The sequence below is a fragment of the Aotus nancymaae genome, unplaced genomic scaffold (assembly GCF_030222135.1).
Source record: "Aotus nancymaae isolate 86718 unplaced genomic scaffold, 86718_ANA_hifiasm-v0.15.2.pri h1tg000007l, whole genome shotgun sequence".
NCBI classification, from domain to species: Eukaryota; Metazoa; Chordata; class Mammalia; order Primates; family Aotidae; genus Aotus; species Aotus nancymaae.
Window position 1 is genome coordinate 16,252,349 of NW_026988418.1, and position 241,463 is coordinate 16,493,811.

General features: G+C 42.5%; 4 protein-coding genes, 2 non-coding genes and 1 pseudogene across 10 annotated transcripts; 3 read left to right on the plus strand and 4 right to left on the minus strand.

Moving 5' to 3' along the window:
• The first annotated feature begins 24,730 nt into the window (after positions 1 to 24,730).
• Positions 24,731 to 77,659, plus strand: ZYG11A (zyg-11 family member A, cell cycle regulator). Its single transcript, XM_064370488.1, is given in 14 exon segments — positions 24,731 to 24,841; positions 38,548 to 38,713; positions 47,329 to 48,080; positions 51,363 to 51,503; positions 54,436 to 54,612; positions 57,281 to 57,345; positions 58,629 to 58,728; positions 58,815 to 58,865; positions 66,424 to 66,585; positions 66,682 to 66,726; positions 67,163 to 67,357; positions 72,267 to 72,328; positions 73,050 to 73,147; positions 77,377 to 77,659. Coding segments are annotated over 14 exon segments (2,400 nt in total). The 3' UTR covers positions 77,652 to 77,659.
• LOC135273444 (U6 spliceosomal RNA) lies at positions 28,672 to 28,778 on the minus strand. The gene has a single exon (XR_010341248.1). It is a non-coding gene; the product is annotated as a U6 spliceosomal RNA (small nuclear RNA).
• Positions 77,660 to 78,440: 781 nt separating the features above from the next.
• ECHDC2 (enoyl-CoA hydratase domain containing 2) lies at positions 78,441 to 106,721 on the minus strand. 4 transcript variants are annotated; one of them, XM_012434801.3, is made up of 10 exons: positions 106,534 to 106,721; positions 95,819 to 95,886; positions 95,662 to 95,749; positions 91,781 to 91,867; positions 90,450 to 90,542; positions 88,993 to 89,049; positions 88,604 to 88,791; positions 81,016 to 81,066; positions 79,644 to 79,691; positions 78,441 to 78,805 (listed from the first exon to the last, which is right to left on the minus strand). In XM_012434801.3, exons 1-10 carry the CDS (start codon positions 106,652 to 106,654, stop codon positions 78,728 to 78,730), a joined length of 879 nt encoding a protein of 292 aa, XP_012290224.2. In that variant the 5' UTR covers positions 106,655 to 106,721; the 3' UTR covers positions 78,441 to 78,727. The 4 variants fall into 4 exon arrangements, with proteins under 4 accessions (XP_012290224.2, XP_021528966.2, XP_012290225.2 ...); XM_021673291.2 differs by having other exon boundaries at positions 90,450 to 90,539; positions 106,534 to 106,654; XM_012434802.3 differs by having other exon boundaries at positions 78,441 to 78,709; positions 106,534 to 106,654.
• LOC135273463 (U6 spliceosomal RNA) lies at positions 86,734 to 86,842 on the minus strand. Its single transcript, XR_010341264.1, has one exon. It is a non-coding gene; the product is annotated as a U6 spliceosomal RNA (small nuclear RNA).
• An 11,443-nt stretch (positions 106,722 to 118,164) lies between the features above and the next one.
• On the plus strand, positions 118,165 to 240,346 carry SCP2 (sterol carrier protein 2). Of its 2 annotated transcripts, XM_012434620.2 has the most exons (16): positions 118,172 to 118,288; positions 132,831 to 132,888; positions 133,981 to 134,052; positions 144,703 to 144,834; positions 149,555 to 149,619; positions 157,579 to 157,705; positions 173,333 to 173,396; positions 176,095 to 176,181; positions 176,719 to 176,869; positions 178,175 to 178,322; positions 184,316 to 184,423; positions 202,414 to 202,567; positions 216,452 to 216,554; positions 226,863 to 226,992; positions 236,465 to 236,544; positions 239,347 to 240,346. In XM_012434620.2, exons 1-16 carry the CDS (start codon positions 118,220 to 118,222, stop codon positions 239,440 to 239,442), a joined length of 1,644 nt encoding a protein of 547 aa, XP_012290043.2. In that variant the 5' UTR covers positions 118,172 to 118,219; the 3' UTR covers positions 239,443 to 240,346. The 2 variants fall into 2 exon arrangements, with proteins under 2 accessions (XP_012290045.2, XP_012290043.2); XM_012434622.2 differs by lacking the exon at positions 226,863 to 226,992 and having other exon boundaries at positions 118,165 to 118,288.
• Positions 184,488 to 188,009, plus strand: LOC105705043 (tubulin beta chain-like; annotated as a pseudogene).
• On the minus strand, positions 229,443 to 230,659 carry LOC135273399 (tRNA (cytidine(32)/guanosine(34)-2'-O)-methyltransferase-like). The gene has a single exon (XM_064372364.1). It carries the CDS (start codon positions 230,515 to 230,517, stop codon positions 229,504 to 229,506), a length of 1,014 nt encoding a protein of 337 aa, XP_064228434.1. The 5' UTR covers positions 230,518 to 230,659; the 3' UTR covers positions 229,443 to 229,503.
• Positions 240,347 to 241,463: the final 1,117 nt, after the last annotated feature.

Sequence of the window (241,463 nt, forward strand, 5' to 3'; positions counted from 1 at the left end):
GAGTTCTCCCTTTTCTGCAGTAAGTCGAGACCAGGACAGTTTTGGAGGACAGCTGCAGCTAAAGAGTTCAAAACCAGCCTGGCCATCATGGTGAAACCCCATCTTTAAAAAAAAAAAAATAATAGGGCCAGGTGCGGTGGCTCATGCCTATAATCCCAGCACTTTGGGAGGCCGAGGCGGGTGGATCACGGGGTCAAGAGATCGAGACCATACTGGTCAACATGGTGAAACCCCGTCTCTACTAAAAATACAAAAATTAGCTGGGCATGGTGGCGCAGCCTGTAGTCCCAGCTACTTGGGAGGCTGAGGCAGGAGAATTGCTTGAACCCAGGAGGTGGAGGTTGCGGTGAGCCGAGAATGCGCCACTGCACTCCAGCCTGGGTAACAAGAGTGAAACTCCATCTCAAAAAAAAAAAAAGAAAAAGAAAACCATAGTGTAGAGTAACTGTAAGAGCTCTCAGCTGGCTGGGCGTGGTGACTCACACCTGTAATCCTAGCACTTTGGGAGGCCGAGGTGGGTGGATCACGAGGTCAAGAGATCGAGACCATCCTGGTCAACATGGTGAAACCCCATCTCTACTAAAAATAAAAAAAATTAGCTGGGCATGGTGGCGCGTGCCTGTAATCCCAGCTACTCAGAAGGCTGAGGCACAAGACTTGCTTGAACCCAGGAGGCGGAGGTGGTGGTGAGCCGAGATTGCGCCATTGCACTCCAGCCTGGGTAACAAGAGTGAAACTACGTCTTAAAAAAAAAAAAAGCCTACAGTGGAGGCTGTAAGCTCTATTCCGACAAGTAATGGAAATAGCTGGATGATTCCTTTTCGTTGAGTAGGTGTCATTAGGGGGACAGGCAGTTTTCTTTACCATTGGCAAATTGGATTCTAGGAATAAGGAAGATGAAGGCACAGGTGCCTGTCCAGTTAGTAGGTAGACACATATAAGTGGAAGACCCACATAAGAAAAAGAGGCCTGGGCAAGGCAGAATTAAAAATGTAGGGTGAAAAGGTGAGATCCTTGAAAGGGGAGTCAGATACCCAAACTCTTAAGGATCCAGAAAGAACAGCAGCCATTAGTGGTTGAAAGGGAGATTGATGGGGTAACTGTGTAGTGGGGGTGGTTTGATTTTATAACGTATGAGGAAGCTCGTAGTATCAACAAATAGTCTGCTACTAGCATTGGTAGGGCCGGCTATGAGTAAACATGAAGAGGGGCTAGGAGGAGAATCCGAGGAACAGGGAGAGAGTAGCCAAGGATGGAGTGAGAGACGGGGAAGGTACCAACCTAGACAATAATGACTGTTAACATTTTTGATGTTATTAGTAGTGATAGAGGGTTTGTCAGTAAAGCGAAGTGAGAATGTTCCTAAAGGCATATTAACATGTGTGTCAGGGCTTTGGAGATGGAAGAGTGAAGGAGCACTTAGAAGGTGGAAGATTGCCGGGCGCGGTGGCTCAAGCCTGTAATCCCAGCACTTTGGGAGGCCGAGGCGGGTGGATCACGAGGTCAAGAGATCGAGACCATCCTGGTCAACATGGTGAAACCCCGTCTCTACTAATACAAAAAATTAGCTGGGCATGGTGGTGCGTGCCTGTAATCCCAGCTACTCAGGAGGCTGAGGCAGGAGAATTGCCTGAACCCAGGAGGCGGAGGTTGCGGTGAGCCGAGATCGCGCCATTGCACTCCAGCCTGGGTAACAAGAGCGAAACTCCGTCTCAAAAAAAAAAAAAAAAAAAAAAGAAGGTGGAAGATTACCCAAGGGAATTCCAGTGGTTTGTTGATGGGAAATGCATAGAGGAACAGGAGTGGGGATAGTTGTCTGTGTAGTAAGGGGTCCTAATATGCGTGGAGTGGAGTTGATATGAGGTGAGAGTTGCTGTAAATAGTTGCGGATAAGTATAGCAGCCTGTTGGTATGAAATGTCTGAGGAGGTTTTGCTAAACTTGTCTAAGAAATAGAGAAGTGCTGGGTGCAATTGCTCAAGCCTGTAATCCCAGCACTTTGAGAGGCTGAGGCGGGCGGATCACCTGAGGTCAGGAGTTCGAGACCAGCCTGACCAACATGGTGAAACCCTGTCTCTACTAAAAATACAAAAATTAGCTGGGCTTGGTGGCACATGCCTGTAAACCTAGCTGCTCAGGAGGCTGAGGCAGGAGAATCTCTTGAACCCAGGAGTTGGAAGTTGCGATAAGCCAAGAGCGTGCCATTGCACTCCAGCCTGGGCGACAAGAGCGAAACTCTATCTCAAAAAAAAAAAAAGAAAAGAAAGAAAGAAATAGAGAAGCTCCATGGGAGGGGAAAAATGGGGACTGTTAAAAGAGGTACGGAGGTGTAGGGAGATGGAAGAGGTGGCCTAATCAGCTAGCAGGGCAGAAATAGTGGTATAACAAGAGGAAGAAAGGGAGAAGCAGAACAAGCATTCTTTTGCCAGCAGTGGGTTGGAATTAGTGAGGAGGGAATGGGTTAGATTGATGGTACATTAAAGGTAATTAGGAAGGGATAGGGAGTTGACGAAATGTGACTGAGAATAAGAGTGAGTAGAAAAGGATCGGGCACGGTGGCTCACACCTGTAATCCCAGCACTTTTGGAGGCCGAGGTGGGCAGATCACCTGAGGTCAGGAGTTCAAGACCAGCCTGACTAACATGGCAAAATCCCGTCTCTTAAAAAAAAAATACAGTGAGTAGAAAAGTACAGAAGAGCCGGGCGCGGTGGCTCACGCCTATAATCCCAGCACTTTGGGAGGCCGAGGTGGGTGCATCATGAGGTCAAGAGATCGAGACCATCCTAGTCAACATGGTGAAACCCCATCTCTACTAAAAAAATACAAAAAAAAGAAATTAGTGGGCATGGTGGCGTGCGCCTGTAGTCCCAGCTACTCGGGAGGCTGAGGCAGGAGAATTGCTTGAACCTAGGAGGCGGAGGTTGCAGTGAGCCGAGATCGCGCCATTGCACTGCAGCCTGGGTAACAAGAGCAACACTCCAACTCAAAAAAAAAAAAAAAATAGTAAAGAAGAGGACTTCATCAGGGTGAAAGAATTGGAGTGACCCTTGCCCAATCCACTCAAGGAAGTAGTCAAGGGTGGAAGTTCGTGGGTAGAACCACAAGATGTCAACTAAAATTGTCTGGAGGAAAGCAGTGAACTGGCAAGACAGGTAAGCATAGGGCATTTAAATGTACAGGAGGAGAAGGGCAATTAGAAGTATGATTAGACAGAAAGCAACAGGAATAGAGAGCTTGTGAGGTGTAGACCAAGTTTTAGGGGTGCATAGAGTCCTGTTGCAAACTGCAAAGTTGAGAGAAGGATTCCTGTCAATGTTAGATTATAGACTAAACTCGTGTGTGGTTTGTGTCCATTATTCAGGAATTTGAGTTAGCTTAAGAGAAGTAGGAGAGAGTACTTGGGACTTCCAAGAGGAGGTGGATGGGCTAGGTTGGTCATCTGATGGGCACAGTTTAATTCTGGACCAGTGAACCCAGTGGGGAGGGTCTTGTAGATGGAGTAGTTGAGGTACTGTAGACAACCAGGTAGGAGCCCTTCCCCCGAGGCTGTAGAGCTGGAGAGGTTAGATCCTTGACCAGCACTGATTGTCCAGCTAAGGTGTCCTCATAAGGCCGGATATCTGGAGTGGGTAAGAGGAGTTTAGCAGCTTGACGAATTTCCTGCCTAGTTTGTTGAAGAACTGGAAGATAGTCTCCAAGAGGGCTAGTGTCTGGGAGAAGGTTAGGTCCAGGAAAAAAGGTATGGCCATATAAGAGTTCAAAGGGGCTGTATCCTGTAGGTTCCCGGGGAGTGGCACGAATTCGGAGAGGAGCAATAGGTAGAAGGGATACCCAGTGCTTTTTTAATTGAAGGGTGAGTTTGGTAAGATGTATTTTTAGGAGGCCATTAGCTTTTTCTACTTTCCCTGTTGACTGAGGACGGTAAGGGGCATGGAGATTGCATTGAATAGCTAAGAGCCTGCAAGACTGCTTGAGTGGTTTGGCTAATGAAAGCAGGGCCATTGTCAGACTGGATGGAAGTAGGCAGGCCAAATCGGGGAATGATACCACTTAACAGACAAGAAATAACAGCAGTGGCCTTTTGTGTTCCAGTAAGGAAGGCTTCAAGCCACCCTGTAAAGGTATCCACCCATAGAGGAAGATATTTAAATTTCTTGACATGGAGCATATGAGTAAAGTCAATTTGCCATCTTGCATGGGGGTAAATCCCCAAGCTTGGCAACTGGAAAAGGGAGGACGTTTTAAAAATCCCTGGGGGTTGATAGAGTGGCAGATGGAGCACTGAGATGTAATTGTTTTAAGGATGGACTTCCATGAAGGGAAGAAGATGAGAGGTTCTAAGATACGGTCCAAAGTCTTATATCCCACATGGAAATGGTGGGATATAAGAAGAGAGAATAGGCTGGGCATGGTGGCTAGTGCCTGTAATCCCACCACTTTGGGAGGTTGAGGCGAGTGGATTGCCTCAGGTCAGGAGTTTGAGACTAGCCTGAAAGTGAAATCCCATCTCTAAAAAAAAAAAAGCGGGGGGGCCGGGTGCGGTGGCTCACACCTGTAATCCCAGCACTTTGGGAGGCCGAGGTGGGTGGATCACGAGGTCAAGAGATCGAGACCATCCTGGTCAACATGGTGAAACCCCGTCTCTACTAAAAAAATACAAAAAAATTAGCTGGGCATGGTGGCGCATGCCTGTAATCCCAGCTACTCAGGAGGCTGAGGCAAGAGAATTGCCTGAAACCAGGAGGCGGAGCTTGTAGTGAGCCGAGATCGCACCATTGCACTCCAGCTTGGGTAACAAGAGTGAAACTCCATCTCAAAAATAAAAGGGGGCTTGTGGAGAAGGCATTTTCCCTGATCCAAAAACCAACTGCTTTGAGTGGGAAGCAGCTGGTAGGTTAAGGATTCAGAAAAAGAGTAACTGGGAGTAATTGAAGAAAAAGAAAAATATTTTCCGCTAGGAGGGGATATTGGTGCGTTTGCTGCCTTCTTAGCTATTTCATCGGCAAAAGCATTTCCCTGGGCAATGGGATTTTAAGTTTTTTGGTGTCCTTTACAGTGGACGACTCCAGCCTTGGTGGGGAGGACGGTGGCCTTAAGGAGGGCCTTTATTAAGGGGGCATTGATAAGAGAGGACCCTTGTGTGGTGAGAAAACCTTTCTCTGCCCATATGGCAGCATGGTGGTGTAGGATGTGGAAGGTGTATTTAGAGTTAGTATAGATGTTTACATGTAGTCCCTTAGCAAGAGTAAGAGCACAGGTTAAAGCAATTAGTTCAGCTTGCTGAGAAGTGGTAGAGAGAGAGAGTGTAGCAGCCTTAATGATAGATGAGTGGGTACAACTGCATAACCAGCTTTAGCCAGTGTCAACTGACTGGATTTTGAAGAACTGCCATCAATAAACCATGTGTGATCTGGGTCTGGAATGGGAAAGAGAAATATTTGGAAAGGGGGAGGATACTCTATGGATTAGGGAGATACAGTCATGGGGTTCGGGGCTTGTATTTATGTTTGGCATTAGATGAGAGGCTGGATTAAAATCAGGGCTATGTGCAATAGTCACAGTGGGAGTTTAATGAAGAGTGAATAGAGTTGGATAAGACGTGGGGCAGATCAGATGTGGGAGATGTGAAGAGGATACTAAAGCCTGATGATTGTGAGAGCTGTGTAGAGTGAGTGAGGCGTAGCCTGTGATTGAAGGCCTCAAGAAGGAGCAGAGCAGAGGCTGCTGCCGCATGTAGGTACGAGGGCCAACCAAGGACAGTGAGTTCAAGTTGTTTAGAGAGGAAGGCAACAGGACGCGGACCTGGCTCTTGTGTAAGAACTCCAACTGTGCAACCCTGAATTCCAGCAGTGTATAAGGAAAAGGGTTGGGTTGGATTGGTATCACAAAGAATGGGTTAAGGGTTTTATACAGGTAAGTAATAGGTGCAATTATGCGAGGCAGCCCAGGGAGCAGGAGGAATAAGCCGAGAAGTTACATGGGGTACCTTGGAAAAGAAGATTATTTATTTACTTTAGAAGAGAGTTAAGGGTGGCAGCCGGGGGTGGAACCAGGAAATGTCTTGGCACACAGAATGGAGGAAGAGGGTGAAGCGGCAAGATAGACAGGAGCAGGCCATTTAAGTTTCCTTAGGAATTCGGGTGAGTTTTAGAGAAGTTGGGGAGCATATCGGGGTTTGGTACTACAGGATGGATGGGGAGGTGGTGTCCCACACCCTAGGGTTAAGGTAGGCAGACATAAGGGGAGCCATTGAGGGAGGTACAGTTTCGGGGAGGAGGGTGGCAGTGAGGTATGGCTGCAGCCCAGGAATAGTTAAGGAGGTAGACAATTTTGTTATGATATCTTGGCCTAGCAGGGAAACTGGATAAGTGGGGATGATTAGGAAAGAATGTGGAAAGGAGTGCTGGCCTAACTGACACCAGATCTGGGGGGTTTTGAGAGGCTTGAAGGCATTGCCATCAATTCCCATAACAGCTATGGAGGCCAAGGAGACAGGTTAGTATGGAGTGGGTGGCCCCCCTATTGATTAAGAAGGGGTTGGACTTACCCTGCACCGCAAGCATTGTGTGAAGCTCAGCATCCATGATGGTCCAGCGGGTCTCCGAGATGTTCTGGCAGCATCAGTCTTTAGCTGCCAAGCTGAGGAGCAGTGATGTGAGTCAGACAGTCCAACTTCCAGTGGGGCCCGCACAGACGGGGCGGGGCTTAGGAGGAATCCTGAGCTGTGGGAATTCCTTGGCCCAGTAGCCAGGTTTCTGACACTTGAAGCAAGGTCCGGAAGGGGTGGCTGGACGCTGCACTCTGGGCGCTTTGAAGTCTTTGTGAGCCGATAGTGTGGCTGAGGTTTGTCTTACGGCAGAGGCAAACAATTGCAGTTCTCAAATGTGTTGCCACTTGGCTGCTTTCTCCCTGTTGTTTAACACCTTGAAGGCAAAGTAAGTTGATTCCTGTTGTGGGGTTTGAGGGCCAGATTTTTATTTCTGTAGCTTTTTTAATGTTAGGGGCTGATTGGGTGATAAACATTTTTTAGGGGTGAGAGCAGAAGTAACGTTGACATTTAAGTCACTCCAGGTGAGATTACAGGACTGGGGTAAGTATTGGAGGATTTGATGAAAAGGAGCCTGACCATTGGCTGATTTGGGGAAGGTTGGATAAAAAGGAAGGAACATGTGCCCTAACTATGCCTCAGGCTCCAGCCACCTCTTGAAGGGGGAATTGTTGGGCAGGGGTGGAGGAGTCAGCCACGGGACTCAACTGCAAGTCTGACCGGGTATGAGACAGGAGGTGACAGGAGGGGCATAAGGAGGTGGGTTATGGGCAAAGGAGGAGGAGGGGGACTCTGGGTGGGGGAGTTAGGGCCTGGATTAGGGTCTGGTTTGGACATGCGGGGAGGAGAAAGGTCAGAAGGGTTGAAGGACAAGGATAATTCTGAATCAGTGGCAGAGGTAGGAGGAGCAGATGGAAGAGAAGGAAAATTTGGGATGGGTTGCATTGAGAGCAGAGATTAGGGACGGACTGGAATGTAAAAAAAAATGCCAGGACATAGGGAATTTCAGACCACTTTCCTATTTGTTGACAAAAATTGTCTAGGTCTTGCAGAATAGAAAAATTGACAATGCCATTTTCTGGCTATTTAGAGTCATTGTCCAATTTATATTGTGGCCAAGCTGTATTGCAGAAGAAAATAAGAGGCTTAGGTTTCAGGTCAGGTGATAGCTGAGGGGTTTGAGATTTTTCAGAATGCAGGCTAAGGGAGAGGAGGGAGGAACAGAGGATGGGAGACTGCCTATAGTTTAAGAAGAGTGGCAGAGAGAAGGAAAGTGAATGCGTGACCAAGCAGTTTAGCAGGCGTCTCAGACTCAACCTTGGTCTGTACCTGGGGTGAATTGGTCAAAGTGGGCATCCCCCATGTTCATCCATCACCTATGAGTGTGAGTGAGTGACCAGAGCAGACGTCTCCTCAATGATCAGTCACCAAAGAAAACAAGTACGAGTGAGTGATCAAAGCAGACATCTCCGCAATGATCAGTCACTGAGGGAAGACTGTCCTCCCAGTTCCATGACCTATGTAGGATTTTTTTCCAGTCATGAACCTAATAGAAAGTCCTGTCTTTCTTGTCTCTGCTGAAAGGGAGAGGAAAACTAAAACCAAAAGGAGAAGGAGGCTGACAGGTAGTGAGAAGGGCTGAGGAAGAGAGTGGAGGCAAACTGCTTACTTGATCTAAGGATGGTGAGTATCCGTGGGCTGGTCTGATGAGCCTAGGTCGTAGGTAGGTCTCTTCATGGAGGGAGCCCAAGGAATAAGGGACAGGGGGTTTGGTCTCCTGTAGGAGTTCCCCTGTCCCGGATTTTGGCACCAAATGTCACACATGTTGTTCACTTAAAAAGACTGCCAGGCAGGCTTTGTGTGGGCAACAAGGCTGTTTATTTCATGCTTGGGTGCAAGCAAGCCAAGTCTGAGAAAGGAGTTAGGCAAAGGGGGTAGGAGAGAGGACTGGTTATATAGGTTGGGGCAAATGATCAGCTAAAGGTGGTAATTTACCTTGGGGACGGGGAGGGAGTCATGGGATGCATGATCACAAGGGTAGGGGTCATTTACTACAAACAGGCATGATCATAAGGGTGGGGAGTACTGGTTGCAATCAGAGGGGAGGGTGCAACAAATTACATCATTACAGGTGTGGGGGTTTTGAGAAACCCAATGTCTGGGGGGAAATTTTTGCCAGGCTGAACAGGAACAGTGGGTGCAGGTTGCAGCAATTAGTTGAGCCAGTAACAAGTTGTCTTACTTCTTTCTGTGGCCACCTGGTTATTTGTGGTTACTTCAGACTTTCTGGCTCCTGGAGACCAACCAGAGGTGTATGTGCAAGTCACCAAGGCTAAAATGGCCAGGCTTGGACTTGGAGGCCTAACACCAGGTTGAAGCAATTCTCCTGCCTCAGCCTCCCAAGTAGCTGAGATTACAGGCATGCACCACTAAGCACAGCTGATTTTGTATATTTGTAGAGATGGAGTTTCACCATGTTGACCAGGCTGGCTGAGGCAGGGAGAATTGCTGGAACCTGGGAGATGGAGGTCACAGTGAGCCAAGATGGTGCCATTGCACTCTAGCCTGGGAGACAGAGTGAGACTCCATCTCAAAAAAAAATTTAGCCGGGCGCGGTGGCTCACGCCTGTAATCCCAGCACTTTGGGAGGCCGAGGCAGGTGGATCACGAGGTCAAGAGATGGAGATCATCCTGGTCAACATGGTGAGACCCCGTCTCTACTAAAAATACAAAAAATTAGCTGGGCATGGTGGCACGTGCCTGTAATCCCAGCTACTCAGGAGGCTGAGGGAGGAGAATTGCCTGAGCCCAGGAGGTGGAGGTTGCAGTGAGCCGAGATTGCGCCATTGCACTCCAGCCTGGGTAACAAGAGTGAAACTCCATCTCAAAAAAAAAAAAAAATTTATACAATGTACTGTTCTTCACACTTTGCATGTAAATCTATTTCCAGTAGCCTCAATTCCATGTTATAATTGTAACTCCTAGCAATTATTTTTTTTTTTATTTTTTTTTATTTTTTTTAATTTATTTATTTTTTTTTTCCGAGACAGAGTTTCGCTCTTGTTACCCAGGCTGGAGTGCAATGGCGCGATCTCGGCTCACCGCAACCTCCGCCTCCTGGGTTCAGGCAATTCTCCTGCCTCAGCCTCCTGAGTAGCTGGGATTACAGGCACGTGCCACCATGCCCAGCTAATTTTTTGTATTTTCAGTAGAGACGGGGTTTCACCATGTTGACCAAGATGGTCTCGATCTCTTGACCTCGTGATCCACCCGCCTCGGCCTCCCAAAGTGCTGGGATTACAGGCTTGAGCCACCGCGCCCGGCCTATTTTTTTTTTTTTTTGAGACGGAGTCTCACTCTTGTTACCCAGGCTGGAGTGCAATGGCACGATCTCGGCTCACCGCAACCTCCGCCTCCTGGGTTCAGGCAATTCTCCTGCCTCAGCCTCCTGAGTAGCTGGGATTACAGGCACGCGCCACCGTGCCCAGCTAATTTTTTTTGTATTAATAGAGACGGGGTTTCACAATGTTGACCAGGATGGTCTCGATCTCTCGACCTCGTGATCCACCCGCCTCGGCCTCCCAAAGTGCTGGGATTACAGCAATTATTTTTATTTTTATTTTTTTTGAGATGGAGTTTCGCTCTTGTTACCCAGGCTGGAGTGCAATGGCACTATCTCAGCTCACTGCAACCTCCGCCTCCTGGGTTCAGGCAATTCTCCTGCCTCAGCCTCCTGAGCAGCTGGGATTACAGGCACGCACCACCATGCCCAGCTAATTTTTTGCATTTTTTTAGTAGAGATGGGGTTTCACCATGTTGACCAGGATGGTCTCGATCTCTTGACCTTGTGATCCACCCGCCTTGGCCTCCCAAAGTGCTGGGATTACAGGCGTGAGTCACCGTGCCCGGCGCAATTTTTAACTTTAATGTAAAACCAGGTAAGTTGTTTTAATTATGTACAGGGTTCAGCCAAGGTTTGACTCCTTACAGCATAATTAAGGTTGTGGTTAATTCCGTATGTCCCCAGTGTAAGGTCTTTTAGGCTAACTGGCTGCATTATAAGTTGACCCATGGTGACCCCAGTGACCCACACCGTTCACCTCTGGATGGCCTCTTGGAACTAGTCTTTTAGACTGAAGTAACTGGGAAACCACAAAAGGAGACAGAATGATCAACCACTGTGGTGCCTAATTAACTTGAGACATTCTCTATTGTTCCTTATTCCCACCTCAATTGATAAGGCAACTGGACTTTGTAACTGACCTTGGTCAACCTTGTAACTTCAGACCCTATGACCCCCTCCCAGCTTGCAAAAACTGCCCAAAACTATAACTTCTGTAACTTTCCACTGCCTACACCAAACCTATAAAACCAACTCCTATCCCACCGCCCTCTGCTGACTCTCTTTTTGGACTCAGCCCACCTGCACCCTGGTGAATAAACAGCCATGTTGCTCACACAAAGCCTGTTTGGGGGATCTCTTAATTTAGAGTGCAAGTTTAATACCCAGGCCTTAGCAATTGTGAAACAGGCAAGTCGAACAGTTCTCAAAAAACAAAAAGCCAGTTTATAACCTTAAAATATTTAGTAAACCCAGTATCTGACCTGCATAATTTAGTCCACCTACTAAAAATACAAAAATTAGCTGGGCCTATTGTCTCAAGCCTATAATCCCAGCTACTTGGGAGGAGGAGTTGGGAGAATCACTTGAACCTGGGAGGTAGAAGTTGCAGTGAGCCAAGATTGCACCACCACACTCCAGCTTGGGCAACAGAGTAACTTGATCTAAAAAAAAAAAAAAAAAAAAAAAGAATTCAGTTGACTGAGAGGAAAAGCCTTTTCTAGCAAAACAAGATCCAAGAAAAGAAAAACATCATAAAGGTGCTAGATATAGTGAACTCCAAGTTTCTCTTCAAAGAATTAGTATGTCAGTATGTTCAGCTCTCTTATTCTTCAATTCTCTATTTTAAAGTTTAACTTTCTTGTAGTTTCAGTAAACAATCTTTTCCACCAGTTCTCATCAGGAGTTCACATCTGTTCCCCTGGTCCCCTGCTCCAACCTGACTCATCTCGGTCAACTGCTCCAGTCACCTGCCCCAGTCACCTGCCCCAGTCACCTGCTCTGGTCACCAACTTTGACCTAGGTCACCCCTGGCTACCTGCTCTGACCTAACTTGTAATCCATCCTTCCCTCCAAACTACCCACCTCACCACTCCGACTCATACCCCTGCTCCCTATTCATGTCCCATGATGAGTTTCCTTATGCTTCGGCCATGCATGGACCAGCCAGCTTCCAGGATGTGGCTGGAACAAGGTTTGTTGTCCTTCTCTCTTTTTCTTTTTTTAAAGATGGGGTTTCACCATGTTGGTCAGGCTGGTCTTGAGCTCCCGACCTCAGGTGATCCACTCACCTTGGCCTCCAAAGTGCTTGGATTACAGGCATGAGCCACCACACCTGGCCTGATGTCCTTCTCAAGGTGATTCTGCAGTTGTTGTCTGGGTCTGATCTAGTTTCTCAAGTTTTGGCTGCTGCAGGCTTTACACGGCTGTGGTGGATCCAGGCTGGCATTCTCTCTACCTTATGGCTGTGGGAGTGGTCAGGATCACAGTCCGGGGTCCTTTCTACCATGGCTTCAGAGGGATTACATTCCAGTCCTTTATCTACATGTGATCACCTGTAGAGTTAGAAAGGCATACCGGGAATCAGTATAAATGTTCACAGCCTTATCTTCACTCAGTTCTGGGGCTCAGGTCAGACCAATAAGTTCAGCCTTCTGAGCCAAAGTACCCTGAGGCAGTGACTTGGCCTGGATTACAGTGTCCAGAGTTACTACTGCATAACCTGCACACCTTTCTCCTTGTGGATTAACAAAACTGCTTCCATCCACATACAACTCCCAGTCTACTACCGTCCATGGTTGATCCGGAAGATTGGGCCTCCTGGAATAAACTGAGTTCCATGTTTCAACACAGTTGTGTTCAGCCGGGCCTTCTGACACCAGAAGCAAAGTGGCGGGATTTAAGGTATTGCAGACCTCAATGGTGATGTGGGGATTTTCACATAGGAGGCTCTGGTATTTGGTTAACCTAGCATTTGTCAACCAATGATGTCCTTTGTTATTCATTAGAGTTACTACTGCATGGGGTGCTTTGATATTTAAGTTTTGCTCCAGAGTTAGCTTATCAACTTCTTGTGCTAGCAGAGCAATTGCTGCCAGGGCCCTTAAACATGAGGGCCATCCCTTGGAAACTCTGTCCAGATGCTTGGAGATAAGCTACTGGCCTGGGCCAAGGTCCCACTGTTTGTGTTAGAACTCCAACTGCCATTTATTTCTCTTTCTTTTATTTTTATTTATTTATTTATTTTTTTGAGACGGAGTTTCGCTCTTGTTACCCAGGCTGGAGTGCAATGGCGCAATCTCGGCTCACCACAACCTCCGCCTCCTGGGTTCAGGCAATTCTCCTGCCTCAGCCTCCTGAGTAGCTGGAATTACAGGCATGCGCCACCATGCCCAGCTAATTTTTTGTATTTTTAGTAGAGACGGGGTTTCACCATGTTGACCAGGATGGTCTCAATCTCTTGACCTCGTGATCCACCCACCTTGGCCTCCCAAAGTGCTGGGATTACAGGCGTGAGCCACCGCACCCGGCCCTGTTCTCTTTCTGACTCATACAACATGAAGGACTTTGTTAAATTAGGTGACCCCAAAGCCAGGGCTGACATAAGTTTCGCTTTTAGTTCTTGAAAGGCCTGCTGCTTCTGAGATCCCCATTCAAAGGGTTCCTTGTCTACCACCTTAGTAACTTCATACAGGGGTTTAGCTAGTACTGCAAAGTTTGGAATCCACAATCTACAGAACCAGCACCTCCCAGGAACTCCCTCGCCTGCCTTCCACCTCACAAGTCTGAAGTAAACAGAAAGACTGTTTCTCTGACACCCCAGTAGCTCCAACAATATTGGTTGTTTCCTTTGATAGGAGGGCTACAGGGGTGGTTACCACCAAATATTCAAAACCTGTGTTGACGAGGAAGTCAATGTCTTTTCCCCCACTGTCATCCCGACCATGGGTTCTTTGAGGGCAATTGAGCCCAGTCCCCTTCAATCCGGTGGCCCTTCCATTAGACTGAACAGAGCTCCTTCACTTTCGTCTGAAGGCTTGGGCTTAAGATCTCCCTGTTTTCCTGTCAACTGTGGCCACCTGTCCTTCCAGTGTCTCACTTCCTTACAGTAAGCACACTGGTTACACTGCAGGTGCAGGTGATTAGACTGGGTAGCTTTCCAGGAGCCCCCTCTTTCCCTGCTATTTTGGAGGTGCTCCCCTAATAGCAGCAGCTATCAAGTTGCCACTTCATCAGGCTTGATGCTCATTTTCTCTACAACTTTCTTTACTGCTTCCCACGTCTCTGTTCTCAAACACCTGGTTAGCTATTTCCAATAAGTGTGAAGTATTCATGCCTGCAAATTCTGCTGCTTCTGTAGCTTTCTCCTAATGTCTTCTGCACACTGACTGACTAATGTCATATTTACCATGCATTGGTTTTCAGGGCTCTCAGGATCGAAAAGAGTATACATGCAATAGGCTTCACATAGCCTTTCATAGAACTGTGCTGGGTTTTCCTCTTTCTCTTGAATAACCTCAGAGACTTTATTGATGTCTGTAGCTTTCTGGGCTCCCTTTTTCAATCCTTCTGGTAAGGCCTTTCTGTACCAGATTAGCCTTTGCATGCCCTCTGGGGTGTTTGGGGTCCACTGAGGGTCAGTCCCTGACAGCTGGGCCCTGACATACTCTTGGGGGTTCTGGTAATCTGCTGGAACATGCTCTTCCAACCCTTTTGGAAGCAGCTTGGAGTACTCTCCACCTTTCATCAGTGTTAAAAAGATACATAAGCAGCTGGTGGCAGTCAGCCCAAGTGGGGTTATGAGTCTGGACAACAGTTTGCAGTAGGTCAATGAGAGCTTGTGGCTTCTCGGTATAAGACAGGGTGTTATTTTTCCAGTTGATAAGATCAGCTGAGGTGAATGGCAGGTACGTGAAAACAAGTCTTTCCACCATGTGGTCATCCTCATCTACTCCCATATACCTCTGCTCTCTCTCTTTTTTTTTTTGAGACGGAGTTTCACTCTGGTTACCCAGGCTGGAGTGCAATGGTGCGATCTCCACTCACTGCAACCTCCGCCTCCTGGGTTCAGGCAATTCTCCTGCCTCAGCCTCCCGAGTAGCTGGGACTACAGGTGCACGCCACCATGCCCAGCTAATTTTTGTATTTTTAGTAGAGATGTGGTTTCACCATGTTGACCAGGATGGTCTCGATCTCTTGACCTGGTGATCCACCTGCCTTGGCCTCCCAAAGTGCTGGGATTATAGGCATGAGCCACCGTGCCCGGCTACCTCTGCTCTGTTAAAGACATCTGCACCCTGCCTTGGGTCACAGACAGGCTGCTAGAGGGGGAGTTCCTCCCAGGAGGCAGGTGGCTATGCAAGGAGTCCCTCCACATTCTTTCTTGTCTACCCTGGGTGGTTTAGGGGTGTGCAATTCTAGCAGGGGCACTGAGATTTCAGGCCCAGGGGCAAGGACTCCTTCCTCCTGATAGAGGGGAGGTATCATCAGCAAAGGCTCTTCTGCCATTGGATCTATCAGGACCTTAGGAGTCTGCATCTCTTGGCGGGTGGAGTGGGGTTTTTCCCTAGCTGCCTGCCCCTTTGCCATCAGTACAGTTGCTGCCTGTCCTCTTAGCCACTGTGGTGGGTTTAGAACTAGCTGCAGCCATGAGTCTATATATGGAAATTGATCAGGGTGTCCTGCTTGCATGTAACCTTATGCCATACTTTGGAGATAAGCGATCTGTCTAGGCTTTCCTCTGAGGGCCAATCCATCCCAAATGCTGGCCAGTTTACCTCACATAAGGTCCTCAGCTTTCCTGGTGTCATAGTCACTCCATACTCCCCACTAAATCCCTTCTTGAAATTTTTCACCATGTCCCCAGAGGAGTAGGCTTGCTATGAGTGTGACCCATGTTTTTTGCACAGAAAACAGTACTCACAGGCAGTAAAGAGAGTCTTACTCCACCCTCAGTTTCTCCTGCCCTGCATGGCACAACACACTCTCTTTCACTTACGCTTCAGGCCGGTAGGATGGTCTCCCTCTTGGGAGTGTTTCACTGCTTGGCATTAGAGAGTTTGTTTTTTGTTTTTTTTGAGATGGAGTTTCGCTCTTGTTACCCAGGCTGGAGTGCAATGGCGCAATCTCGGCTCACCACAACCTCCACCTCCTGGGTTCAGGCAGTTCTCCTGCCTCAGCCTCCTGAGTAGCTGGGATTACAGGCATGCGCCACCGTGCCCAGCTAATTTTTTGTATTTTTAGTAGAGACAGAGTTTCACCATGTTGACCAGGATGGTCTCGATCTCTTGACCTCGTGATCCACCCACCTCGGCCTCCCAAAGTGCTGGGATTACAGGCGTGAGCCACTGCGCCCGGCTTTTTTTTTTTTTTTTAAGATGAGTTTTCACTATGATGGCCAGGCTGGTCTTGAACTCCTGACCTCAGGTGATCCACCCACCTCGGCCTCCCAAACTGCTAGGATTACAGGTGTGAGCCACTGCTCCCAGCCCATGGCTATTCTTATAAAGCTCATAGTATGCACTGGAGGGAAAAACCTGCATGTGGCGGCCACCTAAGGTCAGAGATATCTGATACTCTAATATACAAGAGGGATGCTCTGTGGGTCCTGCAGACCTCAAACTGCCTAAAGGGGACACTCTTGGCAGAGGTTCTGAGGTCTAGTACTAAATGGTCTGGAATTTTCTCTCAGAGTTGCAGTGCTGTTTGGCCCCAATCTGGTTTGGAATCTGAAGTCTACTGTTGAATGAGAAAGTGGAATGGTATTGCATGTATCCAGGCTTTTGGCTGTGGTTCTAAGCAGGGAGCCTGGTTAACATGTGACTCCCTCCTTTGGTATGGTTTGGCCCCACTGATCTTTGGAGTCTGGGGAGGTTTGTCCTTTAAAAATGAAACTGCCATGGAAGCTGCTTTACCCGAAATTTTGGTTCACAGCCTTTATTGGATTATCTATTGGAGCAAAGTAAAACTGGCAAGCTTGTGTTGCTGTCTCATTGCTAAGGTTCCAAGCTATTGGATCTTCATTTATGTGCATGTATACATGTCTATATGTGTTTATTTGTATGTACACTTATTATTATATGTTGTGTCTACCAAAATTGGCATGTAAGTAAAAGGGCACTCATAAATTAATTAAATAAATCTAAGCAATTTTCACATTCATATAAGCAAAGCATTAACTTTACTAAACAAACTAGCTTTAAAATTATTGGTGGAATAGAAATAGAAATGCCTCCAGAAATGTCAGCATATATTCTGTCTGAATTTTATGTTTGTCTTTGCTAGATATTTTTAAATGTCAGTGTCAATTCAAGCTGGGAGCTGCTTAGGGCAAAACTGCCTCCCATTCTATTCAGAATCTCACTGAGATCAATGCATATCTGATTGTTTCCTTTGGAAAGGCTAATCTGAAACTCAAAAGAATGCAACCATTCCTCTGACAGCTACCTGTGACCTGGAAGCCCCAAGCCCCCTCCCTGCTTCCAGTTTTTCCTTCTTTCAAGACCAAACCAATGTTCATTTTAATGTTAACTGATGTCTCCTGTCTCCCTTGTTAAAGTAGAAAATTAAGGCTGGGTGCTGTGGCTCATGCCTGTAATCCTAGCACTTTGGAAGGCCGAGGTGGGCAGATCATGAGGTCAGAAGTTCAAGACCAGCCTGACCAACATGGTGAAACCCTGTCTCTCTAAAAAATACAAAAAAATTTAGCTGGGCATGGTGGCATGTGCCTGTATTCCCAGCTATTCAGGAGGCTGAGGCAGGAGAATCACTTGAACTCGGGAGGCAGCGGTTGCAGTGAACTGAGATCACACCATTGCACTCCAGCCTGGACAACAGAGTGAAACTCCATGTCAAAAACAAACAAACAAACAAAAAGTAGAAAAGTACAGTGAATGGGATAAATGTTTTAGATAAACTTTTTGTGTAATTTAAAATCTTAAAGTTATTTTTAATGCTCATTCAATATCTGGGTTATTTCCTATTAAGAAAGGGTTGTAATATGGGGAAGTATGTTTCTAAAATTGTGGAGTTGTTCTTATCTATAAATGCCCATATCTAATAGTTCAGGATTTCTTGCATTTTAGGATGTCACTAAAGTTTTAGGTTACTAACGATAAAATTCTAGTTAACACATAATTCTGTATACAAAATATGCCAGAAAGGGTTATGTGATATGTGGAAAAATTTTAAATAATAAAATATTCTTAAAAACCTGCTAGCCGGGTGCGGTGGCTCACACCTATAATCCCAGCACTTTGGGAGGCTGAGGCGGGTGGATCATGAGGTCAAGAGATCGAGACCATCCTGGTCAACAAAGTGAAACCCCGTCTCTACTAAAAAATACAAAAATTAGCTGGGCATGGTGGCGCAGGCCTGTAGTCCCAGCTACTCGGGAGGCTGAGGCAGGAGAATTGCTTGAACCCAGGAGGCGGAGGTTGCGGTGAGCCGAGATCGTGCCATTGCACTCCAGCCTGGGTAACAAGAGTGAAACTCTGTCTCAAAAAAAAGCCTGCTAAAGAGGCCGGGCGCAGTGGCTCACGCCTTTAATCTCAACACTTTGGGAGGCCAAGGTGGATGGATCACCTGAGGTTAAGAGTTTGAGACCAGCTTGGCCAACATGGTGAAACCCCATCTCTACTAAAAATTAAAAAAATAAAAAAATTATTAGCGGGACATGGTGGTAGGTGCCTGTAATCCCAGCTACTCGGGAGGCTGAGGCAGGAGAATCACTTGAATCCAGGAGGCAGAGGTTGCAGTAAGCTGAGATCGCGCCAGGGCACTCCAGCCTGGGGGACGAGAGCAAGACTTTGTCTCAAAACACACACACACACACACACACACACACACACACACACACAAACACACAAAAAACCAGGCCGGGCACGGTGGCTCACGCCTGTAATCCAAGCACTTTGGAGGCCAAAGTGGGCGGATCACCTGAGGTCGGGAGTTTAAGACCAGCTTGACCAACATGGTGAAACCCCGTCTTAAAAACAAACAAACAAACAGGCCGGGCGCGGTGGCTCACGCCTATAATCCCAGCACTTTGGGAGCCCAAGGCCGGTGGATCACGAGGTCAAGAGATCGAGACCATCCTGGTCAACATGGTGAAACTCTGTCTCTACTAAAAATACAAAAAATTAGCTGGGCACAGTGGTGCGTGCCTCTAGTCCCAGCTACTCGGGAGGCTGAGGCAGGAGAATTGCCTGAACCCAGGAGGCGGAGGTTGCGGTGAGCCGAGATCGGGCCATTGCACTCCAGCCTGGGTAACAAGAGTGAAACTCCATCTCAAAAAAAAAAAAAAAAAAAAAGAATTTCCTTTTTCTTCTTTCTTTTTTAATTTTTTTTTTGAGATGGAGACTCACTCTGTTGCTCAGGCAGGAGTGCAGTGGCATGATCTCAGCTTACTGCAACCTCTGCCTCCCAGGTTCAAGTGATTCTCCTGCCTCAGCCTCCCGAGTAGCTGGGACTGCAGGTGGGCACCACTGAATCCAGCTAATTTTTGTAAATTTAGTAGAGATGAGGTTTCACCGTGTTGGCCAGGATGTTCTCGATCTTTTGACCTGTGATCCGCCCACCTTGGCCTCCCAAAGTGCTGGGATTACAGGTGTGAGCCACCGTGTCTGGTCATTTTTATTTATTATTTTTATTTTTTGAAACAGAGTCTCGCTTTGTCACTGAGGCTGATATGCAATGGCCCACTGCAACCTCCTTCTCCTGGGTTCCAACAATTCTCCTGGCTCAGCCTCCCAAGTAGCTGGGATTATAGGCAACCACCACAACACCCGGCTAATTTTTCGTATTTTTAGTAGAGATTGGGTTTCGCCATGTTGGCCAGGCTGGTCTCGAACTCCTGACCTCAGGTGATCCACCTACCTCAGCCTCCCAAAGTGCTGGGATTACAGATGTTAGCCACCATGCCCAAACTCATGTGTTAAGTTTTAAATTAATTGGTTTAAAAATAATAAGAGCTTAAATAAAATATTTTGTCAGAAAAGTGAAAAACATAATGCCTTTTATTTAGTTCATGTGACTTGGGTAATCTTTGGGAAATAAAGATGGCTTTAAAGTTTATTGATAGCCGGGCACGGTGGCTCATGCCTGTAATCCCAGCACTTTGGGAGGCCGAGGCGGGTGGATCACGAGGTCAAGAGATTGAGACCATCCTGGTCAACAAGGTGAAACCCTGTCTCTACTAAAAATACAAAAATTAGCTGGGCATAGTGGCATGAGCCTGTAGTCCCAGCTACTCAGGAGGCTGAGGCAGGAGAATTGCTTGAACCCAGGAGGTGGAGGTTGCGGTGAGCCGAGATCACGCCATTTCACTCCAGCCTGGGCAACAAGAGCAAAACTCCCGCTCAAAAAAAAAAAAAAAAAAAAAAAAATTATTGATAAAATACAAATGTTTTCAAAATGTAAACATGTGGTCAAAATTATGTTCAAATATTAGGTTTGCTAAATGCTTTAAGGTCATAAACTGCTTCTTTGCCTTTTCAAAATTGTTTACCTTGCCTGCTTTCCAGCTCAGTAAGACCTGAGCCAAGTAGAATTGGCCACACCTCTAGCTATGCTGGAAATAGTCAAACAGGATCAGAACATAACTTACCAGGTTTTACATTAAAGTTAAAATTGCTGAAATTCACACTCCAGCTGTGACAGGAAATATCCTCTCTATAGGGCATTACCCAACAAATGACTTTGTAACTTTACTTCATCCTCTTCATTTACATAGGGCGTACCCAAGTAGAGGGTATTTAGACTCCCAAAAATTCTGTAATGGGGCCTTTGAGCCCCTATGCTCGGGCTCCCACACTGTGGAGTAAACTTTCACTTTCAATAAATCCCTTCATTCCTTCCTTGCTTTGTTTGTGCGTTTTGTCCAATTCTTCCTTCAAGAAGCCAGGAACTGAACACCCTCCACGGGTTAACAAAAGCTTTTTTTTTTTTTGAGATGGAGTTTCACTCTTGTTGCCCAGACTGGAGTACAATGGTACGATCTCAGCTCACCGCAACCTCTGCCTCCTGGGTTTAAGCGATTCTCCCGCTTCAGCCTCCCGAGTAGCTGGGGTTACAGGCATGTGCCACCATGCCCAGCTAATTTTGTATTTTTAGTTGAGACGGGGTTTCTTCATGTTGGTCAGACTGGTCTCGAACTCCCGACCTCAGGTGATCCGCACTCCTTGGCCTCACAAAGTGCTGGGATTACAGGGGTGAGCCCCCAGGTCAGGCCAACAAAAGCATATTGATTGGACTTGCAGTGAGAAAACTCAATTTTGACTCCCAGGTTGGCCACTCATCAGCTGTTTAAAAACTGTGTTGTCTATTCAACTTTTCAGTTCTTCAGTCTCCCAGTGAGTAAAATGGGAATGATACCTACAGCACAGGATTTTTTTCTTCTTGTAGTAAGTGGATTAAATAAAAGAATACATACGAAAGAAAAGCATTTGGCAAAGTACTTAAAAATAATTTTAACAAGAGAGATCCAAGATGGCTGATCACTAGCAGCTCGGGCTCATAGCTCCCAGTGAAAGTGCAGAGAACGAGAGGACGCCACACTTTCAGACGAATATTTGTTGCTCACAGACCAAGAGATTCCCAGTGGAGGAGCCCCACGGGTCGCAAGAGCGACTCTTGTGGCCGGTGCAGGAGTTTTGCTGGTTCCTCAGCGCGGCAGTTCTTGGTGCAGAGTCCGGAGATTCCTGGGCAGAAAAGCACCATCAATCTTAACACCGCTGTTTTGGCCGGCGCACTGGATCGCTCAGATTTCGGCGCTGGGAATCAACAAGTTGGACGTCTGCTCAGAGACCTAGTTAGAAAATCAGTAACTACAAAGACGACAGAGGGATAAATATATAATGAAGGGAAGAAGCCAGCCTAAAAAGGCAGAGAATACTCAAAATCAGAATGCCTCTCCCTCTACAGGGGATTGAAATTCCTCATCAGTAACAGAACAAGGCTTAATGGAGAACGAATGTGTTCCAATAACAGAAGCAGGTTTCAAAAGGTGGGTGATAAGAAACTTCTGTGAATTAAAAGAACTTGTTCTAACCCAATGCAAAGAAACTAAGAACCTTGAAAAAAGGTTTGACAAAATGTTAACCAGAATGGACAATTTAGAGAGGAATATAAGTGAATTGATGGAGCTGAAAAACACAACACAAGAACTTCGCGAAGTATGCACAAGTTTAAACAGTCGAATTGATCAAGCAGAAGAAAGGATATCAGAAGTTAAGGACCAGCTCAGCGAAATGAAATGAGAAGACAAGATTGGAGAAAAAGGGATAAAAAGGAATGAGCAAAGTCTCCAGGAAATATGGGACTATGTGAAAAGACCGAATTTACGTTTGATAGGTGTACCTGAATGTGACGAAGAGAATGAATCCAAGTTGGAAAATACTCTTCAGGATATCATTCAGGAAAACTTTCCCAACCTAGCAAGGCAGGGTAATATTCAACTCCAGGTAATACAGAGAACACCACAAAGATATTCTTCAAGAAGACCAACCCCAAGGCATATAATCGCCAGATTTATTAGAGTTGAAATGAAGGAGAAAATACTAAGGGCAGCCAAAGAGAAAGGTCAGGTTACCCATAAAGGGAAACCTATCAGACTTACAGCAGATCTCTCAGCAGAAACCCTACAAGCCAGAAAAGAGTGGGGACCAATATTTAACATCCTCAAAGAAAAGAACTTTCAACCCAGAATTTCATATCCAGCCAAACTAAGCTTTATAAGCAAAGGAAAAATTAAATCTTTTGCGAACAAACAAGTACTTAGAGACTTCACCACCACCAGGCCTGCTTTACAAGAGCTTCTGAAAGAAGCACTATACATAAAAAGGAACAACCAATATCAGCCTTTCCAAAAATATATCAAAAAGCCAAGAGCATTAACACAATGAAAAATTTACACTAACTAATGGGCAAAACAGCCAGCTAGCATCAAATACCAGTATTAAACTTACATATATTCTAATTGGATAAAAAGCCAAAACCCATCGGTGTGCTGCATCCAGACCCATCTCACATGCAAGGATACACAAAGACTCAAAACAAAGAGAAGGAGGAAGATTTACCAAACAGAGAGTAAAAATAAACAAATAAACAAAAAGCAGGAGATGCAATTCTCACCTCTGATAAAGTAGACTTTAAAGCAACAAAGATCAAAAGAGGCAAAGAAGGACATTACATAATGGCAAAAGGATCAATGTAACAAGAAGAGCTAACAATTCTATAGATCAACAAGACAGAAAATTAACAAGGTAGACCCGGAACAAGTAAACTTAATAAACATTTATAGAACTCTCCACTTCAAATACACAAAACATACATTACCACCTCACACCTATTCCAAAAGTGACTACCTAATTGGAAGTAAATCACTCCTCAGTAATCGCATAGCATTTCATAGGTTTAAATGAAATATTGGTTGGCTGCTTGTTTGTTATTTTCTTCCCTTATTCCTTCCTGTCTACATCATTAAGTATAATTATTGGTATAAAAGAGGTTTTCAATACCCATTACTAAACTGCATTCTAGCCTGTGCAAGAAAGCAATACTCCCATTCTCTCTCTCTCTCTCTCTTCCTTTTTCTTCCTCTTCTTCATTCTTTTTTCTTTCTCCCCAAAAAAAAAAAAATAATAATTTTAACATCTGAGTCCAATCCACTTATCAAAGACTTGCCTGGTGCCAAGCATTGTGATGTGTTTTACATACATCATCCTGTTTAATCCTGACATTAACTGTGTGAGATAAAGCATTCTCATTCCATTTTACTGATGAGGAAGTCGAGCTTCAGGGACATCAAGAATCTTGCTCAAGGTTCTCCAGTAGATGGCTGAGCGGGCATTCTAATTCAGGATTCAAACTCCAAGGCTCAGGTTCTTCAGAACTTTCCTTTTCTAAGGTATTATTTTCTCTTAAATTAGCTCAAGTGTGCTAACTTGTGGAGTTTCTTTCTTGGAGAAAGAAGGGTCTGTCAGGGTTTCTTTCTTGGAGCAGGTTATAGGGTCTTCTCAGGTACTTTTTAGGTAACAAGAAAGCTAAGTAGCTTTTTTGGTAGATACCTGCCAATATTTTGGATTGGTTCTATATTTGATTTATCCAGCGACTCTAGGTGTTGAAACAGAGAGGACTGTTAGGTGCTATTGCCAGATTTTTAGCAGCAAAGTTTTTGAAATATATATTTTAACGTATGAAAGCTTTAAAACATATATACGTATGTAGAAATAAATAATGAATTCATATAGAGTATTCCCCAACTCCACAGAGCTGGTCCTGAGGGAATGTGCTGTCAAGCCCTAAGGTACGCGGCTGGGCGGTGGCAGGTTGGTCTGGGGGGCTGGGAAAGCGGGAGGAGGACGGTTGGCCCCTGGGCTCTGTGGCGGGGGGCGGGTGGGGCTGCGAGGCCTCCCGGGGGGTGGGGTCTGCGGCGGTCCGGCCCCTGCGTGCGCGTCGCTTCGCCCGGCGTTTCAAAAGCCCCGCGAGAGTGGTCGGAGCGTCTTGGCCGCCTCCCCTCCTGGCGGGATCCGGGCCCTGCTGGACGTCGGCTCTCTTCTCGACACCTCGCCGGCGGGGGTCGCCATGGTTCATTTCTTGCACCCAGGGCACGCGCCCCGGAACATCGTCCTTCCCGACGCTCAGAAGGATGCCCTGGGCTGCTGCGTGGTACAGGTGAGCCCTGGTGTGCGGGCGGCGACGCTAACCTCGGCGCCACGTCCGACTCCGGCGAGCGCGACGAGTCTCGGGGGTCGCAGCCGAGTCTCTTGCTGGGGAGTGTGGCCCGCGCGGGGCTGCGGTCTAGAGGCCGAGCCCCTTCCAGGCGCAGGCGTCGCGGCAGGTGCGCGGGGGTAGGCGGCCTGGGCGCCGGGTGCGGGGGGCGTTTCTGCCCGAGCAGAGCGCGTGGACCTTGCTTCCTGAGGCAGCGCGGCGAGAGCCGGGTCCTAGTGGCCCCGGCCAGCCTCAGGATTCCTCGCCCCAGTGCGGGGGGCTGTGAGCTTAGACGTAGGTGCTGGTGGGCATGGCACTCGGCTTGGCCGGTAGTGGACGATGTTTTTGCAGTCATGATCCCCCAAGCCCCAAACCTTGCCCGGTTCTCCTCTAGTTTTGTGGATGCGGCGTCCCGCGGAGGCGGTGACCCTTTGGCCGCTACCAGCCGAGGCCTTTGGGCCCGGGTCGGGCGAGTAGCTCAGCCGGGCTAGGGGAACTGGAACCCGAAGACTGAGATTCTTTGGATTTCGCGCGTCCGCCCCCTCCGCCTCCACCTCCCCAGCCTTTGCCGACTCCCTGTTACACTTACTTAGCTCTGGGCAAAATGCAAACCAAAAGAATGTGAGTGGCCGGGCGCGGTGTCTTACGTCTGTAATCCCAGCATTTTGGGAGGCCAAGGCGAGCGGATCACTTGAGGTCAAGATTTTTTTTCCCTCCCCCCGAGGTCAGGACTTCAAGATCAGCGTGGCCAACGGGTGAAACCTCGAAACCCCGTCTCTACTAAAATACAAAAAGTAGCCGGGCATGATGGCGGGTGCCTGCAATCCCAGCTGCTCGGGAGGCTGAGACCGGAGAATCGCTTCAGCCTGGGAGTCGGAGGTTTCAGTGAGCCAAGATAGCGCCGCTGCACTCCAACCTGCGCGGCAGAGCGAGACTCGGTCTCAAAAAAAAAAAAAAAAAAAAGTGTGTTTAGCGCCTACTGTGTGTTGTCTAGTGTTGCCTTTCTAAAGCAATCCGGTAACCTCTAGTGTTTTGTAGGCTTTGCTAGGCCCCATTTTACCGATGTAGGGAAGTTGGGAGCTTTGAAATTTAGTTGACTTGCTGGTGAACTTGAATTTGACCTCAGGGGTTTTAGACCCCCGACCCTACTTTGGAAAAAACCCGCCAAGGGCCATCCTCTGGGAACTCGAGGGATTGAGTGATCAAGGCTCAACCCAAAATTTATAGAGAGAAGGAAATGTTTTGATTAAGGTTGTGCTTTACATATTAACGTCTGGTTGGAAGACGTTTGTGCCCTGCTATGATCTAGCCTATACTCTTTTGAACTCATTTAGAAAAGTTGTTATATAATTTGTGGATTTGTAATTAATGGAAAACTTGGATTTTTTACTTATGTACTAGCAGCATCTCAAGCACAGTTCTTGCTGCTTGGAATCGAAACACAAAGTTTATTTACAAAAATAGACCCATTTTCTCTGTCTGCTTCTGTGGTTTATTGTTATTATTATTTTTTGAGATGCAGTCTAGCTCTGTCACCCAGGCTAGAGTGCAGTGGCACGATCTTGGCCCACTGCAACCTCTGCCTCCCGGGTTCAAATGATTCTCCTGCCTCTGCCTCCTGAGTAGTTGGGATTACAGGCGTGTGCCACCACGCCCAGCGAATTTTTGTGTTTTTTAGTAGAGAAGGGGTTTCACCATATTGGTCAGGCTGGTCTCGAACTCCTGACCTCATGATCTGCCCACCTCGACCTCTTAAAGTGCTGGGATTACAGGTGTGAGCCCCTGGATTTTTTTCTTTATTCTGTGTTAATTTTTAATAATTTTTTTCTTTATTCTGAATTTCTTTGATAGAGAATTTAATTTTATAGGAATAGGCCGGGCACGGTGGCTCACGCCTGTAATCCCAGCACTTTGGCAGGCCGAGGCAGGTGTGGATCACAAGGTCAGGAGTTCAAGACCAGTCTGGCCAACATAGTGAAACCCCATCTCTACTAAAAATACAAAAAATTAACTGGGTGTGATGGTGTATGCCTGTAATCCCAGCTACTCAGAATCGCGTGAATTTGAGAGGCAGAGGTTTTAGTGAGCCGAGATGGAGCCATTGCACTTCAGCCCTGGCGACAGACAATGCGAGAGTCCATCTCAAAAAAAAAAAGGAATAAACCCCATCTGGTCATGATGTACTGTTCTGGTGTATTGCAGAATTCTGCTCATATTTTGCTGAATTTTTGTTTGTTTTTGAGACGGAGTTTTGCTCTTGTTTCCCAGGCTGGAGTGCAATGGGACGATCTCCACTCACTACAACCTCTGCTTCGCGGGTTCAAGGGATTCTTCTGCTTCAGCCTCTCGAGTAGCTGGGATTACAGGCATGTGCCACCACACCTGGCTACTTTTGTATTTTTAATAGAGACAGGGTTTCTTCATATTGATCAGGCTGGTCTCGAACTCCTGACCTCAGGTGATCCACCTGCCTCAACCTCCCAAAGTGCTGGGGTTATAGGTGGGAGCCACCACACCTTCAGCCTTTGCTGAGTATTTTTTTTTTTTTTTTTTTTTTTGAGACGGAGTTTCGCTCTTGTTACCCAGGCTGGAGTGCAATGGCACCATCTCGGCTCACCGCAACCTCCGCCTCCTGGGTTCAGGCAATTCTCCTGCCTCAGCCTCCCGAGTAGCTGGGACTACAGGCGCGCACCACCATGCCCAGCTAATTTTTGTATTTTTAGTAGAGACGGGGTTTCACCTTGTTGACCAGGATGGTCTCGATCTCTTGACCTCGCGATCCACCCGCCTCAGCCTCCCAAAGTGCTGGGATTACAAGCGTGAGCCACCGCGCCCGGCCCTTGCTGAGTAGTTTTTTAATCCATGTTTATAAGAAACATTGCTCTCCAGAAATCTTTTATCTGAGTTTATTTCATTTTATTTTTATTTGAGACAGGGTATTGCTCTGTTGCCCGGCTGGAGTGCAGTGGTGTGATCTTGCCTCACTACAACCTCCACCTCCTGGGTTCAAGAGATTCTCCTGCCTCAGCCTCCCGAGTAGCTGGGATTACAGACATGTGCTACCACGCCTGGCTAATTTATTTTTGTATTTTTAGTAGAGACAGGGTTTCACCATGTTGGCCAGGCTGTTCCCTGATATTAGTATCAGGATAATGCTGGCCTCAAAAAATGAATTACTTAATTCTTTTATTATTTGAGTTTGTGTAGGATTGGTATTACCTCTTACTTACATATTTAATGGAACTCACCAGTGCAGCCATCTAAGACTGATTTCTTTGGGAGAAGGTTTTCAAAAAAGTTAGTATTTTTTAGATCCTGGTTTCAAGGGATCTTCCCTCCTCAGCCTCCAGAGAAGCTGGGACACCGGCTAAGGGGAGGGGTGTTTAATTATATTATTATCTATTCTATCTATTTCTCAGGGGGAAGAATTTAAGTACATAGTGCTGTTCATTCATTTCACTTTTGTGTTAATAAAAAGGTCCATCACAAAGACATTTCTTTTTTTTTTTTTTTTTTTTGAGACGGAGTTTCGCTCTTGTTACCCAGGCTGGAGTGCAATGGCGCGATCTCGGCTCACCGCAACCTCCGCCTCCTGGGTTCAGGCAATTCTCCTGCCTCAGCCTCCTGAGTAGCTGGGATTACAGGCACGCGCCACCATGCCCAGCTAATTTTTTTGTATTAGTAGAGACGGGGTTTCACAATGTTGACCAGGATGGTCTCGATCTCTTGACCTCGTGATCCACCCGCCTCGGCCTCCCAAAGTGCTGGGATTACAGGCTTGAGCCACCGCGCCCGGCCGTCACAAAGACATTTCTAAATGTATTTGCACTTACTAAACTTTTTCAGTTTTGGTAGCATGTCTTTTAAGGATTTTGTCTGTTTCATCTGAGTTACCAAATTAATTGGCATAAAACTGTTCACAGGATTCTTTTTTTTTATTTTTTATTTTTTAATTTTAATTTAATTTTTTTTTAAAGGCTAGTCAAGTGAAGCAGTGGGAGTGGAGAAGGAGGATTCTTTTATTATCCTGTTAGTGCTTATGGTGTCTGTAATGATCTCTCTTTTGTTTCTGGTATTGATAATTTATGTTTTTTCTCTCCTGTTTTTTTTTCCCCTCTTGGTTATTGTACATAGGGTTTAATAATAAATCTTCAAAGAACCGATTTTTTGCTTTGATTATGTCCACGGTTGGTCTGTTTTCTCTTACTGATTTCTGCTTCTATCCTTAACATTTCCTTCTGTTTACCTTGTGTTTTTTATATTTTAATTTTATTTATTTATTTATTTATTTATTTTAAATATGGAACGCTTCACGAATTTGCGTGTCATCCTTGCGCAGGGGCCATGCTAATCTTCTCTGTATCGTTCCAATTTTAGTATATGTGCTGCCGAAGCGAGCATATTTTATTTATTTTTTTGAGACAGAGTTTCACTTTGTCACCAGGCCGGAATGCAGTGGCAGTCTTGGCTCACTGCAACCCTTGCCTCCCCAGTTCAAGTGGTTCTCCAACCTCAGCCTCCCGAGTAGCTGGGACTACAGGTGTGAGCCACCAATGCCCAGGCTGATCTTGAACTTTTGAGCTCACATCGATCTGCCTGCTTCAGCCTCCCAAAGTGCTGTGATTACAGGCATAAACCACTGTGCTGGCTTTGTTTTTTAAAATCTGTTTCTTTTTTTCTTTCTCTTTCTTTCTTTTTTTTTTTTTTGAGACGGAGTTTCACTCTTGTTACCCAGGCTGGAGTGCAATGGTGTGATCCCGGCTCACTGCAACCTCTGCCTCCTGGGTTCAAGTGATTCTCCTGCCTCAGCCTCCCAAGTAGCTGGGACTACAGGTGCGCGACACCACGCCCTGGTAATTTTTTTTGTATTTTCAGCAGAGACGGGGTTTCACCATGTTAGCCAGAATGGTCTTGATCTCCTGACCTTGTGATCTGCCTGCACTGGCCTCCCAAAGTGCTGGGATTACAGGTGTGAGCTACTGTGCCTGGCCTTTTTAAAAATCTCGGGCCGGGCGTGGTGGCTCACGCCTATAATCCCAGCACTTTGGGAGGCCGAGGCGGGTGGATCACAAGGTCAAGAGATCGAGATGATCCTGGTCAACAAGGTGAAACCCCGTCTCTACTAAAAATACAAAAATTAGCTGGGCATGGTGGCACACGCCTGTAGTCCCAGCTACTCGGGAGGCTGAGGCAGGAGAATTGCTTGAACCCAGGAGGCGGAGGTTGCGGTGAGCCGAGATCGCGCCATTGCACTCCAGCCTGGGTAACAACAGCGAAACTCCGTCTCAAAAAAAAAAAAAAAAAAAAAAAATCTCTTCAAGGTAGAAACTGGTATTAATTTCATACCTTTCTAGTTTCTGATATAAATATTTAGAGTTTGACATTTCCCCTAACACTGATATGGTTAACTCCTATGAATTTTGATTTATTTTACAAAATATTTTCTAATTTCCATTGTAATTTCTTATTTGACCCATGGGATATTTAGAAGTATATTACTTAGTTCCCAAATATTTGGGAATATTCAGCATATCTTCTGTTATTGACTTCTGATGCATTGTTAAAAGTAGCACTCTAGGCTGGGTGTGGTGTTTCACATCTGTAATTCTACCACTTTGGGAGGCTGAGGCAGGTAGATCACTAGAGGTCAGGAGTTCAAGACCAGCCTGGCCAACATGGAGAAACCTGTCTCTACTAAAAAAAATTAGCCAGGCATGGTGGCATGCATCTGTAATCCCAGGTGCTTGAGAGGCTGAGGCAGGAGAATTGCTTGAACCCAGGAGGTGGGTTGCAGTGATGTGAGATTCTGCCTGTGCATTCCAGCCTGGGTGACAGCGAGACACCATTTTAAAAAAAATTGGACACTATGTTTACAGTCCACTTATATTTATTGAGATTTGTCTTATGGCTCAGATATGATCTGTTTTGGTGAATGTTCATTTGCATTTAAAATAAATATATATTCAGGCTGGGCGTGGTGTCTTAAGACTATAATCCCAGCACTTTGGGAGGCCGAGATAGGTGGATCACCAGGTCAGCAGTTCAAGACCAGCCTGGCAAACATGGTGAAACCCTGTCTCTAAAAAAAAATAAAATGAAGACCGGGCATGGTGGCTCATGCCTATAATCCCAGCACTTTGGGAGGCCAAGACGGGTGGATCACGAGGTCAAGAGATCGAGACCATCCTGGTCAACATGGTGAAACCCCGTCTCTACTAAAAATACAAAAATGAGCTGGGCATGGTGGCACACGCCTGTAGTCCCAGCTACTCGGGAGGCTGAGGCAGGAGAATTGCTTGAACCCAGGAGACGGAGGTTGCGGTGAGCCGAGATCGCACCATTGCACTTCAGCCTGGGTAACAAGGGCGAAACTCTGTCTCAAAAAATAAAAATAAAAATAAAAAATAAAATGAATATATATTCTATATTTGGGTATAGTATTCTATAAAAGTAAGTTAGGTCAAGTTAGTTAATGTAAATGTTCTATGTTCTTTCCATTTACTTGTTTTTACTAGCTACTGAAAGGAGAGTGTTAATTTCCAACTGTAATTGTACATTTTTCTTTTTATCATTTTATTTATTTATTTTAGAGACAGAGTCAATGTCACCAAGGTTGGAGTGCAGTGACACGATCTCGGCTTACTGCAACCTCTGCCTCATGGCTTCAAGTGATTCTCGTGCCTCAGCCTCCTGATAGCTGGGATTACAGGCATGCAACACCATGCCTGGCTAATTTTTGTATTTTTAGTGGAGATGGAGTTTCACCATGTTGGCCAAGCTGGTCTTGAACTCTTGATCTCAGGTGATCCACCTGCCTTGATCTCCCAAAGTGCTGGAATTACAGGCCTGAGCCACCATGCCTGGCCTCTTTTTATCTTTTTTTTTTTTTTTTTTTTTTTTGAGACGGAGTCTCGCTCTTGTTACCCAGGCTGGAGTGCAATGGCGCGATCTCGGCTCATCGCAACCTCCGCCTCCTGGGTTCAGGCAATTCTCCTGCCTCAGCCTCCTGAGTAGCTGGGATTACAGGCACGCGCCACCGTGCCCAGCTAATTTTTTTGTATTAATAGAGACGGGGTTTCACAATGTTGACCAGGATGGTCTCGATCTCTCGACCTCGTGATCCACCCGCCTCGGCCTCCCAAAGTGCTGGGATTACAGGCTTGAGCCACCGCGCCCGGCCCTTTTTATCCTTTTAACTTTTTACTTTTAGTTAAGGTGAGGGTTTCTCTATGTTGTCCAGGCTGGTCTTGAACTCTTGGGCTCAAGCAATCCTCTTGCCTTGGCCTCCCATATCCTTTCATTGTTTTGCTTCATGAATTTTGAAGCTACTAGTAAGTTCATATGCATTTAGGAATATTAATTCTTCTTGATGAATTGACTTTTTTGTCATTAAGAAACGTCCATCTTCATCTCTAGCAATATTGTTGTCCAGAAGCCTTATTTTTCTGACATTGTAGTCATTCCAGTTTCCTTCTGTCTAGTGTTTATCAACTGTCTTTATGTTTTAAAGTGTGTCTCTTGTAAACAGCAGTCTTGTGTTTGTATCTAGCCTAACAGCCTGTACTTCCTTTCTTTTTTTTTTTTTTCTTTTTTTGAGGTAGAGCCTCTCTCTGTCACTCAGGCTGCTGGAGTACAGTGGTACCGAGGTGGGTGGATCACCTGAGGTCAGGAGTTCTAGACCAGCCTGGCCAACATGGTGAAATCCTGCCTCTAAAAAAATAAAATAAAATAAAATAAAATTACATCTTTGGGGCCGGGCGCGGTGGCTCACGTCTGTAATCCCAGCACTTTGGGAGGCCGAGGCGGGTGGATCACGAGGTCAAGAGATCGAGACCATCCTGGTCAACATGGTGAAACCCCGTCTCTACTAAAAATACAAAAAATTAGCTGGGCATGGTGGCGCGTGCCTGTAATCCCAGCTACTCAGGAGGCTGAGGCAGGAGAATTGCCTGAACCCAGGAGGCGGAGGTTGCGGTGTGCCGAGATCGCGCCATTGCACTCCAGCCTGGGTAACAAGAGCGAAACTCCGTCTCAAAAAAAAAAAAAAAAAAAAAAAAAATTACATCTTTGGTCACAGTTTACTTTAAAATATACTACTTAATTTTCTTTTTTTTTTTTTTTTTTTTTTTTTGAGACAAGCCCTTGCTCTGTTGCCCAGGCTGGAGTGTAGTCTCATGATCATGGTTCACTGCAGCCTCACAGTCCTGGACTCAAGTGATCCTCCTGCCTTGGCCTCCCAAAGCACTAGGATTACAGGCATATGCCACCACTATACTGCTTCATCCTTTTTTGTTTTTTTCTGAGATGGAGTCTCGCTCTGTCTTCCAGGCTGGAGTGCAGTGGTGTGACCTTTGCTCACTGCAACCTCCAACTCCCTGGTTCAAGCGATTCTCCTGCCTCAGTCTCCCGAGTAGCTGGGACTACAGGCACTTGCCACCATACTTGGCTAATTTTTGTATATTTAGTAGAGACGGGGTTTCACCATGTTGGCCAGGCTGGTCTTAAACTACTGATCTCAAGTGATCACTGGCTTTGGCCTCCCCAAGTGCTGGGATTATAAGTGTGAGCCATTGCGCCTGGCTCCACTGCTTCATCTTAATACTCTTTGATTTTTCTTGCTCTTATCCTATTCTTTGTCCTATAGAAATAATGCATTTTACTTCTCAGAATTGCACAGTATTTTGCTTTTGTTTTGACCAATCAGTTATCTTAAATTCAGAATTAAGGAGAAAAGTTTTATATTTATCCACATTTCTGTTTGCAGTATCTTTTTCTCTAGATCCCAAATATCCCTTGTCTTTTTTTTTTTTTGAGACAGAGTTTTGCTCTTGTTGCCCAGGCTGGAGTGCTGTGGTGCCATCTCAGCTCACCACAACCTCCACCTCCTGGGTTCAAGCGATTCTTCTGCCTCAGTGTCCCAAGTAGCTGGGTTTACAGGCATGCACCATCACTGATGGCTAATTTTGTATTTTTAGTAGAGATGGATTTCTCCATGTTGATCAGGCTGATCTCAAACTCCTCCTGATCCATCCACCTCAGACTCCCAAAGTGCTGGGATTACACGTGTGAGCCGCCACACCTGGCCGGTCTTTTTTTTTTTTTTTTTTGAGACAGAGTTTCACTCTTGTTGCCCAGGCTGGAGTGCAGTGATGTGATCTCGGCTCACTGCGATTTCCACCTCCTGGGTTCAAGCAATTCTCCTTTCTCAGCCTCCTGAGTGGCTGGGATTATATGCATGCACCACCACACCTGGCTAATTTTTGTTTTTTTAGTAGAGGCGGTGTTTCACTATGTTGGTCAGACTGGTCTTGAACTCCCGACCTCAGGCGATCCGCCCACCTTGGCCTCCCAAAGTGCTGGGATTACAGGCATGAACCACGGGGCCTGGCTGGCATGCTTTATTTTGGTAACAATTCAGTGATCATACCTTTTTTTTCCCCCTCTGTGTCCATTCCCCCATCTAAGATTTTTCTTGTTGTTGGTTTTTAGAAATTTGCCATGTTGTTTTTGTTGTTGTTGTTTATTCTGCTTTGGGTCTATTTGCTTCCAAAATCAGTGGGTTTACCTCTTGCATCTAATTTGAACTTAAAAAATAAAATGAAATAAAAACAGACTGGATCTTGCTTTGTCTTTCAGGCCAGTTATGAGCTCCTGGTCTCAAGCAGTCCTGCCACCTCAGCCCAAAGTGTGGGAGGCTGAGGTGGATGGATCACCTGAGGCCAGGAATTTAAGACCAGCCTGGACAACCCCGTCTCTACTAAAAATACAAATTAGGCACGTGCCCGTAGTGCCACCTACTCAGGAGGCTGAGGCACGTGGAGGTTGCAGTGAGCTGAGATCGCACCACTGCATTCCAGCCTGGACAACAGAGCTAGACTCTGTCTTAAAAACAAAAATAAAAATAAAAAATTAAACATAGAGATATCAAATTTGTTTTACTATTCTTTGCACTTAGTGAATTAATTAACTACAATTGAACAGATATTAAACCACAAAACAATGTTTTAGATTCCAAGTATAGGACATTGTCCTTATTAAGTATTATTTATTAAAATATTCTTTCCCATGGTGGCTCATGCCTGTAATTCCAGCACTTTGGGAGGCAGGTGGATCACAAGGGCAGGAGTTCGAGACCAGCCTGACCAACATGGTGAAACTCTGTCTCTACTAAAAATTTTTAAAAAATTAGCCAGGTGTGATGGGGCCCCCTGTAATCCTAGCTACTCAGCAGGCTGAGGGAGAATTGCTTGAACCCAGGAGGCAGAGGTTGCAGTGAGCTGAGATTGTGCCACTGCACTCCAGCCTGGGTGACAGAGTGAGACTCTTCAAAAAAAAAAATTATTTCCCAATTCTTTCTTTTCTTTTCTTTTGTTTTCTTTTCTTTCTGACAGAATCTCGCTCTGTTGCCAGGCTAGAGTGCAGTGGTGCCATCTCGGCTCACTGCAACCTCTGCCTCCTGGGTTCAAGTGATTCTCCTGCCTCAGCTTCCTGAGTAGCTGAGACTACAGGTGCACATCACCATGCCCAGCTAATTTTTGTATTTTAAGTAGAGATGAGGTTTCACCATGTTGGCCAGTATGGTCACGATCTTTTGACCTCATGATCTACCCACCTTGGCCTCCCAAAGTGCTGGGATTACAGGCGTGACCCACCATGCCTGGCCTGGGGTCCTGTTTCTATTGACTTTTTTTTCCCGCTTCTCATGTCTGATATTTTATTTTATTGTAAGCTGAACTTTATGGATGCTATTTTGAGTGTCTATATATATTTTGCAATTCAGAGACTTTGTTTTTTTTGAGACAGGGTCTCACTTTGTTACCCAGGCTGGAGTGCAGTGGCACAATCATGTCTCATTGCCTCACTGCAGCCTTGACCTCCTGGGCTCAAGCAGTTCCCCTGTTGGAGCCTCCAAATAGCTGGGACTCAGGCACACCCTACCACATCTGGCTTTTTTTTTTCCGTATTTTTTGTGGAGATGGGGTTTTGCCATGTTGCCACATCTGATCTTCAGCTCCTGAGCTCACACGACCTACCTGCCTTGGCCTCTCATGCTGGGATTATAGGTGTGAGCCATTGTGCCTGACCAGGAGACTTTTCATATATGTGAGCATGTATGTGCAACCTCACCACAGTTAATTTGTTACTACTGTTTTCGAGACAGGGTCTCATTTGGTCACTCAGGCTGGAGTGCAGTGGCGCAATCTGGGCTCACTGTAACCTCTGCCTCCCGGGTACAGGAAATTCTTCTGCCTCAGCTTCCCAAGTAGTAGCTGGGATTATAGGCGTAAGCCACCACACCTGGTTGATTTTTATATTTTTAGTAGAGATGGGTTTTACCATGTTGGCCAGACTGGTCTCAAACTCCTGACCTCAAGTTATCTGCCCGCCACATCCTCCCAAAGTGCTGGGATTATAGGTGTGATCCACCATGCCTGGCTCACAGTTTATTTTAATTTAATTTAATTTTATTTATGTTATTTTTATTTGTTCTTTTTTTTTTTTATGTTATTTTTTATTTTTCGAGATGGAGTCTCACTCTGTCACCCAGGTTGGAGTGCAGTGGTGCGATCTTACCTCACTGTAACCTCTGCCTCCCAGGTTCAAGTGATTCTGCTGCATCAGCCTCCTGAGTAGCTAGGATTACAGGTATGTGCCACCACGCCCTGCTAATTTTTATATTTTTTTTGAAATGGAGTCTCGTACTATCACCCAGGCTGGTGTGCAGTGGTGTGATCTCAGCTCACTGCAATCTCCGCCTCCCCAGTTCAAGCGATTCTTCTTCCTCAGCCTCCTGAGTAATGGGATTACAGGCTCCTGCCATCATTTCTGGCTAATTTTTTGTATGTTTAGTATAGATGGGGTTTCACTATGTTGGCTAGGCTGGTCTCCAACTCCTGACCTTGTGATTCACCTGCCTTGGTCTCTTAAAGTGCTGGGATTACAGGTGTGAGCCACTGACTGGGCCTGACCAATTTTTGTATTTTTAGTAGAGATGGGGTTTCACCATGTTGGCCAGGCTAGTCTTGAACTCCTTAGCTTAGGTAATCCAACTACCTTGGCTTCCCAATGTGGTGGGATTACAGGTGTGAGCCACCAGGCCTGGCCCCACAGTTAATTTCAGAGCAACTTTATTTTTTGAGATTGAGTCTTGCTTTGTCACCTATCTGGAGTGCACCCTCTGCCTTCTGGTTTCAAGGGATTCTCCTACCTCAAGGCTCCTGAGTAGCTGGGACTATAAGCACATGCCACCACGCCTAGCTAATTTTTGTATTTTTAGTAGAAATGAGATTTTGCTATGTTGGCCAGGCTGGTCTCATGACGGCAAGTGATCCACCCGCCTTGGCCTCCCAAAGTGCTGGAATTAGAGCTACAACACTTGGCCGGCCTTTCTATTTTGTAGAGGAGAAAGGCATTCCTTGGCTCACGACAGGGTTATGTCCCAATAATAGCATTGTAAATTGAAAATTTTCTAAGTCAAAAATGCATTTAATACACCTAACCTACCAAACATCGTAGGTTAGCCTGGTCTATCTTAAATGTGCTCAGAACTCTTACATTAGCCTACAGTTGAGCAAAATCATCTAACATAAAGCCCATTTCATAATAGTGTTGAATATCTCTTGGAATATATTGATACTGACAGTGAAAATTAGTGATCATCTAGGTACTCACGGTTAACATACACAGCTGAAGGCATGCTTGGCCTGGAGGATGTTTGAAGTATTGAACTAGAAATTAATTTCTGGATAATGGAGAAGCTGCAGCAACAGGATCATTAGTTGCTCTTCTAAGCATTGGAGCCTATTGACACTTGTTGATGGTTTAGCAGGCATAGTGTTCAAGAAGATACTAAGTATTGGTTGTTCATCCTCATGATCGTGTGGCTGACTGGGAGCTGCAGCTCACCGCTGCTGACCAGCATTGAAAGAGTATCATATTACATGTCACTAGGCAGTGAAGAGATCAAAATCAAAAATTTGAAGTGTGCTTTCTACTTCATACCATTGTAAATCCAAAAATCATGAGTCAGGGACTATCTGTATATATGCTTTTATAGTCTCACCTTCCTGTCAGTTTCTTACACTTTATAGGACTTTGAATGTCTCATCCTTTGAGGTTGTGAATAGTTTTGAGAGTAGATGCATGATAATCAATGTGAATTGTTAAATGAATGGCCATGTGATCTCAGCTTGGAGTGTTCCAAATGTTGCATTGAAATTGTTAGAGTTCTTGTTTGTATTCTTCACTAAATGTTAGCCCCAAAGGGACTAGAACTGTATCTTACCCATCTCTGTGTTTTCAATGCTAGCACAGAACAGGTGATAAGTAAAGGATTAAGACAATATAATATTGGGGCTGGGTGTGGTGGCTCATGCCTGTAATCCAGCACTTGGGAAGGCTGAGGCGGAGGGAGGATCTTTTGAACCGAGGAGTTTCAAGACTAGCTTGGACAACAAAGTGGGACTCCCTAAAACATATAAAAAAATCAGCTGGGCATGGTGGCATGGGGTTATAGTCCCAGTTACTCAGGAGGCTGAGGTGGAAGGATCACCTGACTGGGGAAGTCAAAGCTGCATTGGCTGTGATTGTGCCACTGCACTACAGCCTGGGCGACAGTGAGACCCTGTTTCAAAAAAAAAGAAAAAAAGAATTTAATGTCTTTCAAGATACAGCGTGTCCTCTGTGACTGTGGGTTCAGTATATGTGAATTCAGCCAACTTTGGATGGAAAATATTTGGGGGAAAAAAACCCTGCATCTGTCCTGAACATGTACAGACTTTTTTCTTGTCATTCTGTAAACACTGCTTTCACTGTATTAGTTTTTATAAGTAATTTAGAAATGATTTAAAGTATGTGAGAATATCTGCATAGATTATATGCCAACATTATACCATTTTATATAAGGGACTTGAGCATCCATGGATGCTGGTCAGTGAGTTCTGGAAGATTTTGAGAGACAGCTGTACAACAGAAGGGACAGCAGATTAAATCTTACATTAGGTTAACAGTTGGAATAAGGTGGTTTCATTACATATAAATCATTATTAGAGTATAGAGGATAATATCTTAAGATATCCTTATCAAGTGGAAAATGTATGGCATGACAAGTTTTATGTTGAATTTTTGCAGATGTATTCTAATAAAGTTTGTTTGGGGTTTTGTTTGCTAGGAAGAGGCATCTCCTTATACTTTGGTCAACATCTGCCTGAATTTCCTGATTACTAACCTGGAGGAATTGTGTTCTGAAAGACCTGATGGAACACTGTGCCTTCCGGAGCACTGGAGTTTCCCTCAGGAAGTAGCTGATCGATTTCTCAGCATGATGACTTGGCAAGGTAATGATAAGGCTTCTTTCTCTACAGTCTGCTCTTGCAGTACTTTGCTATTTGAAAAGCATGTTTCATAAACAATTCCTATTGCGATTCTCACAAAGTATTCCCATTTCATTTGTCTGGAGGTTGAGTCTCACTCTCTGGGATCCCATGATGGAAATTGTCTTCTAGCTAGCCCTGCTATTGACTTGGTTTTCCACTCTTCACTTGCTAAGTTATCACTCATCTGTCTGCTCTCTAGCTTGGTTTTTTTTGTTTTGTTTTGTTTTGAGACAAAGTCTCGCTCTGTTGCCCAGGCTGGAGTGCAGTGGCGTAATCTCGCCTCACTGCAATCTCTGCCTCACAGGTTCAAGCAATTCTCTTGCCTCAGCCTCCTGAGTAGCTGGGAGTACAGGTGCACACTGCCATGTCCAGCTAATATTTTGTATTTTTATAGTAGAGACAATTTTGCCATGTTGCTAAGGCTGGTCGTGAATTCCTGAGCTCAAGTGATCTGCCTGCCTTGCCTCCCAAAGTGCTGGGATTACAGGTGTGAGTCACTGCACCTGTCCCCCCGACTTTTTTTTTTTTGAGATGAAGTTTCTCGCTCTTGTCACCCAGGCTGGAGTGCAGCGGTGCAATCTTGGCTCTCTGCAACATCCATCCCCTGAGTTCAAGTGATTCTCCTGGCTCAGCCTCCTGAGTAGCTGGGATTACAGGTGTCCGCCACCATGCCTGGCTGATTTTTGTATTTTTAGTAGAGATGGGTTTTCAGCGCTTTGGCCAGGCTGGTCTCGAACTCCTGACTTCAGGTGATTCGCCTGCCTTGGCCTCTCAAAGTGCTGGGATTACAGGCGTGAGCCACTGCGCCCAGCCTGCTCTTTAGCTTTCAAAATGCTCTTGCTGTAGTCTTATCATTCTTTTCATTGTGGTTATGAGTCTTACCTCCCATTGTAGCTGGGCTTAAGAACTCCACTTAAAAAAAGAAAGGAAAAAAGGGTTATTTTATTATTTATTTATTTATTTAATTATTTATTTTTTTGAGACAGTCTCACTCTATCGCCCACGCTGGAGTGCAGTGGTGCGATCTAGGCTCATTGCAACCTCTGCCTCCCGGGTTCAAGCGATTCTCCTGCCTCAGCCTCCTGAGTAGCTGGGACTACAGGTGCAGGCCACCATACCCGGCTAATTTTTTTGTATTTTTGGTAGAGACAGGGTTTCACTATGTTGGCCAGGATGGTCTCGAACTTCTAACCTCAGGTGATCTGCCCTTCTTGGCCTCCCAAAGTGCTGGGGTTACAGGCGGGGGCTACCACGCCCAGCCGGGTATTTAATTTTTTTCTTTTTAAAAAAAGTTTAATTTGCCTCATTACCGTTTTTTCTTAATGAAAAAAAATTTTTTTTGTAACAGCTTTATTGAGACTAATCAAGGTTGTAATTCATTAATCATTCAGTACTTTTAAGTATTCTGATATATGATTAAATACAGGCTGATGGATGTTTGCGCTTTTTAATTTGTTGTTATACATAGTGCTACTGTGAACATTGTTGTAAAAAAAATAGCTTTATTGGGATGTAATTCATATACCATACAATTCACTTATTTATGGTGTATCTTCAGTGATTTTTTTAGTATGTTCACAGATTTATGTAGCCAAGACCATAATCAAAAATTTTTTTTTTTTAATTTGAGATGGAGTCTTGCTCTGCCAGCCAGGCTGGAATGTAGTGGCGTGGACTTGGCTCACTGCAACCTCCACCTCCCAGGTTTAAGTGATTCTTCCACCTTAGCCTCCTCCCTAGTGGCTGGGGCTACAGGCGTGTGCCATCACGCTCTGCTAATTTTTTTTTTTTTTTGAGACGGAGTTTTGCTTTTGTTGTCCAGGCTGGAGTGCAATGGCACGATCTTGGCTCACTGCAGCCTCCACTCCCTGGGTTCAGGCGATTCTCCTGCATCAGCCTCCCGAATAGTTGGGATTACAGGTGCTGGCTACCACACCCAGCTAATTTTTGCAGTTTTAGTAGAGATGGGGTTTTACCATGTTGGCCTGGCTGGTCTCAAATTCCTGACCTCAATCGATCTGCCTGCCTTGGCCTCGCATTTCCCTAATGACTAAATGGTGTTGAGCAACTTTTCATGTGCTTATTGGGCATTTGTGTCTCTCTTTCTTTTGTTTGAGATGGCATTTCATTCTTGTTGCCCAGGCTGGAGTGCAATGGCCTCCCAAAGTGCTAGGATTACATGAGTGAGCCACCATGCCTGGCCTATATATTGTATATTACATTAATTGCTTTTTGGATGTTAAACCGACCTTGTATTCGTTGAACAAATCCCACTTGGTCATTTTTGTGTGCTACTGCTTTTTTGTTTTGTTTTGTTTACTCTGCTTGATGGTGTTTTTGTTTGGAGATGGGGTCTTGCTCTGTTGCCCAGGCTGGAGTGAAGTGGCGCTATCATAGCTCACTTCTGCCTCAACCTCCTCAGCTCAAGCAGTCCTCTCACCTCAGCCTCCTGAGTAGCTGGACCAGGAACATACCACTGCACCTGGCTAATTTTTTTAGTCTTTTTGGTAGCGATGGGATTTCTCCTTATCACTTGCCTAGGCTGATCTCAGACTCCTGGGCTCAAGTAATCCTCTTTCCTTGGCCTTCCAAAGTATTGAGATTATAAGCCTTAGCTACTGCACCCAGCCTGAATATTTTTGTGTAATTGATTTCTTTTTGTATGATGCTGGATTCTGTTTGCTAGTATTTTTTTTTTTTTTTTTTGTGACGGAGTTTCGCTCTTGTTACCCAGGCTGGAGTGCAATGGCGTGATCTCAGCTCACTGCAACCTCCGCCTCCTGGGTTCAAGCAATTCTCCTGCCCCAGCCTCCCGAGTAGCTGGGATCACAGGCACGCACCACCATGCCCAGCTAATTTTTTGTATTTTTAGTAGAGACGGGGTTTCACCATGTTGACAAGGATGGTCTCAATCTCTTGACCTCGTGATCCACCCGCCTCGGCCTCCCAAAGTGCTGGGATTACAGGTGTGAGCCACCGCGCCTGACCCTTGCTAGTACTTTAATGAGGATTTTTACATACATATTTTTACATTCCTATTACATGCATTAACTTTGTCTGGGTTTGGTATTAGAGCAGTACTGGCATCAATGAGTTGGGAGTTCTGTTTTTTGGAGGAGTTTGTGAATAATTGTTGTCAATTCTTTAAATATTTGGTAGAATTCATCAGTGAAGCCCTTTTAGCCTCTTTGTGAGTGATGTTTTAATTACTAAATCAGTCTCTTTTCTTGTTATGAGCCTTTTCAGATTATCTGTTTCTTCTTGAATAGTTTTGTGTTCTAGAAACTTGTCCCTTTCGTGTAAGTTGTCTAATTTATTGGCATACACTTGTTTATAGTATTCCTTTATAATCCATTTCATTTCTATAAGTTTGGTAGTTGTGTTCCCTCTTTCATTTCCTTTGCCATATATATATATATATTTGAGACGGAATCTCTTTCTGTCACTCAGGCTGGAGTGCAGTGGTGCATGATCTTGGCTCACTACAATGTCTGCCTCCTGGGTTCACACAATTCTCCTGCCTCAGCCTCCTGAGTAGCTGGGATTACAGGCATGCGCCACCATGCCTGGCCAATTTTTCTATTTTTAGTAGAGACAGGGTTTCACCATGTTGGTCAAGCTAGTCTCGAATTCCTGACCTTGTGCTCTGCCCACCTTGGCCTCCCAAAGTGCTGAGATTACAGGCAAGAGCCAACACGCCTGGCGCATTTTTATTTTTTATACGTAATTGTACATATTTGGGGGTACAGTGTGATGTTTCTATATGCGTATATATATTGTGTGATCACCAAATCAAGGTATTTAGTATATCCATGACCTTATACATTTATCATTTCTTTGTGGTAGAAACATTCAAAATTCTCTCCTAGATATTTTGAAATATGTAATACATTATTGTTAATCATAGAAACCCTACTGTGTAATAGGCCACCAGAATTTATTTCTCCTAACTGTAACTTTGTACTTGTTGAGTAATCTCTCCTTATTTCCCCTTCCTTCCTCCTTTTCCAGCCTCTGGTAACTACTATTCTATTTTATTGTTTTTTTTTTTTGAGATGGAGTTTCCCTCTTGTTGCCCAGGCTAGAGTGCCATGGCGCGATCTTGGCTCACTGCAACTTCCACCTCCCGGGTTCAAGCGATTCTCCTGCCTTAGCCTCCTGAGTAGCTGGGATTACAGGCATGTGCCACCACATCCAGCTAATTTTGTATTTTTAGTAGAGATGGGGGTTTCTGCATGTTGGTCAGACTGGTCTCGAACTCCTGACCTCAGTTGATCCTCCTGCTCAGCCTCCCAAAGTACTGGAATTACAGGTGTGAGCCACTGCACCTGACCTCTATTCTTTTCATCTATGAGATCAACTTCTTTATATTTCATGAGTGAAATCGTGTGGTATTTATCTTTCTGTGCCTGGCTTATTTCACTTAACATAATGTCCTTCTGGTTCATCTATGTTGCTGCACATGACAGGATTTTATTCTTTTTTATGGCTGAATAGTATTCTATCGTGTGCATATTCACCATTTTCTTTATATGTTTATCCATTGATAGATACTTAGGTTGATATATCTTGGCTATTATGAAGAGTGCTGCAGTATATATTTTATACATTCATGACAGACCCTTTTCATTTTGATATGTGGATGCTACAGAGTTGGCGAGTTTTTTCAAATTGTTGCATATCTCCAAAAAAATTGCAGCATATTTATTGAAAAAAATTTGTGTATAAGTGGATCTGTGTAGTTCAAACTGGTGTTTTTCAAGGGTCAACTCTGTATTATTTGTATCTATATGTATGTTTATGTATGTGTTTTAAAGAAACTGATTATTTTTTGTGTAAAGTTTCTCATAATAGGGATTTTGTCATATAAGTGCTATAATTTTGGTGTGTTTTTCTGATCCCTGTATATGCTGTCACTTGAACATTGAAGGTAGATGCTTGATCAAATTCAGGTTTGGGTTGGTTTTTTTTTTTTTTTTTCCTCTCTTTCTTGGTGTGATGCTATGTGCTTTCTTCAGGGAGTTTATAAGGTCTGGTTGTTTTGTTTTTGTGATTATGGTGGCCATAGATGGATGATCATTGTCTAGATCCATTAAATTATCAGGAGTGGCTTGGCATGGTGGCTCATGCCCATAATCCCAGCACTTTGGAAGGCCTAGATGGGAGGACTGTTTGGAACGAGGAACTTGAGGCTATAGTGAGCTATGATCACGTCATTGCACTGCATCCTGGGCAACAGAGTGAGACTGTGTCACTTAAAAAATAATTATCAGGATTTCCTGTTGGTTTGGCTTTTAGTGGTCATTACTCTCCTTTACCTTCCTGGTTTAGAATAGTTTCCTGTTTTTTTTTTTTTTTCTTGTATCCTGGATTACTCTTCCACAATTTCCTTCTGTTTTTCTATCTGCATCTTAAGTATTTTGTGCTTCTTAAGGTCCTGTCCTGGATACTCTTCTCACTTTGAACACTCCTTGTGTGATTTCCTTGGTTTATTTAACCTCTTCTGTCATTCCCCAGAGTTCCCAGCCCTTTATTCTAAACTCCTGAATCATGTTACCAATTGCTCTGGGCAGCTGAGTCATCATATTCTCCAGATTTTCTTCCCACCTCAGTGAATGCTGCTGCTTTTATTTTTTATTTATTTATTTTTTTGAGACGGAGTTTCACTTGTTGCCCAGGCTGAAGTGCAGTGGCACAATCTTAGCTCACTGCAACCTCTACCTCTCAAGTTCGAGCATTTCTCTTGCCTCAGCCTCCTGCTGGGATCACAGGGATCTGCCACCATGCTTGGCCAACCTTTTTTATTTATTATTTTTTTATTTTATTATTATTTTTAGGCTAGTCAAGTGAAGCAGTGGAAGTGGAGAAGGAACAAAGAAATCTGTAACTGGTTGTGATCAATTAGTTATAAACACCACTGCACTCGGACCAGCCTACTTTTTGTATTTTTAGTAGAGACGGGGTTTCACCATGTTGGCTAGGCTGGTCTTGAACTGACCTCAAAATCCTGACCTCAGGTGATCTGCCTGCTTCAGCCTCTCAAAGTGCTTCAGTTACTGGCATGAGCCACTACATCCAGCTTATTTTATGTTTTTTGAGACATGGTCTTACTCTGTCACCCAGGCTGGAATGCAGTGGTGTGATCACGGTTTGCTGTAACCTCAAACTCCTGGGCCCAAGTGATCCTCCTGCCTCAGCCTCCTGAGTAACTGGGAGTACAGGTGTACACCACCATGCCTGGCTAATTAAAAAAATTTTTTTTAGAGATGGAGTCTCCCCATGTTGCCCAGGCTGCTCTCAAATTCCTGGGCTCAAGCAGTCCACCTGCCTGGGACTCCCAAAGTGTTGGGATTACAGGCATGAGCCAGTTTTCACAGCCTACATTTTTCTTTTCTTTCTTTTTTTCCCTTTTTTTTTGGTTAGAGATAGTCTTGCTGTGTCCGCCAGGCTGGAGTGTAGTGGCGCGATCTCAACTCACTGCTCCGCCTCCCTCCCAGGTTCAGGCAATTCTTGTGCCTCAGCGACTGAGTAGCTGGGACTATAGGTACACACCACCACGCCCGGCTAATTCCTGTATTTTTAGTAGAGATGGGGTTTTACCGTGTTGGCCAGGCTGGTCTTAACTCCTGACCTCAAGTGATCCTCCTGCCTTGGCCTCCAAAGTGCTAGGATTACAGGTGTGAGCCACTGCCCTGGTCCTAAATTCTTTTGCAGAATTGGTGTTTCTAAAAATGTAATTATAACCATTTCTTTCTTTTTTCTTTCTTTTTTTTATTTTTTTTGAGACGAGTCTCCCTCTGTCTGCAGGCTGGAGTACAGTGGTGCAATCTTGGCTCACTGCAACCTCCACCTCCCAGGTTCAGGCAGGTCCCCTGCCTCAGCCTCCAGAGTAGCTGGGACTACAGGTGTGCTCCACCATACCTGGCAAATTTTTCGTATTTTAGTAGAGACGGGGGTTTCACCATGTTGGTTAAGGTGGTCTCGATCTCCTGACCTTGTGATCCTCCTGCCTCGGCCTCCCAAAGCACTGGGGATTACAAGTGTGAGCCACTGCACCCAGCCCATTTCTTTCTTTTTTTTAAGAAGCTACATCAAAATGCAGTGACTGGCCAGGTGCGGTGGCCCACGCCTGTAATTCCAGCACTTTGAGAGGCCAAAGTGGGTGGATCACCTGAAGTCAGAAGTTTGAGACCAGCCTGGCCAACATGGTGAAACCCCATCTCTACTAACAATACAAAAATTAGCTGGGCATGGTGGCAGGTGCCTGTAATCCTAGTTACTCAGGAGGCTGAGGCAAGAGAATCACTTGAACCTGGGAGGTAGAGGTTGCAGTGAGTCGAGACCACGTCACTGCTCCAGCCTGGGTAACAAGAGTGAAACTCCGTCTCAAAAAAAGAAAAAAATGTGAAGACCATCATTTTCTGCTTAAAAAGTCTTAAATTGTTTCTCATTGTCCATAGGATAAAGTCTGAATTTCCTAGCTTTGTGGGTAGGCCTTTTACCATCCTCTTCATCGTTGTTTCCAGCTGTGTCTCCCCTCAGGGACTGTGTTCCAGTAGTGCTGTTCTACTTAGGGTCATTTTGAATGATTTGCTACTCTGTGTCTTCCATGTCTTTAACATGCTTACCTTCCCCCTGGCAAACTGACAGTGTCTTTAAAACCTTTCTCAAAGTTAAATTAGTCTCATCTGTGCAAATTCAATACCAGGTACATGCCACTACTATACATAGCACACTACTGTATTTATTTATTTACTTGGTGTGCCTCCCTATACTGAATTCCTTGTGGTCACAGGTGTCTGATTACCTTATGTGCCTGTTACGAAACATGGGATCTCACTATTGAAGGTGTGAGTAGGCTGGTCCTGGTAGCTCATGCCTGTAATCCCAGCTACTCAGAGGCTGAGGCAGGGGAGTCACTTGAACCCGGGAGGCAAAGGTTGCAGTGAGCTGAGATCGCGCCACTGTACTCCACCCTGATGACAGAGTGAGACTCCATCTCAAAGAAACAACAAAACAAAAATAGATGTGTAAAAAATGAAAAATAGTACAGCCCATTCATTTTACAGATGAGGAAAATGAGGCCCAGAGATGTAAGTGATTTGTCAAGTATTATATACTAATTTGGTTAAAAATAATTATTAGTGGTAGTATTTGTATATTGTAGTAGTAATAGTACTTGTATATTGTAATTTCCTATACTTATCTGCCTGTTTCATTTTGCTCTTCCTTTCTGTGAGCAAGGTTATTATAGATAGAATTTTGGGCTCTATAGACAAACTGGGGTTGACTCCTGATTCTGATAGTGACCTTGAATAAGTTACTTAACCTCTTCAAGTTTGTTTCCTCAGCTACATAATAGTGATAATAATAATTCCATTGTAGTATTAATGCAGAGTAGATGAGATAATAATCTTAGTAAAGATTTAGAACAATGCCTAGCACAGAGTAAGCAGTAAATGTTGTCATTAATATTATTATTATTATTAGCATCTGTCTTTGTTCTTTGCCACATTTTATCCTGGAAAGGCATGAGATCAAGTTGTCATTATAAGCTGGTTCTGGTTCTTTTATAGGCAAGTTGACTGACAGAACAGCAAGCATTTTCCGAGGCAACCAAATGAAACTGAAGCTGGCCAATATCCAAAAAGCGAAAATCTCTACACCTGCATTCATAAAAGCCTTCTGCCATCATAAGCTTATTGAACTGAATGCTACTGCAGTACACGCTGACCTCCCAGTCCCAGACATCCTAAGTGGACTCTGTAGCAGTAGCTGGATGCAGCAAAACCTCCGGTGTCTCCTGCTAGACTCGACAAGCATCCCTCAAAATTCAAGAGTACTGTCCTTTGGTCAGCTCACTGGTCTTTGCATTTTAAGTGTTTTTAATGTTTGTTTTCATACTGAAGACCTGGCTAATGTTTCTCAGTTACCAAGACTGGAAAGCTTGGATATCTCTAATACTCTGGTCACTGATATTTCTGCACTGCTTACCTGTAAGGATCAATTGAAGTCTCTCACAATGCACTATCTGAAATGCCTGACCATGACCAAACCACAAATTCTTGCAGTCATTAGAGAACTTAAATGTCTGCTTCACCTTGACATTTCTGATCACAAGCAACTCAAATCAGACCTAGCTTTTCATTTGCTACAGCAAAAGGATATCCTGCCCAATGTTGTGTCACTGGATATTTCTGGGAGCAATTGCATCACTGATGCAGCTGTAGAACTGTTTATACGACAGCGGCCTGCCATGCAATTTGTGGGACTGTTGGCCACAGATGCTGGTTATTCTGACTTCTTTACTACAAAGCAAAGCTTGAGGGTTTGTTCTTATCTGAATAAGTTTTGTTTCATTTGTTTAGAACATTATTAAACTTGTGCTATAGGCCAGAATTTGTACTAGGTATTAGGGTAACAGAGGCAGATAAAAAATCTTTAAAGAGGTTGTTTAATAACTAACGATTATTGTGCACCTACTATGTGATAGTTTGTGAGAATGTAATATTAAGATAAAGGCCAGGCTCAGTGGCTCATGCCTGTAATCTCAGCACTTTGGGAGGCTGAGGTGGGCAGATCCGTTGAGGTTAGGAGTTTGAGACCAGCCTGGCCAACATGGTGAAACCCGGTCTCTGCTAAAAATACAAAAACTAGCTGGGCATGGTGTTGGACGCCTGTAATCCCAGCTACTCAGGAGGCTGAGGCGGGAGAATCACTTGAACCCAGGAGGTGGAGGTTGCAGTAAGCTGAGATGATGCCACTGCACTCTAGTCTGGGTGAGAGAGTAAGACTTTGTCTCAGGAAAAAAAAACAAAAAAAACCCAGAACAAATACATGTTATTTCTTGCTAAGAATATGGATTTAATGTGTCCCTTTGTGACTGGCTTCTTCCACTTAAGGTAATATTTTAAAGGTTCATCCATCTTGTAGCATATAACTGCTTCATTCATTTTTATAGCTGAATAATATTCCATTCTATGGATATACCACATTTTGTTTTTTTGTTTATCCATCATTAGCTGACAATACATTGTACTTTTTGGCTATTATGAATAATGCTGCCATGTACAAGCTCTTGTGTGAACATAGGTTTTCTGTTCTTTTGGGTATGTACTTAGGAGTAGAGTAGCTAGATCATATAGTAATTCAATGTTGAACTTCTTTTTTTTTTTTTTTTGAGACAGAATCTCATTCTGTTGCCTAGTCTCAAGTGCAGTGGCACAATCATAGCTCACTGCAGCCTCTACATCCTGGGCTCAAGCACACAGAGTCCTGCTCTGTCGCCCAGGCTGGAGTGCAGTGGTGAGATCTTGGCTCAACACCAAGGATTGTCTCTTTCTCCCTTAGATTAACTTGGCATCTTTGTTGAAAATTGGGTGTATATATATATATGTGTGAGTGTGTTACTGGACTCTTTATTTCTATCTGTTTGTGTATCTACACTAATGCTGTACTGTCTTTTTTTTTGAGACAGAGTGCTGTGTCACCCAGGCTGGAGTGCAGTGGTGTGATCTCAGCTCACTGAAACCTGCCTCCCAGGTTCAATTGATTCTCCTGGCTCAGCCACTTGGGAGAGTAGCTGGGACTACAGGTGTGCACCACCACACCTAGCTAAATTTTGTACTTTTAGTAGAGACAGGGTTTCATCATGTTGGCCAGGCTGGTCTTGAACTCCTGACCTCAGGTGATCCGCCTGCCTCAGCCTCCCAAAGTGTTGGGATTACAGGCATGAGCCATTGCACTCACTCAGCCTACTGTGTTGATTACTTTGACTTTATATGAAGTCTTGAAGTTGAGTAATGTGACTTCTTCAACTATGTTATTGTTTCATAATTGTTTTGGTTATTCTAGGTTCTTTATATTTTCATGTAAATCATAAAAGCAACTTGTCAATATCTACAAAAAGGACTACTGGTATTTTGGTTGAGATTGCATTGAATCTGTAGGTCAGTTTGAGGAAAATTGCCATTTAATAACGTTGAGTCTCCTTTTGTTTTAAAAAATAGAGGTGAGGTCTCACTGCATTGCCCAGGCTGGTCTAGTAGTCCTGGGCTCAAGCAACCCTCATGCCTCAGACTCCCAAAGTGTTTGGATTATAGGCATTAGCTACCACACCTGATGTGAGTCTCCTGATTCTTGAATCCAGTATATCTCTGCATTTATTTAGTTCTTTAAGCATATTTTGTCATTTTAGTGTACAAAAGTTTGTACTTACTTTAAAGATATCTCATATATTTGATGGTATTTTAAATGGAATTGCCTTTTATTTATTTATTTATATTTATTTTTCCAAGATGGGAGTCTTGCTCTATTACCCAGGCTGGAGTGCAGTGGCGCAGTCTCAGCTCACTGCAACCTCTGCCTCCCGGATTTAAGCAATTCTTCTGCCTCAGCCTCCCGAGTAGCTGGGATTACAGGCACCCACCAGCACACCTGACTAATTTTTGTATTTTTAGTAGAGATTGGGTTTTACCATGTTGGCCAGCCTGGTCTTGAACTCCTGACCTCGTGATCTGCCCGATTTGGCCTCCCAAAGTGCTGGGATTGCAGGCGTGAGCCACCGTGCCCGGCCTATTTATTTATTTAGACAGAGTCTTGCTCTGTTGCCCAGGCTGGAGTGCACTGACACAATCCTGGCTCACTGCAACTTTTGCTCCCAGGTTCAAGTGATTCTTTCACCTCAGCCTCCTGAGTAGCTGGGATTACAGACATGCACCCCCATGCCCGGCTAATTTTTATATTTTTAGTAGAGACGGGGTTTCACCATGTTGGCCAGGCTGGTCATGGAAGCATTTAAAAAGATTTTTTTTTCTTTTTTAGATTTACAGTAAAGGATTGAAGGAAGAATTTTAACAAAATACTACATACTAAAAATAGTCAACCCTTTTTCATTTTATGTGGGCTTTTTCCTGTCTCCTCTTGTCTCATTTATTCTATATGAATACTTAGAAAACAGTCTATGCATTCATGATAATTTGTTGCTTAAAAATTTACATGTTACTCATTTTTCAGTTGAGGTCTTAACTGTATGTAAATTTGTAGGGAGATGGCATTTGATTCTGACTCCAGCACTTAATTGCTTTGTTAAATTATGTAGCACATTTCACCTCTCTGGACTCATATGTAGAAATGAGGTTGGTGAGAATGTTTATTAAAATTATGATTAAATGAGAACAACTTTGGAAAGCACCTGGAACTTTTTTTTTTTTTTTTGACACAGAGTCTCTCTGTGTCACCCAGGCTGGAGTGCAGTGGCATCATCTTGGCTCACTGCAACCTTGGCCTCCTGGGTTCAAGTGATCTGCCTCAGCTTCCTAAGTAGCTGGAAATACAGGCGCCCACCACCACTCCCAGCTAATTTTGCAATTTTAGTAGAGATGAGGTTTCACCATATTGGTTAGGCTGGTCTCTAACTCCTGACATCAGGTGATCCACCCACCTCGGCCTCCCCAAGCGTCGAGATTACAGGCATGAGCCACTGCGTCTGGCCAACACCTGGAACATTTAATCGAACATTTGTTATTATTGTCTCAAACACTGGATGCCCCAAAAACCCTGTGCTCAAAAATGAATGGTGAAACCTATTTGGTAACATCTTTATTTTCAGGTTGCTGGAGGAGCCAATATGAGTCAGATTTCAGAAGCACTGAGCCGATACAGGAACAGATCATGTTTTATGAAGGAAGCCCTCTACAGGCTATTCACAGAGACATTTTCAGTGAAGGTAACCATGCCTGCTATTTTAAAGGTAATTGAAGAAAGACAGTTTTTATTATTACTTCTTAACTTGGTTCAATTGATAATTGTTCTCGAAACAAACTGAGTATAATAAATTATATGCTTTATTCTGTAATGAGTCAAGTGCCCTCACAGAGCAAAGAAAACAATGATAAGCTTAGCTGCCATAGTATCTCTTGCTTTGAGCATCTGGATTTATTTATGTGGAATAAATTTGAATCAAAACACTTTTAAAATGTGGTCTAAGTAAGGGAATAATAGGATCATGGTGGCTTTCTGAAAGAAAACAAGCACAGAGCAAAATAAAAATAATTGAAGGTGGCTAAATCTACCACTTATTTTGTCAATAACAAAGTTGCTGATATTGATACAGCCAAACCTAGTTTTGGTTTAGGGAGAGTTGGGTTATTGTAAAGGTAATTGCGAGTATTAAGTTGCTTGGGAAAGAAAACTGCAGTTATTTATTTTGCTTTTATGCCTGTGTTTATTTGAAAATTGTAGCTGTTTTTAGTGAAATATGACAATGAAAGGTCTTAAGAAAAATCTTGTTTTTATCACTGGTAATTCTTGGCAACTCCTTAAAAATATGGTTATTTTTACAGCACGGGAGATTAACTTTATTTACAGTTCAAAAGCAATAATACGTAAAGAAAAACTGGGTCAGTTGTGGTGGCTCACACCTGTAATCCCACCACTTGCCACTTTGGTTGGGAGGCCGAGGTGGGAGGATTTCCTAAGGCCAGGAGTTCAAGACCAGCCTGATCAACATTAGTAAGGCCCCATCTCTACAAAAATTTAGAAAAAAAAAAGCTGCTGGCTATGCTCCATGGCTCATGCCTGTAGTTCCAGCACTTTGGGAGGCTGAGATGGGTGGATCACCTGAGGTCAGGAGTTTGAGACCAGCCTAGCCAACATGGTGGAAACCCATTTCTACTAAAAATACGAAGTCTCAGTCCCAGCTACTCAGGCGGCTGAGGCAGGAGAATCACTTGAACCTGGGAGGCAGAGGTTGCAGTGAGCTGAGATGGTGCCACTGTACTCCAGCCTGGGTGACAGAGCTAGACTCCGTCTCAAAAACAAAACAAAAGGCTTGGCACGGTGGCTCACGCCTATAATCACAGAACTTTGGGAGGCCGAGGCGGGTGGATTACCTGAGGTCAAGAGGTCGAGGCCAGCCTGGCCAACATGGTAAAACCTTGTCTCTACTAAAAATACAAAAATGAGCTGAGCGTGGTGGTGGGCGCCTGTATTCCCAGCTACTCAGGAGGCTGAGGCAGGAGAATTGCTTGAACCCAGAAGGCAGAGGTTGCAGTGAGCTGGGATTGTGCCACTGCACTCCAGCATGGGCAACAGAGCGAGACTCTATCTCAAAAAAAAAAAAAAAAAAATTAGCTATGCATAGTGGTACATGCCTATAGTCCCCCCTAATTGAGTGACTAAGGTTGGAGGACTACATGAGCCCAGGATTTTGAGGCTGCTGCAGTAAGCTATGATGGCGCCACCACACTCCAGCCTGGGTAATAAAGTGAGAACCCATCTCAAAAAAATAAAAAAAAAGATTCTGATTAAAAAAAACAGATTAAAAAAAGATTCTGGACCTTTTTTCCTATCTGTAAGGAAGAGATTGAATTAGGTGTTCTTCTGTTTTTGTTTGTTTGTTTGTTTTGTTGTTTGAGATAGGGTCTTGCTCTGTTGTCCAGGCTGGAATGCAGTGGCATGGTATGATCTCAGCTAACTAACTGCAGCTTTGACCTCCTGGGCTCAAGTGATCCTTCTGCCTCAGCCTCCTGAGTAGCTGGGACTACAGGCATGCCCTACCATGCCTGGCTGCTTTTTTTGATTTTTTTCCATAAAGATGACGTCTTACTATACTGCCCAGGCTAAAATTTCTTTTCATACTAAGATTCTTTAATTTTCTTGAAAATCACATTTCTTTTGGTTTCTGGATTTCTAAATTGCAGATGACAGCAATCAAATGGAACTGAAAAATCAGTCTAGCAATATACAAAAAAAGTCATTTTCCATAGCAGAAGTATATGCCAGGTCTGTCTAGGTTTCACAAGTTCATGCAGCTATCAAAGTGAGGAGCTCTCATCTCTTAAAATCATGGTTTGTGCGTTATCAGTAGATTAATCTCTGAGATGTTTATTCCTATTTGATAGAGGAAATAGATCACACTGTCCCTGAATGGCAGAGCAGGTGGGTCTAAGCTTGGAACAATGCCCTCATTTTACATTTGTGTTCTAGGTCTTCCACAGGCTACCTAATGTTTTCACCATTTTTCAAATTCTTCTCCTCTTTTGGTGGATTTATCCCATCCTTTTCTCCACTTTGTGTTTTTCTGTATCACACTTCTTTCGCCTAGGAATACCCTGTCCATTCTGCCTCCACATTTACCTCCTACTGTAGAAGTCCTATCTGAGACTCTGCCTAAATGTGCTTTCTCAATGAGTTCTTTCGATTCTCTACCAGAAAATGACTGCTCTCTCTGTAACTGCCTCAGACATCACTTCAATAATGTGTCTTTTATGGCGCTTACCTTCAATTTTATTTTTATTTTTGGCATTTCTCAGTGTTATTTCTCTCAGAAGCCTTTATGCTCTTGAGCAGCTGTGACTCATGTTTGTGTCCCTGTAGAGCCGGTCACAGTAGCTTGTATGGAGTGAGGTTCAATAAATGACTCTGAAGTTAATTTCACAGATGAAGAAATAGAGGTCCAGAGAAAAGAAGTGACTTGGCTAAAGGCACACTGATAGTTAGTGACTCCATTTGGATTGGAAGGCTTTGCTGTAATGCTTTGATGTTCTAAAGAATAAATGCTTAGGATAGGGAAAATCTGTTCCTGTCCCAATAAATGAAGATTTCTGCTAACCAAAACATGCATAAGACAGCATAAAGAATGTTAGTGGCATCATATGTACTAAAAACAAGTTGATCTTCAGCTTGTGGCTGTAGGAATGAGGAATCACCCGTTGGATTTGCCAGTGCAATTCACAGCTAGTGCTTGCGCTCTCAACCTAACACACCAGGGCCTGGCCAATGGGATGCCTGTTCGCCTGTTGTCAGAGGTCACCTGTCTACTTTTCAAGGCTTTGAAAAATTTCCCTCATTACCAGCAGGTAATTTCAATTGAATCTTTGTTTGTGCTTTTTTTATTGTTGTTGATACAGAGTCTCAGATCTGTCGCCCAGGCCAGAGTGCAATGGCACAATTTGTGTGCGTGGTTTTTTTTAGATGGAGTCTTGCTCTGTCTCCCAGGCTGGAGTGCAGTAGTGTGATCTTGGCTCACTGCAACCTCTGCCTCCCGGGTTCAAGTGATTATCTTGCCTCAGCCTCCTGAGTAGCTGGGATTACAGGCGTGCACCACCACACCTGGCTAATTTTTGTATTTTTAGTAGAGATGGGGTTTCACCATGTTGGTCAGTGAACTCCTGACTTCGTGATCCACCTGCCTCGGCCTCCCAAAGTGCTGAGATTACAGGTATGAGCCACCACACCTGGCCAACAATTCGTGTTTTTTAACTTTAGGATAAATATGTGAAAAATATGTATTAGTTCTGTTTTTTCATCTTATTGGAGAAAGAGAATAGATAAAAAAGTTTGTATTTCTTGTAGAAAAAATAGAAAATATGGATAAGCAGTGAGGTTAAATTTTTCTTTTTTATTTTTTGAGGTGGATTTTCACTCTTGTTGCCCAGGCTGGAGTGCAGTGGTACGATCTTGGCTCACTGCAACCTCTACTTCCTGGGTTCAAGCGATTCTCCTCAGCCTCCCAAGTAGCTGGGACTACAGGCACCCACCACCACATCTGGCTAATTCTTTTGTATTTTTAATAGAGACAGGGTTTCACTATGTTGGTCAGTCTGGTCTCGAACTCCAGACCTCAGATGATCCACCTGCCTCGGCCTCCCAAGTACTGGGATTACAGATGTGAGCCACTGCTCCTGGCCTGAGGTTAACATTTAAAAAAATCTCTCATAAACCCATTGCCCAGAAACATCTATTAACACTTTCGTGTTTAGACCTTTACCTCACCCCACACATTAAAGTTAAGCTGAATTGAATCGTATGTCTAAATATAAAAGCAAGGCTGGGCTTAGTGGCTTATTCCTGTAATCCTAGCACTTTGGGAGACCAAGGGGGCAGGCTAACTGAGGATAGGAGTTCATGATTAGCCTGGGCAACATAGTGAGACCCAGTCTCTACTAAAAATATAAAAATTGGCTGAGCATGGTGGCAAACATCTCTGTAGTCCTTGCTACTCGGGAAGCCAAAGTAGGAGGGTTACTTAAGTCCAAGAGTTGGAGACTGCAGTGAGCTTTGATTTGAGCCACTACACTCCAGCCTGGGCAACAAAGCAAGACCCTGGCTAAAAGAAACAAATGAAAAACAAAAAAAGAAATGAACACAATAAAACTTTAACAAAACAGAAGAGAAAATATTTTTTACCTTCGGATAAGTAAAGATATCCTAGGATACAAAAAGCACACATTATAAAAGAAAAATATGAAAGTTCATCAAAATTAAAAGCTGTTCACACACACGCGCGCACACACACATTTTTTTTTTTTTTTGAGATGGAGTCTCACTCTGTTCCCCAGGCTGGATTGCAGTGGCACGATCTCGGCTCACTGCAACCTCTGCCTCTGAGTTCAAGCGATTCTCCTGTCTTAGCCTCCTGAGTAGCTGGGATTGCTGGCATGCGCCACCACGCCTGACTAATTTTTGTATTTTTCGTAGAGATGGGGTTTCACCAAGTAGGTCAGGCTGGTCTTGAACTCCTGACCTTACGATCCGCCCACCTTGGCCTCCCAAAGTGCTGGGATTACAGGTGTCAGCCATTGTGTCTGGCCTCCAACACATATTTTTAAAATGAAAAGGTAGATGATGGAGTGGGAAACATGTTCATTTTATATATATGAGAATGGACTTCATTCAGAGTATATAAAGAACTCGTTAATACAATGCAAATAAACCAATTATAAAAAATGGTCAAAAGATTTGAACAGTTTGGTAGTTTCTTTAGAAGTTAAATATACCCTTTATAAACTGCCTAGTTATTCCACTCTTAGGTATTTACTGAAGATAAATGAAAGCATGTATCCATATAAAGTTATTTTTGTTCACGATACCTTTATTTATTGCCAAAAACTTGAAACATCCCAAATGTCCAACAACAGGTGAACAGATACATTATGATAAATCTATGTAGGGAAACACTATTTGGCACACAAATAGATGATGAATTGCCAATACCGGCAATGTAGATGAAACTCAGAAATGTTACCTGCTGAGCAAAACAGGCCAACACAAAAGAGCAGAGCTACATTATTCCATTTGGATAACATCTTAAAAAAGACTAATCTATAATGACTGGAATTTTCCGAGGATGGGGTTTACAGGGTGGAGATTGACTAGAAGAGGGGACAGTGGAACTCTCTGGGGTGAGAGTAGTAGTACATCTTGACTGTAGCAGTGGTTACACAGGGATACACATTCGTAAAATCTAATCCAAATGGGTACTTTGAAAGGGGAGTTGATCTTTTAAAAATACAATTAGGAAGGTGGTTTTCCTCATTTATTTCTACCTTATTCTGAAAGTTGGAAAATCCTAAGTCTTCATTCCTGTGTGGCAGTCATCAGTTATAGCATTAAATGAAAATTGTGGATAGGGACAGGTACACAGTGGGCCCTCAATAAGAAAAGCTCACTGATAATAACTTCCAAATCTTTGTTTAGAATGGAGTGTTACATTTGTTTAAAATTATTTTCTTTATTCTCTAAAAGTTACAGAAGAATTGTCTTCTCTCCTTAACCAATTCCAGGATTCTTGCAGATGTTCCGTTTGACAGGCAAGTGTAAGACTTGGTCATTTGATTGGGGTGTTGGCCTTTGGTTATTAAATGCAGGGACCATTAAGGCTAGGATGATGTGTTTGGAGAGAAGGTTCTGTTGAACTTCTTCCACAGAGAAGTGATTAGAAGTACCCTACTTGAAAATGTTGTCTCCTAAAGTGATTCCAGTACAAGGTAGTGGGTAAGAACAGGCTACAAGGGTCAAACATATTTGGACTCAAGATCTAGCCCTTCCATTATCTTTGCTTGTAAGTTTCCTCATTTGTAAAATGGTGACTCTTAGCAGCTTTAGATATGATAATGTCTATGAAGTACTTAACACAATTCCTAGCCTAGTACAGGCTGTTCTAAAGAATATTAGTCATTCGTTCATTTTGTAATATAATTATCATTTTATTAGTAATTTACTTTTTAATTAATTATTTAGGAAATCATCATAATTCTAGGCATTCCAGAAGGATTTCCCTTGAGGCCTTTGTAGTCTCTCAGATTCACGAGTTTTAAGACATTTATTTCTTTAGAGATGGAGTCTTGCTCTGTTGCCCAGGCTGGAGTGCAGTGGCACAATGGGCTCATTGCCACTTCCCCCTCCCGGGTTCAAGCGATTCCCCTGCCTCAGCCTCCTGAGTAGTTGTGACTATAGGTGTGCGCCACCATGCCCAGCTAATTTTTTTTTTTTTTTGTATTTTAGTAGAGACGGGGTTTTACCATGTTGGCCAGGATGGTCTCGATCTCCTGACCTGGTGATCTGACTGCCTCGGCCTCCCAAAATGCTGGGATTACAGGTGTGAGCCACCACGCCTAGCCCTTTAAAATATTTATAATAGTTGATATAAAAGAGCAGAGAAATGAGGCACAGGCTAACAAGAGCAAAGCCTCTGATTTGTGAGTACAAAGTTTAGACTCAGTCACTTTATAACTGAATGATGTTAGCTGCAGCATTGTCTACTACTCACATTACAAACTGCTCTGTTGGAACTCCCTTTCTTTATCAGACCCATCATAGTAGAAACTGAATGATAAATACATTTTTCTTAGATTTGCTCATCTATTATGTGAATTCTATGTATTTTTTTCATGTCCTTATTTGCATACTCTCCTATCCCTTGCCTGGTCATCTCTCTGCCAAATGCTCTTGGTTTTCATAGCTGAGGCTTTAAAAGTCCAAGACTATTTTTGTTATGGGATTAGTTGGGGAATGCCGAATGATTTCTTCTCCCCCATCTGACGTTTTACAAACTTTATATATAATTGTGAGAAAAATAAATACTGCTTTTCAGGTTTGATGCTGCCAAGTTTGTTATGAGATGGCTCTGTAAGCATGAAAACCCCAAGATGCAGACAATGGCAGTGAGTGTCACCTCTATGCTAGCTCTGCAGGTATATAATTTCTTAAAGGCAAGATTTCTCTCTCTAGTTTTTATACAGCTTCAGTAGTTCACTTGAGCCTTTATGTTTGCTTATAGCTTTCACCTCAGCAAACGGCACAGCTTGAAGAGCTTTTCATGGCAGTTAAGGTAGGCATAACCTTTTTTTTTTTTTAAAGTCAAATTTATGATCATAGTTTAAAAAAATCAAATCTTTGAAAAGGCCCATTAAAGTGAGAAATCTGTAAGACTTGTTCCCCAGAAGAACTTTTCTGATTTTGTAGCTATTTCTTTTGGTACATAACTTCCACATTTCTAAATGAAATGCTTATACTGTAGTATCTTGATTGAGCAGCTTTAGGTGTTTTCTGTTGATTTTGCTGCTATAGTAAATAAGAACTTAGTTCTTCTACAAATCTTTTTACAAATTACTCCGTTCTCCAGTCCCCAACAATTTTATATCACAATTTAAAATAAATCATTAATTGGTATTTATGTTATGATTATGTTAATATTGTTCACTAAAAAAATTATATGATTGTTTTATTCTATACTTATTTTTATTTTATATATGAATTTTTTTTTTTTTTTTTGGTCTTGTTGTCCGGGCTGGAGTGCAATCGCGTGATCTCGGCTCACCGCAACCTCTGCCTCCTGGGTTCAAGCGGTTCTCCTGCCTCAGCCTCCCAAATGGCTGGGATTACAGGCATGTGCCACCATGCCTGGCTAATTTTGTATTTTTAGTAGAGATAGGGTTTTACTCTGTTAGTCAGGCTGGTCTGGAACTCCTGACTTCAGGTGATCCACCCACTCAGCCTCCCAAAGTGCTGGGATTACAGGTGTGAGCCACTCAGCCTATTACATGAATTTTTATCATTAATGTCTCAGCATTTTTCTACCTTTTTTTTTTTTTTTTTTCTTCCTGAGCTGGGATCTGTCTCCAGGCTGGAGTGCAGTGGCATGATCATGGCTCACTGCAGCCTCGACCTCCTGGATGCAAGTGATCTTCCAACCTCAGCCTCCCAAGTAGTTGGGGACACAGGTGCATGCGACCAATGACTGGCTAATATATATACATATATATGTATTTCTTTTAGTTATTTGTAGAGACAACATCTTGCTGTGGTGCCCAGGCTGGTCTTAAATTCCTGGGCTCAAGTGGTTCTCCTACCTTGGCCTCCCAAAGTGCTGGGATTACAGGTATGAGCCACCACAACTGGCCTTTTTTTTTTTTTTTTTCCAAGAGTCATTTATATTTTTTGTAAACTGTCTATTCATGGTTTTTATAAGTTTCTTTTGGGTTATTGGCTTTTTTCTATTTTATAGGATTTTAAAAAATATATTAAGGAAATGTACCTTTGAATATGATACTGGGTGCATACATTTTCCCCCATTTTCCTGTTTGTTTTTAGTTCATTTATGGCATGTTTTATGATGCAATAATTTTTTATTTTCATGCAGTTGAATTCATTCTCTTCTTTTATTATGTATCTGGGATTGATGGCACACTTGCAAAGTATTTCCCTCCATCATGAAGTATTTTTAAAAATTTCTCGTTTTGTTTAAGAGACTTGATCTCATCCTGTCCTGAAGCTGGTGTGTAATGGCAGGTGGCACAATTGTGGTTCATTGCACCTTCATCCTCCTGGGCTCCAGCAGTTCTCTTGAGGAGCTGTGTTTGTAGCCCCCACACCCAGCCTCCTCATGGTTTTAATCCTGTGATTTCTGTTCTTTCTCCTTTTATTTAAACGTGAATATTTGGACTTTTTTTGAGATGTTGAGTTAGTTCTTAAGTTTTCTTCTCTGTGTGTTTCTATTTGCCTTTGTGTTCTTTATTCAATTATTTGTCTTTTCTTCATCATTATATAGTGCTACCTTTATCCTATTAAATACCCCTGTATATATCTATTTTTGGACTTTATTCTGTTCCATTAATTTGCATGTCTGCCTATCCACTAACTTTATCAATACTTGAATATTTAAGATCTGTCCTCAGATTTCTCTTAGTTATCCTTTTCTGTTTTTTCTGCGCAGACACCAGAATTGGCTGGCCTGTTTCTGAGGAAAAATACCATTTTCTTTGGGATTATATTACAGATTGATGTAGAAAAATTGACATCCTGTGATTTCCCCTATCTTGGAACAGTGTTTATTCAAGTCTTTCATGTCCTCCAGAAATATGTTCAAGTGTTCATCATGTTGATATTATATGCTTCTTACATTTATTACAGGAGTTTTACCTTTTGCATTGCTATTACAGGTGGAATCTTATACTTATGAGTATTTAATATCCAGTATTAGGTTTATTTTGTCTTGTTAACTTGTATGTCTGCTTACAATAGGGATAAAATCAAGGATAAAAAACCAAGAGCGATTTTGGATGTGTTCATTATTGAGATGCTTGAGATGTGAAGAAGGCAGTTTGGCCTGACCCCTGGATCTCCCTCAGATCCCCTCTGCGCAGATACAGCCAGGAGGGGTTGGGGCTGAGCCCCACAGCTGCTCCCTTCCCTTCTCTTCCCTTCTCTTTTTTGTATAATCTAATAAATAAGTGGTCGCCCTTCTGTTCTTCTTTTTTTTTTTTTAAGGCAGTTTGAGTTTTATTTTATTATTTATTTATTTATTTAGAGTCTGGCTCTGTCACCCAGGCTAGAGTGCAGTGGTCCGATCTCGGCTCACTTCAGTCTCCACCTCCTGAGTTCAAGCGATTCTCCTGCCTCAGCCTCCCAAGTAACTGGGATTACAGGTGTGCGTCACCATGCCCAGCTAATTTTTTTGTATCTTTAGTAGAAATGGGGTTTCGCCACATTGGTCAGGCTGGTCTTGAAATTCTGACCGCAGGTACCTTGGCCTCCCAAAGTGCTGGGATTACAAGCGTGAGCCTCCATGCCCAGCCCAGTTTGAATTTTTAGTACAGACAGTGTTTCACCATATTAGCCAGGCTGATCTCAAACTCCTGACCTCAGGTGATCCATCTGACTCGGCCTCCTACAGGTGTGAGCCACCATGCCCGGCAAGATTTCTTTCAAAATATTACTGCTTATTGATAATGTACCAGCTGCTTAAGAGTTCTGATGGAGATGTACAAGCAAGGAAGTTAATACTTTCCTGCCTGTTTTATAATATCCATTCTGCAGCCCATGGTTCAAGGAGTAATTTAGACTTTGAAGTCCTGTATTTAAGAAACATTTTGTGGCCAGGCGTGGTGGCTCATGCCTATAATCCTAGCACTTTGGGAGACTGAGGTGGGCAGATTACTTGAGGCTAGGAATTTGAGACCAGTGTGGGCAACATGGCGAAATCCTGTCTCTACAAAATATTAGCCAGGCATTGTGGCATGCATTTGTACTCTCAGCTACTCAGGAGGCTGAGGCAGGATCACCTGAACCCAGGAAGATTGAGGCTACAGTGAGCAATGATTGTGCCACTGCACTCCAGCCTGGGTGACAAAGACTCTGTCTCAAAAACAAACAAAAAGAATATTCATGTTTCTTGGGAGGAGGTCAAAATATGAACATTACCAGGAGTTCAGAAGTTGATTCTAGCCCTTGTGGATAACTTTGAGGGGTTCAGTTCTTTAGTGGAAGGAGTAACTACAGATGCCAAGAGAACTAAAATTAGAAGTAGAGCCTGGACATGTGACTGAATTGCTGCAATTTAAAACTTTAACACATGAAGAATTGCTTGTTAGGTAAGAGCAAAGTATTATTTTGAGATGGAATCTAGTTCTGGTGAAGAGTCTGTGAACATTGTTGAAATGACAACAAAGGACTTTGACTTATTATATAAACCTAGTTGGATGAGGGAGCAGCAGAGTTTGAGAGGACTGACTCCAAAATTGAAAGAAGTTCTACTGTAAGTAGGAAAATGGTTTTAGGCAGCATCACATGCTACAGAGAAATCTTTCTTGAAACGAAGGGTCAGTTGATGGGATAAAATCATTCTTATCTTAAATTGCCACACCCACCTCAGCCTTCAGCAGCCACCACCCTGATCAGTTAGTAGCCATCAACATTGAGACAAGACCCTCCACCAGCAAAGAGATTACCACTTGCTGAAGGCTCAGGTGATTTGGCATTTTTTAGCAATAATTTTATTTTTTTCCAAGGTAGAGTTTAGTTCTGTCGCCCAGGCTGGAGTACAGTGGTAGGGACATGTTTCAACTACAGCCTCGGCCTCCTGGGCTCAAGCGATCTTCCTGCCTCAGCCTCCTGAGGAGCTGGGGCCACAGGTGCATATCACCACACCCAGATAATTTTTTACATTTTTTTTTTTTTTTTTTTTTTTTGTAGAGACAGGGTCTAGCCATGTCACCCAGGTTGATCTCAAGCTCCTGTGCTAAAGCGATTGTCCTGCCACTGCCTCCCAAAGTGCTATGATTATAGGTGTGAGCTGCTGCTGCCAGCTGTAAGATATTTTTAAAGTATCTACATTGGGTGGGCATCGTGGCTCACACCTGTAATCCCAGCACCTTGGGAGGCTGAGGTGGGTGGATCACCTGAGGGCAGGAGTTCAAAACCAGCCTGGCCAACATGGTGAAACCGCATCTGTACTAAAAATACAAAAATTAGCTGGGTGCCATGGCACAAGCCTGTAATCCCAGCCACTCGGGAGGCTGATGTAGGAGGATTGTTTGAACCTGGGAGGCAGAGGTTGCAGTGAGCTGAGATGGTGCCACTGCACTCCAGCCTCAGCAACAGTGATACTGTCTCAAAAAGAAAAAAAAAGAAAAGCTATCTTCATTGTGTTTTAGACTTAGTCCTTTTGCACATTAAGACTACATTATAGTGTAAACATAGCTTTTGTATGCAATGGGAAAACAAATTTGTGTTGTTTTATTGTGGTGGTCTGGAGTTGAACCTGCAGTCTCTCCTAGATGTGCCTGTATGTTGGAGAAAAAAATAGGATGAACCAGAAAAGGAGATTGAGAAGGAGCATCCAAAGTGCATTAGAAGGAAAAGTGAGGACTGGGCATGGTGCCTCATGCCTGTAATCCCAGCACTTTGGGAGGCTGAGGTGGGCAGATCACAAGGTCAGGAGTTTGAGACCAGCCTGACCAGCATGGTGAAACCCCGTCTCTACTAAAAATACAAAAAATTAACCAGGCATGGTGGCTCATGCTTGTAGTCCTAGCTACTTGGAAGGCCAAGACAAGAGAATTGCTTGAACCCAGCAAGCGGAGGTTGCAGTGAGCTGAGATTGCACCACTGCACTCCAGCCTGGGTGACAGAGCGAGACTCTGTCAAAAAAAAACCGAGAAAGAGGTGTTTTAGAATCCAAGAGGAATGTTTCAGGAAAAATTGGGCAGTCATGTCAAATATTACTGAGTGGTCGCGTGAGATAAGGACAGAATTGACCGTTGGATTTGGCAAGAGGAAGTCATTAGTCACCCTGCTTATGTTATTTCAGTGGAGTGGTAGGCCAAAATCTGATTGGAGTAGGATGATGAGCAAATGGGAGGTGAGAAATGGATGTAACTTTTTGATATAATTTAATGAGAAGGAAAGCAGAGGTGGGGTCAGTTTTGTTTTGTTTTTTTCTTTTTTTGAGATGGAGTTTTGCTCTTGTTGCCCAGGCTGGAGTGTAATTGCGAGTTCTTGGCTCACTGCAATCTCCATCTCCCGGATTCAAGTGATTCTCCTGCTGTAGACTCCCGAGTAGCTGGGATTACAGGCGTGCGCTACCATGCCTGGCTAATTTTGTATTTTTAGTAGAGACAGGGTTTCTCCATGTTGGTCAGGCTGGTCTTGAACTCCCGACCTCAGGTGATCCGCCTGCCTTGGCTTTCCAAAGTCCTGGGATTACAGGTGTGAGCCACCACACCCGGCCAGTCTTTTTTTTTTTTTTCTTTCAAAGATCAGTTACATTACGACATATTTTGTGCCAACAAGAATAGTTATAAAGAGGGAGAAGTGGATGCCACAAGCAAAATATAGGGAAATAATTTTGGTGCTGAATCTCTGTATGTGGGGAAATTGGATTTAGAGTGGAGGTAAAGATGTTGGCTTTAGATTGGAGCAGAGGGGAAAGCAGAGTATGCTGATGCAAGTGCAAGTAGGTTGGTAGATACTGTTAGGAAGAGTGGGTGTATTTCTCAGTGAAAAAATAGGATGAGAAAACCAAATAAGGGCAATGAGAAGATGGTGGTTAAAATTTGAGGAGAGAATTAGGAAATAGTCTTTGGAGCAAATTCATTTGGAAGTAAAGTAGTATTGATAAATACTGTTAAGTGCCCTTTTGAAATTCATGAGCACGTATTGAAATTGAGATAGGTGAGCTCAGTCTTTTTCAACATTAATATGTTGACTGTTGGCAGATATGAAGTAGACTGATAGTTACATTTAACTGAGGTAAGAGTTTTTTTGTCAAATAATGTAAAGGAGGAACATATCCCATGAATGTAAAGTTGCTGGGAAGGGTAATAGGACTAAATAAGATACAGATAAAGAGCAGGCCAGCGACTCTTCATATGACAATGGGTAAGTCTCCTCTGTGTCTTAGATTTTTCATCAAAAAATGGGCCTCAGTTGAAAAAAATGGTATCTGTCATAGTAGTAACAGTGCATAGTTATTTAGAGTATCATTAAGCTAAATCATGACCAAGGGCCTGGCCACTGTGATACGCTCAGGGGCAGGCTCACTTCCCTTGCTCCTGGCCTTGCTCTCATTCATCTAACTAGCTGCGTAGGTGAGTGCGCCTGTCTCATCTGTCACTCTTTTCTTTGCCTCTTGACTCTTGCAGATTTTTGTCATGAAGTCTCTTGATGCATTCTCTCCTAATTGGGCAAAATAGTTGAGGTGGTCTCATTCTTCTTGAAAATATACATTCTGATTTGTTTGGTGCTGTGTTATATTTTATGTATCTTTTCATCAGCTGGTTGAAGTGAAAATGGTTTGTCTTTTTTCTCTCACGTGACAGTCTGATATTGAAAGAGACCGTAAATACTAGCTTGACTTCTTTCTAGAAATGTTGTTCTCAAGTGGTACTTCGCAGTCTGTTAAAGTGAACCAGTGGCTTCTTCAAGATGTGAGGTCATGCGTTGGAATGCTGGCCTGGGGTTCTAGCTCCACTGACCTGCTCAGTGGCATAGAGCAGCAGACTTTTTCTTGCCCCAGACTTTGCCTGGCATGTGCCTCCTCCCTCTAACCCCCCAGCCCCACTCCTGCGTGTCCCCATTTCCCAGTGGGCTGGCTTATCCTCTTTTTCTTCTAGTCTCAGTTTACATATTACCTTTGTATGGAGGCTTCCTTCTCCCACCCTTCCTAAAGCCTAAATTTTAGGCTTTTATGTGTTTCCATTAAAGAATTAACCAAGATTTAAAATTATTTTATTTAATTGAGAAAAGCCAACTTTTTTTTGGTCTGCCTTCTACCCTTTTTTTTGTACTTAGCTTAAAGAAGTTGTTGACTAAGTGTTCTAAATAAAAATAATGGAATAGCTAATAATGTACCCGATTATGAACTTGATAACTGTATACCAAGAACTCGTCTAAGTGCTCACTAAATGTACAATTTTTTTCATTTAATCCTCACAAAAACTGTAAAAAGTAGTTGTAATTTATTTTATAGGAAGAAAATAGATCACAAAGCTACTAAGTGGCAGAACTTGGGTTTAGAATCAAGATTTGACGCGTCCTAACATTGCTTTCCTTATACTGCAATTGAGTAGTCATTAGACTATCTAACTCCCTGTCTCTTTGGTTTTTAGGAACTACTAGCAATAGTAAAACAAAAGACTACAGAGAATTTAGATGATGTCACCCTCCTGTTTACTTTGAAAGCACTTTGGAATCTTACAGATGAGTCTCCAGCTGCCTGCAAGCACTTTATTGAAAATCAAGGATTAGAAATCTTCATCCAAGTCTTGGAGGTGGGAAGACAGGATTGAGTTTATATGTAAAGTTTTTTTCTTCATGTTAAAGTAATCTATCTATATATGTGTGTGTGTATCTTTTTTTTTTGACAGACCTTTTCAGAGTCAGCAATACAAAGCAAAGTACTTGGTCTTTTGGTAAGGCGAATTGCTTTGAATTAATTTTAATTGCTTAAAAACAAAACCTAACACTTATATAGTACCTACTATGATTTGTATTCTAGTTCATCCAGTTATTAGCAGCGTGAACCTGACAAGTTTGTTTTGCTTAGTGTCACATTTCTTTGTAGTAGTATTTTAAAGATTAAACGAGATAAGGTAGATTAAAAAGACAATTTTTATCTAGTACTGTGCCTGGTACTTAGTAAGTGCTTCTTCAGTGTTTGTTGTTAAAGATCATCCTCATCAAGGGAGTTGGATTGTGGGTATTAGGCTAGCTTGAGCTGGAGGCAGGCATAGGAGTAAGTGTTCTGAATTTGTCTTACCCCGAGAAACAGGAAAGTGAAAAAAAGCCAATTCCTGATTCTCTCCCACCTTCTTGTCTCTGGTGTTCTCTGTTCCGTCTGACCTACAGAACAACATAGCAGAAGTCAAAGAACTTTCTTCCAAGCTGGTGACCGAAGATGTGCTGAAGCATATCAACAGTTTACTCTGTAGCAGGGAAATGGAAGTCAGCTATTTTGCTGCAGGTATCATAGCCCACCTGACATCTGACAGACGGCTTTGGATATCCCATGACTTCCAGAGGCGTATTCTTCTGCAAGATCTGGTATAGGAACCACTCTTCTTTGCAAAATCCAGAGTAATCTCTAATTACAGAAAATGTAGCTTTCTAAATTATAATATGATAGTTATAGAAAATTAGAAAAATTTATTACTAACCCATATCTTTCCACCCAAAAATATCTCTGTTAACATTTTGTTGCATATGACTTATTCCAGTCCTCTTTCCCATTAGCTCTTTTTAAAACTATTCACTTTCTTCTTTCTTTTTTTTTTTTTTGAGACAGGGTCTGTCTCCCAGGGTGGAACGCAGTGGCATGATTCATAGCTCACTGCAGCCTCAACCTCTGAGGCTTAGGGGTCCTCCCACTTCAGCCTCCCAAGTAGCTGGGACTATAGGTGTGTGCCACCATGCCCAGCTAATTTTTGTATTTTTTGTTGATGGGGTTTCACCATGTTGGCCAGGCTGTTCTCAAACTCCTGAGCTTAAGCGGTCTGCCTGCCTTGGCTTCTCAAAGTGCTGGGATTACAGGCTTGAGCCATTGTGCCTGGCCAACTTCCTTATTTCTAAATAACATACTATGCTGCTGTTCTTGACTTTGTAGCTTTAGGAATCTATCAATTCATTTTCCCACTTTGGGAAACTAAGATTCTTTTTCTCACTGTTTCTGTGCACAGCCTTTCCAAGTGTATACTCAAGGCATAAATCTTCATACCTTCACCTCAGGATTTTCTTTCCCAGAGCCTTCGCGTTCCTTCCATGTGGTCTGATTGCTTTGTATACAGTTTATGCTGTATTGCTGTCATCCTCGGATATTCCTTTACTATCATCCTGGGGGTTCCCTTTGCCTCTTGTGTGTTGGATTCCACATTTCCTGGCTTATGTGCCTTCCTATTTCTTGGTTTACTCCTACTTTTTGTTGGATCATAATCTCAGTAGCTTTCTAAGAAGAGTGGCATGAAAATGAGACCATACCAGTTTAAAAGGCCTTTATTTTACTCTCATGTTTAATTGATCAAATGGCTGGGTATAGAATTCTACCTTTTTCCTTCAAAATGTTTGCTCCATTGTCTTTTACTTCTCAGTGTCACTGTTGAGAACTCCTGTGCAAATTTTTTTTAAGCTTTAAGGTTTTTGTCCTTTGTCCTCGGTGCTCAGAAATCACAATGGTGTGCCTTGTGGGTTTATTTTCATTTTAAAATTTTTTTTTTGTTAATTTTTTTCCTTGTGGGTTTATTTTCTTATATTGTGTTGGGTACTTAGCAGTCATGAAGCTCCTTTCCTTCCTGGGAAATTTCTTTAATTTTTTTCTGGGATGTTGGCTTTCTCAGACTCATCCTTTCATATCTATCTCATTTATCTCTTTTATTCTGAATCATCTAAAAATTTAATATCATGTTTTTGTTTCACAGCTTATATATTTTTCTTTTATCTCTTTGAATATAATAATGATAATTTTAAATTTTATTTTTTTGAGACAGGGTCTTACTCTATCGCCCAGGCTGGAGTGCAGTGATGCTATCTCGGCTCACTGCAACCTCTGATTCCCGGGTTCAAGTGATTCTCCTGTCTCAGCCTCTCAAGTAGCTGGGATTACAGGTGTGCATTACCACACCTGACTAATTTTTGTGTTTTTAGTAGAGATGGGGTTTTACCATGTTGGCCAAGCTGATCTGGAACTCCTGATCTCAAGTAATCCACCTGCCTTGGCCTCCTGAAGTGCTAGGATTACAGACATGAGCCACTGGCCTGGCCAATTAAAAAAAATTTTTTTTTTGTTTTTTTGAGATGAAGTCTCACTCTGTTGCCTAAGGCTGGATGTGATCTTGGCTCATTGCAACCTTCACCTCCTGGGTTCAAGTGATCCTCCTGCCTCAGCTTCCCAAGTTGCTGGGACTACAGCTGCGTGCCACCACACCTGGCTAACTTTTGTATTTTTAGTAGAGATAGGGTTTCATCTTGTTGGCCAGGCTAGTGGCAAACTCCTGACCTCCAGGGATCCACCTGCCTCTGCCTCCAAAAATGCTGGGATTACTTGTATGAGCTTATGGCCAGCCTAATTTTTACTTTCTTAAGTTTTCCTGTTCCTCCAAGGCTTTTGTTTCCTGCAAATTACTTTTTTTCCTATTTCTTTTGTGTTTTTTTCTTAAAGTTATGGTGATCCTGAGCTGTCTGTGGGACAGCTAAGAGGGGACTGTTTGAAAACTGCAGACAGGTATAATGTGTCAGCTGTGGGCTTCACTGTAGAGTTGATCTCTTTTTTATCTTTTTTGTTGAGACAGAGTTTCGCTCTTGTTCCCCAGGCTGGAGTGCAGAGGTGCGATCTTGGCTCACTGCAACCTCTACCTTCTGGGTTTAGGTGATTCTTCTGCCTCAGCCTCCCGAGTAGCTGGGACTACAGGCATGGCTGGGCTACCATGCCCAGCTAATTTTGTATTTTTAGTAGCGACGTGGTTTCTTCATGTTGGCCAGGCTGATCTTAAACTCTCGACCTCAGGTCATCTGCCCGCCTGCCTCAGCCTCCCAAAATGCTGGGATTACAGGCATGAACCATCACACCCAGCCGATCTGTTTTTTCAGGGTCTTGTTCTGTCGCCAGGCTGGAATGCAGTGGCTTGATCTAAGCTCACTGCAACCTCTGCCTCCTGGGTTCAAGTGATTCTCCTGCCTCCACCTCTCAAGTAGCTGGGATTACAGGCATCTGCCACCACGCCCAGCTAATTTTTGTAGATATATATATATTTTTTAGTAGAGACAGGGTTTCGCCATGTTGGTCAGACTGGTCTTGAACTCCTGACCTCAGGTGATCCATCTGCCCTGGCCTCCCAAAGTGCTGGGTGTTAAAAACACACACCTTGAATGAAGAGACTCCCCAAACAGGCTTTGTATGAGCAACATGGCTGTTTATTCACCTGGGTGCAGATGGGCTAAGGCCGAAAAGGGCGTTAGCGAAGGGCGATGGGATAGGAGTTGGTTTTATAGGTTGGGGCAAATCTTTTGGGGAGAGGGCAGGGGTGAGATCAGTTACAGTGGTGGGGGTAGGGGCAAGGAGTATATATTACCATAAGTTCAGTTACAGTGGCAGGTGGGGTAAGGCGTAAGAGTAGTTAAGATCTCAGGGTGGGGTGAGTAGTATTCACATTATTATAAGAACAGTTAAGATGGCAGGGTGCGGTGAGGAGTATTCACATGATCATAATAACAGTTAAGATGGCAAGGTGGGGTGAGGGGAAGCTTATGGCCTATGGCTCTGCTGGGTGGTCAGGGATAATGATTAATTGATCAGGGGTGTGTTGCGGGGGGTGTGATCAGCCGAGGCAGTCAGGGCTTTTGACTTTCTGGGTCTTGCACATGGAGGCCTGACAGTGGGATTACAGGGATTACACGCCTAGCCAGGGTTAATAGGAGTTCTCTGGTTAGTGTTTTTAGATCTTTTGTACTACACTGGTTGGAACTTACCTGGAGAAGAACCTTGTGTTCTTTTATGTGAAAACTGTAAGCCTGGCTGCGTACAGTGGCTCATGCTTGTAATTCCAGTATGTTGGGAGGCCAAGGCTGGTGGATCATCTCAGGTCAGGTGTTTGAGAGCAGCCTGGCCATCATGGTGAAACCCTGTCTCTACTAAAAGTACAAAAAATAGCTGAGCATGGTGGTACATGCCTGTAATCCCAGATACTCGGGAGGCTGAGGCAGGAGAATCACTTGAACCTGGGAGATGGCAGCTTTAGTGAGCAGAGATCATGCCATTGCACTCCAGCCTGGGTGACAGAGCGAGACTCTGTCTCAAACAGTCAATATATACATACATACATACATACAAAAACAAAAATTAGCCAGGGATGGTGATGAGCACCTGTAATCCCAGCTACTTGGGAGGCTGAGGCAGGAGAACTGCTTGAACCCAGGAACTGTAGGTTGCAGTGAGCCGAGATCATGCCATCACACTCCAGCCTGGGCAACAAGAATAAAAATCCATCTTCAAAAAAAAAAAAAAAATTATAGGTTTCGTTTCCTATAGTCTGAAAGCCTAGTAATAGAAGAGAGTTGAGGGGCAGGGAACTTCATCATTTAGTATTTAGATTTTAACTCCAGACAGACCCCTGTTTTTAGTATAATGTTCCCACCCTGAATTGTTTATGGGGTTGCCCAGTCCAGACATTTTTATTAAGGATCACAGAAGAAATCTGGCAGTCCTAATCCTTTGAACCAGTCCTCTTTTCTTTTCTTTCCCCTGCCCCAAGATGGAGTCTTGCTCTGTCACTCAGGCTGGAGTGTAGTACAGTACAGTGGTACCATCTTGGCTCACTGCAACCTCCACTTCCCGGGTTCAACTGATTCTCCTGCCTCAGCCTCCCGAGTAGCTGGGATTACAAGCACATGCCACCACACCTGGCTAATTTTTGTATTTTTTAGTACAGATGGGGTTTCACCATGCTGGCCCGGCTGGTCTCGAACTCCTGACCTCAGGTGATCACCCACCTCAGTCTCTTAAAGTGCTAGGATTATAGGCATTAGCTACTGCGCCTGGCCCAGTTCTTTTATTTTCAACCCTACCTCTAATTTCACTTCAAGAAGTACCTCACGTACCAAATTTTTAAGTCTCTGAGGGGTTCTCTTCGAATTGGTTTGTGTTTTAACCTTTCCCGGTGCTAGATACTAAATTAGTTACCATTTTTCCACGTGCATTGTTCTTTGTGTTTACTTTCTGGTAATGGGATTCCTGAGGGAGTAGAAGTAAATGTGTACTCAGTCCAGTATCTTTAAACAGATGCCCCTTGTAATTTTTCCCACATTGTTAATATGTTCTGTGTATATAATGGTTATGTGATTGATATTTTGCCAAGTAGATGTATCCAAATTTGTTCAGTCATTCCCAGATTTTGAAAAATTTTGTTGTAAATGGTGGAATACAATATTTGAATCTTGGTTTCTCTGGTTTTTTTTTTTGGAGTAGCATTCAACTATCCAGAATTGGACAAGTTCAAGTTGTAAGATGACAGCACTAGTGACCTATAGGTAATTTCATGATGTTGTGCTTTTCTTAAAGGCTATACTCAATGATACAGTGATAATGTGTTAGAGTCAGTTAGACTTATGTTCAAATCCTATTTCTCTGGGATAGTGGGAAAGTATTTCTAGAAAGTCAGTTTTCCTTGTCTGTAAAATGAGGCTGACAGTGTGCAAGATTGAGTATGCAATGAGATATTGAATGTATAAAATGTCTAACACAGAATGCAATTTCTCAAATAATAGCTTCACTGTATGCTCAGTCATAGTGAGGAGTTGACCCTGAAGGGAAAATGTTGAAAGTTTTTTTTTTTTTTCCCCAACCCTTTGAGATAGAGTCTCGCTCTATTGCCCAGGCTGGAGCTGGGATGCAGTGGCATGATCACATCTCAATGCACCCTTGACTTCCTAGGCTCAAGTGATCCTCCCACCTCAGCCTCCTGTGTAGCTGAGACCACAGGCATGTGCCACCAGGCCCAGCTAATTTATTTATTTATTTTTTGTAGAGATGGGGGTTCACCTTGTTGCCTAGGCTGGTCCTAAATTCCTGAGTTCAAGCGATCCACTTGCCTTGGCCTCCTAAAGTGCTGGGATTACAGGGGTGAGCCACCACGCCCAGCCGTGAAAATTATATATATTATTATAAATTATATAGTATACATTAGTATATCCCTGAACACTGGCCTGAGTTCTGGATTAACATCTTTGTACTTACTTTTTTTTTTTAAAGATCTTTCAAGACATTTTTCCCGCTCCTTGGCAACTTCTCTCAACCAGAGGTTCAGCTCTGGGCAGTATGGGCTATGTATCACGTCTGCAGTAAAAATCGTATGTATTCAACATATATTCAAAACATAATAGTTTTCCAGCTGTTTTTCTGTGTAATGAATAAGTTCAAGATGGATGTGCAAAAATTGTCTACCTCTGTCCTCTGTATTTAGCTGTGTTTAAAAAGAAACTGAAAAAAGATATTACTAGTTTAAAACAATGCTGCAGAATTAGTAATCCATTTGAGGGTAGATAGCAAGCAAAATAGAACGTAAAAGTTTACTCCTACTTGTATTCCCCACAGACAAGCACCGTTAATAATTTGATAACTAATCTTCCAGATACTTTTCTATATCCATGCTGTATTTAGTATATACTGTATATGTGAAATATATTTTTAAACAAAATGGGCTCATTCTGTGCATGCTGTCCTATAGTTTGGTCTTTTCACTCAACAGTTTATTGCTGATACTCTTCCTTTAGTAAAACATGGACCTGCTTGTGTGTAATGGTCTATGGGAGACTGATAGGCCTGGAGTCAGGGGTTATTTCCCAGACAAATTAAATATTTTTACATGTTTTGCTGTTTAAAATCCCTTTTGAGGCCAGGTGAGGGGTCTCCCAAAGTGCTGAGTTTATAGCACTTTGGGAGGTTGAGGCAAGAGATCACTTGAGGCCAGGATTTTGAGACCAGCCTGGGAAACATAGCAAGACCCCACCTCTAAAAAGCGTTAAAAAAAAAAAAATTAGCCAGGTGTGCATGGCATGCACCTATAGTAGCAGCTACTTGAGAAGCTAAGGTGGAAGTATACCTTAAGCTCAGGAGTTCAAGGCTGCAGTGAGCTGTGATAGTGTCACTGTACTTTGTCTTAAAAAAAAAGAAAATAAAATCCCCTTTGAGAATTTTCAGTTTATATCCTCTGCTGAGAATTGTTATAAAATTTTTTGCCGGGCGCGGTGGCTCACGCCTGTAATCCCAGCACTTTGGGAGGCCGAGGCGGGTGGATCACAAGGTCAAGAGATCGAGACCATCCTGGTCAACATGGTGAAACCCCGTCTCTACTAATACAAAAAATTAGCTGGGCATGGTGGCGCGTGCCTGTAATCCCAGCTACTCGGGAGGCTGAGGCAGGAGAATTGCCTGAACCCAGGAGGCGGAGGTTGCGGTGAGCCGAGATCGCGCCATTGCACTCCAGCCTGGGTAACAAGAACGAAACTCCGTCTCGGAAAAAAAAAAAAAAAATTTTCATTGTATTACAGGAGATATATTTTATATAAAACCTAAGAGACAACTTTTAGAATTAAAAGTTGAGCATGTTAACTAGCTGTAAAGCAAGTACATAAAGATGAATAGTTTTATAATGTCAGCAAAAACCAGAAAATGTAATTAAGGGAAAAGCTACCACCACTGACATTATTAACAAAAACATAAAATATTTTAAAATGCCTCTGTGGAAAACCATGAGATAATTTAAAAGCCTGAAATAATTATGAGAGCATACCCTGTTCTAAGATGGAAAGACCTATTAGATATATAGATGTCACTTCTTTTCAGTTTGTTACTGTAATATAATTCAAATGAATAGGTAAGAGATGGAGGATCTGAAAATTATTCTAAAGTTCTTCTGACAGATTCAACAGGAAAGAACTAACAAAGAAAAATATTTGTTTGTCTTTTTGAGATGTGGTTTCACTCTTGTTGCCGAGGCTGAAGTAGCGCAATTTGTGTGTGATCTCGCCTCACTGCAACCTCTGCCTCCTGGGTTCAAGCAATTCTCCTGCCTCAGCCTCCCAAGTAGCTGGGACTACAGGTGCCTGCCACCATGCCTGGCTAATTTTTGTATTTTGGTTAGAGATGGGGTTTTACCATGTTGGCCGGGCTGGTCTCAAACTCATGACCTCAGGTGATCTGCCTGCCTCAGCATCCCAAAGTGTTGGAATTACAGGCATGAGCCACCACGTGCAGTCAGAAAAATGTTTTCTTTCTTTTCTTTTGAGACAGAGTCTTGCTCTGTTGCCTAGGCTGTAGTGCAGTGGCACAATCTCGGCTCACTGTAACCTCCATCTCCCGGGTTCAAGCAACTCTCCTGCCTCAGCCTCCTGAGTAGCTGGGATTACAGGTGTGTGCCACCACGCCCGGCTAATTTTTGTGTTTTTGTTAGAGATGGGGATTCACCCTGTTGGTCAGGCTGGTCTCGAACTTCTGACCTCATGATCCACCCACCTTAGCCTCCCAACGTGCTGGGATTACAGGCGTGAACCACCGTGCCTGGCTAGAAAAATGTTTTCTTACGGGTTCAAGCATGGTGGCTCACACTTGTAATCCCAGCAATTCAGGAGGCCAAGACAAGAGGATCACTTGATTCCAGGAGTTCATGGCTACAGCCATGATCATGCCACCGCCTACTTCCAGCCTGGGGAATAGAGCAAGACTCTTGTCTCTAAGATAAGAAAGAAGGCAAGACGTGGTTTTTAGGAGCTTGTCCGTAGACTTGACTTAACCTTATAATATGGTGCCATGAGTGGTTCTGACATGTGAATAGATAGCAGATGATTGGATCAGAATGGCCCTGAAACAGACTCCAATATACAGTTAAAACAGGAGAAACTAACTGCAACTAGAATTCGGTTGAGTACTTATGTGTCAGGCAATGTTGTAAGCACTTTATGAATAACTCGTTTAATCTTCACAACAACTAGAAGGGCACAGCATGTTATTTTTAAATCTTTTTTTTTTTTTTTTTTTTTGAGACGGAGTTTCGCTCTTGTTAGCCAGGCTGGAGTGCAATGGCGCGATCTCGGCTCACCGCAACCTCCGCCTCCTGGGTTCAGGCAATTCTCCTGCCTCAGCCTCCTGAGTAGCTGGGATTACAGGCACACACCACCGTGCCCAGCTCATTTTTTGTATTTTTAGTAGAGACGGGGTTTCACCATGTTGACCAGGATGGTCTCGATCTCTTGACCTCGTGATCCACCTGCCTCGGCCTCCCAAACTGCTGGGATTACAGGCGTGAGCCACTGCGCCCGGCCATTTTTCTTCTTTAAAAGTAATTTGTGTGATCTTATGTGTTATGTTGAGGGGGGCAGTATGGGGAAAGATTATGAAATCAACTTTAGCAAGGCTTTTTTTTCTGTGAGAATTCATTTTAGAATGGATTGATGTGTCCCTTCGCGGTTATTTGCTTCTGTGAAATGCTCCAGAGGTTTCCCTAGGCTTGTGCTAGTTTTTTTATGTTAATTTCTTTTTAAAATTTTTTATCATTTTTATTAGGACTGTGCTACTGAATATATTAATTTCTCAGCAACATTCAGGTGGTGTAAATTCAAACCCTATTACCCACTTGGGATTGTGGTCATGAGCTTTCAGGAAAGATTTCTCCTCTCCTACTCCCATATACCCCTAGAGCCCAGTCCATAGCAGAGGTGCTTCAGTATCTTATCCCTTCTCTCATCTAACCCTTCAAGGGTCTACTTTTTTGCATGGATTTTGCTTCGAACTCAGCAAGCTGAAATTTAAATGCCTTGATTACTAAAACTACCAGTTTCTTTCTGCTGCAGGCTTAGCTGCAGGTTAGCTTACATTAGCTGAAGTGCTCTCTGTTTCCAGCTCCCAGAAAATTCCTTTCGTTTGTACATTCATCTATGCATTTAAAAATTTATGAATTATGTATATATATTTTTTCCTACGTCACCTCCGTTTTTTTTTTTAAATGAATTATATTTTATTTAACATTTGGTGTTTTCAGCATCGTTTAACTAGGATTAAAGATGTTTGGGCTGGGCCTGGTGACTCATGTAATCCCAGCACTTTGGGAGGCTAAGGCAGGTGGATTACCTGAGGTCAGTTGACTAACATGGTGATAACCTGTCTCTACTAAAAATACAAAAAAATTAGTCAGATGTGGTGGTCACCTGTAATCCCAGCTACTTGGGAGGCTGAGGCAGGAGAATTGCTTGAACCTGGGAGGTGGAGGTTTCAGTGAGCAGAGATTGTGCCACTGCACTCCAGCCTGGGCAACAAAAGCAAAACTCTGCCTCAAAAGTAAAAAAAAGATGTTTGAAGCACAGAGTTGTCTGGAAGTAAACATACTAAAATGAGCATCTGTTATCTCATCATATGAGCATTAAGTTTTGACATACTTCTTTAGAATTGACTCATTTTATCCGTTAATTCCTGGGCCAAAGGGCTTAAACCTTTGTATTCTTTCTTCAGAAAGGTGAATGTGGTGACAATGGAATATTTAAAATGCTAGTTGTCCATGGAGTGTCTCTCTTTGATTTTCTTTCAGCCAGCAAATACTGCAAAATGTTAGTTGAAGAAGAAGGATTGCGGCTTTTGTGTGATATCCAGGAGCACAGTGAGGCAACCTCCCAAGCACAGCAGATTGCAGCCTCCATTCTGGATGACTTCAGAATGCATTTCATGAATTACCAGCGGCCCTCACTGTGTTGAATGCCCTTCTGCACCTCAGGGTCTTCAGAGATGTGCTCTCTTTCTCCATGTCAGGTGTTCTGCCCTGGCAGTAGTTGCATATTGAAACCAGTTATTGTTGGGAGTTTGTGAGTTGGCTGTCTAATTGGCCTTTCATTGTTGATTTTATTTTATATACATTACAAAAGGTTGGATTTGTATGATAGCTGTAATCCCAAGTCAAGTTGGACTCATTCTGAGGGCGCCCTTTCAGCGGCAATTTTGAAGACTCAAACCGTGGACTCTGGGAAGGCCTGGAAGCTTGTGTTGGAACAGCTATGCCAGTTACTTTTCCCTAGTAAAAGTAACTGGGCATGGTGGCATGTGCCTGTACCAGCTACTCCAGAGGCTGAGGTGGGAGGATTGCTTGAGCCTGAGAAGTGGAGGCTGCAGTGAGCTGAGATCGCGCTACTGTACTCCAGCCTGGAGCCTGGGCGACAGAGCAAGACCCTGTCTCAAAAAAAAAAAAAAAAAAAAAAAAAAAAGATTTTTCTGCCACCCTATAGTTTACAGAAGGGTTTCACAGTGATGATTTCATTTGGTCCTCATGAAAATATTGTATGTTAACAATTACAACATACTTATTGTATATGAGATGTTTTTATTTTGCTAAATCTTCACAAGTTTCATTTTGTAGGTGAGGAAGCTGAGGCCCAGAGTGTTGAAACAATTTGTCCAGGGTTATACAGCGAGTTGCTAGCCAAGACTGGGATCTGCAGTCTGACTCCTGACACATGTTCAACCAGTATCAGAGTTTGTTTATTACCTCTATGGTCCAAGGGAAGAAACTAGGAGTATCTTAAAATCTCTTGACATCTCTGGTGAGTGCCTGATAACTGGGAGGAGAGAGGTCAGGGGCTGAGAGCCAAAGATACCAAGACCCAGAGGGATCTATTTTAATTCGTTATCATTCAAGTAGAGAGAAGCATATACCAAAGCAAATCCAACCCTATTGATTATGTCTAATCAAGCTAAGGAGGGTAGCAGTAGGTGATAGGGTCAGCACCTTGGTTCCAGGCATCACGCCAGCCATTTTATCTCCATCATCATCCCTGTGAAGAAATGGAAGCCTGGAGAGGCGAAATGATGAGGGCAGTCTGGCTGCAAATCTTCCTTCTGGATCCTGCTCTTCAGGGCATGCCTCTCCCGTGCTGAAGGTTAAATGGGGGTCATTTGCCAACAAATTTGGGGGGCCGCTTCTCCCTGAAGGCTGCCATGCCCTCCAGCCGGTCCCAGGTTGGAATGTTCTGCAACAAGGTACAGAATACTGGTTTTGGGGGAGCCGGGTCAGAGGCCCAAAAAGAGTTGCTTAAGCTTGTCTGACCCATGACAAAGCCAGGGTCCAGGTGTTTCCATTGTCGCTGGACTCTGGTCTTGAGCCATGTAAAGATATAAGCCTCCGTGGCTGCTTTGTCTCCTGGGGAAGACAGGCCAGCCTTTGTATTCTCTGCACCCCATCAGCATTAGCCTCCACTTGCACACTGCTCTCATGCCTCCAGAGAACTCACTGCCTTCTGCAGTGGTCTGACATGAGGCTGTGCAGTAGAGAAGAGAAATTCTTTGCAGCAAGAAATACGGCTTTGAATCCAGGTTCACAGTAGGTTCTCCAAGTCGCAGAACCCCTTAGCAGTATTTTGGATATCTGTTAACCTGGAGATTAGCATTTTTTACTCAACTGTGAGTAAGAGATTTAATAGGTCAGTCCCAAGTTTATAGCCCCCTACATTGAACACAGCCTGCAGGCTACAACCAAGCCCTTGACCTCCCAACTCCAGCCTGTCCTTTACACTGGAAACTGGTACAGAGGCAAAAGAAGTGGTTCTTTCTCTCAAGTCTGTGTTGTGTGATTCTCAGCATTAAGTGGGCAGGATGTACCTCAGTATATTAGATGGTTGAGGGAAAAGTCCCAGAGAGAAGCACTGTGGCTCTCCTGAAGCCACTCCAGGTGACTTACGAGGGAGGATGGATGCAGTCAGACTGTTTGGATTGGGAGGAACCTGCTATATCGGTCATGTACTAGACAAAAGTCCCTCTAGGCTGGCCCAGCCTATGTTAACAAGCAGGCAAGGGCTGGTAGCTACATACCTGGGCATAGCATATCCCTTCAATGGCCATCCCTGAGGCAATGTCCACCTGCAAGAAAGAAGTGCTCCCTAGATCAGTCTGACCTTGTCCATCTTCACCCACACTGGAAGCCAGCCCACCCTATTGCCTGCAGACTTTTATATGAGCAGATAGCTATGAGAAGGAATTCCCTTTCTGGAGAAGAAACACCATTCACAACTGTGAAACAGTGCTGGGATAAATAGGAGACAGACTGAGATACTTCACCAGAGCAGAGTTCAGCGTTCCTCTCCATCTGGCTGCCTCACCATGCCTCCCTTCACCCCTGTTAGTTAATTCCTGAGCTTTTATGACCTGGCCCCTGGCAATTGCTCCAGCCTCTAGGGCCCAGTGACTGGCACTTAAAAGCCTCCTTCTAATGTGTGTAAACTTCTAATGTGTGTAAAGCAAGGGTTATTCCTATTCTACAGCTGAGAAACCTGAGGCATAGAAAGGTGAAATAATTTGTCAAAGTTCACAACAGTACGTGGAAGAGCAGTTCTTTGAACCCGGACAGCCCAGCGCCAGTGCCTCTAACTTGGATAGTATTCCTCCCTCACTCTCATCTGGACTAGCTGCTTGCTTATCCTCCTCTGCTTCTGCTCATACTTTTCCTCTGGAATTCTTATCCTTCCCACAGTCTAACTGTAGAAAACATTCTTTAACCCAGCACTGCCCAGTATGGTAGCCACTAGCCACATGTGACTGTCAAGCACTTGAAGTGTGATTTGTGTGAAGGAGAAACTGAACATTTTCTTTTAATTTAAAAGCCACACATGTGTATCATAGTGGACCACACAGCTCTAATGTCTCTGGGGTGTCAGCATGGTACCATTAACCTTGATTTGTGTCTATCTTCCCCCTCCCATCTTAGGGACAGTGACCATGTTGAACTCATCTCTGTATTCCAGTTCCCAGCTTCGGTCTAGATTCAGTGTGTGATGAGTGAATGGATGGGTGAGTTGAGGTGTACAGATAGATTAGCCACACCCAAGGCATCACCCCAAGCCCTGCCCTGAGGCCACATTACTGACTGCCAGCACAAACCTCACGGCACGGACTGGCAGCCACACAGACCTGGGTTCTTTCCACTCACTTCCTTTGAGACCTTTGGCAAGTCATTTACCTCTTCTGAACCTCAGTCTCCTCTCTCTCCAGGGGAGACAACGTAAACAGTAATATCTGGCCAAACTTCCATCTACCCAATTTGCAGTGGGTAAACTGAGGTAGAGAGCGAGGTCAAAGTCTGTTAGAAGAGTCCCCTTCCAGAGTTCTTTCCAGCTATGCTGTCTATCTGAGCTCTGAAAGCACTGTGTCCCAGCCATGACCAAATCCCAACCCGAAACCCTCTCACCTCCATTCCTCGGTCAATGGCTACTTTGCCCAGCCGCACAGCAATGGGGGCCTGTAGAAAAGCAAAGTCTTGGTTGAGGAGGATATCTAGGCTGATAGTTGCAGTTCTTAGGTGCACAGCTTTGTTTTGAAGGAGGGAGGCACATGTCTGGGTCTAGTGCCAGCCATTCTACTGACATAGTTTCTTTAGTGTTAGTCCTATAACCTGTTAGCTGAGATTATTTTCTATCATGAAAGAAGCCAGACTGATCCCTGACCATCTGGGTTTCTAGTCATTCAGCCCATCCTTCCAACATGTACAACGTAACTAGTTTACAAAGTGCTTTCCTCCCCACAGACTCATCTAATGGTGCTACCTGCACTTCCAGGCTGGTGTCATCACTGATACCCATTTTACAGCTGTGAGATTGCAGTGCAAGGAGGTGAAGCACTTGGCTGTGTTTATCCAATCATTGATGAGACTCCCAGCCACTGCTGCCCCCTTCCTTGACCTCATCTCAGCAAATGACAGCCTCAGCGGTTAGCAGGTTTTACCTCAGCAGAGTGAAACAAAGTCAGGGTTAGGAACTTGGGTTTTCAAGTCTACTGGGCTGGGTTGAAATCCTGGTTGGTGGGGGAGGGGGGTGTATTTTAATACAGCCGCACAGAAGCAACAGTGTCTGCTTTGTCACTGGCCTTGGTTCCACAGCAGTCCTAGCACTCCAGTCTCAGGTCCACTTCCAGGCAAGGAGGAATTACTTTCTATATCATATTATTTGAAGTATTTATAAAACTTTCTCAAGAAAAGTCAATTTTTAAAGTCTATTAGCATAGAAACTATAAATGAATCCCACAATAGACTGTCAAAAATGCTATATAGGGAAAAAAACTATAAATGAAAAAGCTAGCTACATAAAAATGAAGAACTTCCATTGGTAAAAATGCCATGAATAAAAGACAAAAGTAAAAAACGGAAAAACAACTGGGCATAGTGGCTCATGCCTGTAATCCCAACACTTTGGGAGGCCGAGGTGGGTGGATCACTTGAGGTCAGCCTGGCCAACATGGTGAAACCTCATCTCTACTAAAAATAAAGAAATTAGCCGGGAGTTGTGGTGGGCCCCTGTAACCCCAGCTACACGGGAGGCTGAGGCAGGATGCTTGAACTAAAGAGGCAGTGGTTGCAGTGAGCCGAGATCAGGCCACTGCACTTCAGCCTGGGCTACAGAGCGAGACTTCGTCTCAAAAAAAAAAAAAAAAAACACCGCTGGGAAAAAGAATTGCAATGCTTATGACAGATGAACTTCCTTGACTTACAAAAAAGATGGTATAAAGTAACTTTTAAACCATTTACAGAGTATGTAAAGGTTGTTCACCAGAGGAGAAGTATGAACGTGAAGGATGTCCAGCAGCTTCACTTTTGAAAGGCAAATCAACAGTGAGGTACTGTGCCCTTTCACCTCAGACCAGCAAATACTAAAGTATCAATATGCCCACTATTGCCAAGACTGGGGAAACCAGTGTTAACATACATTACTGACAGGAAAGTAAATGAGTATGCCTCGGGAGAGCAATTTGGCAAAAACTGGCAAGTGCTGGTGTGCATGCTCAGAGCTGCAGCCTGTAGGGACTTGTATACAGTTATTCACTCCAGCTGTCTGGTGGTCGCAAAAAGACAACAGAAGGGTTTATTGTTAGGGCAGTGGTTGAATGACAGCACATCCCCGACCATGAATAAGAGTGTACAGTTGTTGAAAAGAATGAAGTTGGCCAGGCACAATGGCTCACACCTGTAATCCCAGCACTTCAGGAGGCCTAATATGGTGAAACCCTGTTTCTACTAAAAATACAAAAAAATTAGCTGGGTATGGTGGTGCGTGTCTGTAGTACCTGTAATACCAGCTACTCGGAAGACTGAGGCAGGAGAATTGGTTGAACCCGGCAGGCGGAGGTTGCAGTGAGCCAAGATAGCATCATTGCACTCCAGCTTGGGCAACAAAAGCAAAATTCCATCTCAAAAAAAAAAAAAAAAAATCAGTCACATAATGAAATGGAAAAATCTCCAAAAGATACTAAATTTTAAAAGTAGGCCATGTGCAGTGGCTCATGCCTGTAATCCCAGCACTTGGAGGCTGAGGTGGGTGGAACACTTGAGATCAGGACTTCAAGACCAGCCTGGCCAACATGGCAAAACTTAGTCTATACTAAAAATACAAAAATTAGCCAGGTGCAGTGGCAGGCACCTGTAAACCCAACTACTTGGGAGGCTGAGGCAGGAGAATTGCTTGAACCCGGGAGGCAGAGATTGTAGTGAGCCCAGATTGCGCCACTGCACTCCAGCCTGGGCAACAGAGCGAGCCTCTGTCTCAATTAAAAAAGATAAAAAAGGAAGGTGCATCCTAGTATGTATATTATGATTCTATTTGCATAAAATATTGGTACAACATACCTTTAGGGAGAAATACAGGATTCAAACATGGAGGAATATAAAACAAAACCTTCCTTTTATATAACAAAACATTTATAAACCTTCACTTACAAAATAAAGGTTTTGTTTTACATTTTTCCATGTTTGAATTCTTTACTATGAATATTTATGTTTTTAAAATTACCAGATTAGCCTCGAAAGATGTTTCTTGTCCTCTAAGCCATTAAAAGGAATTTATTTAAATATGTAAGCATATATGCATAATACACATCCTCCATATGAAATGGAAATTTCTGAAAGAGTATGGAAACTTAAAGGGCTGTTTGGGTTTGCTTGTGACTGAAGGGTTACTAGGATGTGAGACTTTCACTTTTAAAACTGGGATAGCCACAAGTATCTTGCTTTAACTTTTACTTTATGCCCTTCTTACTCCTCTGTTCATTTAGATTTGCTTGCCATGAGTATGTATTATTAATTAGGTAATTACCTAATAAAGTAATCTTGGCTATGTACAGTGGCCCAGGCCTGTAATCACAGGGCTTTGAGAGGCTGAGGCAGGAGGATTGCTTGAGCCCAAAGAGTTTGAGACCAGCCTGGGCATCACAGTGAGATCCCATCTCTACAAAACATAAAAAATTAGCTGGGCGTGGTGACTTGCACCTGTAGTCTCAGCTACTCAGGAAGGCTTAGGTGGGAGGATCACTTGAGCCTGGAAGGTCAATGCTCCAGTGAGCTGTGATCATGCCACTGCACTCCAGCCTGGGCAAAAGAGCCAGACCCTATGTGAGAAAAAAGAATATTTTATTAAAGAAAGTTAAAAACGGTATGTACATATGTTTGTGAGTGAAAACAAATTCTAGCCAAGTCAGTAGCTTGCACCTGTACTCCCAGCTATTCAGACACTAAGGTGGAAGGACTACTCGAGCCCAGGGCTTCAAGGCTGCAGTGAGCTATAATTGTGCCACTGCACTCCAGCCGGGGCAACAGAGCAAGATCCTGTCTCTAAAAAAAGAAAAGAAGAAAAAAAACACCGTTGAATCCATTATTCAAAGTGTAATGTGTATTTACTATTTAAGAAGGAGATCTGTGTTAGCAAACTGTGGATATTGACAGTTTTTTCTGAGCTGAGTAAATTCTGGAACGATTTGCGACCCTATCAGAGTGGTTTGTCCACCAGATGGTGGCCATCTACACCATCCCTGGCCCTCACCTCTCCAGAAACCTTTATTCTGAGCACCCAGTAACAGGTGAAAGTTGAAGGTTTGTTTTTCAAGTTGACCCAGAAGGTCTCAACTCTGGGATTATTCACTCAATTACTTGTTTTTGGTAGACTGGTGTTTTGGTGTACAAAGCTACTTTTAAGTACTGAAAATATCAGTAATTATTTAGTACCATTATTTCAGTATATTTGGAAATCTGAATTATTTTGTGATTGTTATTTAGTTAATGCAAAAAAGACAAACCCTACAGTCTATGGGTCTAGGTGTGAAAGCTGCAATCAGCCACTCCCTTGAGTGGCCCAGAGTTCTGTATTAGTTCAGGGACTTTCTAACCAAGTGTAATAGAAACTTGACAGCATTAATAATGTCTAGGCAACAGTATCAGATTTTTCATTTATATATGATGAAACAAAAAGAAGACAAAACAAATTTTTTTTTTTTGAGACAGTTTTGCTCTGTCACCTAGGCTGGAATGCAATGGTGCAACGTCAGCTCACCGAAACCTCTGCCTCCCAGGTTCAAGCAGTTCTCCTGCCTCAGTCTCCCAAGTAGCTGGGATTAGAGGCACCCACCACCATGGCTGGCTAATTTTGTATTTTTAGTAGAGATGGGGTTTCTCTGTGTTGGTCAGGCTGGTCTCGAACTCCTGACCTCAGGTGATCGGCCTGCCTCCGCCCCCCAAAGTGCCGGGATTACAGGGATGAGCCACCATGCCCGGCCAACAAATGCTTTCAAAAAGCTATAGTCCCTAACCCCCAACTTGAAGACGATCTGTTTTAGGAAGAATTAGGGTTAAGAGACAGGAAATAAAGGATTTTTGTTCAAAATTATACTTTTTTTTTTTTTTTTTTTTGAGACGGAGTTTCGCTCTTGTTAGCCAGGCTGGAGTGCAATGGCGCAATCTCGGCTCACCGCAACCTCCGCCTCCTGGGTTCAGGCAATTCTCCTGCCTCAGCCTCCTGAGTAGCTGGGATTACAGGCACACACCACCGTGCCCAGCTCATTTTTTGTATTTGAGATGGGGTTTCACCATGTTGACCAGGATGGTCTCGATCTCTTGACCTCGTGATCCACCTGCCTCGGCCTCCCAAAGTGCTGGGATTACAGGCGTGAGCCACTGCACCTGGCCTTTTCTTCTTTTTTTAAATTTTGAGATGGAGTCTCACTCTGTTGCCCAGGCTGGAGTGCAATGGCATGATCTTGGCTCACTGCAACCTCTGCCTCCCAGGTTCAAGCCATTCTGCCTCAGCCTCCTGAGTAGCTGGGATTACAGGTGCCTGCCACCTCACCCAGCTAATTTTTGTATTTTTAGTAGAGACAGGTTCTACCACGTTGGCCAGGCTGGTTTGGAACTCCTGACCTCAGGTGATCTGCTGGCCTTGGCATCTCAAAAGTGCTGAGATTACAGGTGTGAGCCACCATGCCTGGCCTCAACATTATACTTTTTTCTTCTTCTTTTAACAGAATCTTGCTCTGTTACTCAGACCATAGTGGCACGATCTCAGCTCACTGCAACCTCCGCTTCCCAGACTCAAGCAATTCTTGTGCCTCAGCCTCCCAAGTAGCTGTAATTACAGGCATGAGCCACCATGCCTGGCTAATTTTGTAATTTTAGTAAAGATGTGGTTTTGCCATATTGGCCAGGCTGGTCTCGAACTACTGGCATCAAGCAATCCGCCCTTCTTGACCTCCCAAAGTGCTGAAATTATAGGAATGAGCCACTGTGTCTTATTTTCTTTTTTAATACAAAAGAGGTCTCACTATGTTGTCCAGGCTGGTCTTGAACCCCTGGTCTCAAGCAATCCTCCCACCTCAGCCTCCCACAGTGCTGGGATTACAGGCGTGAGCCACTATGCCCAACCAAAATGGTTACTTTTATATGATTAATATCTGTCAGTATTAAAATGATGTATGGTTAATTTTGTTTTGTGACATTTATAACTTTTTATATATGAAATGCATTTAGTTTTTAAAATGTTGTACGTATTTTGCTCTCTTAAAAACAAAATACCATTTTTATATTGCTTTCTGTATTGTGCAAAATAAATGCCAAAATGCCAGTGTTGTATTTTTTTTTTTTTAATTTTAATTTTTTTATATGGAACGCTTCACGAATTTGTGTGTCATCCTTGCGCAGGGGCCATGCTAATCTTCTCTGTATCGTTCCAATTTTTTAGTATATATTCTGCTGAAGCGAGCACTATATATTTTTTAATACTGCAATCATTTTTTGTGACCTTGTCATCAAGGCAAGTCACTGAACTTTTATAGGTTTTCTCACAAATAAAATGGGGATACTCAGCTTAACTACATTATTCTAAGAGTTGAGACACTGTATTAAGGCACCTAGCAATTATAGGCTAGGACAAATTTATTATAAATTAGTCTAACCTAGCTCCATTTCAGCCACTTTTGATCTTTATGGAAACTCAGGATCTCCTTTACTCAATCCCTTTTATCCTGGGCCCCCTTGGAGTTGTGAGAAACCAGCAGACCCTCGAAGGGTCTTGGGAGACCCCAGACAGCTTTGGGCCCTGCAGCTAATACCTTTGAGTACCATGCTGAGAAGTAATTATTTGAGGATTTTAATTTTTTTTTATTTCAGTAGATTTTAGGGAACAGGTGGCTCTGGTTACATGGATAAGTTCTTTAGTAGTGGTCTCTAAGATTTTGGTGCACTGTACCCAATGCATAGTCTTTTATGCCTCAACCCCTCCCATGCTATTTATTTGAGGATTTTTTTTTTCTTTGAGGTGGAGTTTCTCTCTTGTTGCCCAGGCTGGAGTGCAATGGCATGATCTCAGCTCACTGCAACCTCAGCCTCCTGGGTTCAAGAAATTCTCCTACTTCAGCCTCCCGAGTACCTGGGATTACAGGCATGTACCACCACTCCTGGCTGATTTTGTATTTTTAGTAGAGATGGGGTTTCTCCATCTTGGTCAGGCTGATCTCAAACTCCTGACCTCAGGTGACCTACCCTCCTCATCCTCCCAAAGTGCTGGGATTACAGTTGTGAGCCACCATGCCTGGCTTATTTGAGGAGTTTTTTAAATAACGGTGTTTTTTTTTTTTTTTTTGGTTGATTTTTAGTGTTGGTTTTTTGTTTGTTTTGTTTTCATTTGTTTTTTGAGCAATGGGCTTTTTCCTTGTTGCCCAGACTGGAAGTGCATCGGCAGGATCAGCTTACTGCAGCTTTGAATTCATGGGTTCAAGCAATTCTTTTTCTCAAACACCTGGGATTACAGACTTGAACTACCACATCTGGCTAAAAAATGAGTCCTGGCCAGGCACAGTGGCTCACGCTTGTAATTCTAACACTTTGGGAGGCTGAGGCAAGAGGATCACTTGAGCCCAGGAGTTCAAAACTGCAGTGAGCTATGCTTGCACCACTGCACTCCAGCCTGGATGACAGAGACCCTGTCTCTTAAAAAAAAAGTCTTAACACATGTCCTGCATTTCTTATCTCCACCAGGTAGTATGGTAGGAAATATGGGTTGGAAGTTCTGCATTCATTTTAGAATCTTGCTTTTTAAGTCTTCAGGGCATTTTAAGGCTGTGCTATACAGCACAGTAGCCACAAGCCACATGTGGCTATTAGCATTTGTAATGTGGCTAGTGTGAATGAGGAACTACGTTCATTTTATCCAATTTAAATCATTTGGCTAGTGGCTCCTATACTGGATAAGCACAAGTATAGAACATTTATCTCATCTCAGAACAGTCTACTGGACAGCGTTAAGTTCTAAGGGCTTTCAACCCCATTTGATTCCAGCCCTTTGGAATTCAATTTACATTTTAATTTGAAATTTAAATTTGACTTGTGTTTACTGGATGGTTAAATAAACTCCAAAGAGGGTTAATCATATCTCTGGGTGAATGGATGTGCAGCCCAAGGAGTCACCCCGCCCGACACATGCATCCCCCATGACCCCGGCTCTCCTTGTGCAGAGCTGTCAACACACCTGGGGCAGGATCTCCTGGGCCAGTGCTCGTGCCCGGTGGTAGGCAGCGTCACCCTCCTCATTCTGGGCCACAGTGTGATTCACCAGTCCCAGCGCGTGGGCCTGCGTTCCACTCAGTCGTCGACCGGTGAAGATGAGCTCCTTTGCCAGGGCCACCCCCAGGCAGCGTGGCAGCCTCTGAGTCCCTCCTGCCAGGATGGAGGGGGCAGGGTGGGAATCAGCATGGGAAGTGGGAACTCAGAGAAGGCCCAGCCTGGGACTCAGCCAAGACTTCTCAGAGGAGCAGAGTTCGGATGAGAGGGCAGAACTCAGAACAGAGGGCAAAAAAAGGAAGGCGGTAAAGGACCCTGGGTGGGGTGGAATTGGGCAGGTGCTGCAGTTGCAATTACCTGCCCCCGGGAGGAGCCCTCGAGTAGTCTCAATCAGTCCCAAGACGGCCGAGGAAGCTGCTCAGACAGAACAGAGTGAGGCCTCCCTCGCCAATCCAGTCCCCCAGTGCTAATCCCTGAGGCCACATCTGCCTGTGCTCTCTACTCGCCGCTCTAGCCACTTCCCCCATGGTCTGGCCACCGCCAGACCTCTCCAGACTCTGCCTTTGGAAGAGCCCTAGCCCAGAAGTCAGGAGCCCAGGCCCTTATTTCACCATGCCCCTTTGGTGGAGTTGTGTATCACCAGCAAGTCTCTCACCCTTCCCATGCCTCAAAGGTGGAAGACAGATGGCTGGCCCTCTTCTGTCTACCGCAGATTGCCACTAAGGATCACATGAGGCATGACCCTTGGAATAAGGAGAATTCCTAGGAGGTGCCTGATATCTATTAATAGATTCTCCGGCTTAGCCCTGGCCTGGCCTAGAGTGTCAGGGACTCCTGCTCCCACTACAGTTGTCCCTCCCAGATTTGTCACAGCCTGAAATTTCCCTGTTGCAGTCCATGTCCCCCTGAGTTCTGCTTCCTTCCTTCGAAAAACTTGCCTTGACTGATGCACCCCCCCAGGTCTGTCTCCTGAATTCTCTCAGCATGGGCCATGTAAACGTGAGCAGAAGGGAGTGGATTTTACACCCACTCCCTCTTAGTCTTCTGAAACCCTGAGAGTTAGTCGCCTGAACATGGGCATGTGAGAAGCATAGTTGGGGCTGGACCAGCCTGGTATTTTGGTACCCAGACACCTGGTCAGTTCCTTTTCTTTGACTGCATAGTGTAGATAGCAGCGACTTTCATGCCTGGAGTTACACATTTTTATATGTCACTTCTGGGGTGGCAGGAGAGAGCAGTGAGAGGAGGAGAGAGGACGTTCAGACTTTGCCTAACTGCATCCAAGAAGGGTGCTCCTCATCACTGTCAGTCACCTGAAAAAGGGATCAGTTATCTCTTTGTCCCCTCCCACTCTTCAAACAAAGCTCAATTGCTCAGAACAAGTAATGCAAATTTGGCTGGTGCTAGTATTCCTGCCCAGGCACCTTTGTGATTAGTTCAGCCACTGACAAACTATCCCTGGGGTTCACCTTTTTCCAAAACATGGTAGATAAATCCAATGTGGACAGAATTGGAAGATTGGACATTGCTGTTTGACCTCCTTGGATCCTAATAGCAATTGCTCTGAGGTTGGTAAAATATTCCCAAAATGAAGGAAGCAGGTTCTGACAGGTGATGGGTACTATCGCGGCTAGTGGCTGCACCAGGAGGGGAAGCAGCTTCTGCCTGAGCACCCTGTGTGCCCGGCCTTGCATTAGTTTTGCTTTTGGTTGGAAGCCAAGAACAGCGGCTGACTGCAGAATGCCCACATTTACCCTGTTTCACTCACCCCCGATGCCCTAGCCCCACCCCCTCCCCCAGCCTTGGCCCAGTACCTGCCACTCGAAGGTCGCAGGCCAGGGCAAGCTCCAGGCCTCCGCCCAAGGCAAACCCATCCATAGCCGCAATGGTGGGTGCAGGGAAGGCTGCTGTGGAGATGAAGAAGGACTCAGCCTGTGAGGCCCTGGTGGAACCAGGACAAAGACTCAAGGCTGGGGAGGGGCAAGCTGGTTGGGACAGAGAGCTCAGTAGACCTGACCCAGGTCTCGGGACCTCACAGGGACCCTCAGCCAGGCTATCTTAATTCTTTTATTTTGAGACAGAGTCTCGCTCTGTCACCCAGGATGGAGTACAGTGGCGTGATCTTGGCTCACTACAACCTTGCCTCCTGGGTTTAAGCGAGTCTTCTGCCTCAGCCTCCTGAATAGTTGGAATTACAGACACCTGCCACCACACCCAGCTAATTTTTAAAAATTTTTTGTTAGTAGAGACAGGGTTTCACCATGTTGACCAGGCTGGTCTTGAACTCCTGACCTCGTGATCCTCCTGCCTTGGCCTCCCAAAGTGCTGGGATTACAGGTGTAAGCCACCGTGCCTAGCCTTTTTTTTTTTTTTTTTTCCAGATGGAGGCTCGCTGTTGTCACCCAGGCTAGAGTGCAATGGCACAATCTTGGCTCAGGGCAACCTCTGCCTCCTGCAGCCAGGGTTATCTTAGAAGCCAATTTTCCATTTAGGGAAAGTTATGGAGTCAGTCAGGGAACAGGAATAGACTGGATGATCCCTGCTGAGGCCTAATCTGCTGGCCTCCCTGGGACCTGCCTGTCTCTATGCCAAGCCCTGTGCTGGGTGCTGAGAAGTGGGAACGCAGAATATATCAGACATAGACCTTGTTCCCATGGGGCTCAGTCTGATGGGGAAGACAAGTGTGTATCAGGCATTAGTGACCCAGGATCATCAGTGCACCAACAAAAGGAAGATGGGAGGACAGATTGGGAAGGCTTCCTGGAGGAGGAGGTACTGGAGGCCTTGAAGGATGAGTAAAAGTTCAAGTAACCAAGAAGGGGTAACCCAGGCAAAGGGAACAGCAATTGTCAAAGCCTGAAAGCATGCTTGGTGAAACTTGACTGCTTTGGAATGGCCAGGCTTGAACTCTGAGGGTAGAGCGAGGCACAAAAGCTGAAGAGCCAGAGCTTCCTCTCTGGGAGAATTGTCCTCTGTCATCCTCCTCCAGTGAATTCCTTGTGCCCATCCCCCTGGGAAAGTCTTCTGTCTTCCGACAGAACTCCAAACACAAAGAAGACTCTCCTTAGAGGCTGGTGGGGGTGGCGGGGCTGTCATCAGCAGGGGCCCCCAAAACCCGTCCTCCATTCCACACCCAGATCCTCACCGATGTCATTCATCAGGCCCCGGAGTCGCTGGACAAACACCCCCACCTCTGCTTCACTCATCTGTTCCCGCTCCTTCAGGTCTGCACCTGCAGATGGCGAGGGGTTGGTACCAGCTCTCAGGAAAATGGCCCTTTATGGAATCCCAGGCAGTTAAAGCATCCAGCAAAGAAGACCTGAGGACAGGCAGCCAGAGAAGAAGGAGAAACACCAGGAACCCGGGCAAGAAAGCCACGGGAAAAGAGGACCATCAAACAAAGAGGGTGCAACACAGCAGAAAGGCGAACTGGACTCCATCAAAATGGAAACCTTCTGTGCATCAGAGGACACTATCATGAGAATACAAAGACAACCCACAGAAATGGCCAGGCATGGTGGCTCACGCCTGTAATCCCAGCACTTTGGGAGGCTAAGGCAGGTGGATCACCTGAGGTCAGGCATTCAAGACCAACACAGTGAAACCCTGTCTCCACTAAAAATACAAAAATCAGCTGGGCATGGTGGCAGACACCTATTACCCCAGCTACTCAAGGGGCAGAGGCAGGAGAATCACTTGAACCCTGGAGGTGGAGGATGCAGTGAGCTGAGCTCGCACCATTGCACTCCAGCCTGAGTAATGAGTGAGACTCTGTCTCAAAAAAATAAAAAAAAGAAAGAAAGAAAAGACAACACACAAAATGGAAGAAAATATGCTCAAATCATACAACTGATAAAGGATTAACATATAGGATATATAAAGAACTCCTCCAACTCAACAACAAAACAACCTGATTCAAAAATGGGCAAAGGGCCAGGTGCAGTGGCTCACACCTGCAATCCCAGCACTTTGGGAAACCAAGGTGGGCACATCACCTGAGGTCATGAGTTTGAGACCAGACTGAACAACATGGTGAAACCATGTCTCTACCAAAAATACAAAAATTAGCCAGATGTGGTGGCAGGCACCTGTAATCCCAGCTACTAGGGAGGCTGAGGCCGAGGTAGGAGAATCACATGAGTCCGGGAGGCGGAGGTTGTAGTGAGCCAAGATCATGCCACTGCACTCCAGCCTGGGTGACAAAGTAAGACTCCGTCTCAAAAAAAAAAAAAAAAAAAAATATATATATATATATATATATATATATATATATAGAGAGAGAGAGAGAGAGAGAGAGAGAGAGAGAGAGAGGGCCAATAAGCACTCGAAAAGTTGCTCAATATCATCATCATTAGAAAAATCCAAATCAAAACCACAATGAGATACTACCTCACATCTATTAGAATGAGTTTTAAAACAAAACAAAAAGTGTTGGCCAAACCCTGGTGCATTGCTGGTGGGAGTGTAAACCCATGCAGCTGCTATGGAAAACAGTTCCAAAAAGTTAAACAGAATTGCCATACGATTCTAGTCCTAAGTACACACCCAAGAGAGTTGGAAGCAAGGACTCAAACAAATACAGTCCCTCCTTATCTGTAGGGAACTGGTCCTAGGACCCCCTTAGATACCAAAATCCATGGATGCTCAAGCCCCTTGTATAAAATTTTGTAGTATTTGCAATATGACCTATGCACATATATCCTCCTGTATACTCTAAGCCAGGGGTGTCCAATCTTTTGGCTTTCCTGGGCCACATTGGAAGAATTGTCTTGGGCTACACATAAAATACACTAACAATAACTGATGATGAGCTTAAAAAAAAAATCACAAAAAAATCTCATAATGTCTTAAGAAAGTTTACAAATTTGTGCTGGGCCACATGTGGCCCAGAGGCTAAGGGTTGGACAAGCTTGCTCTAAAGCATCTCTGATTACTTATAATACCTAATACAATGTAAATGCTATGTAAACTGTTGTACTGTGTTGTTTTTATCTCTATTATTTTTTATTGTTGCATTATCATTATCTTTTGAGACGAAGTCTTGCTCTGTCACCCAGGCTGGAGTGCAGTGGCATAATCCCAGCTCACTGAAACCTCTGCGTTCTGGATTCAAGCAATTCTTCTGCCTCAGCTTCCGGAGTAGCTGAGATTATGGGTGCCTGTCAACATGCTCTGCTAATTTTTGTATTTTTAGTAGAGATGGGTTTCACCATATTGGTCAGGGTGGTCTCGAATTCCTGACCTCAGGTGATCCGCCTGCCTCGGCCTCCCAAAGTGCTGGGATTACAGGCGTGAGCCACCGCACCTGGCCCACAATTTCTAAAATATGTAAGTAATAAGAAAATTAAAAATTAATTAATTGACTAATTTTTACAGGCAGGATCAGCAAGGTCCACGGAGGCTGAGAAGTCAAAGGTCAAGTAAAAGAACGGAAGTGAGCACAGGATACAGTGGCATACAGGTGGGCAAGCACCTTAGCAGGAAGAGTGACTCTGGTGGGGTCTTCAAAGGCCAGATGCAGGGGTGCGCAGGAGTAGGGGGTAAATAGACTCTTTTACAGTCCTAGACTACAGGAAGTCAGAGCTGAGAGAGCCTTTGGAAGTCTTTGATCAGTTCCAGCCCTTTTGTGACAGATGGGGAAACTGAGGCCCAGAGGGGCAGGAACTAACCCAGGATTCTAGAACTAGGTGAGGCAGAAGTGAGCCTCATGCAGCCCCTTCCTTCTCTGTGCTAAGCTGGGAGAGTGATAAGCAAAGCTAATGGTGGGAGGAAGAACAGGTATGACATGACCTTGACAGAGGTCAGAGATGGAGCCAAAGGAAGAGGCTAGGGTAGGGTAAAGACCTCAGCCAGGGAAGCTGGGTCAGGCTGACTGGTCTGCACACTTGTCAGCACAGACCCTAGGCCGGGCACCCTGACTCTGACAGCTCAGACCTAAGGGCTGAGCCCTCTCCCCTTGAAATCTCCTGAGCATCATGCTCCCCATTTCCTATCCCTCACAGCCTCCTCCTGCATCACAGTAGCCCCTGTGGGCCCCTCTCCAACCACCCTCTCAGAGTCTGTTCTCAGCTCAGCTCCACTGGCAGCTGACTTGCCTCTTGTGGGCCTGGTGTGTGTTTTTCCTCCAGTCTCTAAAATGGAAGTTCATGGTGCTTGCCCAGTTGTGAGGACTAAATGACACAGGGATAGTGGAGGGCTTCGGTGACAGGGAATGAGATCCTATTGGTAGGCAAAGGGGCATAGAGTTCCATCTTGGCTACTGACCTTATGAGCATCTCTGGACTCCATTTTCTTTTCTTTTTTTTCCCCTCAGGCTGGAGTGCAATGATGTGATCTCAGCTCATTGCAACCTCTGCCTCCCAGATTCAAGCGATTCTCCTGCTTCAGCCTCCTCAGTAGCTAGGATTAGAGGTGCCTGCCACCATGCCCAGCTAATTTTTTTTTTTTTTTTGAGATGGAGTTTCACTCTGTCACCCAGGCTGGAGTGCAGTGGCACAATCTCAGCTCACTGCAACTTCTGCCACCTGGGTTCAAGCGATTCTCCTGCCTCAGCCTCCCAAGTAGCTGGGATTACAGGTGCCTGCCACTGCGCCTGGCTAATATTTGTATTTTTAGTAGACACAGGGTTTTACCACCTTGGTCAGGCTGGTCTTGAACTCCTGACCTCATGATCTACCCGCCTCAGCCTCCCAAAGAAAGCGCTGGGATTACAGACATGAGTCACTGCACCCATCTTGGACTCCATTTTCTTATATACCCCGTGAAGGGTCAGAACAAAGAATGGTATAGCAGAAATATCTAGGATCTAAGGGTTAGAGAGGCCAAGTTCAAACTGAAGTCTATCCTACCTCTTACTAGCTGTGTGATCTTAGGTAAGGGAATTTTCCTCCCTGAGTCTCTGCATTCACATCTGTAAAATGGGAAGAATGAGTCCCATGCTGGAGCTGATCGAAGGTTTCCCCCAACTCCTGGAGGCTGGTGGGCACCCTGCAGAGCCCCAGGATGGGGGCAGGGGTGAGAACCTACCTGCACAGAATACACCCTTCACTCCACTTCTGAAGAGCAGGACACGCACTTGCTGGTCCTCCCGCAGCTGGGCCACAGCTTCCAGCAGCTACAGAGGACACCCTGTTAGATACCTCCCAGCCCATCCCAGCCCACCCTAGAGCCCACCCTTTCTCACCTCACTGACGAAGACATTTCCCAAGGCATTGCGGGCACGAGGTCTGTTCATTAGAATCTCAGTGATCCCTGCAAGGAGACAGGGCAGCCATGGGCCAGAAGCTGGCTCTGCCTAATCCTGGGCTGGGGACTGGAGGCAGGAGGCCTGGGCTTTGGGCAGCCTCTGCCCTAGATGACCAGAGTAACTTGGCGCAAGTCACATACTCAGGCAGGCCTCAGTTTTCCCAACCATAAAATAGAGAGAATAACCCTTGCTCTTTCTGCCTCAGAGATAAAGTGGAAGGGCGTGTAAACTGTGGAACAAAACGGTGAGAGGAACAAGAATGATCACCACGGTAGCGCTTGCCTGCTTCTGCCATTGTTAGACAGACAGACAGACACACACCCGCACCCATGCACCTTCTTTAATTTCACAACTCCCTCCATATTAATCTTATCTTTTTTCTCTTTGTTTGGGGGAGTGGTTTTTTTTTTTTTTTTTTTTTTGAGACAGGGTCTGATTCTGTCACTCAGGCTGTATGTAATACAGTGGTGTGAACATGGCTCACTGCAGCCTTAACTTCCTGGGCTCAAGCGATTCTCCTGTCTCAGCTCTGGAAATAGCTGGGACTACAGGCATGCCCCACTACACCTGGCCAATTTTTCTGTTTTTTGCATTTTTAGTAGAGACAGGTTTCACCATCTTGCCCAGCCTGGTCTCAAACTCCTGAGCTCAAGTGATCAGCCCACCTTGGCCTCCCAAAGTGCTGGGATTACAGGTGTGAGCCACTGCACGGCTTTAATCATTTCTTCACAGTCAGACTTCTTCCTCTAGAGTTTGAGGAGTTATGATAAGGCAAATACCCTTGTAACTACCACCCAAATCAAGAAATAGAACCGTGCCAGTCACCTCAGAAACCCGACCATGTGCCCTGACTGAATCTAGCTCCTTCCTTCCCCCTGAACAAGTAACTCTTTTGACTTACAGTAATCACCTCCGTGTATTTTTTTTTTTTTTTTTTTAAAGATGGGGTTTCACCATCATGGCCAGGCTGGTCTTGAACTCCTGACCTCAGGTGATCCACCCACCTTGGCCTCCCAAAGTGCTAGGATTACAGGCGTGAGCCACCGCGCCCGGCCCCCTGTATTTCTTTATAATTTTTTTTTTGAGACTGTTGCCCAGGCTGGAGTGCAATGACACAATCTCGACTCGGCATGATTTTAACTCACCTTGATCTCAACTCACCGAAACCTCTGCTTCCCAGGTTCAAGCGATTCTCCTGCTTCAGCCTCCCAAGTAGCTGGGATTACAGGCATGAGCCACCACGCCCACCATTTCTTTATAATTTTATCACCCAGGTGTGGATCCCTAGGTATCATAGGTTAGACTTGCTCATTTCTAAAATTGCCATGTATCTTTTAAAGCCTGTTACAATACAATGCTCCCCGCAACCCTGTCTTTCCCTCAAAGGTTATCTGTGGAGGAGGCTGGGGCATTTGTCCTGTAGGGTTTCTCAAAGCCTGGGTTTTGCTAATTGTACAATCACAAGGGGAAATCAATACGATCCTCTGTCATAAGAAGTTAGCATCTTACACAGAGGCTTGGGGTTCTGTCCTGTTTGGCAAGACAGTAACACTTGCCCTACCTGTGTAATGTTCTTTCATAATGTTGCTGAACTGTCAAGCTTCTTAGCAGTTTTCTATACTCATTTAGTCACTTTCTTACCTTCCATTCATTCAAACCTTCTCCAATCTAGGTTCCAGCCCCATCACTCAGCAGATATTATTCTCATTAAAATGACCAATATAGCCGCATCACTAACCAAGGGACATGTTTCTCTTAATTCAACCTGGCAGCAGCAGAAACCTCTGCTGACATTAACGTACTCCTTCTTGATCATTTTCTGCTTTGGCTTCTTAAAAGAATATTTATTTAGGCTGGGCACGGCTCATGCTTGTAGTTCCAGCATCTGGGAGGGCAAGGCGGGCAGATCAAGAGATCAGGAGTTTGAGACCAGCCTGGCCAATGGTAAAACCTTGTCTCTACTAAAAAATACAAAAATTAGCTGGGCATGTGGTGGTGCGTGCCTGTAATCTCAGATACTGGGGAGGCTGAGGCAGGAGAATGGCTTGAACCCAGGAGGCGGAGGTTGCAGTGAGCCAAGATCGTGCTACTGCACTCCAGCCTGGGTGACAGAACGAGACTCCGTCTTAAAAAAAAAAAAAAAAAAAAAGCCAAGGCCCAGTGGCTCATGCCTGTAATCCCAGCACCTGGGGAGGCCAAGGTGGGCAGACCACCTGAGGTCAGGAGTTAGAGACCAGCCTGACCAACATAGAGAAACCCCATCTCTACTAAAAATACAAAATTAGCAGGGCGTGGTGGTGCATGCCTGTAATCCCAGCTACTCAGGAGGCTGAGGCACGAGAATTGCTTGAACCTGGGAAGCAGAGGTTGCGGTGAGCCGAGATCGTGTCATTGTACTCCAACATGGGCAACAAGAGCAAAACTCTTGTCTCAAAAAAAAAAAATTATTTATTTATAAATAAATGATTTTCTTAGAGCAATTTTAGGGTCACAGAAAAACGGAGTGCGAAATACAGTTCAATGCAGTTCACAGATACTCCCTGCCCCTACAGAGGCACAGCCCCTTCTGCAATCCCCATCCTCCAACAGAGGCACATTTGTTGCAACTGATGAACCTACACTGACACATTGTCACCACCTGGGGGCCCTAGTGTGCACTGGGGTTCACCCTTGGTAGTGTACACTCTGTAGGTTTAGACAGCTGCATAATGACACATATCTGCCTTGACTTTGGCAGGCCCCCATTTTCCTTTCAGGTGATGCCTGGCTCCTACCTTTCAGGTGATGCCTCTCCACTCCTTCAATAGGTTCTCTTCTGCCCAATTACTTTAATTGTCTAAGTTCCTTAAGGCCAATGAGATTCTCTTCATTCACTCATTTGTATATTTATGTTTTGCTGTGTGCTGGCCTCTACTAGACACCATGATTCCAGAGACCAGCACAGACCCAGGGCCTGTCCTCATGGAACCTACAGCCTAGCAGAGAAGACAGACATTAAATAATTCCTATTTGTGATGAGAGCTTGGAGAAAAAGGACAAACAAGTAAGGGGTATCCAGTGGGCAGAGGGGAGCCCTAGTATAGAAGGTCAGCAATGAGTTCCCAGAGGAGGAAGTGGCCTGTAAGCTGAGAGATGACAGAAGAGTAGGAATTGGCCAGGCCAAAAATGTAAGCGTGTGTGCATGTAAGTGTGCATGCATGGGTGCCTATGTGGGTGTGTGCATGACATGCATGTGTGTGTGAGTGTGCCTGTGTGCACATGCATATTGGCAAGGTGCAGGGAAGAGGGCAGTCCAGGAGAGAAGCTGGTTGCAGGCAGAGGGAGCAGCAAAGAGGGCCCAGGTGTGGGACTGCAGGGTGCCTTCCAAAACTGAAGGAGTTCAGGCGGAGGGAGAGCAGGATAAGCTGAGGCAAGAGAGGCAGGAGGGACCTCCCTTCCATAGCTCCCATGTATATGCCTCCTGCACACCCAGGGCTCCCATGTGTGCCCAGTAGCCCAGAGCTTTCCTCTGCACCCCAGGCCTGAATAGCCAAATGCCTACTTGATATCTCAATGGATATGTCCCACTCCCTTGGTGAGCCAATGACCTTGCTATCAACCCAGAAGTTGATCCTGTCACCTCACTCTTCCCTCACCTACAAAATGCACTCAGCCACTGAGGGCTGCTAATCCAACCTTTTAAAGAGATCTCAGGCCTCTCAGTTCCACTAACCTGGCACGGGCCAGGCTCTTTCCTGCATCCCTCGGATCACCCACCTCGAGTCCTCAGTCTCCCTCCCTCCCAGCACACACACATTCATTCCCACACTTGGGTCATAGTCATCTTTCTAACCCTAATCCGACCATGTCCCTCCCCTTTCCACTTCTTTTCCTCAAAATAAAGTTCAACTCCTTAATACCGACCACAAGGTCCCCACAATCTGGCTCTTGCACCCACTCTGGCCTCAACTCACCCCCACCATCCAGTCGGGCTGTGGGGAAGAGAGATGATGGGCTCTGGGAAGGGGCTTAAGCCCCTATCATCCCCTGTAGGCTGTTTCTCCTCCTACGAAATATCAGGATGGACATTTCAGGTCTTGCCAGGGCTGCAATACAGGAGGTGGCCAGAGGAGTGTTTCCCAATCCTTTGGCTTTCAAAGACCCTTTATTATTATCTTCCAGGGTCCTCGGCTTTGTCTGTGAACGAGCAGTGTTTATGAAGTTGGCATTCTCAGTGCAGTCTGATCAGAGACACAGAAGGGCCAATGAAAGCTTCAGGGCACTCAAGGGACAAGGTTTTCAGCCAGGTATTACAGAACTATGTCTAGGGGCAGAGAACTGTAACATTCAGGCAAAATGGACTTCCTTAGCCTTCCCAGAAACCTGCAAAGGGCTCCTAGAGCCCAGCAGCTCTGGAGGCTCCAGAGACGGGTGCAGATGGCCATAAGGTCGCTTCCAGCTCTATTGCTCTCAGAGAGAAAATGGGGCGACTCTGGAGAAGGGAGACTGCAGTGGATACAGAGATGCCAGATCAGAGAAGTCAAGGGCCCTGAGCCCCACAAACTTCAGAACTGTCTAGATCCAAGGTCCACAGAATGGCCCTCGTGTTTTGTTTACATCCTGAATAATCCCCTCTCCTTGCATGTAGGTAGGACCTGTGAATTGCTTCTAAGCAACAGTATACAGCAAAGGTTATAAAATGTCACTCTCAAGATTAGGTTAAGTTATATGGCAAAGGTGATGTAACTTCTGTAATTTGGTTATAGTACATAAAAGGCTCTGTTTTATTAGAGAATCTCATGGGCCTGAGGAGAGGGTCAAGTGGCAAAGGACTGCGGGCAACCTCTAGGAGCTGAGAGTGGCCCTCGGCCAACAATCAGCAAGAAAATGGGACTTCAGTCCGACAACCACTGGAGGTGAATTCCGGTGTCAGCAACCTGATGACCTTGGAAGCAGGTCTCATCAAGCCTGGGATGAGACCACAGTCCCGGGCAACTCCCAGACTGCAGCCTGGCAAGACCTGAAGCAGAGAACTCTGCTAAGTTGTGTCTAATCTTCTGACATACGGAAACTACAAAATGATAAATGTGTGTGACTTTGAGCAACGAAGTTTGTGGTCATTTGTTAGGTAGTAGTAGAAAGCTGATACAGCCGTGGTGTCCTGGGATTGGCAGAAACTCCTCTCTCTGCTTTCCTGTTCTTTCCTTCCATTCTCTCTGGCTGACTCTCTCTCATCTTTCATCTTCATCTCCTATCTCCACCTACATCTCTCTCTCAGAATACTGACCGCCAAATCTTACAGCCCTTGGCTTAAGCCACAACTCAGCCACACGCCAGCCACATGCCAGCCACACGCCAGCCCCATGGCCTTGAGCAAGCCACTTTACCCTTCTAGCCTTCAATTTCCTGATCTGTAAAAAGAAATAATAAAAAGATTGTTGTTAGGATTAAAAGAGACAATGCACATAAGCGTCTAGCCAGAGTTTGTGTAAAACGTCGATACTAGGGCCAGTCTTGGACCTAATACAATGTCTGAACTTTAAGCTGGGAGCCCCCTCGGAGCCAGGTAGGGTGTCTTTGGCTGCCATCATTCAGTTGTGCAACATTCACTTTGCACTACCACATGCCAGGTCCTGGAGAAGTCAAGAGGAATCAGCCAAGGTCCCGTTGTTCTTCGTCTAGCCCCGATGCTGGGAACATTGCCTTTCTGGTCCCAGCAGCGGGGATGGGGCTGTGCTGCACCCTTCCCACTCTTACCAAACCTACTATACCACTGAGCAGCTGACCTAGGGTCACTTCTGTCCAGATGGCTTGTGTCGCAGGCTAGGTGGTATGGGTAGGAGTCAACAGAAATTACTGGAAGGGCCGTGTGCGGTGGCTCACACCTGTAATCTCAGCACTTTGGTAGGCCGAGGCGGGCGGATCATGAGGTCAAGAGATGGAGACCATCCTGGCCAACATGGTGAAACCCCGTCTCTACTAAAAATACAAAAAAATTAGCTGGGCGTGGTGGCACGAGCCTGTAGTCCCAGCAACTCGGGAGGTTGAGGCAGGAGAATTGCTTGAACCTGGGAGGCGGAGGTTGCAGTGAGCCGAGATCGCGCCACTGCACTCCAGCCTGGGCAACAGAGTGTGACTATCTAAAAGAAAAAAAAGAAAAGAAACCACTGGAGGGTAGTGTGGAGAACAACTGGTTTTTAACAACCTTTCACTACCCAGAAGGGGAAACTGACACCCACACACAAAGAGAATTTGCTCAAATAACAGCTGGACCTGGCTGGCAATCCTCACTCTCAAGAGCTAACAGCCCAGGAGGGAGACAAGTTCAGACACACTAAACACAAAGGGACAGTGTCAGGGAGGGAACAGCAGAGCAGAGGAGTTCCAGAAAGATTTCGATAGGCAGAAAGGGAGGGAGAGGAGCCAAGTCGGGGCACAGCTAGAGCAAAACACGAGGGAACACACCTTCCAATGAGCCCATGGGTAGAGGAGGTAAGATGGAAAGGCCAGGTTGTGGTGGAGAACCTTGAATGCCCAGCTAAGGAGCTGAAGGAGAACCATTAATTATAGTCAGGCGCCGCATGATGATGTTTTAATTGATCAACTATGGACCACATATAAGACATGTAAGTCCCATCAGATTATCATGGAGCTGAAAAATTCCTATTGCCTAGTGACACTGTAGCTGTCATAACATCATAGAGCAATGCGTCACTCAAATGCTGGTGGTGAGGCTGGTGTAAACTAGCCTGTGTTACCAGTTGTACAAAACCAGATTGTACCAGTTGCACAATTGTACCAGTTGTACAGTTAGGTCCAGAACATAATTCTTGATAATAATAAATGACTATATTTTGGGTTTATATATTTGCTATATTATTTTTACCATTATTTTAGAATGTACTCCTACTTTTAATTTTTATTTTATTTTATTTTTTTTTTGAGACGGAGTTTCGCTCTTGTTACCCAGGCTGGAGTGCAATGGCGCAATCTCGGCTCACTGCAACCTCCGCCTCCTGGGTTCAGGCAATTCTGCCTCGGCCTCCTGAGTAGCTGGGATTACAGGCACGCGCCACCATGCCCAGCTAATTTTTTGTATTTTTAGTAGAGACGGGGTTTCACCATGTTGACCAGGATGGTCTCGATCTCTTGACCTCGTGATCCACCCGCCTCGGCCTCCCAAAGTGCTGGGATTACAGGCGTGAGCCACCGCGCCCGGCCCTACTTTTTATTTTTAATTTTTTTGTGACAGGGTCTTACTCTGTTGCCCAGGCTGGAGTGCAGTGAAATGATCGTGGCTCACTCACGGGTTAAAGACCTTTGGGCTCACTTGCAAATATGAGGAATCCTCGATATTGGACAGGCTTGACCTCCCCGGCTCAAGCCATCCTCCCACCTCAGCATCCTGAGTAGCTGGGACTACAGGTATGCACCACCATGCCTGACTAATTTTTGTATTTTTTGTAGAGACAGGGTTTCACCATGGTTCCCAGGCTGGTCTCAAACTCCTGGGCTCAAGCAATCTGCATTCCTTGGCCTCCCAAAGTGCTGGGATTACAAGAGTGAGTCAGGGGAGCCACTGCACCTCCTACTTAAAAAAAAAAAAGGTTCAGTGTAACACAGCCTCAGGCACGTCCTTCAGTAGGTGTTGCTGATTGTTATTGCAGGGGATGACAGCTCCATTGCACATTATTGCCCTGAAGACCTTCCAGTGGAATAAGATGTGAAGGTGGAAGGCAGTGATAGGCCTAGGCTCATGTGTGTGCTTGTGTCTTAGTTTTTAACAAAGAGTTTAAGAATTAAAATTTTAAAAAGCTTATAAAATAAGGATCTAAAGAAAGAAAATATTTTTTGTACAGCTGTACAATGTGTTTGTGTTTTAAGCTAAGTGGGTTAATACAAAAGAGTCAAAATGTTGAAAAAATTTAAAAAGTTTATAAAGTAAAAACAGTAAGCTAAGGTTAATTTATTATTGAAGAAAGAAACACTTTTAAAGCTAACAGTGTAGCCTAGGTGTACAGTGTTATAAAGTCTACAGTAGTGTACAGTAATGTCCTAGGCCAGGGGTCCCAAACCCCCCGGTTGTGAACCCATCCCAGTCTGTGGCCTGCTAGGAACTGGGCCACACAACGGGAGGTGAGCAGCTTCATCTGTATGGACAGCAGCTCCCTATGGCTTGAATTGCTGCCTGAGTTCCACCTGCTATCAGATCAGTGGTGGCATTAAAGTCTCATAGGAGTGCGAACGCTATTGTGAACTGTGCATGTGAGGGATCTAGGTTGCTGCAAGCTCCTTATGAGAATATAATGCCTGATGATCTGAGGTGAAAGTTTCATCCCCAAAGCATCCACCCCCTACCACCCCCGCAAGTCCATGCAAAAACTCTTCCATGAAACCAGTTCCTGGTGCCAAACCAGTACTGCTGTCCTAGGGCTTCTACAAGCTCCATTTATGGTAACTGCCCAATACAGGTATACTGCTTAAAAAATCTTTTAGACCGTATTTTTACTGTGTTTTTCTGATACACAAATACTTACCATTGTGTTATAGCTGCCTATAGTATTCAGCCCAGTACCATGCTGACCAGGTTTGTATTCTAGGAGCAACAGGCTATACCCCACGTAGCCTGTGTGCAGAAGGATATCCCATCTAGGATTGTGTAGGTACACACTGTGATGCTCCCACAATAATCACAATCGCCTAATGATGCATTTCTCAGAATGTAGCCCTGTTGTAAAGCAACACGACTGTATGAGAAATAAAGCTGCTGAAGAGCAGTGAAGAGCAGTTAACCAGCCAACCCCAAGCTCAAGGGGAGCAGGTAAAGTGTAATAGTGCTCTGGTGCCATCAGCCCCAGTGGACGGCAGAACCCGCAGCTTCCAACATGGACATCAAATGACCCCAACTCATTCCCTGTGAGGCCTCTGTGTGTGATCTCGTCCCCATGGCTCCTCCACACTGTCACCTTGGTTTCTGTCTCTCCTTCTCTCACTGACTTTCCCTGCCCTTGTGCCCTCTGGCAGGGGCACAGGCTTAATCTGCTGATCGTTGTCATTCTTTTTTGGATAAAATGATTCCCTATATTTGCAAGTGAGCCCAAAAGGTCTTTAACCCATGATAATGTTGTATTTACAGATGTACAAGTCTGTGTTTTGAGTCACTGAATTACAAGAAGTCACTGAATTACAAGTAATTCCTAGAATTACTAGAAGTGATTAATGACTAGAATTACCAGTGATTACCTAATGGTTGAGAACACAGGCCTTGAAATCAGACCTGGTTCAAATAACTTAAGCTTCTGTGCCTCAGTTTTTTACTCTGTAAAGTGAGGAGAATAATCTTGACTATCTTAAGGTAAGAGCTGTTGTCAGTTGGGTAGTGAACTAAGCATGGGGTAAAAGGTCCAACAGGCCGGGCGCGGTGGCTCAAGCCTGTAATCCCAGCACTTTGGGAGGCCGAGGCGGGTGGATCACGAGGTCAAGAGATCGGGACCATCCTGGTCAACATGGTGAAACCCCGTCTCTACTAATACAAAAAATTAGCTGGGCACGGTGGCGCGTGCCTGTAATCCCAGCTACTCAGGAGGCTGAGGCAGGAGAATTGCCTGAACCCAGGGGGCGGAGGTTGCGGTGAGCCGAGATCGCGCCATTGCACTCCAGCCTGGGTATCAAGAGCGAAACTCCGCCTCAAAAAAAAAAAAAAAAAAAAAAAAAAGGTCCAACAATCCCACCTGGTCAAGGTAATTCTCAATAATTGCTGTGAGACACCAGGTGGCCTGTCCGTGTCCACTGAGGGTGGTAAATGCACACTTGGGAATAGTGGGCAGCAACAGGGAGCAAGGAACTGGATTTTATGGCAAAGCTCCTCTTCAAACTTAGTGTCAAGCGATAAAAACGATGCAATACAATGAAATGTACAGTACAATGTCATCTGTGTATCAAACGCAGGGGACAGGGGAGGAGATGGGGGAGGAGACTCAAGGCAGGAGAAGCGCTTAGCCCTGACGGTTAGGAGCAGAGGACTGAGGAGCGTTATCAGCACCATCGAATGCTCCCGAAGTCCAAACGACAACAAAAACACAACACGCGATTGGAGGAACGCCAGTGACTCGCGAACTTCCCCCTCCATACTACCCTTGATCTTGGCCAAAAGGCGGAGAAGCAGCGAACTTTCCCCTGGAGCCAGAAGGACGCAAAAGTTCTCGAGCAGTCCAGGGCGGGGGCAAGGCTGGAGAGGCACCCTATTCGCTCCGACCGCTGCGCTGGACTCCCAGCTGTCGCCGCACGTCCCGAGGGATTGGTTCTGCTGCCTCCCCCCGCCCAACGGGGCAACGACCCAAGGCGGGGGAGGGAACGCGCACTTGAATGTTCCCAGCTGTGGTGGGGGAGGCGCAGGGCTCAGTCCTACCCTTGCAGACCCCTCTTCCCTTCCACGCAGTCGGAGAACCCCAAAGGGCCTTTGAGGAGATTGAGGTTGCCAGAGGCCCCCAGCCACTAAGGCGGCCGTCCACCTCTCGGTCCTGGGGCAGCTTGGGGCGCCTAGAACTGGGAGGGAGGGACTGGGGATCAAATCTTCCAACGCCCTGAGCGGCCTGCCTGCCCGCCCCGCGTTGCCTCCGGCCCCGGCCTCGTCGCAGCCGCGTCCCGGGCGCCCCCCGGGCCAGCGCATTTACCTTGGTCAGGACCCGCCAGGGCGCGCACTTGGATCTCGGGGGCCCCGGCCGCCCCGTCAGAAGCGCAGCCGCGGGCCCAAAGGGACCTCCAGGGGCGCGGGAGGCACAGGACGCGCAGCATCGGGGCGCAGGATGGGAGGGAAGGTGTTTCTCGGGCCCCGCACAGTCTTGGCTCCCGCTGAAAGCTCGCAGTTCCGGCGGCGGGCTAAGCCTTCGCCAAGTGCTCCACCTACAGGCCCTAGGGGCTGCTGCCACCGTCCGCGTCTCCTGGGCACAGGGAGACTTGAGCAGGGGTGGGGAGCCCAGCTCCTCAGTGTGATTTGGGGTAACCCTGTCAACCTCCCAGCGTCAGTGTTTTAATCTTGTAAAATTGGGATAATAATAGTGACTACCTCGTGGTGATGTGATTAAAGGGGTGTGTGAACCTTGCTTGCACATATGCTCAATTTCATTTTTTTTTTGAGACGGAGTTTCGCTCTTGTTACCCAGGCTAGAGTGCAATGGCGCGATCTCGGCTCACCGCAACCTCCGCCTCCTGGGTTCAAGCAATTCTCCTGCCTCAGCCTCCTGAGTAGCTGGGATTACAGGCACGCGCCACCGTGCCCAGCTAATTTTTGTATTTTTAGTAGAGACGGGGTTTCACCGTGTTGACCAGGATGGTCTCGATCTCTTGACCTCGTGATCCACCCGCCTCGGCCTCCCAATTCATTTTTTAAATGAAATGACATTTCATGAGTCCCTTGAGCGTTGTGTATATTCACGAACTTCACTGCCTCATCTCCCATTTGTGCCTCACATTTTTTTTTTTTTTTTTTTTTTTTTTTTTTTTTGAGACGAAGTCTTGCTGTGTCCCCTTGCTGGAGTGCAGTGGCTCCATCTTGGCTCACTGCAACCTCCACCTTCAAGTTCAAGCGATTCTTCTGTCTCAGCCTCTCGAGTAGCTGGGATTACAGGCACGTGCCACCACGCCCAGCTATTTTTTTTCTATTTTTAGTAGAGGTGGGGTTTCACCATGTTGGCCAGGCTGGTCTCAAACTCCTGACCCCAAATGATCTGCCCACCTCGGCCTCCCAAAGTGCTGGGCTTACAGGGGTGAGCCACCGCGCCTGGCCTGTGCCTCAGATTTAATGGGAGTAAATTTAACTTGAGTCTCAATTTAGTGCTCAATAAGTTGGCTCACAAAAATATTTGTGAATATCAGTCTCTGGCTTCTAACCCCACTCTCCGCCTAAACTGCCTTTGCAGAGGTCAGCAGCAGCCTTGTTTAGTTCATTAAGGGTAGATCAATAAATAGTATTCAGTACACATTCTGTATCCCCCAACCTCCTACCTGGGAGACATATCAAAGATCCCAAAGTCACTTATAATCCTGGCCTGTCAATTAAAAAACATCAAATGGTTAAAGCATTAAAGTTCATTTTATTCAATCTTATTGAAGATTATAAACCAGGAGGAGTCTTCTAGAGAGTTTCTATCAGACTGCTCCAAAGCCATGTTTCAGCCCACAGCCTACATACAGGTTGTAAAGGTTTTTCACGTACTCAGAAGTTGCATCCTCCAGCCTGGGTAACAATTGCGAAACTCTGTCTCAAAAAAAAAAAAAAAAAAAAAAAAAAGAAGAAGAAGTTGCATCAAATGTGCTCAGAAGTTACTTTAGAGAAAACTCTTTTCAAAGTTTTGGACTGAGAGTACAGCTGGTAATAGAGTACAGAGGAATAATCATTAATCTTGTCAAATGTTATTTTATGTACAGGAAAAGGCAAGGGTTAGGATCATTGAATTTATTTTTTCTTGCTTTTTTGTTTTTTTGTTTTGTTTTGTTTTGTTTTGTTTTAAGAGACAGAGTCTCACTCTGTTACCCAGGCTAGTGGGTAGATGGGATAGCACAGTGGCACTATCATGGTTTACTGCAGTCTTGACCCCCTGGGCTCAAGCAATCCTCCTACCTCAGTTTCCCAAAGTGCTGGGATTATAGTTGTGAGCCACTGCACTCAGCCCTATTATTTAATTTAGTATAACCTTATGATTTCAAATTACATAAGTTTATGTATAGACATTTGTGGCTGTTCTTTTTACTTTTACTTAATTTTAAAAATTTACCTAGATTATTTATGGCAACTGGGATATTAGACAAAACTAGTCATCACTTTAAGTTATTTTCTGGTTGACCACTTTTATAGCCTGTGACTATCAGGTATTTACCTAAGTAAGAATCTTAATTAAATACGTGGGTATTTTGGCAATAACTCAGAAGATTCAGCTGTTTTCATTAAACTAATAATATTAAATTATACTTGATTATCAAAAAGTCACACAAACAAAAATCATTATATTTTGGGCTGGAGTTATAGTTTTATAAACTTTGTGCCAAACTCTGACACCTTAAAATATCTAGCAAAGGCAAATATAAAACTGTTAAACCAGTAAATCCAGGCAAAAATGTATGCTGACAATTCTGAAGACATTTCAGAATTGAATTTTATCAAAAATTTTAAACCCAGCTTATTTATTAAAGATTTACTTAAGTAACATGAGCATGGAAAATATTTGGATTTACTAATTTAGGAACACTCATTTATTTGTAAGTCAATTTGGTGGTACCAAGTAGACAAAACAGATACTGATATGTACATATATGTGAACACATCTAGACACATACACACATACAAATAAAGAGCATATAGCTTTCACTTTAGAATTTTAGTCATGAGATGGTGATACAAACTCACTGATTTATAAAGGGTAGTTGGATCCAGATTTTTTTTTTTTTAATAAAATTAGGACTTGCTTTTATGGCTAAACTTTATTTGCTCCAATAGGTCATCTAATGAGGGATCAAATTTTTGAAAGCTATAAGATCTTTATTTATATGTATCTAGATGTGTTTTCATATATGAACATATCAGCATCTGTTGTATCTACTTGCTACCACCAAATTGACTTAAAAATAAATGAGTGTTTGTGAATTAGTAAGCCCACATATTTTCACTGCAGTTTGCTTTTAAAGACCTATTTTGCTCCTTTTTTTCCCTTCAGTTTCAAATGAGTTTATGGTTAAATTTTGAGTGTTTACATTTTAACTAGAACCAGCTGAATTGTATAAGAAAAACAAAATCTCCATGTAGCCTTGAATTAGTAATATCATAAACAGTAAGTTTTAACTCAACATCAGTAGAAAAGTCTACAGATTCAAAGTAGTCACGGAAAAATGTGGTGAGAGAGAGAACTTAGAAGACTCTATATTTTAACTCTGTAGTTGCAGATTGATCATTTGAGCTCTGAATTTTCCTTGATGTAAGTTGCCCATCCGTTTAAAAATGTGCACAAGAATGGGCCATAATATGCAGCCAGCTGAAGTTCCAGAAAATATCTTGGCATGTCTTTGAACTTTCCCAGGCTAACTTAATCTAAAGCCTTAAATAAGTGTAGGAATTTCTCCATAGTTTTTAATTGTTTGTTTTAACATGAAAGCCACCAGAGTATCAGAAGGTGGCTGGTCAGAGACCATTCCCCTAGAACATGGCCTGTTGATTAAAAAACATCAAATGGTTAAAGCATTAAAGTTCATTTTATTCAATCTTATTGAAGATTATAAACCAGAAGGAGTCTTGCAGAGAGTTTCTTTCAGACTGCTTCAAAGCCATATTTCAGCCCACAGTCTACATACAGGTTGTGGAGGTTTTTCATGTACTCAGAAGTTATATCAAATGTACTCAGAAGTTACAGTAGAGAAAACTAGATCTAATGCACTGACCCATTGCACTGACCTGATGAAGGCATCCCTTCCAGTGCCCTTAAATGTGAACATCCTCAAAATCAGAAACATGAGCATACCCCACAAAGCATGAGCATACCTTGCAAAAATGTGAGTGTACCTCACAAAGTGTGAGCATTTCCTGCAGGGCCCATAGGGCCAGGCTCTCTGAAGAAAACAAAGTCTCCAAGACTTTCACCTAAAAATCTGAGGTCTTGGATCAGAGAGGGCTTACCTGATTTCTTCTCAGTGTAGGTGGATGACAGTTGAACTCAAGGGGCTTTTGCAGGTGCTGATGCATTTGTCAAGATAATGCTTGGAAGAAGCTTGGGGCCACTTTGTATCCCATCTTCCCTGCCAAGAAATGTTAACAAAAGACCATGAGATCTGTGGAGTAAAAAGAAAAAGCTTCATTTTCTTTCTTTCTTTTTTTAGGTCCCACTTGTCAATTTTTGTTTTTGTTGCATTTGCTTTTGGGGACTTAGTTGTAAATTCATTGCCAAAGCCAACATCCAGAATGCTATTTCCTAGGTTTGCTTATTGAAACTGGACCTCTTCCTTTCACCATATGAAAAAATTAACTGAAGATGGGTTAAAGACTTAAATGTAAGAATATTTGGGTAGTTTCTGTAAGGTATATTGCCGAGTTAAAATGAGGAAACTGAGGCCAGTGTGAGAAAATGAGAATCCAATTTATTCAGCTCCCGGGCGAGGTTCCGTGATCTGGGAAGGGGCCAGAGAAGTTGCACTGGGCTTCTCAGGGTGTGGGGTTTTATAGGGAGTGGAGGTAATTGATTGGTCTTTAGGGAAACAAAGAGCAGACAGTTTCATTGGTGAGGAGGATTGATTGATTATTAGGGAAACAAAGAGCAGAGAGTTGCATTGGTGAGGGGAAGTCAAGGTGCTGATGGGGCGAGCTGCCATTGGTTGCCAGGCGGGACTACTGGTGGGCTGACCGGCTGGGGAGGTCAATGTTAAGCTGCTGTTGGACAAATCTTTGGTGGGCTTTTTAAATTTTGAAGGGGTCGAGTGAGGAATGCAGGAGTGGGTGTGTGGAGCCTGCATAGCGAGAACAGATAGGAGTGGGTGTGGGGAGTCAGCATAGAGAGGCCAGCATGGGTAGAGATAAGTGTGTCAGCATGGAGAGGCCGGCATGGGGAGAGATAAGTGTGTCCATTTAACTCCCGGTGAGGCAGCTGGCCTTACAGTTTCTAAGTCTAAAAACCAGGAGTATCTGTTGAGTGCTCCTTTCAGGCTAGTGGGAAGAGTTTTCAGGTCACATTATAGGAACCCTGTAGGAACCCTCCCATTATAGGAACTCCTTTAGCTCCCATTATAGTAACCCTCTTAGCTCAGAGATGCAAACAGGATGTTTGTTTGGGGCTACCCTATCTGAGAATAACAAGTGCATGAATGCCCTTCTTTCACTCACCATGGCCACTGGATTCCTATTATCTTATTTGGTGTCACTATCAGCCACAGAAAGTCCATCTCATCTGGAGAGGTTGGTGTCTTATTTACATTTTCATTCACTAACTACTATGTGCCAATTAAAAGTAATAATAAAAGCAAAAAAATCTAAAAAAAATGATCCAACTATATAATGTCTACAAGAGGCTCACTTTAGATTCAAAGACATAAATAGGTTGAAAGTGAAAGGACGGAAAAAGATATTCCATGCAATAGTAACCAAAAAAGAGCAGGAATGGCTATAGTAATGTCAGGCAAATACACTTTAAATTTTAAAAGTTTACAAGAGACAATGAAGAACAGTATATATGAATAAAATATTAAATACAGCAAAAAGGTATTACTATTACAAACATTTATACACCAATGACAGATCATCAAAATATAGGAAGCAAAAACGGAGAGAATTGAATGGAGAAACAATTCTACAATAATTGTTGGAGACTTTAATATTTCACTCTCAAAAATGGATAGAACAGGCCAGGTGTGGTGGCTCATGCCTGTAATCCCAGCACTTTGGGAAGCTGAGGCAGTCGGATCATTTGAGGTCAAGAGTTCGAGACCAGCCTGGCCAACATGGTGAAAACCCGTCTTTACGGAAAATGCAAAAATTAGCTGGGCATGGTGGTGGGCACCAGCAATCCCAGCTACTTGGGAGTCTGAGGCAGGAGAATCGCTTGAACCTGGGAGGTGGAGGTTGCAGTGAGTTGAGATTGCGCCACTGCATTCCAGCCTGGGTGACAGAGTGAGACTCAGTCTCAAAAAAGAAAGAAAGAAAGAAGAAAGACGTAAAATTGCTTCTTCCTCTCTTCCTCCCTCCCTCCCTCTCTTCCTCCCTCTCAAAAAAAAGAAAGATGTAAAATCAACCACCAAATTTTGCAACTTAAGGAACTAGAAAAACAAACTAAACCCAAAGCTTTAGAAGGAAATAACAAAGATTAGAGCAAAGATCAATGAAATAGAGAGTAGAAAAACAACAGAAAATTAATAACATCAAAAGTTTATTCTTTGAAAAGATTAACAAAATCAAGAAAACTTTAGCTAGATGAACTAAGAAAAAAAGAGTGAAGACTTAAGTCACTAAAATCAGAAATAGAAGTGGGGGATTGCTACAAGTTCTATAGAAATGACAAGGATTATAAGAGAGTAGTAGGAATAATTGTATGCCAAAAAATAGGAAAATCCAGATGAAAGGAACAATTCCTAGAATGACAAAATTCACCAATACTAAATCACAAAGAAATAGAAAATCTGAATAAACCTATAAGTAGTACACAGATTATTAAATCAGTAGTAAAAAAATTTCCTAATAGGCCAGGTGCCATTGCACTCTAGCCTAGCAGCAGAGCGAGACCCCATCTCAAAAAATAAACAAAACAAAAAGAAAAACAAAAAAACCCCCATCAGATCACATGAGAGCTCATTCACTCTCACAAGGACAGTATGGGGGAAACTGCCTCCATTATTCTATTATGTTCACCTGGTCCTGCCCTTGAGCTGTGGGGATCATTAGAATTCAAGGTGAGATTTTGGGTGAGGACACAGCTGAACCATATCACGAAGTCTTCATATACATAGGGTGTAACCAATAGGAAACCTCTAAAGGGACTTAAACCCTAGAAGATTTTGCAACCAGGGCTCTTGAGCTGCTTGCTGCGGCCTGCTCCCACTCTGTGGAGTATACTTTCACTTCAGTAAATATATGATTTCATCTTCCATTGCTTTGTTTGTGCATTTTCCCCAATTATCTGTTCAACATGCCAAGAACCTGGACAGCTCATAGTCAAGACCCTTCACTGTTAACAGTAGTAGTTATTTTGATTATCACCAAAATCTTCCAGCTTGCTGAAGTCATTACTATGCCCATTACATTTTTTTGTTTTGTTTTGTTTTGAGAAAGTGTCTTACTCTGTTGCCCAGGCTGGAGTGCAGTGGTGCAATCTCAGCTCACTGCAACCTCTACCTCCCTGATTCAAGCGATTCTCCCACCTCAGCCTTCCAAGCAGCTGAGACTGCGGGCATGTGCCACCAATGCCTAGCTAACTTTTCTATTTTTTGGTAGAGACGGGGTTTCACCATGTTGGTCAAGCTGGTCTCAAACTCCTGACCTCAGTTGATCTGCCCACCTTGGCCTCCCAAAGTGCTGGAATTACAGGCATGAGCCACCACATCCAGCCTATGTCCATTAAAATTTAAACAAAACTGAGCTCTAATCCCCTTCCTGTATCTAATGGGAAACTCTGAGTTCCTCCCTGTGTCTTTCAATATTATTATTATTATTATTTTGAGATAGCGTCTCACTCTGTCACCCAGGCTGGAGTGCAGTGTGGCACGATCATGGTTCACCACAGCCTCAACCTCCTAGGATTAGGTGATCTTCCCACCTCAGCCCTGAATAGCTGGAACTACCGGTGTGCACACGTGGCTGGCTAATAATTAGGGTTTGTATCTATTCTGGTCACTTCCAACTCTATGTCCCTGTGTCTAGTGAATTAATTCAGATTATGGATCACCTGGCCATCCCTCCATGTACCTTTCTGTAACCTATTGGACACAACTTTAATTCCTTCATTCCCTAAAGGATCAAGGACATGAGGCTGCATGTTATAGATTTTACAGAAAAGTTGGGGAGGAATTAGGGGACTTCACCTCTCATACTTTTGTCAATCTTAAATAATGAGACTCAGAAAATATTAAGTATTGAGTTTATTGGAGCACAACGTTTGATAATAACCATCCAAGGGGCCAGGCGCGGTGGCTCACACCTATAATCCCAGCACTTTGGGAGGCCAAGGTGGGTGGATCACGAGGTCAAGAGATCGAGACCATCCTGGTCAACAAGGTGAAACCCCGTCTCTACTAAAAAATACAAAAATTAGCTGGGCATGGTGGCACACACCTGTAGTCCTAGCTACTCAGGAGGCTGAGGCAGGAGAATCGCTTGAACCCAGGAGGCAGAGGTTGCGGTGAGCCGAGATAGCGCCATTGCACTCCAGCCTGGGTAACAAGAGCGAAACTCCGTCTCAAAAACAACAACAACAACAACAACAAAACCCATCCAGGAAATACAGACTGCAAAAGAATGGGGCCAATGCTCCAAAATGGGGGAGTTAAGGTTTTACTCATGTAGGTGGAAGCAGAGAGGTTTAGCAGGGTTACAGTATTTTCCATACAAGGCCAGTATATACATTACAGTGATTTCATTGGTTATAGCTTGCTACATTCCAAGGAAGAGTGCTTTAATGTTCTGTGAGGAGGATCTGAGGGGGTCTTATCTCTGATGCCACAAGGTTTTTCCTAATGATTTATAGGAAAAAGCAGAAGTTGCAGCTGCGTGCTGCATCACTCAGGCCACATAGCCACATCTCTCTCAAGACTTGAAATAATTTAGAGTCCAACAGCTTTAGGTTTGATTTAATTTCATACTTTAAAGAGGTTAATGCAACCAGGTGCTGTAGCTCACGTCTATAATCCCAGCACTTTGTGAGACCAAGGTGGGAGGATGGCTTGAGCCTAGGAGTTTGAGATCAGCCTGGGCAATATCGTGAAACCTTATCTCTACAAAAAATATTTAAAAATTAGCCCAGCATGGTGGTACACACCTGTAGTCCCAGCTACTTGGGATGCTGAGATGGGATCACTTGAACCTGGGAGGTCAGGGCTGCAGTCAGCAGAGATCCTGCCACTGCACTCTAGCCTGGGCAACAGAGTCAGATCCTGTCTAAAAAAAATAAATAATATAAAATGAACAGGTTAATGCTAACCCATACAGGCTAAAATGTGTCCCTCCCTGTCACCAAATTTACATATTGAAGTCTTAACCCCCCAGTACATCAGAATGTGACTATATTTGGAGGTGAGGTCTTTATAAAGAAGCAATTAAATTAAAATGAGATAAGGGTGGGTCCTAATCCAGTACAACTGGTGTCCTTAAAAGAAGAAACCATTGGCCAGGTGTGGTGGCTCACGCCTGTAATCTCAGCATTTTGGGAGGCTGAGGTGTTCAGATCACCTGAGGTCAGGAGTTGTTGACCAGCCTGGCCAACATGGGGAAACCCTGTCTCTACAAAAAATAAAAATTTTAACTGGGTGTGGTGGTGGGTGCCTGTAATCCCAGCTACTCAGGAGGCTGAAGCAGGATAATTGCTTGAACTTGGGAGGTGGAGGTTTGCAGTGAGCTAAGATCGCACCGTTGCACTCTAGCCTGGGCAACAAGAGCAAAACTCCATCTTAAAAAGAAGAAGAAGAAGAAGAAAAAGAAGTGGAAGACGAAGAAGATGAAGAAGAAGAAGGAGGAGGAGGAGGAAGAGAAGAACAAGAAAACATTTGAGCATGGATAGGTACAGCGGGAGCATCACATGAAGACACAGACAGAAGACAGTCATCTATAAGCCTAGAGAGGCCTCAGATGAAACCAACACTTGCTGACACCATGATTTTGGACTCATAGCCTCCAGAATTAGGAGAAAATGGATTTCTGTTAAGTCCCCCAGTTTATTGCATTTTGTTATGACAGCTTTAGAAAACTAATAAACTACCTGAAGGAAGTTCTTCTCCTAAGAGGAAGTCTGGTGCCCAGTTTTTAAAATAACAAAGTAAGTGAGGCACAGTAGCATGTACCGGTAGTCCCAGCTACTTGGGAGGCTGAGGTGAGGTGGGAGGATTACTTGAGCCCAGGAGTTCAGGCCCATTCTGGGCAACATAGCGAGACCTCAACTCTAAAATAAAAGGCCAGATGTGGTGGCTCAGGACTGTCATTCCAGCACTTTGGAAGGCTAGTTGAGAGGATCGCTTGAGCCCAGCAGTTTGAGACCAGCCTGAACAACACAGTAAGACTTCATCTGTACTAAAAAAAAAAAAAAAAAAATTGGCCAGGTGTGGTGGCTTACTCCTGTAATCCCAGCACTTTGGGAGGCCGAGAAGAGCAGATCACTTGCGGTCAGGAGTTCAAGACCAGTCTGGCCAACAGGCTGAAACCCCACCTCTACTAAAAATACAAAAAAGGCTGCGCGTGGTAGCAGGTGCCTGTAATCCAAGCTACTCGAGAGGCTGAGGCAGGGAGAATTGCTTGAACCCCAGGAGGCGGAGGTTGCAGTGAGCAGAGGCCACTACACTGCAGCCTGGTGACAGAGTGAGACTCCATCTCGAAAAACAACAACAACACAAATTAGCCTGGTGTGGTGGTGGGTGCTTGTAATCCCAGCTACTTGGGAGGCAAAGGCAGGAGAATCGCTTGAACTTGAGAGGTGGAGGTTGCAGTGAGCTGAGATCACACCACTGCACTCCATCCTGGGCTACTGAGCGATACTCCATCTCAAAAATAAATAAATAAATAAATAAATATTAGCCAGGCATGGTGGTTCACGCTTGTAGTCCCAGCTACTTGGGAGATCGAGGCAGGAGAATCGTTTGAACCCGGGAGTTTGAGTGAGCTATGATCACATCACACACTCTAACCTGGGCAACAGAGTGAGACCTTCTCAAAAGTAAAAATAGGCCGGGCGCGGTAGCTCAAGCCTGTAATCCCAGCACTTTGGGAGGCCGAGGTGGGGGGATCACAAGGTCAGTAGATCGAGACCATCTTAGCCATCATGGTGAAACCCCGTCTCTACTAAAAATACAAACATTAGCTGGGTGTGGGGGTGCGCGCCTATAATTCCAGCTACTCAATCTCAGCTACTCGGGAGGCTGAGGCAGGAGAATCGCTTGAACCCGAGAGGCGGAGGTTTCAGTGAGCCGAGATCACGCCACTGCACTCCAGCCCGGTGACAGAGAGAGATTCCGTCTCAAACAAACAAACGTGGAAGGCGGTTTCTCCCCGGTTTGCTGGAATAAAGTCTCAGTCCTCCAAATTCCTTTTCGGAGAACTTTTGTTGACAAAATTAAAAAAGAAGGTCAGGTAGCTGGTGACGGAGCCTGGGCTTTTTGATTTAGACACTGTATCCATGTGTGAGATCCTGCCCATCCCCACTTTTTTGGTGTCCTGTGAGTTTTAATTCATGAATTCACTCTCACAACTGCCACGGGTAACAGGACACAGGCCAATTCTAACACGAACTCCAGAGGATCTCCTCAGGATCCCCCTTCGTGAATTCGCTTTCCGGTCAACCCCTCCTCTCAGTCTCAGGCGCCACTGCAGACCTACTCCCGCTCACCGTACAGAACCAAGGCACAGACTCAGAGATGGGACCGGCTGACTCAGTCCCACGCCCAGGTCTGCAAATTAGGGCTTCGGCAGCCGCGGGCTCGCGAACGCTCCCAGCCCCTCAGGCGCGGCGCCCCGCCCCTGTCCCCGCCCCCCTGTCCCCGCCCCGCCCCCGCCCCCGCCCCCGCTCCCGCGCACGCGCCTGTGCTGCCGCCCGCGGCCCTAACTTCGGGCCTGAGAGATATTTGGTTCCGCCTCCTCCTGCCAGTCGCGGCAGTTGTCCGTGGTGCCTGCTCGCGTCCGGCACTGGCGCAGCCATGCTCTCTTCCCTGCAGGAGTCAGCGCCGCTACGCCGGGTGTTCGTGGTGGGGGTTGGCATGACCAAGGTAAACCGAGCGGCGGCTCCGCTGGCCCGCTGAAGCTCGGAGGCGGTCGGTGCCTGGATTTCGCTGCTCTTCCTGTCTCCCAGCTCCGGCTGCTCCGCGCGTGGGGCATCGGCGTGGCGACTCGGTGTCTTGTGATCTGCGGAATCTCTGGGGTTATAGCGTCTCTGGTTCCTGCGGCTTTCTGCTTCCTTCTTCCCTTTTCTTCTGGTCCGAGGTCATGAAGCAACCTCGAGATAACCCGAGGATCTCTCCTCTTTAGATTCTGAGCGGAGTCCCGAGGTGTGTGGGCTGGCTTGCCGCGGAGCGAGACAGGTCGCAAATGCAGCCTGCTCGGCCCTCCCAGGAACAGAGCCCCCACAGGAGCCTGGTAGAGACAGCTCCAGATGTGGATGGCGAGGAGAAACGCTGCTGATGCCCCCCGCCTCGGCCCGAGTGGCAGAGTCCGGCCTCCCCCTGTCCCTCCAGTGACTGCTTGGGACCTAGACGCTGCCCCTCACCGCTCGCATGCTTTCTTAATGCCAAACTGCCTTTCGTTTCCCCCGGACGCTGTTGTCTGATGCCCCTGTAGCTTTGCTTCTGTTCTGTTTGTACCGTGTATCTTCACCTGGTTAACTTTTGTGCATCCTGAAAAGATCCATTCAGATCGAATCTTCTCCAGGGCGCCTCGGATCCTCCTGACTTTCCCCCAGAGCCTTGCACTGTGCTTACCTCTGTCCTGCACTTACTGTGCTCTGCATTTCTGAAGCTCTGTGTGCGTCTGCGTGCCCCGTTAGCATGGCAGCTCCTCCAGGCTGGGTGACTGCCTTATTCATTGCTGTGCTCCTCCCCCTGAGCGTTCCTGATGCTTGAAGACCCTTAGTGAATGTTAGTTGAACAATCTAAACGGATATGCTTTGTGAAAGAGTTCCTAGGGAGAGTTCTGTTTCTGAGAAAACAGCCCTAAAATATTTATTATCTTACCAGTGGGCTGAACATGCATAATCCAATTCAACATGTAAATAGGCCAGGCGCAGTCGCTCATGCCTGTAATCCTTTTGGGAGCACTTTGGGAGGCCGAGGCAGGCATTATCACCTGAGATCAGGAGTTCGAGACCAGCCTTACCAACATGGTAAAACCCCATCTCTACTAAAAATACAAAAATTAGCCTGGCCCACGCCTGTAATCCCAGCTACTGGGGAGGCTAAGGTGGGAGGATTGCTTGAGCCTGAGAGATGGAGGTTGCAGTGAGCTGAGATCATGCCACTGCACCCTAGCCTGGGCCATAGAGTCCGTCCTTGTGTCAAAAAAACAAAAACCAAAAATACCCATGTAAATGGAAAAATGGACCAATACCTTATGAAGCAGAAGGACATCATCCTAGTGTTTCACAGAAGATGGGGCTTCTAAAACAGGTGGACAGTAAAATCTTTGGAAGTAAGATATTAACGCAGTCAAACCATTGTCTGGCTGTTGAATGTCTGATTATATGGGCTGTGTGGGAAAGCACAGTTGTCTAAACCTTTGGGAAATGGATGTATTTCTTTTTCCTCAAGTTGGGTGGTAGAGGTCGGGGGGTGTGTTACAGTTCAGAGGGAAGAGGTGGGGAGTTTGGGTAGTGCCATTAATGATTTGTCTGTTTGGCCAGTGTACTTTCCTATGGGTCTGGTCTTCTGGACCTTGGGGCAGAGTTTAATGCAGGAGGGAGAAATATTGACTAGGCAACACTTTTTTGTTTGTTTGTTTTTAAGATAGGGTTTTGCTCTGTCAACCAGATGGGAATGCAGTGGTGCAATCATAGCTCACTGCAGCCTTGAACTCCTGGACTCAAGCGATCCTCCCAAGTAGCTAGGACTACAGGCACGCTAACATAACTGGCTAATTAAAAGATTTTTTTTTTTTTTTTTTTGTAGAGACAAGATTTCACTACTAAGTAATACTTTTTTTTTTTATTCTTTTTTTTTTTCTTTTTGGTCGGGGGGCAATTTTGCTCTTGCTGCCCAGTCTGGAGTGCAATGGCATGATCTTGGCTCACTGAAACCTCCGCCTCCTGGGTTCAAGCGATTCTCCTGCCTCAGCCTCCCTAGTAGCTGGGATTACAGATGCCCACCACCACACTCAGCTAATTTTTTGTATTTTTAGTAGGGACAGGGTTTCACTATGTTGGCCAGGCTGGTTTCGAACTCATCACCTCAGGTGATCCATCTGCCTCAGCCTCCCAAAGTGCTGGGATTACAGGTGTGAGCCACGATGCTGGGCTTGGATCATTTTATTTCTTTCTTTCTTTCTTTTTTTTTTTTTAAAGATGGGGTTTCACCATGATGGCCAGGCTGGTCTTGAACTTCTGACCTCAGGTGATCCACCCCCCTCGGCCTCCCAAAGTGCTAGGATTACAAGTGTGGGCCATCACGCCCGGCCTAAGTAATACTTTTTATTTATTTATTTATTTATTTATTTGAGACGGGGTCTTGCTCTGTTGCCCAGGCTCGAGTGCAGTGACACGATCTTGGCTCACTGCAACCTTTACCTCCTGGGTTCAAGTGATTCTCCTGCCTCAGCCCACCAAGTAGCAGGGATTACAAGCGCCCGCCACCACACTCGGCTAATTTTTGTATTTTTAGTAGAAACACGGTTTCACCATCTTGACTAGGCTGGTCTCGAATTCCTGATCTTGTGATCTACCCGCCTCGGCCTCCCAAAGTGCTGGGATTACAGATGTGAGTCACTGCGACCAGCCAATAGTTTATTTTTATTTTTTTGAGACAGAGTCTCACTCTGTTCCCCAGTCTGAAGTGCAGTGGGGCGATCTCAGCTCACTGCAACCTCTGCCTCCCTGATTCAAGCAATTCTGCTCAGCTTCCTGAGTAGGTGGGATTACAGGTGTGCACCACTATACCCAACTAATTATTTTTGTATTTTTATTTATTTTATTTTTTGACACAGATTCTCGTTCTGTTGCCCAGGATGGAATGCAGTGGCGTGATCTCAGCTCACTGTAACCTCCACCTCTTGGGTTCAAGAAATTCTCATGCCTCAGCCTCCTGAGCAGCTGAGATTACAGGTGTGTGCCACCACGCCCAGCTAATTTTTGTATTTTTAGTAGAGACAGGGTTTCACCATGTTGGCCAGACTGGTCTCAAACTCCTGGCCTCAGGTGATTCACCTGCCTCAGCTGTCCAAAGTATTGGGATTACCAGCATGAGCCACAGTGCCCAGCCTAGGTAATACTTTAAAGTTCCATTGATAATCTCAACTGATGGGGTTCCTCTGTTATGTTTCTTAATTTAAATAGCTGAATTTGACAATCTGAAGTTCTCTTAAAGAGGTTTTATTATTCACTGTAGGAAATGAGTTGGAATTCCTATGGTGGATGTCAACAGGTTTTAACACAACTAAGTCACAGCTGCCATCTGGCAGACAGCAAGTCAGACCCTTTGCTTATGCTGCCTATCTCCTGATATACCCTCTTTTCATCTATTTAAATTCTACTTATCTGTCAAGAACTAGACCAAGTCCTATACCTTCTTAAAACTCCCTCAGACTGCTCTAAGTTACACTGGTCACCTTTTTTTGAAATTCCGGTGCCCTTATAGTCAGAACATATAATTTAGCACTTCAGTTTTCTAGTACTTTTATGTATGGTAATTTCATGGAATATATCCCTATCCAGTACACACATACAAAGCTTATTTGTAACAACTGAAACAATTAGTTAAAGCAACACTTATTATGTGTGATGAACTCTTGGTATTCCTAACCGATATATTAAAAAAAAAGCTGCTTGGCTGAGTGTGGTGGCTCATGCCTGAAATCTCAGCACTTTAGGAGGCTGAGGCAGGTGTATCTCTTGATCCCAGGATTTGAGACCAGCCTGGGCAATATTGGCAAAACCCCATCTCTACTAAAAGTACAAAAAATTAGCTGGGCATAGTGGCACATACTTGTCCCAACTGCTTGTGAGGCTGAGATGGGAGGATCACCTGAGCCTGGGAAGTTGAGACTGCAGTGAGCCCTGCAGTTTGAGCCACCGCACTCCAGCCTGAGCAATGGGAGTGAGACTCTGTCTCAAAAAAAACAAAAATGCTGCTCACAACCTATTAAACTGATTTGGTCATAATCTAGTAAGTACAAATTTCAGTTTGAAAAATATTACAGGCTGGGCACGGTGGCTCACGCCTATAATCCCAGCACTTTGGGAGGCCGAGGCAGGTGGATCACGAGGTCAAGAGATCAAGACCATCCTGGTCAACAAGGTGAAACCCCGCCTCTACTAAAAATACAAAAATTAGCTGGGCACGGTGGCGCGCGCCTGTAGTCCTAGCTACTTGGGAGGCTGAGGCAGGAGAATGGCTTGAACCCAGGAGGCGGAGGTTGCGGTGAGCCGAGATCGCACCATTGCACTCCAGCCTGGGTAACAAGAGCGAAACTCCGTCTCAAAAAAAAAAAAAGAAAAATATTACATTATTTTATTTAATTTTTACCATGTAATGGATTATTATATCCATTCAGTTATCTGACTCTGAGGCTCAGGGGGCTAAGTAATTTATTTCGTGCAGCTTTTAAGTTTTTTGAACTGCCTTACTTAAAATCTCATACTGTTTCCATGCCATCTCTACCGTGTATTACTGTTGTAATTTATCATTGAAACATATATTCAGTAAATAGTCTATGGTTTATATGCTAGAGATGCAAAAATGAAAAAGATAAAGTTCCTGTTTTTTTTTTTTTTAATTTTTTTTTCTTTATTTTTAAAGATGAGGTTTCACCATGTTGGCCAGGCTGGTCTTGAACTCCTGACCTCAAGTGATCCACCCACCTTGGCCTCCCAAAATGCTGGGATTACAGGCGTGAGCCACCACGCCTGGCCTTCCATCTCTACAAAAAAAATTTAAAAATTTGCTTCTGTCTTGACTTGTTTCAGAATCATGCTAGTTGGTCTCACTGTGTGATTATAAGCACCTGTGATCTAAGCTACTCAGGAAGCTGAGGTGGGAGGATTGCTCGAGCCTGGGAAGTTGAAGTTGCAGTGAGCTATGATCACATCACTGCACTCCAGCCGGGCAACAGAGTGAGAGCCCATCTCAACAAAGCAAAACAACAACAAAAACATCCATTTGTAGGTTTTTATATGGACATAATTTTTTTTTTTTTTAGATGGAGTCTTGCTCTGTTGTCCAGGTTGGAGTGCAGTGGTGCATTCTTGGCTCACTGCAACCTTCAACTCCCTAGTTCAAGTGATTCTCCTGCCTTAGCCTCCTGAGTAGCTGGGATTGCAGGCATGCACCACCATATCCAGCTAATTTTGTATTTTTAGTAGATATGGGGTTTCACAATGTTGGCCAGGATGGTGTCGATCTCCTGACTTTGTGATCCACCTGCCTTGGCCTCTGAAAGTGCTGGGATTACAGGTGTGAGCCACTGTGCCCAGCCTATATGGACATAATTTTTCAGCTTCTTTGGGTAAATGCCAAGGAGTGCTATTGCTAATTTGTACATGTATTTTGTGTGTATGAGCTTTATTTTTGCTCGCTCCTTCCCTCCCTCCTTCCCTCCTTCCTTCCTTCCTTTCCTCCCTCCCTTCCCCCCTCCTTCTTTCCCTCCCTCCCCCTCCCCCTCCCATCCCCCTTCCCCCCTCCCCCTCCCCCCCTCCCCCCTTCTTCCCCTCCCCCTCCCCTCCCCTCCCCTCCCTCCCTCCCTCCCTTCTTTCCTTCCTTCCTTCCTTCTTTTTCAGATGGAGTCTTGCTCTGCAACTTCTGCCTCCTGCCTCAGCCTCCCTAGTAGCTGGGATTACAGGTGCTGGCCACCATGACCAACTAATTTTAGTATTTTTAATAGAGAGAGAGTTTCACCATGTTTACCAGGGTGGTCTCGAACTCCTAACTTGAAATGATCCACCCACCTCGGCCTCCCAAAGTGCTGGGATTACAGGTGTGTGCCACCATACCCAGCCTGTACACGTTTAGTTTTGAAAGAAATTGCCAAACTTCCTATTGCTCCGTATTCTTGCCAGCATTCGGTGTTGTCAGTGTTTTGGATTTTTGCCATTCTAATAAATAGTGGTATCTGATTGTTGTTTTATTCCAGTCTCACTTTAAGAAACATTGTTGGCCAGGCACGGTGGCTCACACCTGTAATGCAGCACTTTGGAAGTCTGAGGCAGGAGCATCACTGAGCCCAGGAGTTTGAGACCAGCCTGGGCAATATGATAAAATCCTATCTCTACAAAAAATACAAAAATTAGCTTAGCTTGGTGGTGTGTGCCTGTAGTCCCAGCTACTGTGGGGAGAGGGGGTACTGAGGTGGGAGGATTGCTTGAGTCAGGGTAGTTGAGGCTGCAGTAAGTTGTGATGGAACCACTGTACTCCAGCCTGGGTGACAGAGCAAGACCTTGTCTCAAAAAACAAACATGGTGGGGGGAAGCTGCTCCTGCCTGTAATCCCAGCACTTTGGGAGGCTGAGGCAGGCAGATCACCTGAGGTTGGGAGTTTGAGACCAGCCTGACCAACATGGAAAAACCCCATATCTACTAAAAATACAAAATTAGCTGGATGTGGTGGTGCATGCCTGTAATCCCAGCTACTTGGGAGGCTGAGGCAGGAGAATCACTTGAACTATGGAGGCAGAGGCTGTGGTAAGCCTAGACCGCAGCATTGCACTCTAGCCTGGGCAACTCTGTCTCAAAAACAAAACAAACAAAAACACTGTCTTCAGGATAAAGCCCAGACCAGCACTGCAGGGCATAAAAGGTCCCTTGTGAGTTGACTCCAGAGCTAGACTAAAGTTTCAACTTCATCACTTATTAGCTCTGTGCCCTTGGGTTAGTTGCTTATCTCTCTATCCTACTTTTCTTATCTGTAATGCATGGTACCTACCTTTTAGAATGGTTGTGAGGATTAAAAGAGTAAACACATGTGAAATGCTTAACACAATGCATACCACAGCAAGTGCCCAATAAATATTAGTTGTTATCATTTGGACTGAAGTGATTTTTTTTTTCAGGGATTTATTTATTTATTTTTAATTGCATTTTACGTTTTGGGGTACATGTGAAGAACATGCAAGATTGTTGCATAGGTACACACACGGCAGTGTGATTTGCTGCCTTCCTCCCCATCACCTATATCCGGCATTTCTCCTCATGCTATCTCTTCCCAACTCCCCACCCCACACTGTCCCTCCCCTATTTCCACCCCCCAACAGACCCCAGTGTGTGATGCTTCCCTCCCTGTGTTCTCATTGTTCAACACCTGCCTATGAGTGAGAACATGCAGTGTTTGATTTTGTGTTCTTGTGTCAGTTTGCTGAGAATGATGGTTTCCAGGTTCATCCATGTCCCTACAAAGGACACGAACTCATCATTTTTGATGGCTGCATAGTATTCCATGGTGTATATGTGCCACATTTTCCCTGTCCAGTCTATCATCGATGGGCATTTGGGTTGGTTCCAGGTCTTTGCTATTGTAAACAGTGCTACAATGAACATTCGTGTGCATGTGTCCTTATAGTAGAACGATTTATAATCCTTTGGATATATACCCAGTAATGAGATTGCTGGGTCAAATGGAATTTCTATTTCTAGGTCCTTGAGGAATCGCCACACTGTCTTCCACAATGGTTGAACTAATTTACACTCCCACCAACAGTGTAAAAGTGTTCCTATTTCTCCACATCCTCTCCAGCATCTGTTGTCTCCAGATTTTTTAATGATCGCCATTCTAACTGGTGTGAGATGGTATCTCAATGTGGTTTTGATTTGCATTTCTCTAATGACCGACCAGTAATGATGAGCATTTTTTCATATGTTTGTTGGCCTCATGTATGTCTTCTTTTGTAAAATGTCTGCTCATATCCTTCACCCACTTTTGAATGGGCTTGTTTGTTTTTTTCTTGTAAATCTGTTTTAGTTCTTTGTAGATTCTGGATATCAGCCATTTGTCAGATGGGTAGATTGCAAAAATGTTTTCCCATTCTGTTGGTTGCCGATTCACTCTAATGACTGTTTCTTTTGCTGTGCAGAAGCTGTAGAGTTTGATTAGGTTGCATTTGTCTATTTTGTCTTTTGTTGCCAATGCTTTTGGTGTTTTGGTCATGAAGTCCTTGCCTGTGCCTATGTCCTGAATGGTTTTGCCTAGATTTTCTTCTAGGGTTTTTATGGTGTTAGGTCTTAAGTTTAAGTCTTTAATCCATCTGGAGTTAATTTTAGTGTAAGGTGTCAGGAAGGGGTCGAGTTTCTGCTTTCTGCACATGGCTAGCCAGTTTACTCAACACCATTTATTAAACAGGGAATCCTTTCCCCATTGCTGGTTTTTGTCAGGTTTGTCAAAGATCAGATGGTTGTAGATGTGTGGTGTTGCGTCCAAGGCCTCTGTTCTGTTCCATTGGTCTATATCTCTGTTTTGGTACCAGTACCATGCTGTTTTGATTACTGTAGCCTTGTAGTATAGTTTGAAGTCCAGTAGTGTGATGCCTCCAGCTTTGTTCTTTTTGCTTAGAATTGACTTGGCTATGTGGGCTCTCTTTTGGTTCCATATGAAGTTTAAGGTGGTTGTTTTTTCCAGTTCTGTGAAGAAGGTAATTGGTAGCTTGATGGAGATAGTGTTGAATCTGTAAATTACTTTGGGCAGTATGGCCATTTTCACAATATTGATTCTTCCTAACCATAAGCATGGAATGTTTCTCCATCTGTTTGTGTCCTCTCTTATTTTGTTGAGCAGTGGTTTGTAGTTCTCCTTGAAGAGGTCCTTTATGTTCCTTGTTAGTTGTATTCCTAGGTATTTTATTCTCTTTGTAATAATTGTGAATGGCAGTTTGTTCTTGATTTGGCTCTCTTTAAGTCTGTTATTGGTGTATGGGAATGCTTGTGATTTTTGCATATTGATTTTGTATCCTGAGACTTTGCTGAAGTTGCTTATCAGTTTCAGGAGATTTTGGGATGGGATGATGGGGTCTTCTAAATATACAATCATGTCATCTGCAAATAGAGACAATTTGACTTCCTCCTTTCCTATTTGAATACCCTTTATTTGTTTTTCTTGCCTGATTGCTCTGGCTAGAACTTCCAATACTATATTGAATAGGAGTGGTGAGAGAGGGCATCCTTGTCTAGTGCCAGATTTCAAAGGGAATGCTTCCAGTTTTTGCCCATTCAGTACGATATTGGCTGTGGGTTTGTCGTAAATAGCTTTTATTATTTTGAGATACATTCTGTCAATACCTAGTTTATTGAGGGTTTTTAGCATAAAGGGCTGTTGAATTTTGTCAAATGCCTTTTCTGCATCTATTGAGATAATCATGTGGTTTTTGTCTTTGGTTCTGTTTATGTGGTGAATTATATTTAGAGACTTGTGTATGTTGACCCAGCCTTGCATCCCTGGGATGAAGCGTGCGTGATCGTGATGAATAAGCTTTTTGATGTGCTGTTGCAATCGGTTTGCCAGTATTTTATTGAAGATTTTTGCATCTATGTTCATCATGTATATTGGCCTGAAGTTTTCTTTTCTTGCTGAGTCTCTGCCAGGTTTTGATATCAGGATGACGTTGGTCTCATAAAATGATCTGGGAAGGATCCCTCTTTTTGGATTGTTTGGAATAGTTTCAGAAGGAGTGGTACCAGCTCCTCTTTGTATGTCTGGTAGAATTGGGCTGTGAACCCATCTGGACCTGGGCTTTTTTTGGGTGGTAGGCTCTTAATTGCTGCCTCAACTTCAGCTATTGTTATTGGTCTATTCAGGGTTTCAACTTCTTCCTGGTTTAGGCTTGGGAGGATGCAAGTGTCCAGGAATTTATCCATTTCTTCCATGTTTACTAGTTTATGTGCATAGAGTTGTTTGTAATAATCTCTGATGATGGTTTGCATTTCTGTTGAATCTGTGGTGATATCCCCTTTATCGTTTTTTATTGCATCTATTTGATTATTCTCTTTTCTTTTTTATCTGGCTAGTGGTCTATTTTATTGATCTTTTCGAAAAACCAGCTCCTGGATTTATTGATTTTTTGAAGGGTTTTTGTGTCTCTATCTCCTTCAGTTCTGCTCTGATCTTAGTTATTTCTTGTCTTCTGCTAGGTTTTGTGTTTTTTTCATCTTACTCCTCTAGCTCTTTCAATTTTGACGATAAGGTGTCAATTTTAGATATTTCCTTGCTTCTCATGTGGGCATTTATTGCTATAAATTTTCCTCTAGACACTGCTTTAAATATGTCCCAGAGATTCTGGTATGTTGTGTCTTTGTTCTCGTTGGTTTCGAAGAACATCTTTATTTCTGCCTTCATTTCATTGTTTATCCAGTCAACATTCAAGAGCCAGTTGTTCAGTTTCCATGAAGTTGTGTGGTTCTGAGTTAGTTTCTGAATTCTGAATTTAATTTGATTGCACTGTGGTCTGAGAGACTGCTTGTTATGATTTCCTTTCTTTTGCATTTGCTGAGGAGTGATTTACTTCTAATTATGTGGTCAATTTTAGAGTAGGTGTGCTATGGTGCTGAGAAGAATGTATATTCTGTGGATTTGTGATGGAGAGCTCTGTAAATGTCTATCAGGTTTGCTTGGTCCAGGTCTGAGTTCAAGTCCTGGATATCCTTGTTAATTTTCTGTCTCATTGATCTGTCTAATATTGACAGTGGAGTGTTAAAGTCTCCCATTATTATTGTGTGGGAGTCTAAGTCTCTTTGTATGTCATTAAGAACTTGCTTTATGTATCTGGGTGCTCCTGTATTGGGTGGGTATTTATTTAGGATCGTTAGCTCTTCTTGTTGCATTGATCCTTTTACCATTATGTAATGCCCTTCTTTGTCTCTTTTAATCTTTGTTGGTTTAAAGTGTATTTTATTGGAGACTAATATTGCAAATCCTGCTTTTTTTTGCTCTCCGTTTGCTTTTTAGATCTTCCTGCATCCCTTTATTTTGAGGCTATGTGTATCCTTGCATGTGAGATGGGTTTCCTGGATATGAGCACACCAATGGGTTTTGACTTTTTCTCCAATTTGCCAGTCTGTGTCTTTTCATTGGGGCATTTAGCCCATTTACATTTAGGGTTAATATTGTTATGTGTAAATTTGATCCTGCCATTTTGATGCTAGCTGGCTGTTTTGCCCTTTAGTTAATGCAGTTTCTTCATTGTGTCGATGCTCTTTACCATTTGGTATGTTTTTGGAGTGGCTGGTACTGGTTGTTCCTTTCTATGTTTAGTGCTTCTTTCAGGAGCTCTTGTAAAGCAGGCCTGGTGGTGATGAAATCTCTGAGTAATTGCTTGTTAGTAAAGGATTTTATTTCTCCTTCACTTATGCAGCTTAGTTTGGCTGGATATGAAATTCTGGGTTGAAAGTTCTTTTCCTTAAGGATGTTGAATATTGGCCCCCACTCTCTTCTGGCTTGTAGGGTTTCTGCTGAGAGATCTGCTGTGAGTCTGATGGGCTTCCCTTTGTGGGTAACCCGACCTTTCTCTCTGGCTGCCCTTAGCATTTTCTCCTTCATTTCAACCCTTTTGAATCTGACGATTATGTGCCTTGGGGTTGCTCTTTCTTGAGGAATATCTTTGTGGTGTTCTCTGTATTTTCTAGACTTGAATATTACCCTGCCTTGCTAGGTTGGGGAAGTTTTCCTGAATGATATCCTGAAGAGTATTTTCCAGCTTGGATTCATTCTCTCCATCACATTCAGGTACACCTATCAAATGTAGATTAGGTCTTTTCATATAGTCCCATATTTCTTGGAGACTTTGTTTATTCCTTTTTGCCCTTTTTTCCTGTAATCTTGCCTTCTCATTTCATTTCATTGAATTGATCTTCGACCTCTGATATCTTTTCTTCTGCTTGGTCAATTCGGCTGTTGAAACTTGTGTCTGCTTCACGAAGTTCTCATGTTGTGTTTTTCAGCTCCATCAATTCACTTACCTTCCTCTCTAAGCTGTTTATTCTCATTAGCATTTCGTCAAATCTTTTTTCAAGGTTCTTAGTTTCTTTGCATTGGGTTAGAACATGTTCTTTTAGCTCAGAGAAGTTTGTTATTACCCACCTTCTGAAGCCTGTTTCTGTCAATTTATCAGACTCATTCTCCATCTAGCCTTGTTCCCTTGCTGGTGAGGAGTTGTGACCCCTTGTAGGAGGAGAGGTGTTCTGGTTTTGGGTGTTTTTATCCTTTTTGCACTGGTTTCTTCCCATCTTTGTGGATTTATCCACCTGTCGTCTTTGTAGTTGTTGACTTTCAGATTGGGTCTCTCTGAATGGATGTCCTGTTTGTTGATGATGAAGTTATTTCTTTCTGTTTCTTAGTTTTTCTTCTAACAGTCAGGCCCCTCTGCTGTAGGACTGCTGAGGTCCACTCCAGGCCCTGCTTGCCTGGGGATCACCCACAGTGGCTGCAGAACAGTAAGGGTTGCTGCCAGTTTCTTCTTCTGCTATCTTTGTCCCAGAGGATACCCACCAGATATCAGTCTGAGCTCCCCTTTATGAGGTGACTCTTTGGATATATGGGCGTCAGGGAGCTCCTTGAGGAGACAGTCTGTCCTTTATAGGAGCTCAAGTGCTGAGCTGTGATCTCCGTTGTTCATTCAGAGCTGCTGGGCAGGTATGTTTAAGTCTGCTGCAGCAGAACTCATAAACGCCTTTTTTTTTTTTTTCCCAGGTGCTCTGTCCCGGGGAGTTAGAGCTTCATTTATAAGTTTCTGTTGTGCTGCTGCCTTTTTTCAGGGCTGCTCTGCCCAGCGAGGAGGCAGCCTAGTCACAGTCTGCCTGCAGAGGCTTTGCTGAGCTGATGTGGGCTCCTCCCTGCTGCCGTGTGAACTTTCCTGCAGTCCTGTTTAATAGGGTTATAGTTAGAACTGGCTTGGCAGTGGCAGCCCACCTCTGTAATGGCGGACTCTTTCTGTAATGGCGGGCTGCCTTGGCAATGGTGGGCTGCCTCAGCAATGGTGGACTACCTCCGTAGTAGTGGACTGCCTCGGTAGTGGTGGATGCCCCTCCCCCACAGAGCTGGACCATCTCAGCTGTTCTTGCTGTGAAACTCAATCCAGAGCATTTCAGATTGCTATTTTTTTGTATGGGTGGGACCAGCTGAGCCTGATCACCTGGCTCCCTGCCTCAGACCCTTTTTTTTTTTTCAGTTGAATGGGTGACTCTGTCTCCCCGGTGTTCCAGTTGCCTGTTGAAATGGCACCGGGATCTGTGTGATTTCCTGTATGGTGACCCACTGAGCTGGCTGAAACAGCCACGCTGAGATTCGTGGCGCTTTTTTGCCCGGGAATCTCATGGCCCGGCTCCCTGTTTCAGTCTCCTTTTTTATCAGTTGAATGGGCAACTCTGTCTCCCAGGAGCTCCAATCACCAGCTAAAAACGGCACCTGGACCTGTGTATTTTGTGTGGAGACCCACTGCGCTGGCCAGAACAGCTGTGCTGGTGACCCGTGGGGCTCCTCAGCCTGGGAATCTCCTGGTCTGTGGACAATAAAAATCCGTCTAGAAATGCGGCGTCCACTCACCCTCTGTGCTTTTGCTAGGAGCTGCAATCGTGAGTTGCTCCTAGTCGGCCATCTTGGATCTGTCTGTCTCCCAAGTGACATTTATGCCCTTATATGCCCTTATCACTTTCCTTTCCTTCTCTTTCCCCTCTTCCCTTCCCTTCCCCCTTCCCTTCCCTTCCCTTCTCCCCTTCCCTTCCCTTCCTCCCTTCCCTTCCCCCTTACCTTCCCTTCCCACCTTTCCCTTCCCTTCCTCCCTTCCCTTCCCACCTTTCCCTTCCCTTCCTCCCTTCCCTTCCCCCATTCCCTTCCCTTCCCCCTTTCCCTTCCCCCACTTCCCTTCCCTTTCCCCCTTCCCCGCCTCTTCCCCTCCCCTTCCCTTCCCTCTTCCATCTATCTCACTCTGTCACCCAAGCTGGAGTACAATGGCACTATCTTGGCTTACTGCAACCTCTGCCTCCTGGGTTCAAGCAATTCTCCTGCCTCAGCCTCCTGAGGAGCTGGGATCACAGGCGTGTACCACCATGCCTGGCTAATTTTTGTATTTCTAGTGGAAACAGGGTTTCACCATGTTGGCCAGCCTGGTCTTGAACTCCTGACCTCAAGTTATCTGCCCAGTTTGGCCTCCCAAAGTGCTGGAATTACAGGCATGAGCCACCATGCCCAGCCATCCTTAACACTTTCCATTTTGTGCTTTAACCTATGTCAGACCAAATTATTTACAGTTCCTCCACAGAGAAAAAACTGCTGTATTCTCTCACTTCTAGACCTTTACTCCAAAATTTTCTTCTCTTTCACTTTGCTAACTCCTACTCATCCTTAAGGAGTTAATTTAAATGGCAGTTTCTCTGGGAAGGCTTTCTTGTCCTCCCTCCAAGTATGGGTAGATGTCTCTGCCAAGACATTCTGTACTTCTGACATTGTAGTGTTTATCGGTCTTAGGTTAGACTGGAAGCATGCTGAGGGCGAAGATTTTATATTATTTATTATTAAAGTCTAGGAACCCAAGAGGTGCTCAATGTGTTTTTGTTTGAATGAGTAGTGAATGAATAGATTTTTATTGGTAGAACATGTAACTGTACTTGTTTATATTTATTATCTCTTTCTATATCTCTAGTTCGAGAAGCCTGGAGCTGAGAATTCTGGAGACTACCCTGACTTGGCAAGAGAAGCAGGTAACATAGAACATTTAGATCTTTGAACATTCATAGTTTATTAGGTGGTCTGTCTTGATTTCATGGGTGGGGTAGCCTTGCAAGCACAAAAGGAAGCCCAGTCAAGGGAGAAGAACCTGTGTGGAGAAATGCCTAGTGACTCACTATAAAAGGGAAAGGGAAAAGAGCTTGGGCATTCTTAGCAGCTGCATAGCCAGAGCAGAGAGTGGCTTACAATTTTATGTGCTATCCAACTATTTTTAAGGGATCTGTGGGAGAGAGAGGCAGGGTCATTAAAAGGGATAACATCATTCTGTGGCAGGACAAGCCTCAGACAAAACCTCCTGAACACCAGATTTAAAGAAGGAAGTGGCTTTATTTGGCCAGGAGCATCAGCAGACTTGTCTCAAGAACTGAGCTCCCCAACAAAGAAAATCCTAGCCCTTTTAAAGGCTTACAATTCTAGAAAGTACATGTGAGAGGGTGGTGATTGATGAAGTAGGCATGGGGTATGTGACCAGGTGGGGGTTTGAGCAAGATTGAATGAGAACAATGGAGGGTGTTTCTCCATATTATGGCTTCGATCTATAGATAGGATTGCGATTAAAGATGGGGGGTTTAATCTTTAACCTTGCCAGCCAACCTTGCCACTGACTTCATGCTTGCTATGTCTCAACTTTTACTTCCTCCTCCTTTCAGACAAGAGACAGAAAAGAGGGATCTCTTCTCTCAATTCTAGTGTGTGTTACCTTCAGGAGTTCTAACAAAATTAGCATCTTCCTTTCCTGGAAAAGAGATAATCACATTCAAAATGTATTAAATACCTGTATGGTGGTTTTCTTCACTTCATTGAGCCAACATAGAGAATTCTTTTTCTGTCACTAGGCTACTGCATAACTAAAGGAGCTGACACAGTTTGTTATTGTTTATTCTAATGAGTATTAATATTTTTGAGCAAAAGACAGGTGAATACTAGTGTAAGTGGAACTAACAGGGAGAAGGATCTACAGGTGTATGGGTCCTAGTTCTCTAAGTATTCAGCATGCTTCTTAATTTTTACTCACCTAAAATAAATACTTAAAGCACTTTTTGATAAAACCTTTGTTTTTACAGGCCAGAAGGCTTTAGCTGATGCACAGATCCCTTATTCAGCAGTGGACCAGGCATGTGTTGGCTATGTTTTTGGTATGTATTAAACTATGTATTCTAAAGTTTGTTTACCTAAATCTAGCAGCAACTACATAAACAATGCAGAGACATTTGTGAATTTTAACCCTCAAAACTCAGAATTCATTCAATTATGTTTGTATTGAAGAAAAAAGAAAAAAACCCTCAGAATTCAAAGTCTGATTTAAGGTAATTGCCATCATTTACAGATTTCCATTATGTGTCAACCTAGTGTAATTTTTCTTTTTTCTTTTTATATATATATATATTTTTTTAATCCTAGTGTAATTTTTCTTTTGGTAACTATTCCAAATCATACTGCAAAGATCTTCTTTGGTCTTTTTAAAAATAGCATAGTTCATTGAATAAATGTATTATAATTTATTTAATCTGTTCCCTTTCAATAGATATTTAAAAGTTCCAGTCTTTTCATGGCATTTAAAAAATACTAATTGTCAAATAAATATTGAATATATTCAAGGTATAAAATGAGATGATTTATGTATACATTGTATAATAATTACCACAATCCAATTAATTAGTACATTCATTACCACCCATGCTGTGCATTAGATCCACAGAACTCATTCATCTTATAACTGAAAGTTTGTACCATTTGACTAACATCTCTGTTTCCCCCAGCCCCTACAGCATTTTTTTTTTTTTTGGCAAAGGGGTGGGGTATGTGTGGGAACCCCTATGTCATTTTAAATGATTATATGATATTCTGCTCTTGGAGATCTAATACAGCTTATTTAGAAATAGTAATGATATTTTATTTATAATTTCTAGTTACAAAAATACTATAAATATTATATATAGTATTATTAAAATACTATAGTAGGTGTTAATGTAGATGAATCTTTGTGCCTATCTGCTGAGACCAGCTCGGTTGTGGAGACCTCCAACCCAGGTGGTGCTGAAGGAATTAAGAGTCAGACACAGAGATGGAGTGCAAAGGTAGGCTCAGGGGACTGACAGCATTCCCAGCCGAGAGCCAAGAGCAGACTCTGACCCACGTATTTATTCTTTACATTCCAGTGATAAGTTTAACAAGCAGATGCTGTATGTTCTTTCATGAAGGTAAACTAACCAGGCAGCTAGTGTATGTTCACTATAGGTTAAAGATAAACTAGAAAGCATTCTTTAGGAGAGTATAATGGAGACAGAGTCAGATATCCTAGAACCTAGTTCATCTGGTGTGAGACATATTATTTACTATCTTGGAATGCCCTGAGCAGTTTTCTGCTTGGGGGCAAGCTTGGTTTTCCTTGCTGTTGCTCTCAGCAAACAGTGTAATCCCTCACACACACCTGCCCTTGTTATCAGTATGTCCCCCTTTGTTTTTCTGCAAAGCTAGGTAAGCAAGCACAGCTTTATCTTGGTGAGCTATTTCTCTGAGGATTTTGAATCCACATCTGCAGACTACAAAAAGAGAAATAAGACAAATTAATAACACAATCATAACAGCAGCCATAAATCCTCCAAGTGTTTTTACCCAAGTCACAGGGTTCAGGGCTGCTGTTCCATCAGCAGTTCCCTCAAGTACTTCAGTTTCTGGATTTAAAGTCAAATGTGCTTGAGAGGCTTGAAAAACTTGTTCCTTTTGTTTTGTTATATCAAGTGATAAATTTTCAGCATGCCCTTCCAAGCGATGCTTTATTTTTTCTCAGTCATGTTCAATTTCATTATAAGGATGAGGAGTGATACAATAATCAGAAGTATTCCAGTCACACTGTAACTGAATTCTATACTCTAAACTAACTACCCTGTCCCCTAACCAGAGAACAGCTTGTCTAAGATCATTAATCTGATTAGCTATATTCTGATTTGTCTTTGTTTGAGAATTCCACAGAACGCTAGAGTTTTTCTGCCAGTTATTAACAAGCTGTTTGTACTAATGAATGCCAAGCCACTCCTGCCACAGCGGCTATAACTATGACTGCAAACAGACCCATAATGATTAAAATTAAGGTTGTAATGAATCTCCTGATACATTTTAGAACGTTTTGTAAAATATCAGTGAGAATAAGTACGGATGGAGATGCTTCCCAGGGACGAGATATTTTTGCTGGTAGCCATATTCCCTCTTGGGCTCTCACCAGTAATATAGAGTTGTAAGAGTCAAACATAGAGGTGTTAATTCAAGAAAACAATTTACAATTTTGACATGTTACCTTGGAGTTAAGAAAATTGATCTGTAACCTTCCCACTACTAAAAGATAAGGAGGTTTAACACAGCTCTGAATCTAAAGAATTCTATTTTTTATAAATTCTAATGAATAATAAAGATTGGAACAGGATCCTCTATAATTTCCTTCCCAGACCTTATTGGTTTCAGGACCATAAATAGTTTCCAAAGTTCTTTTTGTTCAGTTCCCAGTTTTGGCCAAATCATTCTTAGTTGTGGTTCTATCATGCCCCCATTTGTTCATATAATAGGGGCATTTGTTTCAGTGTGTATTGACTCAGAACTGGTATTACTTTTTGTATACTATTTAAGTAATTCTGTGTCATGACAAGAGGGCTGACTGGTGCAATTAATGCTAAATATCCCCTTAGGAGACCAATCAATAATAATCTATAGGAATCATTATGCAGCACCTCAGCCTCTGCTGAAACACAATCTTCCCAAATTAATATTTTTAACTTAGAGGACCACTCTTTATTTTGTCTGCATTTAGGTTTTGGGGTGGGGGCAAAACATAGTTATTTCCTGAATTATTATAAAAAATACTAGAGCCAGAGATCACATGCAACTGAGCTCAAGTGTGATTTTTTTCCAGGTACTATAGCTAATCAGGCTTGATTTTTTTATTTTAAACATCCTTCGGCTGCCCCAGGCATATATTCTCAGCAGATGTTCAAAGCTGAGAGAGATATTCATTAAAGTTCCTTCTTCTTGAGGACAAGATGGGCCCTGATTATATACAGGTTCTGGCATCCATGAGCTATCATTAGTATATACATCTACTGGGGGATCTAACCAAGTCATAGGTAGCAATAAAGGAGGGAAAGGAATATATGCCCAATATGTGAAATTTTTCCCACTTCTGCCCCTACTCCAGGAATACTCACTGCAATGGTGAGAACTACCATCATAGCTACCATCAAGTTACTCATAGTAAAAGGCTGTCCTGCTTTTTTCGGGTTTTCCTCAGCCATCTTTGAAAGCTTCTTGATCTGACCCCAAGTCGGTGGCGATATTTTGCATGTTCCCCTTGTGGGAGCAGCACTTTATCTCAGTGTTAATCTCGCCATTTCCATGACCGGGGGTCCTCTGGTTCCTCCCAGAATGCAAACCTCTTCTTTGGTATCTGGCTCATGATAAGACTTTAAATGTCTGGATGGTACCCACTTCGGTTGTTGATTTGGACCTGGAGAAACACAAGCAAATCCTCTACCCCCTGTTATTACATTGCCCTTTTCCCAACTTTTTGTTAATGGGTTTTGCCACCAGATTAATTGCCTAAGTTCTCTTCTTTGGATTGTTTATTCAGGTCTTGTTTTGACACTGTTATTTGTCGTCCCCTTGGCAAACTTAAAAAATTTAAAGTTAGTAATGCTAAGTTGCATTTGTGGGGTTCTGTATTCACTGTCTTCCCCTTTCTGTTTCTGCAATTGCTGTTTAAGGGCAAGATTCATCCGTTCCACAATAGCCTGTCCCTGAGAGTTATATGAGATACCTGTAATATGAGTAATATTCCATTGTTTAAAATATGCTGCTAAGGAATGACTAACATATCCTGGGGTGTTACCAGTTTTCATGGAAGAGGGAATTCTCATAATGGCAAAACACTATTAGATGTCATTTTTCACAAGCTGATGATTCACCAGTTTGGCAGCTTGCCCAAACAAAATGAGAAAAAGTATCTACACAAACATGTACATATGCTAACTTTCCAAAAGATGAAACATGGGTAACATCCATCTGCCACAAAATGTTTGGTTCTAACCCTGAGAGTTTACACCTCCCGAATTGGAGGGAGAATTGACTAATTCTGTTGTGACAAGTTGCCTAATTCAACTGACAAGTTGAACAGGTTTGAATAATCCTTTTAGCTTCTTTCCAGGGTCGGCTTCTCAGTCCTGTTGTGTTTAGATGAGTCAGTGTGTGAAAATGTTGAGCATCAGATAAGACTGCAGCTACTAACCAGTCTGCAGACTGATTGCCTGCTGTTAGAGGCCCTGGAAGAATAGTGTGAGCTCTAATATGAGTAATGTAAAAGGGATGCATTCTATTTATTACTTCTGTTTGTAATTGAGTAAATAGTTTCATAAATTGATCATCTGTATTAAAACGCAGTTGATGCCTTGTGTATGGCTCACACCTGTAATCCCAGCACTTTGGGAGGCCAAGGTGGGCAGACTGCCTGAGGTCAGGAGTTCAAGACCAGCCTGGCTAATGTGGTGAAACCCTGTCTCTACTAAAAATGCAAAAATTAGCTGAGTGTGGTGGCAGGCACCTGTAATCCCAGCTACTTGGGAGGCTGAGGTAGGAGAATCACTTGAACCTGGGAGGCAGAGGTTGCAGTGAGCCAAGATCAGGTCATTGCACTCCAGCCTGGGCGACAGAGTGAGACTCCATCTCAAGAAAACAAACAAACAAACAAAAAACGCAGTTGCGCACACTCAATCAGCCAAGTAGAGTGAACCACATATGCAGAATCAGAAATTACATTAATAGATTTTTTGAAATTTGGTAATACCTGAATGACAGCTACCAACTCTGCCTTTTGAGCTGATGTATGAGGAGTTTGAATAACTTTGATTTCAAATCCTGAATAAGAAGCTTTACCATTACTAGATCCATCTGTAAAAATATTTTCTGCATTTTCAATGGGGTTTGATTTAGTGATTTTGGGTACAAACCAATTGGTCAATTTAAAAAAAAAAAAAAAAATTAAAAAAAATTTTTTTTTATAATGATTATCTAAAGTGCCTACAAAATTTGCCAAATAGGTTTGCCACATTACACTATTAATATATGCTTGCTGAATCTGAGTCTTTGTAAGAGGCACTATTATTCTTTTGGGATCAAATCCATGTAATTTTACAACTTGAGACCTCCCCATTCCAATCAGCATTGCAATTTGGTCCAAATAGAGAGTAAGAGTACGAGCGTTATCATGAGGTAGAAACAGCCACTCCACTAAGTCCTAATCTTGAATAGTAACTCCCGTAAGAGAGTGTTGAGTAGGGAAAATTAATTAATTCTAAAGGCTAGTCAGGATCAATTCTATTTACTTGAGCCTTGTGAATTTTTTCTCCAATTACTTTCTTTTTTTTTTTTCTTTTTTTTAAGATGGGGTTTCACCATGATGGCCAGGCTGGTCTTGAACTCCTGACCTCAGGTGATCCACCCACCTCGGCCTCCCAAAGTGCTAGGATTACAGGCGTGAGCCACCGCGCCCGGCCTCCAATTACTTTCAATTCCATTTCAACTTCCTTAGTTAACTCCCGAGGACTAGACTGGAATCTCCTCAAAGAATAGAAAACAAGGCCGGGCGCGGTGGCTCATGCCTATAATCCCAGCACTTTGGGAGGCCGAGGCGGGTGGATCCCGAGGTCAAGAAATCGAGACCATCCTGGTCAACATGGTGAAACCCCGTCTCTACTAAAAATACAAAAAAAAAAAATTAGCTGGGCATGGTGGCGTCCGCCTGTAGTCCCAGCTACTCGGGAGGCTGAGGCAGGAGAATTGCTTGAACCCGGGTGGCGGAGGTTGTAGTGAGCCGAGATTGCGCCATTGCACTCCAGCCTGGGTAACAAGTGCGAAACTCCGTCTCAAAAAAAAAACAAATTAATTACTTATAGTGTAAGTTGGGATCCCTAAAGTAGGTCATATCCAATTGATATCTCCAAGTAACTTTTGGAAATCATTTAGAGTTTATAAATTATCCCTCCTGATGGACACCGTTTGAGGTGTTATAGTAATATCTTCTACCAATGTGCCCAAATACAAATAAGGAGTTGTAGTTTGAATTTTATCTGGGGCTATTATTAACACAACACATTGAATGGATTCTTTCACATGGTCATAGCATTTTATAAGTAGTTCTCTATTCAGTGCAGCACAAAGAATATCATCCATATAATGAATAATATAACACTGAGGAAATTCTTTTCTGGTGGGCTCAGTAGCTTAGCCCATGTAAGTTTGACAAATTGTGGGACTGTTTAACATCCCTTGAGGAAGCACTTTCCAATGATATCTTTTAGCAGGTTTTTGATTATTTATAGAAGGAATAGTGAATGCAAATCGCTCATGGTCCTTTTCTGCCAAAGGAATTGTAAAGAAACAGTCCTTCGGGCTTGGTGTGGTGGCTCACGCCTGTAATCCCAGCACTTTGGGAGGCCAAGGCAGGTGGATCACGAGGTCAAGAGATTGAGGCCAACATGGTGAAACCCAGTCTCAACTAAAAATACAAAAATTAGCCGGGTGTGTTGGAGGATGCCTGTAGTCCCAGCTACTCCGGAGGCTGAGGCAGAAGAATCACTTGAACCCGGGAGGCGGAGGTTGCAGTGAGCCAAGATTGCGCCACTGCACTCCAGCCTGTCGACAGAGTAAGACTCCGTCTCAAAAAAAAAAAAAGAAACAGTCCTTCAAATCAATAACAATTAGTTGCCAATTTTTTGAAATCATAGTGGATGAAGGTAGTCTGGGTTGCAGGGCTCCCATAGGTTGTATAGCTGCATTAATTGCTCTAAGATCTGTTACCATTCTCCATTTTCCGGATTTCTTTTTATTACAAAAACAGGAGAGTTTCAAGGTGAAAATGTGGGAGCCCTATGTCCCTTTTCTAATTGCTCAGCAACTAAGTTTTCTAAAGCCTCCAGTTTTTCCTTTGTAAGTAGCCATTGTTTATCCAAATTGGTTTATTATTTAACCATTTTAAAGCTATCGGTTCTGGAGGCTTAACAGTGGCCGCCATTAAAAATGATATCCTAGACCATGTTGAGAGTTTTGTTCTTTTACTTCTAAAGGTTCCTTTGGGCCCTGCAAATTTTTTCCTGGTCCCATCCCAGGCACATAGCCCATGTCCTGCATCATTTGTTGACTTTGAGAGATACACGATTGTTTGGGTATTAAAACTTTGGCTCCCCACTGCTGTAATAAGTCTCTTCCCCACAAGTTAATAGGAATCTGAGTCACAATAGGCTGAATAGTTCCAGGCTGTCCTTCAGGCCCTTCACATGGCAAGATAAGACTGCTTTGAGAAATCTCTGAGGCCTGCCCCACTCCTACCACATTAAACTGAGCGTTTTGTACAGGCCAAGAAGAGGGCCAGTGCTGGAGAGAAATAATTGAAACATAAGTGCCAGTATCAAATAAACCTTTACATTTTTTTCCTTGGATAGTAACTTCACATGTTGGGCATTTATCCGTAATTTGATTTACTCAGTATGTAGCTTTGCCCTGTTTATTTGTACTTCCAAATCATCCAATTCTTTTATTATCACTATGACCTAATTTTATACAAGGTAAGTTTAAGAGTTGTGCTCTGCATTCTCTAGGCTCAGCAATCCAAGGAATGGAAGATGACATTACAATTTGTATTTCCCCTGTAAAATCACTATCAATAACTTGGTATGAACTCTCCTTTAACATTCAGACTAGATCTTCCTAAAAGCAAACGAAGTCCCAGAAGGTAATGGCCCACAGACTCCTGTTGATATTTTTTTGTGGAGGTTCCCTAGGTAAAATGCTTATTTTTTGAGTGCTGCACAGATCTACTGCTGCACTTCCAGCAGTGGCAGGGGACAAGCATGGTACAGGGACGAGAGAGTAGCTTGAACAAGATAAACCCTGGTTGGAATCGGGGCCAGGGGAAGGCCCCTTCTCCCATTTCCTGAAATTGGATTCCCTTCTTTGTCAAATTTAGAATGACATTACTTAGCCCAATCTTTTCCTTTTTTTATATTTTGGGCAAATGCCTCGTTCAGCATTTTTTGTTTTTACCCTTGGCTGAGGTCCTGCTCTTAAATTTTGTCTGCAATCCTTTTTTGTATGTCCCCTTTCTCTGCAATTAAAACAAGCTCTGGGAAATGCAGCAGCTCCCTTGTTTACCTGTAATCCTGCCATAGCTTGTGCTAATAAAGTAGCCTTATGCTGATTTCCTCCAATGCCATGACAAACCTTAATATAATCAACTAAATGAACCTTTCCTTTAAGTGGCCATATAGCAGCCTGACATTCTGCATTAGCATTATCGAATGCTAGCAGGCGCAACACTATGTCCTGAGCTTTAGCGTCTGCAATTGCCTTTCTTACTACCTCTTGTAATCTGGCTATGAAATTTGCATATGGCTCTTTTGGCCCCTGCTTAACTGCTCTAAAAGATGGAAATCTTTCACCTCCCGAAGAAATTTTGTCCCAAGCTGGTAGGCACACTTTTCTTATTTGTTCTATGTCCTGATCTTCCATGGTTGCTTGATGGTTTAATTGAGCCTAGGCAGCAATTCCTGTGAGCTGTTCTATGGTAATATTAATTACAGGTTGGGTGCTAGCATTTATTTGAGCTTGAATATTAGCCTCATCTGCCCACCATATTTTAAATTGTAAAAACTGGGATGGAAATAGGCAAGCTCTAGTCAATGTGTCCCAATCAATAGGAATTAGCCTATGGGAAGTGACTATGTTCTGTAACAGTCCCGTTACAAACAGGGATCCTGGGCCATATTGGCCAGTTGCTTGTTTAAATTCCTTTAGGAGTTTAAGTGGAAAAGGCTCAAATGTTACCTGAAATTGTCCTTGTTGACTTGAGAGGTGTGTAACAGGAAACTGCCCTGCCTCTAAATCTCCATCCTTATGAGCCTGCTGAATTCCAGCCTGAATAGACCCAATTACTGCTGTTGTGGAAGGCTTATATACAGCCACTGGAGTGGCAAGTTTTGATTTTGAAACAACTTCTAAGTCTTCCAACTGGGGAATATAGGCGGGTCTGACCATTCTTTAGTAGAGTACTGAGGAGGAGCGGACAGATAGACTCTTTCCTCTTCCTCACCTAATTTTTCACTCTTCTGATCTGAACTGTCTTTCATTTCCTCCTTCCAATTTTACATTCCCCTTCTCCCTCTGAATCTTCCTCCTCCTCATCCGTTTGAAATGGTTCTAGGGCAGAATGCACCATTGCCCAAACTGACCATATTGGAATGGGAATATCCTCAGCTCCTTTTTTGTATGCCTTTTTTAGAATAGAACCCACTTTTCCCCATACTTCTATGTCCATAGTTCCCTGCTCAGGGAACCAAGGACAATATTTCTCTGCAGCATCAAAAAGCTGTGTCAATTGGCTGGTACTAACTTTAACTCCCCCTCTTCTAAGTAAATGCCGAAGCAAACTGAGATGAGCTTCTCCTTTACTTGAACCTTGTCCCATTGTTACCCTGATGCTTCCAAACTCCCCCTAACTTAACCGGAAGATTTTTTGAAGAGTTCTCGGGTGTCCTTCAGCATAGATTAGCTTCTCCTTTTCTCTGTTGCTCAGGCGACCCTTTGTCCTGGGTTTGGAGCCCCATGGATGGGCGCCACTTGCCAAGACCAGCTTGGTCGTAGAGACCCCAACCCAGGTGGTACTGAAGGAATAAGAGTCAGACACAGAGAGAGTACAAAGGTGGGCTCAGGGGCTTGACAGTATTCCCAGCTGAGAGCCAAGAGCAGACTCTGACCCACATATTTATTCTTTACATTCCAGTGATAAGTTTAATAAGCCGATGCTGTGTGTTCTTTCATAGATTAAAGGTAAACCAGGCAGCTAGTGTATTTTCACTATAGGTTAAAGATAAACTAGAAAGCATTCTTTACGAGGTAACAATGGAGGCAGAGTCACATATCCTGTGTTTAAAGAACTAGTTCATCTGGTGTGAGACATATTTATATTATTTACTATCTTAGAATGCCCTGAACAGTTTTTAGCTTGGGGGCTGGCTCAGTTTTCCTTGCTGTCACTCTCAGTAAACAATATAATCCCTCACACACGCCTGGACTTGTTATCAGCACCTATCTATGATTTTTTATTTCCTTGATATATCAAGATATCAAGAGATTCTAGAAAGGAAACGTACTGGGTTAAAGGGATGCAGAATACATTTATTATAAAGCAGATCCCTGACTTTACTGATTTTGTTGAAGACTCCTGGAGAGTAGTCTCGACCTTCAGATATTCCCATCACACTGCTCCAGCATGTCTACCTTGGGTGGTCATGTTACTTGGAAAAGGAAGTCACATGTGTATTTAACGTGGATCATGTTTTCCTGAAATGCCCTGGCATGCAGGGTCTTTTAAACTTTTTGAAGTTGTGGAATCTTTATATGAAAAATAAATCATGGCCTTTAATCACTGGCATAGGTTTAAAGCTTTATATCTGACAGAAATATTGCTTTATCATACAGCCTTGGCCAATGGAATTGTTTTCTGTTAACTGATCATTTCTTTACTTCCCTGTCTCTGCATTATGTAAAGAAAGTGCACATATATTCTTTGTTTTTAGGCTTTGTTGCAGAGTAAATGATGGTTAGTGTTAAAACTGTTTCTAAGATATGTACTGTCCTGCACATGTTGTATGCTAGGCAAAGGTATAATATTGAAAAAACCCATAATGTAGTATTATGTTGTATTGCAGCACCATAATTCTCCATATTAAAATTTTTGTTTTTCTATTCAGGTGACTCTACCTGTGGGCAGAGGGCTATCTATCACAGTTTGGGAATGACTGGAATTCCTATAATCAATGTCAACAATAACTGTTCTACTGGTTCTACTGCTTTGTTTATGGCCCGCCAGCTGATTCAGGGTGGTAAGGAGTGCTTGTCTAGGGTACTTTAATAAGTGTGGGATGATTGCCCCATTTTAATCATTTAATCACATGATCATCAGAGGAATTATTTTATAATGTATTTATTTTAAAAAAGGCTTTATCAGGCTGGGTGTGGTGCCTTACACCTGTAATCCCAGCACTTTAGGGGGCCAAGGCAGGTGGATTGTTTGAGCTCTTGAGTTCAAGATCAGCCTGGGCAACGTAACAAAACCTTGTCTCTACAAAAAATACAAAAATTAGCCAAGTGTGGTGGCGTGCACCTGTAGTTCCAGCTACCTGAGAGGCTGAGGTGTGAGGATGGCTTGAGCCTGGGAGACAGAGATTGCAGTGAGCCAAGATGGCACCACTGCACTCCAGCTTGGGTGATAGAGCCAAACCTTGTCTCAACCCCCACCCCCCCTCAAAAGGCTTTATCAGCCAGGCATGGTGGCTTACACAAGTAATCCCAACACTTTGGAGGGCCACGGCAAGAACATCACTTGAGCCCAGGAGTTCAAGACCAGCCTGAGCAATGTAGTTAGACTCTGTGTCTACACAAAATTAAAAAAAATTAGCCAGGTGTGGTGGCACGTGTCCCAGCTACTTGGGAGGCTGAGGCTGGAGGATCTATGAACGTACCATTGCATGCTAGCCTGGGCAACACAGTGAGAATCTGTCTCTAAAAAAACACAATTAATTAATTAAAGTAAAATAAAATTAAAAAGGCGTTGTGAGATATAATTTATAGATCATAAAACTCACCCTTTTAAAGTGTACCATTCACTGTTTTTTTATATATTCACAGAATTATATACCTATCACCACTATGTAATATTAGAACTTTTTTTTTTTGAGAGGAAGTCTCACTCTCTTGCCCAGACTGGAGTAGAGTAGTGTGATCCGGGCTCACTGAAACCTCTGCCTCCCAGGTTCAAGTGATTGTACTGTCTCAGCCTCCCAAGTAGTTGTGATTACAGGTACCCACCACCATGCCCAGCTAATTTTTTTGTGTTTTAGTAGAGACAGGGTTTCACCATGTTAGCCAGGCTGGTCTCAAACTCCTGACCTCAAGTGATCTGCCTGCCTTGGCCTCCCAAAGTGCTGGGGTTACAGGTGTGAGCCACTACACCTGGTCATATTAGAACATTTTTATCACCACAAAAAGAAACCCTGTACTCATTAGCAGTCATTCTCCATTTTCTCCCCGCCTCAGTCCCTAGAAACCACTAATTTACTTTTTCTCTTTATGGGTTTTTTTGTATTCTGAATATTTATTTAAATGGAATCATACAATACACAGCCTTTTGTGGTTTATTTCACTTAATGCAATGTTTTCAGTTTATTCATGTTGTAACATATATCAGTACTTCATTCCTTTTCATGGCCAAGTAATATTCCATTGTATGAATATATTAAAAAATAGATGGACTATTTTTTAAATGTACAGGAAAAATAAAAAAAAAATAAAATAAATAGAAATGAGGTCTTGCTATGTTGCCCAGGTTGGTCTTAAATGAATGGCTTTAAGTGATCTTCCTGCTTTGGCCCCTCAAAGTGAAAGTGCTAGGATGGCTATATCACATTTCTTCTACCTGTTTATCAGTTGATGGACATTGTTGTTTGCATTTTTTTTTTGTTTCCATCAGTTGGTGGGTTGTTTCTATTTTTTTACTGTTATGAATGATGCTGCCATAGTGGGCATGGTGACTGACACCCGTAATCCTAGCTTCTTGTGAAGCTGAGGCAAGAGGATCGCTTGAGCCCAGGAGGTTGAGGCTGCAGTTTGCTATGATTGTGTCATTACACTCCAGACTGGGCAACAGAGCAAGACACCATCTTTTAAAAATTGGAGGGGGAGAAGATAATGCCATTGTAAACATTGTGTACACTTTTTTTTTGGCCACATGTTTTCAGTTTTTTTGTATATGTATCATATCGTATGTTTCCATATATCCTAGGGTTTTTTTAATTAGGTCCTCTCTGTTCCACTGATTTGATTGTTGATGACTATTTCAGTACCCAGTGTTTTAATTTTTTTTTTTTCTTGAGATGGGATCTTACTCTGTTGCCAGACTGGAGTGCAGACCTTGGTTCACTGCAACCTCCCCCTCCCAGGTTCAAGCCATTCCCCTGCCTCAGCCTCCCGAGTAGCTGGGATTACAGGAGCCTGCCACCACGCCTGGCTAATTTTTTATATTTTAGTAGAGATGGGGTTTCACTTCGTTGGCCAGGATTGTCTTGATCTCCTGACCTCGTGATCTGCCTGCTATGGCTTCCCAAAGTGCTGGGATTACAGGCATGAGCCACTGTGCCTAGCCCCAGCGTTTTAATTGCTGGAACTTTATATTGTTTGATAATGCTAGTGGTTCCTGTTTCTGTTACATTATATTTCTTTAATTTTTAAAGAAAAATGTGGCCATTCTGTCTTTTTTTTAAATCCAGCTCCCGCAGGAATGTTTGGCTCCTCAGTTGAACTTTAACATCATTTTTAGGTGCCCTGTCTCTCCAAAAATAATTCTTTTGAGATATTCTTTGGGTTTGTTTTTTAATTTTTAATTTCAAATTTTAAATTTTTTCTAAATGTGATTCTAAATTAGCTTTTTATATTCATTACTGAAACATATTTTTACATTAATACAAAATTTTATTAACATATTGAGATTCAAGGGAAAAATTAAGCACCTAATTGATTTTTCCTCTTTTCTTTTTTTAGAGACAGGGCCTCACTCTCTCACCCAGGCTATAGTACAGTAGCATGATCTCAGCTCCTGCAACCAGTCCCTCTCTGCCTCAGGTGCTCCTCCCACCTCAACCTCCTAAGTATTAATAGCTGGGATCAGGCCGGGCGCAGTGGCTCACGTCTGTAATCCCAGCACTTTGGGAGGCCGAGGCAGGTGGATCACAAGGTCAAGAGATTGAGACCATCCTGGTCAACATGATGAAACCCCATCTCTACTAAAAATACAAAAAATTAGCTGGGCATGGTGGCGCGTGCCTGTAATCCCAGCTACTCAGGAGGCTGAGGCAGGAGACTTGCCTGAACCCAGGAGGCGGAGGTTGCAGTGAGCCGAGATCGCGCCATTGCACTCCAGCCTGGGTAACAAGAGCGAAACTCCGTCTCAAAAAAAAAAAAAAAAATAGCTGGGATCATAGGCATGCACCACCACACCTGACTAATTTTTGTATATTTTGTAGAGATGGGGTCTTACCATGTTGCCCAGACTGGTCTCAAACTCCTGGGCTTGAGCAATCCTCCCACCTTGGCCTCCCAAAGTGTTGTCATTACAGGTGTGACTGGCTGCACCTGGCCTGATTTTTCCTCTTATCTAGAAAAATATAAGCATTTTCTTTGTAATTTCTCTGTTATTAAAAACTTTGGCTAGGTGGTGGCTTATGTCTGTAATCTTAGCATTTTGGGAGGCTGAGATGGGTGGATCACTTGAGCCCAGGAATTTGAGGCCAGCCTGGGCAACATGGTGAGACCTCCATCTCTACAAAAAAAAAAAAAAGGCGGGGGCAAGAAGACTGGTCACGGTGCCACAGGCCTGTGGTCCCAGCTACATGCAAGGCTGAGGCAGGAGGATTGCTTGAGCCCAGGAGGTCTAGGTCTAGGCTTCAGCGAGCCATGATTGCACTACTGCACTTCAGCTTGAGTGACAGAATGAGATGCTGTCTCAAAAAAAAAAAAAAAAAAGAAAATCCAAAAAAACCTTTGTAGTGCCCAGCACAGTGGCTCATACCTATAATCCTAACACTTTGGGAGGCGGGGGTGGACAGATCACTGGAGCCCAGGATTTCAAGACCAGCTTGAACAGCATGGCAAAACTCTCTCTACAAAAAATACAAAAATCAGCTGAATAGAGTGTAGTCTCAGCTAATAGAGAGCTGAGGTGGGAGAATCGCTTGAGCCTGGGAGGTGGAAGCTGCAGTGAGCTGTGATCCTACCACTATACTCCAGCCTTGGTGACAGACTAAAACTTTGTATCAAAAAAAAAAAAAAGCAAACAAACAACAACAACAACAAAAAACCTTTGTGGGATTATAGTATGTATTTGCATTTTATGTAAATTGGCTTATTTATTTAGATACAGAACTTCTGGGCTCAAGTGACCTCCTGCCTCAGCCTCCCAAGTCACTAGGACTACAGGTGTGTACCACCACACTCAGCTAATTTTTCAAACATTTTAATTAAAAAAAAATTTTTTTTTTTTGAGACGGAGTTTCGCTCTTGTTACCCAGGCTGGAGTGCAATGGCGCGATCTCGGCTCACTGCAACCTCCGCCTCCTGGATTCAGGCAATTCTCCTGCCTCAACCTCCTAAGTAGCTGGGATTACAGGCACGCGCCACCATGCCCAGCTAATTTTTTGTATTTTTAGTAGAGACGGGGTTTCACCATGTTGACCAGGATGGTCTCGATCTCTTGACCTCGTGATCCATCTGCCTTGGCCTCCCAAAGTGCTGGGATTACAGGCATGAGCCATCACGCCCAGCTCAATTTTTAAAATTTTTGTAGAGACAAAGTCTTACCATATTGCTCTGGCTGGTCTCGACCTCCTGGCCTTAAGCAGTCCATCTACTTTGATCTCCCAAACTGATGGGATTATAGGTGTGAGCCACTGTGCACTCATTTGATGTACTTATTTAAATAGAAGTATTTAATGGTATTTTGAAGGTGTTTGGAAATTTGAATTTTCCAAAATAATTACATTTTCCTTTAAGGTGTGGCAGAATGTGTCTTGGCTCTTGGATTTGAGAAGATGGAGAAGGGAGGCCTTGGAACAAAAGTGAGTGTTATTTTGGCATAATTACTAAATGAGCTAATATAACCCAAAAGTTGAAAGGTGATACTTATATGTATGCATAGATCTTGGTATTTTAGAATAATAAAGAGTCTTAGAGATAATTTTGTTCAAACTGTTTATTTTACCAGTGATGAAATTGATGTTCAAAGATACGATATTGTTGAATTTGAAGTTGACTTATCTATTTAATTTGAAAGTCATTCATTTATTCATTTTTTTGATGAATGAATTACATTCAATAAAGAATTTCATTCAACAAATTGAAGAGAGTTAATAAAATGTGGGTTAATAAAATCTTAGTTAATAAAATCTAATTCTGGTAATGGCAAGCCAAGGTTTTTGAGCCAGTTCTCTCACTGATGACGATTATATATTTGGATAGAATATGAAAAAAGAAATCCTAAAGGTATTGAAGAACTAGCAAGAGAGAACTACAGGTGAATGCCAGTGAATTAACATCAGCATTTGCAACTACTTTTGCCTTGAAAGCCTTTGCTGATCAGGCAGCTGTGAACCACAATTTTGACGCCCCCGCCTCCCGGAATGAAAGGGGAAGTAGTCAAAGCTCAGGCCTTCCCAAGATCAGAAGTTTAATACCCACAGTAAAGTTGTACTCTGTAAGGGTAAACTCTTTGGATAGGACAAACCTGCTGTAAAATTCTCTGTTTCCATGAGATGATAGGGAGAGTTACCATGGCATCCAGTAAAACAGGGGAGAAAAAAAGAGAAAGAATAAAAACTCAGTAAAAGCTTTCATTGAGTTAATAAATCACAGACTAGCCTTCGTGGGATTGCTGCTAACATTCTCATCATCTGGGTGATCCAGGAAACCTCAGTAACCTAGACAAATTAAATTTTCTTCTGGAGAAGAGCACCCTCCTTCCAGGCTTTGAGAACGCTTCAAATAAAATTTCAAGGACACACAGTTAAAGACAACCAAGTATTAAAGAAACAAGGCACCACAATTGAGAACCAAAAGAAAGAAGAAACAGTAAAAAGTAATCTCTGAAGACCACCAAAAGTAGATTTATTGGTTGCAGATTTAACCATGTTTGTTATGTTTAGAGAAATAAAATACAGCTTGGAAACCTCTTTAGGATATAGTGAACTATAAAAGAGAACATTATTGGCATGAAAAAAAATCTAAATGGAATTTATGGAAAAGAAAAATGAAATAAAATTAAAAATTCACTCATGCCTGTAATCCCAGCACTTTGGGAGGCTGATATGGGCAGAACACTTGAGGCCAGAAGTTCGAGACTAGCCTGGCCAACATGGCAAAACCCGTCTCTACTAAAAATACGAAAATTAGGTGGGTGTGGTGGTGTGTGCCTGTAATCCCAGATACTCAGGAGGCTGAGGCAGGAGAATCGCTTGAGCCTGGGAGGTGGAGGTTGCAGTGAACCAAGATCGTGCCATTGGCCTCCAGCCTGGGCAACAGAAAAACAAAGAAAGTGAGTTGAAGATAATTTTTTTACTGTTATCTAAGATTATACTGTTACGTAACTCATGTGATCAACCTGATCCCATTTTCTCTGTTGAAACATTAAAGGACCTCTACCCCAAATTAACTTAAATACATGTGATAATATTTTTTAGAAACCATAAAAGTGGCACTTAATAGGCATTCAAATCAATGAGTTGTTTCCCTTTTTAGAGAATGCCTTTAAAAATGGTAGAAGTTAAAAAAAAAAAAAAAAAAGAAAGCAAAAACTACTGAAGAGAAGCCAAAAAAAAAAAAAAATAAATAAAATAAAATAAAATAAAATAAAATAAGAAGACTAAGAGTAAAATAATCAAAAAGATCTTTAAAATATCAGTTTGGAAAAAAAAAAAAAAATGGTAGAAGTTAGGTTGGATCTTAAAGATAATTTAGGAGTGGGTAAGGGGAAATGAGCTCTTCCTAGATGTCAGGGAAAGCGTCATGAGCCTAGTCATGGGTGTTTGAATAAATTTGATATATTTTTTAAAAACTGTCTGGATTAGCAAGGCAACTGGAGAAAACTGAGAAATAAGGTTGGTTAAGTGAATATATAATGTTTATGACGTTAAAAATATGTTTTTTTTCAGCAGTGAATGGTAGGTACCTTGATAACTTTTATTTGAAAATTATTACAAATTATAAAATAGTAAAATTCATCCATAATCCCATAATATAATTTAAAAGAAATGTATATAAATTTAAAGTCTTTCCTTCTGCCTATTTAATCTTCTCCCTCAGAGGTAACAAATGTTAATAATTAAGTATATTTCCTGCCTTTTCCCAAATTAATACAGAAATATGTAACTAAGCATTCATATGCATATACATACATACATGTTAAAAAACTTTAGTAAGTTTATTGCCTGGGGTACCCCTCTTGCTGATACCTCCAGGTACAAAACAATTCAATTTTTTTTTTTTTTTTTTTTTTCAAAATAAAACCTCAGCTAGCTCTGCCAAACAAAACAAAACAAAACAAAACAAGACATCTTTCTAAAGATACAGAGAAGGTTAATGATATTTTTACATGTTTTTCAATTAACAGTTAAACATCTTTCCTGGTTAGAACGTATTGATATGCAGTGAACCATGATTGCACCACTGCATCCCAACCTGGGCAACAGAGGAAAATTTTTTTTTTTTTTTTTTTTTTTTTTCTTTGAGACGGAGTTTCGCTCTTGATACCCAGGCTGGAGCGCAACGGCGCGATCTCGGCTCACCGCAACCTCCGCCTCCTGGGTTCAGGCAATTCTCCTGCCTCAGCCTCCTGAGTAGCTGGGATTACAGGCACGCGCCACCGTGCCCAGCTAATTTTTTTTGTATTAGTAGAGACGGGGTTTCACCATGTTGACCAGGATGGTCTCGATCTCTTGACCTCGTGATCCACCCGCCTCGGCCTCCCAAAGTGCTGGGATTACAGGCTTGAGCCACCGCGCCCGGCCCAGAGGAAAATTTAATTTTAACCAAGTCCAACTTTTCAATTCTTTCTTTCATGAATTGTGCCTTTGGTGGTGTATCTAAAAAGTCAGTGCCAAGGTCATCTAGGTTTTCTGCCACATGCGTTTTACATTTAGGTTCACGATCTATTCTGAGTTAATTTTTGTGAAGAGTGTAAGACCTGTGTCTAGATTCATTATTTTCATGTGGATGTCTAGTTGTCCCAGCACCAGTTGTTGAAAAGATTATTATATTGCCTTTGCTTCTTTGTCTAAGATCAGTTGACTATATTTATGTGGGTCTTTTTCTTGACTCTTTATTCTGTTCCATTGATTTATTTGTCTGGATTTTTTGTCAATACCATACTGTCTTTATTACTGTAGTTTTAAGTAAGGTTTGAAATTGAGTAGTGTCAGTCCTTCTGTTGAATTTTTTTCACAAGCTTTTTTTTTTTTTTTTTTTTGAGACAGAGTGTTTGTTACCCATACTGGAGTGCGGTGACGTGATCTCCACTCACTGCCACCTCTGCCTCCCTGGTTCAAGCGATTCTCCTGTCTCAGCCTCTAAAGTAACTGGGATTACAGGCGCCCACTACCATGCCCAGCTAATTTTTGTAGTTTTAGTAGAGATGGGGTTTTCACCATGTTGACCAGGCTGGTCTCGAACTCCTGACCTCAGGTGAGCCACTTGCCTGGGCCTCCCAAAGTGCTGGGATTACAGGCATGAGCCACCGTACCCTGCCATGATGTTGGTAATTTTTATGTTCTCTCTTTTTCCATGGTCATCTTTTGTCAGAGTGATCATGGAAAAAGAAAGTTTACAATAAAAGGAACAGCTTTGTTTTCATTGATTTTCTATATATTCCTTTTTTTTTTTGAAACAGTCTCGCTCTGTTGTCAGGCACCAGGCTGGAGTGCAGTGGCATGATCTCAGCTCACTGCAACCTCCGCCTCCTGGGTTCAAGCAATTCTCCTGCCTCAGCCTCCCGAGTAGCTGGGACTACAGATGTGGGCCACCACGCCCAGCTAATTTTTGTATTTTTTAGTAGAGACGGGGTTTCACCCTGTTGGCCAGGCTGGTGTCAATCTCTTGACCTTGTGATCTACGTGCCTCGGCCTCCTGAAGTGCTGCTGGGATTACAGGCTGAGCCACAGCGCTCGGCCTTTTTTTTTTTTTTCTGAGATGGAGTCTCACTCTGTCACCCAGGCTGGAGTGCAATGGCATGATCTCAGCTAACTGCAACCTCTGCCTCCTGGGTTCAAGCAATTATCCTGCCTCAGCCTCCCGAGCAGCTGGGATTACAGGTGCTTGCCACCATGCCTGGCTAATTTTTGTATTTTTTTTTAGTAGAGACGGGGTTTCACCATATTGGCCAGGTTGTTCATGAACTCCTGACCTTGTGATCCACCCACCTCTGCCTCCCAAAGTGCTGGGAGCCCTAATTGGTAGCATTTGCCAACTTTTGTGGTATAAATGCTCCTGCCATGGCCAGTTTGAAACTACTAACATGGATGTCACTGAAACCAAACATAAGAGAAGATGTGCATAATCAGATATGGCAGGATGGTGGTATAAGCTAGTAAGTATCAGTTCCAGCTAACCGCTAGTTTAAACTCTCCAAGTGATGTTTCCTTTCATCTCCTTAGTTTGGGTTTAATTTATTCTTTATTTTACATTAGCCATGCTCAGCTAATTTTTATATTTTTTGCAGAGATGAAGTCTTGCTATGTTGCCCAGGCTGGTCTCAAAGTCCTATGCTCAAGTGAGCCTTCCACATGGGCCTTCCAAAGTGTTGGGATTACAGACATGAGCCACCATGCCTGGATGCAATATGTGTGTGTGTGTGTGTTTATTTTTTTTTCTTCCCCCAAAATAGAGTCCTACTCTGTCACCCAGGCTGGAGTGCAGTGGTATGATCTCGACTCACTGCAGTCTCTACCACCTGGGTTCAGGTGGTTCTCTAACCTCAGCCTCCTGAATAGCTGGGACTGTAGGTGCACACCACCACACCCAGTTAATTTTTTATTTTTAATATAGATGGGGTTCACCATGTTGGCCATGTGGTCTTGAACTCTTGAGCTCAAGTGATCCACCCACCTCGGCCTCCCAAAGTGCTGGGATTACAGGTGTGAGCCACTGTGCCCGGCCTTTATTTTAATTTAAAAGGAAATAGAGATAGGGTCTCACTATGTTGCCCAGATTGGTCTCAAAGTCCTGGATTCGAGTGATCCCTCCCACCTCGGCCTCTCAAAGTGCTAGGATTATAGGTGTGAGACACCATGCCTGGTTTGCTGTCATTATTATTTATTTTTGTTCCTCTGTACTTAATGTCTCTCTTTTTGGGGGGTATTACTTTTTAAGATTTTTCTCTTTATGGCTGGTTTTCCACAATTCTATTATGATGTGCTTTTATTTAGCTTTTTCGTGTTTTTTGTACTTGGTGTTGAGGTTCTTGGATATGTACATTATTGTTTTCATCAGATATGGAAAAATTTCCACCATAATTTCTTTTTTTTTCCCCAACCTTTTGAGTTGGCAACATTATTTCCTGTTTTTCTGTTTAGTTGTTTTTTTTATTTTTCCTTTGACACAGGGTCTTGCTCTGTTGCCAAGCTGGAGTGCAGTGGCGCCATCAATGATTCACTGCACCCTTGACCTCCCAGGCTCAAGTGATCTTCCTGCCTCAGCCTCCACAAGTAACTGGGACTACAGGTACATGTCACCATGCCTGGCTAATTTTTGTTTGTTTTTTGTAGAGATGGGGTTTTGCCATGTTGCCCAGGCTGGTCTCAAACTCCTGGGTTCAAGCAATCCACCTGCCTTGGCCTCCCAAAGTGCTGGGATTAGAGACATGAGCCACTGCACCTGGGCCTTTATATTTAAAAAAATAATAATTCTTTTAACAGGAAAAAAGAATTCCCTCAATAGTCAGCCATCTAAACACATAAATACGTATTATTTTAAGATTTCTATTTTCAGAGATACAAGACCCTTTTACTAACTGAGTTGTCTTTACTTTTTGGATTGTCAGGTTGTTAATCATATCTAACTAAAATTTTCTATTTTCTTCCTTTAAGCCTATTTTTTTCATTTCTTTTTTTTTTTTTTTTTTTTTTGGGACAGAGTCTCACTCTGTCGCCAGGCACCAAGCTGGAGTGCGGTGGCACAATCTCGGCTCACTGCAACCTCTGCCTCCCAGGTTCAAGCAATTCTCCTGCCTCAGCCTCCCGAGTAGCTGAGACTACAGGCGCATGCCACCACACCCAGCTAATTTTTGTATTTTTAGTATAGACGGGGTTTCACCATGTTGACCAGGATGGTCTCGATCTCTTGACCTCATGATCCGCCCGCCTCGGCCTCCCAAAGTGCTGGGATTACAGGCTTGAGCCACTGTGCCCGGCTTTTTTTCGTTCTTCTTTTTTTTTTTTTTTTTTTATTGAGTTAGAGTTTTGCTTTCATTGCCCAGGCAGGAGTGCAATGGCGCCATCTTGGCTCACTGCAACAACACCCACCTCCTGGGGTTCAAGTGATTCTCCTGCCTCAGCCTCTCGAGTAGCTGGGATTACAGGCATGCACCACCACGTCTGGCTTATTTTGTATTTTTAGTAGAGATGAGGTTTCTCCATGTTGGTCAGGGTGATCTCAAACTCCTGACCTCAGGTGATCCGCCCGCCTTGGCTTCCCAAAGTGCTGGGATTACAGGTGTGAGCCACCACTCCTGGCCTATTTTTTTCTTAATCAAGGAGAATGATGGAACAGTATTCCATTTAGAACTCCTTTGTGGACCAAAAAATATCTTTGTTTATTCATTTAAAAATTTATAAAATGTTTACTGTTTGGCAGGTCATGTGCTACCATTCAGTATACATACAAAGATGTATGAAAAAGAGTTCCTGTCCTCAGGGAGCTTATAGTCTAGTAGGTAAACTGACAGGAAACACCTTTCTCTTTGTGGAATATTTGCAGTGGAACGGTGATCTCCTCTAGAACTACGGAAACAGAAATGGTTATACTCTCTGAGTATCTCTTTATCTTTGTTCTAATTAGCTCCTTTTTCAAACACCCCGTTATGCTCTTGCCTTAAATCTTTGTATTTGCTTTTCCATCTGCCTAAAATGTTTCTTTCCCAAGGTTATCCAAATGACTTACTTCTCATTCCTGCTTAACTGTCTACTTATCAATGATGCCTTCTTGACTATTGTTTTCATTTTGTTTTGTTTTTTTGAGATGGAGGTTCGCTTTTGTTTCCCAGGCTGGAGTGCCATGGTGCGATCTTGGCTCACTGCAACCTTTGCCTCCCAGGTTCAAAGCATTCTCCTGCCTCAACCTCCCAAGTAGCTGGGATTACATGCATGTGCCACCACACCCCGCTAATTTTGTATTTTTAGTAGAGACGAGGTTTCTCCATGTTGGTCAGGCCGGTCTCGAACTCCTGATCTCAGGTGTTTCACCTGCCTCAGCCTCCCAAAGTGCTGGGATTACAGGCGTGAGCCACTGCGCCTGGTTCTATTGTTTATAAAATAGCACTTTCCACCTTCAGACTTTATCTTCTTATTCAAATTTATTCTTTTCTTTAGTATTATTATTTATATTTTATATTGATTTTCTTTTTTATATTAATCATTTAATAATCTTTTCTTATTAGTCATCACTAAGTCATAAATATATTATTACTGTCCTCGTCACCTTTTACCTTCCTCTCCCCTCAATGTCAACACCAGATGAGCAGAGTCTTTATCTTATTAGTTCACTCTTTTTTTCTCTCATGTCTTGAATAGTTACTGGTACATATTGGATGCCCAATAACTATTTCTTGAAAGAGTTAATAACTCCTTGCTTACTTGATTATTTTTTCTTCTTCCCATGTTTCCCTGTGGAGCACGTCCTAACTGATTTATTCACATTGACCATTTTTGGTGTACTTTGTGTTTAGAATAAATAAATGTCTTAATAGCACTCTAGTTTTGAAAAAGACACTTACCGTGTCAACTACTTATGAAATTTTGTCCCCTCTCTCTTAGTTTTCAGATAGGACCAGTCCCTTGGATAAACATCTTGACCTCCTGATCAATAAGTATGGATTGTCTGCTCACCCAGTTGCTCCTCAGATGTTTGGGCTTGCTGGAAAAGAACATATAGAAAAATATGGTATGTTACAGTTTAAAAACTTTGAGGCTTCTTACTAGTTATATACATGAGATGAGAAACCACAGTTTTTTATTAAGGAATTATGAAGGATGCCAGGATATATAAGATGTAAAATGTTTTTTGAATTAAATTGAAGCAATAGTTCTTGTAGAACTTAGTCATAGAGAAAGTATTTACATATAGACTATGGTATGGGAAGTACCTAAAGTACTCCATAGCAGGAAGTTGAAATAGGAAAAATAATACAAATCTTGTCTCCTTAAATCATGGATTATAATTGTTTTTTCAAGGTGAGGGTTTTACTCTGTTAGGCAGGTTAGAGTGCAGTGGCACGATCATAGCTCTCTATAGCCTTGAATTCCTGGACTCAAGCGATTCTCCTGCCTTGGACTACAGGTGTATGCCACCATGCTCAGTTAATTTTTTTTTTTTTTTTTGTAGAGATGGGATCTTACTATATTGGCCAGGCTGGTCTCTAACTCCTAGCTTCAAGTGATTCTCCTGTCTTGGCCTCCCAAAGTGCTGGGATTACAGATGTGAGCCACTGCACTTGTCCCTAATTAATCTCTTCTGACCACTCCCTTCTTGAAACATTCTCTTCTCTTGGTCTCCATGACAACTCATTCTCCTGGGTTTGTTTTGTTTTGTTTTTTTAACCTCTTTGGTTATTCCTTCTCCATTTTTTTTCAGCTGAATAACTCATGTAAAATATTTTTCATTTCTCTTTATATTCCAGGCACTATTCTAGGCAGGGATTGTAGTAGTGTATAAATAAGTGATTGCTGCGTATATACTACCACATTTTTGTGAGTGTTTTCTTTTTTCCCCAGGAATGGGTATTGAATTTTGTAGCTTTGCCAGCATCTATGGAGATAATTGCATTATATTTCCCACTTAGATCTATGGCTAGAGGGCTAGACTATTTTATTAATGAATTCCTAACTGTAAACCAATTTTGCATATCTGGAATAAATACCACTTGATCATGATGTATTGCTGTTTTTAATGTGGAATTACATTCTGTTGCTATTATTTAGTAATTTCAAATCGTTGTTCACAAGTGATATATATATATATTATTATTATTATCAAGTTTGAGTGTTAATTTTATACTTGCTTCATAAAAAGAAATAGGGGCCAGGCACGGTGGCTCATCTGTAATCCCAGCACATTCAGCAGGCCGAGGCAGGCCGATCACCTGAGGTCAGTAGTTTGAGACCAGCCTGGTCAACATGATGAAACCCTCTCTCTACTAAGAATACAAAAAATTAGCTAGGTGTGGTGGCAGGTGCCTGTAATCCCAGCTACTCAGGAGGCTGAGGCAGGAGAATTTTTCGAACCTGGGAGATGGAGGTTGCAATGAGCCGAGATGGTGCCACTGCGCTCCAGCCTGGACAACAGACTCCTTCTCAATTAAATATATAAGTAAATAAACAATTTTTTTTTAATTGAGAAGGAGTCTGTTGCCCAGTCTGAAGGTTTGAAACCTCCAGCCTGGGCAACAGACTCCTTCTCAATTAAACCTTTGTAGGTTTAACCTTTAAACCTTTGTAGGTTTCTATAAAACATACAAAGCAGTTGGTTTCAATGTTCTAGAATAATTTCTGGAACATTGAAACCAACTGCTTTGTAGGTTTGGTAGAATTCCTTGTGAAATCATCTAGGCCTGAATCTTTTTTTTGGCTTGGTAGTTGCTTGGTATTCTTTTTTTTTTTTTTTTTTTTTTAATGTTTAAACATTCTCTTTCCAATGGGGCCAATTTTGGCAGTCTGTAGTTCTCCAGGAAATTATCCATGTCATTTAGATTTTCAAATCAATTTGTATAGAAGTCTGAAAAGTAGTCTTTTAACAATGTAAATTTTTATTTCTATTTCAATGATATTCTCCTCTTGTCAGTTATTGTTTGTGTGCATTTATGGTTTCTCTCTTTTCCTTTGATGAAATTAGCTAGTAGTTTGTCTCTTTTGTTAAATTTTTCAAAATAACAGCATTTGGTTAATTACGTCTGTTCTTTCTATTCTTTACCCTCATTCATTTCTTCATCTTCCTGGTTCTTTCTTTTGGTTTACTTTGTTCTTATTTTTAGTTTTTTGACTTGAACAATTTAATATTTTATTTGTTGTTAATAACAGCTTTATTGAGATATAATTCATATACCATATAATTTACTCTTTTAAAGTGTATAATTCAGTGATTGTTTTGCATATTCCCAGAGTTGCATGACCATCACCATGATTAATTTCAGAACATTTCATTAACCAAAAAGGAAACCCTGTACCCATTAGCAGCCCATTACCTCCTCTTGTAGTTGCTGGCAGCCACTCATCTACTTTGTTTTTCTTTGGATATGCCTATTCTGGTCATTTTATATAAATGTACAGTTGACCCCTGAACAATAGAGAGGTTAGTTTTACTAACCTCCTGCACAGTCAGAAATTCATGTATAACTTTTGATTCCCCCCCAAACTTAACTAATAGCCTGCTCTTGACCAGAAGTCTTACTGATAACATAAACAGTTGATTTACACATATTTTTATATTACATATATTGTACACTATATTATAATAAAGTAAGCTAGAGAAAAGAAAATATTATTAAAAGCATAATGAAGAGAAAATATATTTACTATTCATTAAGTGGAAAGTGATCATCTTAAAGAGCTTCATCCTTGTTGCTCTTCTTCATCATTTTCTTTTTTCTTTTTTTCTTTTCTTTCTTTCTTTCTTTATATATATATATAATTGCACTTCAGGTTCTGGGGTACATGTGAAGAACATGCAAGATTGTTGCATAGGTACATACATGGCAATATGGTTTGCTGCCTTCATCCCCATCACCTATATCTGGCATTTCTCCCCATGTTATCCCTCCCCAACTCCCTAACCCCTGCTGTCCCTCCCCTAGTCCCCCTGGACAGATCTCAGTGTGTGATGCTCCCCTCCCTGTGTCATGTGTTCTCATTGTTCAACACCCGCCTATGAGTGAGAACATGCGGTGTTTGATTTTCTGTTCTTGTGTCAGTTTGCTGAGAATGATGGTTTCCAGGTTCATCCATATCCCTGCAAAGGATACAAACTCATCATTTTTGATGGCTGCATAGTATTCCATGGTATATATGTGCCACATTTTCCCTGTCCAGTCTATCATCGTTGGCATTTAGGTTGGTTCCAAGTCTTTGCTCTTGTAAACAGTGCTACAATGAACATTCGTGTGCATGTGTCCTCATAGTAGAACGATTTATAATCCTTTGGATATATACCCAGTAATGAGATTGCTGGGTCAAATGGAATTTCTATTTCTAGGTCCTTGAGGAATCGCCACACTGTCTTCCACAATGGTTGAACTAATTTACACTCCCACCAACAGTGTAAAAGTGTTCCTATTTCTCCACATCCTCTTCAGCATCTGTTGTCTCCAGATTTTTTAATGATCACCATTCTAACTGGCGTGAGAGGGTATCTCAATGTGATTTTAATTTGCATTTCTCTAATGACCAGTGATGATGAGCATTTTTTCATACGTTTGTTGGCCTCATATATGTCTTTTGAAAAGTGTCTGTTCATATCCTTCACCCACTTTTGAATGGGTTTGTTTGTTTGTTTCTTGTAAATCTGTTTTAGTTCTTTGTAGATTCTGGATATAAGTCCTTTGTCAGATGGGTAGATCGCAAAAATTTTTTCCCATTCTGTTGGTTGCTGGTTCACTCTAATGACTGTTTCTTTTGCTGTGCAGAAGCTCTGGAGTTTAATTAGATCCCATTTGTCTATTTTGTCTTTTGTTGCCAATGCTTTTGGTGTTTCAGTCATGAAGTCCCTGCCTATGCCTATGTCCTGAATGGTTTTGCCTAGGTTTTCTTCTAGGGTTTTTATGGTGTTAGGTCTTATGTTTAAGTCTTTAATCCATCTAGAGTTAATTTTAGCATAAGGTGTCAGGAAGGGGTCCAGTTTCTGCTTTCTGCACATGGCTAGCCAGTTTTCCCAACACCATTTTTTAAACAGGGAATCCTTTCCCCATTGCTTTCATGAGGTTTGTCAAAGATCAGATGGTTGTAGATGTGTGGTGTTGCCTCCGAAGCCTCTGTTCTGTTCCATTGGTTTATATTCTCTGTTTTGGTACCAGTACCATGCTGTTTTGATTACTGTAGGCTTGTAAGTATAGTTTGAAATCAGGTAGCGTGATGCCTCCAGCTTTGTTCTTCTTGCTTAGAATTGACTTGACTATGTGGGCTCTCTTTTGGTTTCATTTAAGGTGGTTTTTTCCAGTTCTGTGAAGAAGGTAATTGGTAGCTTCATGGGGATATCATTGAATCTATAAATTACTTTGGGCAGTATGGCCATTTTCACGATATTGATTCTTCCTAATGAGCATGGAATGTTTCTTCATCTGTTTGTGTCCTCTCTTATTTCATTGAGCAGTGATTTGTAGTTCTCCTTGAAGAGGTCCTTTACATCCTTTGTTAGTTGTACTCCTAGGTATTTTATTCTCTTTGTAGCAATTGTGAATGGCAGTTTGTTCTTAATTTGGCTCTCTGTTAGTCTGTCATTGGTGTATGGCAATGCTTGTGATTTTTGCACATTAATTTCATATCCTGAGAGTTTGCTGAAGTTGCTTATCAGTTTCAGGAGATTTTGGGCTGAGACGATGGGGTCTTCTAAATATGCAATCATGTCATCTGCAAATAGAGACAATTTGACTTCCTCCTTTCCTATTTGAATACCCTTTATTTGTTTTTCTTGCCTGATTGCTCTGGTTAGAACTTCCAATACTATGTTGAATAGGAGTGGTGAGAGAGGGCATCCTTGTCTAGTGCCAGATTTCAAAGGGAATGCTTCCAGTTTTTGCCAATATTCAGTATGATATTGGCTGTGGGTTTGTCATAAATAGCTTTTATTATTTTGAGATGCGTTCCATCAGTACCTAGTTTATTGAGAATTTTTAGCATAAAGGGCTGTTGAATTTTCTTGAAGACCTTTTCTGCATCTATTGAGATAATCATGTGGCTTTTGTCTTTGGTTCTGTTTATGTGGTGAATTATATTTAGAGACTTGTGTATGTTGACCCAGCCTTGCATCCCTGGGATGAAGCGTGAGTGATCGTGATGAATAAGCTTTTTGATGTGCTGTTGCAATCGGTTTGCCAGTATTTTATTGAAGATTTTTGCATCTATGTTCATCATGGATATTGGCCTGAAGTTTTCTTTTCTTGTTGGGTTTCTGCCAGGTTTTGGTATCAGGATGATGTTGGTCTCATAAAATGATTTGGGAAGGATTCCCTCTTTTTGGATTGTTTGGAATAGTTTCAGAAGGAGTGGTACCAGCTCCTCTTTGTATGTCTGGTAGAATTGGGCTGTGAACCCATCTGGACCTGGGCTTTTTTTGGGTGGTAGGCTCTTAATTGCTGCCTTAACTTCAGCTGTTGTTATTGGTCTATTCAGGGTTCCAACTTCTTCCTGGTTTAGGCTTGGGAGGATGCAAATGTCCAGGAATTCATCCATTTTTTCTTTTTTTTTTTTTTTTCTTTTTGAGACCGAGTTTCACTCTTGTTACCCAGGCTGGAGTGCAATGGTGCAATCTCGGCTCACTGTGACCTCCGCCTCCTGGGTTCAGGCAATTCTCCTGCCTCAGCCTCCTGAGTAGCTGGGATTACAGGCACGCGCCACCATGCCCAGCTAATTTTTTGTATTTTTAGTAGAGACAGGGTTTCACCATGTTGACCAGGATGGTCTCGATCTCTTGACCTCGTGATCCACCCGCCTAGGCCTCCCAAAGTGCTGGGATTACAGGCATGAGCCACTGCGCTCGGCCCCAAATTCATCCATTTCTTCCAGGTTTACTGGTTTATGTGCATAGAGTTGTTTGCAGTAATCTCTGATGGTGGCTTGTATTTCTGTGGAATCTGTGGTTATATCCCCTTTATTGTTTTTTATTGCATCTATTTGATTATTCTCTCTTTTCTTTTTTATTAATCTGGCTAGTGGTCTGTCTATTTTGTTGATCTTTTTGAAAAACCAGCTCCTGGATTTATTGATTTTTTGAAGGGTTTTTTTGTGTCTCTGTCTCCTTCAGTTCTGCTCTGATCTTAGTTATTTCTTGTCTTCTGCTAGGTTTTGAGTTTTTTTCATCTTGCTCCTCTAGCTCTTTCAATTTTGATGATAAGGTGTCAATTTTAGATCTTTCCTTGCTTCTCATATGGGCATTTATTGCTATAAATTTTCCTCTAGACACTGCTTTAAATATGTCCCAGAGATTCTGGTATGTTGTGTCTTTGTTCTCGTTGGTTTCGAAGAACATCTTTATTTCTGACTTCATTTCATTGTTTATCCAGTCAACATTCAAGAGTCAGTTGTTCAGTTTCCATGAAGTTGTGCGGTTCTGAGTTAGTTTCTGAATTCTGAGTTCTAACTTGATTGCACTGTGGTCTGAGAGACTGCTTGTTATGATTTCCGTTCTGTTGCACTTGCTGAAGAGTGATTTGCTTCCAATTATGTGGTCAGTTTTAGAGTAGGTGTGATGCGGTGCTGAGAAGAATGTATATTCTGCGGATTTGTGATGGAGAGCTCTGTAACTGTCTATCAGGTTTGCTTGGTCCAGGTCTGAGTTCAATTCCTGGATATCCTTGTTAATTTTCTCTTATTGATCTGTCTAATATTGACAGTGGAGTGTTAAAGTCTCCCACTATTATTGTGTGGGAGTCTAAGTCTCTTTGTATGTCATTAAGAACTTGCTTTATGTATCTGGGTGCTCCTGTATTGGGTGCGTATATATTTAGGATCGTTAGCTCTTCTTGTTGCATTGATCCTTTTACCATTATGTAATGTCCTTCTTTGTCTCTTTTCAACTTTGTTGGTTTAAAGTGTATTTTATCGGAGACTAATATTGCAAATCCTGCTTTTTTTTGCTCTCCATTTGCTTTTTAGATCTTCCTGCATCCCTTTATTTTGAGGCTATGTGTATCCTTGCATGTGAGATGGGTTTCCTGGATACAGCACACCAATGGGTTTTGACTTTTTCTCCAATTTGCCAGTCTGTGTCTTTTGATTGGGGCATTTACCCATTTACATTTAAGGTTAATATTGTTATGCATGAATTTGATCCTGCCATTTTGATGCTAGCTCATTGTTTTGCCCATTAGTTGATACAGTTTCTTCATTGTGTCGATGATCTTTACCATTTGGTATGTTTTTGGAGTGGCTAGTACTGGTTGTTTCTTTCTATGTTTAGTGCTTCTTTCAGGAGCTCTTGTAAAGCAGGCCTGGTGGTGATGAAATCTCTGAGCAGTTGCTTGTTTGTAAAGGATTTCATGTCTCCTTCGTTTATGAAGCTTAGTTTGGCTGGGTATGAAATTCTAGGTTGAAAGTTCTTTTATTTAAGGATGTTGAATATTGGTCCCCACTCTCTTCTGGCTTGTAGGGTTTCTGCTGAGAGATCCACTGTGAGTCTGATGAGCTTCCCTTTGTGGGTAACCCGACCTTTCTCTCTGGCTGCCCTTAGCATTTTTTCCTTCGTTTCAACCCTGGTGAATCTGATGATTATGTGCCTTGGGGTTGCTCTTCTTGAGGAATATCTTTGTGGTGTTCTCTGTATTTCCTGAACTTGAATATTGGCCTGCCTTGCTAGGTTGGGGAAGTTCTCCTGGATAATATCCTGAAGAGTGTTTTCCAGCTTGGATTCATTCTCTCTGTCCCATTCAGGTACATCTATCAAATGTAGATGAGGTCTTTTCACATAATCCCATATTTCTTGTCGGCTTTGTTCATTTCTTTTTACTCTTTTTTCTCTAATCTTGACTTTTCATTTTATTTCATTGAGTTGATCTTCAATCTCTGATATCCTTTCTTCTGCTTGGTTGATTCAGCTATTGAAACTTGTGTATGCTTCGCGAAGTTCTTATGTTGTGTTTTTCAGCTCCATATAAATTCATTTATATTCCTCTCTAAGCCGTTTATTTTCATTAGCATTTCGTCAAACCTTTTTTCAAGGTTCTTAGTTTCTTTGCATTGGGCTAGAACATGTTCTTTTAGCTCAGAGAAGTTTGTTACTACCCACCTTCTGAAGCCTGTTTCTGTCAATTCATCAGACTCATTCTCCATCCAGCCTTGTTCCTTTGCTGGTGAGGAGTTGTGATCCCTTGGAGGAGGAGAGGAGTTCTGGTTTTGGGTGTTTTCATCATTTCTGTGCTGGTTTCTTCCCATCTTGGTGGATTTATCTACCTGTGGTCTTTGTGGTTGGTGGCTTTCAGATGGGGTCTCTGAGTGGACGTCCTGTTTGTTGATGATGAAGTTATTTCTTTGTTTCTTAGTTTTCCTTCCAACAGTCAGGCCCCTCTGCTGTAGGACTGCTGGAGGTCCACTCCAGGCCCTGCTTGCCTGGGGATCGCCTGCAGCAGCTGCAGAACAGTAAGGTTTGCTGCCAGTTTCTTCTTCTGCTATCTTTGTCCTAGAAGGATACCTGCCAGATGTCAACCTGAGCTCTCCTTTATGAGGTGACTCTTTGGATATACAGGGGTCGGGGAGCTGCTTGAGGAGACAATCTGTCCCTTATAGGGGCTCAAGTGCTGAGCTGTGAACTCTGTTGTTCTGTTCAGAGCTGCTGGGCAGGTATGTTTAAGTCTGCTGCAGCGGAACTCATAACTGCCTTTTTTTCCCCAGGTGCTCAGTCCTGGGAAGGTGGGGCTTTATTTATAAGTTCCTGTCATGCTGCTGCCTTTTTTCAGAGATGCCCTGCCCAGCGAGGAGGTAGCCTAGTCACAGTCTGCCAGCAGAGGCGTTGCTGAGCTGCTGTGGGCTCTGCCCAGCTGCTGTGTGAACTTCCTTGCAGTTTTGTTTATAGGGGTATAGTTAGAACTGCCTTGGTAATGGCAGTCAGCCTCAGTAATGGCGGGCTGTCTCTGTAATGGCGGACTGCCTCAGTAATGGTGGATGCCCTTCCCCCCACAGAGCTGGACCATCCTGGGTCCAGCTGTGCTTGCTGTGAAACTCTCAATCCAGAGCCTTTTAGATTGCTGGTCTTTGCGGGGGTGGGACCGGCCAAGCCAGATCACCTGGCTCCCTGTTTCAGTCCCCATTTTTTCAGTTGAACGGGTGACTCTGTCTCCCAGGCGTTCCAGTTGCCAGTTGAAATGGTGCCCGGATTTGTGTGAGTTTTTGTGTGGAGACCTGCTGCACTGGCTGAAACAGCTGCACGGTGACTCATGGCACTTTTCCACCTGGGAATCTCCTGGTCTGTAGGCAGTAAAAATTCATTTGGAAATGTGATTATTCACCCTCTGCGTTTTCGTTGGGAACTGCAATCCAGAGCTGTTCTTATTTGGCCATCTTGGATCTGAGTCTCTTCATCATTTTCTTGTTGAGTAGGCTGAGGAGGAAGAGGAAGGTTGGTCTTGCTGTCCTGGGTGGCAGAGGCAGAAGAGGCAGGCATACTTGATGTAACTGTCATTGAAAAAATCCACTTATAGTGGACCCATGCAATTTAAACCTGTGTTGTTCAAGAGTCAAATGTACTCAGTATATGACTGTTCTGGGTATGGTGGTACATACCTGTAATCCCAGCAATTTGGGAGGCTGAGGCAGGTGTATTGCTTGAGCCCAGGAGTTTAAGACCAGGTTGGTCAACATGGTGAAACCCCAGCTCTACAAAAATTACAAAAGTTAGCTGGCATGGTGACACATGCCTGTAGTCTCAGCTACTTGGGAGGCTGAGGCAAGAGCACTGTTTGAGCCTGGGAAGAGGAGGCTGCAGTGAGCTGCGGTCACACCACTGTATTCCGGCCTGGTTGATAGAGTGAGACCCTGTTTTTTTTTTAAAAAAAGGCCAGGTGCCCTGTCTCACACCTATAATCCCAGCACTTTGGGAGGCTGAGGTGGGCAGATCACCTCAGGTCAGAAGTTTAAGACCAGCTTGCCTAATATGGTGAAACCCCATCTCTACTAAAACACAAAAATTAGCCGGGTGTTGTGGTGTGTGATTGTCATCCCAGCAACTGGGGAGGCTGAGATAGAATTGCTTGAGCCTGGGAGGTGGAGGTTGCAGTGAGCCAAGACTGTGCCACTGCACTCCAGCCCAGGTGACAGAGTTAGACTCCATCTCAAAAAAAAAAAAAAGAAAGAAAGAAAGAAAAAAAAGTGCCCTTTTGTGACTGGCTTCTTTAAGTTAGTATAGTATTTTCACAGTTCATTCAGGTCATAGCATGTACTAGGACCTCATTCATTTTTACTACTTAATGATATTATTCCTTATGTCATTCATTTATTCTTATTAATAAATGTTTAGTCATATATTTTCCTGATTAGTGTGTTAAATCTGATATGTACTATTTTCATTATCATTATTTTTTGACAAGTTCTATAATTTCCATTTCTATTTTCATTTTTTACCCAAGAATCATTTCATGGAAATCCAGGTGAAGTTTTAATTTTATTAATTTCTGGTTTTATTGCCTGGTGATTTGAGTGTGTTGGTTGTAGATTGGGGGGATTCTTAGTTCTATGGCGCCCTCTTCTGTAAGTGTAGTAGAATAGGGTCTTGTAATACTGCCCAGGCTGACTCTTTTCAGGTGCAATCCTGGTGCACTGCAGCCTTAAACTCCTGACTGAGCTCAAGCAATCCTCCTGCCTCAGTGTCCTGAGTCTCTGGGACTGCAGGTGCACCTTGTTCTTTTTTGTCTTGTAAAACCACACAAATATCCTCTTTTGCTGCTTTTCTCCTTCACTACCCAATTGTACCAAAAGGGACCTTTCCCTTTCATTTTGCCATTTTTTTTCTTCTCAGAACCTATGCCTTTAAGATCCCACCTCGGACCTCCTGTATTTTTCAGCCCCTTCCATGTGGTCATGGTTTGATCTATAGGAATATTTTCTTGGTATTTTCATACTGGGGAGGAAGTCTTTCTTTTCTTGTAGTTTAGAGCAGTTTTTGGCCTGTCATTATCTCCCCTTTTCTCTGCATAGTTTCCTCAGCCTGCCCTTGTACCCTTAAAGGTTTGTGGTAGAAACGTGAGCAATTGTTGGCTGGGATTTGGTCATATATATATTTTTCTTTTTTTTATTTTAACTTACAGATAATTTGAAATTTGGTATTTTCTATTTTCTAGTTATGTTGAGAGTATGATTTGTGCTATTTTATTTTTTCTTGTTAGTCTGTATTGGTTTTGGAGGCTATGGAGAGACACAGATTTAGGCGGCCTCCATTTTTCCTCAACCACCTGGAAATCCTGTTGCTGGTGTGTTTTTAAGTGTATATATTTTCTCAAGTTTTACATTGATCAGAATAATTGGACAGTTTTCTAATTTAAAATTTGAAATATAAAGGTACACTATTTTAGTTGAAATGTCATTGTAGGGAACAAGGGCCTTGCCCATCTGAGGGTTCACTGAAAATTACTGATATGAGGCAGATTAACAGGAGAAAAAGCATACAAGTTTTTTTAACATTTGTACATGGGAACATTCAGAATGAAGACCCAAAGAAATGGGAAATTTTCCATTTTTATGATTAGGTTCAACAAAGTATGGAACAGCCATATAGAAATATGATTGGACAAAAGGTGTATGATCTAATGCTAATAAACAGTGGGGAAACCCAGCCAGGCCTGTCTGTCTAGATTCTTCTTGGCCTCTCTGAGCATGCATCCCTTCCTTCTGGGTGTGGGACAGGACCCTTTCTGGATTGTATGACCTAGAATCAAACAAGATAGGTCAGATAATTTCTTTATGTCCAGTTTTCACACAGAAAGGTGGAGGAAGTTAAAGTAATATTTCCAGGTTTTATGACTGGCTTTGGGGAAAAGGAGTTCTGTGTCTATGATCTGCCTTGGGGAAGAGGAATTCTAGTTTCTCTGGTTAGCCTCAGGGGAGAATGGGACTGAGAGACAGGAGGGTAGGAGTAGGTCAATGAAAACTTTTGCTTCTGAGGCCATCATTTTGGGGTACTGTTTCTTTATTTTAATTCAACAGATTTCTTAATGAATGTAGAATTTTATGGAATTGAAATTGTTATTTAAAATTGCTGTTTGTGAATATTGTGAATGTGCTCTAGAAATGAATATGTAAGAAAGCTTATAGTAGCTTAAATCGTTTGTAGAACCAGCAGATTTTGTGGTTTCATAATTAAACTACAGAATATTAAAATCATTTTATATATAGGCATAACCTTTGAATAGCCAAAAATCTTAATTGGCAATTAAGAATGAGTAGTTGCCGGGCACGGTGGCTCACGCCTATAATCCCAGCACTTTGGGAGGCCGAGGCGGGTGGATCACGAGGTTAAGAGATCGAGACCATCCTGGTCAACATGGTGAAACCCCGTCTCTACTAAAAATACAAAAAATTAGCTGGGCATGGTGGCACGTGCCTGTAATCCCAGCTACTCAGGAAGCTGAGGCAGGAGAATTGCCTGAACCCAGGAGGTGGAGGTTGCGGTGAGCCGAGATCACGCCATTGCACTCCAGCCTGGGTAACAAGAGCGAAACTCCGTCTCACAAAAAAAAAAGAATGAGTAGTCAGTAAGCCCTTCATCAGTGCCCAGGCTTAAGAAATATGTAAGTGACTGACAGAATATTTTTCAAGGGGATGCCATTTTTTATTGATTAATTAGATCCCATGGTAAGGAAAAAGAAAGAAGAGATATGAACATTATTGAACATCTCTTATGTCAGACACCATGCCAAGTACTTTACTGTTTTAGCCACCCCTCTTCCTACCAATCTATGCATGGATTGCTTGTAAATCTAATAGAGACAATAAAGCATTTGTACTTCCTAAAACAAGGAATTTGTCACCAGCTGAGGTCACCAATCCCATTTTTTAGGAGATTCCAATTGTTACAGTTCCCTTTTTCATTGTTTGAAAAATGTGATTGTTGAACTCACATCTCTCACCCTATGGTTTGCATCCGTGGTTTTGTTTTTCTCTTCTGAGACTGACAGGCTACAAGGTAAAGAAAAGTTAGCGCTAGAAACTTTCCTTTACCTTGTAGCCCTTCAAATATCTGAAGCCAGCCTGACCCTATATTTAATTTCTTCTCTGAATGCTTATCATTAGACTTGTTTTATAACCCATAACCAGTCTAACTGCTGTACTGTGATATACCAGTCTAATTGATGTACTATGAGGTAAGCTATTCTGGTAGTCACATCACACTATGAAATCTCGAGCTTGAGGTCGATCAGAGTCTTTCTCATAGTTGTTGCTCCTTTTTGCAGGTTGTTTTGGGAGTTCAAGAATAGAACTGAGCATTTAATTTATATTCTGATCCATCCTATTGATAGACCTTGTTGAAATTCAACATTATAGCAGTCCCTTCCAGTTTTAGGTTTGGTGAGAGTGCCTCTAATTTTTTCACTCACTTAAAAAAATATATTTTAATTAATTAACTAATTTTTTTTTTTGGTTTGGGACAGAGTCTTGCTTTATCACCCAGGCTAGAGTGCATTGGTGCAATCTCAGCTCACTGCAACCTTCACCTCCTGGGTTCAAGCAATTCTCCTGCCTCAGCCTCCCGAGTAGCTGGGATTACAGGTTCCTGCACTGTGCCTGGCTAATTTTTGTATTTTTAGTAGAGAAGGGGTTTCACCATCTTGGCCAGACTGGTCTTGAACTCCTGACCTTGTGATCTACCCACCTCAGCCTCCCAAAGTGCTGGGATTACAGGCGTGAGCTACTGCGCTGGCCTCTCTCTCTCTCTCCTTCTCTCTCTCTGTCTTTTAATAGTTTAAGTTCTGGGATACATGTGCAGAATGTGTAGGTGCCATGGTGATTTGCTGCACCTATCAACCTGTCATCTACATTAGGTATTTCTCCTAATGCTATCCCTCCCCTTGCCCCCCACCCCTCGACAGGCCCCTGTGTGTGATGTTCCCCTCCCTGTGCCCATATGTTCTCATTGTTCAACTCCCACTTATGAGTGAAAACATGCTGTGTTTGGTTTTGTGTTCCCGTGTTAGTTTGCTGAGAACGATGGTTTCTAGCTTCATCTATGTCCTTTAATAGAAATATTAACAAGACAGGGGTGAGGTTAGAAGTTAGTGCTAGAAACTTTTCTCTAGGTCAGTGCATTAATTAATGCCTATTGTTTCTCATGAGTGTAATATCAGGAAATGCTTCATACTTTAATCCTCTTCTAGACAGTCATAATGCACATGGTGCAATAGTGAAGGCTCCAAATGTCTTACAGTAAAGAAATCTGTTTAACTTTGTTTAACCATAGTCTAAACTTACTTGACAGAATAACCTTCATTTTTCTTTTGGTAACACCAAAAATATAAAAATAAAAACCCCCCAAAATCCCACACTACAGTATTTCCTTACCTTGTCCAAAATGATGTTTTGAGAAATTTTATTAATTTTCTTGCTGCTATCCAGATACTATGTTTTCTTTGATCTAACAGTCAATTCAGTCATGAAAAGATAACACATAATTTGACTTGGCTTATTCTTGTCGAACCCATATTGGCCTCCTCCCGATCACTATTCTTTTTCTGAGACAGACTCTTGCTCTGTCACCTAGGCTGAAGTGCAGTGGCACAATCTCAGCTCACTGCAACCTCTGCCTCCCGGGTTCAAGTGATTCTCTTGCCTCAGCCTCCGGGTGTCTGAGATTACAGGTGTGTGCCAATACACCTGGCTAATTTTTGTATTTTTATTACACCTGGCTAATTTTTGTATTTTTATTAGAGACGGCGTCATTTGAGGTTGCTGACCTCAAATGACCCACCTGCTTCAGTTTCCCAAAGTGATGGGGTTACAGGCATGAGCCATTTTTATTGTTAGAAGATCACAAGTGTGGAATTTATCTTCTCTTTTTATTAGAATTGGGATAATATTTGCTTAATTATATGTGTATCATTTTTGCTCTGAAGATCATCCTCTTTGACAGAGAAGAGACAGATAAAAGAGACATGAGAACTTTCTACTTTACTGTGCCATTAACGTTATCAGCTCCAATTGGTGGCTTCCTTTTTTCTTTGGCCTTTACGGCACCAAATGAGAATTCAAAGCCTATTTTATTCTGTTTTGTCTTTTTAAAACTAGTAAAAAAAAATTTTTTTATGTTTTACCTCGTTACTGTACTTTTTTTTTGTTTTCCTGACACAATTATTTAAATTTTCTGTTAAGGAATTTTAAAAGCCTACATATTTCTTATCAGGATATAATTCTTCTAAAAGCTTTTCTGCTTTATCATAAGGAAAGGGAGAAAGATGAAATATTTTATCATGCCCTGGAAGATATGAGTTGTGTAAAATTCTCTCAGTTTAGGGTACTAGGGCATTTGGCAGATTCCTAGAGGAATTGCTGGCAGTGTTCTCCTCCTTAAAACCACTATGTTTTAGACAATATTTAGGCTGTGTTTTCTTGTTTTTAAACTGGATCCTACTTATTTTAGTCAGAATAGACCAGTTTGAGCTGTTTTTACCTTGTGTGCTTATTAGTTGATTCAGTTCATTAATTAGGCCCACATTTAATAATAAATAAAACTTATTTGAGGGAACAGTGCTGAAGTCTTTAATACTGATGATATATATGAAAGAGAAAATATGGAAATATTTAGCAGAACACTGAGTACCACTGCAACATTTATTAATAGGCAGCAGAAAAACATTCACCCACTGGTAGATGTTTGCTTTCTCTACAGGAACAAAAATTGAACATTTTGCAAAAATTGGATGGAAAAATCATAAACATTCAGTTAATAACCCGTAAGTATTTCAGAGACATGAAATAATGAAAATCTGGGTTATCCTACTGTGTAATATGCAACTTTATACTTGAAAAGCAAATACCAAGATCTCAATTATATCAACTAGAATGTTATATTTTTTTCTTAGAAAAGGCTTATACCAAGTAAACTTTTTACAACTTTTCAGTTCCAGTTTTTGGCCACTTTATATTTAGAATATCATTTAAGCTAATGACTTTTTTTGTGTGTATGAGACTGAGTCTCACTCTCTTGCCCAGGCTGGAGTGTAGTGGTGTGATCTTGGCTCACTGCAACCTCCACCTCCCTAGTAGCTGGGACTACAGGAGCCACCATGCCCAGCTAATTTTTGTATTTTTAGTTGAGATGGGGTTTTGCTATGTTGGCCAGGCTGGTCTCGAACTCCCAACCTCAGGTGATCTGCCTGCCTTGGCCTCCCAAAGTGCTGGGATTAGAGGCATGAGCCACTACACCTGGCCAACTAATAACTTTTTAAAAAAAGAATGTGAGTGACTAATATTAAAAGATGTCATTGGGGTCCAGGTGTGGTGGCTCACACTGTAATCCTGATGCTTTGGGAAACTGAGGCAGGAAGATCTGCTAAGGCCAAGAGTTAAGAACAGCCTGGGCAACATAGCAAGACATTGTCTCTATGAAATAATTAAAAAATTACCTGGGTGTGGTGGCATGCACTGTAGTCCTAGCTACTCAGGAGGCTGAGGTACAAAGATGGCTTGAGCCTGGGAAGTCCAGGCTGCAGTGAGCCATGATGGTGCTACTGCATTCCAGGCTGGGCAATAGAGCAAGATTCTATCCCTAAAATAATAATAATAAAATAAATACATAATAAATAAAAGATGTAATTGGACATACATTGCAACTTTAGTGAAATTTATTATAATAATTTTAGTTGGAAATAGCCAGTCACCGTTTTAAACCATTCTTTATAATTTTGTTTGTAGTTAAATGTCACTTGTATATAACGTCTTTTTAAATTTTGTAGACTAGAATTATCAGAGACAGTATTTTTTTTTGAGACAGAGTCTCGTCACCCAGGTTGGAGTGCAGTGGCACGATATTGGCTGTCTGCAACCTCTGCCTCCTGGATTCATGCGATTCTCATGCCTCAGCCTCCCGAGTAGCTGGGATTATAGGCGCATGCCATGATCCTGGCTAATTTTTGTATTTTTAGTAGAGACGGGGTTTCGTCTTGTTGGCCAGACTGGTCTCACGCTCCTGACCTCAGGTGATCTGTCCACTTCGGCCTCCCAAAGTGCTAGGTTACAAGTGTGAGCCACCACGCCTGGCTATTTTGTACATTTATTTAAAAGCTCCATTAGCCTTAATTAATGTACTTGTATAATGTTATCATTACAAAAGTTGAATTGCAGGTTACTTGATTTTGCTTTTAAGGAACTAGTATTCTATAATTTGCCAGGAAACATAAATATAGTATTCTGTTTTAATCCCCAACTGGTCTAACACCAGCTGAGTATATTGCAACTCAATTCTGGCATGAAGCACCTGGGAGTTAATGCAAACTCTATGAATTAAGGACCCAGTCCTCACAGGACTGCTCATATGTCAGACATCAGCTTCAAGTGGGATGTCCATGCCACTCTACTTTTGACTAACTGGCCACAAATCCAGGGGCTCCCATGACTCCCTTGAGTTCAATAATTCACTAGAACGACTTACAGAACTCAGGAAAGTACTTAAAATTACATTATATTATAAAGGATATAAATCAGAAACAGCCAAATGAAGAGGCATATAGAGCGAGGTCTGGGATGATCCCAAAGCAAAGCTTTCTTGCCTTGCCTTTTCCCTATGGAGTCAGGACATGTCATCCTCTGGATACATCAAGATGTTCACTAGTCAGGAAGTCCCACTGAACACCATGTCCAGATTTTTTTTTTTTTTTTTTTGGGGACTGAGTCTTGCTCTATTGCCCAGGCTAGAGTGCAGTGGGGTGATCTCAGCTCACTGCAGCCTCCACCTCCTGGGTTGAAGACATTCTCCTGCCTCTGCCTTCTGAGTAGCTGGGATTACAGGCACCTGCCTCCACGCCCACCTAATTTTTGTATTTTTAGTAGAGACAGGATTTCACCATGTTGGCCAGGCTAGTCTCGAACTACTGACCTCAAGTGATCTGCCCATCTTGGCCTCCCAAAGTGCTGGGATTACAGGCATAAGCCACCGTGCTTGGCCCATGTCCAGATTTTTTGTGAATTCATTACGTCAGCATGCTAGATTAAATCACTGGCTGCATGACTGAACTCAATCTCCAGTCTTCCTTTTCTCAGAGGTTGAGCTGGCTCAAAAGTCTCAACCCTGTAGTCACATGGTTGGTCTTTTGGTGGTCAGTCTCCCATTTTGAAGATAACAAGGCCCACCATAAGTCACCTCATTAGCATAATGAAGACACTTCTATCATTCAGGAAATTCCAAGAGTTTTAGAAGCTCTGAACCAGGAACCCAGGACAAAGATCAAATTAAAAAAAATAAAACATGGTATTTTAGAGTTAGGATTTTTAAAAAGGTCAATTCAGTTGACTCATTTATTAAAGGTTGAAGCTTTTCATAAAAATCTGCCTTTTGATTGTGAAAAGAATATTTACATATTCTGTTTCTAACTCTGCAACAAAATTTGCAGTTGCTTCCTCACATTTTGTAACTAATATTTATTTTGTATTTAGGTATTCCCAGTTCCAAGATGAATACAGTTTAGATGAAGTGATGGCATCTAAAAAAGTTTTTGAATTTTTGACAATCTTACAATGTTGGTAAGAAAAATATATTTTAACATTTAATGAGAGAAGTAACTGCTCCCCTTCCTGTCACCTACCTGTGGTTAAACCCTAGAAAGTCTAACTGACCTCACAGAGGGCTTCCAATCTATCCTTTCCCAGTTTCCAAAAGGATTTCAGGACTGAGTTATTTGGAGATAGCAAAGTTGGAGCTGGGGCGGACTATAGTAGAATCCTTATTGTACTAGGATAGGAGTAACCTTCGGACTTACTCCTCAGAAGTCCCCAGAAGATGCCTTATGCATCTCCAGAGGCAAATTGGTGATTCTTTGCAATAAGAACTTTTTGGGACTCTTAGATACCAAGTAGTGTTTGACAACATTTAAGTTCTTGATAGAGGTCCAGTTCTCAGGTGGGAAGCATGTGTGATTTACAACTGTAGATATCACAGAGAAGACAACCCACTGACCAGCAAGCATATTTGCCTTTCTTTTCACATAGAAGAAACTCCTAGTCTGAAATCCTATGATCAGGTGCTACTGGGTGTGGAGAATTATTTTTACCTCCTCTTAGTCCCACTTCAGATGGTGCTGCAGCAGCAATTTTGGCCAGTGAAGCATTTGTACAGAAGTATGGCCTGCAACCCAAAGCTGTGGAAATTTTGGCACAAGAAATGATGACTGATTTGCCAAGCTCGTTTGAAGAAAAAAGCATGATTAAAATGGTATGTCTGAGATTCTGTTTTATTTTTTACTTTTGAAACAGAGTCTCACTCTGTCACCCAGGCTGGAGTGCAGTGGCATGATCTTGGCTGCAACCTCTGCCTCCCAAGTTCAAGCAATTCTCCTACCCCAGCCTCCCAAGTAGCTGGGATTACAGGCATGCACCACCACACCTGGCTAATTTTTTGTACTTTTAGAAGAGATAGAGTTTCACCATGTTGACTAGGCTAGTCTTGAACTCCTGACCTCCAGTGATCTGCTGACCTCAGCCTCCCAAAGTGCTAGGATTAAAGATGTGAGCCTCCGTGCCTGGCTGATTTCGTTTTATTAATCAAATTAAAGAAGTGCTGTTTAAAATTTCAAAGTGACCTTATGCTGTCATCAGCTTTGGAAGTTGTTTACTTGCAAAGATTGGTCTAAAAATTGTAGTATTATAGTCCATTCTTAAAAATCTGTTAAGGGAAAATAGCTAATGAGAACGTGCTTCCTATGATGGAGGCATGCATTATTAAATGATAACTTTTAATTAACTAGACATGCTATTTATCTTTATTTTAAGTTGACTATACCTAGAACTCCAATTTTACAGAGTTAAGGGAAAAACAAAGACTATTTTGTTTTGTTTTGTTGTTGCTCTCGTTTTTTTTCTTTTCTTTTTTTTTAGACAGGGTCTTACTCTGTCACCCAGGCTGGAATGCAGTAGTGTGATCTCAGCTTACTGTAACTTCCACATCCCAGGCCCAATCAATCCTCCCCCATTTCAGCCTCCCAAGTAGCTGGGACTACAGGCACATGCCACCACGCCCAGCTGATGTTTGTGAGTTTTGCCATATTTCCCAGGCTGGTCTTCAACTCCTGGGCTCAAGTGATCCTTTCCTCTTTCTTCTCTCTCTTTTTTTTTTTTTTTTTTTTTTGAGACAGGATCTTGCTCTTTCATCCAGACGAATTCAGTGAGGTGATTCTGGTTCACTGCAGCCTTGACCTCCTGGGCTGAAACGATCATCCTGCCTTAGGGTCCCAAATAGCTAGGACCACAGGCACATACTACCACACCAGGCTAATTTTTAAATTATTTGTAGAGACTGGATCTTCCAATGTTGCCCAGGCTGGTCTCAAACTCCTGGTCTCAGGCGATCCTCCTGCTTCAGCCTCCCAAAGTTCTGGGATTATAGGTGTGAGCACCTGGCCAAGATTTCAATATATGTGGTCGATTATCAGTTAAGGTTATGCATTTATTAATCTCTTAAAATACTTGTCTAAAAGGACCAGCTTTGGTGCCTTTTATTTATATATGGTTTTGGTTTTAGGTTGGCTTTGATATGACTAAAGAAGCTGCAAGAAAATGCTATGAGAAATCTGGCCTGACACCAAGTGATATTGACGTAATAGAACTTCATGATTGCTTTTCTGCCAATGAACTCCTTACTTATGAAGCATTGGGACTCTGTCCAGAAGGTAACATTTTTTTAATAGGGCAGATTTATTTGGTAAATTTCACTGAGAAAAACTTCACTTTGACCATTAGATAAAAGAATTCACGACTGGGCATGGTGGCTCATGCCTGTAATCCCAGTATTTTGGGAGGCTGAGGTGGGCAGATCACAAGGTCAAGAGATCGAGGCCATCCTGGCCAACATGGTGAAACCTCGTCTCTACTAAAAATACAAAAATTAATAGGGCATGGTGGATGTGCTTGTAGTCCCAGCTACTCAGAAGGCTGAGGCAGGAGATTCCCTTGCACCCAGGAGTTGAATTATAGTGAGCCGAGATTGTACCACTGCACTCCAGCCTGGGCAACAGAGCAAGACTCCGTCTCAAAAAAAAAAAAAAGAGAATTCACTATTTGCTTTTTCCTTCACATCGGCTCTGCCACACTGTGCAAAGTGAATGTAAGCTGTTTTGGTACTGGACTTTTTAGAGCTTGTAATATTAGGCAGTAGCAACACTAAGATGATGGAGTGTCCAAATAATTTGTATTATGGTTATGGTTATATTCTTTGTCTAGAAGGCTCTTTATCTGACCAAAATAACTACTCCATCTTTCTTATGCTTATTCTTTGCATGAGATTTTGTTCATTTGCTTTCAATCTATTTATGTTAATTTATTTAAAGCGTATCTCTTATAGGCACCATGTAAGCAATAATTTTTTTGTTGTTTTTTCATTTTTCTGAGACGGAGTCTCTCTCTGTAGCCCAGACTGGAGTGCAGTGGCGTGATCTCCAGTCACTGCAACCTCGCCCATGTGAGCCACCACGCCCAGCTGCAATAATGTATTTTTAAAAAAATCTACTTCGTTGATTTCTGTCTTTTAACTGGAGTGTTGAAACCTGTGCTGATACGATAGCCACTAGCTATGCTTGTTGTTGAGTCTTTGAAATGTAGCTAGGCCAGGCGGAGTGCGGTGGCTCACACCTGTAATTTCAGCACTTTCGGAGGCTGAGGCAGTAAGATTACGAAGTCAGGAGTTGGAGACCATCCTGGCCAACATAGTGAAACCCCATCTCTACTAAAAATACAAAAATTAGCTGAGCATGGTGGCACACGCCTGTAGTTCCAGATACTCGGGAGGCTGAGGCAAGAGAATTGCTTGAACCTGGGAGGAGGAGGTTGCAGTGAGCTGAGATCACACCACTGCACTCCAGCCTGGGCAACAGAGAGAGACTCCATCTCAAAAAAAAAAAAAAGAAATGAGGCCGGGCATGGTGGCTCACGCTTGTAATCCAAGCACTTTGGAGGCCAAGGCGGGTGGATCACCTGAGGTCGGGAGTTCAAGACCAGCCTGACCAACATGGTGAAACCCCATCTTAAAAAAAAAAAAAAGAAAGAAAGAAATGTAGCTAGTTCAAGTTGGCATGTGCTGTAAGTAGGGTTTTGGAGACTTAATATGAAAAACATAATGTATTTCAGTAATAATTTTTTTTTTTTTTTTTTGAGACAAGAATCTCACCCTGTCACCCTGGCTAGAGTACAGTCGTGTGATCTCGGTTCATTGCAGCTTCCACCTTCTGGGGTTTCTGTTAGAACTTTAGCTTCCTTTGCTGCTTCTGCTGCCATGCTGTTCCAGGGCTGTGCTCAACCTTGGTGCAAAGCTGTTGAGAGAGAGAGCCTAAAAAGAAAAAAGACAACCAGGAGCTCACCCTTATGCAGTGGCTTCTCCAAGTTTTGACTTGCTCTATAATCCCCCTGCTTTTATTTACTTTTCAGGGTCCTCAGGTAGTTGCTTTTTTTTTTAGTATTATATCCAGTGTTTTCAGTTGTAATTAATGGAAGAGATGGACTATAGTGAGCATATGCTGCCTAATATGAAACCTAATCTCAAAGTTAGATATTTTACATAGCTACAGATATCAAATGATCGCCTTCAAACTTATACTCTTGCTTGAACTGCTTTTCCAACTTCTAGACTCAAGTATCCAGCTGCCTACTTTTTTTTTTTTTTTGAGACGGAGTTTTGCTCTTGTTGCCCAAGCTGGAGTGCAATGGCGCGATCTCCGCTCATGGCAACCTTCGCCTCTTGGGTTCAAGTGAGTCTCCTGCCTCAGCCTCCCGAGTAGCTGGGATTCCAGGCATGTGCCACCACGCCTGGCTAATTTTGTATTTTTAGTAGACATGGGGTTTCTCCACATTGGTCAGGCTGGTCTCAAACTCCCAACCTCAGGTGATCCACACGCTTTGGCCTCCCAAAATACTGGGATTACAGACACAAGCCACTGTGCCTGCCTTAATTTTTGAGTTTCTCAGCTCATTCAGAGGAACAAGCCAAATGTGATCTGTCCTCCTTACTTCCCACTCCCATCTTCTACTTTTCTCTGAATCTTCTCCTCTGCTACAGCGACATTGGCTTCCTTCTTCAGGCACTGGAAGCTTGCTCCCGTTTCAGGGCCTGTGTTCCAAATACACATGATTTGCTCCCTCACTCCCTTCAGGTCTTTGATTAATGTCTTTCTCAGTGGAAGCCTTCTCTGATCACTTTGTTTGAAATATAAACCACTCACCTCCATCTTCCTTGTCTCAATGTGCCCTATACCCTTTTCCTGCTTTCTTTGTTTCCTTAGCATTTATCACCACTTTACATATTTCTTTACTTATTTTACATATGGTCTGTCTCTCTCTCATCCCCCTCTCCACAGTAACTTAAACTCCATGGTAGTCGGGATTTTTATTTGGTTCACTGTTGTATCCATAAGTTCCTAGTTTAGTTTTTGGCACAGAATAGGTATAATAATTGTTTTCCAAAAGTGAATGCATTCATTTTCCTATCTATGCTAGGTGAGAGTATTCATTTATAGTACTTTAATCTCTGAATATTTTTAGTTGAGGAGTTCAAGATAACTTCCCTCTGGAATCTTGTAGTACATTACAAGATTGTATATATTATGGGAAAAGTGTGGTGAATTATTTACTTTTGAGGGTTAGCTTGTGTTCAGTTTGTTATTACTTGCTACTGAAGCAATATTTAGCAGTTTGAAAGTAGCAATACTAGATAGATTTATCTCCTATGACTAGAACCTTAGAGCAATTTATTTTATTTTTATTTTTGAGACAGTCTCGCTCTGTTGCCTAGGCTAGAGTGCAATGACACTATCTTGGCTCACTGCAACAACCACCTCCTGGGTTCAAGCGATTCTCCCTGCCTCAGCCTCCTGAGTAGCTGGGATTACAGGTGCCCGCCACCGCACCTGGCTAATTCTTGTATTTTTAGTAGAGACGGGGTTTCTCCATATTGGCCAGGCTGATCTCAAACTCCTTACTTCGGGTGATCATCCCACCTCGGCCTCCCAAACTGCTGGGATGACGGGCGTGAGCCACTGTGCCCGAACTTCTTAGAGCAATATCTAAGGTAGAAACATACCAAAAAATAAGAGAGAATCTCTTAACTAGTGGTTTTCTTTATCTATAACCTAGATTTAAAGCCAAATTAGAAGTGTTAGTCATCTGAAATCCTGTAATTGGTGTATTTCATTTAACCAATAGAGGAACTTTTGTTTTTGAAGGCATATTGGTTACAAGCAGAACACAGGCTGTGGAGCCAGGCTGCCTGAGTATTAATCCTAGATCTCTTGCTGTTGCCTTGGCTGGTTACTTAACATGTCTGTTTTCTCATCTAGGAAGTGAGAATGATAGCACCTACTTCATAGGACTAAATATTAAATTATATAAATACAGTCATCTCTCAGTATCTGTGGGGGATTGTTTCTAAGACCTCCCACAATACCAAAATCCATGGAAGTCACTTACATAAAATGGCATAATTTTTGCATATAATCTATGCACATCCTCCCATATACTTTAAATCATCTCTAGATTACTTATAATAACTATACATCACTTCATTCCCATGGATTCAAAGTAGTACTCAGCACATAAAATTCAAGTTTTACTTTTTGGAATTTTTTTTCTTCTGAATATATATCATTCTTGTCGCCCAGGCTGCAGTGCAGTGGAGTGACCTCAACTCACTACAACCTCTGCCTCCCAGGTTCAAGCAATTCTCCTGCCTCAGCCTCCTGAGTAGCTGGGATTACAGGTGCCTGCCACCACACCCAGCTCATTTTTGTATTTTTAGTAGAAACGGGGTTGGCCAGGCTGATCTCGAACTCCTGACTTCAGGTGATTCGCCTGCTTCGGCCTCCCAAAGTGCTGGGATTACAGGTATGAGTCACTGTGCCTGGCCTCTTCTGAATATTTTTGACCTGTGGATGGTTAAATCTATGATGTGGAACCCATGGATACTGACTGTATATACAGAAAATAATAAGAACAAGACCTGAGCCAGAGTGAGTGCTCAAAATCTATTAGTTACCTTTGACAGCATCACCACCATCATTTCTATCATTATTTGGAGTTTCCACGTTTTATTACCTTAGCAGAAATATGATATGGAAGACAATTTGATACCATACGTACATTTTCATTTATTTCTTAACCACCTGGAAGAATGACCAGTGACCAGGAAATTGACAGGAACGTTGAAGCCACTGAGCATGTGAAGTATTTTTTTTAATCTTACTTTTGTGGCTTAACAGTGTTTTCAGACATTTCTTTTCATTTTATGAAAGTGTCTTTTTTTCTCCTGCTTTTCTGCATTTATTAAAAATACTTATATAGTATATAGCAGTACAGTTGAAAATAGAAATGAACACATTTTGGCAAAATTATGAATTTTTAAAGCTGACATAGTTATTTTTGTTATAGCATTTTATCCATTTCAGTTCTTACAGGGTCCAGCCCTATAGGGTTCTGTGAGTCCCTCCCTGTTGATGGGAAACAAACTGTAGAAATAAAAGACACAGACACAGAGACAGAGAAAAGAGAGTTTGGGCTCGGGGGTCCACTGCCAACCAAATCGCAGAGACTGGCAGTGGCACTGAGTGCCTGGACACTCCGACTTTTATTGAGTACAAAGCAGTGGGCAGGGAAGGTAGGGTGAGGTAATGGTGGTCAGTGATAGGGTCAGGTGAATCACGTGTCTTGATTATAGGGGGCCAAGACTTTCAAGTAGCCGAGGCGAGGAGAAAAGCTAATGTGTCAGTGCTCTTTGCAATTTTGTTAGAAATGTCAAGGACATTAATTCTTCTGAGACAAAGAGAAACCAGGTGCAGAAGCAGGGCGTGAGAGTAGACGTGGAACGTGACCACTGAAGCACAGGATCACATAGAGACACTTAAGTCCCCGAATGTTTGTGGGCTTCCCTGACAGCAGTCAGGCCTTGCCACAGAGCTTGGAGAAGTGGAGTTTTCTCCTAACTTCCCCAGGAAGGAGATGTCTTGGTCATTTTGGACACCTCCTTTCCTAGCTGGCTAAACGGCGGGTGCTTTCATAGCACTGGTGCTGCTGCACAGCTGAGGCACCCTCCAGCAGCCCTTATGTGGGTGTGACAGAGGGCTTAGAGCATCTTGCCTTAGGATCACTTTGTTCACAATGTCACCTCAGTTCCATGCTTCATAACCCGATGGTCATTAGCAAAATTAAAGGTTATATTGAGTATATATCTTTATGATTATACATAACTATAAGATTATATATGATTATATAAAGGAATAACTATGTGCCTACATTTCTAATTCTTTTCTAAATCAGTATTTATATGGGAACAGGCTGAGACTTCAGACCCTTGCCACGGCACTTGCGGAGTTTCCCCCCTACAAATTCTATTCTCCTAGTTCTCTGAATCTCTACTGTATTTGAAGCAATTTTGGAAGCCAGAGAGCTCTAAGGAACTAATACGAGCTTTGTTTCATGCAGGAAACAAAATATGAGTATTTATTACTCTGAAAATATAAGTATTTATTACTTTTAAAAGTGCTTATGTCAAATTGTTGTTAGTTTGAGCTGTTAAGAAATATTCGCTCCAAGAAATCCTTGACTATATGGAAATCTTAGAAAAGCATATCATTTGTTCTATTGTTACTTTTAACATTTGTGAATATTACTTTTTCTTCTGTAGGACAAGGTGGAACACTGGTTGATAGAGGAGATAATACGTATGGAGGAAAATGGGTCATAAATCCTAGTGGTGGATTGATTTCAAAGGGACACCCACTGGGAGCTACAGGTAATACTACATACAGATTTCATAAATTTTTCTTTTCTTTTCTTTTCTTTTATATATATATATATATATATATATATATTTATAAAGACGGGATTTCACCATGTTGATCAGGCTGGTTTTGAACTCCTGACCTCAGGTGATCCGCCCGCCTTGGCCTCCAAAGTGCTTGGATTACGCCCGGCCCATAAATTTCTTAAATCATTTTTTCCTTAAGTGTGAATGATTTAGTCTTTCATTTGAATGAAGGATTATATTCTCTGAACTTGGTAGCTGGTGCTTTAAATGATTGTTTAGCTGCAATATTTTTGATTTTCCATTAAGTAGAGCACACTTAAATAATCTTGATTAATTGATGAGAATTTGAATCAATTAAAACTAAATTCAGGCCACAAAAGTTACATAGATAAAGAACAAAATGTATGCTTCGGATTTGGCTGTTACAAAGTCATTGGCAGTCCTGGAGCAATTTTGAAGAAGTGTTTTGCATAGAATTAATGGGATTCAGAAAGAGTTGTAAGTGAGAAAGTGGCAACAATAGTGCAGATACATTTTTAGGAATAGCAGCTATGAATGGAAAGTGATATGTATGTAAGGGATGTACCTGAATTATAGGTACATGTTCTGTATGAATGAAACTTGGGTTTGAACCTAGCCTCTTTACTCTCTTTAGTATGTCGATTAGCCAGTTAATCCTAGTTCCTTATCTGTAAAATAGGAATATATTACCTACTTTATAAAGCTGTTTTGTGGATTAAATGAGGAAATACATGTATGTAAAGTATACAGTAGGGTCCCCCAAAAAGAGTGGGAACACAATAACTTCCAGAATTCTCTTCCCAACATTTCTACAAAAGGAAGCCATGATGGATCTCTTAACTGGTTCTTGTTTGTTTGCCAGTATTAAACCTCTTGTTTTTATCACAGTATGAAAAATAATTTTTAACCATTTTTGGAGAAGAATGTTCTTTAATTTGTAAAGAAAATTTGTTTTCTGGTATGACACACTCAAGGCACCATATCTCTATGTAAATGTTGTGCCCAGTGCTACACAGACATTATTTTAAAACTATTTTCTACCTTTGGTAAATAGACTAAACTGTTTTCTTAATCCCACAAAATAATTAGATCATACTTCAGTGTTGATTTTGTTGCTAATGGGACATGGAGATGTCTGGATGATAATAAATATTTTTGTGGTGTGGTCACTGAAGCCTTTAAGAGTTATACTGTAGTTTGTGTGTGAAGAAGTCACTTAAATCCTCCTATCAGACAGCTTCCTTCCTCATATAGGAAACCTCTGTTTCATTAGGAGATGAATATGACATTTCATTTTAGTTGTTCTTGTTGGCATACCACTTTTTTCTTTTCTGAAATAGCATATTTTTATAATTTGCTTGCTTGCCATTATTAGATATTTTTGTTCAACCATCAACTGAAACACTCAGAAATCATGCTTTATAATAACAATATAATTTTTCATATCTATATTATTAAAATTTAGATTGATTTTTTTTTTAAGACAGAGTCTCACTCTGTCGCCCAGGCTGGAGTGCAGTGGCGTGATCCTGGCTCACTGCAGCCTCTGTTTCCCAGATTCAAGTGATTCTCCTGCCTCAGCCTCCCGAGTAGCTAGGATTATAGGTGCACGCCACCATGGCCCGGCAGACTTTTGTATTTTTAATAGAGATGAGGAGTCACAATGTTGGCCAGGCTGGTCTCAAACTCCTGACCTTGTGATCCACCGACCTCAGCCTCCCAAAGTGCTGGAATTACAGACATGAGCCACCACGCCTGGCCTAGATCTAATTTTTATACAAGAAAATGCACAGTTCTGCCTCTCAGAACCTTCCTGCTGCCGTGTTTGCACCTCGCTGTTCTAACCTCTGGAGCACATTCCATCCTTTCAGCCTGCAACCAGCAGAGGAAAAAAATTACATATTTTATTGCCCTGTACATACCTTGAGGCAAGCAAAAAAATTAAAATAAATTTTAACCATGAGGGAAATCTGCACATCCAGGCTGGTCAGTGTGGCAACCAGATTATTGCCAAGTTCTGGGATGTGATCAGTGATGATCGTGGCATTGAGCCCACTGGCACCTAACATGAGGACAGCACCTGCAGCTGGACTGCATCTCCAAGCACTACAATGAAGCCACAGGTGCCAAATATGTTCCTCGTGCTATCCTGGTGGATATAGAACCTGGGACCATGGACTCTGCTAGCTCAGGCCCTTTTGGCCAGATGTTTAGATCAGACATCTTTGTTTTTGGTTAGTCTGGGACAGGCAACAACTGGGGGGGCCGAGCTGGTTGATTCAGTCCTAGATGTAGTGCAGAAGGAGACTGAGAGCTGTGACTGCCTGCAGGGCTTCCAGCTGACCCACTCACTGGGCAGGGGCACAGGCTCTGGAATGGGCACTCTCCTTATCAGCAAGATCCGAGAAGAGCACCCTGATTGCATTATGAACATCGTCAGTGTGGTGCCTTCACCCAAAGTGTCTGACACTGTGGTCGAGCCCTACAACACTACCCTCTCTGTCCATCAGTTGGTAGAGAACACTGATGAGCCTACTGCATTGATAACAAGGCCTTCTATGACATCTGTTTCCACACTTTGAAGCTGACCATGCCAACCTATGGGGACCTGAACCACCTTGTCTCAGCCACCATAAATGGTGTTACCACCTGCCTCTGCTTACCTGGCCAGCTCAATGCTGAGCTCTGCAAGTTGGCAGTCAACCTGGTGCCCTTCCCATGTCTCCACTACTTCATGCCTGGCTTTGCCCTCTCACCAGCCATGGAAGTCAGCAGTATCAAGCTCTCATAGTGTCCGAACTCACCCAGCAGGTCTTCAATGCCAAGAACATGGTGGCTGCCTGTGACCTGCGCCACGGCTTATATCTCATTGTGGCGCTGTCTTCATGGATGGATGTCTATGAAAGAGGTTGATGAGCAGATGCTCAATGTGCAGAACTAGAACAGCAGCTAATTGTGGAATGGATCCCCAACATTAAGACAGCTGTCTGTGACATCTCACCTCATGACCTCAAGATGGCAGTCACCTTCATCGGCAACAGCACGGCCATCCAGAAGCTCTTCAGGCGAACCTGGAGCAGTTCACTGCCATGATCTGCTGGAAGACCTTCCTCCACTGGTACACAGGCAACGGCATGGATGAGATGGGAGTTCACTGAGGCTGAGAGCAACATGAACGACCTCGTTTCTGAGTATCAGCAGTACCAGGATGCCACCACAGAAAAGGAGGAGGATTTCTGTGAGGAGGCTGAAGAGGAGGCCTAAGGCAGAGCCCCCATCACTTCAGACTTCTCAGTTCCCTTAGCCATCTTACTCACCTGCCCCTTTCCTCTCCCTCAGAATTTGTGTTTGCCGCCTCAATCTTGTTTTCCATTTTTTTCTTTTCTTTTGGGGGATGTAGAACAGTGCCTGGCACACAGTAGGGGCTCAATAAATACTTGTTTGTGGAATGTTTCCTCTCTCTTTCCACTCTGGGAAGCCTGGGTTACTTCCATTCTGGGTGACCCTGTATTTCCTTCCAGTGCCCATCCCTTTCATCTGTCTAGTTAATATTTCCCTTTTTCAAAATCTGCAAGAAGCTGGGTCTCATCCAGATCTCATTTAGAACCAACTGAGTTTTGAAAGCCCATGTAGATAATGGCCACCATCCTAAGCCCAAAGTTGAAGATGGTAGAAGATGGCAGGTAGAAGTCACGGCAAGAAAGGGGATGGGATTTTCCATCCTAAAAGTTTTGAGAGGGAAATCCAGGCTATTAAAGTCATAATTTCCAGGTATTTTCATTTTCCATTTCTCAGCTTCAAGGGAGGTGTTAGCAGTATTTTCTCCATTTCCAATCTTCCTCCAAGCTCTACCCTTTGGAGAGGTCTGCCTCACTCTGTCAAGTAGAATCTTTCCCTCTCTGACTCTACCTCCCTCACACATTGAATTCCTCCCTTTCTCCTGATCAGAGAAGGGGATCAAGAGGGGAAAGAGAATCAGACTTGGTCCCTAGGCCTCCAGAAATGCCCCCAATCCCCACCTTTTCTTAACCCCCAGAAAAAATTAACATCCTTAACTCTATGTGAATGGTGTATACTGCCACATCAGTGTTTGAGTCATTCTCTAGAGGAGAGGGGAACCCTCCTCCATCTTTTTTGCAACATCTCATATCTTCCTTTTGCTGTTGCTTTTTCCCCCCTTACGCTTAGTTTTGTTCTATCCTACACTTCATATTTCTATTTTGTGTTGAACTTGCTGCTTTTTTCATATTGAAAAGGTGACATTACACCAAGAACCAAAAATAAATGGGAATTGGAAAAAAAAAATCCATAGTTCTTGCCAAAACGTGCACACTGATGTTTATAGCAGCATTATTCATAATAGTCAAAAGCCGGAAACAATCCAGATGTCATCAACTGATGAACAAAATGTGGTATATTTATTTTTATTTTTTTAGATTTTTTTTTGAGATAGTCTCACTCTGTCCCCAAGGCTGGAGGGCAGTGGTGCGATCTTGGCTCACTGCAACCTCCACCTTCCTTGTTCTAACGATTCTCCTGCTCCAGCCTCCTGAATAACTGAGACTCCAGTGCCTGCCACCACATCCAGCTAATTTTTGTATTTTTAGTAGAGATGGGGTTTCATTATGTTGGCCGGGCTGGTCTCAAACTCCTGATCTCAAGTGATCCACCCACCTCAGCCTCCCAGGTGTGAGCCACTGTGGCCAAAATGTGGTATATTTATAGTATGGATTATTTTTTGGCCATGAAAGGAATGAGGTACTGACATATGCTACAATATAGAACTTTGAAAACATTTTTAAATTCTATTTTTTTTTTTTTTTTTTTTTTTTTTTGAGGCGGAGTTTCACTCTTGATACCCAGGCTGGAGTGCAATGGCGCGATCTCGGCTCACCGCAACCTCCGCCTCCTGGGTTCAGGCAATTCTCCTGCCTCAGCCTCCTGAGTAGCTGGGATTACAGGCACGCGCCACCGTGCCCAGCTAATTTTTTTTTTTTGTATTAGTAGAGACGGGGTTTCACCATGTTGACCAGGATGGTCTCGATCTCTTGACCTCGTGATCCACCCGCCTCGGCCTCCCAAAGTGCTGGGATTACAGGCTTGAGCCACCGCGCCCGGCCTTTAAATTCTATTTTTATGATATGTCCAGAATAGGCAAATCCATAGGACAGAAAATAGGTTAGTGGTTGCTTAGGACTAGGGAACACAGGAGAGAGATATCTAAAGGGTATGTGTGGAGTTTCTTTTTGAGATGATGAAAATGTTCTAAAATTGATTGTGGTGATAGTCGCACAACTCTGTGAATACACTAAAAAAATCACTGAATTGTACACTTTAAATCGATAATTGTTTTTGACAATTATATTCATCCAGGTAGCAACCAGCCAAAACAAGATCAAGAACATTTTAATTACCCCAAAAAGTTCTAGCCTGCCTATTTCCAGTCAATCCTGTGGCCTCCCTGAAACACTTACCTCTCACTTTCCACCACCACCAGACTGAGATGTTTGACTTCTCTCATGGCAGATTAGTTTTGCTGATCCTAGAACTTCATGTAAATGGAATCATACAGTGCATGTATGTATTCTTTTGTGCTTGGCTACTTTCATTCAGCAGATTATAAAATTAATCCAAGTTTTTCTTTTTATCAGTAGTTAGTTCTTTTTTATTGCCAAGTAGTATTCTATTGTTGAAATATATCAGTTTGCATATCCATTGTCCTGTGGATGGATATTTGAATTGTTTCTTGTTTAGGGATGCATGAATAAGATTGCTATGAATGTTTATATACAAGTCTATTTTCAGACATATATTTTTATTTCTCTTGGGGTGATAACTTGGAGAGAAATTGCTGGGTCATAGGACAGATACATATTTAACTTTATGAGTAACTGTCAAATAAGGCTAGGTGCTATAGCTCACGCCTGTAATCCCAGCACTTTGGGAGCCTGAGGTGGAAGGATTGCTTGAAGCCAGGAGTTTGAGACCAGCTTTGGCAGCAAAACAAGACTTCATCTCTACAAAATATTAAAAAATTCACTGGGAACAGTATCATGCACCTGTAGTCCCAGCTACCCGGAGGCTGAGGTTGGGGGATTGCTTGAACCCAGGAGATCAAGACTGCAGGGATGCTTACTGCGGCATTGTTTGCAATAACAAACTTGACACAACCTATATGTCTATCAATAATTGAATTACCAGGTTTCTTACAATGAAAATAGTATGTAGGCATTAAAAAGAATAAAGACTGTAAGTGATAATACAGAAAGATTTTTAAGAGGTGCCGGGCATGGTGGCGCATGCCTGTACTCCCATTACTTTGGGAGGCAGAGGTGGGTGGAATGCTTGAGCCCAGGAGTTTGAGACCAGCCTGGGCAACATGGTGAAACCCCATCTCTACAAAAAATACAAAAATTAGTCAGGTGTAGTGGCACACATCTGTGGTCCCAGCTACCTGTGTTTTTCCATACTTTTGCAAGTATATCCATAGGATAAATTTCAAACAGTGAACTCATTGTGTCACAGGGTAGTATATATTTAAAAATTAGTGGAGATTGCCAGAAAAGATTGAACCAATGTATATTTCTAACAGCAGAGTATGAGAATGCCTCTTTTCCTTCAGTCTTGTCAATATTGGATTTTTTTTCTCAAATGTTAAAAATTTTGCCAATCTTGACAGATCATCTGTTTGTCTTCCCTGGGTACTGAAAAGGTAACCTAAAACACTCCAGGAAGATAGAATTTACTCAATTTTTAAATATTCAAAGAGAGACTCACATTTCCTGCAGTATCCTTTGATAATCCTTTCTACCATTTGAGTCTACACTGTTGGTAAATTTTTCCTTTTATCATTAATCTTTGGGGTATCATGTCTCGTGATGGTGTAGCATTTTGTGGGAAAAACTTATACTTGAGTTGTGTATCTTGATGACTTGAGTTGTAGTCTGAATAGGAATGAGGAATTATTGAAAAGTAAATGTTTCCTTGCTACATATTGAGGATTTGGATATATTTCGAGTAAATCTGGCACATGGCCACTAGCTGTAGTGTGCACCAAGAAAGAATTCAGACTCCTTGAATATATATCACAATGACAGTTATGAATAGCTTGAACATTTTTGCCTTAGTTACTTGGATGACAAACTGCAATAGGATTCTAAGAGATTCAGAAAATGGTCAAGTAAGTTCCAAAACATGTTAAGACTGGTGGTGAGGGTGTACAGTTCTCTTCTGTAAATGGGATTAATTTAATTGTAAGACAATGTTACTTTGGTTGGGGAACTCAGCATTAGGGAATTAGCTTTAAAATTAAAGCTTCATGATACTGGTTTCTGATTTTGTTTAGATCTGGATAAAAGGTTCTAGCTGCCATAACAGTATCCATAATAGAAGAAAATGATAGGTTTCAGCATTTGAATTGAGTGTTCTTTTGTTCATTGTCAGTTTAAAAACATGAATTCCTTTTAGATTTCTAATCAGGGAAATTACATTAAACCTGAACTGTTTTTGATTACTTTGCAGTGGTCGTATAACAAACATCACATTAGTGTTCAGGTAATAATGTCATATTTTATTCTAGTTTTCAACGTGCTTTTACATATACTGCCCAACACTACTGAACACTTGTTTTTTTTTTTTTTTTGATAGCGTCCAGCTCTGTTGCCCAGGCTGGAGTACAGTGGCGAGATCTCAGCTCACTGCAACCTCCACCTCCCAGGTTTAAGTGATTCTCCTGCTTCAGCCTCCCGAGTAGCTGGGACTACAGGGGCCTGCCACCATGCCTGGCTAATTTTTGTATTTTTGGTAGAGACAGGCTTTCACCATGTTGGCCAGGCTGACCTCGAACTACTGACCTCAAGTGATCCACCTTCCAAAGTTCTGGGATTACAGGCATGAGCTATCACACCCGGCCTGATCACTTGTTTTAAATGAATAATTTTGGACACGGTGGCTTATGCCTATAATTCCAGCAGTTTGGGAGGCTAAGGCAGGAGGATAGCTTGAAGCCAGGAGTTCAAGACTAGCCTGGGCAACAAAGCAAGACCTGGGACTGTACCCTCCCCCCCCAAAAAAAAGTAAAAATTGGCTTTAGTTTATTTTTAGCTATCTCTACTTTTAAAAAAATCCATATTAATGTCTGCAGTCTACCAAAAGGACATGAAAGTGCCTTTGAGATAAAGCTCCTGACAAGGGCTTATTGATTGCTTTGAATCTAGAAGTTGGTTTTTTAGTTTGGCCTTTTGTTGTAGTTCAGCCTGGCCTTTTAGGCCTTTAAGAAAGGCCTCTGTGCCTTTCCAGTAGTATTCAAGCTAGTTTTAGGTCCTGATCTTCTGTTGTTCAGTCGTCAGTTCAATAGTGACTTATTGTGCACTCTCACCTCATCATTAGGTACTGTAGGTCATTGGCCGTCAAATATGAGGTCTATTCATAGACTGATTCAAAGCCTCTTGAAGCTTGGAAAAATATATGTTCCTGGGTGGGTGTGGTGGCTCATGCCTGTAATCCCAGTACTTTGGGAGGCTGAGGCAGGCAGATTGCTTGAGCTCAGGAGTTTAAGACCAGCCTGGGCAAGATGGTAAAACCCTGTCTCTACAAAAAATGTAAAAATTAGCCAGGCGTGGTAGTGTATGCCTGTAGTCCCAGCTACTTAAGAGTCTGAGTTGGGAGGATGGCTTGAGCCCGGTAGGCAGAGGTTGCAGTGAGCTGAGATCATGCCACTGCACTCCAGCCTTTTATATATATATATATATATAATATATAATATTATATATATATAATATATATATTTTATATATATATGTTCCTGTCCTACTTGTAGAAATTTTCTTGGGTCTAGGTCGCTTCTAAACAATTTATATGTTTTTAAAGTTCCCCCAGAGCTTCTCATGCATAGCCAGATTTGCGGGCTAGGGTTAGGATACACAAGGTAACCACTGGCCTCAGGAAGTGTATAAGAGGCAGATAATACAAGAACACAAATACTTATATATTTTAATAAGTAATTATAATACAAGGCAGAATGTGCTATAGGAGAAGCACAAGGCAGAACTATGAAGAAGAGAAAAAGAGGAAGAAGGATGGCAGGATCATGAAGATTTGCTAAATCCCCATCACGTGCCTGGTGTTTTGCCAGCATTTCTATCTAGTTGAGTTTTAGGTAAGGAGATGCAGAAAGAGGAAGCATGTTTAAACCAAACTGTTTGCTTTTACCAAACAGGTTTAATTCCTTCTTGCCTATACAAACTCTACCTTTGTTATTTTCTCAATAATAATACACTGTTCTAAGTACTCTTCATGTACAAGTGCATTTGATTTTCTTTCTCTCTCTCTCTCTCCTTCCTTCCTTCCCTCCCTTCCCTTCACTCTTCCCTTCTTCCTTTCCCTTCCCTTCCCTTCTTCCCTTCCCTTCCCTTTCCTTCCCCACCCCCCCCTCACTTTTGTCCCCCAGGCTGGAGTGCAATGGCGCTATCTTGGCTCACTGAAACCTCTGCCTCCCGGGTTCAAGCAATTCTCCTGCTTCAGTCTATAGAGTAGCTGGGATTACAGGCGCCTGCCACCACACCTGGCTAATTTTTGTATTTTTAGTAGAGACAGGGTTTCATCATGTTGGCCAGGCTGGTCTCGAACTCCTAACCTCAGGTGATCCACCCGCCTTGGCTTCGCAAAGTGCTAGGATTACAGATGTGTGCCACTGTGCCTGGCTGAGTGCATTCAATTTTCATATCTATTTTTCTCTTTTACAATATAAGAAAATAGAGGAATGGAGAGTTTAAATGATGTGCATGAAATCATCAAGCTAGAAAGCAGCAAAGCTAGGATTGAAACACAGGCTATGTATTTCTAGTGTCCAGGGTCTTAACCATTATACTGTGCTTCAGCGTCCTGTCCTCAGTGGAAATGCCCATCTTCAAGTGCTCTCTCAAATGTTACCTACCTTATGAAGCTTTTCCTGTTTTGCTGATTCTTTCCATAGGTTGAATTAATCTTTCCCTTTTCTGAACTCCCATACTTTCTCAGTACTTCCCTTTTGACATTTATGCTCATAGTATATATTATAATTATTTATAAGCTTTTTAAAAAATCTTCCCTATTTAAAAGCCTATGAAGTCAGGATTCATATTTCATTTGTCTCTCTACCGTTAACAGTGCCCAATACATGATTTTGCATATTTAAAGGGATAGTTGAATATATTATTGCTCCTTTAACATCGAAAACTTGGCATGGAGCAAAGGGAATACGTTTGTTTAATGCGGGAAGAATTAGGATCATTGGGAAGAATTTATTGGAAGGTAGATTTTGGCTGGATACAAGACATAACTTTCTAACATGGCTTCTCAAAAATGGAGTAGTTTGCCTCCTGAGAGCATGCATTACCTGTCACAGAGGCTGTGTACAAAAAATACATGTAACAACTTGATAGGAATGTTGTAAAGAGAATTTTGTCCATCTGTTGGGCCTTAGATTTGATGAATTCATAGATCCTTTCAATTCTATTATAAGATGCTCTGATCTCCTGTGGGAAGTAATTGTTTCTTTTTCTGCGTTCACATAGTTCTTGATATTTTTAATGACACATAAATTATTATTCTATCCTATGATTTTTGTTTACATGTTTCAGTACTTTTAAAGGCATTATAAACTTCTTAGGTCTTAAGAATTTGGGTGAAAATGATGCGAGAATAAGTGGAATTTTAGCCAAGGGACCTAGCATTTTCAAATCAAACCATGGCTTAGCTCTTCTACTCTATAAGAGGTTGCCAAAATAAATCCTAGGATGATGACTGGCAAGACCTAAATCCAATATAAGCTCTTAAAAAGCCAGCAAGTCAGTAAGGGCTAATTAGCTTTTCACCGAAGCTTCTATTTTACCTTTCATCATATCCTCTAGGCCACCCATCCTTATTTCCATTGCCCAGAGTTTTTGCATTTTTACCACTGTGATGTGAGAAGAGTTAAATTTTATCATTAAACTCTATTTGTACCAGGACAAATGAAGCCCAGGAGATGGTGTCTACTCTAGATACACATTGCTAGCTAGAGATAACTAGGAGAAGGCCTTGAATTTTTATTTCTATTTCTCTTTTTTTTTTTTCGAAACATGGTTTCGTTCTGTTGCTCGGGCTGCAGTGCAGTGGCATGATCATGGCTCACTGTAGCTTCTATTTCTTGGGCTCAGTTGATTCTCCTATCACAGTCTCCCAAGTAGTTGGGACTACGGGCACGCACCTCCATGCCTGGCTAATTTTTTATATTTTTGGTAGAGACAGGGTTTTGCCATGTTGCCTTGGCTGGTCTCAAATTCCTGGGCTAAAGCAATCCGCCCATGTCAGCCTTCCAAAGTGCTGGAATTACAGGCATGAGCCATCATGCCTTCTTTTTTTTTTCTTTTTGAGATAGAGTCTTGCTCTGTTGCTCAGGCTGAAGTGCACTGGTGCAAACGTGATTCACTGCAGTCTTTACTTCCAGGGCTCAAATGATCCTCCCACCTCAGTCTCTCAAGTAGCTGGGACCACAGGTGCACACCACCACACCCAGCTAATTTTTTTTCCCTTTTTCTTTTGTAGAGATGGAGTCTCCCTATGTTTCCCAGGCTGGTCTTAAACTCCTGGGCTCAAGTGGTCAATCCTCTCTCCTCAGCCTCCCAAAAGCTGGGATTACAGGCCTGAGTCACCACACCTGGCCCCTTTTTCTTTCTTTCTTTCTTTTTTTTTTTGGAAGAAAGAAAAAAGAATGAAGAAGAGGAAGAAAAAGGAAGAGAAAGAGAGAGAGAGAATGGGAGTATTGCTTTCTTGCCCAGGCTAGAATGCAGTTTAGTAATGGGTATTGAAAACCTCTTTTATACCAATAATTATACTTAATGATGTAGACAGGAAGGAATAAGGGAAGAAAATAACAAAGAAACAGCCAACCAATATTTCATTTAAACCTATGAAATGCTATGCGATTACTGAGGAGTGATTTACTTCCAATTATGTAGTCACTTTTGGAATAGGTGTGAGGTGGTAATGTATGTTTTGTGTATTTGAAGTGGAGAGTTCTATAAATGTTTATTAAGTTTACTTGTTCCGGGTCTGAGTTCAAGTCCTGGATGTCCTTGTTAATTTTCTGTCTCGTTGATCTATAGAATCGTTAGTTCTTCTTGTTACATTGATCCTTTTGCCATTATGTAATGTCCTTCTTTGCCTCTTTTGATCTTTGTTGCTTTAAAGTCTACTTTATCAGAGGTGAGAATTGCATCTCCTGCTTTTTATTTATTTGTTTATTTTTACTCTCTGTTTGGTTGGTAAATCTTCCTCCTTCTCTTTGTTTTGAGTCTTTGTGTATCGTTGCATGTGAGATGGGTCTGGATGCAGCATACCGACGGGTTTTGGCTTTTTATCCAATTAGAATATATATAAGTTTAATACTGCCATTTGATGCTAGCTGTCTGTTTTGCCCATTAGTTGGTGTAAATTTTTCATTGTGTTAATGCTCTTGGCTTTTTGATATATTTTTGGAAAGGCTGATATTGGTTGTTCCTTTATATGTATAGTGCTTCTTTCAGAAGCTCTTGTAAAGCAGGCCTGGTGGTGGTGAAGTCTCTAAGTACTTGTTTGTTAGCAAAAGATTTAATTTTTCCTTTGCTTGTAAAGCTTAGTTTGGCTGGATATGAAATTCTGGGTTGAAAGTTCTTTTCTTTAAGGATGTTAAATATTGGTCCCCACTCTTTTCTGGCTTGTAGGGTTTCTGCTGAGAGATCTGCTGTAAGTCTGATAGGTTTCCCTTTATGGGTAACCTGACCTTTCTCTCTGGCTGCCCTTAGTATTTTCTCCTTCATTTCAACCCTAATAAATCTGGCGATTATGTGTCTTGGGGTTGGTCTTCTTGAAGAATATCTTTGTGGTGTTCTCTGTATTACCTGGAGTTGAATATTACCCTGCCTTGCTAGGTTGGGAAAGTTTTCCTGAATGATATCCTGAAGAGTATTTTCCAGCTTGGATTCATTCTCTCCATCACATTCAGGTACACCTATCAAATGTAGATTAGGTCTTTTCATATAGTCCCATATTTCTTGGAGACTTTGTTTATTCCTTTTTGCCCTTTTTTCCTGTAATCTTGCCTTCTCATTTCATTTCATTGAGTTGATCTTCGACCTCTGATATCTTTTCTTCTGCTTGATCAATTCGACTGTTTAAACTTGTGCATACTTCGCGAAGTTCTCATGTTGTGTTTTTCAGCTCCATCAATTCACTTATATTCTTCTCTAAATTGTCCATTCTCTTTAACATTTCGTCAAACCTTTTTTCAAGGTTCTTAGTCTCTTTGCATTGTGTTAGAACAAGTTATTTTAATTCACAGAAGTTTCTTATCACCCACCTTTTGAAACCTGCTTCTGTTATTGGAACACACTCGTTCTCCATTAAGCCTTGTTCCGTTACTGATGAGGAATTGCAATCCCCTGTAGAGGGAGAGGCATTCTGATTTTGAGTATTCTCCACCTTTTTAGGCTGGTTTCTTCCCTTCATTATATATTTATCCCTCTGTCGTCTTTGTAATTACCGACTTTCTAACTAGGTCTCTGAGCGGACGTCCAACTTGTTGATTCCCAGCGCCGAAATCTGAGCGATCCAGTGCGCCGGCCAAAACAGTGGTGTTAAGATTGATGGTGCTTTTCTGCCCAGGAATCTCCGGACTCTGCACCAAGAACTGCGGCGCTGAGGCGCCAGCAAAACCGCCGCGCTGGGCACAAGAGTTGCCCTGGCGACCCGTGGGGCTCCTCCGCTGGGAATCTCTTGGTCCGTGAGCAACAAAAATTCACCTGAAAGTGTGGTGTCCTCTCGTTCTCTGCACTTTCACTGAGAGCTACGAGCCCGAGCTGCTAATGATCAGCCATCTTGGATCTCTCTCTCTCCCCCTTTTCCTTTCTTCGCAGTTTCATGGATAGAAGATTCTTTCTTACCATAGATCTTTGCAATCTCAGCATACAATTTTTTTCCTTAAGTTGAGAACTTCCACTTTTTCACTTAAAGGAAGCACTTACATGCACATCTGAATTGCCACCTCACTCCTCTTGCACTTTGGGGCCATCATGAAGTAAACTAAAGATGACTTGAATGCAAGCACTGCAGACCCGTCACAGTTGTTCTAATAACAAAGATGGCTACTAACTGACTAATGGGCAGGTAGGGTATACCACTTGGATATGCTGGGCAAAGGGGTGATTCACAACCCAGGTGGGATGGAGCTGAATGGTGTGAGATTTTATCATGCTACTCAGAACAGCATGCAACTTAAAACTTATGAATTATTTATTTCTGGCATTCTTCATTCAATATTTTTGGACTATAATCGACTGAGGGTAACTGAAATTGGAAAGTGAAACCATGGATGTGAGGGCACTACTGTATTTTACTTTTGTTTTTGAAATATATTTTACATGTGATAGATAATTTTATATCTTTTGGAGAGAAAAACTGCTCTATTATAAATATACATTCTTCAGTCTATGCTGAGTCTATGAAGGCTTTTTGCTCTTTGAAGCTCAACAAGCCTTTTCTTCCTCAAAAATTCAGGCTCTGATAGTAGAAAACCATGCTTTTTAATGTTGTTTTTAGAAAAGCATTTAGATGTCTAATTTGAAACTAAAGCAGAATTATGACTTTATTGTACTTGGCCATTTGGATAGTATAGGAAGGTTTATAGGTTCAAGCAGAAGGAAGAAAAGACCTCAGATAATAACTCAAAATGTTATCCCCTATAGCTTTTCCATTCTGTGGTTATTTATAGCACTTAGTGTCCTTGTGTTTGTTAACACTTTGCATTTACGTTACACTGTGAATTCTCTGTTATCTTTAACATTTGGTAAAGTGCTTGATATATGTTCGAATGGTTTATTTTTAGAAGCAATCAGATTGTATACCCTTATCTATGTAGCTGAGTCCTAGGCCAGTTACTGTTATATAAAAAGGTTGACCAACGTCTTGCAGCAAGATGATGGTTTGTAACTAGTTGGCTGAAAGTACAGGTGGCCTAGACTTGCATTTGGCATCTGAAATGTGAGCAGCCTGGTGGGACTGAGCCCTCAACCCATGGAATCTGACACTATCTCCAGGTAAATAGTGTTAGAATTGAAATGAATTACAGAACACCTTGTCAGTGTCTGTAAAAGAATCGATTTGGTATTTGGGAGAACTCCTCACATTCCCGACATCTGGTCACAGAAGTGTGCTACGAATGTGTTGAGTAGAGAGGAAGAACAGCTTGCTTTTTCTCTTTTTTTTTGAGACAGAGTTTCGCTCTTATTATCCAGGCTGGAGTGCAATGGCACGATCTCGGCTTGCTGCAACCTCCACTTCCTGGGTTCAGGCAATTCTCCTGCCTCAGCCTCCTGAGTAGCTGGGATTACAGGCACGCGCCACTATGCCCAGCTAATTTTTTGTATTTTTAGTAGAGACAGGGTTTCACCATGTTGACTAGGATGGTCTCAATCTCTTGACCTCGTGATCCACCCGCCTTGGCCTCCCAAAGTGCTGGGATTACAGGCTTGAGCCACCGCGCCCCGGCCTACTTTTTCTCTTTACATCTAGCTTATAATTTGCATAACTGTTAGGGCTAAGAAAACAATATGCCAAAATAAAAGCCTCAGCAGCAAAAATTTTTCTGTGGTCTTCTCCTGGCCTCCTGTCTCTCAGTCCCATTCTCCTCCCCACCTCCCCCACCCTAGGCCAGATGTAGAAACTAGAATCCCTCTTCTCAAAGCAGGTCAGGGAAACCAGAACTCCTTTTCCCCAAAGCCAGTTGTAAAACCTAGAATACCACTCTAACTTCCCTTCATCTTTCTGTGCAAAAATAGGCCATAAAGAAATTATCTGACCTATCTTGTTTGACTATAGGTCGTAAGACCCCCATTCCAGAAAGGGTCCTGCCCCACACCCAGAAGGAAGGAGTGCATGTTCAGAGAGGCCAAGAAGAATCTCGAGGGACAGGCCTGGCTGGGTTTCTCCACTCAGTCTATTGGCATTAGATCATATACCTTTTGTCCAATCGTATTTCTATATAGCTGTTCCATACTTTGTTGAACTTAAGCATAAAATGGACAACCTCCCCTGTATCTTTGGATCTTCATTCTGAATGCTCCTATGTATATATGTTAAATAAATTTGTATACCCTTTCTGTAATTAATCTGACTTTTACAAGTTGATTTTTCAGCAAACCTTTAGGGGCCAAGGAGAACTTTGTCCCTTTGCCCGCCTCTAAATAACCATTCCCCAGTTATTTCACTTATAGATTATCTAGGTTTTCACTGTTATAACAATATGATGAACTGATAGCTTTCTGTGTAAAACTTTCCCTACATTTGATTATTTCCATGAAATGGTTTTGAAGGCATTTTAAAGACTCTTAATAACTTTGTACATTGCTTTCCAAAAAGGTGGTCCAGGTTTAAACTTTGACCAGTTCTATATGGAGGTGGCTATCTTGCCATAGTTTCCCCTGCATTGATTATTCCCATTTTTAAACATTCTTACCAATTTGATTGGCATAAAATGGTATCTGTTTGATCAATGACAACATTGAGTATTTTCTCAAATAGTTGTAAATTGCATCTGTTCTTTTGTAAGACGACTAGCAGTGTATCTAAGACCAGTTTGAATATTTTTTGTCTTACATATTCATTAGGCTTTTTATAAAGGCAGATTTCCAGTAAAACTGATTGCCCCCAAGTTTGGGTATAATAATTTCAATTTGACCTTCCTCATTATTTCTAAAATGTTCATAATTCAAAAAATTATTACCAGGTGTGGAGCTACCTCCTTTTTTTTTCTTTTTTTTTTTTTCCCCTGAGACAGGGTCTCACCCTATAATCTTGTCCTGCTGGAGTGCAGTGGCATGATTATAGCTCACTTCCTGGGCTTGACTTCCTGGGCTCAGGTCATCCTCCTTCCTCAGCCTCCTGAGTAGCTAGAAACTACAGACATGTGCCCCCATGCCTGGCTGATTTTAAAAAGTTTTATTTTTAGTAGAGATGAGGTCTTGCTATGTTGTCCACACTGCGGGCTACCTATTTTTAAATAGTGTTTAAGATACATGGTGTGTAAATATATAGACATTGCTTAGAAATGAAAAGCAGCAGTTAAATTTCTTGGGGAAGTTGGAGTTTATATAGGAAATTGTCACAGGTACTCAGGAATTGGAAGTTGTGGCTAGGGATGTGCATGGAAGAATAGGCAACATAAGTAGTAGATCTGCAGACCAGTCTATCCTGATAGAACATTCTTAACCCAGCGTCCCTTCAATGACTGGTCTGATGGAAAGGCAAACAATTGTACATGTGGAATCATGGGTTCAACTAACCTCATCTCTGGAATTAGCCTGCTTTGTGACCACAGATTATTTAAACTTTCTGTTTCTGTGTTCACATCAGTAAGTTCCTTTCAGCTCTAAACATCTTTGATTTTATTATTCAGGGGACAGAATGTTATCCTTGTGAATCCAGAGCTTCTCTTGTGAGTAGCTGTGAACAGGTCTGGAAAACAACTCATTCTTGTTGAGAACTACTTGGGGGAAAATAATAGGAAAAATTTCCCATACCAACTAAACTTTTTAGGGAATGTGAACTTCCAAATCCTTGTTTATCTTCTTTTGATACATTAAACATGGTAAAATTAAATTAATTTTAAGCAATTTTCCCTGGATTAGAGAATTAATTGTAGATTCAGTGTTTTCTCTTAACATGCTGGAAAACAACAGGTTGAGTAAGTTTAAAGAGTGCAGGAAAGAAATTTAGAGAGAAAATAACTAGCTGCAAAACCCTTCAGTGTTTTAAGAGAAGTTACTATTTAGACAAGCGTGGTCTCGGCTTAATCAAATGCTTTAATTTAAAGTCACAAACATCCTTTTTCTGGCTTGAGAAAGCTGGGAGAGGCAGCTTTGTAATCCAACAGACTCAGTGCTCTGTGTTCGATTTGTTAGGTCTGGCTCAGTGTGCGGAGCTCTGCTGGCAACTGAGAGGGGAAGCCGGAAAGAGGCAAGTTCCTGGCGCAAAGGTGGCTCTGCAGCATAATTTAGGCCTTGGAGGAGCTGTGGTTGTTACACTCTACAAGATGGGTTTTCCCGAAGCCGGCAGGTGAGTGACGTTCTGAGTTTTGTGTGTCAGTTAATCCTTCTGACTTTTCACAGATGATGATGTTTTACATGTAAAAAATTATTTTATTGTCTTAGTATTTAAGGAAAAGTATCTCATTACATTGTTTTAAGAACAAGACTTTAAAAGTGGCCATTAGGTATTAAATATAACCAACTTTAGGATAATTTTGTTGAAAAAGGAGCCAGCATAGTCACTAGAGTGCTGAACTGGAAGCCTGAGCTGGCTGGGTATGGGTCTTAGGCCCTACCAACCTGAGTAACTTCGGCAGATCTCTCCTCATGGCCTTGCAGCCTTCTGAGGTGATTTGGGGAGTCACCAGATGTGCTGACTGGATCTTTGCAAATTTGTATTTTCGAGTCCAGCTAATAAACCCTCGTTGCTGCTAGAATTCTTTTTGTCTCTTGCTGACTTTATTCCTCTCCTTCAACTGCCTGTACTCCTCAAGTTTGCAGGCACTTTCTTTCCCATCCCACTCAGGATCCCTCAACTCCTTACTCCTTTGCATATCTCTCAGAGAAGTGCTCCTCCCCAGAGGAAAAAAGCGCCCCCTCCTGCCAAAGGCTCGACTTTACTTTTTCCATGCTTTTGTTTCCAATCACTTTCTGTAACTTCCTTATCTTTCCATTGGCTCCTTTCCCTCTGGCAGCATGCATGTTCATGTCTTCCCTTAGATCTCTTTTTCTCCTGGCCTTAACTGTTCTTTTTCATGAGTCTTTTATATTGAGACACCTTTGTTTTTCCAAGCCGGAATACCTCACAGTCTAATTTTTTACCTCACCATTGAGGTAAGGCCACAAGTATCTAAGTGAAATTGAAAAACCTTGTCTTTATTTTTCCTATTTACTCTGTTTAACTCTGCTGTGGCTTTTGACATTAATTGGCTCCCTTTTTTCTTTGGAAATTCTTGGTAATTATTTAATCATTTATTTGCACTTTTTTGTCTCTCCAACAAAGGATATGAGACACGCTCTTTTATTGAGTCCATTATATTCTTCTGTAAGCTCTTGGATCTCTTCTTTTCTCCTCTCCTCTTTCTCTGCCCAGAATATAATTTCTGTTGTAAAACTTATATTTTAAAGCCCATTTCAAATACCATCTCTCTGAATATCCACAGCACTTTGTACATTTTTGGGTACTATCTAGTTGGTTTGGTTCCCTTTATTATATGAAATCCTTAAGGCCTAAGACTGTGACTTACATCTCTTGTTCCTAGAATCTCTTATGGGTTTATTAAATTGGAATAAAAGGTATTGAATCTTAAGTTTTTGTGGGTCTTTTTTTCTTTTTTTTGAGACAGAGTCCTGTTCTGTCGCCCAGGCTGGAGTACAGTGGGGTGATTGCCACTCACTGCAACCTCTGCTTCCTGGGTTCAAGTGATTCTTGTGCTTCAACCTCCTGAGTAGCTAAGATTGCAGGCATGTGCCACCACATCTGGCTACTTTTTTATATTTTTAGTAGAGATGGGGTTTCACCATGTTGTTCAGGCTGGTCTTAAACTCCTGATCTCAAGTGATCTGCCCGCCTTGGCCTCCCAGAGTGCTGAGATTGCAAGCATGAGCCACTGCTCCTTGAGGAATCTTAATTTTCCTCCTAAATCTGATTCATTGGTTCTCTATTGACTCTGAAATTCTATTCAGTTCATATTTGGAGTTAAAGATCCTTAGTAAAGAGTTAAAACTATAAAGAATTACCATAGTCATCATGTTAGTATCGCTCTCTGATTTGCTCAGATTAGAAAGCTACTAATTTGGGGTAACAGACTTATTTTAAATGTGGAATTCTCAGTTCTTTTATTTTCAAGATACTAAATAACTAGAAGAAAGGACAGTTCTCATTATCCAGAGTTGACACTTCTGGGAAGGCAGACGCATGAAAACAATTCAGAAGTTATATTAATGATTAATGAGAAATTGGCTTGAAATATTGCAGATATTATTGACAGCCAAAATTAGGGGAATAATTCTTAACTCTGATTAAGTGCAGGTATGGTTTTAAAATGTGATTGTGGTTTGGTTTTAAACAAAATAATTTTAAGCTACCCATTGCACATAATCTGATTTTTTTTGTTACTCATTTAGCTAACTCTGGTGGAACAGCTGCTACGTACTTAGGCCCAAGAAGTATGGTCCTCTAAATATGTGGGGAAAGCAACATACTTTTTTCAAAATGCTCTAGAAGCTCAGAGGAAGACATTATTATGAAGAAAGTAAATTTGAGCTGAGATGACTAGGATTGTCCAACAGAAGTATAGGGGAAGGGCATTCCAAGTCTGTACATAGGTATAGAAATTTGCAAATACAAGGAGGTTTTGGCAAGGGGTTGTGCTGTGTGGGTAGAGAGTAGATTATTTTGTGTATGCCTGGGTAGAGGGACAAAGTGGGATTATGGTTTTGAAGTGATTCAAATGCAACGCTCAGGAGTTTGGAATTTATCCTATAGAATATGGAAAGATATTCTTTTTCTTTTTTTTTTTTTTTTGAGTCAGCGTCTTGCTCTGTCACCAGGCTGGAGTGCAGTGGCGTGATCTCGGCTCACTGCAACCTCCGCCGCCTTGGTTCAAGTGATTCTCCTGCCTCAGCCTCTCAAGTAGCTGGGATTACAGGTGCTCACCACCATGCCTGGCTAATTTTTGCATTTTTAGTAGAGACAGGGTTTCACCATATTGGCTAGGCCATTCTCGAACTCCTGACCTCAGGTGATCCACCCAACTCAGCCTCCCAAAAGTGCTGGGATTACAGACATGGGCCATTGCGCCTGGCCTGAATTTCTTTTACAATCCGAACTTGTTAGGTAGTTTCAAACAAACAGGAAAATATTCTAAGAATAATACAAGGAACTCCCTTATACCTTTACATAGATTTACCAATTGTTGATATTTTGCTCATTTGCCTTATCGTTTTTCCTCTGCATATATTTATATCTATGTATGCTTTTAACTATCTGAGAGAAAAGTGGAGTTGTTTTGTTTTATTTTATTTTTTTGAGACAGAGTCTCGCTCTGTCACCCAGGCTGGAGTGCAGTGGCGCAATATTGACTCACTGCAACCTCCACCTCTCGAGTCAAGCAGTTCTCTGCCTCAGCCTCCTGAGTAGCTGGAATTACAGGTGCCTGCCACCACGCCTGGCTAATTTTTTTGTATTTTTAGTAGAGATGGGATTTCACCACATTGGCCAGGCAGGTCTTGATCTCCTGACCTCTTGATCTTGCCCGCCTCAGCTTCCCAAAGTGCTGGGATTACAGGCGTGAGCTACCACGCCCAGCCAGGTGGAGTTGTTATGCTCCTTTATCCCTAAATATTTCAGTGTGTATTTGTAGAAACAATGACTTTTTTTTTTTTGCTTAACCACACTAGTTATAAAAATCAAGAAACTTAACAGGGACTGGGTGTGATGTCTTATGCCTGTAATCCCAGCACTTTGGGAGGCTGAGGCAAGTGGATGGCTTGAGGTCAAGAGTTTGAGACTAGCCTGGACAACATTGTGAAACCACCCTCTTAGCCAGGCTTGGTGGCACTTGCCTGTATTCTCAGCTACTCAGTAGGTCGCAGCATGAGAATCACTGGAGTCTGGAGGGTGGAGGTTGCAGTAAGCCGAGATCGCTCCACTGTACTCCAGCCTAGGCGACAGAGCAAGACTGTTTAAAAAAAAAAAAAAAAGCTGGGCGCGGTGGCTCACGCCTGTAATCCCAGCACTTTGGGAGGCCGAGGCGGGTGGATCACGAGGTCAAGAGATCGAGACCATCCTGGTCAACATGGTGAAACCCCATCTCTACTAAAAATACAAAAAATTAGCTGGGCATGGTGGTGCGTGCCTGTAATCCCAGCTACTCAGGAGGCTGAGGCAGGAGAATTGCCTGAACCCAGGAGGCGGAGGTTGCGGTGAGCCGAGATCACGCCATTGCACTCCAGCCTGGGTAACAAGAGCGAAACTCCGTCTCAAAAAAAAAAAAAAAAAAAAAAAATTAGGCCGGGCATGGTGGCTCATGCCTGTAATCTAAGCACTTTGGAGGCCAAGGTGGGCGGATCACCTGAGGTCGGGAGTTGAAGACCAGCCTGACCAACACGGTGAAACCCCGTCTTAAAAAAAAAAAAAAAAATTAACATGGATATAATACTGTGAGGTTGTTCAGATAACACAGAGTCATAGTTCAACAACTGTCCCAATAATATATTTATAAAGTAGACTCTAAGCTTTATTTTTTCTCCCTGTCAGGAGAAATCCCTGAAAATGCATTTAGCTTTTATGTCTCTTTAGTTTCCTTTAATGTGAAATAATCCCTCAGACTTTGTATTTCTTAACCATGATTTTTTTGAAGAGTACAAGTATATTCTTTAATAGTAGAGTGTTTCTCAATTTGCAGTTGCCTAATATTTCCCCAAATTAGATTCAGATTATACATTTTTTGCAGGATGAAGTGATGTTGTGTCCTTCTAGGTGCATCGCATCTGGAGGGCATGAGGTTGTTTAATCCATATTGGTGTTGTTAGCTTTACTCATTTAATGTGGCATTTACCATGTTTTCATCTGAAAAGTTGGTATTTTTTTTTTGAGACGGAGTTTTGCTCTGTCGCCCAGGCTGGAGTGCAGTGGCGCGATCTCGGCTCACTGCAACCTCTTACTCCCAGGTTCAAGCGACTCTTCTGCCTCAGCCTCCTGAGTAGCTGGGACTATAGACACCCGCCACCACGCTGAACTAAGTTTTGTATTTTCAGTAGAGACAGGGTTTCAAAATGTTGGCCAGACTGGTCTTGAACTCCCGACCTTGTGATCCACCCGCCTCAGCCTCTCAAAGTGCTGGGATTCCAGGCATGAGCCACCGCGCCCAGCCAGAAAAGTTGCTATTCTTTTCTTTGTAGTTAATAAGTAATTTGTGGCAAGATACTTTGAGATGATATCATCTTTTCTATACTTATTTACTGGAATTATTTCTGTGAAGAAGAGCTTTCCCTTGTCTTCCATTTCAAAATTTATTCATGTATAGTTTTTTTTTTTTTTTTTTTTTTTTTTTTGAGACGGAGTTTCGCTCTTGTTACCCAGGCTGGAGTGCAATGGCGCGATCTCGGCTCACCGCAACCTCCGCCTCCTGGGTTCAGGCAATTCTCCTGCCTCAGCCTCCTGAGTAACTGGGATTACAGGCACACGCCACCATGCCCAGCTAATTTTTTGTATTAGTAGAGACGGGGTTTCACCATGTTGACCAGGATGGTCTCGATCTCTTGACCTCGTGATCCAACCGCCTCGGCCTCCCAAAGTGCTGGGATTACAGGCTTGAGCCACCGCGCCCGGCCTCATGTATAGTTTTATATGTGTATATATGTGTATATATATATACACACACACACATACATACATATACACACACACACACACACACAAACTCATGAATTCTTATTGTATTCACTGGGTTATAGTAAAGTGGTATCAATTATTTCGATGTTCACAGTGGCTCTGATTTGGCCAGTGGAAACTGATCAAGTTGATTCATTTGTCCCCATGAGTCCTCTTAGTAGTACCTTACTTTCTAGCCAAAGAAGAGATTCCAGGCTCATCCTGTGCTTTCTATGCCTCAGCCCAAGGATCAGTCATTTCTCTGAGTCCTGGTTCCCTTTAGCAGAGAATGGTATATGGAAACTACAAATGGCTGCTAGCTGTGTGCTTGTTATTATTACTTCTAGGCCTTTTCAGTAGGCATGGTAGACACACATAAGCATTACTTTAGTTTTGTTTCAAAATGGTTATTTAAGAAATACACATAATAATCTTAAATGTGATGTATATCTATTTCCATACTCATATAGCCACCAGTTTGTTAGCAGTTAGAATGAGGAATTTATAAAACTAGATAAACGTCACTTGTACATAACATCTTTTTAAATTTTATAGACTAGAATTACCAGAGACAGGTTTTCTTTCTTTTTTTTATTTTTAGATGGAGTCTCGCTCTGTCACCCAGGCTGGAGTGCAGTGGTGCTGTTTTGGCTCATTGCAACCTCCGCCTCCTGGGTTCTTGCGATTCTTGTGCCTCAGCCTCCTGAGTAGCTGGGATTACAGGCATGTGCCACCATGCCTGGCTAATTTTTTTATTTTTAGTAGAGATGGAGTTTTGCCATGTTGTCCTGGCTGGTCTCAAACTCCTGAACTCAAGTGATCTGCCTGCCTTGGCCTCCCAAAGTGCTGGGATTACAGATATAAGCCACCATGCCCAGCCATCAGAGACAGTTTTGATCAGTGAGAAGAGCACCTATCAACTTTTTGATCACACTACCTGCTTTGAAAATATTAATTTAGCCTTTTCTCTATTTAGAAAATGTTGAAGATATGTACTTTAAGGATCAGAAAATAACAAATTAAAAATATCTGCCACACATTATAGTTGCTCAATAAACTGTTGGTTTTTTATTTCCCAGTGCATTTTCCTTTCTTCTTTCCTATTTCTCTAGTCTTGTCACTGGTAAAGGTCAAAAATGGTTTTATCGGCCAGGTGCGGTGGCTCACGCCTGTAATCCCAGAACTTTGAGAGGCCGAGGTGGGCAGATTACAAAGTCAGGAGTTTGAGACCAGCATGACCAACATGATGAAACTTCGTCTCTACTAAAAATACAAAAATTAGCCGGATGTGGCAGTGCATGTAATCCCAGCTAGTTGGGAGGCTAAGGCAGGACAATCACTGAACCTGGGAGGCGGAGGTTGCAGTGAGCTGAAATTGTGCCACTGCACTCCAGCCTGGGTGACAGAGCAAGGCTCTGTCTCAAAAAAAAAAAAGTTTATTTTAGTTTAATTTAATTTAATTTTATAGAGACAGGGTTTCCCTATGTTGCCCAGGCTGGTCTCAAACTCCTGTAGTCAAGCAATCTGCCCACCTTGGCCTCCCGTAGTGCTGGTGGGATTACAGGTGTGAGCCACTGTGCCCAGCCTGAAAATGGTTTTATTTATTAATTATAAATATTACCTAGGATTTGGAAAAAAATGAACTTAAATTTTTAGTACAGAATGGGGAACATACTCAACTCATTGAAGCCCACAGCTTGGCCAAAGAGGATCTTATCATATCTCCCACCATAATCTGTGAGGTTTCTTGTTTGTTTTTCAACTCAACTCTCTGGGCTGCATTTCTATATGTGATGGAAACATGTGCCTGCTTGGAGGTCATGGGGAGTAGCTGATTACAAATAAACTTGATATTCCCTGAAACTTATGTATACTGCACAACTGTCTCCAATCAGAACAAGCTGATTACTGGTTAAATATTAGTTTTAGAGATGAAGGTTTGATTACAATGCAGGACTTTATATTCTTCCCAAATACGAAGAATAACAGCAACCACTTTTTTTTAGACAGAGTCTCACTCTGTCATCCAGGCTGGATTGCAGTGATGTTATGGCTTACCACAGCCTCGACCTCCCCAAGCTTAGATAATCTTCCCACCTCAGCCTCCTGAGTAGTTGGGACCACAGGCACATGCTGTCATGCCTAGCTAATTTTTGTATTTTTTTGTAGAGGTGGGGTTTTGCCATGTTTCCCAGGTTGGCCTTGAATTCTTGGGCTCAAGTGACCCACCTGCTTTAGTCTCCCAATGTGCTGAGATGAGATGACAGGCATGAGCCACCATGCCTGGCCATCAACCACTTTTTTGTTTTTGAGTTAGAGTCTCGTTCTGTTGCCCAGGCTAGAGTGCAGTGGTGCGATCTTGGCTCGCTGCAGCTTCTGACTCCGGGGTTTAAGTGATTTTCCTGCCTAAGCCTCCTGAGTAGCTGGGACTACAGGCATGCGCAACCATGCCTAGCTAGCTAATTTTTGTATTTTTAGTAGAGATGGGGTTTCTCATGTTGGCCAGGCTGGTCTCGAACTCCTGACCTAAGGTGATCTGTCCACCTCGGCCTCCCAAAGTGCTGGGATTACAGGTGTGAGCCACTTAGCTCAGCCTTTTTTTTTTTTTTTAAGATAGAATCTTGCCCTTTTGCCCAGGCGGGAGTGCAGTGCCTTTTTTTTTTTTTAAGATAGAATCTTGCCCTTTTGCCCAGGCGGGAGTGCAGTGCTGTGATCTCACCTCACCACAATCTCTGCCTCCTGGATTCAAGTGATTCTTGTGCCTTAGCCTCTTGAGTAGCTAGGACTACAGTTATAGGCCACCAGGCCCAGGCCCAGCCAATTTTGGTATTTTTAGTAGAGATGGGGTTACTGTGTTGTCCAGGCTGGTCTTGAATTCCTGGCCTCATGTGATCCACCTGCCTTGGCCTCCCAAAGTGCTGGGATTACAGGCATAAGCAACCATGCCCTGCCTCATCAACCATTTTTTAAAAACCATTTCAAATAACTTTATTAATATGTAATTCACATGTCTACGGTTCACCCATTTTAAGTGTACATTCAGTGGTTTTTAGTATATCACAAAGTTGTGCAGTCATTACCACAATTAATCTTAGAAAATTTTCATCACCTCGAGAGAAAGTGTGTACCCATTAGTAGTTCCTCCTTCTTGAAGTCTCTGGCAAACACTGACCTACTTCCTGTCTCTATGGATTTGCCTGTTATGGACATTGTGTATAAATGAAATCATACACTATGTGGCCTTTTGTGGCTGGCTTCTTTCATTTAGCATAATGTTGTCAAGATTCATCCATGTTGTAGCATATTTAGTACTTTGTTCCTTTTTATGGCTGAATAATATTCCATTGTATAAAGTTTCCATTTCTCCACATCCTGTCATTACTTCTTGTTGTCCATCTTTTTTGTTTTAGCCATGTTAGTGCTTGTGAAGTGGTATCTCATTGTGCTTTACCTTTCCCTGATGGCTGTTGATGATCAGCATCTTTTCTTGTGCTTATTGGCTATATGCATATCTTCTTTGGAGGAAAGCCTGTTGAGATCCTTTGGCATTTTAAAATTGGGGTCTTTGTATTTTAATTATTGAGTTGTAAGGGTAACTTTCACAATCACTTTTTGAGGGCCTGGTATGTGCCAGGACCACACTAGGTGTTTCACATGTACTTCTTTGTTTAATCCTCATAAAAGCCCCATACCTAGGTATTTCTGTTTATAGATAAGATTGATGATCAGAGTTAAAACAATTTATCTAAGGAGAGAGGGTCTTCAGTGGTAGGAATCAAGTTCTGAGTCCGGTGCTTCTGTTTTCCTGGCTATTTTGTGCTCTCAGTCTTTGATATTGTTGTAGCATAGCCTGTTTTAGACTCAGAATGAACATTTTCAAGAATCATGGAGGGAATTCATATGCTGAGTAGGATATTTGCTGGTTTTATCTTGAAGGTTCCTTTCAATATTTAAATACTAGATTTATTCTAGGAAACATATATAAACCAAATTTTAAAAAATAAAACCAACTGGAATTTAGTTTCTGATAAAAGAACTTTGTATGTAAGGAAATCATGAGGAACGTCCTTTTGTGAATATGAATATTCTCTTTCTGAGTTAAGTTGGCATATTCAGTTTTCTTAGAGCAGGGCACATACCAAATAAATTTCAAGGAATGAGGGGTTTTCAGAAAATATTGATAAAACTTTAATATTAACTTTTATCTTAATCTAGATAGAAAGTTGGTTAATCACTAACTTCATGAGCTTTTCAAAACAAGCAAGATAAGAGACACATCTGTGACCTTTGGGAACATACAAGACCTGGCAAGTTTGGAGAAGGGCACAGTGATGATTAAAAGTAACTGAAACAGGCCGGGCGCGGTGGCTCATGCCTGTAATCCCAGCACTTTGGGGGGCCGAGGCAGGCGGATCACGAGGTCAAGAGTTCGAGACCTTCCTGGCCAACATGGTGAAACCCCATCTCTACTAAAAATACAAAAATTAGCTGGGCATGGTGATGCGCGCTTGTAGTCCCAGCTACTTGGGAGGCTGAGGCAGGAGAATTGCTTGAACCTGGGAGGTGGAGGTTGCAGTGAGCCGAGATTGTGCCACTGCACTCCAGCCTGGCGCCTGGCGACCGGAGCAAGACTCTGTCTCAAAAAAAAAAAAAAGGTAACTGAAACATTGGACCAATGAAATGAAATTGGCTTGTGGAGAACTAGCTGTGGCTACTTGATTTCAGGTCACATATTCAGACTTTTGACCAAGAAGCTATAGTGTACCATAGATAATTCTGCTCTGAATAGAACAGGAAGGAATTAGGAGTTAGGCAAGGGAGAATTCAGTGTAACTTCAGTTCCATTCAGTCACTATTCACTAAATGCCTATGATGTGCTGGAAACTGGCAATACAGAGATTTTTTTTTTTTTTTAAGAAAAGGTAGGGTATCTGCTTTTAAGCCATTGATATTTAGTAGGGTTTCACAGAAGAGGAGTTTCCTGAAAGGGCTGGGTCTTGAAGGGAGAAATGGAGTTTGCTAAGATGGAGATATTCTGGACCCAGGGATCAGCAGTGGCAAAGGCATAGAGATGTGAGATGGCATTCTGTGCTCTGAGAACTACGGTCAGCTTGCTGGAGCTAAGGTTCCATTCCTTTTTTATATATTAATATGATTCCTCTAGTAGGCCCACTTTTCAGTTTAGACTCTTCACATCCTCCCTTTCATCCTTACTCTCTGCTGATTTCTTTCCCTTATACATTATTGAGAAATAGAAGCCATTAAACCCAAACTTCCTCAACTTCCATCCCAAGACCTTCAGACCCACTACACTAGAATTGCACCCATCTGATCCTCTTTCTTTGCTTGAGTCTCCTCATCCTGTCACAGGCCACAAGATTTCGCTGGAACCTGGGAGACAGAGGTTGCCCACATCCAGAAGGAAATGTTACATTACATTTCCTTCCCTCCCTCCCTCCCTCCCTCCCTCCCTCCCTCCCTTCCTTCCTTCCTCCATTCCGTTCCATTCCCTTTTTTGAGACAGTCTTGCTCTGTCACCCAGGCTTAAGTGCAGTAGCATGATCTCTGCTCACTGCAACCTCTGTCTTCTGGGTTCAAGCGAATCCTCCTGCCTCAGACTCCCGAGTAGCTGGGATTACAGGTGCCCACCACCATGCCCGGCTAATTTTTGTATTTTTAGTAAAGACAGGGTTTCACTATGTTGACCAGAGTGTTCTTGAACTCCTGACATCAGGTGATCCACCTGCCTCAGCTTCCCAAAGTGCTGGGATTACAGGCATGAGCCACCATGCCTGGCTGGAAAGGCTACATTTCTTTAAGAGATTAGTCAAAATAAAGATGTCATTTTTATCCCCCGCGCCGCAAAAAAAGTCCCCACAGCTCTTCCTTGATACCACCACATTCCTCTCCAGAGACCACCTCATTTTACTGTTCCCCTAAAACTAATGTCTCAAAAGAGCCCCGCTGTGTCTATTTCCTTCTCCTATTCACTCTTCAATTCACTATAATCTGACTTCACCCTCCACGTAAAACTGCTTTTATCAAGGTCAGGTCATCTGTACTTTCCATTTGCCACATCTAGTGGGTACTTGACCTTGTGACAGCATTTGACAGTTTGCTCCTCTGTCCTGGAATCTTGCTTCTGGCTCCTGTGACACTGTGCTCTTCTGGTTTTCCTCTTGTGTCACTGGGTGCTCTCTTTTTTCTCTATAATTCTCTTACAGTCCCTGCCCAGGGATTTACATGCTTTCACTGTGCTGATGATTACTCCATTTTATCTCTAGCTGGACCTCTCCACTGAAGTCCAGACTCTCATATCCAGTGGCTTTCTTGTTTTACAAAATGTTATACTTAATGTACCTAAAACAGAACTTGGATCCCCTCTATTCCCACTGCATTCCTCTTTGTCCTAGTAATGGCATCTCCATCACCCAGTTATTCAGGCCAAATGCCTGGGTAATCCTTGCCTTTTCCTCTTTATATCTCCCTCACTCCCACAGCAAGGCTTGTAGATTCTATTTCTATTTCGAATCTATTCCCTCTCTCCATCTCTACTGGCAGACTGCCTCTGTAGTCCAGGCCACCATCACCTCCTATCTGGACTATTCCAACAGCCTCCTAACTAGTGCCCACACCTCTTGCTCCTCTCTCCATCCTCGTTAATTCTGCACACTGTTGTAAGAATAATCACAAATCAAACAATTTCACTTCCCTGTTACCATTTCTGTGGATTTCCAAATTCCCTACTTTGGCCTGCCTGCATCATCGTTTGGCCTGCCTAGTTCTCCAATTTCATTTCATGTCACTCTCCCCACACCTACTGTGTTATAGAGACTCTGGTTTTATTTTACTTTTAACATAGCAAGCTCCTTTCTCCCTCAGGATCTTTGCAGTTTCCTCTTTAAATGGCTAGCTCCTTTCTTCCTTTAGTAAGGTCTTAGTTAGGGATCATTCCTTGACTGTCGTGCCTAAAGTAGGTTCCTCTTTAATTTAACATTATTTTTTAATCATGCATAACCGATGTACATAGTCTCAGGGTACAAGTAATAATTTAATACATCATATAATTTGTGAAGATGAAATCAGTGTACTTGGGATATCCATCACCTTAAATATTTGTCTTTTCTTTATTCTAGAAACATTTGAATTATTCTCCTTTTGCTATTTAGAAATGTAAATATATAGTATATTATAGTCACCCTACTCCTCTGTTTCATACTTGATAGAGTTTGCAGTTATTTTGTGTTTACTTCTTTTTCTCCTCCACTGGAAGAATATAAACTCAGTGAGTGCAGGAACTGGGTCTGATCTGTTCACCATTATATCCCCAGTGTTTTGAAATGTCTTCCTTGGCATGTAGCAAGAAGTCATTAAATATTTATGAAATGAGGCCAGGCATGGTGGCTCACACATCTGTAATCTCAGCACTTTGGGAGGCCAATGTAGGGAGGACCGATTGAGCCAAGGAGTTTGAGACCAGCCTGGGCAACATAACAAGGCCCCTGTCTCTACAAAAATTTTAACAAATTAGCTGGGCATGCACCTATAGTCCCAACTTACTCAGGAGGCTGAAGCAAGATTGCCTGAGCCCAGGAGTTCCAGCTTTACAGTAAGCTGTGATTGCACCACTGCACTCAGCCTGGGCGACAGAGTCCCTATGGGAGAGGGAAAAAAAAGTATGAAATGATAGAAGGAAAAGGGAAAGAGGAAGGAGAAATAGATTGGAGGGCTTCAGGGAGACATACATGAAAGGAGAGGGGTAAAAAAGATAGATGCTTATTGAACAACTGCTGCACTGTTTTGTTTTTTTTTTGACAGGGCCTCACTCTGTCACCCAGAGTGGAGTGCAATGGTGTGATCATAGCTCACTGCAGCCTCTGTCACCTGGGCTCAGGTGATCCTTCCCATTTAGTCTCCTGAGTAGCTAGGACTACAGATGCATGCCACCATAATAGAGTGAATAAATAACTTTATTTATTTATTTAGAAACGGGGTCCGGCTCCATCGCCCAGGCTCAAGCGATCCTTCCACCTCAGCCTCTGGAATAGCTGGGACTACAGGCACCTGCCACCACACCTGGCTAATTTTTGTATTTCTTGTAGAGATGGGGTTTCCCCATGTTGCCCAGGCTGGTCTCGAATTCCTGAGCTCAAGGAATTTGCCTGCCTTGGCCTCCCAAAGTGCTAGGATTACAGATATGAGCCACTGTGCCCGGCTAACTATATTATTTATTTATTTTTTGTTTCTAAGTTGTCTCCTCCACTAGCATGTACGATTCATGAGGGTAGCTTCTTTGGATTACTGTATTTTCAAGAAAAATTTCTAGTTCCTAATGAGCTGATTATTTGTTGAAAAAATGGGAAGAAGAGCTTAATTGTTTTATATGCTTACTTACTTACTAAATATTTCCCTTGGGTAAGATTTGCAAATCTCTGTTCTTAGGGTTTTTGAAAATTTTGAAAATAACTATTTTATAAATGTTGAAAAACCTAGTACTCTGTGACTCCATGAATTGAAACAAATTATTTCTCCCAGTTCTTTTAGAACTCATCAAGTTGAAGCTGCTCCAACCAGCTCTGCAAGTGATGGATTTAAGGCAAATCTTGTCTTTAAGGAGATTGAGAAGAAACTTGAAGAGGTAAGATTTATGTAAAATATTGCCAGGAAGGACCCTGAGGCTAGAGGAAGCAGACAGGTTTCAGGTGTTGCCACAAGGTGGTATAAATTGCAGATTTACATCATGTTGTCAACTATTGAGTGTAGTTAGATTTCTGAATGTCTGTTAAGGCTTCCTTATAATTCTAAAAGGAATGCATTTCAGAAATGTATAAATCTCCAGATTTGAGCTAAAGAACTATGATAAATATTGTTTAAATTGTCACTCTTTTCTAGGTCCTCTTTGTTAGAGGGTTATTCAGTCATGGGCAACGTTCAAATGTAAAGGGATTCTAATTTGTTTTGGTGAATTTTTTTTTTTTTTTTTTCTTTAATGAATGAGAGGTTCTCATATTGCCCAGGTTGGCCTTGAACGCATAGCCTCGCCTCCTCAAGCACCAGGACAACTGGCCGGAGTCACCACGGCTCCCTGGTGTAATTTTTTTTTAATTAAAAAGGTTTTACTTAAAATCATTCAAAAGAATACTATTTAAAATGAGCCTTTTTTGTACGTATTTGAAAATTCTTTGTAAAAAGAAATTGTGTTTGATTTCTTAGTTAAAAATTTTTTGGTTTTAAAAATGATGCTCGTTTAAAAAATTTATACTATACAGAAATATGTATTTACGTATAGTATACATTTTATACTATACTTTTGTTTTAATCTTTTAAAGTTTAAAATCTCCCCAAATTCTATCACTCAGACTTTACTGAAATGTTAACAGTGATTAACATTCTTTCAGACATCTCTCTCTGTGTATATTAACTTACAGTTTTAACCTAGTGTCGTATAATAACTGTTTGCTTTGAGATAGGGTCTTGCCCTGTCGCCCAGGCTGGAGTGCAGTGGTACGATCTTAGGTCACTGCAACCTTCACCTCCCGGATTCAAGTGATTCTCCTGCCTCAGCCTCCTGAGTAGCTGGGATTACAGAGGCCCACGACCATACCAGGCTAATTTTTGTATTTTTAGTAGAAATGGGGTTTCACCATGTTGGCCAGGTTCGTCTTGAACTCCTGAACTCAAGTGATCTGGCTGCCTTGGCCTCCCAAAGTGCTAGGATTACATGCATGAACCATCGTGCCTGGCCACAATACCTGTTGTTTTTATTATACTATATATGCAGATCTATTTTTATTTATAGTAATTAGTTCTTGATAGGTAATAACCATACTAAGGCAATCTAACAATAACTCTCCAGAAAGAGAGTTATTCTCTTCAGGCAAAATATATATTTATTTCATTGTTTTAAACTTAGAAGCATCTTGGAATTTCTTTCTTTCTTTCTTTCTTTCTTTTTGAAACAATCTCACTCTGTCACCCAGAATGGAGTACAGTGGCATGATCTCGGCTCACTGCAGCTTTGAGCCCCTGGGCTCAAGTGATCCTTCTACATTGGCCTCCCAAAGTGTTGGGATTACAAGCGCGAATCTCTGCCCAGATGTATTTCATAATTGATTATAGATTTGAGACCATACAAGGCATGGTTACAGCCACAATCACAATGCAAATTACTCATCTATTAAGGTGATCAAAGTGGGCTGAAATAAATAGAATGGTTAAACTGTATTTCACTCATGTTAGAGCCATGGTGTGAAAGGCAAATGTTGTGCTTATCTCATAACCCTTATTGTAGAGCAGAGGACTTTTAACATCTGAGATGATTGCACTGTGGATGAGAATACAGGTGATATAACTGATGTGTCTTGTCAAAGGCCCCAACATTTCCAGGACTTTCATTATACTCTACAACCGTCCTGAGGGAGAGCAGGGCCAGGCATTGGCCCAGAAGCTGCAGACCTGTCCTGCAGCCATCTTGGGATGCATGTGCATGGGGCTACCTGTTTTATAACCTATGTTTTTCTTTTGACAGTATGTTCCATGGCCATAAATCTAAATCCTTACCCTCATTTTTAATGCATAGTATGCATTCATACATATTTGTCTTAATTTAAGTAGCCTCCTATGATGAATATCAGGTTTGTTTAACATTTTCAAGTAAAACAGTGCTGAGCTCAATTTCCTTTTGCACTCATTCTTTAAGTATTTAAACTATGATCAATTTAATATAAATAAAGGAGGAAAATTGTTGGGTGGTTGGATGTATGCATTTTGCATGTTGATACATATTGCCAAACTACCCACCAGAAAGAGGGTACTAATTTACAAACATTATCAATTCATGAGAGTGACTCTTTTTTCATTTTAAAAAATTTATTTTTATTTTTGTAAAGATGGGGTCTTGCTATGTTGGAGAGTAACTATGTTTTCTTTACACCTCTGATACTGTGTTGGCTAGTTTTTTAAAAACCTTTGGACTGGGCATGGTGGCTCACATGTGTAATCCCAGCATTTTGGGAGACTGAGGTAGGTGGATCCCTTGAGGTCAGGAGTTCAAGACCAATCTTGCCAACGTAGCAAAACCCTGTATCTACTAAAAATACAAGAATGTGCCAGGCGTGGTGGCACACGCCTGTAGTCTCAGCTACTAGGGAAGCTGAGGCAGGAGAATCTCTTGAACCTGGGAGGCGGAGGTTGCAGTGAGCTGAGATTGCACCACTGCACTCCAGCCTGGGTGACAGAGCGAGATTCCACCTCAAAAATTAAAAATAAAAATAAATAAAAAGTCTTTGCTAACCTAGTAGGAAAAAATTTCTCATTGTTTCTTGAATTTTTTTTCATTACATGTGTTCCTATAAAATGAAGTTGCACTCTATAAAGTCTCAGCTTAAAAGTTTTGGTTTTTTAAAATGCTGCCAATATATTCCTGCAGAGGAACACATAGGATAGTTGTGTCTGACAAGTTACTTCATTTATTTCAACCCTATTCCATCTAAAAAAAAAAAAAATCAAATAAATTAATGTAGAGATTATCTACTATGAAGTGTGAGGTATGGCAGCGTATCAGTCATTGAATACTTACTTCATTACTGGGATTAACAAAGTAGTGTGGTGTTTATTTTACAGTATTCTTTTAGCTTTGCAAATGTATGCCTCTTGCTCCCTTTTAATTCTTTTCTTCCTAACCTCCCTACCAACCTTGTTCCCTTGTTTTTTTCTCCTTCCCACGATTGTCAGTTTCCTAAGTGTTTGCAGCACTAGAAAGTAAAAGTCTTGGAATCTTTTGTCAATTCATGCATTTTCTGTATTACTAAAGGCAGCCTGGCAAAAGATTTTATTTCCACTTCTGTCTTTGTTAGCAATTCTCCATTGCCCTTCTTTGAATTCTGTCTTAATTTTTTGTCCCTATTAAATTTGCGACAGGACCTACTCCTTAACCTTTTGCCTACTCAGAAAGAAGTACTTTTCTTAAAGTAAGGAGGCACTCAGAACTTTCTTAATACTAATGATCTCCAGTTTCACAATTGTATTTTATTTTCCCTTTTAACACTTTCTCCTCATCAGTTTCCTTACCCTCTCTCACTCCCACTTCAATTGAAAATGTTTTATTGTTGAAGGGATGTGATTTTATAAGAGGATCAGTTGTTTCTGAAAAGTAAGAGCAAGTGCAAATTATACTCTATCTATTGTAAGGAGGTAGGAGGATAAGTAGTAAGGTTATAGGAATTTCTCTTCAAGTGTGCAGGTAGAATTTCTAAATGTTTGCTGGTGTTTTCCTGCTGTAATTTTTCGTGTCTGCACATAGCTCTAATCATGAGGCATTGTGCAAGCAGATGGCATGGATATACCTGGAAATAGTCATTCATGGACCACTGGCCCTAGAGGAAGCCTACCTCTCAGATGGCCTAGCACACTAATGTTATTAACCCCCTGTCATAGATTATTTCCATAGAAACTTGAGAGATAAAAGATTTTGAGGAATGTGAAGAAGGCTTTGAACTTTATTTTAATTCATTTTTTGGTGGCAAATACAGCTTCACTGTCATCAGCTAAAGTTTAGAAATGTTGATGTGACATACAGTTTCACTGTGGTATGGTCAAGTGGAGATAGCATTGAATTTGGGATTAAAGCAACCTGGGATTGAGTTCTGGTTGTACTACCCACTAGCCATGTGTCCCTGCCCCTCAGGGAACACAGAGAGACGTGGAAAATTATTTCCAGAAAAAAGTAACATGGGTTTATGTGCAGAGGGCCATCAAAGTATGGTGGAGATAGAGACTCCTTCCCAAAAGAGTTAGCATGTGAGGTGAGACTTGAATGATGAGGTCAGGGTGGGAGTGGAGGCTTGGAAGAAGTGATTGTCCTAGGATGGGGCAGGAGTAAAGGCATGGAGGCGTACAAGCACTTGGCACAGAAGTTCATGGAATTCAACATGCTCAGTATTGTTGGAACATAAAGATGAAGAGGAAAAGAAAGTGGCTGGAGATAAGAATAGACAAATATCTTTCAGATCATGAAGACCCTTGGATAATATGTAAAGACAGACTTCATTCTGTTGGCTGTGGGGAGTCACTAAGAAGTTGAAACCTGAGAATGACAGACAGATGTGTTAGTGTTAGGTGGACTACTTGGCAGCAGTATAGAGGAGAAGCATTCTTAATCTTTATGACCCTCAATTGCTTTTTCTGCTTAATGAGCTAATATTAGTGTCTGCCCAACTATTTGTATAGTTTTGTGAAGATTAAAGAAATTACATATATAAAAGTATTAGAAACTTGAAAGCCCCTCAAAATATTAGTATTGTTGTTAGTAATTTTTTCTGCAGTTAACTTACATTAATTTAAGTGAGCTCTTTTTAGGGAAGTCAACATAAGAGAATTTCTTTTTCACTTAAAAGAAAAGCCTGACAGTAATTTTGGTTTCTTGGTTTAACTAGAAAACATTGGTAGTTAATTTCAGGATACCCGTATGTAAGAGATGCCTCCATGACTATTGAGATAAGTAGTCCCCGACTAAATATTTTAGGACAAAACAAGTGTTTTGTCCTAAGACCCATGTCCAAGATTCCAGGTAGGCTCAGGGGGTATACCTATATATAAGAAAAAGATTGACACACCCAGGCTGGGCATGGTGGCTCACGCCTGTAATCCCAAGCATTTTGGGAGGCTGAGGTGGGTGGATCACTTGAGGCCAGGAGTTCGAGACCAGCCTGGCCAACATGGTGAAACCCCATCTCTACCAAAAATACAAAAAAATTAGCTGGGCATGGTAGTGTGTGCCTGTAATCCCAGCTACTTGGGAGGCTGAGGCAGGAGAATTGCTTGAACCCCAGAGGCAGATGTTGCAGTGAGCTGAGATCGCATCACAGCACTCTAGCCTGGGAGACAGCAAAACTCCATCTCAAATAAAAAAGAAAAACAGGTTGACACACCCAGTAGGTTGACCAAAATAAAAAAAGACAATAACAATTGTTTGTGAGGATGTAGAGAAACTGGAGAACCTCATTAATTGCTGGTAGGATTGTGACATGATGTAGCCACTTTGGGGGGTGCCTTAAAAAATAAAACATCACCTTATGACCTAGCAATTCCACTTCTAGATATGTAACCAAGAGAAATTAGAGCCTGTGTTCACACAAAATCTTGTACACAAATGTCTATAGCAGTATTATTCATAATAGGCAAAATAGAAACAACCATCAACTGCTGAATACATAAACAAAGTATGTTACATCCATACAATTGAATATTACTTACCTATAGAAAGGATTGAAGGAGGGTGGACATGGTGGCTCATCCCTGTAATGGCCAGATCATTTGAGGTCAGGAGTTGGAGGTCAGCCTGCCAACATGGTAAAACCCTATCTCTACTAAAAATACGAAAATTTTTAGTACTTTTTTTGGCACATGGTTTATGCCTGTAGTCCCAGCTACTTGGGAGGCAGGAGAATCACTTGAACCTGGGAGGAGGAGATTGCAGAGAGTTGAGACATGCTACTGCACTCCAGCCTGGGTGACAGAGTGAGACTCCATCTCAAAAAAAAAAAAAAGAAAAGAAAAAGGATTGAAGGCCTGATGATGTATGTGTCAATGTGGATAAACCTTGAAAACATCATGCTAAGTGAAAGAAACAGTCACAAAAGACCATATATTGCCTGATTTCATTTATATGAAATGTCCAGAATAAGCAAATCTATAGAGACAGGAAGTAGATTAGTGTTGCCAGGTGCTGGGGGGTAGAGAAGACAGGGAATGACTGCTAACCGGTATGAGTTTCTTTTGGGGTTAATAAGAATGCTCTGAAATTAGATAGTGGTTTTGGCTGCACAATCTTGAATATACTAAAACAATCACTGAAGTGAATACTTGAAAAGAGTGAATTTTATGGGATGTAAATTGTATCTCAATGCTGTTATAAAACAAAACACAACAAGAAGAAATAATAAACTTAGGCCAGGCTCTCTGCATATGTAGAAACAGAGATTAGTATCTAATGTCAGTTTATGTAAGTTCCTCAGGGGCAGTAATTATTTGAGTATTTCAGGTACTTATCACAGTGTCTGAACATTGTAAATACATTATGATACCAAAATGAAGAATTTTGTATATAAATTATTGCAGACATGTAAGGCTAAAATAAAGAAGAAAGGAAATGAAAGCTATTAGAAATTAAAGATAACAGGTAGTCAGTTCCAAAATAAATATTAAAAGATTAGTATATTATATATATATTTGCAATAGCCTAGCATAAAATTTAATGCAAATATGTATTATTAATAAAAACAATATAAAATACCTAAGAATAAACTTAGCAAGAACTGTACAAAAGTCTATGTTGGGAAAAAAAAGACAACATTTTCACAAAGGATATTAAAGAAAAGGTGAAGATATACCATATTCATGGATGGGAAGACTTAATATTGTAAAGATATTACCTCTCCCCTAAACAGATCTGTATATTTTATGTAACTGCATCCAACTCCAACAACATTTTGGGAGAAGAACTAAGTGATTATAAAGTACATATAAAGGAAAACGTGTCAAAAAAATCCAAAAATACCCAAGAATATTTGGAAGAGAGGAATTATAATTGAGATTTGCTGTGTCAAAGAGTAAAGTATATTATAAAGCTATAATATTGGCACAGAAATAGCAGCTAGATCATAGAATAAAACAACAACAACAAAATGCGAACATTCATTGAGTACTCTGTGTGTTGTGGGTATTTACATAGTTCTCCTTCAACTCTGTGAGGGTAGTTACTGTTTTATTCCCATTTAACATAAGAAAGCTGAGATTCAGAAAGGTCTAATAACCTGGCTAACTTGTTGATAACAATCAACAGGGTATTGGAATAATAAAATATGGTATACTTTTACAGTTAAAGACTATATATGTGACCATTTAAAATTATGTAGAATGTTAGTGACACAGTAATTAGGATAATTATATTAAACAGAAAAAGTAGATTATAAAACAATATGATCCCATTTAAGATATATATATATATGTATATAAAAGCTTTATATATAGCATATATATACCATATTTTATTTAATCAGTACCCTGTTAATTGTTATTCAGGCTTACGCAAATTTCTGGCTCTTATCACAATGCTGTGAATAGCATTCTCATATCCAATTTTTTTTTTTTTTTTTTTTTTGAGATAGAGTTTTGCTCTTGTTGCCCAGGCTGGAGTGCAATGGCACGATCTCGGCTCACTGCAGCCTGTGCCTCCTGGGTTCAAGCGATTCTTCTGTCTCAGCCTCCCGAGTAGATGGGATTACAGGCATCTGCCACCATGCCAGGCTAATTTTTGTATTTTTAGTAGAGATGGGGTTTCACCATGTTGGTCAGGCTGGTCTTAAACTCCTGACCTCGTGATCTGCCTGACTCAGCCTCCCAAAGTGCTGGGATTACAGGCATGAGCCACCAATTTCCAGCTCTATATCTAAATATTTTTACAGAGCCTCATTTATTTAAGGGTAAATCCCTAGAATTAAACTTTGCTAATTAAGAACACCAAATCTAGGAATCAAAATAGGTTTGAATTTTTTCTCTTGTACTTCTACAAACCTAGGCAAGTTTTTAGACCTTTCTGAATGTATATATAAAAAATATATATAGCATATACATATATATAAATCTTATATATATGTATCTCTTAAGTGGGATCATTGTTTTTTAATCTTCTTTTTCTGTTTAATATAATTAAACATCCCATTTAAGACATATATATATAATCTTTTCTGTTTAATTTAACAGATCCCATTTAAGAGAGAGAGAGATATATACACATATAAATATATATATGTATGTGTGTATATATATATATATATCTTAAATGAGATTATACTTTGTAACCTACTTTTTCTGTTTACAAAAAGATTTTGTTTTTGCTAGAAAACTCATGTTATTTCTCTGCATATATATACCAAAAATTATTTTCTTTGAGTAAAATTATGAATGATTTTGACTGGATGCGGTGCCCTCATGCCTGTAATCCTAGCACTTTGGGAGGCTGAGGCAGGGAATCACTGGAGGTCAGGAGTTCAAGACCAGCATGGTCAACATGGTGAAACCCTGTCTCTACTAAAAATACAAAAAATTAACCAGGCATGGTGGTGCATGCTATAGTCCCAGCTATTTGGGGGGGCTAAGGCAGGAGAATCGCTCGAACCCAGGAGGCAGAGGTTGCAGTGAGCCAAGATGGCACCACTGCACTCCAGCCTGGGTGACAGAGTAAGACTTGGTCTCAAAAAATATATATATATGAATGATTTATATTTTCTTCCTCTTGCTTATTATATTTTCTAATTTTTCCATAGTGAAATAAATGTTCCTTCTCTAAAAAATTTTTTTAATAAAATTATGTTGTTTTTGTTTTTTTTAAACAAGGTGTGTGAGGTTGTTGTCATCCTTTCATTATTCACCCTGCCAGCTGGCTTAGCTGTTCCTCTGTGCTCCTGCAGTCCCCTGTGTTTCCCTTGATCCAGTGTATTGTCATAGTGATCATAATGTATTGTCGTTATTTACTTTTCTGACTCCTATTTCTATATCCTTGGTGCCTATAAGAGTGTTTGGCTCAATAAATGCTTCAGTGAGGAAAGACTGGGAATGAAGGATGGAAAAAGAAGAGGAAGGGAAGGAGAAGGGAAACCCTTTGCAGAGACATAGGTCTAAGTTTTTTTTTTTTTCTGTATTTAGGCCAGCTTCTTTTCCCAATATCCAAAAGCAAGTGGTGGATGGTATATTACTCATATAATTCTTTATGCCGATAGAGAAAATGGGTTGAAGAACAACAACAATAACAAAAGGCCTTGATTTCAGAACCACTTGTCTTTCAGTTCTGATTGCGAGGAACCAAAAATACATGAAAGGCTAGGCGTGGTGGCTAACCCTTGTATCCCAGCACTTTGGGAGGCTGAGGCAGGAGGATCACTTGAGCCCAGGAGTTTGAGACCAGCCTGGGCAACATAGGGAGATCCTGTCTACACACACAACACACACACACACACACACACACACACACACACACTAAGCCAGTTGTGGTGGCGCATGCCTATAGTCCCAGCTACTTGAGGGAGGCTGAGGTATAAGGATTGCTTGAGCACTATAGATCAACGCTGCAGTGAGCCCTGATTGTGCCACTGCACTCCAGCTTGGGTGACAGAGTGAGACCCTGTCTCAAAAAATATATAATTTATATGTTCTCATATATATATATATATATATATATATATATACACACACACACACACATCCTTTATATGCTTATATGTATGTTACACATGTGCGTGTGCACACGTGAAGGGCAGGTTGGTCATCTCTACATTTAGTGAGACCAGAGTGAATCTTTCCCAAATTATTGAAACATATGAGGGCTATTTTGGCAGAAAATGCTGCCCCATCCCTCTTTCCCTTCTACCAGTTTTATCTAAAAAGCCCTTTTTGGTTTTTTTGAGACAAGGTCTTGCCCCGGCTGGAGTGCAGTGGCATGATCATAGCTCACCATAACCTTGAACTCCTGGGCTCAAGTGATCCTCCCATCTCAGCCTCCTGAGTAGGTGGGACCGCAGGCATGCACCACCGTGCCTAGCTATTTTTTTTTATTTTTAGTAGAGAGCAGGTCTCACTATGTTGCCCAGGCTGGTCTCCAACTCTTGGGCTCAAGTGATCCTCACACTTCTGTCTCCCAAAGTGCTGAGATTATTGGCATAAGCCACCATGCCTGGCTTAAAAAACAATTTTTAATAAAAGACTTGGCAGATGTGGGAGTTGTTGCCTGGTTGCCTTTCAGACTTTTCTGGGTAAAAGATCATAAGAGACCTTGGGGACTGCTCCCTGTCCCAGATGATCATATCATGTATCTATTTAAACATTAATTTGCTTGAGGAGAAAGCCAGAGAAATGGACTTAATGTAACTCCCAGTGTTATTTTTCTTTCCAGGAAGGGGAACAGTTTGTGAAGAAAATTGGTGGTATTTTTGCCTTCAAGGTGAAAGATGGCCCTGGGGGTAAAGAGGCCACCTGGGTGGTGGATGTGAAGAATGGCAAAGGATCAGTGCTTCCCAACTCAGGTTAGTTTGGGAATGACTTCATTTCTAGGAGCACTGACAAGTTTACGAAGGCTGTCAGCTGGGAAAATGGGAGTCTGCTTTGCTGTTCCCAAAAAGGCCTGGCTTTTAATGTTAAAGAACAAGTGGATTCCAGGGAACAGGAACAGGTCAAAGTCACCTCCTCCAAAGGATTTAGAGGCTCCATCACAGAGTTGCCAGTGTTAGTCTTTGGAATTATGCAAACTTGGGTTGGAGTCCGTCCATGCCATTCACATATTCTGACCTTGAACAAGTTATTTAACTTTTCTGAGACTGGGTTTTCCCTTCTGTAAATGGGCTTAATAATAAATGGCACCTTTCTTAAGGTTGGTACGAAGATTAAGGGAATTCTCTCTTAATTAACCTATAAGGCACATGGTCCAGTGCATGGCTAGTGGCCTTGGAAGATCTGTCTATACTCACTACTGCCAGTTATTTTCATTCAAATCTTTCTTGAACCCACTTTAGTCAGCTTTTGTTCTCATCGCTATCCCCAGACTGTTCCTGTTAAGGTCACCAGTGACCACCACATTGCTAAATTCAGTGGTTAATTCCCAGCCCTTGTGTTATTACACTTACACGTTTTCCTTACCTACTGGCTGCTCCTCCTCCTACCTACTGGCCTCTCTTTCTGGTTTCTTTCTGTCTTCAAATTTCTAAACATTGGAGTGTTCCAAGGCTCAGTTCTATTTGCTTAATTCCTTGGGGATCTTATCTAGTCCCATGCTTTAAAACAGTTTCTACACTGATGACTTTGTCTTTAGCATGGACCCAGCCACTGAACTACAAGGTGTATGTCCAGCTGCTTAACTGACAAGTTTACTTGGACACCTAATAGGTATCTCAAAAATGAGAAACTGAACTTTCACTGTCTTACTATGTCCTTACTTACTTGGCTCCAGTAACACTGGCTTCCTTGCTGTTGTATGAATGTCGGATGCCCTTGGTTGGGGGCTTTCTACTCTCTGTTTCCTGTCTGGAATTATCTTCTCCCAGATATCCTTGTGGCTTATTCCTTCATTTCCTTTGGATCCTTGTTCACAGGTCACCTTTGCAGTGAGCCCCTCCCTAGCCACCCTTTTAAAATCTTACACCCATTGCCATTCCCTATTGCCATTTTCTGTCTTATTTTTCTCCAAAGCATTTATTACCATCTGATATACCATGTAATATTTTACTTACTTTCTTACTGTCCATCTCTCTTACTTGAATTACAAGTTCTGAGAAGACAGAGCTTTTTGTCTGAGATACACTGCTGCATTCCCAGTGCTTAGAATGTACCTGACACACGGTAGGCCTTCAAAAATGAGTAATTTAAAAATGGAAAACAGAATGAATGGATGGCACCAAGTAAGCATTCAGTAAGTGATAGCTGTACTGTGCTGTTATGCTTCTCTTGTTGGAGAGAGCCTAGGGTAATTTAGAAACATGGTGGATTGGGACCAGCTTTTTGGAGGGCTTGCAATGCCGTGATAGGAACTTTGAAAGTCATTTGGTATAGAACCAGTATACCAAAGCTTTTTAGTTAATATACATTAAAGCTTCTTATATAGAAAAGTGAAGTCAGAGCTGTATTTTAGAGGATGAAGCTGGTGCATTAGACCTGATGAATTGAAAGGGGCGAGATCAGAGGCAGAGAGAGCCACAGGAGGATAGATGTTTCCACTGTCTAAGTGAGTTTCCACTGTCTAAGTGAGCAGATAGCCAGTGTAGGCATCCTCTGAGTGTAGGCAGTGAGAGAAGTGAGTGTTGTGAGAGTAGATGCCAGCCATACTGGAGGTGAAGGTAATGGGACCTGGGAATTGTGTAGAAGAAGCACGTCTGTCAAGGGTGGTGAAATTTTGTTACTGACACATTTTTGAGGGAGGTCCTGCAGGAAAGGATGACATTGGGAGCACAGGTGGAAGCAAGGTTACATCTAGTAAGAGGGGATGGATGGAAACTTCTTTCTCTGAAAGGGTAGTTAAATATTCAGGGGTATTTTGAGAGGAGAGGAGGTTGGCAAGCTCCTGAAATAGAGTATAGAGCTTGGAGTCCAGAGAAAAAGTTAAGAGCACTGTTATATGCACTGTTGAATAAGGGACTGATGAGAGATGAATGAAAGAAAAATTGAGCAGTAGTTAGGGCATCCATCTGGTGTGGGCAGCATGGCTTTGTTGTGGAAGGTTCCTGAATTACACAGAGTCCCTTTTTTTCCTTCTAAAATGAATGGGTAAAAAAATGGCCATAACTGCCTTATGTGAGCTGCCACTCTAAGGTGGGGTACAAGAAAAGCTAAGGGATTTATCTGAATTCCAGCTTTTAGAAATAGAAAGAACTAAAATGACTGAAGGTTAATGGTTACTTGTATATTTAGATATGCCTATACTGATATTAAGGTTGTTTTTTTTTTTGGTGAAATTTTTCCATTCATTATACTTGGTTTTACCAATTTTTTATAGCTATTGCGAGGCAGGAAAGAGAATTTTGGCCCCAGAAACCATGAGGTTTGGGTCAGAAAGAGGCAAACGGGGAAGGGGTCAATGCAGGCTCAGAGTCACATTTCCAGACCTCAGGGGCCAGCAGGGTGTGGCACTGAGGGGCGGCTAGGGGCTGGGGAAATGTGTCCACTCTGCTGATGGGGCAGTCCTGGGGGCAGATCTCCTTGGCCAGCTGCCCCTTCTTCTTCAACATGCAGGCCTCCTGGTATGGTGGTGAGATGGGGGGCTGTGTAGGTGGAGTATACTTGTACTCTGAGCCGTCCTCTAGATCCAGTGGGTAACTGCGGTCCGAGTCATAGGAGCTCAGGTCCCCACAGGTCACAAAAGGCACAATGATGTGGGTGGGACCATCCAGCTGGTTGAAATCTGAGTCGTAAGAGCGGTCCAGCAGGGGTTTGCTCAGGTCCGGCATGAAGCCTTCGGGAGGGTCATAGCCCTGACAGACAGTGAAGGCCTCGATGCTGGAGTTCCGGCTGCTCCTGGGCTTCGCACACAGCACGCTGGAGAAGAAGACCCGCAGCTGGCTGTAGAGGAGTGTCACATCCCGGCCTCGGAATATCTTGGCCACAAAGCAGCCCCCTGGCTTCAGGACATGTGTAGCGATGTTCAGAGCAGCTAGGAGGAGCTGGGCCTGCATATACTCGTCAACATCACGGAGGCCGGTTACATCAGGAGCCCCGTTACACACCACTAGGTCCGCAGGGCAGCCCTTAAAGTGCTGGATGATCTCCTTGGCAGTGGACAGCTGAGTGATGTCGCCCTGGGTCTGTACTACACCTGGTAGTGGAGCCATAGCCTGCAGGTCCACAGCCACCACGTGGCTGGACCCTTGGCTCCCAATCTTCTGGCTCAGCACCTGGCTCCAGCTGCCCGGGGCTGCGCACAGGTCAACTGCCCGTGTCACGCCTTGAAAGAGATGGAATTCCTTGTCCAGTTGTAGCAGTTTGAAGGCGCTGTGGGCACGCCAGCCATTCTCCTTGGCCAGGCGGTAGTAGACATCCCGTTTGTCCTTCGACATCCGTTCCATCTCACACACCAGTTGCCCAAGGAACTGCGGACAGTCAGCTGATGCTTCCCAGTGTCAGTAACCAGATGACTGGGCGACCACCTACCTCTTAGTTTTTGGATCAGGGTGGTCCTCGAGCAGCCTGTGCCTCCGCGAGAGCGCAAACGGGCGACAGGTTGTAGGGCTTCAGTTTGTGTTCCTAGTCCACCCGAATGTCTATTAAGGTTGTTTTTAAAAAATTTCTCCTTTTCTTTCTACTTTGTTGTTGTTGGTTGATTGTTGGTTTGTCATCAAAGAGATAATATGCTGATGGAAAGCTGTTGAATGATTTTGGAAAAGCTGAGTTCCCTCAAGATAGGTTCTTGTCATGTTCTTCCCACATTAGGTGCTGTACCCCAGACCCTAAGGGATCTTACCCTGGCACAGGATAATTTCTGCTGAAACTGACACTCGTTGGCAGCAAAGAGTGGTGTTGAAATACAGACTTAACCAAGAAAAGCCACCACTGGAAATTGCCAGCTCCTTTTACACCAACCAACAAATGGCTGTTTGTTAGACATTAGCTACATTAAAGCATTAATAACCTGTCCTAGTTTGAACTGGCATCTTAAGGAGAATTGCTACTTCATTCGGCATGTACATAATGTTAGGGGGTTTGTTTATTGTTAACAAAGTAAGATTTACTTAAATGTATTTTGTAAGAGCTTGGTAATGATTATCGAGATGATTTTATTATGGATTCTTAGATTTTGTACATTTTCCATCGTGTCTTTTTGCTGCTTGGGTACCTTTTAGTATCTTCTCCATGAGTTCTGCATTTCCCTCATCTCCTTTGAAGCAACTCATGTAGCATATCTCCAGGAATCCAACTTTGATTAATATAACATAACATATTATTCCTTCATTTCTTTATTTGCTCCTTCAGCACTTTGAGTTCTCAACCCTATCCCCTTACGGGCAGCACGATACAGAAGGCTTCAAGGTCACCTATCCCCAAAGTATACCAGAAAGAGCATAGCCTTTTGGAAGCACCCAAACCTGGGTTCATATCTAGATCTTAGAGGGTATATACCTTCCCTGAGTCTACAGATTAGAAAAAAAAAGTTATCTAGAATATGATGAGACTATTTTCTATCCATAGAACTATTGTGGGGATTAAATGAGATAAGGAAGTTAGAGCACCTAGCATAGTAAGTGCTCAGTAAATCACTGCTTCCTCCCCAGACCATATGTTAAACACTAATTTTGCTTGGATATACAGGTTTGTGTAAGCCCCTCAAAAGGACTTTGGAAACTGGGAAACCATCTGGGATTCATCAAATGCTGATGAACTGGTGAAGGTGCAGTTAAAACTGAGCTGTTGAATGTTTACATTCTTCCTACAACAAAAGGAAGCAGTAGAGCATAAGAATTGGGAGTATGAGCTTTGGCAACAGGAATCTGAATTCAGATGTAGCTCAGCTACTTACTAGCTATGTGATCTTGGGCAAGTTATTTGACCCCTCTGACCCTCATAGGATTGTTATAAAGATCAGGTGAGACCAGGTATGTTGAATTGTTCAGCATGGTGAGAGCTCAATAAACGCTGATATTACAGCAGCAGCAGAAACAGATTTTACTTCCTGAAGCCCCCTTTCAATGACCAAGAGTCCTTTCTTGGACTTTTAGGACCAGGTCCAACTATCTCAGTTTGTTTTTTCCCTCATGCTCTTTGATTTTATATATCTGCAATAGAACCGGATTTTCTAGGCTGTAAATTTGTTTATTTTTTTAAGGATTTAGACCTATTTTCCAGTATTAAGAGAAAATTTTGTTAGCCTCTAAGTTAGGATGACCATTGAATCTCAGTCTTTTTAGGGGCAATCCCTGAGTTGTAAAATACATAATAAAAACTTTTTTTTCTATCTTGTTTCAGTTATTTAATAATATAGGCATACTATGCTTTAATAGTTTATTCCAATTATTAAGGCAGAGATCATCTGATTACCTGTTGTGCCATCATTTGGTCATCTTTTGAACTTCACATAATCTATTCACCTATTCAACAAGTGTTTATTGATTTCCTATGTGTCAAGTACTCTTCAAGGGCCTGTGGATGTAGCAGTGAATGACACTGACAAGGGTTCTGCCCCCTTGCCCCCTTGAGGTTTTCATTCTGTTGGACAAATACAGACAGAAAAGAAACACATACACATATAAGTAGAGTAGTTTCAGGTAAGTGCACTGTGAATAAATGTGACTTAATTTCAGGGAGAGGCCAATTTTAATTTGAGCTAATTCTTAATGAGAGGAGGAGCCAACTGTTAGAATCCTATTGTTATATTAATTGATTGCCTAAAATGTTGACTGCTGAAAATGTTGATTTCTTGGTGAATTTTTCCTTTTGCACTTGAAACCTCTCATTTGGACAAGGTAGAGATGGCTGATTTAGCAATGAGATGTTAGTCTTTGTTGTCCAGTCTTTTTTCCACTGTTTTAGTTTGATAATAAAATTAATATTTAAAAATTTTTGTATTATTAAAATTGCATACACTTGATGTAAAAAAATTAGAAAAGATAGAGAAATAAAACGAACTACCCTACCAAAATTCTACTGTCTAGGTTAGGAGTTGGCAGATTATGCCCTGCAGACCAAATCTTGCCCACCACCTGTTTTTTTGTTTTGTTTTGTGTTTTGTAAAATTTTTATTGAAGTCTAGCCTGTAGTAAAGGGCGTAATTCTGGAGTGTACCACCTGGTGAATGTTTACAAATGAATACACCTCCAAGGTCAAGACACAGAACGTTGCGAGCACTCCAGGAGCCTCCCTCTTGCCTCCCTCCTTCACTATTCACTCCCAGAATAAACCACCATTTTGAATCCTATCACCATAGCTTGATTTTATGTATTTTGGAAATTCATACAAATAGAACCATAGAACAATGATATTTACTCTTTTATAGGTCTGGCGTTTGTCAGCAGCATAAGATTCATTCATATGGTTTCATGTGGCAGTAGTCTGTTTTCACTATGCAAATACCCCAGAATTTATTCTTTGTGCATTTGACATATTGTTGCATTGTTTCAATTTGGGGGCCTTACGAATACAGTTATGAATTTTTTTTTTCTTTGAGACGGAGTCTCGCTCTGTCGCCAGGCTGGAGTGCAGCGGCGCAATCTCGGCTCACTGCAACCGCTGACTCCCTGGTTCAAGCAATTCTCCTGCCTCAGCCTCTCAAGTAGCTGGGATTACAGGCACACGCCAGCACGCCCAGCTAATTCTTGTATTTTTAGCAGAGATGGGATTTCACCAAGTTGGTCAGGATGATCTCAATCTCCTGACCTCATGATCAGCCTGCCTTGGCCTCCCAAAGTGCTGTGATTACAGGTGTGAGCCAGTGTGCCTGGCCATGAATATTCTTATAGATGTCTTTTAGTGTACGTTTCCATTGTACTTATTTCCATTAGACATGTACCCAGGGCTAGGTGATAAAGTACAGTATAGCCAAACAGGTTTTTGGTGTGGATGTACTATTTTACATTTCCTTCCGCATTATATGAGAGTTTTAGTTCCTCTGCATTTTTGACAGCACTTGGTACTTGACAGGTTTTTTTTTTTTTTTTTTTTTGAGACAGAGTCTTGCTCTGTCACCGGGCTGGAGTGCAGTGGTGCACTGCAACCTCTATCTCCCGGATTCAAGGATTCTCTGCCTCAGCCTCCCAAGTAGCTGGGACTACAGGTGTGTGCCACCATGCCCAGCTACTTGGGTAGGGATGGGATTTCACCATGTTGGCCATTCTGGTCTTGATCTCTTGACCTCATGATCTGCCTGCCTTGGCCTCCCAAAATGCTGGGATTACAGGCATGAGCCACCATGCCTGGCCTAGGTTTTTTTTAATCAGGTTAATTGATGTACAATTTATAAACAATAAAATCAACCCTTTTTAGATGTATAATTCTGTGAATTTAGACAAATGGATACAGTTGTGTAACTATCACTGGAAATCAAAATATAGACAGACCGTTTTTTTCCATCACCCCAGAAAGTATCCTCATGACCCTCTATAGTCAATCAGCCCCCTCGGGCCCAAGCAGCCAGTAGTTTGATTTCTCTTCCCTGTAGTTTTGCTTTCCCTAGGAAGTCATACACATGAAATTATACAGTGTGTAGCTTTTTGAGCCTGCTTCTTTCACTGAAATTTATTCATGGTGTTGCATGTATCATCTGAGCACTTTGTTCTTTTTTGCTGCTGGATGGTTACCCCTCCACCAGTTGATGCACATTTGGGTTTTTTCCAGCTTTTGGCAATTATGAATAGAGCCACTATAAGGATTCATGTACAGGTTTTTGTGTGGACATAAGTTTTCATTTTTCTTTGGTAAATACCTAGGAATAAGATTGCTAGTTTATATAGTATATATATGTTTAGCTTTATGTGAAACTTACAGACTGTTTTCTGAAAGTGGCTGTACCATTTTACAGTCTTTCTGGTATTATGTTGACCTTTCATTTGTTCCACATCCTCACTAACACTGGGTATTGTCCTTTTTTGTTTGTTTTTAATTTCAGCCATTTGTTCTAGTAGCTATGTGGCACGCATCATGATTTTAATGTGAATTTTCTGATGATTAATGAAGTGAAGCACTGTTTCATGTGTTTCTTGACCATTTGGAGATCTTCTTTTATATAATGCCTATATGCGTCATTTGCCCATTTTTATACCGGATCATAACTTTTCTAATTGAGCAGTAAAAGTTCTTGTTTTCCCCCCTAATCCACTGTACCTTAGAAAGGAGTTCTTCATATAGTCTGGATACAAGTTCTTTGTCAGAGATATATGAATTGCAAATATCTTCTCCTCCCTCTATCTGCCACCTGTTGAAAATAATTGTATTGGAATACAGCATTTGTTTATATTATCTATGGCTGCTTTTGCACTACAAGGGCAGAGTTGAGTAGCTGTGATAGAGACCTACTGACCTTCAAAGCCTAAAATATTTAGTGTCTGATCCTTTACAGGAAGTTTGTTAACCCTTGATCTAAATAACTGTATTCATTTTCTAGTACTGGCTGAAAACAATGCACACATTTATTAGCCCACAGTTTCCATAGATAAGTAGGCTTGAGGACAGCTTAGCTGGGTCCTCTGCTTAGAGTCACACAAGGCTACAGTCAAGGTATTGGTCAGGGCTGTGCTCTCATCAGGTTGCTGGCATAATTCATTTCCCTGTGGCCATGGGAATGATAGCTTTCCTATTTTACTGGCTATAGGCCAGAGCTGGCCCTCAGCTCCTAACGGCCAGTTCCCTGCCACGTGGCCCTCTCCATAGGAAGTCCACAGCATAACAGTGAGCTCATTCAGAGCCAGCAGGAGAGCAAGAATGAGTCTGCTAGCAAGGTGGAATCATTTAATGTAACAAAATCACAAGAGTGACATCTCATTATCTTTGCCATATTCTGTTAGCTAGAAGCAAGTCACAGGTCCTGCTCACACTGGAGGGAAGGGGAGGTACACCAGGAGGGTCACTTTAGAGCCTGGCACAGTTACTATTAGTAACATATTGGTGTCTTAAGTTTACAGATGTTTTTCTGTATTTATATGGTTGACTTCTGTTTTTAAGCAAAAATGGCATCATACAGTTTATTTTGTAACTGGCTTATATAACAATATCATGAATAATGTAACATGAACATTTTTTCATGTCAGTAAATCCAGATCCATATCATTTCTTATGGCTTGTATTGTACCTCATTATTTGAATATACCATAATTTATTTGGTCAGGTCTTCCTTGTTAAATATCAGGATTGCTTGTGGTTTATGTCACATTTTTATAGGCTGTCATAGAAGTACATGTGAGTGGCCATTTCCCCACACTGCCTCAGTGCTGGGTGGAATTCTGTTGCAGTCATTGGCTCTTGACAAAAATGTATATGTGAAACTGAACAACTCCTTTTCTCCTTCCTTCTCCTGTGTATTTGCTTTAGATAAGAAGGCTGACTGCACAATCACAATGGCTGACTCAGACTTACTGGCTTTAATGACTGGTAAAATGAATCCTCAGTCGGTAAGTATGATGGAGCTTATATCCTGCTAGTAGGTAGGTCTTTCAGCCCTTTCTACCCCATCTCCTGACTCAGACTCTAAAGTGCAAAGTGGTCAGACTTACAAAACTCAGTGTTCCCCAAACAAATGACAGACGTCTATGGAGCCAGCTATGTGCCAGACACTGTCTTGTGTGCTGGAAGTTCCCAGATGAGTAAGAAGTAGTTCCCATGCTCAGGGCATCCACAGATCTATAAAAGAGTAAGTTGCAGCCAGAGATCCAAGGTGTCACATCTGGCTTGTGATCGGGGAGAATGGAGGCAGGAGCAGTCATATCTCTCTGGGCCATCAGGAAGAACCCCACAGAGGAAGCAGCTCTTGAGCTTAGTGCCCAGGTGGAAAGTAGGAGTGTTCCAGGAAAAGGGAATGGTGGCATGAACAAAGGCATGACCGTTTACATTCTATTTATTTGCCCATGCTCTTCTTTTTGCCTGGCCTGTCCTTATCTGACAAATGTCTTTCAAAATTAGCTCTGATGTTATCTCCAAGGACCTCTTTCCAAGTTGCTGGGGAGCTGTAACCAGTCACTGAGCCACTTACCGGACTGCCAGCTTAGTGCCTGTTGTGTTGTGTTAGTCGTAATGTGCCTCTCTCTTCCCCATTAGATTGTGAGTGTCTGAAAGCATCTTCGGCTGCAGTGTTGAATGGACTTGATAGAGTGAGCTTTCTGTCAACTTGATATACTGAGCTTTCCATTAACAAAAAAGAAACTAAGATGTTTCTTTCCAATGTAACTTAATTTTTTTTGTTGTCTCAGTCTGGTTTGTTTTAGGTCTTATTCCTGTGGTTCTCTGGTAATTCGCAAGATTGGATAAAACAACTAACTCTCACTCCCACTTGCTTTTTAAAAATGCTTTTTCTAAGTAGTCAAGCATATTTTAGTTGATGCCATGACAAGTGAGAGATTTGCATCTATGATATTTCAGCTGAGTACACACCATTGGCACTGACATTTCCACTGAGCCCGCTCTAGAAATCTGGACAGAACAGAGGCCACCAGTATAGGAGCTGGCTGTCATCCTCCTTCCCACCCACTGCACATGCCATGCACAGCTTTGGCAGGGTGTTCAGACTTCACACATCAGCTGCCTTCATTCTCTCAATTTATCTTTGTACTGCCCATTTTGGAGGGCAAGGTGTCAGCTTATTTTCCTTCAGCACCTGTTAACACCCAAAGGAATTAAAGATAAAAATGGCAGACCTTTCTATTAATGTGCTAATGGACTTCCCTTATGCTCAGAGGATTTCCAGAGGATTTGACTGGAAATCGTTAAATGCAGTGGAAATTCTAATTTCAGTGTTTGGCTCCAGCAGAAAGCATCAATGAAGAACACCTAGAGGCCAGATTAAAATAATCTTTAAAGTGCAATAATAATTGGACTCTCTAAAGGGTGAAGATTCATGTTTTCTCTATTGTTAGTAAATAAAAAGTGATTTTCTTTTTTAACCTAGAAAGGGGAAAGGTTGTGAGTGTCTCCTGTACTACTGGTCCATATTGTTAAATGACATATGTTAAATATATTGTGTTCTGAGACACCTGACCTTTTAAGTCATCAGACAGAAGGCTTTGTGCCATATAGAAAGGAAATATTTAGTTTGTCCAGACAGAGGAGGGGAAAAAAAAGGAATTAGTCACTCTTACCAGGAGGTACAGAAAAAACAGAGCTCCTTACATCCCCATAGACAATGTAGAAGAGCTCCCAACTTCTTAATATACTGTTAAAAAGGTAGGACTGGCTGGGTGCAGTGGCTCATGCTTATAAGCCCAGCACTTTGGGAGGCTGAGGCGGGCGATCACAAAGTCAAGAGTTCGAGACCAGCCTGTCCAATAAGGCGAAACCCTGTTTCTACTAAAAATTACAAAAATTAGCCGGGTGTGGTGGTGCACACTTATAGTCTCAGCTACTCGGGAGGCTGAGGCAGGAGAATTGCTTGAACCGGGGAAGTGGAGGTTGCAGTGTGAGCCAAGATAGTGCTGCTACATTCCAGACTGGGTGGACAGGTGAGACTCCATCTCAAAAAAAAAAAAAAGCTAGGACTATCAAAACTTGTTTTTCATCTAGCCCTTCCTTATTTTAAGCATTCAGTTAAAATACTGAGATCATGGCAGAGAAATTATGCTATGTTCCCAATTTTGCTGTTTCTTTTAAGTTTTCCTGGGATTTTGTTACATGGTAAATTCAGTAAACATCATGTGATCTAATCCTAGGCAGTTGTTAAATGGAACAAATTGTGGCTCTGCATTTCAGATTGGTTTGATTCTTCTTATTGAGCCAAAGAGTAACACAAGCACCTCAGTCTCAGCAGGCTCTGTGTCCTCTGTAGGGATAACTCCTTTATCGTTGGTGGCATTTCATCCACATTCATTCACATTGGATTGAATCCCAAGAGTTTCTGTGTTTTTTTGCATATGCTTTTTCTCCCAGCAGCCTGCTAAAAATTTCAGTTCATATTTCCTACCTACATGGAATATTTTAAAACAAAATCTGTTTAGTATGAACCCACTTTGAGGAGGACAGGTAAAAACAGGTTCAATTTCTATGAGAAGGCATTTGGGAAAGCTGCTCCTTTCTGCCGCTCTGCGTGGTCTTTACAAATTCTTCCTTTTCAAGACTGGTTCCAAATTTATTCCAGAAAGCCAAGTTTCATATTTTAGAGAAAGTCATGTGACCTGGATAAATAAATGATCTCAGAGCTAGATAGTGTAGAAACATGAGCAATCTTAAAAATACACCAAGTAATGAATTTTCTTTCTTCTTCACAGGCCTTCTTTCAAGGCAAATTGAAAATCACTGGCAACATGGGTCTGGCTATGAAGTTGCAAAATCTTCAGCTTCAGCCAGGCAAAGCTAAGCTCTGAAGAACTCCCTTTGACTACTTTTGAAAACCAAGATGAGATATATAGATTTATATCCATCTATTTCATTGTCAGAATTTAGACTAAGACTACACATTGGCAAATAGTGTGGAATAGATTTGTTTTTAAATGGGTGTGACCGATCCTATTTTTCCTAGGCTCTGGGTGAATAGAGCCTGTTGGTATACTACTGCTTTGCTGAATTGCATACAATTGTGCATTACAAAGTTAATACAGTAATTATGGTCTGGGTAAAATTGAGTTTCAGAATAAAATTAGGAACAGTCAAATCCTAAAGCCTACGTAAACAAAAAATCTTTGTTTTGCTTACAGAGTATATTTGGGGATTATTCTGCTGAAGATTCAATTTAAGAGTTTTCCTTGAGAGAACTAAGAAACACAATACCAATAGCTGACCAGTAATTAGTGTTGTGCACTTAATGTCCTTAATCGATTTCTCATTAATAGTTCTTAAAATTAGTGAGATTAAAAAAATCTAAAAATTTTGCATTTCATGCCATCAGAAACAGTATTTTCTTCCCAAATCAAAATAAAAGAAATATGATCAGAGCTTGAAAACAGGCTTATTTTTAAAATAAAAATATTTTTAAATGGGTTTCCGTCTTGAAAAATCAGTGTATTAGTCATAAAACACTATCATTAAGAATAATTGAACAATAAATTTTGCTTTGAGATGCACAGTTTTCAAATTATAATCTCATATTTAAATGTATAAAGTTCTTAGTCCTTTGTTATAATTTGCATTTTTCATATGTTTAATTATCACGATTTATCTTTTTTCCTAGTTTTTCTAATAATGTTATTTCTTACAATTCAGTGAGATATGGGATAAAATAATGCTTTTGGAAGAATGTTTAACAGAAAATTAAAATAGCTTTTTCTGGTCTCTCATTTTTATTGTGTACTTTTTGCTCAGGGTTCTCTAGATAATGCAGAATAAAGGGAAACATTGGGAGATTTAGAAACTGAATGTTATCTGGACATAATCACTAGTTTTTGATTGGGGAGGCAGTGTGGTATAATAGAAAGAGTACTTGACTAGGAGCCAGGAGACTTGCTTCTCTTAGGTAAATAACTGCCTGCCTGGACCTGTTTGCTAAACTGTTAGGAGATTTAAGTAGAAGGTCCCAAAGGTCCCTTTTGCTCAGAATCCTGTGAGTCTCCTCAGAGCCCAGTGGAATGGTTTGGGAATTATCGAGGCCTCACCTTTCTTTGTTAACTCATTACTTCACCCAAAGGTGGTCAGAGGTAGAAAACCAACTAGTTTCATTAGTTTAGGTGTTTGGAGCCCTTGCTAATATAGTCAGGACTACGGATCAGAGCTCCTAAGACCATTTAGCTTTGCATGTTCTATGACCAGCAGAAAAACATTTGGTGATATGGCAAGAGGATACATTAAGCCAATAGAAGTTGATCTCAAGTTCCATAAAATGAATTCAGAACACAGACCTACTTCCTAATCATCGTAGCTTCTTACTCTGAGAAGACAAAGACTTCAAGAAAAGAGTTTCAACAAAATGTCTCATTTATCTGTAGTTTAGATTTGCTGCATCATTCTGTTCTCACTTATCCCAGATAACAAGAGATACCTGAAATAGGCTTTAGGATGAACCTAAAAAATGAAAAGGAAAAAGCAAAACTGGTTCCTGGGATAGAAATATGTTCCTATATGATGTAATTTATGTGCATAATAGAAAAGTACTTAGTGATAAAATAGTTTGTTTTTTTTTAACCGCTTCTGATATTGTGGTTAGGAGGAAAGAGATTAACTTTTAATTTGAGTTAAAACTGCTGTTACTAGTTGTGCTACTTGAACAGTGGCCTGATTGATAAAGTGGAGATACTGATAACAGCTTCGTAGGATTATGAGAATCTAGAGAGATAACATATGTAAAGTACCTACAGCAGTGCTAGTTCAGGGTAGTCATTCAGGAAATGTGACTTCCCTTGCTCTTCTCATCCTTAGCAGCACCACTTGCTCCTGTGATATGTGATATTGATGT

Bases quoted from the DNA above. Each gene is read 5' to 3' on its own strand.
- LOC135273399 (XM_064372364.1), bottom strand. From the start codon at position 230,517: ATGGAACGGATGTCGAAGGACAAACGGGATGTCTACTACCGCCTGGCC.
- ECHDC2 (XM_012434801.3), bottom strand. From the start codon at position 106,654: ATGCTGCGCGTCCTGTGCCTCCCGCGCCCCTGGAGGTCCCTTTGGGCC. The intron at 95,750-95,818 runs GTGAGAAAGGGT...TGTCCTCTGTAG, and splicing joins GAAATGTCTTCGTCAGTGAG to CTGCTGGAAGCTGTGGCCCA. The intron at 89,050-90,449 runs GTACTGGGCCAA...CTGTCTGAGCAG, and splicing joins CTGCGACCTTCGAGTGGCAG to CTTCCTCGGCCGTCTTGGGA.
- SCP2 (XM_012434620.2), top strand. From the start codon at position 118,220: ATGCTCTCTTCCCTGCAGGAGTCAGCGCCGCTACGCCGGGTGTTCGTG. The intron at 173,397-176,094 runs GTAAGTATTTCA...TTTTGTATTTAG, and splicing joins AAACATTCAGTTAATAACCC to GTATTCCCAGTTCCAAGATG. The intron at 202,568-216,451 runs GTGAGTGACGTT...TATTTCTCCCAG, and splicing joins GGTTTTCCCGAAGCCGGCAG to TTCTTTTAGAACTCATCAAG.